General features: G+C 46.3%; 3 protein-coding genes across 3 annotated transcripts; all 3 read left to right on the top strand.

Moving 5' to 3' along the window:
• Nucleotides 1-101,410: 101,410 nt before the first annotated feature.
• LOC119449875 (Down syndrome cell adhesion molecule-like protein Dscam2) lies at nt 101,411-170,696 on the top strand. The gene is made up of 7 exons (XM_049666416.1): nt 101,411-101,510; nt 101,778-102,140; nt 131,420-131,593; nt 166,349-166,486; nt 168,118-168,235; nt 169,646-169,824; nt 170,683-170,696. The coding sequence occupies exons 1-7, from the start codon at nt 101,411-101,413 to the stop codon at nt 170,694-170,696; spliced, it is 1,086 nt and encodes a 361-aa protein (XP_049522373.1).
• A 6,824-nt stretch (nt 170,697-177,520) lies between these two features.
• LOC125944686 (Down syndrome cell adhesion molecule-like) lies at nt 177,521-178,694 on the top strand. Its single transcript, XM_049665495.1, has 2 exons — nt 177,521-177,783; nt 178,491-178,694. The coding sequence occupies exons 1-2, from the start codon at nt 177,711-177,713 to the stop codon at nt 178,682-178,684; spliced, it is 267 nt and encodes an 88-aa protein (XP_049521452.1). The 5' UTR covers nt 177,521-177,710; the 3' UTR covers nt 178,685-178,694.
• A 61-nt stretch (nt 178,695-178,755) lies between these two features.
• On the top strand, nt 178,756-213,604 carry LOC119448579 (Down syndrome cell adhesion molecule homolog). Its single transcript, XM_049666415.1, has 19 exons — nt 178,756-178,822; nt 179,269-179,430; nt 182,529-182,798; nt 189,772-189,945; nt 191,267-191,414; nt 193,352-193,500; nt 194,081-194,212; nt 194,437-194,589; nt 196,790-196,860; nt 200,185-200,437; nt 201,644-201,748; nt 202,700-202,891; nt 204,558-204,854; nt 206,669-206,848; nt 208,907-209,050; nt 210,891-210,939; nt 211,106-211,190; nt 211,262-211,343; nt 212,408-213,604. Exons 1-17 carry the CDS (start codon nt 178,756-178,758, stop codon nt 211,182-211,184), a joined length of 2,625 nt encoding a protein of 874 aa, XP_049522372.1. The 3' UTR covers nt 211,185-211,190; nt 211,262-211,343; nt 212,408-213,604.
• Nucleotides 213,605-282,127: the final 68,523 nt, after the last annotated feature.

The following is a 282,127-nucleotide window of genomic DNA, read 5'->3' as shown; positions in this document are numbered from 1 at the left end:
GTATGTATGTATGTATGTATGTATGTATGTATGTATGTATGTATGTATGTATGTATGTATGTATGTATGTATGTATGTATGTATGTATGTATGTATGTATGTATGTATGTATGTATGTATGTATGTATGTATGTATGTATGTATGTATGTATGTATGTATGTATGTATGTATGTATGTATGTATGTATGTATGTATGTATGTATGTATGTATGTATGTATGTATGTATGTATGTATGTATGTATGTATGTATGTATGTATGTATGTATGTATGTATGTATGTATGTATGTATGTATGTATGTATGTATGTATGTATGTATGTATGTATGTATGTATGTATGTATGTATGTATGTATGTATGTATGTATGTATGTATGTATGTATGTATGTATGTATGTATGTATATGTATGTATGAACTGGACTGACTGACTGACTGACTGACTGACTGACTGACTGACTGACTGACTGACTGACTGACTGACTGACTGACTGACTGACTGACTGACTGACTGACTGACTGACTGACTGACTGAGTCTGTCTTTCTGTCTGTCGGTCTTGTTGTTCTGTCTGTCTGTCTGTCTGTGTCTGTCTGTCTGTCTTGTCTGTCTGTCTTGTCTGTCTTGTCGGTCTTGTCTTGTCTGTCTGTCTTGTCTGTCTTGTCTGTCTTGTCTGTCTTCTCTGACTTGTCTGTCAACCAGTTACTTCCTCTACAGTGTCCCTCATGGCCAGGGGTTCTTTGGGCCTCAATCAATCAATCAATCAATCAATCAATCAATCAATCAATCTGCAATTTCCTGAATTTATGTGGTTTGAACAGAAGTTAAGGAATTACATTACCCTCCTTTAGCGTACTTGAGGCGTTCATTCGTGCTAAAGCTAATCAAGGGACAAAACCGAAATAAGAAAAGTGAGAAAATCTACGACATAACGGCAAGGAATTCGTGCGTTCATGTTGGGACACACTTTCGGAACTAGGATTTTCCTGTGAGAATGCTCCAGTGCACCATGAGGTTTAATAGAAGCTCCTAATGTACAGTTACCAAGCTGCAAAAAAAAAAAAAAAATAAAAGAAAGTAAGAAAAGGAAAAAACAATTGACACAAAAAGAGATAGATAGAGAGAGAGAGAAACTGCAACCAACAATGCAAGGAAACGTGAAGGGCAATGAGAGGCATATAGAAAGAGAGCAAACACGTTAAGAAATATTTGCATTTTCATGAGGGAAACTCACTTGGTTAAGTTATCTTCAAGGGGTGAATGCTGAGGTTGAAAATAAAGGCAAGGATTTTCAGTAATCCACGTGCGAAGGCGGGCGAACACCGTGTTTTAACAAGAACGCATTTGAGGTAAGTTGAAATATTCTCGAACCACACCACTATTAAAAAAAAAACATCGATGTAAGTGCCTTTAACTCTTCGAAGGATTATCTATAATTTGATCTCCAAGCTTTTTTGCTTTGTCTTGAACTGAAGTGCGATTACTACGGCTTGTGTATTATCTGACTCTTTTGATATGGGACGTTAGCGGGCAAACCATTCGTAGTCACACTTCTCTGGCCACTTGCATAACAGTGACTCGCGTGTAGTGGTCATGCAGTTTGTTGACCTGACCCACGCCACCTACTTCCTGGACAATATACAACTAGCGTGCGCAGTGCGATTGGTCATCTGCGGGTTCATCGCGTTTTCTCTTTCTTGTACCAATGAACATAACGTTCCGAGAAAAGAAAAATAACGGGAGAGAAACGCTTTCGATGTGGTCTTCAGCCTGCTTCATAATTAAGGCAAATTACGGCAGAGCAATTAAACACCCCGCTTCATTACCCAAAGACAGGGCAGGGCATTTAAGAAGAGAACCGTAAACGCACCTCATACGCGCTGAAAATATGTAAAAAAAAAAAAGAGACTCGGAAGCACAGCCTCGCCCAAATTGTTCCCCCCCACCGTCCCCTTCGCTGTTGAAACAAATCAAATAGAGGGCGTAGAGCACAGGTCCAACTACACAAGTTAAGTGCACGCTACCAAGAGCGAATGGCGATGGATTCTCCGCGGTGCCAGCGCCGCCGCCACGTCGCGAAAACGGCGGAGCTCACCGTGATGGTCGCACGGGGTTAATGAGGAAGCAGGCACAGGATGACAGCCTGATTACTTACGGCAGCTCGGACCCCAGGGCGAATGTTAATGCTGCCCCCCTCTGCCTATGGCAAACAACTGTCGTGGAGCGCAGTTGCTCGAGACGACGAAAGGCGCCGTGACGATGATTATGAGGACAATGACGATGAGACTGCGCGTTCCCTTCGCCCCCCATATCCGCCACGGCGAGGTGTAGTTTGGTGTGGCAAACAAAGACGAAGAAATGTGGGAACGAACAAGATTACGAAGTGGCGCTGCACTTTTCAGAAAATGGCAATGATACTGCGCGCCGTTTCCTTCACGAGTACGTCACTCCACCTAGATACGCAGTAGCATGGCGGAAAAAGAAAGGAGTCACAGAGAGAGAGAGAGAGAGAGAGAAAGACAGAGCGGGGGAAAAATGAGTGAGTTATACTTTTAAGAGTATACACGTAATTGCGAATCTTCCTTTCCACGCACTCCACGTTCGGGACACGAAAGTGAGAGAGTTGTTTCTGACGGAGGGAAAAACTGACAAGTGGGCCTCGATGAAAGGTCATGCCAGTTACGCGGCCTTTGGTGAAAAGGAAAAGGGAGTGAAAGGATCGAAGGAGTTGACAAAAGGGGATACAAAAATATGGCTTTAATATACAGCTGGGGATAATGTCAAATTCAGATGTTGATGGTCAGTGCGAAGGCGGAAATTTCACGCGGAAATTTCACGACAGCTTACAGAAGTGAGAGACCACGAAGGTAGAGTGTCTGGTCAAGGTGCCAACAGAGCTGTTCTGCACAAAGGTTCATTGTCGAAGCTCAGAACAGAAAAGAGAGCTGTGCTGTCGGTAGTGCAAATTATTCTGGCTTATTTCGTTTTTTTTTTTGCGTTTTCTTTCGAGTGTGAACATTTCACGCTGTCACAAACTAAATTAAAGTGGTGGCTAGAAATCAGGTGGCTTTCTAGAGGCGCGACAACAGGCTTTGAATAAGTTCTGAAAAAAAAAAAGAAAAAAAAAGAAGATATCAAAGGAATGGAGGCTATTAATACGACTTTCGGTCTATTCTCCATAGTTTTATATATGGGCTCTGTTCAGTTTTTTTATGGTTTTAGTCCCGAATTGGGGGCCAGTTCCCGGGTACATGCGTCGACAACGATGGAGTGTGCCTGTGTTGTTGCGACTAGTGCGTAATGATATTTTTTCTTAATTGCATTTTTTCCTTATTGTGTCAGTAGTGTTTAAGAATAAATGCAAATGCTCTGTAGCTGGACAGAACCAAGGTAATGTTGTTTGCCGTCGCTTGGAGATACTCAGACTATTTTTTTTGCCTTGCACCTAATTACATAAATGGTCGTAACTCTTTCAGTCCTGCATTTTTTTAACGTGCACATTTTTTTCATCGTTTTGTATTACTACCTAAGAACACAAAAACATTTATTATATTTGTAGTACCACATCAGTACAAGATATGGCGTCATGTCTTATATATAGGACACCGGATCTTGGTGGTTGTAGAGAGCAATACGACTTTGCTCCTTGGTACGACGGCCCCTTGTTGACGGCTGCTAATTACGAGGAAAATAAAGATGGACGGCGCATGCTCGATGCGTAAGCACGCCATGCGCTAGTTGATTCTAAAAGCCTGCTGCGCTGGTCCTCTTGTTCGGGCGCTCCGCTGCGACCCCTCGGTTCCGGACATCTGTATCCTGGTTTTCATTATCATCATCTTCTACCTCCAACACGCACACTTACTTCATCATTACACTTGAATGGCCTGCATCCACTTGATAGTCACTTTTACGGATGGTGTTTCGCCATAGAGGAGGAATTCTTCGTCTACTGTGCAGCAATCACTGCTCCCCTAGCCTGCAAAAGCAAACTGTATATGCTTCTTTTATCGTCATCGTCGTCTACATCCAACGCGCAGACTTCCTATAGTGCAGCAAACATATTTGCGTCCTTGGTACACATACTATTTGCTATAGGAATATAGTAAGTTACCACTGAATACAGCAGTTCAGGCTGACTTACCGCCTCTGCATTAATAACGCAAGAAATCAGAAGCTCTCACAAGCAATAGTGTCTTCACTCTACTTTCAACTCATGCAGGGCCCTTGACAACCACTGAGCCCTGGTGTCCTATATTTAGGACACGCAGATCATGGCGTGCGGTGGGCTATGCGCAAATAAGAGGCAAAACTTCCCGATATCAATACACCCCTAAGCATATCAGAAACAACACACAAAATTATGATTGCTACCGAGACAATAGGTATTGAGTAAAATATTATCAAAGGACGTGGATACTGCTGCAGTCATGTTTATTGCCTTCCGCCATTTTTATTTCACTTTTGGGGCTTTCTGAGGAAGACAAGGAGGAAGAAACTGTCGCCTATCCTGGCGGATGTGTATGAAGTGAAGCTGAAATTCACTTTTTGAGTTTTCTAACCATTTGCGTCACGATTTAGGACAATCTCCATACGTGTCCTTTTTATAGGACGCCATGCCGTAATCTCAAATATTATAATAATATATATCAGAAGTATAAATAACTTCTCAAATATTATAATCAGATGAAAAATGTCAATGAGAAAATTGTAGAGCAACATGAGAAACTGCTGATACGGCTTTCCGTTGTTCAATACGTGCTACATAAAAATATTTTTTCTAGCGTTAAAGATGCCCGCGAATACATGCAGAGTGCTTCAAGCGGCCAGTCACGTGGCAATTTTACGTGTATTCGTGGGCTTCTTTCACGCTCGGAAAAACACTTTTAGGTAGCACGTATTGAGCAACAGAAAGCTGTATCGGGAGTTTGTGATGTTGTTCTACAATTTTCTCATTGACACTTTTCATCTAATTATATTAACGGAGCAGTTGATTATTTAAGACTAATTATCTGATTAGGCTGAATGCAAAACATAATCTGAGTATCTCCAAGCGACGGCAAACATTACATTGGTTCTGTTCAGCTGCGTAGCATTTGCATATTTTTAGTTTGGCCTAAGTTAAATAAAACACCCTGTATATTCGCTTGTTACACTTTGTATGTTGTCATTGACGGCGTTGAGGAACACCTATTTGTCAATTGACTAATGTATAGCACGCAATGTAGCAAAGCAAACATGGGCTATGAGAAGCACTGTACAAAGGGATGGGCCAAGATTTAGTTATCAGCCCTTGAGGTTCTTTAACATGTCCCACATGTTCACGAGACGAGCATTGCTGCACTTTGGCCCTTTCTAAATGTTGCCGCCACGTCCAGCAATCCAAACCTCAATCTCTTGGTCAGCGGCAGCGCATGGCGGTCACTGAGAAAGTGTGGCGCGTAATATTCAGCAGTAAGAGGGATTTCGGCGAATTCACAAAGCTTTGCGCTCGTAAGTTTTTCTTGCCATTGGCCAACCGCCTTCGCTAATGGCATTTCAAGCATCAGGATTGGCTGAAACTTGTTCTTACGAACGATTCTGTAGCGTAAGAACTTTTTGTGAATACGGACCCTGCAATTGGGAAAAACGGAGAGCGTACTTCTACTCTCTCAAGGCAGAAAAACAACTTCTCTTTGGGGAATAGTCATCCAATACAAATAAGGTAAAAAAAAAAGAATCTCCTGAGGAGAAGGTTAACAGCGCACCAGTGAGCGAAATTGAATCCTCAATAATGAATAACAACACGTTTCTTTACGCGAATAATACATATGTACAATATTTTGGGCCTAGTATGAATATGCTGCGCTACTGGGTTGAAGCAAATAATAATCGGTCACGAATGTTTGCTTTCTCAGTCAGGTTGGCCTTTACTTCAATACTTTGGCCATACCAATTCATCAATGCTTACACGTGTTTGATTGGAATGGCTGATAGCGCCGAGTGTAATGCCTGCGGTGTCGATGAGACTATAGAACACCTACTATGCTACTGCCCATCATTTCAAAACGAAAGACATGACCTATGCAACGTTCTCATTAGGCTAGATAGAAGACCGTTCACCTTGAGCAAGGTCTTGGGACCATGGCCTCGAATATCACAGCTGCTAAAGTCCACAAAAGCGCTGCTGCGAATTTTGACAACTACAGGACTGAGTGACCGTCTATGATCCTGACTGATTGATCATCAGTGATAGAACAGAGATCTGTTGCAACGTCGGCGATATCAACAGCGGACTTTCTATTCTTCCTTTAATCTCTCTCTCCCCTTTTCCCTTCCCCCAGTGTAGGGTCGCCAACCGGGCTCAGTCCTGGTTAACCTCCCTGCCTTTCGTTAAATCATTTTCTCTCTCTCTCTCTTGGCCGTACTCACAAATTAAAAGCTGTTCGTACGAAAAAGCCTTTTCGTAATAACCGGCACCTACCATTCAAGAGAGATATATTGTTAGCCAAGGCACTCAGCCAATGGCAAGTAGTTCTTTAGAATGAAAACTGTTCTCTTTGGGCTCCGTATACTGCGTATTTCTTCAGCTCGCTATAATATTTGCCGGCCCCGTCATTTCCAACCTTGCGAATCTTCAGCAATGCTTATTTAAACAGCAGTTTCCCACATACAGGAGTAACTGCGTGGAAGCACACGAGCTTATATATGGCAACATTCCGGTGAAAAATAAAATGAGCTCTCGTCCAATGCTTCCATTCTTTTCGCGATGCCCTCACGTCTTCAGAATACTTGTTGTACATATTACAGCTATACAGGTATATGTTCACAGGTGACTGTCTGAATATTTTCCCGACAATATCAACGCAATTTTGGCCCCATAAACAAATTCATAAAAATAATGTGCAGCACTTCTCGCAAAAGTTACGGTACACCCTCCCCAGCACAGGCACATTTCTCCCATTTCGATCCAACTCAGACCGTTGCGTCCGAGATCGTTCACCTTAGAAACACGAAGGTAAGCATCTAAGAAGTCGGGAAGTTATTGACGTTCGTAACAGTCCATTGCTACTGGCGGGAGTGAATGTGGTGAGGGGGGCTGTTGGGCGGGTGTCGAACTCAGAAGGGCTGGGGGCACGGTAGCGGGCGAGGGGGTGAGGGAGGAGAGCGACTAGGCCACGACGCCCTGGCAACCTCTGGCGACAGGCGAAAAGGGGCCGTGGTGTTTCGCGGTGGTATAGCTCGGGGCATTTGTCATTATGAGGCCTGCTATAGTACGGCGCGACCACCCTGCTGGGGGAGGCCAGACGCCGACACGGCGCTGCTAATGGAAGATATGTGTACGCACCCGAGACAAAGACTGCGAGGGTGCGGTCGGAGACTTGGGGATACACCACAACGACGAAAACTCCGAGTCTCACCGCCTTACCCCCTTCCACTTACATCCCTTTCACTCCTCGGTCTCGGACGGGTCAAGTCAGAAGCAAAGAGCGTGTCAGACGTGGGGTATAGCAGCTATAGGGTATGGGAAGAAAAAAAAAAGGGGGGGGGGGGAGGAGACAGGCGGTGGCTGTCGATGGTGGCTGGTTGGCTGTGTACAGGGGACGGGAGCACAAGTTGAGAGGACTTGGTCGCTGTGATCGATGGCCCCGGATTGCGAGGACGTGGATGAACGGAGAGAGGACGGCGAGCTGGGAGAAGGGATGCACGCAGCTTCGACGCGGCCGCCAGCGTGAGGGCCACCAAGCTGTGTCACACTTCCGGATTTACGCGGATACGCTCCCGAGCGGCGCACGACGCTCGCTTGGCACGAAAGCGGCCCCGGAGACTCACGAGAACTCCGCTACGGCTCCGCTTTGAGGCGTGGTTTTACCCCGGAAGGAATCCGAGCGTCATTATTCCTTTATTTATCCCATGAATGAATTCATTATTCTCTTCTTGATTTGCTTTCTTCGTTAGTTTGCTTATTAGATATTTGAGTCCACTTATGGAAAGATTCTGAATAAAAATTTCGTATCTCTGGTGTAGGGGATTTAGGCAAAGTAGGCGGGATTAAGATTCGCGGAACGATCGTCAGTTGATTGAGAGAGTACCTGCTACGTGCTTCTTCGCCAGCGGCTCGGCGCTGGCTTGAAGAAGGGCGAGATCCTGAAGAATCTTTCTAGAGCCTATTTTAGGTTTATTGGATGTCGGTTTGTATTGTTAAGGAATTATCGCTGGCGAGTAGGGGACGTGAAGCTGTGTCTAGCAGATTCAGAGGATCTTTTTTTTTTTCCAGTAAGGGAAAAAGTTGACTATATTGAGCTTACACTAGAAACCACAAGTTGTAGGCACAGTGACTTGTATAATAAAGTATTGCCACTCTACATTCAATGTAGATATCCTTATAAAGAGATATTTAAGTTAAAGTGTCACTTGTGAGCAACGATATCGGTATTGGGACAACACTTATTTAACATTGATGGCAGAAGTAACTAGCAAAGAGGTAAAATTTGTGTGATAAAGAAAATACACTTAATGCTGTGGAAGGGTAAGCTAGACTTGTTCTTAATAGCTCGGCATATTGAAACTACAATGCGAACCGGAGGAGCATATAAAACTATAAAGAAACGAGTTCTGGTCGTCTATGGTCTATGCCTACCTTTTGTGCGTCGTTTGCTCATGCTGTCTCTTTAACTTGTTCAACAACAAAAAAAGAAAGTGCAAATGAGCACGTGCAGGGGTATTATCGTATATGCTAGCATGTAACTAAAGCTTCGAGGGGCAGTAAAGAAAACTGAGATGGATTGTCTCAAAGCGTATAAGGTGCTTTTTTTGGAAGCACTGTGACATTCGATGCCTTATGAGATTGCTTGTACTCCAGAGCTCTGGCGAGCAATATTCTGCAAGTAAGTTAGACAGTTTGGTTGGCAAACAGCTGTCTTGATGTTAAGGAGGGAGAACGCATGACAGAAAGACTGGTGTTTAATGTGCTTGATATACGGTTAAATCTCGATATAACGAAGTCAGTCCGACAAGAGATGGGAATAGAATTGGGACAAGAGCGAAGCTCGTTAGATCACACACACACAATACACTCATGGGAATAAAGTACTAATTTAGGAGCAAAAAAATGAAAAACGAATTTTTTGCTTGCGTATGTACTTATGGGCGGACAGCGAGCCCGCAGAGCGTGTCTTTGGTTCCTTTATAATAGTGTCAAACATTTTTAATAGGTCATTTACGTCCACAAGATGCACTAAAGTTTGACAGTGTCGACTGAAACATATTTACCCCGTATTCCCCTGCCGTCCTTCGCCAGAACTTCGTTACATCGGGTGACGCGCTGAGTTTACTTCGAGGTTTACAACGGATTAGACTACGCGAGAATGTGCCGGGGTGTCGAAAGCACTTCGGTAAATGAATGCAAAAAAAAAAAAGATGCACTAGCGAGGTTTAGTTAAATCGAGGTCTGACTGCATTTCTTTACCAGATTCACTTGCGTCCATAGGAGGCGTTTTCTCTGTGGAGAACCTAGTTACAAAACTTCCGTACCTTTAATTGCTGTCACAAGAAACCACACAAGCAGGTTAGACATTCTGGAAAAAAACTGCCTGCAGGATATTCAGGAGAGAGAGAGAGAGAGAAAGCTAAGTGGCCCGCATCAAAACATTTGCTTATCCCACAAAGCTTTCTGGCCTACTGCAAGACCTTTTACGTCGAGAAAGACCCGCGTTGTTTCTCTCGGAGGCAGCATGCGTTATCACGTTTCCTTCCACGCGGATCAGCTTACGAATAATCCAGCGTATTGTTCTCCGAGTCTCCCGGCTCCATCCCCAGTGCATACGAAACGCAGTTGCGTGCTCCCGCAGCCGTCTTGCGTCTTTACAAGTAAGCAACTTAACCCTTATATTCTAAACGCGGCAGTGATTGCTTGGCCGGAACACCATATTTTCTCTCTCTCTCTCTCATCGTTGCTTGGCCGCGGGACGAAGTGACAGTCAAAATCCGCAAGCAGTGGCGGCGGATGGCCCAAGTGTCAACAGCTCGCGGGCAGGGCTCTGTCGCGCTCCAGATATCTCGGCCAAAAACACCCAGCTCCCCCCACCAGTCTCTCTCAGAAAACAATCTGGGCCGCGCGAACTAATCTGTTCCACACACAGGGATGGGCTGCAGATTTTGGCGCGTACTCTAAGAAAGCATCGACCGAGATCGCGGGCTGGAAGCGGATACACGGACAGGGAGTATCCTTATTTCTGGTTCCCGTCATACATGTTCAGCATACGCGCGGGAGCATAGAGTTTCCTGCAATTACTAGAGGCTACTCTGGCGCTGTGATCGTCCAGCCACCATGGGAATGATGGGTAGTACACGGATTTGTCTGGTCTTCGTGCTTGTGGATTCATACATCCTCGTGGCTTCATTTGTTACGGTTTATCTGGGCCTAAATTGGCCCAAACTTCGTAGCCATTTATACTTCATTCAATGAAGAAGGTAATAACACTCTGAAAGCACGCATAATCTCAGCTAATTGCAATGGTTCCACTTGTACATACGTCCGTGGCGTAATGGTTTCAATATCATTTTTCTGAGCTAGTGGTCCTGTGTTTGAATCCTGCCGTCGGCCAATTTCATTAATGTTTATTTAAATATTCATAGCGCAGTAGTTTCTTAAAATGGTCACCATGCAAAATCACGAAGCCATTATGAGCCAGAAGGACGAAGTTTAGGCAAATACATGTGTACTAACCATCATTTCCATGCTGGCTGAATGACACTGCTTGCAGCTCCAGTAGACACTAGGTAACAGTTCCCTCTAGTAATTACTGTATGAAAATCTATATCCGGGAAGTGATTCTTTTACAGTTAACTACTTTTAAAATCAGCTGTGGCAGCTGTATTAAAGTAAAAAAAATAAAAACGTTCACCCTTAAGGGTGTTGGTTTGTCCCGTGCGCAACACTCTCACACTTAAAGGCTAAAATTGAATCACTTATCGGAGAGCAGAGAAATGAAGATTTCGTTTTTGACGACTCTTTGCGGCGAGTAAACATGATGATAGCTGTGACCATTCACGCTAAAATTGCGGTTAATGAAGACGAATTGCCATCGCTGGCAAACTCCTGTGTCTGATATTTTGACGCACACCGGGTGATGAGAATTATAAAAATTTTTTTTCAACTACGGCCTCTCTCATCGCCGCTGCAATTTGAGCTCGAAGTCATGTACCGTATAACAGCCTTAATTAAGACTGTTCGAAAATTTCACTGTGGCACTTCTACTCCTTGAGCTGAATTATTCGAAGAGGTGGACGTTATATGCACGATAAATAAAAAAAATGCGTAAGCTGAATAGATAATCAATTATCACTAATTGACTTCACAGCTAATTAATTTACGTCATAAGTTGCAATTTACGGATTGCAGCCGGTGATTTCGCCAGGGATACTTGGAACGAATTCTTAGAGAGAGTGAGAAACATTATTTCTTAAGGACTCGATCTTTAGTCCGTGTTGTCACTGTCGGAGTCCAGCTGAGTACCCGGTCTCGGTGGTGAATTCGGAGAATGAGAGCAGTTCCGAGATATGAATTCACAGTGTTTGCGATGAAATGCAACGGCGTTCCAGTGATTTCTGTCCTACAATGCACAAAAAGGCATTTTGTTAAAAAAAAAGTAAGTGGTACAATCGTGCATTTTACCACAAGCTTGAGGGAGCATATATCAAAACTGGTGTCATCCTCAGAATTCGTTCCAAGTGAATCTGCCTTGCGAACTCGCCGGCTACAATTCGCAAATTAATATGCGGGCCTTAATGTAATTCAGTTAAATAGATTATTAGTAAAGTTTTGGTAATGAGTCAGCAATGCATTTGTCTGTGTAAGTAATGTCCGCCTCTTCGAGAAATCTAGCTCCAGAATTGGAATTGTGCTATTTGCTACCGACGATTTTTTAAAATTCTGACAACTAAAAGAAAATACAAGGCATATTTTTTTCTCTACCGCATTATTCTGACAATTTGTTGCCTTGAATGTCATCACTCTCGTATCAAAATTTTAAAAAGGGATTATTAATTAAGCGGTGTACTGGTATCACTGTGTTCCGTCTGCCATTTCCGCAATTAGCTCGAGTCCATCGAACATTATTTTGTACTCTGCCACCAATTTGTGAAAATTGGTGCAGTTGTTTCGTTTCGCCACCTTGTCTTTTTTTTCGCTAAGTTTGCCGGTAATTATTTCCTTTGAGGAATTGGGCTTTAAGCGCCGAAACGTTTGTGTTGCAATTTATAGCTTCATCCATGGTACAAAATTACTACTATATTCAATTTTAGAACGTGGCCAGCTCTTGCTTTTTTTGGAACTCTCACTCCTCACTATTCTTTTACTATCTTCAGTTTCTCCTAATATCAGCTTTTTATAGTCTCACCGGCCAACTTTACGTACTCATACTCAGTCATTCGAAACTACTTTAATTTGATTTATGAAATATTTCCCACTTTAACAAAATTTTAAAACCACCTGCTTCGTTGTCCATCCCCTGTAGGCAGGTGCCATTGCTGTGGAGGAAAACAAGAACTTGCTTTCGTTCACCTCTAGTGGATATGTTGGGTCGGAAATAATACACAATTGCGAGACTGCCAAACTTTCGACACTGGCAGCAGCCTGGCGACGCCGTGGAGCATATGCATGCAGTAACGCTGCACGCATATGCTTCGGTGGTGTCCAAATCCACGCCCCAGCGATGACCCTATCTGGATAGCAGAAGCTAATCTCTGATCGCAAGTGCCGGACGCGATTGCGGAGCCGGAAACACGTCAGAGACGCCATGTTTTAGAGAAGACTTATCGGCCGCTTGTAGGACATTACTGTCCATGATACGGGTCCATGATTTGTAGTGAGTATTTTTCAATTTTTTTCAATTATTTTCGCTTTTCGTCATCGTTAGGACGCCATCGCTTACAGTTAATCCCCAAAAGAAAACCATGCGCGCGGACCGCGGTTGCCTTTGATATCCAGGAAACTGTAGCGCTGTCCCTGCTATTGCGGACGTCTGTGAAATGGGGAAGTATCGCCGTATCCGTAACTCCCTGATGTTAAGAGGCGGACTCACTGAGAGTGGTAATACGCTAGTGTTGAAATACGGAACCTCTTGATCGACTTACGTCACTGGGTGAGAGCTTCTGCGTCAAGCAATTCGATGAAGCCCGTTTAACAGATGGTGTGGCCGCCTGGTGTGACAAAATGAAGCAAAGAATGTATTTTGTGTCTTTCGTGACTCACAAAAGCGTGCAACGCTTACAGCATCTGCAAAACCTCTTTAAAATGTGACATAGAAACATACTCCGAGGCTTTAGGGTGCTTGCATGCTCGGCTTCTGAACAAGTGCCATTAATGTTATATCTAGCTGCATCCTCAACTGCACTCGCATCTATGCCTCGGCGTCTGTGGCATTCCACTGGCTACGAAGTGTGAACAACTTCCATGTACGTTTCAGTATGTGGAATCTTGATATTCAGCTGAATTATGTTGTACGAATGCATGAATCATCTTGTATAAATGAATGATGTTGTATGAAATGAACTAAGTTGTGTTTACATAATATTTTTTTTGTATTTATTCTATTAATTTGAAGCTGTGTTCTTTTCTATTTTGCATAATGCTTACGTTACCTTGTGAAATCGTTCTATGTAGATGCGTGTAAAAGCACTCGTTTGTATAATAAGTGCTTGTAAACTGCTACTGTTGTGTAAATGGGCCGCCACCCCATCAAGCTACTCATCTCAGTAGGTTTTTGTGGCTACTCCTTCCTTGTATATATTGTTCAAGGAGAATAAATTCAAATTCAAATACAAGTCCCATGCGCAGCCCATCCTGTGCAGTCGCCAACCGGGGGTTTCACTCAAATGGGCAGCCTTCCGCTCCCGCTCGGCCAGCCTTGTATACGCCCTCATCAACGTACGCTTCGCTAACCACGCGGAGTCCCCTCGCACTGTTGACATTGGACGGCCTGCTCGAGCCAGCTCCATCTCGGTCACGTGGACAAAATTGGACGCGGCAAAATGAAAGGAAAATGTTTTTGTTTCGGCTAAGCGGCCCAAAGGCACTCGACGCGAGACGCGTGCGGCCGAAGCAACAGTCGCCCCCCGCATCCTCAGCAGTGGCGCTCAATTTAACTACATCGGATAATCTCCGAGAAGACGATTTCGCACGAGAGGAGCAACGTGTAGAATATAGCGTTAATACAGCTCGCGAAAGAATGCGTTTTTCGCTGTTTAGAGACCGAGATGCGGTCTGACGATTGCGTGATTCGAGGTACGGAGATTGATACTGTTCAATCACGATAAGTCTAGGGTGCTGGAGAGGGTGATCACGCCACAGAAAACGAAAACAAACGAAAGAAAAAAATAAACACACCAAAAACAAGAAAAAACAAAAACAAGTATGCCTTGTACGCTTCGCCAAACGAATGTCGGCAACGGAGAAACTGATATTACAAAAAAAGAAGAAAAAAAAAAAACGGATTTTACGTGCCAGAACCACGATATGATTATGAGGCACGCCATAGGGGTGTCATGAGGCACGCCATAGGCACGCCATAATTTTGACCACCTGGAGTTCTTTAACATGCACCCAATATATGGTACACGAGCGTTTTTGCATTTCGCCCCGTTCAAAATGCGGGCTCCGCGGCCGGGATTTGATCCCGCGACCTCGTGCGTGGCACTGCAATGTCAAAATCACTAAGCAACCACGGCAGGTGAGGCTGAAGTTCAGTGAGGCAAACAATTTACAAATACAATTTACTTTTTTAATTTTTTATTTATTTTTTTTTGTTTTACCCTCAATGTATGTACATGTATGTCTTTTTTCTAAACACAGCCATCTACCCAGCTACATTGCCTTGACGACTGACCGCTCCCACTTTAGAAGTGCCATCGAAACGTACCTTTCTTCATGAAATGTTTGTACCGCCACATTATGATCATCCACTCCTCATGTAATGCCCCACCGCGGCCCTTGATGAATATTAAATAAATAAATAAATAAATAAATAAATAAATAAATAAATAAATAAATAAATAAATAAATAAATAAATAAATAAATAAATAAATAAATAAATAAATAAATAAATAAATAAATAAAGTTAGGGAGGGGAGAGGCCATTAGACAGTGTAAAATGACTAGCACAATACTCCGAAATATACAGCATGGCAAAATAAACTAAGTGGTAGGTATGCATATATATTGTTAAAAATGAAGCAGGTCACTGACCAAAGTCAATATGCACCTACGTTTCAAACTAGCCGGTATGTCTAAACAGCTCATCTCCAAAATCATTGCGGCTAAATCACCCTGTGAAATCGGCGCTCGGCCATCAAGTGATTTCGAGAGCAGAATGGCAGCTTCATCTAGCCCGCATAGAAGACTGCAGGCGTACCGTGAATAACCTCGAGACTCAGGTTTTCTTTGTTATACGGCAGTTGGAATTTATCATGCCGGAGGTCGTCCCTGAAATACACCTTGTTAAGAACCAGGAAACGCGACGAAGAATGAATAAGCAGAAGGCGTAACAAGAGAGGAAGCTGAACGCCTTGCTTGAAAAAGGCCTGAAACGCACGGCACCTAACTTCGAGGTCAGGAGCATGTATTCCTAGCAAGCTACCCACTGCGGAAAATAAAGTTCTTAGTCGAGATCTTAACTTCCCCCAGGGAAAGCACCGGGACACCCGGAAAGTCGTGTGTGCAGTCGAAGGCGCGATATGCCTGCTTGAAAAAAGATGTGCAAGACGAAGTCCGCACGAGAGCCATAGGAATACTCTCGAGGATTCGCAATTCTGTCTCTCAGCAAATTCTGTCGGAAGACGAGCGAAAAGTGGTCAAGTCCTCACACCAAAAGAAGTATATCGCCATTCTGCTTGCGAACAACGGTAACGTCACAGTAGTGCTCGACCTGTTTGGCATGCCAGTCGAAAACGGAGATGATACTTCGCAGACAGCACGACGTATGCCAAAACTGACAGGGATCCGACCATGAGAGTTTAAACAGGCTTGCAAAAGCTGCTATCTGATATTTTTCTAGGACTTCCTCCGTCAGGAATGAGGCAGTTCTACCAATTGCTCTGTGCCAATGGTTCTGCTCCAGCCATCTACGGCTTGCCAAATATCGACGCGTAGTCGATTTACCAAGGTTGCCCCTTTGCGCCGCTGAGCACGAGGTCGCGGGATCGAATCCCAGCCGCGGCGGCCGCATTTTGATGGAGGCGAAATGCTAAAACGCCCGTGTGCTTGCGTTGTAGTGCACGTTAAAGAACCCCAGGTGGTCATAAATTAATCCGGAGCCCTCCTCTACGGCGTGTCTCATAATCAGAACTGGTTTTAACACGTAAAACCCCAGAAAGAAGAAAGAAGAAGAAGGTCGCCCCTGTTTCGCCTCTCACGATAGCTTCATATAATCCTGGCTCTCGTCACAGTCAAGGCGGAAACTCACCTCCGGAACACAAGTGACTTCAATAACAAGGTGAAAGCCATCATTATGAATGAAGATGAAGTACTCGTGTGATTCGATGTATGCACCCTTTTCAAAAGCCTTCCGGTCGATCTTGCCATCGAAACATTTAGGCTATTGCTTCACAACGACCCGACATTGCAGGATTGCACCCCGTTGGACGTCGCTGAGCTATGCGCCTTATTACGGTTTCGCTGGTCGAACACGTACTTCTCGTGCAATGGCCCATTCTACAGGCACGTTTTCGGTACTGAAACGGGAACATCCATTTCAGTCACGACTGCAAAGCTGACAATGTAAGTACTCGAAACCAACGCCTTGTAGAGATTTCAGCCCAAACCCAAAGTCTTCTTGAGATGTGTTGACGATTGCTTCTGCGTCATAGACAAGAATAACTTTGCAACGTTTCTTAGAGTACCTAAATGGCGTCGAGCCTTCCATCCAGTTCACTGTGGAAGAAGAGAACGACGGTTGCCTTCCTTTCTTGGACGCCCTAGTAAGTATCCTTTGGGGCGACTTCATTGGGATACACCTACAGGGATGCTTTTCTTCCAGTTTACAATTTCATTAGAGATACAAAACGAGTACCTTGCTGAATGTCTAGAAATATGAATTTCTGTTATTATTTCACTTCTTTATGTCAAAATTATTTTATCTCAAAATTCTCAATAGTATTTTCTAATTGCTGCTATTCAAATTTATTTTTTGTTTATTCTAATAAACACAGTTGAAACCGCCTGCTTCTTGGCCAATCCGCCGTAGTGGGTATGAGCCAAAGTTTGGGAGACAAGAAAAGTATCAATCCATCCAACGTGGCCAATCCCCTTCGTGGGTACGAGCCATGTTTTGAGGCAACAACAACAAGTGCAATTTTCTTTTGTAATTTGTGTGGTAAAATAAAATCAACTTCAACAACAAGCGTGCTCCCACCGGCTTTGCCCTTCAGCGTGTACCGAAAACCAACCCACTCGGGTAGATCGGACCAACCTGGGCTTCGAGTAAGAAGTACACCCGACAGCCCACAAACGCTCAGTGGTTCGTTTGGTAGTTCAACGGGCCCTTGGAACCTGTTCCGATGCAAGCAGCCTGCAAGAGGAGCTTCATATCATTGAAGAGGACCTAACGAGGAATGGGTACCCCAAGCATTTTATTCGGACGACTACCAAGTTCCTGATGAATAATCAGCAGAGAGACAGGCCAGCCATGAATGCTCCAGCATCGAGACAGAAGCGCGCTGCTGTTCCGTATATTCGAGGTGCGAGCCAAGCCCTAGCTCGTGTTTTTAGGAAACGTGGCGTACAGATGGCATATGTGCCAGCAAGCAAGCTTAAAGGTGACTTGATGAATGCGAAGGATACTCTTTCTCGGGCAATTTTTGCTGGCGTGCTATACAAGATTCCGTGCGCCGTTTGCGAATCGGTATATATCGGTGAAAGCGGAAATTTCGGCAGCTGTCTCAAGCAGCACAAGAAGATGTCGCCAAAGGCCACACAGTGACAAATGCCCTCGCGGAGCATGCCGAGAAGATGGGCCACGAGATAAGCTGGGACAACAGGCGTATCGTGGCCACAGAGAAGAACTTGACAACGAGGCTCAATGTCGAATCAATAATAATTCAAACGACAAGTAACACAATCAATAGAACATCTGGCGCTTTAAACCACGTGTACTCACGAATTTTGAGTCATGCGCTCAACGCTACTTAGGAATCATCTGCTTATCCGACATCCCATTATGCACTGGGCATCTGTACGGAAGCAGAAACGTTATTTTATTTTAATGCGAAATTATTATCTGCACCATGAAGTGGAAAATCCGGCGAGCGTCCGGCGTTAGCACCCGATGGTACCGAAACCCATGTGACCAAGTGATGACGTCACGTTCCCAGCGCTGGATCTGCTGCGGCTCACGTTGCGAAATCACACGGTGAACATCCACACGCCGTGGCCCACACCCTAAACATTCACTTTGCCCAATTCGAAAATTGTGTTGAACCACGTTCAAAGCCGACCTGGCCCACCCCCAAAAATTTGGGTGGCCAACCCCCAAAATTGACGTTGCCCAATTCGAAAATTGATTTGTTCCCCGTTCAGAACCACCCTGGCCCACTCCCACAATTGACTTCGCCTACCCCCGAATTTCGGGGACCACCCTCAAAATTTACTGCCCAATTCGAGCACATGACCGAGTGATGACGTCATGTGACATAGTCAACCTTAAGTTGCAAGGCCCCATGACCATGTGATGACGTCATTTGAGAATGTCACACGACATGGGCGTCGAAGTAGCTGATTTGGCAGGTCACTCCAGCCGCATGCAATGGCTAGGTTCAGCTACCACCGGTGGAAAGTTGTCTTCGATTCCGCTTTAAACTTCATCTCTCCTCGTGAAGAACATGACGATAAACTTAGATTTAGGCTCTCCCTACAGTTATTGCACACTTTAATCAAAACAAAAACGATGTGACGTTCATTTCTTCTGCACTTTCATTCGCCTCAGTTTTTTTTTTTTTTTTTGCTTGGCTGCGCGGGCTTCAATGCGACCTGTACACATTTCATGTTTTCACGTATATTTTCCTAGAAACAGCTTATTCAATTTCCCCTACGGCCTGATGTCTTGAGAGAAGAAATACAAAATTCTATAATAAACGTGTTCTAGGAACAGTGAAAGCCGTGGACATTGCATTATGTCCGCAAGAATGAACACTGAGACCGTGTCAGCAAGGTCGCTAATTACAGGGGAAAAACACTCCAGAAATACGTAAATCTAGTAAATAAGTCACTTTTGTTGTATGAAATTGACCTTCATGGTTACTTTTACAATTTCACGTTAAAGTTAAATTCGGGGATTTTGTGTGCCATAACAACAATCTGATCATGAGCCCTGTCATCCGGAATAATTCTCATTACCTGGGGTTCTTTAACCTGCACGCAATCCACGATAAACAGGTGTTCTTGCATCTCTGGGCCCCCATCGGAATGCGGACGCCGCAGCCAGGATTTGATCACGCGATCACGTGCTTAGCAGCGCAACGCCAAAGCCACTAAACAACCACGGCGGGTCACCCTAAAGTTATGCCGCTGGCAACCGAAGCAAAAAAAAAAAAAAAAATCTAGGCGGTGAAATAGCCGTCTCCTAAAGACCACAGTAGCCATAATTATCTGCTTGCATTCACACGTCAGAAGCTCCGTATACATGCATGAGACATCAAAGCTACGGCGTTTTCCAGTACAACAGCTTTCACCCTAATAGAAGAATAGCGCTAGAAAAAGAAAACAAAAAGGAAGGAACTGTCATTGATTCTGTTTATTTCATGCCGCAAAAAGTAATACTTGAAGAGTGACGCGGATAAAATATTGAATATGAGCTGACGATTCCGGATCGCTCCTCGTTCGAGATTTGGCTGTCCCGATTCGCATTGCGCTGCAGCAAACCATCTCAACGACAACGCGGCGTTCTGTTTTTGTTTTTTTTTATTACCGTTGGGGAAAAATGAATAAGGGCTAGGAAACCACAGGGAACAATATTTCCATAGACGAAGCATCTCTGCTCTCCATGCATAAGGCTGCCGGCTTTTGGTTCGAGGCAGTATAGCTTATAGGGCGGCGGGGGCCAATTGAGTATACACAGCGTCGGCCCCGGATTCAACGTTTCCAACCGCACCAATCCGCGTGGGCTTATGCAACGGCGGGGAGGGCGAACAGAGAGAAATCCTCGGGAGAATCGAACGGCGCTTCCAGAGGATAACACGCGTGGGCACGGTTTGTTTCCCCGTCCGCCACCCCTGTGTGCATGCGGCTGCAAACCTCGCGAAAACCTCAAAGCCTCCCGCTGGCTTTTTTCCCCTCTTATCCACCCACGCCACTGCATACAAAAACACGGAAAGTGAATCGGTGCAACGCATTCGGTTGCCTAGCGACAGGAGTGAATCGTCGAGGTGTGCCGGGAAAGAAAAGGTCAAGAAAACGTAGACGAAAATCAAGAAGAAACTGCGCCCTCTCTCCTTCACGAGCACAGAGGGAGAGAAGGAAAGAAGCAAGTTGTACCGCGGGGAACGCGATCACGACGTGAGACATAAATCAGGACACCACGGAAGACGCGCGATGCGCGCGTCCACAAACAAGCGCGCTAATCTGCATAAAAGGGAAGGGCAGGGGAGCCGAGCGGCAAAGATCTCCGCGCCGCGCTTTCTCGCTTTTCGCGGCGGCGGGCCGCTGCCAGCGTTTCTCAAGAGACGAGAAGGCGGCCACAGAAGACAACAACAGCAGAAAGAAACCACCGTCGGGCGCTTGCGCATACAGCTTCGCGAAAACGAGAACGGGCACTGCAAAAGAAAAGGACAAGGACGCTGAAGGACAGAGGGGACGGCCACGGCGTCGGCGGCGTGGAGACTCGTTACAGCGGGAGCTCAGGGTGCCGTAGACAATCCTGCCGGACTCCCGGCGGGTCCGAGGCGAGACCTTTCTCCTCGGGGAGGCACGGAAGCACGGCTCCAGCCTTCGCCGGTTTATCTCGACGTCGGTCTCTCCTCTCCCGTATGGCTCGCTCGAGAAGACGCGAGCCCATTCTTCCGGCAAGCGTGCCATCCGAGACGCCACCGACTCCCGCTGTGTATAGTGCGCTTTGCTGAGCGCCGGTGCGAGCGCCGATCGGCGCTGGCCTTATACCACCGACGCCCGCTTGGTCTGACAGATCGTCCGAATCGAACTCTCCCAAAGGCGGCGCGACCAAGAAAGGAACATAAGTGACTCCCACAGGCTCGCTTTATGCGCTTATGCAGAGTCCCGAGTGGTCTACCAGTTTTTTTTTTTCTGCGTTCGAAGCACTGAATAATGCATTTCGGGGAGAGCGTGAAGCGAAGTCAGAAGCAGCAAACAATGAAACAGAAACAACGTACGCGACCACCCAATGTTTCCTATACTTCTATATAGAGAGTGCAACTGCACGTTGTACAAACGATATTCGTTATTCGCATCTCCTTTGCCCTTTCCACTTGTATAGTCGTCGTCGCAGTTGTTTTTGTTGGCTTTCCCTCGTGCGGGCCGGAGGCGATAGGCGGGCGGCACTGTCGTTGTTAATATCGTTTTGTTGTCTTAGGCGCGGGGACCCGGGCGCTGAATGTGCCTCGAGGCGGGAGGTTTTTTTTTCTTCTCTCGGCGAACTGTTGCGATGGGCTGCGTGTGCGTATATCAGCCCCAGAGTGCGCGCTTCAAGCATGAGACTTCCCTGGGGGGGAGGGGGCATCGAGAGTGAGCGAGTGAACGAGCGTAGGACCATATTGAACGGGCAGCTCTTTCTTAGCCCTCCGCCGCTCGTCCGCGGGTCTTTTGGCGCGAGACGCGGGTTGAAGTGCATGCCGGGGTCTTTTATTTCTCTTTTCACGCAAAAAAAAAAAAAAAAAATCATGAACGGAAAGGGGGCCCGCGAGGTAGAGAAGAGAGTGAGAAAGGAAGGAAGCGTGCACGGGCGAGAGTGTGTATGCTAAAGAAGAAGGAACCGTGAGACAAAGGAAAGTAGAAGCCTGCGTAAACACTCACCTGATGTATGGGGTTCCCAAGCCGCCGGTGTTTTTCGGCCACTCGCGCTGCCGCTTCACCGACGAGCTGTTCGAAAGCTTTTATCCCCTCAGTGTCAAGAGGGGAGAATCTCGCTGAAAACGTGTCCTTTCCGAACTGTCTTTGGCAGGAAAGCCGCTTCAGTCCTGCCACCCTCCTCTCCCGTTTTCTATATACTACTTTGAGTAAAAGGATTCGCCTTTCGCGGTAGGCGATGTGCCGCCTTCGTCGTGTGTCTCTCGAGATGCGGCAGTCGCCAGAAGGAAAGAGAAGACCCGGGGAGGATATCGCGTTGCTCGTTCTCTTTATACGCGTATACTATACGCGCTCGTGTGAACACGGGGAGGAACACTTTTCGTTGCTGTTTTGTGTCGAGAGCGCGGCTCCAGTCGAACAAATCAAGCCCTAAGTGAAGTGAACTGTTTCTCTCCGTGTCTGGCCCATCTCTTCGAATACACCGAACTCGCTCACCGGCGCGATTACGAATGCCTACGGGGAGAGAAAAAGACGGAGTAAGAAAACGCGTCTTCTGATTTGCATCCCCCTTTTACTTGGCGGAATCGAGTCGGATTTCGGTCGCCTGCGTTTTGCTTTACGGAGAATATTGTTTTGGAAAATAAGAGAGAAGGCAAGAATCTTAATATGAGTTGCCGTAATGCAACTGGGGTGGAGGTGCCTGCCTAGTATTGCGAGCCTTTATGCTAATCTGGTATCGTAAATGTTTTTTTTTTTGCCGCTAGCTACCTTTTCCTGCCGATACTAACCGGCAATACTAACTTGACTATACTAGTTTCGCAATTTGCCCTTACGGAACAGCGATAACGTCACTGTTATGTCACCTGTGGGGACTTGATAAGCAAGAATAATGTTCTTAAAAAAAAAAACAAAAAAACAAAAACAAAAAAAAAGACAGGTGGTGACGCCACCTTGAAATTTCGACACTAGCTGTCAGTGACATCACATGTTTAGGCCACGCTGGCTTCGTAATAATCAATATTTGTTATTTTTTTCGAGAAATCGAACAGAATAATTTGCATTCTAAGGGAACCAACTAAATTTAAGAGATTTCTGGGCACAGAACGGTCCAAATACTCATAAACATGCGTTATTCCATGACGTAACCCTAACGCATCCCCGTTCGAGTTCGCGGGCGAAGTTCAATAAGGAAACACAGCCCTTAATTTTATCTGGTATAATAATTTAACATTTTTTCAAGCAAGTAAATAAGAAAAAAGTCTCGAAAGAAAACTTTGCGATTCTAAACTGATTTAGTACTGCCCTTTAGTGTCCCTTTAAGGTAACGCTCTTTAGACTGATTAAACGTAACCGCAGCTTGCGTAGATTACATACTGCGGGAAAGCACACATTACTGAATCGCACATGCTGAGATTTGCCGCATGTAATAATTATGGTTGGATTAGACAGTAGAAATAAAGGCAGCTGCGGTTGCTTAGTGACTAAGAGGGAGATATACCTTATATTGTAACGTTGGAGACATAATGAAGGCATCTCGCGTAAAGGTGTGTCTAACAGTCATTCGCTAGCCAGACAATGGTACATGAAACGAGCAGGCTGCCGAAACCGATCCCAGCTCGACCGACAAAATTGTATTCTTTTGTTGAGAAAAAAAAAGTTGCAGTTTCGCCCGAAAGGCGAAGCATCAATTGCGATAGCAAATTAGTAGACAGCCACACGAAGTAAGAATAGTAGTTTTATCGGCCGCATAAATTTGTACACATTCACTTATTAACTAAATTAACAAGCGTGGTGTCAGCGCGCACAGGCAAACATGAACATGTCACACTCGATGATCGCGGACACTCGCTGTCAAAACGCTGGCGTGAAGAAGTGTGGCTTTAGCAGCGGGCGAAGTGACTTTCATGCTGTCTATCGCGTCAACGCAAACTGAGCGGCGAGAACACAGCCCACGCAAAGCTACGAGCCGTCGGCGCACTTAGACTGTGCCCCCAAAGCAGATCGCTTTCAAGATATAGCCCGCGCGACCGCGCGCGGCCGCACCATACGCTGTTGATGCCGAAGTTAAACGTCCCCCCTCCCTTCCCTCCCCCCGGTGCCATGCGCTCGACGAAAGAGGGCGCGCTGCCTCCCCGCTTTCCTCCCTAGCGCACACGAGATTAAGCCGCGATCGTCGGCTCACCCTCGCATGCTTTCACTCGCGCATACAGCATACGGCACACGGCGACGGTGTTCCTTCGACTTTATACGGAACATCACGGCGACGTCGACAGGGACGGCAAAAGTGCACCTGGAGTGTCCATATTGACACATGTATTTCTTTATTTTTCTCGGGTGATCGCTTTCCCCGTCTAAGTATAGTGTTATTGCTCAGCCCAAGGACGCGCCTGCATGTATCAGAATTTTCTCGAAAGTTATCGACGGTTCCGGTGTCTGTTGTCACCTAATCCTTGTGTAATCTGACTGCATATATGCGTGACGTTAATTAGGCAGTACTTTCTGAAAAACACGCCTGGCACCAGCATCTACTCTGGAACCTTGGATGACTCACGTATAAAAGCGGACGCGCTTGACCAGCTGATCAGATTTCAACGATCGCCCACTGTGTTCGCTGCTATCGTTGTCCTTTGAGTGTCACTTGTTCTTCTGGGCACAGGTTCAGCCAATAAACTGTTGGTTTCGTATTTCACCGTTTTGCTACTGTGCTCTTGACCATCACTATCTTGTGACAATATAGTTGCTATCTTAATAAAACTTGGTCTGTGGCACCACTCTTGGCTGCTCTGTAGCAATATAGAGAAGGAAAGGCAGGGAGGTTAATTAAAGTTGCGCCACGTTGGCTACGCCATACACGTGAGGAAGGGGGGGGGAGGGTAAGAAATGTAAGAAGGAGGAAGGGGAGTCAGTGACTTAGAGCACTGCACGGGCCGATTTTTGCGGCCCGGGCCCGGCCCGGGCCCGTTTTTTCATTGGCCGGCCCGCCCGAGCCCGATCAAAACTTTTATGGCGAGACCCGGGCCCGGCCCGGGCCCGGAAATAATCTACGTTACCCGCCCGGCCCGGCCCACCACCCCTTTACCTTAAGCCCGAGCCCGGCCCGAGCCCGACTCGAAACCGGCCCGAACCCGGCCCGAGACCGAAAAATACATGTTTTTCAGAGTTGAGAAGCCCGAGAATAACTCCAGAAAGCCCGAGCCCGGCCCGGGCCCGCGTCTAAAAACCCGAGCCCGGCCCGGGCCCGGGTCAAGAAGCACAGGCCGTGCCCGAGCCCGGCCCGAGCCCGTGAAAAAACTCCTCTACCCGGCCCGGCCCGGGCTTTCGGGTAAGCCCGAGCCCGTGCAGTGCTCTAGTCAGTGTGCGCACACCCGCAGAGGAATGTTTAATCCCGTATACGCTCTGCGTAATAGTCTCAGCGGCTTAGACGACTGAACATTCTCGGGACCAGTGATCTACACCTTGGCCGAAAAAAATCGATAGTATGCACAAGGCCCTCGAAGCGCTAATGCGTTTCTTGAAGGGTCCATGGGCTTGACGATCGCTTATGACAATACAGTGACTAAGATGCACTGCTGCTGCGCGCGCGAAGTCGCAAGTGCGAATCCTCGCCATGGCGGCCGCATGTTTTTGGAGAAGGAATGCGTAGATAAGTTAGTCACGCATTACAAAGAATTCCAGGTGGTTAAGTTTAATACGCAGCCCTCGGCTACGGCATATCCCTTATGCTTGGGGACGTAAAACTAGATCAGTTGTTATATTCTTAAAAGAAAAACAATGATGGGGTTGAGTCAATGGCATGGAAGGGAACTAAGCGTGAATGAGCTTCATGGGCTGGTAGTGCAGAAAGAAAGAAAAAAAAAATGCTTAACCTTGCACTCGGCCGCGCAACGCTCGAAACAGTGAATCTGGGCGATCGTAGCCCAACATTTTCCGGAAGTGCGCGCGAACTTTTCAACTTGTTACTCATTATGATGATTATCTCTTTTTGCACGTCTCGGAGTTACGGCCGTCACTGCGCGTTGCATAGCGCAGCTTGCAACACCGACACCGCGTTCCAATGCCGACATCGCGTTCCAGGAGACCCGCTCTATGAATACGTATGTCTCGATCTCATAGCGCGCAAAACCTCTTCACCTCGCAGAGCTCGAGCGTACGAACGCGCCAGCTGTGGAAGAAGAAGACGACGCTCGAACGAAATCGCATGGTTCGCATGAATGCATGCTCTGCGTAGTTTTCTTTTATTCATTACAGCGAGGAGACTCTTCAGCACCTTCTCTGTGACTGTCCTAGCTACAATTTGCAGAGACGATCGCTCGTACACGCGACATCGCGTTTTGACCAAAGACCTCTAACAGAGGAACTCATTTTAGAATGCCGACATCACAAGCCATCGCAGCGGAGGGCGACGAGGGCACTGCTGCAGTTTCTAAGGGCAACAGACAAGTGGCTGTAGCCCGGACAGATGCTCATAGTGCTGCAAGTGCTACTGTGCTGTGCCACCTGTGACCGATTGTGATTGTGTATCTGTGCTCCTTTCTTTCTCTATCTCTACTTTCCTGTCACTTTACCTCCCCTTCCCCTCTCTCCCCAGCGTAGGGTAGCAAACCGGATCTTCCCATCTGGTTAACCTCCCTGTCGTTCCCCTTTCTTCTGTCTCTCTCTCTCTCTCCTTTATTCATTTATTCCTTTTTTAACCTATTATTAATTAGTCTTTTTTCTTCTCTCACAAAATCTTCCTTTCTAAACTCCAGTATTCTATTCGTTAATTCTCTTGTATTTATGCACGGAATATAACCACCCGATTCATGGCCAATCCCCCACTGTGTGTATGCGCCACAACCACTCAGGTCAACAACAACAACAGCAACAACAACATGCTCTGCAAGCGTGGCTATATAGCCTAGTGGTTACGACGCTCGCTTTGGGACCGGGGGTACGCGGGTGCGGATCCCGCCTGGGCAAGAAAGTTTGTCTTATTTCTTGGTAGTTTCATGATACGCACCACGAACCACAATTTACGGCTGGCTTTTAACAGCTTCGCTGTGAATAGGAAGTGCATAATAAGATAGATGTAAGCTCAGCACATATAAATGTTTTATTTTTCAGTAGATTCCAGTCGCACCTCACATAATGTATTGAAGCATGGGGGCTACACTTAGAACCGCTCATATATTGCTACAAAAGAGAGCATTTAGGGTAAATGGTTTTGTGCAACCACACAGCCCTTCCAGACCTTTGTTGGAATTGAATTCTGGGGTCTTACGTGCCAAAGCCACGACGTGATTATGAGGTACGCCGTAGTGGGTGGCTCCGGAATAATTTTGACTACCAGGTAATCTTTAACGTGTCCCCAATGCACGGGGCACGGGCGTTTTTTTTTTTCATTTCGCCCCCATCGAAACGAGGCCGCCACGGCCGGGATTTGACTCCGCGACCTCGTGCTTAGCAGCGCAACACCACTGCCGCTACGTCATGCAACTCAAACTAGCAACGTCATGCCATTGCTTGCTTTACGTGATTGCCGTTTGGCGTTGGCAATGAAAACGAATTGTTCTAAACCAAAATGTGTTGTCCCGAATTACTGTTTTCTCATTTTATGGTGTACGCTGGATACATAACTAGCTGCTGGCTAGGAATTCTGTTTTTCTTTTGGATTTCAAACGTGTATACTCGAGCAGCATTAAAATCACATTCAAGCAAAAAAAAAAAAAGGGGGGGGGGGGTGAGTGTTGGAAGCAGACAAGAGCAAAAAAAAAAAAAAAAAAAAAAAAAAAAAAAAACAGACCTCAGCGATGCCTTCGGCTCTGCACTCATTTACAACGGAAGTAGCCTTCTACGACAACGAAGACCGCCATCATTTTTTTTTCTTTTTCTCTTGCTTTCTTCTTTCTCAAATGAGTGCATTCCATCGTTGGTTGGGGGGCTGGGGTGCATGCGGTCGAAGAATATTGTCCTAATTTCAAGTAAGAATTTGAAGAGAGCGACGTATTTGAACCAACGTTTCAATCATAACTAATACTTCAGTGATATTAAAGAAAGAACCTCCTTTCTAAGTGGTATAATAACGCATGTCGTAGAATTCGAAATACGTGCACCTACTTAAACAGTCTCAGACTCCCCATAAAAACAGGGGCGGGAGATTAAGTGATGAGCTGCAGACGGAATTTAAAAAAAAGGGGGGGGGGGGCGGAGGGAGGAACGCGAATGTAAAGAAAGAAAAATCAGTGGCGATATAGCGGTGAAGGCGAGAGAAATGCGTTCGCATTACGTCACACCTCTTTGAGGTCTCGGATCCACGATTAAAACCGCGTTCACCGCATTGCAAAGTGTTGTTCAGGAGCTCACTCGATATGCGTCCTGCCTCTTTGAGAAGCGAAGTGCAAGTGACGGTGGTCCGGCGCTGACTGCCGTCAGTAGTTGCACTATATATATATACCGGGTGTTTCAGGAAACACTTTCGAAAAATTTTAAAGGCTGCCTGTGGCAGATAGCACGATTCTAGTTCATGAGCTGGTCTACTCGAAGAGGCAGACATTACTTGCGCAAAAAATTGAAATGCATAGTCGACTAATTAACAAAAACTCACAAATTAAGTTTTTAACTAATTGCCTCATGAAGCCATATTGCAATTTACAAGTTTTAGCCGGGCGGTTCGCAAGGCGGATCCACTTGGAACAAATTCTCAGGATGACACCAGTTTCGAGATATTAATTCCCGAACTTTGCCGAGAAATGCATGGGAGTTCCAGTTCGTTTCGTGCTTCAATGCATATAACGATGTTTTGTTAAGAAAGTAACTGGGACGCCAATAACGACCATACCAAACCCCCTAATCGCTCGCGTAATGCGAAGGTTGTGGGTTCGGTCCCCACAGGCGACAAGTTATCTTTTCGTCCGCTTTCGTTTCTCTTCCTTATTTTCTACATTTCACTTTCAACTACACATAATTACCCCTGTGCTTTCCTTTGTTTTATTGCCTGTTGACTTTACATATATATATATATATATATATATATATATATATATATATATATATATATATATACCACCTGGCCTACCTCTACATCTTACCAGTTGACGGGCTCCCCACACTTCACACACATACACTTTATTCCACTTGGACACTTCTAATGCTAACGCATTAAGAAAGGAATACGAACCCACTGCAGTACAACACAGGAACGAGATGCGCATCTGCGTTACGCACAACAGTTGTGGCACTCAACAAGCACTCGCTAGACACACGCGCGGGCACTTATTTCGGGAACAGCACGGGTGGCTCGCAGAGTTCCAGTTCCGGCCGATAGATGACGCCACAGGCGGCCGCCGTCAGCGCCCGACGGGTCCGGACCCCGGGTTGAGGCACCGGGTCGAGACAGCACGCGCTTTTGGAGTCGATGTGCGCTCGCCGAGACAGGTGTGAAGCGGACGCTCCGAACACGCCGCATGCCATCGCGTGAGACGCCGTTCCGGTGACGCTATCTGCTCGGCGAAAAATGTGAGTAGCTGGCGTGTCATCGCTCTGCAGTCGGTCAACGTGTAGGCGCACTGACAGAGAACGAATCGCGCTGAACATACAGAGTTTCAAACCGAGAATAGCAGACGAAAACCTGGCGCTAGCGTTTGCATGCGTCACGAGGGTATGGCCGTTCACCGAACCCGGTAATGACAGACAGTGCATGTGTTAGCCTAAACTTTGCTCTTTTGGCTTCGAGCAACAGTGCGAATTCTTCTGTCGGCGTTCTTTTGGCTCATATTTGATCGCATCTTTTATTTCTTTATTTTTCTTGCGTGACAGCATCTATAGTCACATTCAGTCTTTAATTCCATCGAAGATACGCTTTTCTACGACGTTACCAATAATAATTAAAAAAAGATAAACATTGTGGGGTTTAACGTCATGGGGCTGCGCAGTGGGCTATAACTTATAAGATATGTCTTTGTTGTTCGGAGCACCGAAATAATTTTCACCACCCGGAGTTCCTTAACGTGCTTCAAGCACGGTACACGACTGTGTCTTTCTTTCTTTCTTTCTTTCTTTCTTTCTTTCTTTCTTTCTTTCTTTCTTTCCAGCCGAAATGAGCTGCCGCAGTCAGGATTCGAACGCGCAACCTCGTGCGTAGCAGCAGTACGCCGCAGCTACTGAGCTACCGCGGTGGGCGAGAATACTGAGAACAGTCAACGATGATTACGCACAGAGAGTGCCACTAGCCAAAGATAGTCTACAGTTTTAACAACACACATACTTGAAAGTGTCGTGATTTAATTATGCGCCTAAAACAAACTATTTGGGAACGTAAAGCAATTAGAGGCTCCAAGTGAACGCTGCGAGACTAGCACTCTACGCAGTAAAAACACACAAAAAACAATAAGACAGAGTGCGCTACGCTTTCTCAACAAATCTGTGCCATAATCACACAAAAAAAGAAACATGTATGTTCTCCCCACGATTATTTTGATGCTGAACGACTGCAAGTGCTGGATTTCTCCATCGTAAGCTTACTTTTAAACTCTATGATGTAGAAGACAACGCTATGGTATTTGGCCGTAACGCGCTCTACGGCAGCGCAAGTACAGCCAGAGTTCGCCCGGCATATCGTGATGTCAGCTGCGAGACAAACTTTGATCTAGAACGGCGTGATTGAAGGTGGTGCACTATATTGAGTAACGGCCGGAGCTTCTTGCGCTTGTAATAGAATCCCTAGGTTCGCGGGAAAGCACCGAAACGTTGAAGTGCAGTTGTTATTTATAACTAGATGGATTTACGCAGCCTCTGTTCCACGAGGATACTATCTCAGGTGCTGGTCGTTTTGGCGTGCTTATTATACGACAGCGAAAATACCGAACCAGTCAAAATGTAGCGCATACGTTAAAAAGGAAGCCAGCGTTGATAGAACTTTAGCGGAAGATTATGTGAACCCGCAAGACATTAAATCTTGTGAGTCCGTGGGCACAATTGAGGAAACTTTGAGTTAGCCAAGAGTGCAATTTGTTATAATTATAAAATGTTTAGCGTAATTAAAAGCAGCGGAACATGCAAAAACTGAATACCTCGGAGGCATACACCAGTTAAGCAATAAAAAGAAAAATGAGAGAGACATCAACAAAACAAAACTAGCATCTTTTAACGGTGAGTACTTGGCAGAATAGCGAAGTTCAGATTGTAAAATTAGAATTAAGATAATGCAAAAACCTTCTTAGGGTTGAAAGAACTATTTAGCTTACAGAAACACTACGCAGGTATGTTGGCAATATCGTTCTTGAACTAATGGCTATCGGTGGCTAAATATTTGGCACGTCTCGACAACCAACCGTTTGCTGAATGTTTTCCTTTGACACACATGGGCGAAATACACTGTGTGTCAGGCCACAAAGGTCATTGTATCTTTTTTTTAAAAGAAAAAGTCGACTGAATATGCGATTGTAATAAGAGTTTCCAGTTTTGTTTTATTCATGAGCATGTATACGTCTCTCTCATCATGACCTTCACGTTTTCCCTCTTCTTTATTTCCCTTTCCACCTATTGCAAGGCTAAGTAACAGTTGGAACGCATAAGTACAGTCCAGTCTCTCAGTTTTTCTTCTATAATAAATCTCTTTCTCTCTCTCAGCGAACATAGTTGCTCATCCCATTTCCAATTACACAGCTTTCTTTTCAACTCCACCTGCTGCGTTTGCTCTCCTTTGCAGCAAAGTTCACTGCCTTCTATTATAGAAGTCCATCTTCCACTGAACCTCGGTGTTGCGTTCTTAATGGGAGACTTTTGCCTACGGCACCCTAACGAATCCACGCAAAATCATAAAGCTATCCTGACAAAAGCTTTGCTATGCGATAAATCTTCTCAGTGTTACTATTATTATTAACTCTACTTAACGGATAGATTGGTGCCCTCAGGTGGTATCGGCTACACCCCGTCTCTGACGTTGTAAGTGCGCTCAAAACGAGGGTCATAACAGATGCAACGATTAGCAAAAAGAGCCTAGTGGCCTCATTCCCGAAGTTCATGTGCACAAGTGTAAATGTCCTTTTGCAGTTGCAAATTATGTACCCTTTGAGTGTCAAACTGTTTCAAGCACAACACTCTCGAACGTGTACACAAAAGCCACGTAAACAAAGATATCGGCGATGCTGAACGCTTACTTTAATTAAAAAAAAGTTTTTACGTGTTAACTGCCGCCATCCGATTACGAGGCACGCCGTAGTGGGGGACTCCGGATGAGTTTGAGAAAACACACAGATACAAAGAATTCCCAGCATCAAAGTTTTTGGACCATTACTGGGAACTTTTGGAACCATTATTTGGCCCGAGCGCCACGTTTCAGGAAATTTTGCCACTGTTGAGAAGCGCAGCATGAGACGGGTGAGCAAGACGGCAGCCTCGCTGTGCTGCCACATATATATGAGCTTAGCACTGTTCGGTCGAAAGAAACTTATTTTGTGTTACGGAAAGTGGTATAGTGAAGGGCAGTTGATTGATTGACGAGGTTGAATTCCCCGAGACAACTCTGGAGCTACGAGAGTTATTTAAAGAGGCACTAAAGAGAAGCCCTAAATCAGTTTAGACTGGAAAAGGTTTCTTTGAGAGTTTATTGACCCGAAGTTTTGCGGTAAGAACTTTGATTATTAGAAAAGACAATGAAGTTAAAAGTCCCGCTTATTGAACTTTTCGCCGAAAACATCAATGTTAGTACGGCAGTGGGACGTCACAGATTTCGCACCTATTTTGGCCGTCGTGGCTCACCAAACGTTCGTGAAACTTGCTAAGTTCAGCCTCTGGCTCTCTTACAATGTCAACATCCATGACGTTGCGGCAACTTGTGCAGGGGCTTCAACGGGGCCATCGCCACCTGTGTTTTGTTCTTGTCTCGGTTCTGCTTTGCCAAGCCTTTTCTGACGCCGAGCAGGTTTCTTTGATATTCGATATGAGGTTATTTTCTTGTATTTACTTATCTAAGGGTACCTCAAAGGCCTCAAAGCATTGAGTGAGGGGAGCATGTGTGACAGTTCGACGCTTGTGACAATAATTCCGGTACAAAACATCGGCAAGAAGAGAGACACATTCAGTCATTAACCCCTGCTACCAATGCGCCTCAACATTTTCCATCTCGTTGGTGTTCCTTTACCGTGCTCTGAAAGTATGCTACACGAGTATTTTGACATTCCGCCTTCATCGGAACGTGGCCGCTGGCGCCCGGGAATCGAACTCCTTACCTCGAGCTCTGCAGGAGAACGCCAAAACTACTTACATGTTGAGGCGGGTAAAGCGCACTCGTGATTAAAGGGACTGTGTTGTACAACAGCTGTAGCATACTATAAGATTTTTTTTGTCTAAAAATATCGCCAGAGCATTACCTTGTAGTGCGTTCGCACGCTTGTAATGGGCTTCTGCGTAACCATGTTGTGACTCCGCTGAGATCAGATCGCAGTCTAAACTGCGGCAAACACTTTATCACCAGCAGCCCATCGAGCCGAGAAGGTTAGTCCGGAAGCGCGCGAGCGAACTCGTTAAAAAAAAAAAAAAGTGGCAATGATTTACCGCCGTGCATATAATGACACCTCTTATGGCTCGCGCGCCCAATTAAGTGCTCTGACGCAAGGGAGAGTAACACAACCACGCCCTGGAATAGCGCGAAGACTCGTTAATCACAGCAGCTGGCTGTTTACGGTCGTTAAAAAGAAACAAATAAAACAGGTGCCCACAGACTCCTCTCGCGGACGGACCAGACACCTATGTATGGTGAAAAATGAGGAAAACAACACATCTTGCTGGCAACACGGAGAAATTGCAGCATTCTACGTTTGAAAGCAACAATCTGGCTTTTGAGAAATTCCATAGCGCGAAGCCTTTCTCATCGATCTTTTTTTTTTCTTTTTTTTACACTGGTGCGTTCTCTCGCGTGCCCCAAAATATCGGCACCCGGATCGGTATTAGCAATTTTCGTTCGCCTCGGTGTGACTCGCCCGGAAAGAAATTGAATCGGCGCTGTTGAAGCGCTGAAGTTTCGAAACGTCGTCGTCGTTGTTGTTGCTACCTCAAAATGGCACAAACACAAGAGTCCCGTGGTAGCGGGTTAAGGAAAAGATTATTACCGTAACGTTCTATAGCAACTAGGTCCTCTGTATAAGCCAGTGCTGACGCAGAGGCGCTACAGCAGTTTGACTGTGCAACCGAAATATGCTGACACCGTCCAGTAGGAAGGCCACAAAAATGTCACGAATTTTTGAGCGATAACAGTCGCCCGCCTGTATCAGCGTTTGCTGTAGCCTTTGCATACGTCGATGAGCCCAGCTAAGCTCTGACCGTGGCCAGGCTCGTTGTGAGGAATGCAGGCGCTCCTACGTTCTAGCATGCCGCTGGCCAGTCAGGTCAGTATAGCCGGAAACATGTGCTTCAAGATGGGCTGTGAAATTTCTGACGCGAAATCGAAGCATGTGCTATACGGGATAATCATTGTTAAGTTTTACGGAGTTTTAAAAAATAGCCTGTGGTGGATAGCATAATTCTTGTCCTTGAGCTGTATTATTCGAATAGGCGGACGTTACTAGCACGAAATACCCAATGACCATATTCGAATAATCAAAGAAAATTCTCTAAATAATGTAACAAGACAAGTGACCAGGCCATCGCTGTTTATTTCTGCTGCTAAAAGACCTCCCCCCCCCCCCCCCCCCCCCCTCTCCGCTTTCTTCGTCTTCAGGGGCACCTTCCTAGCTTCTTCTTTGGCTAGGTTACACTTCCCCCCTTTTCTGCGTCACCCCTCCTGCGGTGATAACGACGATTGTTGCTTACGGCCGCAAACTCTAACTGTCCATTATTCATGTACCCCACAGTCTTGTGTCCACCTTTTTCCACCGGTAACTTCTATACTTCAAAAGATCCTAGAATCGTTGCTTCACTGGCCGGTAGTCCTTTCCGAACGAGCACAAGGTCTTGTATAGTCCAACGCCTGCTATATGGCCTCGGCGCCGCTTGTCAAAGTGAAACTTCATGGCTTTTTTTATATCTGTACCGCTCCTCGAATCTTTTGCAACGCTTAGTCAACAGTAGCATATCTGCAAATCCAAGCTCTTTGTCTGCAGTTAGCTTTGCAATCTCACAATAGGAAACAAAATATGGACTGCACCCAAGGCTATATATGTATGAGTCCTCTCATGAGTCACGGCTGCTTCCAGGCAACATTTCCAACCGCCGTTAAAACTTGGACATATGTACATAAATTGTTTCAAATCGCGTATCACCATTTCCACCATTCCATTTGCCTGCGGGTGATAAGGCACACAACGCCGCAGTGTTACGCCACGGCTCCTGGCCCACTCTTGAATCTTTCTGCTAATGAATGCAGGCCCATTGTCCGATATTATCCTTATACCGATATTATCCTTCAAACCGGATAATATTCTTCTGCCAAGGAGAGCTATGACACTGTTTGCGTCTTCCTTGCCCGGCCGTGCCACCACCATTCTGGTACATGGATCTGTTGCGAACAGAAATGACGGAGTTATGCGTACGCCTGCACATTTCTTTTTCAGTTCGGCGAAGTCTAAATGTATGACTTCAAAAAGTTTGTGCCGAGTGTTCAGGCAACACAAGCTCGTCTGGTCGTGGCCGGTACTTGGCTTTATTTAACTGACGCAAGTGGCATGAACTTACACAGTTTTCAATGTCTCTTTTCATGTGTTTTCATCTAAACCTGTGAAAAATCTTGTCGTATGTGTGCCAGAAACAATCGTGGCCACCGGACTATGGATTGTCGTGGTACAGGTGAAGGATTTTTGAAACAAGGGTCTGGGTACCATGAACTTTCCGTTTTCAAAATATAGGTCGTCGCATCCGTCCCAAAGTTTGATCATGTTAATCATCTCATGTGGGATCTCAATTGCCAACCGAGACAATGCATCCGCCTCTGTCAGGTGGCATCCTGAACGATTGAAAATTTTGAAATCATATTGTTGTAGTTCATTTATCCAACCAGCAAGCTTTCCTCTTGGTTCCGACATGGTCAGGAGGTAAGTCAGGGCTTGATGATCTGTATATAATTCAAACTTTCTCCCATAGATGTATGACCGAAAATGGCGCATCACCATTAAAACAGCCAGGGCCTCTTTCTCTGTCGTAGTATAATTAATTTCTCAAAATATAATTAACAGGCTCAAAAGGCAGGCTGAAGTCGGATAACGTAAGCACTGCGTCGCACGATATCCGATGTGCGAGTTCCTCGTAGGCTGGCTCGTAGGGACACCATTTTTGGTCAAATCCGTCAAGCACTTTGCTATTTTAGCAAAAACATTATAAATGCTTGGAAGTGGCCAGCAAGTCGAAGAAAAACTCTGAGTGAGTGTAGATCATGTGACTTCGTAAGCTTCGATATTCGTAGCGCCGACTCTAGTTTGGTGCTCTTAGCGGCACATTCAAACCCCATTCCAAGAAAAACTACTTGAAGAATTCACCGTTCCTTTCGTCTGTCTTCAGATCTGCATCCCAAAGCATTTGCAGAACAGTGGCGAAGTGCTCAGAGTGCTCTTTTTCTGACATCGAGTAGGCTATAACACCATCAATGTAGACATTGCAAAAGAGTCCAGGATGTGGCTTCAAAACATTAATAATTCTTTTGAAGCCAAGCTGGCGAATTCTTCCAACCAACAGGCAGTCTATTACATTTCTAGATATCACCAGGTGTCACAAATGCTGAAAGCGTTTTGGTCTCCTCTTCTAAAGGCCCTTGCCAGAAAGAAGGTCTTGCAAAGGTCCAAGCAAGCGAAGACGCTGCAGCCACCAGTTTTGTTGGTAATTTCGTCGATGTGTGGCATCGGGAAAGTGAACAGGTCACTTTATTTGTTAATTTGCCTGTAATCGCTGCAAAGTTTATACGTTCCGTCTTCTTTCGGTGCTATAGTGATGCGCGATGTGAATGTAGACGTGGACGGTCGGGTAACACCAGCGTCGATCATCTTTTGCAGTTCTTCCTTGAGCAGTGCTTCTTACCCGGGGACATGTTGTAAGGCTTGCGTTTCACAACTGTTTATCTCACAGCTCGAACGCTACTTTAACTTGAGTGTAGCCTTAGGATAACCTCTTACGCAGAGGATCTCCGGGTGCATCCTGATGTCGTTATTCACTGTAGCGGGATTCCGAAGACTTTCACTAAGTAGGGAGAACGATGGTAATTAACGATCATCTTGAGGAGTAACTTGGCCATCCCAATAAAGATTTAGATGGAGCCCTTGCATTACTGGGCGTGACAAAAGCATTTCATATTTTACTCCATCGCGCACCAGCGAGCGCTCTTGTCGCGACACTCGTGCCCGGACACTTGACGATTAGCTCCGCCCACTCACTGTGCACTTGATTTTTGCCGTCATATTTCTACGCACTGACTGCAAAATCTTTTTCTGGGTTCAAGTCCGGAATACGTTTCTTGTTCACACTGCCAACGCGTTCCACTGCCAACCAACGCTCTGATCTCTTTTTCATTTACATGAACTAGAACATACACCAAGTTGGTACGCTCTACAAGAAATACTTTGTGTTGTGGTCGCGGTGAGTTGTAATCAGAGGTCTGTTTAGCTGCTTTTCCTGCTCACCTCCTGATATGCGACTTGTTTATTCGCATGATATAGCTCTTGGGGTTTCCCACTATGTAATTCTGCTCTTCCGTAGACCTTGCTGACACTATCGTAATGCTCACAGGTTGCGCAACATTCTGACACAACCCTTTCATGTTCTGCAATAACTCTTCTGCGTTGTTATATTTTCGAAGCTGAACAGGACATCAAATGTCTTCCGGAAGTCCCAGCATAATGACCGGAACCAGTAAAGCCTGGGATAGAGCAGAGTCAGCTAAATGTAGCAGTATTTATTTCTCAAAGAAATAGTCAAGAACGGGCCCGGAGTTTTACTTCTAAGATATAGCTTTATGCCAGCTTTGAAGCGTGTTCTCACCGAATTAAATTAAATAGCTCTGTTTCCACTCGCTCCATGGGCGTTCAGCTTTTTCAGAAGCTCGAAGCTTGTGCCGAAATTTTCCATTACCTCCCAAGTACAGCGGCACATTCATAACTTTGTCCTCCCGCCAGCAATTCCTGTCACAGGCGTACTCGTAAAAATCAAGCCATTCCACAAATTGCAAGGTGTCTTGCTCATTTGCCGAAAGTTTTCTTGCAGTAAAAAATGCAAGAGTAGCTGCGGCTGCTGGCTATTCGCTTCTTGCAACTTCAATATATCGTGCATTAACGCACTTGAACTGTGGTCCTCTAAATCATGGTTATGAGAGGTTACTTCCGTTTTCGTGAAGATGGGATGTGCTGCAGTGGAACTGCGAAACTTTCAACATCGCGCGACGTCTGCGTCATGCTGAGGATCACACATGGCAATATTGAAAGCTCTGGCCAGCGTTCGACTTCAGGGAGTCAAGCTTGCATAGGAGTTCAATATGAGGACAGCACGCTTCCTGCCCGCTTTCCTCCTTTGCGTGCGCAAGATTCAGCCGCTATTGTCGGCTCACCCTCACCCGCTTTCACCCACACATACAGCATACGGCGCGGCGATGATGTTACAGCCCTTGGGCTTTGTACGGAACATCACGGCGACGACGACGGCAGGAATGCGCCTGGAGTGTTCATATAAATGATATCGCACTAAAATTATCACCCCGTATATAGGGTGTCCCACGTAACTTGAGCCGAACTTTAAAAATATGCAAATGGCCACGTAGCAGGACCGAACCAAGGTAATGTTTGCCGTCGCTAGAGATACTAACTTTATTTTTGCATTCCACCTAATTACATAATTAGTCCTAATGAATTATTAAACTTCTCAAATATTAGTTAGTTAGATGAAAAGTGTCAATGAGAAAATTGCAGAGCAACATGAAAAACTCTCGACACATCTTTCTGTTGCTGAAAACGTGCTAGATAAAAGTGTTTTTCCAAGCATGAAAGAAGCGCGCGAGTACACGCAAGTTACCTCGAGCAGCCAGTCGAACGGCAATTTTATGATGGGCGCGGAATGCGAGAGCGTACGTCTTTGGGTGCATGTTCAATAAAACAAAAAAAAAAAGGTCAGGTGGTCAAAATTAATTCTAAGCCCTCCACTGTGGTGTTCACCCGCATTTCTAACTTATAACCATCCCTTTATCTCGTACACTGTCTCGATACGTTAAATCTCGCAAAAGAGTTCTTTTTCTCCTTTTTTATCGCCTGTTTCGACGTTTGTTACATAGCAGCAGTATGGAACGAGCACAAAAGCGTGCTCAGTAAGTCGGATAATTACACCTTAATGCTGAAATAAAAATCTACGTTCATCTTTATTCGCGAAATCAGTAGAAAGAGAAGTACCCAAAACGTGCTTGAATAATATGAATCAAGTGCACAAATCGGCGCGTGTAAGACCCAATGCAATCATAACGCAGTTTCATGGCCTTTGAACCTTCAGTTTTGTGCATATAGAATTGAACGACGCGAAGAGCGCTCTTATACCTCTGCTAGAAGCACCATGAAGCTCTAGCTTCTCCCGGTTTGATCGCCGAACCATGCTCTGTTTTCTGTATCTTACAAGCTTCCTCGTCTGCACAGAGTAAAGGGTGTACTGCAGAGAAAAAAAATCTGCATAGAAGACAATCATGATTATAACAAAGCGACAGTTCACAATAGCTGCCATGCTTCTAAGACAATGCTCACGCACAAGGGCAATCGCTTGGAACTGAAAGTACGAGGGACACGAGCACCTCAATTTTAACCAACGTGTTACGGTGTATATATACAGTATATGTCTCACTTTATATTCGCACCACAGCTTTCTGCTGCTGTGCTTTCCGCCACGGGGATTCAGGTCGTAGGTTCTATTCTCGACTATATGACTGAACCATTTTGGTGAGGGCATAAATGCGATAAAATGAGTGCGTACTCAGCTTCACGTGCGAATTAAAAAAATAACAAAGGTCGTCAATGCGAATCCGGATCCCTTCAATACGGCATATTTCCTCTCCAAACGCAGAATAGCATGTCAGAGGTCGTATGCATGCCGGCGAAAATTTCTGCCTGTCAATAAAGGGGTTCTCTCTCTCTCTCTCTCTCTCTATTTCTCTCTTGCTGAGCGGCGTTTCCAGCTGGGCTTCTTGATTTATCATCGTATACAGAGGAATAGCGCAAAAATCATACGAAGGCGAAGAGAGGCACAAGGAAGAAACACACAGTGCTCTACTGAACACCGCAACGAAACAAGAAAACAGTCACAGATGCTGCTTGTCATGTCACCTTCGCGCGTTGGCGGTACTCTCTAGAAATGTCAGCTCCTTTCCGTCCAAGGCTACAGCTGCACAGCTTACACAATTTATACCAGCACGTGCTATTTTTAGCATGCTCCATAGCTTCTCTGGTAAGCGCTGATTTGCTGCTCGAGATAATCTTACATTTACCGAAGGTGGATTGAGCCACGGTCATGGCAGAAGCACACCAAGATGGCCTTGAATGGCGTGGTTGATATCATAAAAGCAATAAAACTGCTTTCTGAGCCGATCGTGTATGCATCGGCCCCTTTAGCCGCTGTAAACTTTATAAGAGATAGGTATCTCATAGCCACATCACTGTGTAACAGCGCGATTACAGCGTTGTCTCTGCCCGCCTTGATTCTCTTTTCGTTTTCGACCGATTTTTGCGCTATCTATCGCTGTTTTTAGCCATGAATTTTCAATTTCGCCCGTGCCCTCATTAGGAATGTGAGCAGGCGAAAAAAATATAGCAGCTACCACACATATTTGGGAATCAGTTATAAGCGAAGATTTCTTTCACGTTTACTGAAATACCTCAACTTCTTCACTACTGTGTAACTCAACGCTCTTCTCTAAATGCGCGCTCCTGTCTAATTTTGTTGACTTCACTTCTTTCTCTACACTCAGCTGCTTTTGATGCCGGCTTCTGTAGCCGAGTTCTACAATTTTCGGTTGCCAGCTTCTTCACTTCTTGCCTCTTGTACCGCTTTTCTTCTACCTGCAGTGGCGCATAGCCATTCTGGGGGATTGACCAAGAATGCCCAAATACCCATTGGCACATGCTCAATGACCCTGGTTGTTGTATAATCGGCAAAACAAACAGCACCGTCAAAGTGTGGGAAAGAGGCACAGAAAGCGTCGCTTTAAAGAGAAAAGTTCACATACTGCATGCAACTAATCGTGTCAAAACCCAGCGGAAGCAGGTAGAGGCAGAAATGCGGCATCTGTCTAGCGGCGGAACAAGTTAGCAGAGCGTCACTGCAGTAGTGATTACGGCGCACCAAACGTAAAGGCATGACAGGCGGGACCTGAACCGAAAGATTAGTTGTTGCATTTCCGATGCGGATCGATATTTTCATTGCCAACAAAAGTAAATGCAATGGGTACTGGAGTAAAAAAAGATATGGAAATTGTATCTGCGTGTACCGGCAGCATGATCGTTAAACCAACATAGGAATGATGGGCCTGAATGTGGATTTGTTTATACTTTTTTCCGCATATGCTCCAACGATCTCTTGGCTGCATATATTACGCTTTCGGGAAAATTAACATTAGGGAATTACATTAGCTTCTTGTGTCAATAAACATTATTGCCCCTTAACCTATGCGTAAAAACACACTGCCCTTTCTTCTTTCTTTATCTCTACTTTGCTGTCACTTTACCTCCTTCTCCTCGCTCTCCTAAGCGTAGGGTAGCAAACCGGATCTTCCCATCTGGTTAACCTCCCTGCCTTTCCCCTTTTTACACTGCCCTTCAAACATTGCCTTGTTTTATAAACAAAACCCATAGCGCAACGGCTGATGACGGTTACGAAAATAACCGAATTAGTAAAGACATCCCTTATAGTTATCGCTGCAAGAAAGACCCACGAGAAGTTCAAAAACTGTCGCTGCCTGATCGCTCAGTCGATCTTTCCACTGCATGGGTCGCACACAGGTGCGGAGATGCGTTCATCGATTATTTGCTGCTTGCTTAGGCATCGAGTCAATTTAAGTTATCGCGCAAGTTTCTGGGAACTTCTCTGAGCAGGTTTACGCAGTCATGCATCCCAGCACGTCTCCTTCTCACACGCCGTTACGCCGTAAAAACTTTCTGCATGCGCGCATCACTGTCTTAGCGGTCTCTCGAACTGCTTGCCGATTCACCAGCTGCCACATCATCTATTATATTTGCGATGTTCATGATTCTGTCGACGTCTTGCCGCCAGATTTCAAAGTAAGCGGGAATTTATTTGGCAAACAACGCCTACGGTTTTCACCAACTCATGGTGCTTGACAGGAGGCCAGCGCATCAGTGAAGCGATATGCCAATACTCCATCAACCGCGGGATGGTTTTGCAAAGAACTCGATGCCATATCAGAAGATTCTGACCATCTGTTCTGCGTGTGAGGATACCACGCATAGCCCGCACACTGTGCATTCATAAGCTCTGCAGGTAAATGGCATAAAAACATCTACACTTGCCGCGAACTCCTTTTCTTCACCTGTATGTCAAACTTTTTGTTTCCTTTATGTACTATCTTCTGGTTGCTATGGCTGTTACTGATATAAGAGATCGATGCAGATCGTCATGCAACCGATAATATATAATATAATATAAGTAATATTAATCACCTTTAATTAGCAAGCCCACCCGACACCACCAACAAAACGCGCTAACACCATATTTTGGTCGCCCTCACCTGTTTAAGTTTTCTTACTTCACAAGGACCATTCATGAATGGAATTTCCATACGGAAGCAAGTAATCAGACTGCGAATTAACATTTTTGAGCCTGCATCGGTGTTCTTCTTTTGTGACTGTTTTTTTTTCTTCTTTCTTTACATTTGCATTGTCCATCCTGCTTGGATCTTGAGTCCTAATAGTATCTAATAAATAAAATTAAAAAAATAGGGGCCTCGGGAGGTTACCCTCTCGAGACCCATATTATATTTTATTATATCGCACATTGCTTTTAATCTTGCTCAAAGTTAACTAGAACGCGATTACGTAAAGTAGTTATCAAAGATATCAATTCGGTTGCTTGCGGAATTGCATGAAAATGGTTTAATCAGATTCTTGCCGTCAGGCTTCTTGAAGATCCACCCTAATTTGATGTGGGCCATTGTATTGCGACAGGTGTGCTTCAAATACCGCAGCATGGCACGGAAATACAGGATGCAGCATCAACGTGCCACAGAATTTGATATCTTCATCTCTGTGTTTGGGAAAATAAATACGGTTTTTACCTTAACGAACACGAGGAAACGGTTACTTTCTCCACGTGCATGGAGAAGGAGCATCTAACCATATTATTTGAACAAAAAGTGGCTTTTTCAGAATCGCAAGAAACCAGTCGGTCATAAGAACCCACTTAAATAACGATTACGTCATTGACCTGTCTTAGAGTCTCAGAAGGCTGAAGCAGTGGTGCTGGTTCTCACGCGGAAGTATCCACCATGCCTACGGAGGAGGTGGCATTTACGAAGGCAGTTTAAAAGAACATAAACTTTGTCCAGCCCTCCTTAGTTGCGCTAGTTCATGAAGCCTCTTTTGCGTCTTAAGTGACTCCTCGATGTGTAACCACGCGAAAGTTGACTTCCGCCATTTTTTATTTAGCATCTTGTGTGTCATACATCTATTCGCGCAAAATAAATTTAAAAGAAAGACTAAAAGGGTGGAAAACGCTGAAAATGTGAGCACCAAAATTTCAGTGCCAACAGTCATCAATCGCCCCGTGTTTGATAGGCGGCGACACAATACCGCACCACAGCAAATACAGAGGCTTCACCAAGACGCGTAGTATCTGCGCATTCATAGAGCAAGTTTGTCAAACGTGCACCTGAAGCAGCAGTTGATGAAGACGAGCACATGTCAGCGGTGCCGTCTGCAAGAGATAAGCGAACGCGCTGTCGCGAGTCCTTTGAGTTCGCAATTTTATGTGATGGGTAGCTAGTTTTTTTCTTCTTTGCATGTAGTTTCCTGGTCATAGATGCAGTAGGTAATTATTATGTTAAGCTCGCGGAGTTCGTTAGAACGCAAAAATAATTTGTGTCCTTCATGTTTTTAAAGAGACCCTGCATGATTTTGTTATTTAACCGCATTAATCGCCTAACCAGAACAGTCGCTCATATACCATCTTCTATATGCACAAGACGATTATCAACGGCAGCCTGTGTTTCGAAGTTTCTCTAGAATCTATATGCGCTAGAAATAGCCTAACTGATTCTTGCTTTCTCCGTACAGACATAGTAAGCATGCATATGCTGTTCCATCACCCTGCTCGTTGCTAAAGTTTTTTGTTCCCTGATTAGCACTTTGCTGCTTGTAGTTCTCGTACGCAGATTTATCAGTCATTACCAGATGCACTCGCATAGTTCCGAAAACCATTTCTACAAGGGAGGCACATCGATACAGCTGCAGCGTTTCTAATGATCGAACTAAGAACAAGAACAACATTAAAGCAGAAGTCATTTTCCTAATTGATATCAACCTTCGGCAACAAGCTCACGCTACAGAGAGCTATGAAGCAGTATACAACGAGAAAAAGGTAATAAATTAATAGAAAAGAAATCAACCTGATGTAACGCAAGCGCTGTCGTGAAAGGGAAAAATGCAATCAGTCTAAAGGTTAACCGCATGGGAGCTCACGTAGCATGACGGAGTAAGCGTTAACACTATCCGTAAGGAAGCTGTTGGTGGTACATAGCCTTTCGAGCTGGTCTTTTGAGATTAATGACTCAGCGTATGACGAGCGATCATGTAGTACACGTTCATAAATTAAGGTTATCACAGCACGTGGAGCAGGTTAGCTTGTACAGAAGTTAATATCACTTCAACATCTAAGAAAGCCCCATGGGAAGTGTTTTTCAACTGCCGTAATAGCCCTGCGTGGTTTTATCGCAGGTCCTGACGAGTCTAGTTTGGTAGTTTTTAATACATCTAAGTTTAAGAAGGCACACCTAACTCTGCTTCTAAACTATGCAGAAACAGAGTGGAAGATACGAGGCACGCTCGGGTGCTCTAGGCTCTGATAACGACCTCTAGTCGTGGCGAGACATGCACCGTGGAGACACGTGCATGATCGTAATGGCTTTCCTTATTGGTTCGCTTAAGCTGTGGAATTGCCTACATTGCCATTTCATTTTCAAACACCGTATATATATATATATATATATATATATATATATATATATATATATATACAGGGTGCCCCAGCCATCACGCAGCACGATTAAAAAAAAAGAGGGACGGCTTTACGCGAAGCAAACCTAGTGCTTATTATTTCCAGTACAGTGGAGTAGCCGCCCGTAATTTCTTGATTACCGAGATTTAATTAGGTAATTGTAATTAATTATCTAAGTCGAGAAGTACTGTCCTAATTATCAAAGTGTCAATGAGGAAATTGTAGAGCAACATGAAAAACTCCCGATATAGCTTTCTGTTGCTCAATACCTGCTACATAAATGGGTTTTTCCGAGCGTGAAAGAAGCCCGCGAATACACGGAGAATTGCCGCGTGACTGGCAATGCCTTGAGCATGGCTTTCACGCGGCAATTCTGCGTGTATTCGCGGGCTTCTTTCACGCTGTGAGTAACGAACACGTTAGCACCACCTAAAGGGCTCAATAGAGAGATAGCCGAAAAGCTTGTTTAGCAAAGCTTTTCTGGAGTGACTATGCTGACGATAATACTGGAAGCACGGACTCAGAATGCGAAAGAGCTATGTCGTAGCCTTTTCTGTGGAAAATGCCTCTGAAGCTTCAGTTTGCATCTTCAAAAAAATGTAAAGGGGCTCCCCTATTGCAAATTGAATACATTGCTTTCCCACTTGCTGGATCCCGTACTTTTCACTAGGAGCTTTCTTGTACTTCCATACGGGGATCACCACAGCATCACCATAGGATACCTATGCCGGGAGAGATATATCCAATCTAGTGTTATAGCCTCAGGGTACGTATTACTTTATCATAGCTACCGACAACGATTAAAGTTTACAGAATGTCGGCTCCACAAGCGAAAAATAAATAAAACAATACCAAGAAATATTCTTAGCTGCCAAGGTGTGTTTAAATTGTGAGAAAAAAAAAAAGAACCCTGTGTTCACAGGCATCGCGGATATTTTATTTAATTTCAACCGAATAATTTCGGAAAGCGATAGTACATGCATGAAGAATGAAGTGCTTCTGTATCCAAAATTCATTAAAGTTACTAATTAAATATTTAACGGACGAACTTATCAAGGAGCTATTTAATTACCTTGACATAAGAGCAGACATGTTTGCACTGTGAAAAAGTATATCGCCCCTTTATCTCCGTACTGCGCGACATTTAGGAACTTCCGTCAACCTTCCCCGAACTATTTAGCGTAACTATTTGGTTTGTTTTTCTTTTTGTTCGAATTTTCATTCTTCGACGCCTTTCGTGCATCTCCATTCTGTTGGGAATTCGACCTTCCGTCGTCGACGCCGTGCTCAGTTTTCAAACAAGGCCTGACTTGCGCGCGCGTTGTCGGTGTAAAAAAAAAAAAATGTAAACGCATGCGCAATTAGCTAAGTGTGACAGATAGAGAGAGGGAGAGAAAGGGAATGGGAAGAGGAGGCCTATACGTCGCCGAAGGGCGCGTTCATTAATCTGGCCGAGTGTGTGACCCCTGCCCCCCATTCCCTAGACTCGCGTCGTCCTCTGGCATGCAGTGTCGCCCCGCTGTCAGGCACGGGGCAGTGTGGAACGTGTGTGAACGCTGCAGAGGAAAGAGAGAGAGAGCGAAAGCCATTGAGACCCCCTCTCCACCCTCACCCTACACCACACACACACACACACACACTAACACACACACACACAGCGACCAAGCCTGTCTCTGGAAGCGGGAAGCGTGAAAGGAAGGTCATTTTTGAGGCCGCCGAAATTAATGAGCTCCTCCACCCCGGAGCCAGCGCACGGTCTTCTCGTCGCGCCCGGCGCTCTAAAGCCCTAAAAAAATGTGGGCGCGGTCGGAAAGGAAGCGTAGCCTTTCTTTGCGCGCCGGCTCTCGAGCGAGAGGCGGCCGCAGTGCTTTCGGGAAAGCCAGCACCCCCTGTTCACGCCCGAAGCCCCATTCAGCCGTGGTGCCAAGCGGGTATAGTAGGGACCCGGGCACGACCCTGTAGTCATCGCCGCGGTGGATCGGTGCCGAGGCTCTGCGTGGCCTGTGGGGTCCCTTTCCTGGGAAAATTCAAGAGTAGGCCGCCTTCGTATAGGGGTCCTTGTTTCCCTAAAGATGCCCTTGGTGAAGAGGCAATGACACGGCTTCTTGCGACACCTCGAGTGCACAGAAGGGCAGATAATGGTCATTAATCTACCCGCATTATGGAGTCTCAAACGCTACGCTAAGATCTTGCGGCCTGCAGGCCAGTCCACGTCTGATTTTCTTCTGTCACCAAGTGTCGGCTCCCATTACATACATAAAAAAAGATGAAAGACAGGCTCTTCTAATTTAGAATTGAATGGACGACCGCAGCTGAGGAATGTCCGGACGGAAAATAAAGTTTATTGAGGAACAAAAACGCATTTGAAGACAGCAGTCTTTTTCGTCTATTTCGCAGGCGTTGTAGCTCAAGCATAGGTTTCACGTCATTCCTAGTGCTCCTAGAATTAATTACGCTTTATATAAAAATGCTGCGTAATTAACTTCATTATTAACTAATAATGTAAGCCCGATGATCTACGAGGCGTGTGGAGGTTGTGGCTTGAGTTATTCCATGACCATCCAGTTATGGTATTAGGCAGCTACATCTGTTTTGATAAAGTGCAGGACAATCCAATAATTACACTCAATAAAGGTCAAATGTAATTAATTTTAGGAACACTGAAACGCTTGCGTGTAAGTTAATTTCATCCAAATGAATATAGCCTGAGATAAGGCATATGGCTTTCAGCGATAAAGCACGCTACGCCTGGTTATTTTACAGCAACAGCGCCTACAACTGTGTTATATGGTGTGACATAAAAGATCTGGCATGACTTTTCCATTAATGGCACACGTTGTTATCAAACGATGACACGCATCACCTAAAGGAAAATAAAGACTCCTAATAGATCTGACCGAGCCACACTAAACAGCGCACTGGAAAGCAAACAAGAATTGAACAACAACCTATTCGTATCAAAGCGCTTTTGAAACGATAGCCCCTTTCTGCCTTCTCGGTTATAGATGTCATTTCGTCCGCTGGGCTCGCCATTACGAAGTCAAATGATGCGTGTTACGAGGATGGGGAAAATGGCGCCGGGTTTCGTAACAATGTTGTCCTCTTCTTCTTGCGCAGAATGCCCATACGGGGAACCAGACAGACGTGAAAACATCGATAGCACCGACCAAAGCTGTGCTTTCAATAGCACGAGAAGTCAACCGTTTGAGCAGCAGCGAGAGCGGCTCTAAAAATAAACGACGTCCCGGTGAAAACCACCTCCCCAGTGGATGCAAGCCACATCCAACGAGACAGCGAGCAGCGTGGAAGTGATCGGCCGGCGTATGACATGGTCTCCTTACAGGGCCTATTTTCCATCGGCGGTGAGTCGCAGCGACGAACTTGTCTCTTCCACAACCTTTATTTTTCCCTCCCCAAAACCTTAACCTGTCAAAGCACTCAATTACCGAACTCCTCACTGAGGCTCACTCCCAAAAAAGTTGCTCGCTCGTTAGATCGCAGAGACCGATCGAGGTGCCTCGCGCTTCCCGACCCATGGCACTCTATATACCTCCCCAGCCTTCGGAATCACTGGCGCCTTCTTTGAAGTCTTCGCCTCACCAAACGTCTCGCTTCCCGAACCGTTCGACTCCTGTGATCTATCCCGATTCCCAACCTATTCGCCTCCCTCAAACTCCTCGACTTCCGAACTCCTCTGTTCCTCGCGCGCGCTCCGATCGCCCTCACGAACCTTCACTCTCACCCAATTTGCGAACTTTCTCGCCATTCCGCACTCTCCCCGGCTGCTTGCAGCGGGCGTCTCCTTCGCGCGAGCCGACCGGCTAGGGCCCCCCCAAGAGTTCGGGGGCTTCCGTGACGAATGTAGCGCGATCCATTCATCGATTTACCCACGCTCGTGTGCTAATGACGCGTCTACGCAGCGGTGAGGCATAATGAAGCGGTGTATACGGCAGACATATTTGCACCTTTTCTGCACAGCTCGCGAGGAAGCCTCGTCTCTTCTCCGGTGATTGGCTCCTAGATTAGGATGTTTTCGCTGTGTGTAGTCATGTTTGGCGATAATGCTGACCCACAGGGATGACACCGCGAGCAAAACAAGAAACGGCGTCCGCGTCCTTGTTTTCTCGTGTGCTGCCCCTTTTGCGTATTTGCTCCTTCTTCCTTATTTTGCCTTTCTTTGGGTTTCTCCCCAAAAAGGGACTTGGGCGCGGTGAAAACGGGGAAGAATGGGGGAGGCGCTCCTTTGTAGGGAAGTTGCGAAAGGAGCGAGGTGGTGGAGGTTTGTTTGGCGTATGGCGCCAGCAGAACACGTCTCCTGTCGTTGACGTTGATGCATGGCCGTTGAGATAGAGCGGGTCAGGCTCATCGGGAATTCGGCGAGCCTATTGATTGGCAAGTGGCGCAAACAGCCTTTCGAGCCTCCGACGCGACGCGGTGGCTGACGCACTGAGCTGTGTCTGGCGTGATGAAAGAGACGTGAGTTTTCTTGTTTCTTCTTTTTTTTTTACAGACCACCGTCGGGGACTTGAAAAACAATAAACTTGAACGTGTGCGTATACGGTTTCTCAAACGTTATGCTGTCGTGTGGAAACCACGTATTTATTCGTTCGCCGATTTGGAACTGTTGCTCGTGACATTGCCCGAAGGCGTCTGGCGTGGAAGCGTGAAATTGCATGAGTTTGGAAAACAAGGTATTTGGTCTCGTTTATTTTTGAACATTTCTTTTGAATGTACTCCATTGCACTATGATTACTTATTCACCGTCCGCGTCACGGAAGAAAACACGCTGTGTTTGGAATTCCGTTTGAAACACGAAGCATCAAATTATAGCACATGCCATTTCCACAGGCTGGTACCGCGTGTCTTTTCTTGGTTGTTTTATTAACGGCCAATGTAGATAGCATCCCCACGACCCTCCCGAAAGAAAAGAAAGACAAGCAAGCGAGAACGAAAGAAATAAAAATTAAGAAAGAAAGAAAGAAAGAAAGACAGAAAGAAAGAAAGAGAAAGAAAGAAAGGCGATGGATCACAGTATCCTTGAGGGAAAATCTCTTTGCAATTACTACAATTTTGGCAAACTACTTCCATCAAGTGTAATCGATTTCAGTTAACCACTTAACTACTAAAGAAGGCATTAACTACTAAAGAAAAAGTGAGCAAATGTTAACTTTGTACTATTCAGTGTTTTCGACATGTGAGGTCCTAGCGATCAGGCCAAATGCAGTGCAACTTTCCTCGCATCTTACACTCGTCAGGTTCTAGAAAAAAAAATCCAATGCGCTTACAGGCAATGTAAGTTGCATTCTTTTCCGTGCTTACCTAACGATATCCGACCGAAACATGGCACAAATCGACCTAATTCATGAACGGAATGCCGTAGGTTTCGTGAAGTGTAAACTTTGTCATGACAATCTTTTTCTTTTTCTTTTCGTGACTATTTCTCCACTGTGCGGATTTCCGCACAACTAACTTACCATATTCTCTGCGTCCCCGTGCTTCGAGTATAGTCGCTTGATTCGGTTTCGCTCGGTAAACAGCTAGCATCTTGCATGGTTAGCTCGGATGTTAGAGCGACCGCCCACCTCTGACAGGCGTTTGTTACAGTTTCGATCCCAGGAACAGAGCAAATTTTTCTTCTACTGCCAAGGTTTCTTTCTGAGTAATCCATTGTGTTTCTGTTGTATACCTTCGTGCTACTTTCGGGTGGATAATAAGTTTTTCCCTTCATTGCCAAAGCATATAGATTGATTTGCCGCAACAAGGTTCTAAGCGTGTCGTATTTGTAGACGTTTTCTTGCGAAGAAAGCATCCGTTCCTGCCTGTTCAGTATGTACATGAGGAAGAGGAAACCTGAAAACTCACAGACACACCGCTATAAAAGAGAACCGGGAAACTAACTCGCGTGACACGACACTTATTCATCGGAAACGAACCCCTTTCGTATTTGCGCACCTACGTAAACAACATTCACCGTGCTGCTTTAGCGACGGAACCGTGCCTTCAAAAGGAAGCCCACTGTGGGTAGCTGTTGCCAACTGTTCACTGTGTGGGCTTCCAAATGTGAAACAAAGGTGAAGGACTTTGAGGCTTCCTTTCGAACATGGTGTCACGTGTTGCTTTATCGTGGCTGCCTGCGACGCGAATAGGAAACGCGGTGTGGGCAGTAAAAGGCTGGGTCCCGTTTGGAAATCGAACACTCGTGATGAACACCCGAACGGCTTCCGCCAGCTCGTGTTTCTCGCGCGCCACCTCCCCCCCCCCCCCCCCCCCCCTGCCTCCCTAATCCCTCCCAGCTTCCACTCGAACATTCATTAAGTACCGCGGCGTCGTTGTCGACTCTGCAGGATTATTACCGTAAAATCCTGCGTATAACGCGAAGCCTTACTGGTATACTATAGAGGGGGCACCAAAACTTTGGGGTTGAGTGCCCTTTGTTCGATATGACTAAAACAACCAAACGCTTCTTTAGGCTTATTGTGGACGAACCAAATGTGTTGTTACATTTGTTATTTGCTTCTTTTCTCGCGTCTCAAGTTTGCTTTCCAGTATTATATTCGGCTTTTTAAGTATTGTATGACTTGGTTTTACGGTAGCTCCACTTATAAAGTGTTTCGCGCTTGTGTCTTTTTGGAAAGACGCCTGCGAAAAACTGCGGTAGCTCGTCGTAGATCTCAGGCTTACCCTTTTCGCGCTCTTTCGCGAAGAGGAATAATGGCTTGACACTTATTTCAGTCCTCGTCAGCTTTCTTTGCTGTCCAGAATATTCGTGCGTTCCGTAACGGGGTGCATTTTCAAGTGCGTAACATTCGCAATATATAGAATACCGGCTCATGAAAGCTACAATCATCTATACTTGCCGCAAAGTGGCGCTCTGTTAAATCATACCGACTAATATTTGCCATTTTTAGCAAGTTCTAGACATATACACGAATAACTTGCCGTGATCGCCGCACGTTGAAAGTGAAGTCCGCCCAGATATAAATTAACAGTTCGCCATGGTTACCGCACGCGTAAGAGTTGCTGGAACATAAGAGTGGTTTGTGCAGGTACAGGTATGTGTAAGTTTGTGCAGGAAGATTTTGATTAGTTGATAGCAAACTGTCCATATATATCTGCACGGACCTCACATATTGTCCCCGCGCGGTGCAGCCCCACGCCAAGGAACAATTACTCAATCTCAGAAACCAATATCTATAAACCTCAGTGAGAAACAGCAGTGTCGATGTAAACCTCCGGATGAAGCGGCACCCTCACCGTTATCTGCTTTCTTTCCTTTCATTTGTCCCAACCATTTCGCCCCGTGTAGGGTAGCAAACCGCACGCGCGTCTGGTCGACCTCCCTGCCTTCCCTTCTTTTCCCTCTTCGAACTTTTCCTTCAGGCATGCTGTTGGACAAATTAGGTATCTGACATGGCGCGCATAATTGTCTGCTTTTAGGATGCCATCCGCTTGTCTCCCCAATGGCACCGTCCCGCCCTCGTCAGCTCCTAGAATGCCGATAAAAATTTGAGCTAGAAATTGCTGCTGCTATAACGCCGCTGCCACGGTGGTCAAGCTGTGTAACGCTTGCACATGCGAAGCGAGCGCATAGCTGACAGAAACGTTGCCGGTTGATCTAATCAAAACATAAGGGACGGGATGAAAGACCATCTCTTCCTGAAGACGTCTCTTCGAAATCACAACGAAGAAGACGACGCAACAATAAAAGAACGCGAAGTGTGCCGAAAACAAGCACCACCCGGACTCCCCCGTCTGTCGCGAATCGGCACGTATTCTGCGGAGAAACACAAACAGCGCGCAGGTATAAATCACTTACCGCGAGGGATGTATGAAGACAACAGCGGGAGCCATAAACGTCGCCCAGACAAATGACTGCCGGGCCTCGCGGTGCCGGCGTTGGATGCCGGCCCGACATCAATCATGATTCTCCTCCGCTGGGACAGCGCTTCTGGCAAGGCCAGGGTTATACCGGTGTAGGCAGACAGACGCCTAGTAGTGGAGACGGCGGGGGGTGAGGGGGGGGGGGGAGGCGGTAGCTCGCTGTACGTTGGCAAGGCTCTGTCGGTACAGCACACTAAGCGAGGCACGCAAGCCGAGAAAGGACGGCGTAATACGAGCCTCGTTCGTAGCTTGCCGCGTGTTTTTCGAGCCGAGGTATGGAGACGCCGCATTAAAAGTTGTTTTACAAGAAACGAACTCGTCCACGTAAGTGAGTTGTGCTATTCAAACATTACAGTGCCTTGACTGGAAAAGTTGCTTTGACGCTACCATGCTTTAGTATGAAATAAAAACTGCGGACTATAGTAAGCAAATAACATAAAAGAGATACTTACGATATAAGAGCTTTGTTTATCAAGTTGCTTTTCACTGTTTAGACCGCGAGAAACGTATAAAGCAGCAAAAGAGTCGCACCTTTTAGTTTTTATATTATACAAATAAGGGAATATATATTTGTGACAGGCTCCTGTGTACTCAATAGGCAGTAAAGTGTAACTAGGTACACTGTTTTGATGACGTCTGCACGGCATCGCGCGTGAGGGAAAGCGAGACTGAAGTTTGTGCCACTTCAGTCCACGGCAGACAAAATGTACGAGGCTAACTTACGAACCTATTTGGCAAAATTTACAACATCCTTCGATACTAAACACGATTTCGAGTACATTCTGCGTATACGTCTGTTGACTTGATTATTGCTCCCAGGACACATTATAATAAGGCACATAGACGCTCGTCAACTAATAAGAAATAATCAAGCTCAGAACCGCGGTGAATAAATGAAAAGGACATAAATTAGGGCATACCTACAGTGTCCTTGCTGCGTCTCCGTGTCCCTCGTATCACCTCAGCAAGGAGCGGCATCGACGTCTCGGCGAAGGACAAACGTACCGAGTCGTTTAAAAATCCATATCTTCGGCCTTTGTTCGATCGGCCGGAACACCGGCTTTCCCGGCACAATACCCTGATCTTGCACAACAGCCGGTCGTATATTGGTTTCCCGCCAAACATTCCGCGGATCCCGTTCAGAGGCAGCAGCAGACAGAGATAGAGTTAGAGAGAAAGAGGAAACTCGAGGAAGAGTACCATTGGCCGCTCGCGCACGCTGTCAGTCTGCGAAGGGCAGTCTGAGGAAGTCCAGTTCCTATCAGGGTGATTGCAGCCGATGTCAGCAGCAGATTCTCGGCGTCCCGTCTTGCATGTCTTTCCCGTTCTGTCTTGCTTAGCCGGACAGCACTTCTATCCCCCCGAGGCGATGCCGTACCCCGCGCGCCGTGGGTTGTCGTCCGTGTCGCCGTCACCACCGATGTCTCCGGCAGCCTGCGCGGCTTGCAAATGTGTGTCTCAGCGGCACCAGAGGCAGATGAAGATGTTGACCGCTACGTGACCGCGAGATCGGCCCCTGCGGGACGCGCTCGGCCTGGCCGAATGACAGTCGATAGAAGTCTCGCTACGGCAGTATTTTGGTGTTTTTATGCACTTCTTCGGTTTCACCTTCGCAGCGAGGCCTTACTGATGGAGTTGCGGACGACGTTAGGGTGTGGAACTTATTTACTCGGTAGGCCATGTTCGAACCAGAACGTTGAACGCATTACGATAATTTATCACATCTGAGGGACGCTACATTCGGCCTGTCCGAGTGACAGTCGATACGAGTCTTGCGAAAGCCTTCCCTTAGGCTCTTACTCTTATTCAGGTTTATCTCTGCAGTAAGGTTTCATAAATAGAGTTCCCTGGAGCGAGTTTGCTTTGCTAGTAGCTAATGTTAGCCAGAACGGTCAATATATCTCCCCTTTGGGACACTGCCTTCGGCTTCAGCAGATGGTAGTCGATGAATGCCTTGCGAGAACATTTATCTGCTTCTTATCTAGGCCGAGTGCTACCTGCAGCTCGACGGTTAACTCTGCGGGTCGTCACGACATTCATTTGGTAAATAATATTCGGGTTTTGGTAGCTGATGTTGGAGGTAGAGTGTCTGCGCGGTACAAATCATCCATCTTAATGTCATACGATAAGTGAATGAGCCGGGCATACGACAATAACTGAGACTCAATTAAACGCGATCAATAAGCGTCCAATAAGTGAGAACATCAATGGTTCATTCTGGTAGAAAACACAGGTTCAGAGGGTAAGCTCGAAGCACTTTGAAGAAAACAGCGGTTCTTTGTACCCCATAGCTCTGGATAACCTCAGTACCCTCTTGCTTACAGCATGCAGATGAGCCGTCAACAAAGCTGGCAGTCCGGTGCTCTAAAAAGACTTTGCGTTGTGTGCACTTGTGGCTTCTACCGACGACATCAAACAGCTAGAACTGAAACCTGATAAAAAATGCCCGCGTTTCACAAGCCACAAGGTTTATCTTAGGCGACAACTTCTGAAAGCGAACCTCAAACAAATTTCTGCCCACAATACCACGACGTGATGTCCGTGCGAGAGACTGTCAGCTCAAGCAACACAGTGTTTTGTTTTTGTCTTGCCTATACAAGTACAAACGGATATTATAGAAAAAAAAAGAAAACAAAGAGAAAAACTGACGCTGGACTCGTGCCGGCATTTTTATTCTAAGAGAGGGGAAACACAAAACATTTTATTAGCACTGTAGTGCAAAGCCGGCCCAAACTATGAAAATGAAAAAAAAAATTACTCTCCATGCCAGCCCCGCGAAAGTGGATGTCCAGCAAAGCTGTTGAAAACCACCACTACACAACTGCTGAGGGGGGTACGCAATGTTTTATTGCTTTAAAGTAATGGTAGTGACAATCGCTTTGTGGTGACAATCGCCGTGGTACAACGTGATGGGTTCCACGCCCACTATCGCTATACATTCGTGGCCAAGACCGAATTCAAACGCGATCTGTACCGCGTGGTTGATTGATTGGGGTCGTTGTAGCATGCAAGTCCAAAGTTGTCCCTCGCAAACGAGAGGAACCAGTCCTTCTTGTACGGTTTCGCAATGCCAACATTACACTCGCATTAAAGTTGCCAACATTAAAGCCACTCGGGTCCAACAAGAACACTCGGGTCCTCCCTGGCTTGGCGCTTGCGCTGAGCCTCTTGGGAACGAAGTTAATCAATTTTGGCAGCACGCCGACGCTGGCTGTACTGCCGTTTCTTTTCCCTTTGCCTCTACTCGTTTTCACGCTGCCCCTCGGGAGTCCGCACTATGCGCCGCCTACCCATAGCGGTGCTGCAACAACAATGGAGTCATTTGCTAGCAGGGTTCTTTTATGTATGAAAGGCTAGTAATGCCACTCCCCACGTCGCACGCTGCCGTCGCCGCCGCAGCTTGCGCAACAGTAATCTTTACCAGGAAACGTATGCCGGGAGTGCTACGGGCTTCGCATTGTTAGCAGGAGCACCTTATCAATTATGTGGTTTGCATACTTCTTTTGCGCTTGTTCATTATTGAAACGAATGCTGTGCTGTATGTTGTATGCGCGATACTAAAGAATGTATGCAACTTTTCGTTTCAATCACGGAATGTTTTTTTTTTTTGTTTTGTTTTCCCGTGAGGACGACACCACGAAAAATCCCGATCAACTGGAGGCTAACAGCTTTGCTGTAAAATTAGCATTTTTTTCAATCACGCACGAATATTACCCGCCAACGTACCAGTGCCTGTGGAACTACGCAAGGAAAATTATAAGCGGGGTTATATGCGAATGAGGCATGAGCCGCTTATCCACTTATCATCCACTTACGTGGGGGCTGTTCACTGCCATAATATTAAAAAAGAATAAAAAATAGAAATAAACGATGAATGACACACACACACACACACACACACACACACACACACACACACACACACACACACACACACACACACACACACACACACACACACACACACACACACACACACACACACACACACACACACACACACACACACACACACACACACACACACACACACACACACACACGCACGCACGCACGCACGCACGCACGCACGCACGCACGCACGCACGCACGCACGCACGCACGCACGCACGCACGCACGCACGCACGCACGCACGCACGCACGCACCACCACACACACACACACACACACACACACACACACACACACACACACACACACACACACACACACACACACACACACACACACACACACACACACACACACACACACACACACACACACACACACACACACACACACACACACACACACACACACACACACACACACACACACACACACACACACACACACACACACACACACACACACACACACACACACACACACACACACACACACACACACACACACACACACACACACACACACACACACACACACACACACACACACACACACACACACACCACATGTGTACAGACGCAGAATCATAGACGAGAGCCCGGACGCGCCGACACAAACAAATGAACACGCACACTACGCTAATATTCGCGAGCGCACAAGTGTCACGCTAGATAACTGCGCCGTCTGTGACGCGACATCAGACGGGGCATCCATTAGAAGGATTAGGGAACATAAGCGTAAAAACTGAGCGGCTTAGTTTGAAACGCTCGCTTCAGAAATGCCCATTCTAAGAAACTAATCCTACCGACTTCGTCCGGAAAATAGCCGCGGTCGTCGGACTTACTCTCCGTCCAACGTATAGGACGGAGCCAAGTCCCTGTACGGACCGGGGGGCCCGCGATATTAACCTGGTTGTGCATCAGCTTCAACTAGCCGCTTAGAAATACGAAAGCTCACTTATGTACCTCTTCTCTTATCTGTAGGCAGCGTGAAAGAAACGACGTTTTAAAGATGGCCAGATATCGCACAAGTGCGCGTAAGGATTAATATATTATTGCGTGCAGTTTATTAAGTTTCACTTGAGAAGTTCGTGTTATTGAAACGATGAAGAGAGGCTTTCACCAAAGGAAAATTTACCAACCATCTTCTTCTAGCTGCACAATGACAAGTTCAGTACAGGTTTATATATATATATATATATATATATATATATATATATATATACAAAGCACACTTCTTTTTTGGCTGAAACTTGCTGTGGTAGCCCACTGGCATTGCACGGCTGAGCTCGAGGTAGCGGAATTGATCTCCCCCGCGGAGGCCGCATTTCGATGAGAGCGAAATGCATGAACTCCCGTGTACTTAGTTTTAGGAGCACGTTAAAGAACCTCAGGTGGTCAGAACTAATCTGGAGTCCTCTACTACGCATGCCTCATATTCAGATCATAGTTTCGGAACGTAAAGCCACAGATTTTTTTTCTTTCTTGTGACAATAAATCCGCCTGGTGCGGAAAGTGAACCCGTAACTATCAACACGCTGACGCAGCCGCTCCATCATTCGAACTCTCCAGGCGGCTGACCCATCGCACGGCGGAGGTAAATTATTCGACGACTTGGCATAGTTTTGCTCACAAAGTAGTTGATGTGAAAATGAGAGCTTGGGCGAGTAATAAATCGAGCGTTTCCCGGAAATCTCGCGCCAAGTGTTGAGCGTTTGGTGCCTAATCCTCCGCGTCCACCACATGGAGCTCTTACCGTGCACATAAATGTAAGTACATATATGTACTGTAAATGCACTGGTTGCTATCATGTTGAGAAACCGCAACATCCCTGACTAAGCGATCAAGGGGGAGATGGGCGAAAAAGTGGATTGTAATGGCGCTTGTGGATTGGTTTAGAGAAACAGATTATTTCTACATCCTCCATGCAAGTTGTGTCTGTAAATCACAGGAACACGGAAGATAAATAACCGACCAAGTCTAGGCAATGTTGATGACGTATTAACAGTAGCAAAGCAATTACGTACGTACACCCGTGAGCAAAGGTATACGGACCACAGGCTCGCCGAAAAAAACTGAATTTCCCCGTAATTAACAAGCATAAACTGGGATTGACGAGTACACTGAAAAGTTCGCCATGTCAAGTTTGGACTGCAGTCCTCAATTTCAAGTTGCGTTCAAAGGCAGAGAAAAAACAATCCGTTTTTTCGCCCAACCCCTGGTCCGTATACTTTTGCACACGGGTGTACATATTTGTGCGTTATCTTCAACAGCCAGGCGGCCGTCTTTAGACAGTTGCAGAGAGAGGGTGGGGAACTAACTAACTAACTAACTAACTAACTAACTAACTAACTAACTAACTAACTAACTAACTAACTAACTAACTAACTAACTAACTAACTAACTAACTAACTAACTAACTAACTAACTAACTAACTAACTAACTAACTAACTCACTCACTCACTCACTCACTCACTCACTCTCACTCACTCACTTTCCTCACTATTCTTTTTGGATATTCTTCAATCCTTGCTACACGTCACATAATGAACTCACCAACTTTCTGAACGTCAGCGGTTTTTGAAGTGTATCTATTTACTGGAAATATTAGTTCACAACTTCGTACAGGAACTGTTTAAATCACTATCCCCAGCGGTAACGAGCAATAACCTGCCTCATCGCCACCGCACCACTTTGGTCTGGAACCCAGTGTGAGCTTTTCATCTTCCAGAAAAACTGGGACTGCCTACGACAGCGATAAAATAACCCTTCTATGAACTCCCCCGAGCGCCCTAAGCGAGCTAAAATCCGATTTCTGGGACATATAATTTTCTTTCGGCGAAGTTATCCAGAAACCAACCCGTACAGGACTTAGCCCCTAAGTGCGTAGCAAAGGGGTCGCGGAGGAGCAGCCTCTGTCCAAAACGGTCGCGCATAAAAATCAAGCGCCGGAACCCACCCCCTTTCGAGTCTGCTCAACGGGGTTTCAAGCGTCTCGTTATACGCAGAATGGCACGACCTCACCGAGAAAAAATGGCGAGCGAGCCGTCGTGCAATCGCTCGGGCAGGATGTATGCATTGCTCTCTCTTTCTCTCTCTCTCCCTCTTTCGAGAGAGGCAGCAGCCAGTTTTGTGACTGCGGTGCGCGCGACCTAAATGGGCCTCTGTAATGAGCTCGGCATTATTCGGATCCCCACACTCGCGCCGTCCTCGTTCTCATCCCCTCTCTGTGCAAATCCAACGGTGCGGTTCGTCGACAGTGGTCGAGCGCGGCGCTATCGCTTAGACGGCCGCGTCGCGTGGTTCTCATCTGCATCTTTACAGGAGGGGGTACGAGCCGGCGTGGATGGAGGGGGAGGTGAGGAGAGTCGTCTCTATGGGGGAAAGAGGGGTGAGATGAGCGCGGTCGCGGAGCTTAAGCGCTGCGCCTATCCGCAGGGTTGGAAACCTGAAGTGGAGCGCCTGCGAGGCCGCGGAATGAACACAGTTTCTCGTTGTTGGCGGGAGCGTTGTAATTTACATCGTGTGGGCAGGAGATCGTGCATCACTTGCGGGCCGCCCGAAGGTTACATCCCCGGCTTCGAAATGGAGAGACTGTGTCAAGAACGTCCGATCGTGACTGATAAAGCGATAGTCAGTGAGATGTTAAGAAGACAAGAGAAGCTCATACGCCAAACTTGTGCTGCGCCTGGTGGCCGTCCTTCTAGGCACGTAGACGTGCGTGCCCACAGAAAAAAGAAGAAAGGAAAGAACAACAACAACAATGAACAAATAACTGTTCTACTGATAGCAAATAAACACGCCACAATGAAGCTCAACACAGATGAACAGCAAGCATTGGCATATATGGGAATGGAGAAAATAGCTCAAAGCAAAGAGCTCTAACAATGATCAGGACATTTTCAAAAGTTATTTAAAGAGGAACTGCCATGATTTCGATACAAAAAGAATCTAAAAATGAACGACCAAAATATATAAATATATTTATTTGTGCCATTGAAGTCCCCAGTTTCGTGCACATTTCCTGACCCCCCCCCCCCCCCCCTTTTTTTTTCTGCGCCGTTATCTTTTTCTTCTATTTGCTCTATTTGATATGCTTCTCAGTTTTGCCAGGCATAAGTATGCTAGACAACCGACACTAGGTCAAACTAAAAAAATCCATAAAGAAAAGTATTTACAAATATAAGTGCGCGATGCGCACGGGGAGTAAACGAAGTTGCTTTAGATGCGGTAAACAGCCTCTGTTTAACGCTCACTGGCCATTTTAATGATGAGCATTGTCATCATATCTTGAACACCTAAATTGGGAAAAAGCCAACTTGATAGCTATGAAAAAAGGGTGGGGTTTTCATTTCCGTCGGCAACCACACGAAACACATTCCTTGCCTGAATGGCAGATCGTTCAACAATGGGCAGGCTTAAATGAACGGACGCGTGACGTCACGCGATATATACGTGCAAAGGGCGTTCTCTGTTCTTCCATTTCTGGAGGCATCGGGCTGTTGACCTCAATAACGGTTTAGCCAGCTGCTTTGAACGCACATTTAATATTCGCTCGTCTCTCACCGGTATCCCGAAAAAGGGAGAAACAAAAATGGCAAAACTGTCACTTTGTCATCTGATGCCAGTTCTGCGCTGCTTAGGCAAGACTGGAAAACGGGTGCAATGCCTCGGCGGTGGACGTCGCCAGACCAAATAGTCTCGGCTTCGGGAAGAGTAACTCAGTTAAAACCGCTTTCAGCTCGCTCACAAAGGAATGCGGCTGCAGGCGGAAGAAATGAAGACGGCGTTATGAGAAGGAGAGCCAAAGAAGCAAGGGAGAAGAAAGAGGTTGGATGGCGTGTTCCGGAAATGATTAGAGGCCCAGCAGTTGACCACGACGGCAGGGGGATATAAGCGAGGCAACGCTGCCGGGGGCACGCGATAGGAGGTGGCCCCCGGAAGACGAATGGAGCTGTCCAGCGGAAGCTTTATAAACGCGGAGCGAGGTTTATCTAGTAATCTCTGGACGGCGTTTCTTTTTTCTTCTTTCTGCCTTCTTTTTCCTACCCTCCGCCGCTTCTTTTGAGCAAGCTATGCGACGTCTCGGCTTGGTTCCAATTTTCCACCGCTTCTTTTCTTCAATTACATCCCCCTTTCTCTGCTGTATCCTTGCGGATCTCGTTTCCGCCACCAGTCATTCGCATTTATGCGCTCCTTTGTATCTTTCTCAAGAGTAAAATAGAGGGGGGGAAAAAGCGATGAGAATGCAAGAAAGAAAGAGATGAGAGAGGTAATATCAAAAGGCGACAAGAATGCACGCTGACGCAGGGAGACGCGACGGCATAGAAACTTCCAAGATCCAATTCTGGCCCTTTCTTTCCTGCTAGTGGTTGCAGAACTGCCGCGTCCGCTGTGTACAGTTCTGTAACTATGCTGGCGACACTCTGGGAGCTCATTTTTGCGTAAAAGTTGTTGTTTACGTCGGGACGTGCTGAAGTAGCTCGTTTTTCTCTGCCTTGGCATGTCCCAGTCATTAACGAGGGGGTTTTGGTGTTTAGTACGCGCATTCGAAGAGAACGGAGAAGTAAACCTTGGCTAAATTATGCCGCTCCGAATTTCCGAATGCAATACTGCGCCACCACACAGTTTCATTTTTCTGTACCTCGCCTTCACTCACTTTGCATTCTTGCCAGTTTCGTTCTTTTTTTTTTTTTTTGGGGGGGGGGGGGTAGGGGGTCCGGCTTTTTGCCATCATGCTTCATCCTACCCGAGCCAGCGGAAACGACCCTCAAGCAAAAGAGAAAACAATGTTAGTTAAAAGGGAAAATGGAAAATGCTGACATGTTATATAGTTGCTGAGATCATTAATTTTGCGGCATTCGAGGTCACACGTGATACCTCTGTAACCCAACGAAATGTTATCCTTTGTGTAAGTACCTAGAAGCAGCTTTGGGGGCTTTTTCTAGTAGTACCGACGTCTACGTACTAGCGTATTATTTGCACTGCTAGAATAAAAAAAAAAAAACGGAATTTATGCACTGCGCTTGTGCGTTGTCTTGAATTAAAGTGTGTGGTTTATGTTTTGTCATGCGTCATTTCCACAAAACATGTCGGTGATCTGTGCTCATCGTGCAATCTCAATATCATGCAGTGTTTTTGCATATGTCGCGTCGGGTAAAACGTTGTACCATAGTTGGTAACGCTTGAGCCAGGGACGCACTAAGCCCACACAAAAATTTAGTCTATCGAAGGTCTATAGAAGTTTGCAGCTAAGTCTCCCGACTGCCCATATAGAGAACCTGTGGGCTTGAGACCTAACTCTTATAGTCAACTAATGTCTATGAACTAGCACTCGTACAACCTGTTCGGATGTCCGTGCACAATTGATTAACTGACTTGTTAACAATTTTACTCTGTAGGTCGTATATTGATTTCATAGCGGCAAATAAAGAAGCACATGATAGGTAACAACAGTTCACGAGAATTTTATTAACAGCCTCAAAATTGTCTAAATTATCTTTAATCAGAGAGAACCAGTCGGCCTAATAAATATAACTCAGCAGTGTGAACTGTGATTTGGCTGATTCCACTCGTGGACAGCTAATCGCGTGCTACAAACACCACTGCATTCCAGCACATAAAGGAGACCTTCTTTCTAAAGTGATTGTTATTTCATCCCTTTAAACCCCTTCCCCTGTGTAGGGTTGTAAACCGGACGACTGTCTGGTTGACCTCCCTGCCTTTCCTTTCTTCTTTTTTTCTCCTCCTCCTCATCCTCCTCCTACACTTCTGTCCAATGATTGTTTGATCCTAATGGTAACCTTTCAGCAAGAACCAAGTTTTACGTAGGAAGACTTGAGTTTCCATGGAGTACCTTCTGTGCTACTGCCCGTCCTTCTAAAATGGAAGGTTTGCTCTTCGCACCACTAGAAACCGGAGAGATTAGACACATTTCACGTTGAAAAAGATCTTCTGGACGTGGTCTCGAATGTATCATAGCTGCACGAGGCCTCAAAGTGCTGCTGCGATTGATGAAGACAACCGGACTGAGCATGGCTTCTGTGAGACAGCACATAAATTTTTCATTACGACGACTTCAGTACACACCAACAATACACTTTCTGCGCTTCTCTCAATCTCTCCCCTTTTACCCTGTCCCATGTGCCGGCTAGCAAACCCAACTTAGTCCTGGTTAACCTTCCGGCCTATCAGTTACCTTTTTCTTAATTCGTATTTCTCACTGGGAGCCAAGTAGGGCGCTGTTATGTTTCTTTTGAAATCAAGCAACCCTCTTTCAACGAAAGTGTTGGCCAACATCTAGCAGCACTAGAGTTATTCGTACTTGCCGCTACTTAGGGGCTCATTGCATTTTTTTATGAGAAACATAGTACGTAGTGTGCGAAGTGGGACAGTGGCGATGAAGTCAGAAATCACGAATCCTAGAAATAACGTATTCCACCGGTCTGCTGAAAAAAAAATTCGCCTATCCAATTCTTGGACAGGTACGATAAGGTAATGTTGAAGTAAGCCTGTTCGAGCCAGCAAAGCCACTTGGAATCCGTGAGGAGTGGTGGTTATTAAAGTTTCGCTTAAAAATATCAACTATACAATAGACAGGCACATATACACATTCATGCATGCGTCCAGAGAAGCATTAAATGAAAGCTGGCGTTAGTTTCCTGCGTTCTCATCATTCGGCGTATAATTGCAACATTTTACTGGCCCGAGAGGATGAAAGAGTAGAAGTGCAAAAAAAAAAAGACAAAAGAAGAAAGAAAATAAAATCGGTGCCGCCAACGAGACAGTCAGTAGACTGCGTACTTTTTCAGCACTGTGGGTAGTGTATAGGCGTGGCATTAAGGAGGGCTGGGTAGGTGATAACAAAGCGGCGCAAACCGCAAAAGGGGCCCAACTAATCGCCGCGGGCGTCGTATAAATGACCCTCGCCACCTGGCCCGTTACTATGGTGCGACCGTTTATATTGTCTCGCAAGCGTGAACACAAACGAGCTGGAAAAGACAAAAAAAAAAATACGAGAGATCTCGTGGGAAAAAGTAAACATGCTTATAGTTGGTAGCAGAACGAGAGAAAGCCGCTGGTGTCCCGGCCTCCTTAACGATCAAGGAACTGCACCCCTGCTTCCCTTCTTTCCCACCTCCAAGCACGAGCCACCTGTAGCGAAGCAGCTGGTTACGCGTGAACAGCTTCTCGTTCTCAGAAACGTGCTCGCCTCCAACAGTGAGAGATAAATATACGCTTGATTACGGGAGCGATGCTACTTCGCCCGCACCATCGGTGCTCTTATTGCTACGCGGCGTAGAAAAAAAAATCATAGTGCAAGCGGAATAAAGATGATCGTGGAAGTAAGGAGGCGCGTAAAACCCGTTTCCTTCACTCCACCGACTCGCTTTTACTTCTTGTTCTTGCTCCAGCGGCACCAAGTGCCGTCAAGTGGCCAACTAGATTCATTGTCTGCACTATCTTTATAAAGCCACGCAGCGATGAAGAAACACTACGAAAAGACAAGATCATGCGATCACCTTAGAAACAGAAAAAGAAAGTTCCTCTGCTCCAGCTGCTGCAACTGGCATTTCATTTTTTTTGAGATGCCGTATTTTCTTTTTTGTTTCTCCACTCATGGCACCCTTGAGAGCAGCGTAACCCTATAAGGAAGCGAATGAAACACGGTTAAGAATTTCTAAGCTGCATTAGTCCATGTTCGTTAAACTTGACGAACAGCGCGGATGTTCGCATATCTCTTGCCCCTTCGTGTGCGCAGTCCACCATTTTGAATGGTTAGAGAATAATACATGATGTTTAAAACATGGTATGCTGTCTATGACGTATTTCCGGCTCCGCAATCGCTTCCACCGCTTGCAGTTTGCAAAAGCACGATTTTCGAGATCAGCTTTTGTTATCCGCTTTTGTCATTGCTGGCGCGTGGATTTGGACACCACCTGTTTGCATGTTCCCGTGTTACATCGAATTCGCAGCTAGCGTACCTACAAAATTTGTTTTCGTGTCGAGTGTGCACAAGAAGAATGAGAACAAGTTAGCGTGCCATTACGCAAAATGACGCGAAACTCTGGTTTCACGCTAGTTTTCTTCTTTATTTTGTCATTTTGAACAAGGGTAATATGCGTCAGAATCAGAGATAGAGCGAAAGGACCCTTGTCTTGTGTGCATCACGTAACCACTCATTTAATGCTCGAGTCAACTCGTCACCGGCTATCACCGCTAAAGCAATAATTTTTATTACCGCTGGGGAAAAGAACGCGCAGTCGAGGTATGAAATTGCAAAATTAGTAAACAGATAAATATAACAAAAAAATCCCCGATGATTACGATACTCCCTAAAGCGAAATTCGAGCATGTTTTCATTTAGCGATATATTGGCTGGCAAGCACAATCTGTCTCACGTGGCTTGCTGCAAACGGAGGGAAGTGGGGCGCGACTGCCTCGCTGATCTGGAGATCGCGAGAGCCAGCGCGTGGGTGACGTGTGGGCGCGATTCACAGCAGCCGCTGCCGACAGTCCTACCGACGACGCGCGCTACTCTGGCGCCATCTCGTAGCAATCGTCGCCACACTACGCTTTTCTTCTCACTCTTTCGCCATACGCGCCCCCGCTTTCCGCCTCATGGTGCCACTGCACGCTCCTGTCCGCTTTCTTCCTCGCATCTTTCATCCCCCGTTGCACTCCGCGTTCGCTTTCATCTTTCACTATGCTCGTTCGCTCGGTTACGCCACTGCCGCCGCCACCGACGCCGCCGCCACCGCCGCTGGTCGCAGGAACGGGTGCCCGAGAACGGCGCTCTAAAACATGAATGACACTTATTAGCGTTCAAAGTATATACGACCCGTGTTTTTGACATTGGCGCTAAAGTAAGAAGTTCGAAGGCAGGTGAAGCAACTAAGGAGAGTTAGGTAAATGCACTAAAATGCTGTCAGCATATAAAAAGAGGATCCCTTGAGAGCACTTTTGAGTAATGCTAATAAGAAAAAAATGATGCTGGTCGTAAAAAAAAATTGCCTGCTTTTACGAGCGTTCTGAGGGAGCGAAAAATGCGAGCCCCTAAGACTGGGGGTCTGCAAATATATCTAAATGCACTGAGCGCGGGCGCTTTTGGAGAACGTTAGTGAACACGTGCCGCAGGTCTGGACACAATACATTGGCTACGTGGCTCGGATAAACCAGAGGTGAGCAATCAATTCCCGAACGACGATTCTACGTCTTCGTTTGGCTGCGGATTGGAAAAAAAATGGAGTTGAGAAAGCTAGTCAGCCTTCAGCGCACGCACAAAGAAAAAAAAAAGCCTAGAGCGCGCGGCAGTTCATCCACCGCTTCAGCCCAGTGATGACAAAAACGCAGCGCACTGATCAATCAATCACTAAACACTGGTTCCTTACATTCCGTTCGGAATCATTTTTGTTTTAAGAGCATTTATATGACTAGCGAAAGTGTACAACTTAGTAAATGCATAAGCTCAGACGAGAAAGCCCGAATGCCGCCAGTTCTCCGTGACTCTATCTCAAGAAACCCCAACACGAGATATACAGATGCGGTAAAATACCCAGGTAGAATAACTTACGCAATTACCGTGACCAACAACAAAGGGAATGAGCTAGTCGCTGCCACCATACCGGCCAGAAATCCAGAAACGGCGGAGGAAGTGGCCATCATCCTCGGCATCGCCACATGCAAGGACACAGCAATCATCTTGAGCGACTCGCAAACGGCATGTAGAAACCTACACAAAGGCCGAATCTTAGCCGCAGCAGTGAAAATTCTAAAAGAGCTGTCAAGACGCCAAGAACTACCCGAAACCTACGTCGTATGGACCCCAGGCCACGAACACCTGGCAGGAAACGAAGCAGCACATGCTGTCTCCCGAGAGCATACCAGGCGGGATTTCCTGCCACACGGGCTCTGGAAATCGACGAGGGTGGAGGACATTCCCATCAACTACGCCGTAATACTGCAACATTACCGACTCGAAAAAAGACAATATCCTTTACCACATCCAAAATTAAGCAAGGAAGAAACCACCGCCCTCCGCAGACTACAAACGAATACATATGTCCATGGAATTATAATGTACCGGATGCACCCCACTAAATTCTCATACCTATGCCGATGTTGTGATGTACCAGACACCCTCCAACACATGGTGTTGGTGTGCCTACACGTCAAGAAAAACAGTCAAGACGATGCCTCAGAACCGATACAAGCCATCGAAGAAACGTGGGAGGCAATGTTAACGGCACAGAGCCTGGAGGATCAGCGAAGTCTGGTGGACCGGGCCCGGGCTGCGGCATTCGCCAACGGCTTTCTGGACTGAGAGAGCCGCCCACCTAGGGCGAAGAAAGAACACTTTCTCGCTGTTTCTAGTAATAAACGTTCATTCCTCCTCCTCCTTATGAATAACCCTGTTCTCTTCCGCATTCACACCAGTTCAATCCAGTTAAATCCGTCACTTGAACGTCCTGTAAAGCGTGCTTCGCCACCTGCATTGTATGAATGAGACAAAGCCGCCTCATACAATCATCCTGCACCGGTTTGGAAAGTTTATTGGCGTCTTTATCTGTAAAGTTTGTAACTGTAGCCTGTGTCTTTCTGTGAATTAGTTGTGCTTTTAAAGAAATCATATAAAGCACTCAAGAAAAAAATATAAAAAAAACAGAAGGAATAAAAGTTGGAAAGGAAGTTTTACCTGGAATAAAGTAATAAAGTTAAATATCGTAATGGGCTTCTGGCCAGATACATTTGCGCGAATTCAATTGATTTTCAACTCATTCAAGATGAGTGACCTTTAATAAAGAAACATTATGTAAATATGGCAACGTGTAAGAAGTTCTGTACGATTTCTTTTCTTTTTTTTTTCTTCTCCCTTTTTTTTAGGCAACCACACAGCCATGTTAACAAAATGAATAATTACCGTTTTCAAACTCTGGGTTGTTATAAATTCTTGCCTTTTGAATGAAATAGTGCCTAATATTTGAAGTTTAAGAGATTAACTGACAAGCGCCAAAAGAATGCGCTTAAACTGGAGGTGTGCTTTTTGGCTTAAGTTTAAAGTATATTAATTATTTAGGCTCCGATCATATCATATGATGCTATCATATGATGCTGCTGTTACTGCTGATTGTGATGATAATGACGATAAATAAATCCCTTTCAAGAATGGAGGTATATGTATAAATATTTTTTTTTGCGATTAAAGTACTTGACTGAAGCTGGTCGCAAATATGCGAAATTAATCATACTAGGAGATAAGCGTGCGAATGACAGCGCACTTTTTCTCTCTGTCCTTACGCCGCAGTTCCGAACGGAAAGTAGGGAACCAGTGTTTAGCGATTGATTGATCAGTGCGTTGCGTTTTTGTCATCACTGGTTTGAAGCGGCGGATGAACTGCCGCGCGCTCTAGGCTTTTTTTTTTTTTTTTGTGCGTGCGCTGAAGGCTGACTAGCTTTCTCAACTCCATTTTTTTTCCAAGCCGCAGCCAAACGAAGACGTAGAATCGTCGTTCGGGGATTGATTGCTCTTTCTTCGTCGTTAACTCACGCTCTCTCCCTCCCATCCGTTCCCGCCCCTCCGAACTGTACGCGCCTGTCCCGGACAGCAGCGTCTCACGGGTTTGCGGTTTCTGACATCGGACGGCCATTTTTTAGGGGATCGAAAGGGGAGGCCCCCGGAAGAAGTCGTACGGACGTCCTGGTGCAGGGAATTCGGGTGGTGTTGGGAAAGGCGGGATGAGAGAGGGAGAAACGGTCGTCGAGGGGAAAAAAAGGGGGGGGGGGTTGGGCGCATGGCCGGGTGATGCGTGTGCCACCATATGTGCTGCTCCGAGCGATGCCGGCAGCATTGTGGTCCACGTCCGTCCCAGCATCGGTCAGGCTGGCCTCGATAAATGAACCTGCAATCTGGGCTGCTTCGCTCTCCGAACCCTTTTGTGCTGCGATAAAGGCTACCAGGTCCCAGCGTCCTTTCCCGTCTTCCTTTCTCTTCCCATTCAGAGCACCATTTCCCCCCTTTCTTCCAGTGCATCACTCCTTTGCTGCCTTAAGGCGAAACACAATAATCATTGTACGAAAGCGCCCAGTTCAAGGCAGTGTTGGTTGATTTTGAAACTTAACGGGGCGTGCTGCTCGGAAGTTGAAGCTGATGATTGCGGGTTTGGTCGCATGGCAGCGATGTCACTGCGGCACTTCCAAGACGTGGTTCGTAATGAAACAGGGCACAGGAGAAAGTAAGACGCGATGGCCCTAGAGGAGTGCTTGATAAATTTTAAACTGCCAGTTGCCGTTCTATGTAGAGTTGTTGGAAACGCGGCGTGGGTATTTCCTAAGCGTCCGTGAAATGTTCATGACATCTGGAAGCCTCATAATTGAACAAGGAGTGTTTGCGAATATCCTTTTTGAATATTGTTCTGCCTGTGCACGGGCTTTCTTTAGCCGCGTTTAGAAGAGACTATCATCGTTTATCGATCGCACACAGCGCTTACATTCACAGTGACGTGAATTTTGAGCGTGAACTGCAGTCGCTGTTAATAGAGCCTATTAGGTGATCCAAATTAATTCGGAGTCCCCCACTACAGCGTGCCTCATAATCAGATAGTGGTTTTGGCACGTAAAACCCCGTAACTTAACTTAGTGACGGTGATGAACCAGACAGTATCAAAACTGTTAGTCCCGACTCTAACTCTTTATTGGGTGATCATGCGTCCAGAAAACAAATAGCACTTGACGCGCAACGATAACGCTGAGCACAGTCGTCGGTCGTCGAAACCCGAACTACGGATCAAGTGCGCCGGCTCATATACATGACTCATCGTGCATTTCAGAGCAACAACCTGAGAAATTTCGGATACGAGTAGGAGCGTCTTGCGCCGAGCGATAACTTCGTAACAGTGGTTGGACGCGGGAAAACGGACACCAGGACGAGACAGAGAATGTAACTTGAGGGGGAAGATGACACGCATATTTGATGAGATGAAGGCTTGTCCTGAGCGCACGTCGCTTCAGGGATACATACGCACTTGAGTAACAAGGATTTAACTTTATACGCAGCGCACCGAGCAGTAGTTAAACTTGGACCCGCGAATACTGACAAGCGACAAACTGTTTCAAGATCACAGTGCCTTATTCAGCGACTAAACTGTTTCGAATTTCACCTGCTTCAAGAACTTGTTCGCATAAAGTTGATTGAAGCAAGTATCCCTCTTGCATGCTTATACTGTCAAAAGAATTGTAAAGGAACGGTATATGGAGAGCATTGTGGCGATCCATTTTCGCAAGGAGAATTATATTTTTCGTAAAACTCGACACAGCATTCGTAGGATGGTAAAACGAGCACTTATTCGTGAACTTTATGATAATTTTGGGAGAGTTGGCCGGTATGATTAAAAAAAAAATAGGCCACTGTGAGTCACAGCACATTAGCAGGATTGCCAGGCTGCTTCAGACGAGATTGTTTTTATCGCTGTAACACTAAACATGCGTCATTTAACCACAAACTGCACAAGCACAGGGTTGCGCGCAAAATCGTAGTTATTTAAGAGTCTAAAAAATTTAGCTCGTTTTATTTTAACTGAAAATGACTGTTGTTTTTCGTCAAGCTAATTACTCCACATTGAAGTGCGAAAGGAAATTGTAGTAGCCGCCTTTCAACTTTGTTTTACGGCGTCCTGCGTCTGGGGACTGCTGTCACATATGATCCTCACTAATACCCTATTTTAACGCGATAGTGTTGAGGTGCCCGTGTCGCAGGAAATCCGGCTTCGGTGTCGGTGTCGGCGTCGGCGTGGGCGCACCGGCGTCGTTGGTGAAAATTATCATCCCGAACCACCCCGACCGCACAGGCCCTCCTCGTGGCGCAAGGCGTTAGTAAAAAAAAATTAATTTTCTCCAAGTAAAATCCGTCAGAAAAAGCAAACCCGCATTTCCCCGAAGGGGAGTATGAGGAAGTGCGAAGCACGGGGTGATGCTATGAGGGGGCGCGCGCGACTAAACTGCAGAGCCGAGCGAAGGAGACGGCAGCGAGAGAGCACGACTGACGCGCCGGCGCCACACACAACACGTGACGGCGGAGCGAAACACGCCAGGCGGTTGGAGAGGGGGTGAGCGGTGGGGAGAGTACGCACACGAGGGGCTGTTACCGGGCGAGGAGGGAGCTGTCAGCGCGAGGGGAGAGGCGGCGGCCGAGGGTGAGTGCAAACCTAACGGGGGGAGAGGCACACCAGCTGCATGGCGCCGTGACGTCACGGCGCGGAGAGGGTGCGAGGAGCCGGCGCGGCGCGCGCAGCCACGGCGCGGAGGCGCCAGCTGCACAACGCGCCGTGACGTCACGGCGCGGAGAGCGGTGCGGAGCCGGCGCGGGGCGCGCGCAGCCACGGAGCGGAGGGCGGAGCGCGCGCAGTCACGTGGGGCGTGACGTCGCTGCGCCGTTGCTACAGACGCTCCTCTCCGCTCCTCGCGCCGTTGCTAGGGGAGAGGAGGAGGAGCGCGGATGCCGGACGGAGTTTTCGGGGTCGCTTAAGAAAGCGCATTCGCACTTAAAGTATAAACTACGACTTATCCACAGCCTATCAGACAATGCGTCGTATTGCAATTTTGAATATACGAGAAAACATAATTCTCTTACGCCGACACTCAAAAACAAATCGCTTTTCCAGCATTTCTACAATTCATACAGCGGCGAGGCGGCGTGGTTTCTTCCTCGCAAAAAAAAACCGCATTTCCCCGAAGGGGAGTATGAGGAAGTGCGAAGCACGGGGTGATGCTATGAGGGGGCGCGCGCGACTAAACTGCAGAGCCGAGCGAAGGAGACGGCAGCGAGAGAGCACGACTGACGCGCCGGCGCCACACACACAACACGTGACGGCGGAGCGAAACACGCCAGACGGTTGGAGAGGGGGTGAGCGGTGGGGAGAGTACGCACACGAGGGGCTGTTACCGGGCGAGGAGGAGCTGTCAGCGCGAGGGGAGAGGCGGCGGCCGAGGGTGAGTGCAAACCTAACGGGGGGAGAGGCACAGTGGGGCGTGACGTCGCTGCGCTGTTGCTACAGACCCTCCTCTCCGCTCCTCGCGCCGTTGCTAGGGGAGAGGAGGAGGAGCGCGGATGCCGACGGAGTTTTCGGGGTCGCTTAAGAAGATAGCGCCAACCTTTCCCTTTCCCTCAAGAACCACTTATCATCATCGCTTAAGAAGTGCATTCGCACTTAAAACACCATCCAGATGGTGGTCGCCTCCTCGGGCGCCACCCGTCTCCTCGGGCCCCACAAAGAACGGAGGCGTTTTTTTAAGTGCGAAAGCACTTCTTAAGCTACCCCGAAAACTCCGCCGGCATCCGCGCTCCTCCTCCTCTCCCCTAGCAACGGCGCGAGGAGCGGAGAGGAGCGTCTGTAGCAACGGCGCAGCGACGTCACGCCCCACGTGATTGCGCGCGCTCCGCCCTCCGCTCCGTGGCTGCGCGCGCCCCGCGCCGGCACCGCACCGCTCTCCGCGCCGTGACGTCACGGCGCGTTGTGCAGCTGGCGCCTCCGCGCCGTGGCTGCGCGCGCCGCGCCGGCTCCTCGCACCCTCTCCGCGCCGTGACGTCACGGCGCCATGCAGCTGGTGTGCCTCTCCCCCCGTTTGGTTTGCACTCACCCTCGGCCGCCGCCTCTCCCCTCGCGCTGACAGCTCCCTCCTCGCCCGGTAACAGCCCCTCGTGTGCGTACTCTCCCCACCGCTCACCCCCTCTCCAACCACCTGGCGTGTTTCGCTCCGCCGTCACGTGTTGTGTGTGTGGCGCCGGCGCGTCAGTCGTGCTCTCTCGCTGCCGTCTCCTTCGCTCGGCTCTGCAGTTTAGTCGCGCGCGCCCCCTCATAGCATCACCCCGTGCTTCGCACTTCCTCATACTCCCCTTCGGGGAAATGCGGTTTTTTGTCCAAATTCGTCTCCGCCCGCTCTCTCTCTTTTTGTCTAGCCCATTTGTCTTTTTTAGGCTTTAGTGGCTCTGAGTAAGCGACAAACCACGCACGCAGTATTATGGCGCTAGCAGTTAGCGACATTAGGTTCTGAAGGAGCACACCGGAAGTCGGCCTCAGGCAACCAGGAGTTGAGGTGTCTACGAAACCATGAGAATCATAAAAACCCATCTAATAGGAGGTAACGGTTCAACTTAAAAGCTATATACAATAAATATGGCACGGAATCATAAGTTTAGCTAAGAAAAGAGCCAATTAACCGTCAGGTCTTTGTCATCATTGTGATGATTAACTATCATCATCAGCAATGGCTCGAGCGTCGTCGTCTTCTTCCACAGCTGGCTGCGTTGTTGCTATACATTCCAGCGAATTCCAGAATTTCAGTTCTCTTCTGTCATTGTAATGGGGAGGCCATGTACGGGGGTATGAGCCATTCATTGTTCGTATCATAACGCACGCTCCGCCGGCGCGTTAGGACACGTCGTCAGTTGCTCCTCTGGGTGTGGTAGGAAAAGGACGTGCGTTAACCTAAGGTCTAAGGGCTAGCGCCGTTAAAAACACTGCAAGGGAACATTAAGGCAGCCTAAACTGTTTTTTTTTTGTTTACTGCATCTCTCGGTCTTGCTCTTCGTCTGTACCATGCAATCCGAGAACAGTGTGCATTGGAGCTCTTGAGCCGGTAAACTTTTGCGACCGCTTCACGAAAACTAAGTTGTCGTTCCAGGAAGTCGCGGGCTCCTCTTTTCTTATTGCCACTGTAGCTGTTCCAAAAAATAGAACGAAACGGTTATCGATGGAACTAGAAACCTGAGCACACCTGCTCTCTGCGTTGCACCTTTGCACTGACCACGGCCCACTGACCTGCACCACGGCAGCAGAAGTAATACCAAGACCATGCGCACATTTCTTTCAGATTGAACGACCCATTTTTCGAGAGTAATTCGCGATAGCAAACAGTCACCCGTCACGAAAAAAACTTCAATCTCCAGAACGTTGTTTGGTAGATTGAATCTAGAGATCTACAAAGCCCCTTTTATTTCTCTCGATAAACAATAATTGGACAGAAAAAAAAAAGAAAACGCTGTACAATATCGAGCTAAGCCCGCGAAATGCTACTACGTGTGCAGGTGTACACCTTAGCGCTGCGCAGGAAAAGCCGGACTGGCCAATAAAACTTTCGGCTGCGGATTTCGTTCAAGCTGCGCGGGGAGAAGAAAGAAAGAATGGTGTAAAAGGCCTCCGCGCGTCCCTGCAAAAGCCTGCGCGCCGATCCAATAGCGTCGGCAAATGTTTTATGGCGCATCGTTTCCACCAACCAGGAAGCGGTGTTTGAATTGCGGTGGTCTGCTCAACAACAAAGAGGATCCGCCGTGTTGGTCCGAATCAAAGATTTGCGCACGCCTTTTTCGGGTGTTTCTGCCTGCGTGTTATTGCGTGGGCGCTAGCTCGCGCGTGTGTTTATTTATGTGTGCGAGCATGCGGATGGGGTTCCCGCTTAGGTTTGTCTCAGCGGATGTCGGTACCATGCGATTTCCGTGTTTGCCGCTGAACGGATAAAACCACGAGCTGAAACGGTATGGCTGTTTTTCACGCTCTAGAATGTCGATTTTATCGTTCGCAGCTCTTTCGTGCACTGTCTTTTAACGTTTCTCAAGGTATTCCAAGTAATCTCTCAATCCATGGTCGAACAAAACACGAGATAAAAGTACTCTACGCGCTGTTTAGAGGCTACACCTAGCGCTTTCAAAGAATGATGTCAGGATGGGAGCGAGTCCTTTTAAGTATTAACCACGTGGGCGAAAAAGTACAGCGGAAGGTAGGATCTTGGGGCAGCCGACTCGAGACGAAGGCTGTGAATTTCTAGTGCTTCGGGTGGTTTTAAGAAGCCACTTGAGTTCGCCTAAAAAATGCAGGCCTTTCTGAGAGTCAGCTTATGCGTAATGCTTAAAGTGTTTAGACACTGGAAGTTCTGGTGGCAAAATAAAACATGACTGCGTGGAGGGCGATGTCGAAAAAGGACTTCAAACAAACGCACGGTAACGGGGTGCAGAAAGGTTCAGCAGACATTCGGTGTATCTTTAAATGCGCATGTTTCAAGGATTACTAGAAACTGTGTCCCAAATTTCTATTTTCAGTACTCTCAGCCCGCAGCCTCCTTTTGTCTAGAAAAGTACAACTTGTTTTCGTAACTTGCATTCAAGAATTTGCTGAGCGCTGTTTTTACACATTTCATTTCATACACATTAAGATATTTTAAATTCATAAATTCCTTTTTTGTTTGCACGCGCTAAAGACGTGTCAGGAGGACTTCATGAAAGCGTGCGCTTCCAAGCCGTCAGTGAAAGTTGGAGAACTCAAACAAACTTCTGGCAAAATTGTTTCAGAATAAGTGCAGCATGTTTTCTGTAAAATGTCCTCGCCCGGCGACGATAACAGCAGTCAGGAGCTGAAGAGCGACGATGAATAGCGAACGCGGCTGCATCGGTTCGAACAGATTTTCCTCGAGACTTCCTTCGCTGTGCCAAAGCAAACAAGAACTGCGTGCCGCATTAAGTTTTCGAAGCTGCATATATTTGCCGTATCTTCAAAGCTTTTATTTGTTGACTGTCTCCCCCTTTCCTTTAATTTTTCCGTCCATATTTCCCTGGCACCTTCCTTCGGATTCTGTTCGTTTTTGTTGCTAGACACGTTCTTATTATCTTTTTATCCATCTACGGCCGACAGCCTTACTCCGACCTAATCTTATTATATTACCTTATACTTTAATCTATGCGTGCTTCTACGTTTGTTTCTTTTTTTCCTTTTTTTGCTTTCTTTCTTTTTTTCTTTCAGGAAGCCGTTCCGCATGAAACATGCTATGAAAACGATACAGTTCTTTCAGCGAGGAGAAAAGTGCGGTTCAAACAGCGAGCTGCGAGGCATTTAACCTTTAAGCTCTCGTACGCTCCGGGAGGGGGGCTTTCGCACATGACTGCGCATGCGTACGGGAGCGCGAAACAAGGGCCATTTTTATCGGCTGCTAAGACGACGGCGAGGATCGGAAAGCAGAAATAGTATAGAACATAGGAAGTATTAATAAAAAAATTAGAACGCGAAGTGCCGGAGAGGAACTCGGAAATGCTATCGAGGCACGTATGCAGAAGGGGCGCAGGAAATAAGTGAGAGCATCTCGAGGACGGAATGGTTCGCGACAAATACTGACAAGGTAATAACGGCTGGCTGCTGGACGAGCCTCGCTGAGCATGCGTGCCCGAATTTGCCGAATTTTTGGGCGATTATTTGCTTCTCCGACGAAAGAACGGAACCGTAAGCGCCGTCGGCGAGAATGCGCCATGGCGAGTGCGCAGAAGCGTGAAGTGCGGAGTTTCCGACTATGGGACACTCTCTCGCGTAATAATTTCGATTATATAACAGAACTAATTAGGAATTAGGTTTTCCGATTCAACGAGCGCATTTAGGATGCGCATCCCTCGGCCTTTCTTTAATGACATTCGAAAAACATCTTATGCGATACACGTAGACTAATACTAGCTAGGGTTCGCGACTACATGCCTTGGAAGAGCTCTATCTGCGCAAGATGTTCTGAGAGACATGTCTTAGCGATGAGAAAAGACTCAGTAGGCTTTAGCGACCCATCGGGTTTTGAACTCAACTGTCCTAGGGTCTCACAGTGGACAGGACGCCATCGTTTTCTCGAGAACAACTACATCCTTGCGATACGCACAATGTCGTCTTTGTGCGCTACTGTATTGCCTGCTTTGGCCTCCGAAATCTATGCCGAGACGCCACAGTTCTAAGAAAGCTTTGCACCCTTTCTTGCTTATCGTCTCCCCAAACGATAATCGTCATCTATTTTGTGCGCCTTTCCTGCATTTAACGCTGCGCGCCCGGTACTTCCAAGTCACGAACGGCATGCACGTTATCAGCCTGATGTAACATTCTCGCTAGGACAGTAACGATAGGCAGAGTTCTCAAGAAATTAAACGCAAGCAAGGCAGATGAAGAGCATTGTTTGCGGACAAGATAGGCCTCACTGGGTGTTCCACTTTTTTTTTTTTTTGAGCGCACTGCTATCAGAGTAGGCCGCCGGTGGCGTGGAAAATCCTGTATAAATTGCCACGCGTGAATGCGGTTCGATAGCGCACTGGTTAGTGGCGGCTCCCATTTACATATTGTGCCGCCGGGGCATGAGTTCGGGTCCTCAGTTACAGAGGTAGGAACCAAAGTTTTATTTGTCTTCGCCATAAATGTAGTGAGGGCGAAGCTGAAAATGAGGAGTTAGCTAGACGTCAAGGATCACTGTAACAAGGGCGTAATGAATTAGGAGTGGGGCTGACAATGCAAACCGAGTTTTGAAGGCATGACTGCTGTCGCAGTGAAAGCTATGCGGTAGCTGATTTTGGGTGCACCGGTGAGGAGAAGGAGGAGGAGCGCGAGAAAGGAAACGTAGGGAGGTCGAAGAGACGGTGCGTCCGGTTTGAAAAAAAAAAAAAAAAGCAGAAGGAAGGAAGCACAATCGCAGTGCTGGACACGAAGTGCTCAACCCGCCTACAGTCGGTCACTGAGGCCAGCCGATTTTATAAACTGTATACCAATGCCCGCGTTGCATCGTGAGCCTGCGACGCATGGGGCCATGGTCAAAGAATATTTGTCTCGGAAAATGGTCGGTGATCTATCCGGTTTAATCCAGTTCGAAGAACGTCGTGCTCGGCATCAAAAGGACTACAAATACACATGGACTGCACGAGTTATACATGGGTGCGTCTGCTATTTCAATAAGGAATGAGTATAGGCTTTCGTAAAAGGCGACAAAATGAGAGAAAGAGAGGGAGAAACAGAAGAGAGGAAAGGCAGGGTGACTAACCAGGCGCACGTCCGGTTTGCTACATTGAACTGGGGAAAGGGTATATAGGGACGAAAAGAGAGAGAGAGGAGAGAGACCCTATTGCTAGGTGCTCACTTGAAGGTGCGCACCAAGCCTATATAAACGATCGCAGAAACCTGTCGACTTCAGGTACAGTTGTAACGCTTGCGTTGCTTTCGGCACCAGCGGCACGCATGGCCATTATCAAAGGATCTTTGTTTCCGAAAATAGTCCCGCGTACAGCCGTGAGTGTCATAGTTCTAGCCACTAAATGAAAGTTTTCTTGTCGCGTCGGGTCTGGATAGGAAGATCGGAACTGTTCGGGCTCCTTCATTGTGTGGACTCGGAAAGCCTCGTGAACGAGGTTATTACCAGCAATGCTGGTGTCTCTAGCCTGGTACTGAAATAAATATCCGACAAACTTTCTGACAAAGCATAGATTCTGCAAGCGATGAGCGTAACTCGGGGCGTGAATAATAAATGGAATTACTTAAGCTTTATCCATTTCTGCGCGTTTCATTGCCCCTGAATATTCAGCAGTATGGATCACTGCTTACATTAACGATTTGGTTCAAGCTAACCGCGAACTTCTTTTTATTCTGCATCCATACGAAATACTTGTGCTTTCTTTTCGTGCTGAGCGTCGTGAAGTAGCGCACCAGTCAAATGTGCCTGTGTGCGAGGGATTGTTAGCCTCTCCTCTCTATGTTGCTGCGTTGCTATGCTTTGTGGAGTGATCCCCAATTCTGGACTTTGAGCAGGACATGTTCAGCAAGCAATTTTCTCAGAAGAAGACAACTGGTGAAAGAGAGAGAGAGAGAGACAGAAGAAAGGGGAAAGGCAGGGAGGTTAACCAGATGGGAAGAACCGGTTTGCTACCCTACTCTGGGGAGAGAGGGGAGTGGGAGCTAAAGTGACAGGAAAGTAGAGATAAAGAATGGAGCACAGATGCAAAATCACAATTGGTCACAGGTGGCACAGCACAGTAGCACTTGCAACACTATAAACATCTGTCCGGGCTACAGCCGCTTGTCCAAGCCTGTTGCCCTTAAAAACTGCAACAGTGCCCTCGTCGCCTTCCGCTGCGATGGCTTGTGATGTCGACATTCTAAAATGAGTTCCTCTGTTAGAGCTCTTTGGTCAAAACGCACTAATGCGTGTACGAACGATCGTCTCTGTAAATTATAGCGAGGACAGCCACAGAGAAGGTGCTGAGGAGTCTCCTCGCTACCACAGTCAACACACAAGGCGTCGTCGACCCATCCGATTCAGAATGCAAAAGAATTAGTTAAGGCCACTCCTAGCCATATTCAAAAAAGTAGGGTAGCTTTTCGACGGCAGAGTCCAGCTGGGATGCAGAGGCGTAGATGGATGGATGGATGGTAATAACTTTATTGAATTGTCCTGCAGTTTTGACGACCCGGGCTCAGGTCTCCCACGACGGGACGTCGAGATCTTGTCTCAGCGCCGCTTCGCGGGCCTGCTGGACAGCCCAGAGTTGGTCGCCGAGGTCGGAGCTGCGCAGAGCGGCGGCCCACCTCAGCGATAGGGTCTCGGAGTTTAATTCGTTTTTGTGTTGGGCGTTACATTCCCATAGCATGTGTTTGAGTGTAGCTGTTTCCTGTTTGCATATCTTGCATGTGTCTTCTTTGTGTACTTCGGGGAATATCCGTTTGAGGTGAAACGGGTTCGGGAAGGTTTTTGTTTGCAGTTGACGTAGGGCCACTGCTTGTGCTCTGTTTAGGTCTTTGTGTGGTGGTTTGAATACTCTTCTGGCTTGTTGGTACATCTTTGTAATGGCGTTGTATGTGGTCAGTCTGTATCGTTCGTTTCGGGGGTCTTCCCGAGAGGCCGGCCGGGCGCGGTCCGTCAGCTCTCGCGCTCTGCGGTGGGCTACCTCGTTGAGGTTCGGGGGTGCCTGGTCACCCGTGTTGACGTGGGCGGGGAACCATACGATACGACTCGGGTGGTCCTTGGGGGTGCGTATTCTCTTAAGAATGTTGATGGCTTTAGGAGAAATGCGTCCTTTGGCAAAGTTTCTCACCGCCGCCTGGGAGTCGCTCAGGACGGTATTGCAATCCGGATTCGACAGGGCCAGGGCAATGGCTACCTCTTCGGCTTCCTCTGCATGTTGGGTTTCGACGCTACACGCGCTGGCAGTTTTGGAGTTGGTGTCTATTACTGCTACAGTGAAGCGTCTGCCATCGGGGTGTTCCGCGGCGTCAACGAAGCGCGCGTCGGTTTCCCTTCCGTACGATCGGAGGAGGGTTTGGCTCTTGCTAGTATGCGACCTTTGTTGAAGTCAGGGTGGACCTTCCGAGGGATGGCTGCAACGTGTATGGTTTCTCGGATTTCCTAGGCGTAGAGAGAAAATTAATTTGTACAGCCGGTTGCTTTGAAATCTTCCTGCGTTCCGCAGGGAGAACGTGATATCACGGGTGAGCATTCAAAGTTTTCGGGCGCCATCTGTCCTTGATAACGGTATTGGTTCCTCTTCGTCGCCTTGAAGAGCCGACCGAGCAGCGTTATTGGCGTATTCGTTTCCTATGACGCCGCAGTGACTTGGAAGCCACTGAAATGTCACGTAACTGCAGGGTGAAGAACAACAGGAACAATATACAGAGAACAGTGAAGACTGCACCAAGGCCTAATCAAGCAGCCGTACCAGTTCATTCTCGAAACCAGCCATTTACAAATGATTTGTTCAAATACGCACTGAACGTACTTTTCTTTCACAGCTGTGGGAGGTTGTGTTACGCCAGCTTAGGGGCTGTTGCAGGTGTGTGTATTGGTGGAATAACCAGTGAAACGCAAGAAAAAAGCATTAGAGGTAAAAAGAATAAAAAAAGCTTTCAATCTTTTTCTCACAATCGATGACTTACATTTTGGAGCCACATTATGTTCCACTAGTTCCTCCCGCTTGCAAAGTGTGGTGTCTGTGTTTCAAGCTCCCACAACGGAAGGGGGTGTGGCACTGCTGCCGCCTACTTTATTTCCGGGAGACAGTGAATAAACGAAGCCGTCAGGGGGGCAAGCAAAATAAGTTTAAAATAAGAAGAGAAGGCTAAAAAACAGCCGAGAATATCCCACGAAGAGGCAACGCGGAGGCGATGCGCGCGAAGCCGTCTTTGGCGAGTCGAGTTTTCGGAGGCAAGCGAGCTGGCGAGGTGAAAGCGGAAAACGATGGCAGCGAGAAGCGCAGTTACCAATCGATTTCGGCGGCGCTGTATAATGGGGCAGGTCGATTAGCCAATCGATTTAGGAAGAAGGTGCGCTGGCATGATAAAAGGTGGCGGAAGAAGAGGGAGGGAGGGGGGGGGGGAGCTACCGGCGCAGCTCTCACGGTCTCTCGGCAGAAGGCTGCGAATGTTATACGAGGGAAGGCGCGAGTGAACGGTGCGACAGGTTTCCGTTCCTTGCGGCGCTCTGTTCCTCAGGCACGCACTTGCACCCAAAGACGAGATGTACTGTATGTTACTTCTTGCAGTCGCTGTGTAGCTCATTAGGGTTGGCTGCCGGGTGAGTTATTGCTATCAGTGCCGTCTAAAATGAAAGTAATTTATACTAACTGTACAACATAGACTCTTTCAACATTTGCTCCTCTAATTCGTGCAGTTTAATTTGTTGTCATCGTTTGTCTTTCCTCTCGAGTTGGTTTCCTCTCCGAAATACGTTTGACCATTTCTCCCACGTTCAAGTTCTAAAGCTGCCGCAGTGGCTAATGTGAGAGCTTAGACTTTAGTAAAAAAAGTCGTGATCGGAGATGTGCATAGAGGATTCAAGACGCCCCCTTCAATATACCTGGATCTTGGAGAGCAGAGATCCCCGAATTAGGAACTTGCTCCTTTTCACCAGACAGAAAGTGCAAGTTGTTTGCGGGAGATGTTGCTCCCGGTCCCAGCGACACCGCCAGGATTGCGCGCGTACGCTCTTCTAGGCTGCCTATTAAGGTTATCGAACGGAATAACAGACGTGGCCGAGAAACTGAGAAGGCGAGAAGTACTTGCAGTAATCGTCAAGTGGCCGGAATAACGGCCCGCTATAAGCACCACGCATCAATGGGCGGCCGCTCACCGAAGGAGAAGCTGACAACCACCATAACGTAGAAAGGTGGATGCAGTAGGCAGGGAAAAGAAGTGAGGGGGGAGGGATAATTGCGGTACCGCAGCAGTTTGCAGCCGCGGTATCGCGCTAACACCGAGCCAGTGCAGCCCTTCGGCCATGCACTCACGGGTCGACCGAGCCCAGAATCTGACGAGCAATGAAGCGGGCGTTGAAGAGGCTATTTCACCGTAATCCGTGAACCCAAGGCGCTTGGGAAAAAGATTCAGGGTGGCTGAACCCGTGCAAGACGGGCAGAGAGAGGGAGAGAAAGCAAGGAAACGATCGGGCTTCGCTGCCCTGGCTCGGCGAGTACATGTAAGACCTTCGCTTAGCCGAGTACACGCTGTGCCATGAACGTGGCCAGCAAGAGTGCTGCTCTTTTTTCCGAGGGCTTGCATCCGCCTTCACCCCCTCCCATTCCTCCAGCGCCCCGCTTGTAGTGATGTTGGCTGGAATTCTTCCTTGGCATTTATGCGGGTGTGCGGTTGACTCGTGCCTTGATGACTATAGCAATTGCTTACTGCTTCCGCGATGTAAGCTGTGGCAGGGATAGCACCGCATTCGGTCTAAACCACGGACTCATTCACTCTGCGCACTGTTTTGCGCTCAGCCCTATCGGTGCCGAAGGTTAGAAATACTGCTTTCTGTGCTTACACATGCGCACTCATCAATGTTTTGGATTTCAGAGGCAGAAAACAGAATAGCTGGTGCATTTTCAATCCAATCGAGGCGTTTCATTTATAATCGACTTCTGTATAATGGGATAGTCGCGGCAACGACACTGTTTTATTTTATACGGCTACCTGACGTGGCCGGTGACTGTGTGGTGCTTCTTGTCTGCGGTTTCAAATGAATATATTCTGCACGTTCTATGCAAATGCATGTAGGGTGTTTCCTCCCGCATATTACGCCGTGCACGGCTTAGATAGTACGAGTTCTTGCCAGTGAAATGTATCTCGCGCAAGATCATCGTACACTGTGCTCAATAGTAGACTAGTGGTTGTCACACGCGTTCCACGGCAACAATCAAGCTCAGCTTCAACATTTCGGCGATGGTCCAGTGTCCAGTGTCAATAGGTGTTTAAGTTGGTGGCGAGGTTTACGGCTCGAATCCCTCTGGGGGACAAACATTGTTACGCTCCATAGCGGCGTCGTAGGGCGAGAAGATTGAAAACGATAGCTGCGCGATGAGCCAAATAAATGCTATCTCTCATAATTTGTAATGCGCTGAGTGCGACTCAAAATTATGAAAGGATACACCAAACAAGGACCACGTAGTCCTTGTCTCGTGTGTCCTTTCGTGGTTGTCAGTTGTACTCAGCTCATTACGAGATGAAATAACACCAAATAATCTAATTTCTATCTTTACTCAAAATTCTATCAGTATAAAGAAAAGTTAAGTAGGGGAGCAACGTCCTTATTGCGGTTGTCTGTAGCAGCTACTCGGTTGAGGAAGGTTAAATTCTGCTAGATGGACAGCTGGCCACAACTTGTGCCTTTTGCTCAGCAGTGATTGACATGCTTCCCCATTACCAACAATGTTAAGCAAGTTTCAGCACTCGCGAAGTGGCAAAGCAAGGGAGCGCCTCATCAACACTCGTGGTGGGCTTCCGACAAAGACAGACGTGTTCGACGACAACCCAAAAATGCCTTTAAGGACCGCCTCTTCCACGGGCGGTCGGCGGTAGCAGTGCATTCGCTCTAGCCAGCAACGTCCGATCGGTGAGGCCAAACGCCCCATACGAATAGCACCACTCCCGTGTTGTATACGAATGTACCGGATCAAGGATGTACACTTATTGCTCGTGACCCCTTATTAAGGCAATCAACAGATGCAGCGGCGTTTCTCTCAGCACGAGGATGTCGTACAGGTATAATTGCTTTGCACGTTCTGTAATAATATATTGCAGTTGTTAGATGACTTGTGTTTCATTTATTGCGATTGCGATAAGCTCGGCACACTTTGGCCGACGGCATGTGTTCTAAGTTCCAACCGTTGTTATGGATGAAAAGAAATGTGCATAGCCTACTTCTCAGCGCTTACATGCTCACCAAGCACGACGTTGTTTTACGTATCAGTCTCCTATATGTGTTGATAGGGCAGTGCCCGGAGAACACAGATCATGTAAATGTTCTTTCTTTTAGCGGCACGCTATATGCGAGAACAGATTGCCTGCCCTTTAACTTCCACAAAAGCGTACCAGGATGGAGTTCAAGAACCACGAAGGGAAAAGGCAGTATTAGTTGCGAAGCAGTAACTTGTACATTCACTGAAGACTGCCGGTGCCATCGTATCTCGTACGTGTAAGCGACGTTCCGCTTGTTGTACAAGTGCAGGGATGCCTGCTCGCTTAGTGTGCTATACATCCATCTGCACGTTTTCCTTCTGTCGTTCATGCCAGAGACACTTTAACAACAACAGCTCGTGCGTGGTCTTGATTCGCTTTATTTGCTTGTTGTCAGACGCTCAATACATAAGACAGACTAGGGTGACCAAGTATTGGGGGACGCAAACCGCGTTTCTAGGCATTACTTCTAGTTATGTCCACAATTAACCAGATGTAAGTGTCCGAATTACGTTTCAATTGAACGGTTGCACCACCTCTCGCGGCTACAGTGAAAATTCACTGCCGACGGAGATCTACTCAGAGTGCACAGCGGTGCACGAACTAAATGACCACACCTGGCCGAAAATCCAACTAAAAGTTGGTCTGAAACAGGGGTGACCGCTCTCACTAACCTTGTTTAACTTGTACATGCACAACCTTTTTAAAGCTTTGGACGATGAGGGATCTGGCGTACGAATAAGAACAGTCACTCCAGAACGCCAAGAATGCACCAAAATTTCTTGTCTGGCACTCGCAGATGAGATTGTTCTCCTCGCCGAATCAGCCCCAGACCTCTAACACCTCCTTGACATTTACTCAAGAGTGGCAAAGGAGGATCAATCCATATTCAACTCCGACAAATCGCAATGGATGGCCATAAATGTCTACAAAAGAGATCAAAACGTGACACTACTACTGCAAGAGAAGAACATAAAAAAAACCGAGGAAACCTAAGCACTTCTGATGAGTTGTTAATGCGAAACCAATACTGTCCAATTAAACGCCACTGAGCGGTCCTTCGAGTTATAAACCCCTCGCGGGCAAGCGAGCGCGTTGAGACTAGGGAGCCTACATGCAAAAGCTTGCACGTCGGCTCCCTATAGTTGAGACCCTTGGCCAACGCCTCCTATGCTCTGTCTCAGTAGTTCCTTGCAGCACTGTAGAAGCTACCCGAATCCTTAACCAATAGGACGGCCGAATGCCCCTCGAGATGTGCTCATCCGCGCCGCGTCGTCTGCTCATCGTCTGCTTGCCATCATGTCGATACATGTTCCGTGGTTGGTGGATTGACGCAAAGAATGTTTTGACGCCATAACCGCAAGCTTCGTTTAGATGAATTGCGACAGCGGGGCTTCGCATCACCTGTACGCTTTCGCTGCAGTTACCTTGCAGTCTCCTTAGCAAGTATATAGTAAGGGCGAACGCCCTCATAAATGTTCACCTGCGGCAGAGTCCGCTAGGCGTCTACCCGGCGTTTTCTCGCTACCGTCATCACGTACGATGATAGAGCATGGTAGTAGATTAACGATGCAGTGAACAATTACGCCTGTATACCGTTCCGCATCGTCGACGCATATCACCAGTGCCAATGGTGTGGCGCCATCTGCTAACTAGAAATCTAACCAGCTTTACGGCTTGGCGCCGCGTCAGTAGTCCTAGCAGCGTGGAAACAAGCAGCCGCTGTCAATAATTACGACAAAACATACTTAATACTTTGACCTGAGCTTGAGATTAGACTTATCGATGACGGATTTTGCCACTTGTTTATTGCTGACAGGGCGGAGAGCCAGTAACAAGCGCGAATTCGGGTTGAAATGGGTGGTCGGTGCTGTATGCGCGCTGCCATGTTGCTATAGACCCTTTCACTGTTTACAAACATAGGCCCTGCACGGCTTCCGGTTTTGCCCTCTGACGTAGCTGCGAAGTGTAACTGGCAAAGAAGCAACCATGCGTTAAAACATAGAAGACTGATAAGGCACGTGACCGGAAGTTTCTTGGGGGCGGCGCGCTCGCTGCTGTAATCGCGAGCATGAAACCGTCTATAGGGGATCACGGATAGGGTGGCTGTTATGGTTACCGGCGGCAACTGCCACAGTAATTCTCGGTGTACAATTAACGTGCATGCGCAAAGGTCATAACATGTCACGCATCGCTGTACCGTATCCATGTAGCGAGCAAACAAAAAACTCTCTATATAGTGCAGCCAATAATCAGATAGTTACGTCCCGAACTATATACTGCTGCGCAAGGATATTACCTGTGTACGCCTCGTATCTTGCGCAGTGCTGCAAAGTACTTGTGGGATGGAGTATAGATAGCACAAGGCCGGTGCACTTCAACCATGCTACGTAAGCCGACTGCAATAGAATTTAATGGGGACACTCCTGAGTAAGCCGCAGTTATTTTGACGTCACCGCTTTCGTCACGCTGGGTTTCGCAGTGAAAATTACTATGCTTGATGGCTTAAAGCAGAGTGCACAGGCCTGCTATCTAAGAGACGCTGGATTATCCTGGTGGGTAAGACACTCAGCTTCTGAGCGTAGGGTTGTAGGTTCGGAACTCACCACCGCCCCCTTTTTCCTTTCGAAAATTTTCAGTTTTTTCTTCATGGGGCGCGTCGTGTTACGCGTTACGGACGGACAGACAGACCAATGGACAGATTTCCTGGGTGAGTCGCTAAGAATTCTTACGCATTAAAAAGATTATACTCCCTATCAGAAGTGCTTTTCATTGCTCCTAGGAAGCGTGCTTGGAACTTCGCAGTGTGCAAGCGAGACAAAGTGCTTTTGGTCGCTAGGAAATATTATCAGAACAAATTGCTGCTATAGGCTTGGCCAACTCAATATACTTGCCGTATATAAAATCTCTCAGATAATGCACGCTTCAACAAGACCGCAGGCAGTGTTCTAAAATAAAAGTTGATGAAACAAACAATCAAACAAAAGCCTGCCAAGAGACTAAATTTGTAAGATAATTTCAATAGACGTTTTAACAACTAAGTAACTAGATAAATAAATAAATATATAAATGAATAAATGAATGAATGCCCCATCAAGGAGAGTTACGAGAAAAATTGGGACCGTCTATGCGTTCTTCGCTGAAAATTACGTCTAAGTGGGCAAATGTGAGGGTGCTACATCAGTGTACATGCATGCACGGCGATGGACCTCAGTGGTGACCTCACCACAGGGCCATTACCATAGGAGTGCAGTTCTTGTTCTGTTCCGCAGATTGGCACATTATCATCAACACCAGACCTGAGTGCACGTTCGTGAACGCCATGAGTGGAATTTGAAAGCAAAGATAAACTTATTGCATGTTTTTTGAAACATACATTCTGTAAATTTGCACACTTTCATTCCCAATTCACCTCGTGTCGAGACACAACATATTGTGTCTGCGCATGTGTCGAACGTGCAGCTTCTCCGGCGTTTCCTAATGTGCGTGTTTTTTTTTTCTGTTTTTCTTTCTTTTTTTTCTGAAGGAGCCTTAGACCCTCTCACTTTCACCGTCTTCGGCAGTTTCCTCAAATGCTTCCTTCAGCTCTCGAATATCTGTTTTCTTTTTCTTCCTTTTTTCTTTCTGTTGGCCATATTTCCTGACGTGAGAAGCTTACTTCTGCGGTTTGACGCTGATAGTCACATCGAATTTTGAGACCTTGACTTAGGTGCGCAGGCCATTCTTAACTCATGCACACAGTGTTGGCTGACACTTGACAAAAAGACGTGTTGTGTTGCACAAGAGAATTAGATGGACTCATGACAGCCCCAATATCGTGAGTCAGGTGGTAGTAGCCACTAAATTGTAGTTAATGTTTAGACAGCTAGCTGTTGCCAAAATCAGCTAGAAAGTTCTTCGAAACAACACAAACCGATCTGTTCTGGCATTTGTGATAGCGATCTCCTCAAATTTGCGCTTTTTCGTAAAGCACAGTTCGCTTGTTAGTTGCCACCGGACCAGCGAGCATGTGCCATCAGACAAGTGAGAACTATAGATATCCTTGGTGCATGCCGCTTCGACACTCTGAAGCCCTCGGAAGAAAATCAGGGGCGTGTAACACACCACGCTGCAACCACCACGATTAATGATAGCGGACATAAAGTATTCACGATACAGAGTCAGCCGTTCGGGCTGATAGCTCGCATACTTGGTGGGCGCTCATTATTAAACAGAACAGAAGCAATAAAGCTTCAAGATGTAAGACGGGTCAGATGAACGCGGCGCTGACTGTCGAATCTGGGGCAGGATCCATAAAAAGTTTTGTTAATAAGTGCTATTCGCCATTAGTCGGCTACCTTCGCGTCACGATTGGCTGGAATTTGATCTTACGAGCAATTCTAGCGTAATATATTTTTGTGTATATGGGCCCTGCAGATGTTCGTAAGTGCTGTTTGCCATTAGCCAGCCACCTTCGCTAATATTACGGTCAGCATAAGGACTTGCAGAATTTTTTCCTATGAACAATTCGAGCGTAAGAGGTATTTGCAAATACGGGACCTGAGCTGTCTTCGTAACGTGTCTCTTGTGCACCTCCATTCTTTCTTAACTGCTAATCATTACCGTGCAAAATCCAATAGTTCTTTAATCGTTCAGGCTTTGCCATAGTTCGAGCCTGTCGTATGGAAAAGAACGGGCTAAATGCAGCAAGTTAAATGCCATCATGCATCCTGGAGTGATATGTTATCTGTGCTTTGTATCTATACTTTTTTGCCAATCTGACACATGACCTTGCTCCAAGAGAATTTTCATCACAGGTACCCAATGATGAGTAACACAAGAGCGCAACCAGACGCCGCCGAGGCGACGAATGTATTGAACTAAAACGTTATTACATTAACGTTAAAACACAACAATATTTCTATCAGTAGCCAGTTGGCTGCTTCTAAAGTTTTTCAGTAGGCATTCTTGGTGCGGAGTTCATCAAAAAAAAAAAAAACTTATACTAGCCACGAAAAAACAAATTAACGAGGGTAGTGTAGCGGCATGCAGAGAAAATTCTTGAAAACTGCAAAAAAAAAAAGAAAGGCCTTCATTGTTTGCTGCAAAATGTTGGTCCTGCCATCGCCACGTCTCTTTCATTTACTTGAGTTTACATCGAGCGTGGACATGCAGAGAACGCTCATAAAAATTATAAAATAAAAAATAAGCAGAAAATATCCACTATAGAGTTTTAACACGAATTTATGAACCTAAATGAAGCACTTGCGCAACAACGTGCGCAACTATCATACCCCAGGATATCACAACAATATCCATAGAAGAACGGATATTTTTCATCTTGTAAGTCACTTATTGTGCGCTCTGGGACAAAGGTAGTCTTATAAGAACATACAAAAGAAAACCAGACGGAAGTGACAAGATGAAAAGATAAGAATTAAAGACCGGTAAGACAAAAGTATTATCGCTTTCAGAAAGAGCAACACTCGAAAGGGCGTGGTCCACGCAGTCTCAGCTGTAGGCAAAAAAGAAACAGCCCGTGACATGCCTCAGGAGGTGCATCATAGAACAATGTAGCACAATGAAGCAAAGCAAGCAAATTGCGTATTAAAAAATACACACACACAGACAAGGTGACATAGGTGACCGAGAGAACGGAGACGCGGAAAAAGGCGCTGTCGCCGATGAAAAGAAGTAAATAAAACAATCGCGGAGAAACGCAACAAGCCAAGCCAGGAAAGAGCCAGAAGAGTGGAAACATGCTTTCGCGGATGACATGAGGGGCCTTGAAAGAGCGCGAGCGAGTGGCTGGAGACACGGCTTAGAACAGAGGAAGAGCGTTGGCAAAAAAGAGGCCCGAATTATAAGGTATACGGCCCACACGAGCAAAAGAACGCGAAGAGGACGACAAAGGCGCGCGTTTCTTTTGTGCACAAGTATGGAATCAACGGTGCTGGAAGTGGCGAAGGTGTACTGCGTTCTGAGGCGATGACAAGCAAGCGGCAAAAGCCATACGCGCAGGAACGCGGCGGGCCAACAAACGACCTGCGTGCTCTGCGGACAGACCGAGAATAGCCTTCATTCGACCTTGTTCCCTCTCCGACTCCACTCCTTGTTGCGCTAGGCTGAAAAGAAAAGAGAGAGGGAGAAAAAAAGATAATAGAATAGAGAAAAGCACCGTGTTATTGCTTTTCCGCTGAGCATCTATTGAAGAGTAAGGTAGCCACAAACAAAAGGCGGTCCTCTGTCGGAGGGGAGAATTAGACAAGGGGGTTGAAAAGGCCACACGCCTTTACGACATCAGAAGCAGGCTTCGACGGATGAAAAGTAAGAAAGCTGAAAGGATAGGAAAAAAAAAAGGACACCCAGAGGGCGGTGAAGCAAAATGCTGAGAGAGGGATCGAAAGAGAGGGAGAGACCCAGAGGGGAGGAAAAGAAAGCAGGGAAAATAAATGGCAGAAATGAAATATCGCCTAGAGCGCCTCGGGCCTCGAGGCGCCGAAGGAACGGAATCCCTCCGTGTAGACTTCGGAAAAGAGAACAAATTCCAAGCACGGCCGCACCAACGGGGACGGACGAACGCACGTAGAGACGCCGGCGAGGCAACAGTCAGGCGAGGAGTAGAGGGAGCCACGTCGCAGCTCGGAGGGTCCCAGTAGCGTGCCACCGGTGGTGCGCCGGCGGCACAAACCCGCGAGCCCAGTAACCAACGGGAAAGGAAAGAAACACGGCGGATGAGAGATGTTGAACACATTTGCGAAGGCCGCGCTCTGCTGTGCCGCCGGGACCCGCTCCCATTTGTCTTCCGCTGAAGGAACGAACAGACGTGCAGTACCTTCGCGTGCGAGGCTTCTCAGGGGCAAGCCATCAGTATACTGACCCACCACCACCACAAACAGCAGCAACAGCAACCTTCTCTGCACTTCGGTCGAAGAACACCCGATTTCGGGCAGTTTTCTCACTGGTACTGCGCTGTCCACACATTCGCCCCTCTGCGTGTCGGTGTCATGAGGAACTCCTTCTCTGTTCCGAAGCTTCTTTTCTTCAGCTTCACTTCTCCACCTTAGCTTGGTATGCGGGGTTCTTCTTGCTGTCCTTCTCCAGCAAAACTTTAGGTCGGGATTCTCCCCAGTACAGAGAGCTGCGCGTTCCTGCGGGTTAGAGCACCGGTGCGCACAGTCACGTTCAGCTGTTTATAATCCACGGTGGAAAGGCCACTTGAAGTGGTGGCCGCACGTACGCGTTTCCTTGTCTCGGCAGTCACAAGTCGTACGTTGGACTAAATGCATTTGTTCGTCTTTTTTTTTTCGATATTACAAGCCTGTTGAAAGGAGTGTTGCTTATTGTCTTCACTCCTAGCTGTTATTACTGTCCTAAGTGGAAACCCAAGCGCGCTACGTTTACTCTGTGATTGGCGAATCGTCATGCGCTGTTTTACAAACCCTAGTCATTAATTTTATATGCCCTGCTATAAGGCACCGTGTGCGCCTTGCTAACCGAAATGTCGTAAACGTCATTGCCATCATTAGCATTCCTGATGTTTAAGTCATTGCATGGTATCATATCTTAATGTATTCCTATTATACGTATAGTAAACATATATTATATCTTACAAATAAAGTATTGTGAGGCATGTAGTTTTATTAGAGTCTTCTTGATTCGTTTTAAATTTGACCATTCTTTCAATGCTGCTCTTCTGGGCTTTGCTTTACACACCAAAAGTAAATGGCCAACATTTACAATTTGTAAGAGAAGAGAGAGTGAGAAAATAAATACAAGAAAAGGCAGGGAGAGTAACATGACGGATGTCCGGTTAGCTACCCCATGCGGGAAAATGGGATTGACAGAAGGAAGATGGCTATAGGAGAGAAATTTCCCGTGGACAGTATAGTAGACTCGTGGTGTCTATGAACACCTTCTCAGGTACGTTCATTCAATAAAAATATTAGAGCCTGCGTACCTGTCTGGGTTGATGTTGGATGAGACCAAGCACTCAGGATCTTTGCCTTTGTAAAGGATTGGCCGTCCAGTTGGCTGAACGGGCTCCGAAGAGGCTGAAGTTAGACGTCGAAGTGGGTTGAGTAGCAGAGGGTGCGCTCGTTGATCTCCTTACAGTTGGAGTGTTCGCAAATGAGAGAGACAGCCATTCCAGTGAAGAAGCAGTATGAAGTTTTTAACGCTACACCTAGTCATTGGCGGCAAAGCAGTGAAGTGTCACACCGGGAGAGGGCTGATGGTAATTCCAACTACATTGAGGAAACGAGAGACGGTTGAATACTCCGGAGTCTTCGAAAAAGCCAGCGTGATGTCGCGAGCAGTTTTGCGAAGTTCCTTAGCTGTGTGCTTTCCTAATAGTGGTAGAAGTGTATAGATAGAGATACAAGCTCTAATATGCGGGAGATGCTTGAGATGTTATGATTATGATATATTTGGTGATAAGTGCACACACACACACACACACACACACACACACACACACACACACACACACACACACACACACACACACACACACACACACACACGCACACGCACACGCACACGCGCACGCGCACACGCATACACGCACGCGCGCGCACGCACGCACGCACGCACGCACGCGCGCGCACACACACACACACACACACACACACACACACACACACACACACACACACACACACACACACACACACACACACACACACACACACACACACACACACACACACACACACACACACACACACACACACACACACACACACACACACACACACACACACACGCACACACGCACACACACACACACACACACACACACACACACACACACACACACACACACACACACACACACACACACACACACACACACACACACACACACACACACACACACACACACACACACACACACACACACACACACACACACACACACACACACACACACAACTCCGATGCCGCCTATTCAAATACATGTAAAACGCAGAAATGCTTTTCTGAGATAACTCCTGCGCTGATTTTCATGAAATTTGTTGCATTTTAACGAGAAAGTGAAATTTTAGTGACTGTTGAAGCGAAATTTTCATTTAATGCCTGATTTTTTTCGCAGCGATTTAAAAAATGGTAGCCCGAAGTTTACAAATTTGTCTCTCTGCCTCAAAAACAGGTATCGAAGTTTTGTTAACTGTAGCCGTTAAAACATCCAAATCGCACAAATTTTATATCTTAATTTATAATGTTATCTTAATTTGTATGTTTTTGCAGAAGTCTTACTCACATATTAGTTGTGTACATAAGAGCCATATATAATATACCTATTTTGTCCGCTTCACAATTTACACAATTGTGATGTAATTTTTGCTTGCTTAGAGTGGCAAGGATGGTAACACTCCCAGACAGAATTCACGCACCAATAGCAGATGATATACGCGTAGCGGAGCCATCAGTGTAAGTATGACTGTGAGCCCTGTAGCTGGCGTTAATATGTTCTAAAGCAAAATATGTCAGCGCTGGACCGGAAGCATTTCTCTTGCTCTTGAACCCAGACACGAAAGTGACAATTGACCACGAAAGAAATTTACATGGTGCCTCCGTCGGCATAGCTAGAAGGGCTTTGATAATTCGCCGAGTGGGAAGCTCCGCCTCACAGGACCACCGTCTGAGGCAAGCGGATGACCCGAGACCGTGGCAGCATAGCGCACATGGTCTCGTAGAAACTCCTGCTGCAGAGGCACTGGAACCGATAGGAACCGATAGGCGTCTGCTTTCTGCAAGGGTTCCTACACTTGATGTGTTTTCGGTAGGCCGAGGTGCACCCTCAAGGCCTTTGTTTGCGTACGAGCTAGTGCTTTTATGTTGGTTTGCGAAAAGCCCTGTAGCATAGGATGGCTACATCGCAGGAGACCTTCCCAGAAAGCCGTATACATGGGTAGCAGAACATTCGCGGAGCAGTCCCCAGTGTTGCTTGATAGCATACGGAAGATGCAGGAGTGTAGACTGCGCCTTATTAAGGGCGAATCGGGCAGCATAATCAGCAAGTTTGTTGCCGAAAATGCCGCAATGACCGGGAAGCCACTGGAAAATAGCACGTCATTTACCGATAGTGCGAAGCCTAGATGTCAGTGACGGTTCTAAAGCAGCTCAATTTATCGCTTCAGACGAAGTGCACGCGGGCAGCGTTCACTATTACACAGATGGTTTGGCCACTTCTAGAAATTCCACTGCCGCTGTCATCGTTTCGGCCCGGTTGGCCACAGCCAAGTTCCGAACATCGCATATGACCACGTCCACAGGTTCAGAACATGCTGTACTTCGTGTCGCGGTGGAGTAGGCTGACCATGAATCCCTATACAAATGGATAGCATTCTGAGATTTGTGAAGTCCTTGTTAAACGGGTAGTTCTTGATGCTAAAGGAGAGTGGCAATCATATTGGCAATGAGACAATGGTTTCTCTCGCGAATTGCTAGTTAACATTCCGCGTCGTACGTGCACGGTGATGTCTTTGCACAGAGCTTCAGTTGCAGCCGCGCTCTGCGTACAGCATAGTTTTGTGGCGTTACAGGCCGTTTGGTACGTGAACCGATCCATTTGCGAAAACACTTCTGGAGCTTGTTGATTATAACTGAACCAGGTTCCCAGTGAAGGCTACAGCTACAGTCGTTACCGCATGATCTTTCTTTAGCGAGGAAACGTAATTTCACTTCTACGGCGCATTTACGTGCTTGGCCTCCATTTAATATGCACCATATTCGATAGAAGAAAAAAAAACGGCAATTAAGACTTGAAAACTAACCAAACACTTTGCGTTAAATCAGCGAGTAAATTGAAAATGCTTGCTTTCGTTTATACAGCTAGCAACAAACCAGACGCGATATTAGACCTCCCGCTTGTCTTGCAGATTAACTCAACCTTATCACCCAAGCTACCGGCTGACGAGAGAAGATGGCAGATAGGTTAAAAAAATAGAGACAATGCCAAAGAATGGAAAAATCAAACATTTAAGAACTAAGGCCTTGAAAACCCTAAGTTTAAAACTGCAACAAGCAAAATACCCAACGTGGGAAAAACTTACTAGTCACAGATGGGCTGAGGGAATTGGTTAGAGTAGCGAGCCTCTTAACTTTCCGTGTCGCTTAGCAGTGTATATCGATTTTCTTTTATTTTTATGTACATAAACCACTTCCACGTGAGTGCATCGTTTTCTTACTTCATTCCTTCTGATTCAATTAGGCTGCGCTAACCCACACTCTTAGCACGTATTTTCTTTTTTTCAATCTTTACCGAAAAAGGAACGTTTTCTATTAAAATCGCGTTTCACTCGATCGAAATGGGCACTCTGTGCTTCCGGTCGCATTTAATCAGCAGGGTGCAATTAGTGACAACGAGGTTATTAGTTATGTCAGCACTTGGTACCTTTGATGATATAAATATATGAGCCATTCGGCACTGCTACAAAACTCCTTCTTGAAAATGAAGTTTTCTTCACTGAATGCCTCCTCTTTTTATTGCGATAGCAATTATATGGACACTCAAAAGCAGATTTCTGCCGTCGGCGTCGCCGTCGCCGTCGCCGTCGCCGTGAGGTTCCGTATGACGTCATTTGGAGAAGAAATCGTCGCCGCGCGCCGAACGCTGTATGTGCGAGTGAAAGGGCGCGAGGGACGCGCTCTTTCACGGGGAGTGAACGCACGGCGGAGAACAAACGCGCGTTCCGCGCCGTGCTTGCTTAAGGGCTGCAGAAGTAGGCGTCTCTTTCCTCCTTTACAATCACCATATATGTGGAGCAAACGCGCCTTCTTCCGATGCGCGAGAGGCCTTGGGGGAGGGAAGGAAGGGGGAGGGAAGGGAGGCGACGTTTAGCTGCGGCACCAAGTGCCTATTTATATCAGAGGCTCCGGCAACAGTCACCAACGCCGCACGCATTTTGAGCGAACGCGGGCAAAACGCCGACGGCGTCGACAACAGTTCTGCGCGTTGCCGGTGCTGCTGCATGTCCAAGTTTATACAGCTGATAAAGCTAATATCATTACTCCGTATAGCTCTCTACAAATTTGCTATCGCAATTGATGCTTCACCTTTCAGGTGAAACTGCGACAACTTTTTTTAAACTCTTTAAGCAGAAGTCGTCGGCACTAGAAAAGGTTAAGTGCCTATCTCTAGTGGCAGGACAGAAAACTTTTCGCATTGGAATAGCCGACAAAGCTATGTGTGAGAATTCTGGTCACGCGGAGACCCTTTAACACGTCCTGTGAGGCTATTGTCGTTATACTGTACAGACACGATCCAAAGTCACTGCGCTAGCTTGCTTTAATCGTAGACCATTATTTTGGAATGCGGACCTCATAAGCTATTGTAGCGGATGGCGACGAAGACACTGGTGAAGTTTTTAGGCAAACAGACCTGCACAAGCCACATTCGCCTGAATTGATATCCATAATGAGGCTCATAATCCTGTGCTGTGATGGTGTGTGGTCCGTTCGGCGGCGCGCGGCGACGATTTCATCTCCATTGACGTCATACGGAACCTCACGGCGACGGCGACGCCGACGGCAGAAATCTGCTTTTGAGTGTCCATATAATTGCTATCGCAATAAAATGAAATAAAATAGGTTACGCGTTATTGGGCGCGAACGCTGACACGAAGTTGCTAGCACTAAGAAGAGTTCTGAACGATTTAGTAAAAAGGGGGAAAATAAGAATAAGCGACAGTCCCGCTACTTATACATTTCATACTACTTCGAACTTATGTTCGCACCAAATGCGAAGTGTTTCACGGCAGTGTTCTTATTTCAGGCCTACAACTTATCATGGTTCAAGTATGCTCTCGAGCGTTAATGGATCATTGCGAACTCCCCCAGTTGCCATATATATATATAGTGTAGAGAGAGAGAGAGAGAGAAAGAGAAGTTGTGAGAGAAAGTCAGGGAGATTAACGAGAGTGAACCCAGTTGGCTACCCTGCATTTGTGAAGGGGGAAATGGGAATGAGAGAAGATAAGAAATGAATAAGTTGACACTTTGCATGGGGACACACATAATGAAGCGTTAATCCTTCAGTTGTAATCAAACGGTAATACTAGCTGGTGCATCTCAATCACTGTAGCAGCGGCTTTGTGGCTTTGCGCATCGCAGGCGCGTGAGGCCATGGTTCCAAGATCTTCTCTTCCGAAAAATACCTGTCATCTAAGTACTTTAAAACTGTCAGATTAGCAATCCTCTCATTTTCATACTTGCCGCATTTGCTTGTGGTAGCTCGGTACAGGAAAATTCAGGGGTGGAATACGTAGTCAGAGAGAAGGGTCCAGGCGATGCAGAGGAGTGTGCCGGAAACCCGGTGCCTTCCACAAGCTCCGTGTGTGGTTTGTTGCTGCCGCTGCTCTTCACAACAAGATGGGTTTCGGCACGTCCATCATTCTGAGCACACCTAGACGCTTCATCGGCATCTTCGTTGCCCGTTATTACACAGTGGCGTGTAAGCAATTAAAAAAGTGACGTCGTGTCCTTTTTTAGGCTAGTTGATAATAAAGCTGTCTGATTTCAAGCATTACTTGGCCGCTTGCTCCCCGTTGTAAAGCGCATAGAAATGATTAAAAATTAAATTATGGGATTGTAGTGCTGTTTGCTCTCTGCTGGTTTTAAAGAGAAATGTTCAGTAATAACACATGAGCTGCTAGCTTACTGATAGCTCATTCTAAATGTGTCATTTGAAGACCGAGATTGAGGTCCACATAAGGAAATAATTAAAATTGAAGCTTGTGTACAAGCAGTATCGTACAAATAATTATATCCTCCTGGGACTCGACAGCAGTTCAGTGCATGATCGCTCTTCAATTCAGTACTCATTACCGACTGGTACATTACGAACAGGAAAACCCTATCGGTTAAATACCTCGGAGAGAAGCTGAAGCGAGCATCACCATGCATGGGGACAAAGCCGCAGCCTCCCCATGTTGCTTATCATAAAACTCACTTTTCTTGGCGCAAAGTCAAGTGGTGGTGTAACAGGCTGGCATGTTTATGCTGTATACCAAGTTTTCATGTCCCGCCTTGGTATTCAAAAGACACTTCGTGGGTGCTTTTCGTTGTTTATGACTACGGAACGGTATACTACATTCTAGCGAGCGTGTCTGTCTCCTACAGTTCCGGGCCTACGTAACATATCCCGCTAAATAGAACACGCTACAACCAATAAGCATCAATTCTCTCGGTAGCTGACGGCAACAATGGGACTAAACCATTTCCATTCAGTTCGGCCATCAGTCTGACGTTATATTCCGGATATATCCCGGAATATCTTTCGTGACAACTAACGAGTTAAATTTCAAAAAAGGATTGAAATTAATGCGCATTATACGCAATCAGTTTTATGAGGATCTAACCAACCTCCAAGATATAAAAATATAAAGAAATATACATTTGGACTATATACACAGCTACCGGTAAGCCATCAGCCCCGTGTGCACGAAGACTGTGCAGCTGATTGGTTGTCGTCGGGGCCGGAAGGAAGTGATAGGCTGCTCCATTAAAGCAGGTCACTCTGCGAAGCTATCGACGAAAAAAGATTTCCCCAATGCCTGAGTAGCTGAGTCGCCGGAAGGCGATCGAGACGCGCGCATTCGTGTAGAGCATCGATTTCCGCTCCTTTTCCGTCAGCGCCATCTCCAACCATGAGACCCACTCGGGACCCGGATTCGGAACTCGGGACCCGGAAAGAAAATGCTCATGTTGCTGCTCAAAGGAAGATGAAAACGGCGAGCGATGAATATGGATCATGTCCTGCGACAGTCTAGTCAGGTGCCATTATTCAAAGCAGTCGGGATATTACATTTCTGAAGCCAATGATTGATCACTGCTATTTTGATTGCCACAATATTGTAGGCAATGCCATTTCACTTGACGTCTTTTCATAAGTAACCTGCGAATTTCCCATCATATCTCTAAAAGCTATAGTATGACTGCGCAGGTTCTTAAATTACGTTGACCTTTGTGAAATGCGCATTGCGAATATTTTTGCGAGACGGATATTTGAAGCTCTGAGGTGAAAACTGAAGCTTGCCTCGTTACAGGCCTCACTTACTACTCCCGATGAAGCAATGCCCTATTTAATTAAACGTTAATGCAGCTGGTACACACATAAAGAGCACAGAAAGATAAACAGAGACAGCGCTGACACCAAAATAAGTTTCTTTCGAAAACAGGAAGAAGAAAAAGAACAGCATATAGACTCACAAATAGTTGTGTACATGTGCATAAATAGACAAGTTCAAGATCTATAAAAAATTATCAAACGCAAAGAAAAAAATGAGAAAAGAAAGAACAAGAGAAGTAAACGAGAATTGTAGCATAGACGCTATCGTCAAGCCATTATCAACCGAGCGAGTCTAGCGCCGGTATAAGGTAGCGATTTCTTTCACTTGGTTCTGCTCCTTTCTTATTATCCACCACTGACAGCCAGCCAATTCCAGTGATTGGCACGGTACTGATTCGTAGACAGCGTTCGGGCCCCTGATGAAACGCGAGAAGCTAAATAATTTGAACAGAATCGGTACATTATCCCGGCATAGCTGTTATATGCTTGGATGATGTCAGTAGAGAGAGAGAGTAAGATAGCGATAGCGGAGTAAGATAGATAGCGATAGATAGCGATAGCGGAGTAAGATAGCGAGAAATGAGATGCGAAAGGCGGGGAGGTAAACCGGAAGACAGACGTCCAAACTTTCCGATACAGCGCTACACACCTCTTGCGCAGCTCTCCCTTGGTCGGTGGCTTCTCCTGGTAAACAGTGCTACTGCTGTGAAGCAATATTTTTACCAGATGCAAGAAAATTATCGGTAAGAGAAAAAATAAAATTAAAAAGCCTATATTGGCCTTTTCTTTTGTCGAAATGTTGGCTAGCTAATAGAGTTACTGTTCTTTCTCGTTTCAGAAGTGAAAATCACCCCCCCCCCCCCCCTTCACTTACGCGCGACAAGGCGGTGTCGGGGAGGCTTTTAAAGATGCACACATTTGCACATCCCACGCTCTATATAGCCCACACAATATCCACACAGTTGCCCCGACTGCAACGCACCGGCCACGCTTTCTCACGCCACGTGGCGATGCCAGCTAATAAATTTGATACCGTGCCAACCACACCCGAACGCACAACATTGGGAAGTTTTTCTGTCCAGCGTCGACGCCCGGGACCAGCTCGATCTGGCCAATAGAGCGCGCCGGGTGGCTGTAGCTCATGGGGTCCTGGACTGAGGGCTCCACCCACGAAGGAGGCCTTCCGGCGGGGAGGGTCCCGGTGTGTTTTATGTACCAATAAAGTTGCCCTCTCCACCTCTCTGTCTTATTCTCGTTTCTACTTTGTTGCTGTATTTGTCAAAAAGTCAAATGTATAAGCGTTCCAAGCACTTTTGTTTTGACCAGCAGCGTCAAGCTGTGATAAATACGTGAATGAGGACATATTGTCCCGTTGTGGTGACGGTGCAGAACAAGACAGTGCGAAACAATGTGCGCGTGTGAGTGATTGAGTGAGTGAAAGAACTTTATTTCGGTTCAGAGATGATGCAGGGAAGACCCCGCGCCACCTGGCTAGTCCCCCGTAGGGACCGCCAAGCCGAGCTTGACGGCTCGATCGCGGTCACTCTGGACGGACAGGCGTGTCAGTTATTCTTAAAAAAGAACTCGCAGTCTATTGTGTATCAACAGAAGCAGTCACAGGGATCGCTGCGGCGTCCGCTCGACACATCAATCAACATCACAACATCAATCAACCAACAGGAATAATCAAACAACACATCAATCATTATAAATCAATCAATCAATCAGTAAAGGAGTCGACATGCATACGGAAAACTGCCAAACTGCGTGTGTATATATTTTTCCTTTTCTCGGCTGAGCATGTCTCTCTCTTCCTCTCTTTTCGCAGCTGTCGCGTGCCTCTTGGTGAACCATCCGGTCATCGTAGAAGGATCCTCCGGGCCTCGCTGGTTGAGCGGGCCTCCTACGCGGCTCCTGTTCTCAAACTGGACGGGTGCAACGGTGCGCTGCTCGGCCGACGGGGACCCGCGCCCTCACGTGTGGTGGGTGAGCGCCGCGGACGGACTGAATGCCAGCGCCCTACCGGCCGCCACTTCGCGACCGCAGCTGCTCACGGTCCACGAGGGCACGCTCACTTTCCTGCCCTTCCGCGAGCACCAATTCCGCGCGGAGGTGCACCGCGGATCCTTTCGCTGCCGGGCGCGCAATGCCAGAGGCACCGTGCTCAGCACCGCCGTGCACGTCAACGCCGGTGAGCACAAACTCCCCGCTCCCATTGTCGTTCAGGAGTCGAAAACGTACTGACGGCAGGAACAAACGTGCCAAAGAGCCAAATATATGAGCGAACATTGCTACTGCTTAGCTTAGCACAGCTGCTTGTCACACGGCCTAATATGACAGACTATAGTTAGTACAGCGTTACCGATACTGCCCTTACCGTTACTGGTACTGTCTGCCACCTTGCAGGCAGGCGCGGGGTCTACCATGCATGCGCAGCCAGCTGCAGGCGGCATTCACATAGTGGTAATGGTAGAACGTTAACGCTATGCTAAATCACTCTAATGATAAAATAAAACATAACATGCCTGGAAGGAACGAAGGCGGACGAAAACTTAACTCAAGTTTGAATCTGTCTTTCTTGAGTTGGTGCTCCTTGGTGGTGAAAATATAATGATAGAGTCTGCGTCTTCTCGAAATGAGGCGCGTCTAGCACCAGCAGCAGAATGTTGTCGATGCGAGTGGGCCGGCTCAATCCAACAAACGGAGGGAGGGACGAGGAGGCGCGTGATTATACGTGCTCATATAATAATAGCCCAGGGACAATTAGAATACGTGTGGCCACCTAATCTGTGCTCATAGAGTGGGGGGATGGTGTCGTTAAGAAGCGGGAGTGTTTGAGGTTGTAGATGTGAATTAAGCAGCTTCTTGTATATGAGCGAACGTGCATATTGATCAGGCTGATCAGCCTGAAATTTCTAGTTAGGCGTGTCATAGTTTCAGAGAAGAATGCGCAACCGCCACCCAGCATTCGTTAGCAGATTTCGCTTTGGTCCCACGGGCCAGTACAAAGTGTGCGTGAGGTCACATCTGCACTACGCACACCGTGGGTCGTGACAACTCAAGAGCGCGCTATAAATTGGTTTCACATTTTCGCGATTCAGTTTCTGATGATAACGTTCGAATGTTGCTGGTCGTAAGCAATAAAATTTCTTGTGCACTCTTAGTCAGAAGGTCGGAAAAAACTCTATCTATGACAAGATCTATCTCAGGGCGGTCTTGCAAAAATTATTGTTGACGCCTGGCGCTAGTAGCCTCAGACAACGAGGACAACTGCCTCTCATAATATGTTGGGGTTTGGAAGAAGTTAAGTAGGGACCACCTCACACAGGTCGAAATACACCCGCAGCTGCTTCTGAACTTATGACAAACGCTGCGTTTCCCCGCAGTAAAAGATGTGCGCAACGCGATATATTGAAATATGCTTCTTTGTGTTCGCTTTTTTTATTGCCTCGAGTACAATGCAGCACTTGAAGACGCCGAGCTCTAACGAACTAGATACAGACAGCCTCGCTCGCAATGTAACGAGAAAAGTAAGCGCCAGCTATCTTCCTGAGACAGTGTCGCCAGCACTTTTCTACGAGTACGGCTAACGATGATTCAAGTTTAATGGTTTTTGCAGCACTGAAGCGAAATTTCAAGGCTTTAAGAAGCGTGTCGCACGCGTTCGCGCTTTTTTTTTTTTTGGCGTCCAATACCTCTAGACAAGGTTCGCTTATTTATTTTCTGAGAATTTTATGTCACATTGGGCGAATTTTTTTAAGCATTCAGCGCAAAAAAAAAAAAGTGCTTGAACCTTGACGACGGCTTTACCACGAGACCGCCCTCTGTCTGAATTCTCATATGATATGAATGTCGACTGAGGAAATATCACGCGGCTTTTTCTGCGGACCTCTCTTCGCGTCATCCGTGGTAACGCTAGAGAATGTCGGATCGGAATTCATAGTCGCCGTTCTTAAAAAAAAAATGTACAATTCCGGCAATGGCCAGCTTGCCGACTAGTTTTGGTTTCTGTCAGAAAAAGTTTGAAAGAAAACCGTTACTCCTCATGCAATTCATGTTTCCTCCTTTAAAGTTTTCGCTCGATCAGGCGCTCCGATTGTGACCTTCGTTGCTCGCCCCACGTAGGTAGTGATTTGTAACATATATCCCCCACATTCTTCTATATCAAAAGCGTTTTCGACTTCATACATGTTTTAATCTCTCCCGTTTTACTGCCACAACTTGGTTTTGTCAGTTGTTGCTGACCTTTTCAGATAGAAATTGTCATACGCCAAGAATCGATGGCACGAGTGAACAGAACCTGACCAAATCTATCTGCAAATCGGAAAAACAGGAAATGTTGGTTGGCGTTTCCAGGGAAACTATGGTGGGAAGGAATGGGGGGGGAGCGACAGCATCGCATAACATTAGCCAGCCCTGAATCCTGTCCTCAGATTGCATCAGTATACATTTATCACCAAAAGAAGTTCGATAATAAAAAAAAGAATGAGAACTAACAAACTCGTGCGCGTAATTTAGCGCCTTAGTACATGTAACGTACGTAGAGGGAGGCATGTTGTTTTTATAATAGAACGTCCTACTGGTTATACCGAAAGAACAAACAAAACATAAAACTTACCAGTAGGCAGGTTGGCGAGCCCAGTTCATTTTTTAAGTGACAGGTCACAAAAGTCATAAAGTACAGTGGCAGTGTTGTACTGTTTCCTACGCCACAAAGACATCATTGGAAGTTGCATAGGGATACTGCAGTTTCGATTTTCAAGCATTTGTGTCAGTGTGCCTTAAAGAAAAAGTATCGTAGCATGGAGAAAAACTAGGCTGTTTGCTGCTGCTGTTTGCACACAAAACAAAGAAATGTTTTTCGTTTATTGTACATCCGATGCGAAGTGAATGTATAATGACTGTTGTCGAAGACAAAATGAGTCTTCTAACGTTGACAGCCTTCTTTTTTGTGCTTCTAGTCTTCCAGTGAGAAAAAAATTAACATTAAATATTGCTACACACTGAAAGGCGTCATGCCAATGAGCGCTGGAAATTGAATGTAATTTCGAAGAGGCTGGGCACGATAAATATAAAAGTTGGTGCCATAAAAAAAGTTGTCGCAGTTTAACCTGAAAGGCGAAGCATCAATTGCGATAGCAAATTTGTAGAGAGCTATACGGAGTGATGATAGTAGCTTTATCAGGTGTAAACCCTTGGACATGCAGCAGCACCGGCAACACGCAGAACTGTTGTCGACGCCGTCGGCGTTTTGCCCGCGTTCGCACAAAATGCGTACGGCGTTGGTGACTGTTGCCGGAGCCTCTGATATAAATAGGCACTTGATGCCGCAGCTAAACGTCGCCTCCCTTCCCTCCCCCCCCCTCCCCACCACGACCTTTCTCGCGTCGGAAGAAGGCGCGTTTGTTCTACATATATGGTGATTGTAAAGGAGGAAAGAGACTTCTGCAGCCCTTAAGGGAACACGGCGCAGAACGCGCGTTTTTTCTTCGCCGTGCGTTCACTCCCCGTGAAAGGGAGCGTCCCTCGCGCCCTTTCACTCGCACATACAGCGTTCGGCGCGCGGCGACGATTTCATCTCCAATGACGTCATACGGAACCTCACGGCAACGGCGACGACGACGGCGACGCCGACGGCAGAAATCTGCTTTGGAGTGTCCATATAATTGCTATCGCAATAAAACATAATGAAACATTTTTGATTGAAGTCAGTGCCTCCGTGCCTCGATTCCAGTAGTACATGCCTGTTCATATTGGTGTAACTCTATGAGTAGCCGGAAATTCTCTGCGGTGTGGCCTGTCGGAGTGGTTGACAATAACAATGGAATAGAACAGACGGAATTGTTTTTTATCCTATACCAGCAAAAGAAAAAAAATGACAAAGCACTGTGTAGGCAACATCATTTAAAAAAATGAAACAATCGAAAGAAAAACCAACCCCCTACCCTATTCAATGCCAACTAAAACGAAAAAAAAATTATATCGGAAAGGGGAAATACTAGTTACCTAACTAGTTGGTGAATCTTCGCAAATGACGCCTCTAGCGTAAAGCTCGGCGGTATAAACTGGAAGCCAAGCGTTGCTGCTGGATCTTTAGAAACGCTGAGACATGGCGAGCACACGGAGGGGAAAGCAGTGAGGCGTACTTCCCAGACAGAGAAATAACTACATGCGGATCAGTAGTCGCAACATGTTGACTAACGGAGTCACAACCCCGAAAGACAAACTCCAACAGATAAACTCCGCCGGTCGCACCGTGGGCTCTGAATAGTAATGCATCTGTACTGCGCAGAGAGTAAGTACAGCTGCAGAATGCCAGAAAAGCAGAATAGATTGAAACATATGGGAGAACTAAGATGAGAACTAACGCACACCACTATGCCTTCTTTTTTTGTTATTTTTAGGGATACGCGACAGCTGCTCCTTAATAAGCAGCGTGGATGCTTAAAAAGAAATAGCGAGACTGAAGCTGCGTATTTGAAAATAGTGAACCTAAAACTGGAGCGCTGAAAAAAAAAAAAAGACGACGACGAGCATGACAGAGAAAAAAAAATAAACAACTGGTGAAGCAGAAGGAAGAGCGAATGATATATGGCGGTCTTCTCTCCAAAAGGCAGTTACCTCAGACTAAATGATCTTGGTGGTTTGTTGTGTCTGGGCTAGACAAGCGAAGAGAAGATAATCAAAGATAGTCTAGTGTAGGCAACAGGCCTCTAACACTAAAAATTCGGGCTGCTTTACATTGTCGCCTTGTAAGGAGCCCGCCGCGTCTTCGGCACTTTTTGTAAGGTCGTTCTTCGCACAGGGAGGTCGTCGGGCGCGCAAATAAAACGAATTCAACCTAAGGCACCTTATTCATTCGCTCTTTCTAGCTGGATTTACAATAGTGCATGCTTCATTGGAAGTGTACACGCCATGGATTTGCAAAGCCAAGCAATAAATTCACGAAGAGCTTCAAAAAGTAAGGCGACAAAGAAAGAGAGAGAGAGAGAAAGAAAGAAAAGTAAACACGTTGGGGTATGGATTCATTTCACCCCGCGCACGTCTCGTGTTCCGGCATAGCGTTCCAAAGGAATCCATATTTCGTCCGTCGGTGAAGGCAAGCGCACACAGAGAGACGCCCTCCTGATTTGGCATTCGAGCCACGCCTACGGATATACACACACAGCTCTCATAATCTAACCAAGCACTGTTTGCCTCCCCCCCCCCCCCCCCCCCCTCGCACATGACAGTGTGGGGCCGCGTAGTGGCAATGTCACGTGGCTCGGCAATAAAGCGACGGGGACGTGATTTCATTTGCAGTCTATCTTCGAAGCTTCCTTACATTTTATTTGGGCTGCGAGGTGATAAAAGGGAAAAATAAATTCGCACTTTCACTTCAAGTTAGAAACCGTGACAGCGGTAGGTTGCGCTACTCGGGAGATCTGCCTGCTTCTTGTCCTCTTCCTTTTGATTGGGTTGAGGTTGCGCATCGAATCTAACGCGTGACCTTACTCGTAATATCTAGATCCAGTTAATGGATAAGTCGACATCAGTGTGGTGCCAATTAGCGAAGCAGCAGCCGAAAAAAAGAAACAAAGAAAAAAGAAAGATTTTAGCCTACGATCTTCCGGATCTACCCAGCGGGACTACTTGTGGGAGTACATTCGTGCAAACAAATCGAATCAAACTGATAATTGCCGCACGCGAGGCTTCTACAGTTACCGAAGTTTAGTAGCTAATTTGCGCAAGCAGCGCAAGCGTTATTGGTCGAAAAATAGGACATGCGGTGTCCGCAACCCTTTACCATACGAACTAGTGAGTCTGCAGCGAATAATTGTTATAGACGGGTATGGCTTACGTAAAAGAAGAAGATAGAAGCAGAGGAAAGGTAAGAAGGCAAACCAGAAAAACACTCAGGTTTGCTACCCTGCACCAGAGAAACGGAAAAGAGATTTAAAGAAATAGGAAGGAAGCAAGATGAGTAGCAAAACTGAAATAGGGCGCACAAAATTTTCAGATGGCACACCTCACTTACATGCGCACAGCGTATATCAGAGGCCCATAGGGCGCAGAAGGCCAACTAGAGTTTGGGGTACATTTAGAGCATAGATGCGTTATGATCGCTATCCTGGTAGCTTCAGTTCTGACAGTGGCTGGATGTACAGTGCCGCTAACGCGGTTCACAGCGTCTGCCTCTCCGTACTATAACGTGGGTTAGATGCACAGAATGCGTTTGATTTTTCATCATAGTCACAAGTATCAAAGTAGAGCTGTCGGCCAATCCAATAAGACAGGAGTACAACTTTGTAAACACCGCACCAAGTGACAGTCGGCGCAACCTAGTGTCTTCAGACCTTGGTAGCCCACTCGGTAGACAGATCTTGAAATCTGAAGCCAGTGACTGTTCTCGAATCTCGTTGAGTTCTAAAAAAATTATGAGGTTTTCCGCGTCGAAACCACCATCTGATAATGAGACACGGCGTAGTGGAGGAGTCCGGATTAATTTGGACCACCTGGGGTTCTTTAACGTGCACCTAAATCTAAGTACACGGGTCTTTTTTTTTTTTTTGCATTTCGCCCCCATCGAAATACGGCCGCTGTAGCCGACATTTGATGCTGGGACCGCGTGTTTAGCAGCCCAACACCCGTCGTTGAGTTCCTCAAGGCTTACGTAAGAGGTGCGCGACATACAAGCAGTGGTAATTTTCCAGTGGCAGCTTGTATAAGCCAAGACGTTTGACGGCGCGAACTTGGACAAAGGACGATGAAAGAGGTGACGGACGAAGACCAGCGCTTGTCTTTCTCGATCTGTCGCCTATTTCGCCGCCTTTGTCCAATTTCGCGCTGTCAAACTTCATGGATCAACATGAACTAGCTCGGTCGCATACCTTATTGTATATGTCGATGGGAACTATACGTATTGATGAAAATTCTACAGATGCTGTCAACGACAATTATGATTCTGAACAAACCACATGCAAGTCGAAATACTATAACAGCTGCCACCAAGAATTTGCGCGTCTTGCATGACTAACGTGCTGTCGACCGCACATGTGCCCAAGGAAGACGTGACCAATTTTGTAGTTCACTCTGGACTTGAAGTACGCATGAGACGTAAATATGAGGGCAACGTGTGCGAAACGATTAAGGTGAAGCTATCGCGTTCATAGGGATTAGCCGTCATTAACAACAAAACGCGACGAAACGAAGCAATTCTTTTTTCTTGATTTAATATTCTTGCCACCCGATTTAGACCTATGCCCATGGTGTGTTTCTCCTATTTTTCACAGAGGTTACAATAAAGAGAAACGTGGTTAAAGTTCATCAAAATGGTTCATCTATCACGTGTTTCTTTATTTCTTCTTTTTTTGGGTCTAAACACATTTACTTTATCTCATTGAGCGGATGACACAATTCGACAAGTTCAAGTGGATTACTGAAGAAGTGGGCGTTACTTGCGGGACAAATCAAAACCGTTAAGTGCGTAATTAAAAATATATTTGTAATTGACATTTTAAGTATTGACTTCAGGGAATGTGTTTCAATTGCGAAAGTGAAGCCGAGCATTAGTAAAGGCACCTATTTTTAGCAGAAATTCCCAAAACAGCGCGGATTTCGAGATCACCGCTTTCATATTCTGATAAAATATGTTTTAGCGTAACAATGAATATTATCCCTAACTGCGTGATGCATGCTTTTTGTTAGGTGAAATGTTAATGTATGTTGTAGCAAACCTTAAAGCTCCGTGATTGGTCTACTCTTATCATCCCGTAATTGGTGCTACTCTTATGACTTCTGATAATAAACATGACTTCACTGCTGAGCGACTTCAATTTCACAATCAATCCTAGCATGTTCCCTGAAGTGAGTAACTGAAAATGTATTTAGTTAACTTTTTTAATTATCGACCTGGGTTTTCTGAATATTCATGTAGGTAATTTCCGCTTATTCTGCAAATTCATTTGAAAAGGCGGAAGAGCGCTATCTGTCGCAGGAAATAAAGAAAATCTGTTCGAAATGAAAAAGAATAAAAAACGAAAAGCAGGTGCTATAGTAAGTGGGTGTACTTCCAAAACAAAAACAAAAAAAAAGAACAAAAAAATTGCGACCAAACCCGTCTCCCGATTACTGTCTATGGTATTGCGTTAGCATTAAACCAATATAGCGGCACAACGTATTGTCACCGTCAAAACTAGTCATGTATGAGGCCTGTCTTGCCGCGGGACTCCTCTTTCGCGCTTGCCTAAAAACACTCGGCGCCATTTAGCGTGGCCTCCGAAACCAATGGCGCGCCGGTGCGTACGAGTGCTTGGCAACGCGTGTTGCGGCAACCGGACTCCTCTCTCGCGTTTCTTTTTTGGACGCGCTGCGTCATCTAGTGGCACCGCCGAGAAATACGCGCGTGGCCTCCGAGACGAGAAGCGCGGCGCGCCGGTGCCTGCGAACGCTGAGAATGATTCCCTCGCTTGCCGAACGCTCAGTGAAGCACAATCAGTGACCCATGCTGGCGAGAGGTTCCTTAAAAAACGGCGCATACCCAGTGCATTCATGGCGGCGCTCGCTAACGCGTAGGCGTGAAAGCGTTCGTTGGAAAGCGGCACATACCCAGCGTATTTGTGGCGCAGCCTGCTAATGTGTCGAGTTGCTGTCCTTGAGGAACCCTGTAGACGAGGGTTAGATTCCGCTCGACATGGGAGAATTTCAAGGAATGTTTTTTTTCTTTGTCACTGTAGAGCGGCACGTTGCCACATACTCAGTGGCCCAAGTTGATGCGATAGTTTGTTTCGAATCCTGTTACCTCAGCACAGCTGCCCGATGTGCTGTCCATTCCACCACTGACTACCCAATCACCCAGGTAGGGGGTAAATGGGGAGATACAAACTCACAAACATATGTAGATTCGCGTACGCACACACACACACGCACACACACACACACACACACACACACACACACACACACACACACACACACACACACACACACACACACACGCACACACACACACACACACACACACATATATATATATATATATATATATATATATATATATATATATATATATATACCGTAAAAACCGGAATATAGGTCGAACTTTTGTTCACAAAACCATTGCGAAAAGTCGACCCTCGTCTAAATACTGTCACCATTGTGCAACCGGCTGAGTCGCATTTGTTGAAAGGTAAGGGTGTCTTTCGGTACTTTTGCAGATGCAGAAGATTTTTTTTTCATTTTTAGAATTAGTTAGTTGGGGGTCGACCTATAGTCCGGTTTTTACAGTATATATATATATATATATATATATATATATATATATATATATATATATATATATATATATATATATATATATATATATATATATATATATAGCCGACGGACAGTGCAGGAAGTACCCAAGGAATGCTAACGCATTACAAAAACGCTGTTAAAATTAGCACAAGAAAACTGGGATTAGCAAATAGCGTTATCACGTGGATCGGTCTCGCGCAAAAGAAAATTATAATAACGCCCCGACAATTACGACAGTGACGCATCAAGAAAGGAGGAGGCTGTTTCATCAAGGACAAAGCGCTTGGCTGCGCAGTATTCAGTCAACGTGACTTCTCCGTCCATGCATGTGTTTCTTCATAGTGACAGGTTAACCAGGAAGCTTAACGAAAACACAACTCCCATCACTGAGAAACAGGTACGTTCCAGTGACTGTGGTGGTGTAGGAAACAACTACGCTAGTATGCGTTACCCACCAGGTGCCCCATAGAGGCGATGTTATTCACATACGCGCTGTAGTCGCCGTTAAATGTTTTCTCGTAGTGTCACTACATTACTTCTCCCATTTTATTGTGTGCCTCGAACGGGTTTCAATCGGGTTAAAAGCCACGTGTCTATTTTGGGAGATCACGCGCGGGCAAGCTTGACGCGTGATTGATTAGATCTCCCATCCTAATCCCACCGCCAAACTTTCCAGTGCAGTTATCCATCATATGGGAAAGATGAAGTTCGTACTTTCAAAAGGCTTCTCCGTTTCGCAGCACACCTTTATCATCACTGTTTTTTTCCTGATTGATGAGAGCAAGCGCCAATCACCGGGAAGCGACACTTTGTCTTTCTTGATTGCGCTGAGCTCTCGATTCGCTGTAACCTGAGCTCTTAGGTTATTAAATATGTGCGCGGCGGATTGAGTTCAAGTCCTTTAAACCGCAAATGGCGCAGTTGCCGTTGAGCGGATGTTGTTACCTTTCGAAAGGTCGGAGTAACTGGGTTATTACAACTGGGTTGTTTATGTTGTGGATTGGTCAGTGCGGCTCTGTTCTAAATCTACGCCAATCTCTTCTTTTTCACAAGCATCTTTTTTTTCTTCTTTACAATGAGCTTTAGCGTTCATCTCACATCAGGCTCCCTTCAAGCATCACAAGCGTCAGCTAATTAGCTTCTCCACTCGACGGTCATATCTCAAGCTTCGCTTTCTCCGCTGGCATATCGGAACCCCAGATTGATGTTCCATTCAATTTTGCTGCCCCCATTACATTCCACTAGATACATTTGTTCAATATGTATGTTAACGCCACCACAAAGAATATGTAATTGGGTCTTGATGGTTATAAAGTGAAATTAAGAGAACAGACCAGGTAATTACTAGGGTAAATAACTTGACCAGAACACGCAATGGAGTCATGCTTCGAGTATAACAAATAAACACGCAGAAACAGAAAGAAACTCGAGCCATCTCTGCGAACGTCTTATACTATAAACGCACATACACAACGCGGTATCAGCCACAGACACACAAACACCAACGCACGCTGACACCTCACACATACAAACACGCAGAAACGTACGCACGCACATGCCCTTGCGTGCGCACACGAAAGGCAGGCTACAATAAAGTATGGGGAACCGTGGAGAGTTCAGTTCCCAACTTTGAGAAGCCGGGCTCCCAAGTGCGAACGAGAAAGTTTGAGGAAAGACGACAGCTTCGCGAGACCAGCAAGAAAAGGCAGGAAAGCAGCGAAGCTTTGCCAACTTTCGCCGGCCAGCCGGAGAGCAACGGCCTCCGGCGATTGGTCGCTGATCTTGTTTCTCGGACCAACATTTTCTTGCCGATCTCCCCTCAGGCAGAGATTAGGGAGTGTTCGCTGCCGCAGCAACGTAGCTTTGCGAGAGTCTACTCGAAGCTGGAAAAGAAAAAAAAAATAGGCATGCGGAAGTAGTTTGTTTTACTACTTTTAGGGCTGGCTTTCTCTTATTCATGGTCGAAACGTTGACCTTTTCTTGAACACAACAGTGGGTCATCCAGCGCTCCCGGCAAAAAGTTAGGTTCTCATCATGACTTGTTAGCCGAGTTCAAGTCACCTGCTGCCGGATGAAGGCGAAATAGCCTCCTTGAAGCAGGCTGGTCACGTAGCAATTTTTGTTTTGCCGTCTTCAACGAGGAAAGAAGAAAGCCTTGGATGGGGCCTGTCTCTTTCCGAACACCCTCTGTGATCTCCACAACGCAAGCACTGGGGCATTTGGGGGCCGCGAATCAAGGTGCATTTGGAGAATGCGTATCGACCGACTTTGGGAGCTCTTCGATGATCCGTCTGGCCAGCTTCGTGCAGTGCAGCCAATGCTACGGGCAGTGTCAGCCAATAAAGAACGCCAACGGGCGCGTTCCTCGGAGTAATAGTTATCAAACATTCATCTCTCACGGAACATTTGACCACAGTGCAGATCATTCAGCAATCTCCTCGAGTGCGCTTCCTTTAACAAATAAAAAGAGATATCACATCAACATTGACATTAATAACCATGTCAGCATATACATAAACACCACAAGAAAAAAGAAAAGCGGGCTAGCAATTGTCTCTAAAGGGGACATCTTAGTTTGAAGTAGCTACGATTATGGGGTGTAACCTACGTTAACTATCGTGGTGAAAGTCGATGTATGCCAAACGATGCTGCTGACGTTAGACTCACTTTAGGTCGCCCGAGCTCGCAAGTCGATTTCAATTTGAAACATGTTTTTGTTCTACGATTTCATGTGAATAAATCTTGCGAACGCAGCTTCGTGTAGGTAGGTGGTCACAATTGCTTTGCCGCAGTTTCAAATGTGCCTTAAAATAGACAATGCTCTTATGCGGTATGTGTCTGAAACTTCCCCGGTGGACTTCCTTGAATTCTTTCGAGAGTTACTGGGTAATAGTGCAACACGGCTTCAGAAATGATATGGAGTCTTAGGATATGGAGAAATGAATCTCTTGTTCCCTGCTGCTAACGCTGGCATGATCCTTTCACTCAGGCCGCGACGCCCATCGGAATATTAGCGATTGATATTGGGGGAGCTTTTCTGGTTCTCACTCCTAACAGACACAACAGGTAGCCTTCACAACAGTGCGGGGTGTTGTTGAAACAGCGAGTAGGCCCAGTAGACGCAATTTCTTCGACAAAGCTGAAGTTGAGAGCGTCGTATAGGTAGTGATGTCTACTATATTTAGGCAGTATCGAGAGAACAGAAATAACTGGTTCAGTCTCATTGGTTCTAGCTGCATGAGTGGCCAAATTCAAAAGAAAGAAATTGTTGATTGATTTAAAAAATGAAAAACACCCCTTCATGTTTAGGATCTGTGACTACTTCAATTTATGATTATATTTCCTGTATGATTAATATTCTCAGGTGTCTCAAACTGTGTACTTGGAAAAAATGAGTCCAGAAGGCACCTGTGTCTGCATTCCCTCGGTGCACATCTTTTCGGCTGACATTACCTAAACCCTATTTTTTGTTTGTTTCTAGCTGCTAGCGGGCGCTAACATCGTAATTAACTCCCTTCTAGAACGAAAGAAGAGTTTGTTTTATATTTCGAACGTTCTCATAATATTAAAGCCGTCACGTATTCGTGAACTAAAATTTGGGACCAGTGGAAAGAGATTACCTGCCCCCTCACATTTTTTTGGCCCACTTATTAGACAGACCAGCCAATAACCTGAAACGGTTTTTCTTGTGCCATCAGCTCCCATGTACATCTGCGTGCAGTGTTCCATGCACAGGCACAGCTAAACTGTGCTCTTCTGTATTAAGACCTAGTCGTCTTTAGCTGGTGAGGCTTAACCTCAACGTCAATAACAAATTATCAGGTAGTGTCCTTTCTCACGAAAAAAGAAGTAAATGCAGAGAGAAACACCAACCTCAGGGAATCCAATTTATGAATGAGCAATTTTATTGTGATGAAGTCACTATGGCTTTATGATGACTCCAGAGGACCTGCAATACCTGAGCATGTTGTCGTTGCGAATATTGGTAATAACTTACTTTGTGAGAGATAGAGAAAAAGCAGAGAGGTCGATCTGGGACAAACGTCCTCTAGATTGCTATTCTAAACTGTAAATTGATTTGCAAGCTACATGTTAAATATGTGGTTGATCCGAATGTGTTTAGTATTGCGTGCACAAAAGTGAAATTAACTGCGGAGCACTTTCAACTGCGTACTTTTAACCAAGGTTACCTTATATAGATACTAAGAACAAATGAAGCGCTGAAAACTCCTTTTGTGGAGGTATTTTTGCGGAGTGGATTTAAACGTACTGAAACAAATTTTTAAAAAGGTTTTGTGCAACCCGATAGAGTGCGTTCACTCTCGTTGTGTCCAGAAGAGTGAAAGCTCTCCCTCGAAGAATACACGGCAACACCCGATACTAGAGTTCAGTGTGGGAGAAGCGGTTACCACCGTACACAGGAGTTGTCAGCGCTGCATTTGTTCTTATTGCACCGAAAAGACGTCTCTGTAGGACCTAGTCGTCGTAACCAAGCGCGTTCGTTGGTGACAGATTGAAATTAAAGATTTCCCACGTCTGAGCAGCACAAAAGGGCAAGACAACCAAGACCACGAACAATAAACCGCTGACTTTAAACTAACGTTTATTGCATGCTGCACATGTAATATAAATACAGACAAGGAGAAGACAATTACGATGTCATCGCAAGGGAATTAATATTGATTGCCACCGCCACGTGGACAACAATCTAAAGTCTCTACCTCAATCTTTATCAGACAGATTAATTGATAGTGTGCTTACACACGCTTCGCCTTTCTTCGCTACCCTGTATGCTTTATAGATTTCACGCGTTCACTGGTTTGATACTTTGTTATAATGGCTGTATCGCTCCGCTCTGGAGAGCATCTGCATTCTTCGCAGTGCATAGCGATAGGTTGCCGCCTGTGTCAGATTTTTTTAGAATTTGCGTGTTCCCGCAGCCGCTCGTGAATGCAGGGTCCATCTGTCGAATGTAGGACCGGCCGCGAGACAAAAGATGTCGTACATGACCTCAGTGGAGCAGGCGGCGTACTTTGTGCGATGATTCTTGATTCACGGCTATGCTGTTGACTCTTCTGAGTTTACAAGTGTGCCCATTTTGCTCAAATTGTTGGGTGCGTAGAAAAACACGCACATACCCATCCTTCGCGCTGTTTAGGCTTCGATATGTATACTAGGGACGTATTCTGAAACGTTCCACTTGGGCGATATTTCTCTTTTCGCTTTCAGGCGCGCGCTGATTGGCTGTTTTAGCAAGACTGTATGAGCTGATCGGCTGGTTGAGCCCGACGTCATTCAATTTTGCTCAACCTGCCAATCAGCGCGCGCCTGAAAGCAAAAAACGAAATATCGCCGAAGTGGAATGTTTCAGAATACGGCCCCTAGCTAGTCCACGTCAACGCTCCATGGTTAGTATTGACCTTTAGGATTCGTGGCTGCTAACAAGACGACAGGCATGGCCAGGTTGATGCCACCCTTACCGGTGAACCTCTGACAGGACTCATCCTAGAGAGCGCCTGTCTCTGCCTCTCTAATGCATCGAACCGGGGGCACCCTACTAAGCCTTATAATTCCCCAAACTCGCCCAAAACCGCCACCGTTGGAGGCGAGGTTTTAGCGCCGGCTCTCCGCGGCAGCAGCACTCGCCTGTAAAGCGAGCTTTTCCTCCGGAATCCTGATTATACGTACTAAGCCTCTAAGCGCCGCCGCTCTCTACGCAGCGCACGCGAGTGCTGTGGCGGAGCGCGCTTTCACAGAACGGAAGACTCGTCCATTTCAAACAAAAGCGGCGGCGTGCCGCAGAAGCAAAGGCACGCTGCTTTCCGCCAACACTGATGGGCAGCGGCTCCCAAACGCATGCCGCGCCGAGCCGACGCACAGCGGCGCTGGCTCTATACGGGGCTGCGCCAGCAGCAATTTCCTATTAATTATCTGAGCTGCGAAAATTTAGCCGCGGTGGCGGCGGCCTTTTAAGCGCCTCCCCCTTCTCCCTCCTCGCATTTCCTGGCGGCCATCTCTGCAGTGCTCGAGCGTCTTCCTCTCCGCCTGCTCGACAAAACCTGAACATTTTCTTCTTTTTGACTCGCTCGGAAGAAATTTCGCACGCTATGTTCCCGCTGCCGCATCTTGTTTGCACAAATCTTTCGCCCGAGCTGGCTACAGTCTATATAGGCTGCCCGAGAATAAATGTTGTTACCAGTCTGGGGCGCTTCGCGCCTTTTTGTTCTCCCTCTTGTCTCATCGTCTTTCTTTCTGCGGAAGAATCCCGCATAGGGCACAGAGATTGTCTCGCAGTCGGCGCGGCCTTCTCTGCGATCCATTTTGTCGGTGACGCTTCAGTTTTCGTACCTAGCTGCACGCCTCTGCAACGCGCACGAGCTGCCGTGAGAACGCGGTGGGCGCCGTAGTTGTTGTGCCAGACAGGGCGTCGGTTTTTTTTTTTTTGTTTTTTCGTTCCATGCACTACACCACACAGCGGGCGAGCAAAGAAGCGGCGGCTTAAAGGGACGTTCGCGGCGCGATAAGGTAAGTGGGTCGACGATGTAGGTGCGGGCCTGCCACTCGTCCGCTCGGGGGAAATTAAATTGAAGGCGCGCCCACTGGGGTGGGGGATGGGGCGGAAGAAAGGGCTTTGTCTTTTGTCAGTTGTGTAGCCTTTGTTCTTGTGTTACTTTGCCTATACGTCCACGATACGCAACAGGGAGCCCGTTGGTGCAGGCGCGTAGTTGCTGCAAACGGAATGGGAGATGTTGCACAGCACACGCTCCACGCGCCGCCTGGCTGTCGTAATCGGTAACGGAAGTCTCGTATGTGAATCGAAACGGATGTGCCTTCGTACATTTTTGCGTTGCCGTCTGCTGCACCCGGTCTGGCCAAGAATCTTTGCATATATATATATATATATTGGCGAGAGAAGGGGTGGGGGAGGGGGGAAACAAATTTCTGTAGCCTATGCTAGAACAAATGAGGAAAATCCCCCGTGTACGAGATGGGCTCATTTCTCGACATACACAGTGTTTATAAAGCGAAAGGACGCGGGTTAATGCTATCGGTATATAACCTATACTAGCAGCCCTTATTTCGAGATGCTAGGTTAACTGCGGTGCATTAACTCAGGTTAGCTTACCGACGTCGGCGAAGTGAGCGTAGTGGTTTCAACAATGCTATTACTAAGAAGAGAAACCTCGAAAAGAAGTAGCTGGACCGTGATAGTTACTGGCGTGTACTTATTTCGCAATTGGATACGCTCTAGAAGAATGGTCGCACGTTCAGCCAATACAGGAAACAGCACGAGAAGCGGCAACGTCGATCGGAAAGCACAGGGCTATCACATAAGCGCTGCACACAGCGCTTATAGTGCGTCGCGCAGGAAGAACGCGGTGTTTTTTTTTTTTTCTGATGTTTGTCTTTCCATCGTGTTACTCTGCTCCAAGAGTATGTAATGTAGTGTAATGTAGCAAGTATTTGGGAAGACACAGAAGATATTGTGTTAAAGGATGGAAAGTTCGAGGTACCAGAATCAGATCGATAGAACATTTTGAAGCTTTATCCCGACCGTCCCGACTCGGGAGGGCACGACGGCTTTTGGAGGACATACATGAAGGTGCAGCAACGTTTCACGTGGAAAAAAATATGAAAAATGACGTACATGAATATGTAAAGACTTGCCATGATTGCCATGTGCGAAAAGCAAAATATAGGCCTAAAGGAAAAGAAATGACCATACCTGTGTACTCCAATGTGCCATTTGAAGTGGTGCACCTCGACTTTGCCGAGCTTAAAAAGAAAGGGGAAGGAGTGCGTAAGACGCAAGCTTCTCTGGTTGCTATTGACCAATGTACACGGATGGCAGCCGCGAAACCAGGGAACGAAGTCTCCAACGCTGTCATTTCCCTTATGCAACGGGAAGTGTTTAAGAATACTAAAGTCATTGTCAGCGACAACGGTCCAGCATTCAGAAGCCAAAGGCTAAGAGCTTGGGCAGAGGAAAGGGGGATCACCCTGCGGTTCACTACGCCATACCATCCTGAGGATAACGCTCTGGCTGAGCGATTAATTCGTGATTTGAAGACATACATTACCCTTTATCCAAATTTTACTGGCGGCAGGAAATGCGCTCTGGAAACTGCTGTCCGGCATCACAACCACTCCTATACGGCTGGCCTTTGTTGCACACCTTATTTTGCTGCCTGTGGAATCAGCCCATGGCTACCCGAGGATCATCGTCTGGGAATAGCAGGCAAGATATTTCTACAAGAACGTGCCAAGACAAAAGACCAACAGCAGCAGTACAAGTCCTTGTACGCAAAGGACTGGACGGCTCGAAGTCGTCATTCATCGGCCTCTACCAACAAGGCGTTCTGAAGGCCATTTATTACGAAGCACCAGGGCAGAAGATTGAATCCAGCGCCATCGGCAACGTGATTCCGTATTAGAAAATCAAAGCCGCGGAGGGTGTGAAGAGACTGAAGTGGAACCTCCCTGAAGATAAGGAAGAAGACGACCGAGACTGGGGCTGGGGGCACAGAGGAAGAAGAAGTTCATTAAAATGGCGGACTAAACAGACCGTCTCATTATTATTTGCTTACATGTAAGTACGTATGTAATTGGTTGTTCACTAAAAGTAACCAAAGGAAATTTCTATTTCCCTCTTTCACTCTTTCTAAGAAGTGTAGGTTCTCGGGAAAGTACACTGGCCGGAAGATTTTCATCAGGGTTCCTTCTAGCAGGAATTATTGCCATTCGCGTTGAGAATATACACGCGCTTTTGCTAGTTGAGTAAACCGTAAGAAACGGCAGCACTTCCTTGTACGCTTGCAGCTTGACAACAACCTTATTCCGGGTTCAGTATATGAAAGTAATAGTATTGGACTAGCGTACGTCCCACCAATCAAGCTTCCTGACACTTGCCCAACCACAAAGCGCCGAAAAACTTAGGAGTGCACCATCCCGCTCAAGCCAACAGTGCTATGGGCGGTAACGGACACGCTTAACCTCGCCCTCCTAATGGCATTGCTGGGCAAAAAATGTTTCTCCTGGCTAGGTCGCGAGCCATGTGGACGGCAGTTGAATAACATAATAAATGTCATTCAACTTCAACTTAAATGTCATTCATTCAACGCCTTGAAAAAGACAAGTCCACCTGTCGAAACGTTAGCTCCTGCTCTCACATTGTTCTCGTGTTGCTCATTATTATACATTAGATTATTCAAGAGCATATATTGGGCCAAGAAGGTGGCTAGAATGAAGGTATGATTTCAACTTGGTATTTGCTTGAACCTCCTGCAAGTATTTTTCTTGTTTTCTTTTTTTTTAACTGTTCTGAATTCTCGTTCATAGAGGATACGTAGGTCTTAGCTATAGATTCAATTCGTTTGCCTTCATGAAGTGCGGTCGCAACATTCTTTTTAACAGCGGAGCTGTTAAAGCCGACCGTCAGTCCGTGGAGCGTGTACAAAGAACCTCGCCGAACGATGACGTCACCGCGCGTTGCCTAGAAACCACCTCGCGGAGCGGCGTGTGCTTCGCATCCTCTGCGAGCCGTGCACATGTTGCCTTGACATGGGACGTTAAGGAGAGGGAAGGAGAGCATGCGCGCCGTGCGCACAATGCTCGGGAAAGAGAAAATGAGAGCGAGAGAGAGAGAGAGAAAGAAATTGTAGCAGCACCAACGAGGCAACGCGCAGATCTCCCGCCAACGCCGTTCGCGTTTCGCCGTTTCCCCGCGTTCGCGCCGAACGCGCGCGTTGTCCGTTAATGCAGCAGGCGCCTCTGGTGGCGCCTGGGCAGGTTTCGACCAGCCTTGCCCCGGCAAGTGTGGAGGCGCAGCTTGGCCGTGACGTCACCGGGGAGATAAAGTTTGAAGCCGCAGCGACGGCGGCAGAACTCTCGTTGACTCTGTGGCGAGTACATGTAGCTTTGACATGGGACGACCAAAGAAGATCCGGACACCCGAAGAAGAAGCCGCTCATCTCGAAGGGCGTTGCACGGCCAAGCGAGAATCTGCGCGTCGGCGGCGATCCTATTCGGAATACCGTGCCTAGCAGCATTTAGCATTCCCTACCAAAACTTAGCCAAGCCTTAGTAAAACCTGGAAGAAGCTAGGTCGATCACCAGCTCCGCTGTTTACTCCAGCCTTGCACCACTAGTGCAAGCTGTCTACGTTTTTTCTTGCTTGTTTAACCTTGCGATTATTTACAGAGAGGTTAGAAAGTTTATGTGCATTGCCTTGCTCGCCGCCACGCCGGGATGTTCTTGCAGTTTTGTAATATTTTCGTTGGAAAGGATGCATTTCGTCCAGTTAACGTGAATTCCCCCGGATCATAAAAGTCACACAGCGTCGCGTAAAACGCGATACAGTTATTTATATTGCTCGTATTTAAGATGGATTTTCACCGTGGTTTCTGAGCAGTTTATCCGTGTAACAAACGAAGAAACAACGTGCACTATACGCTCACCACACTACGCCGGACAACCTTTCGAATGCTGCAACAGCATAACTTTATTTTTTACAATGTAAATTACCATTTTTGTTATGACGTAGCGAATTTATGTTATGTCCACGCCATCATTCCATCCCTCTGTAGCACTTCCGTAGTGAATGAGATTAGATGGTTATCTGAAAACTGCATGAATACGCATCGGTTTTAGCAATCGCAGACCCACGTTTTGACATAAAGTGTGATTGATCTATTTAATATTTAAGCTGTCGGAACAATATGATAAGATCCGAGGTTAGCCCGAAAGCTTCACTGGTTGTCGGACGTATTTTCACCCCAGACACGTTATCCTCGCTTCGTCGCCGAAAACTGCGGTCCTTTGTGGAGCCAAGTCGAGAAAGTAAAACACAAGACGACAGTTACCATCTCGCTTTCCTACATTGCCACCGAACGGGTTTTCGGATATCGAATGCCGAGCTCCCTGGAGACAGGAAAGCCGTTTGGCATTTGAGGCACCACGTACGAGTCTAGTTTATAAAGGGCGGGGGATCACTGCTCGTTCCCTATGGGACCTTCGGGGTTCGTGCCTCTATTGACAAGGGGTTCTCCAGCATACTGATAAAAGCAGGGAAAGAAGAACCAACAACGGGAACTGCAGCTGGAGAGGAAGGCTAAGAGGATCAGCCACTCGCCGGAGTTGTGGGCCAACTCGTTATCTGAGAAAAAGGGCCACCTCTATCTCTGGCGCCGTACTCACGAGTACGCCGTTGGTGAAGCAACCTATGCCAGTACTTCCAATACGCTGGGTTAGCCGATCTCGCTTTTGAAGGAGCAGTTCCTATAGTGTTTGCGTGGGCGCATCGCAGCGGGTTCGAGATGTGCGTCAACAGAAAACCCGATATACGACTGTCCGCAGCACCCCAGTAAGGTTGGTCTTGAGAAGGCCCTCCTGTATTTTTCTTGTTCTTGGGGCAAGCTTCAACGAACGACGTTCGCACGCGCGAACGCTTCGCTAAAGGTGCTATGTTTATGTCAGAGCCGATATGCAATCTCACTTGGTATCGTCTGTTTGGTATTTGCCTCCGACGAAATCGAAGTTTCCTCGATGTGTAATCACTCTACGCGTGGAAAATTGAATATTTCAACGGTGACGAAAGGTGGCGACTTCTTTTTGCTTTGCGAGAATAAAAGCAAACTTGGAAAGAAGGCTCACTATTCGGGGAGGTGAATTCAATCGAGACGTGTGAGGATGAATACGCAGACTCTCTTTCTGTACTTTTGTAGAGGAGGGGGGGTGGGGGGATTCAACAATTCTAGGGCCAACGCGGCACTACTTCTTCCCAGCATTTTTATCTCCCAAAGCTGTGGCTCACACTTGCATGCAATGCAATGCGCAGGTAAGTGAGCATTGCATTCCAAGTGCACAATTGTTGGAGGCTTTTAATATTAAGAAAAAAAAAGCACGAACTGCATTAGTGATACATCTGTTTATCTCTTTGGAAACGATTTCCAATTGTTTGACACAATGCTGTGACTTTTTAACGAGACTGCTGCACGCATGCATAGGTGTTCTACTCTTGTGACTTAGCTCTACGAATAAACAGCTCAAGTTAAGCACTTGCTCAGTTCTTTCCTACTATTTGTTTCCACGTCACACTAATATGTACCCACAAGAAATAAGCCCTATCGTTTCATGAGATTCAGTACGGGTATTTCTTTCTCACACCTGCTTGCTACAAATTTTACTGCTTTAGCCTTCTTAGGGTATTTCACGCACTTTCTGTGGGGTATCTATGTATGTATGTATGTTTCTGTCTATATATCTAGCTGTGTATGTTTGTGTCTAACCGTTTTCTAGCCTACCTGGGTGACTGGGTAGTCAGTGGTGGAACGGGTAGCACATCGGGCAGCTTGGCTGAGGTAACGGGATTTGAAACAAACTATCGCATCAACTTGAGCCACTGGGTATCTGGCAATGTGTACATACGGGCCGCTCTTCAACGAGCCTCCTTAACGCAGTCATGGGCCAGTGTAGATGAGGGACTGGGTAGGCACCGCTGTTTGAGGAAACTCTTGAGGCCGGCTTGGAACTCTGCGTATGTGCCACTCGGTCTGCGCTGGTCTTCAATGAACCCCTTTGATGTCAACTTGGGTCACTGGGTCACTCGGCCAGTAGGTGTGTGCTCCTCTTCCATGAACGTCTTTGACGCCAACTTGGGTAACTAGGTATTTGCAACTGGGAATGTGCCGCTCTACAATGACAAAAAAACATCCTTTAAATTTCTCCGATGTTAAGGGGCCTCGTCTAAAAGGTTCCTCAAGGACAGCAAGCCGATGCTTTAGCAGGCGGCTCCACAAGTGCACTGGGCCCCCATGGTCCGCTTTAAAAAAAAATTTAAACCCGTCCCCTGCCGGGAACAGTGGTGCACGCGAAGCTTGTCCTACCCTTGGGGAGGCGTTGGTTAGTTTTTTGAGCTTTTAAGACACTCACGGGCCCGCTGCCGCTGCCGTTCCTTCAACGCAGCCTGCTCTTCGGCAGAACGAACCAAACGAGTCCTCCCCGTCTGACTGCCGGGTCTCAACTGGCGGGAAACAGCGGGCACGAGGCTAGCAAACGCGCGATCACTCCCTTTCTCTCCCCCCGGAGGGATGGGACGCCTGTACAATTGGCTGGGGGTATGGCGTGATCGCACGCTCCAGCTGCGGGCGCCACGTTTGCTTCTTCATGAATATAAAACGCCGCTTGAAAGGGCGCGTACGAAGAACCGACAGTGGCTGAATGGGTTAGCGTGGTGGTCTCGCAACCCGGAGGTCGGTGGTTTGGTTCCGCAGCCCGACGAGCAATTTTTATTTTCGCGCGACTTGTGTTTTTTTGTACGCCAACACCAACGCCGACACCGACACTATAGTGAGTCAATGCAAACTTCGCTTGAATAAACTCCTTTCACGCCAACGCTTAAGCGAGCTGGGCCACGAATGCAAAAGGTACGTGTCGTTCTTCAAAGAACCTCTCGCTGACTTGGGTTACTGCTGAGTGTCCGATAGTGAGCGGCAAGCGAGGGAACAGTTCTCAACGATCGCAGGCACGGGCGCGCCACACCTCTCGTCTCGGAGTCCACACGCGCACTTCTAGGCAGTGCCAATAGATGGCACACCGTGTCGAGAAAGAAGCGCGAAAGGAGGAGCTTTGTGTTCTTAAACACCAAGAAAGAGGAGCCTGGTTCTTTACCGTGCTTTGTGTGCACGGTAAAGAACCATAGGAGGTCAAAATTATTCTGAAGTTCCCCACAATAAGCATGCTTTGTAACCCACTGTGCAGTTGTTACCTGTGCAGCCTAGTAATTTAATTTTTTAAGTTGTGTCAACGAAATACAACAAAACAAAACAAGCAAACGTATAAAAAGTATTTATCGCGATCACTATCGAGTTTTATGTACGACTAGATGCTGTAAATGATATATTGGTCGTCGAGCCGAAAGACGTGGTCTACAACTGGTGCCCATTGGGAAGTCATTGCGCGCTTTCGCTAAGCTACGCTAATCGCAACAATTTCAGAATGTACCGCTTGTATCTCGTACATCCAATTACGACGGCCCCGTCTCTATGAAAACTTCATTGCTGGTGCCATATATAGCAGCAGTCTGATGTTGCGGCAGCGTCATGAAGCGAAAAACGAGATCATGATCAAAGTGATAACGCGCCAAAAGCAAAAAACCAGAGCAAAAACGGAAGGTACAACAAACGATGTAATACACGCGTGGCAATATCCTACAGAAGTAGCGGGTCGTTCTTCAGAGGAGTGAAAGAACAGAAAACAAGATTAGAATTTTGTTCAAAGCTCACATACTTCACTTCCTTTGTTCAGGACAAAATTCTCGAGTACGTTTCTGTCGCTTTACTTTGTTGGTTCTAATTACACCTGGAACCGGCCTTATCTAACAAATAGAAGCCGGTGTCCTCTTCAAAGATCTTCATCCGTGCGGATGTTTTCCTCTTGACTGGAGAGACTTGCTTTATAGGAAAGTACTCGGATCAGTTGAAAAGGGGATCTTCTTTCCCCTTTGATTCCCGAAGGAGGACGTCAGGCATCGTCGGTCTCTCTTTGTGACTCCGAGTTCGTCTTGTCCGTACCCTTGTTCGACAAGATGAGGCCGTAACGTTGTGTGCGTGGAGCACCAATCAGGCAACGAAACACCGCACGTGATCTCTAGTATCAATTTTTGTTTCATTTTTTCTTTTGCTGACATACTTGGGTTACATTGGTTGAACGGGTTTTCCATTGTTCGAAAAAGACAAGGCGCTTTGAAATAGAAAATAAAATAAAAAAAGGAAACCGAGCTTCTGCAAATTTAGCGACGACTGGAAAGAAAACGAGGCTCGAGATTATAAATTTGCAGTCGAAGTGTGGGTTCTCCTGACGCAGGAAAAAGTTGCCCTATCCAGCACAATTATTTTTTCCCACTATTCTATTTCTAAAACAGGAATTCAACGTTGCGTTCAAACTTTCTGAGATACACGTTGCCCACAATTCCTCTATTCGTTTCCCAGAGCCACCGCAGGATTCTGGTGGCTCAGGGAATGTATGCCGCTCTGCGGCTAAGCACAAGTTCGCATGTTCCAGTTCCTGTCGCGATGGCATCATTCTGATGCAAGAACGCTACTCAAGTTATAACGGAGTTAAATTATTAAACACTGCAATGTTGAAATTATTGAGCACACGTGGTATGTGTCCCACCTAACTTGTGTGTTGCTTTCGGACGTAAATTCTTATTATTTGATAAAAGTTGATTCCGCAGATATGTATATTTTTTTTTACACTCGCTAGGATGACTAGTTACGCTATTACACATCCCTCTGTCTCACTTTTGGTTTATCTGTTTGTATTTTCATTTGTCGCTCTTGTTTATCTTCAACGACCTGATTTTTGGCCTAGCTGCTGCAGTGGGTCTGTGTCAGTTTTAGGACGACAACGTCGTCATCATCATCGTCATACTCTTTAGAAAGCAACATGTACCAGGCGTACCTCACTGTGCTCCTTTTTTATTCTTCTTCAGCAATACTGTGAAGCAGAAATCGACAAAGTGACATGAACACGGTTGTAGCAAGGTTCCAAGAGTCTGTCTGTTCCCTTATAGAATCTCGATGCAAGTTTTGGAGTCTCATTGATCTCACCGACATGGCTGATTGCACCGGTCTCGCAAAATGCACCTGCCATGTAGCAGTGAGTACTTCTTCGAGGGAAACGGGGGATTTGGCAGGTCATGCAATGTGTAAATTGAATACCACGTGTTGTTGCGTCCTGTTAGTGCGTTTACTTCGGTCGCTCGACGCCTACGCAGCCTGGTTGTGAGGAAAATGTGGCCATTCAATCTATACCTTAGCGTAGTATTCTTTTTTTACCTTTATCACATCTTTTATTTGTATGTATTACGAGAAATAAACTCAATATTGCACTCGGGGCAACAATGCTCACTTCTCTGATAACATTATGAAAGCGTAGGGGGTGTTCGAAAGACCGTTTGCAGAGGCAAAGACCCTTAGAGCATGTCCATGTGTGTCGCTGGCACAAAAGTAAAGAAAGCGTTGCTATAGTTCCTCCACCCGAGAGGTCTAGCACTGTTTATGTGCTCCATGTGTATATCCATGTGTGCACGCAACTAGTGTGCTTCGTATCCCATATTTCTCTTTTCAGCTATTCATCCCCTTCTACCAGCACAGGGTAGCAAATCGACTATGGGTCACGGCTAACCTTCCTGTCCTTGCTTTTCTGTTATATTCTATTGTCTCCTCAAGTTCTCTCAGCCAAACATCTCGTTTGAACCACACAACATGGCGGGCGTCGGAATATAGAAGTGAAAATAAAAGGTTAGCGCACGAACTGGTGTCCCCCCACCTGCCACATGTATGGCCCCATTCACTCCTCCATATCGCCGTTCGCACGCAACGCTCAGCGTCAACAGTGCATTTGAGCTTGAGTTAAATCATTTTGTTTTTGCGTGAATTCAGTGCGACAGGAAGCAGGATTAGTGACTATCGTCTATCCATCGCGACAGTCGCGATAATCGGAAAAGCGGCCTTGTTGCGAACGAAGAGATTTCACTTCTTTTAGCAATGACAAGGAACAGGGATGAAAGGAGATGAGAAAAATGTACAGACGCTAGTTGAGCGGCCATCAAAATCGTTATTTCTTAGATACGCAACCGCTGCTACGTTGTTTCGAGCCTGAAGCACGCAAGGGTCTAACAAAGAAGCAAAACTTAACTAAGTGCCCCAGATTCTCGGCGCGGCCGCGCGCGTGCGTTGAAAGGCTTTCTGTTCTACCCGACTTCAGCCTTTATGCTGTGGCTCTATTTCGGGGCGGTGCCACGCAATGGCTCTGCGAAGAAAATGTTTTGACACACGCGCATGAACACAGAATGGGTGCACGCCCATGGCGCTCTCTGGAAACCTGTAATTATCCAATCGACCGCACTGACAGCGCACGCGACACGCTGCGCAGGTGATTCGGTTTTTCGATGATGACCATTATTGAGTTCGCGGCGGCGTGTCGTGCTCACATTGCTCATCGCGATTGCGGTACGCCATCGGGCACGCCGAGAGTCCAGGACACGCCCCTCAATGCGCAGGACGTTGTGAATCTCCGCCAATGGGGTCGTAATATGGCTCAGCACGATTGTCCATTAGGCCTAGATGTAATACGAAGTGGAGCCCAAGGGGACGAACTTTGATTCTCAGAGAATTAGGTCGCGAAATAAAGGCGGGTATTTTTAGAAATACTAAGCAGAGTGTTTGGGAAGAACATAGCGCTTTAAGATCGTTGTCGTGGGCAGGCAGTGTCTGTGTCAGACGAAAAGCCTTCTGATTGGTTAATGTCGAAGGAGTACGACTGCCCGTCAGCTAGCACGCGCAACGTGGAAAGACGAAAATAATTTGCTGTTGTGGGAATTTGATCGCAGAAAGCAAGCAGTCTCTGACATGCACTAATAACTGTTTCAGCATTTGCGCTTCATTTCGTGTATACTCGTAGTACAGAGCAAAGACAGTTTCATAACTATGCGGTGACAATCTGACTGGTACGCTTGGCGATGCTATCTCGCTCTACGAGGCCAGCATAAGTTCTGAAGTGCTCTTTCCATGCAATCATTTGCTAGCGAGCAAAGCGAAAAGGTAAACAGGAAAGCGGACTTTAATGGCCTTTCTGCTCTGCTCAAAACAAATCGCACAGGCTGAAGTATCTTGGTTGATCTCGGTAGTTTGAGAAACACATGTGTACGGCTAAGTTCGTTTATCGGTGAGAATAGCCTGTTTGATGCCAGTTACGCCGTAATAAACTTCCTTTGAGAGTTTTGAAGATGCCTCTGATTCATATCTTCTCCCTCTTGCTGTCTCCAGTGTCTACGTCCTTCGGTCTGTGTCTCTGTTATCGCGACATCAAAGGTCTGATAACAGCGGCCATCTGTTGGGTCTCCCTTGTTGAGCCTCGTAGGGCGCACAACGCGTAGAACGTGTGCAACACACAGACACACACACACACACACACACACACACACACACACACACACACACACACACACACACACACACACACACACACACACACACACACACACACACACACACACACACACACACACACACACACACACACACACACACACACACACGCACACACACACGCACACGCACACACACACACAAATAAAAAAAAAAAAAACGTGCAATATGTAGAGCCATGGACTTACCCCTCATGTAATGTCCCTAACGGGACCCTTGAGGTATAATAAAATAAATAAGTAAATAAATAAATAAATAAACGCAGATTGCAAATATCTTAAGAGTGAGTTAAGCAGATCGAGAGAATTGCACTTCAGCATAACCAGTTTCGCCTTCCCAGCGGTTTTGGCGATTTCGCTGACAATGGTGGTTGCAAAAGATGGCTTTCTTCAGCGAGGGTGCTGCATCCTCAACCATATCTGTCGAATGAATAGCGCAATCTTTCATTTGAGGAACTGTAGTACGTTTTTAATTATCACGCATTAATAACACGTTTACATCAATCCTCATGTGAATTATGAACTCATCAGGAACTTTCACTAAATTAAGGCGCATTCTATTTAGTTGATTCCTGATTTTTTTTAAAAATGTTTTCTTTGCTGGGGACGGGTTTGCTTGGGAACGGAACGAAGAATAACTAAGCGGCAAGCGAGCGTTACTGCTGTACAAGGCGAACTTCCGCGTGTCATCCCGATGGCGTTCATTTCGCTGATGCTGAACTTTCATCCCAAGGGAAATAGCAGTGTTTTCGGGATTTGAGTAATCCCTTTGGTTGCCGTCAAACTCCGCCGCACACTGTCTCTGCTTTCCAATCACTGGGAATGCATAATCACCTCGGCAACCGACGCCAATGTTCTCGAAAGCTGGTCCTATTTCTATTACTTTCCGGAACTCTATCCCGCCACGTCTTGAGGGACACTTGCATTGCTCATTGACGCTTTTTTCATTAATCATCTTTGACGCTTCCGCATTCAGTTGGGTGTTGCTTATTTGTGAAATGGAACGTTCATTGCTCTCCCTTCCGCAAGGGCACGTTTTCCCTGGCTCATCATCTCGTTTTTTTTTTTTTTTTTTCTACGCCAGCAATTAGTGACCCGGTATTGCTTCTCAAGCGGCGCGTTATTTGCGCCTAACTCTGGGTGCTTTTCATTGCTGCAACTGAGTTTTAATTAATGGTGCTCCACTGCCATGAACGATGATGCGAGTTTGATCTCCGTTTACGATGGCTGCGTCCCGGGGAACATGTAATGCAGGAATGGGAAAAGTTTGTTTATAATAATTAAAATTTGCATTAAAGCATGACAGGCAGCCGAAATCTCCGCACCTGTATGAAGTTTATCTCTCTCTGTCTGTCTTTTTCCCTTCTTAATAACCACTTCTTTCTGTCTGATTGATTGATTGATTGATTGATTGATCGACTGTCCCAAAGCAACACTAGTACTGTGGCAGACGCTGTAATGTAAAGCTCCGGTTTCATTCTGACTAGCTCTTTCCTTTTTAACGTGCCTCTATATTTGAGCACGAGAACGTTTTTGCATTCCGGCCTCGTCGGAATGCCGCCACCGCGGTCGGGAATCAAACTTGTGACCTCGTTCTCAGCAGCCAAACGCCACAGCCACTTAGACGCCGCAGCCGGTACCTTTCTATCCGAGGAAACAATACTGTGTTTCATCTGTAGCTTTGTGTTGATATACGGTGCATACCAAATTTTCTTTTCATTCTGTGGCATTATCAAAATGAGGTGCTCGAACTTGGCACTCCGCTCCTGGCTATCCTCGTAAATGTGCCGAAGCGTCGTTCACATTTGTCGCACAAGCCTAACAGGCATGGTGGACAAGGCGGGTTTTGAGAAATCAAATGCAAAATCCTGACAAGGCGCAAGACCCGAAGCCCCTGCAAGCACCATCAATCACGGCAACAGACGGCAGGCACAGTTGTGACCGAAATGTACCGGGTGTTGCATTGATCTATGCATCTCTAATCTATGCATTAATCTATGCATCTATAATGTCGTCCAACGATAAGATTTTTTGAACTTTAAGTACTTTACAAGCAGCGGCAGCGATGCGACTTTGTCCCGGCCTTTCGCAACCGTTTCCTCAACGCCGCGGCGTTGCTAGTCAGCACAGATGTACGGGAAACAAATTCAGTTCATACACTCTGTAACTTTCGCGCCTGTCCTGTTGTTTTCCTTGTGCAGTGATAGCCCAAGACTGGGAGCTGCGAATGTGGTCCGCTCCGGGCTCGGTGCCACGGGGAAGTGCCCTGCTGGTGCGTTGTCCCGTGCCCAGTCACGTGAGCCACCACGTGATTGTCACCGCCTGGGAGGAGGAGCACCACAGCCCCGTACTCATCACACCGCGGTCGTCAACGGGTGAGTGGCTTGTCATGCACGCAGCTCACTTGCGAGACAGAAAGATGACTGAGTAAATGAAAAAAAAAAGCCTGTAAATCCTACCGTAACGGTCAAGCGTGGGGTCGCAACGTTAAAATCGGCCAGCAGTGGTGGGAAGGCAGGAAAACGGGAGAAGTGAGCAATGAAACATTGAGGTTACGAGCTATGTCTTTAAACAGCCAGAGCGGGTTGACTCGTTCTTACGTTCAATTTGCTGAAAGCCAAGGACACGGAGTGTATTGAGGGCTGAGCAAATAAAACTAATAACATGATCGAGCACGGATTCGTCGAAGTAAGACTCTTTGGGCACTATCTCAGTCGAAGGAAATAAAAAAAAAAACAAGGGATTTACGTCCACAATTCAGTGGATACCTTGACACGTTAATCTTCCTGGAAACAAAAAATGCTTATTTCGTCGCACGAGCAGCGCTATCAAGCCCCCCCCCCCCCCCCCCCCTCCCACAAGTGAAAGTGCGAAAAATATTTCCAACTCACAAAAATACCTGCCAACTCTCCTGATTTTTCCAAGCGACTCTCGGATTCTGACAAATCCTACCAATTGTACGAACATGACCATAAATCTCCCGAAAAACTTCCCCAGTCTCACAACCTGCAGCCGCATTGTAATTGCCATTAAGAGCTAGGTAGCTAGCCGAAGTCCAATTTAGATCCAAGCCATTTGTGTGTAGGCAATATAGGCCTAACTCAGTTCGCTTCAGATCGACAGATGTTTTGAGGAGTGCGCGTGAGGCAATGGTCTAATAAGCGATGCATAGTGGCTGGTTTCCTGAAGCCAGCTTAGCCACTAGACATACGTGTTATGCACCAAAGCATATTAGGGGAAGAAGGGGCCACTGTACAGGGACATAGCAAGTGTTCTTTAATTTTGCACGCACGCAACCGCCGTCTCCGGTAACAGTACGAGCACCGAGACGCCTGATAACTGTACTGGCAGTTATTAGAGCTGTTTCTGACGCTGGTGTTACTTAGGGAAAAATAGAGCAAAATATTTTTTGCTTTTATCGTCCACGATGTGCAGATACAATGCCAATAGCACTGCGACTTGGGCGAGCTGGTAGCTTATATTTTAAATAATGCAGCGCACATCAAAATCAGGAAATATAGATCGAATGAAACACCAGCGCTGACTTGAAATTGAAGGGTTTGTTGATGCATCCACACATATACAGTCGGCGTCACCCTTGTGTGGAGCGTGGGAAGAGGGCTTCCGAGGCGCTCCTGAGACACCCAGCGACGTCTAACGCTAGCTGCTGTGTCCGATGTCTAACGGTAGTTGCTTGGCACGTTTGGGCCCAGCAACTACCGTTACACGTCCCTGGCTGGCTCCGGAGCGCCCCGGCAACCGCCGTGTCCGCGCTCTACACAAGGGTGACGCCGACTGTACGTTTGGGGTGTCCCAACAAACGTTACCCAATCTGTTATAAGAAAAAAAAAAGAAAGAAAAAAAAAACACAATGCAAGATATGGTTATTGTATCTACGAACGAATACCGTTGGTTTTATAATTATATATTGAACCGTGTTCTTTAATGCGTAGCATACTATGGCGACTACCCTAGCAATATTTTGGTAGGAAAATCGGGTCTGTAATGCGAAAAGCGTGATACCCTTCCCATAGGAATACATAGGGTTCAATAGAAATACATGGGGTTGGAGTAAAGTCCAGGTTCTTCTTGTATCACTCTTCCACTTGGGCGTCCGAGACGCACCGCCAGAGACGGTCTGCGCAAGTGAGTAGTACTGCCGCTAAGGATATATCGGCGACGGGTTCGCTGGAGGTTTCCAATAGAATTGAAGCAGACGCAGATGACGCTTGAAAAGACTTTCTATTTACAACGTTTTACAAGATATATACATAGAAATGCACGTTGGAACTGGCACACTTAGGGCCACTCTATATCGGCAGAGCCGATGGTGCATAGCCCCGCAAATTGTGTCCGGAACATTTTTTGGGACAACGGGACCACATTTTCTACCGTTCGGTGCCCCGGCCCAAGCATTTACAGCCCCATCGTCACCGAGTGGCTGTGCGGGTGATACGCCAGCACACCAACCAGTCATCCTGTACTAGGATTGTCGTGTGAGTGGTCCGCCGGCTATTCAAGCTTCTCACTTCGTCCACGCACCCTTTCCTTTACCGCATATTACAGTGTTTTCACCTGTGCCTAAAAACAACATACAAAAATTGGCCGCATATCTGCTTGCTTCGCTGAAAATGACGACGAAAGACGATAGTCTTCTGCCGCCCCTGATACGTAACACCCTCTCTTCTCCCCCCCCCCCCCCCCACCTTCACGCTCTTCCCCTCCTTATCACTTCCCCCATGACGGATGCAATGGAGGTGTTCCTGAATTCAATTCAAATTTCCCGCATTCGCCCTGCTATCGCGCCATCTCTTGGGACCTTTTATTACAGTTTGCTTAAAACCAGCTACAGAGCCGCGGCTTCAGTCTCTTCGACACCATTTCTAACGTGTTGATGTTTCAGTTACTAACGTAAAAACGAGTCCAATGTGTACTCTTAAATAAATGAACGCTGCGGATCACGGTTAAGTACATATATTTTGCCTCAAATAGGCCTGAGGTTTCCTTTGCGCTGTATAATGTTGACGTGTATGACCCCGTGCTACCAGCGCTAGTAGCTTGGTCGGCCTTGGCCGGGTGGTTGAATCGGTTTTGCCCGTGTGGTTGAATCAAGTGACAGACAGACAGACAAAGTTTTTCGCGTTTAGGTAGCCCAAGAAAGAGTATCGTCTTTAAAAAAAAAAAAAAAAGCAGGCAGATCCCACGCCCTGTGGGAATCGATGTTATGCGAAGCAGTGTGCGGGCATCCTACCAATGAAAGACCATGGGAATATATATATGGGTGGGATACGGAAAGCTGGTCAAGAGAGAAAGTTGGTCAAAAAAGATGGGACAACAGAGATACCTGCACAGGTATCGGGAGCACCATCCTATCTTGTTTTCGTGTTCGGTTTCTAGTTATATGATCATGGAACAACTAGGCCAGCACTCCGTTTTACTAAAAATGGCGCGATGTTTACCGAGTTCTGCTCACTGTCCGCAATCTGTACTTATCTGTTTTTATACAGCGAAGCTCTTAGCGCGACCAAAGAAGCACTCGGAAACGTTATATGCGTGTATTCGTGGCGTCCTGGAATAACTACGTCATTCACCAAGTTTATATTCTGAGGAAATAGGGGGAGGGACACGTTAGGGGCTAAATAAATATTGAAAAATCATTGTTTTCTATACCGGCTTAGGTGTGTTATACGAAACGCTTTCTAAGATTCCCCACTGAGCTTGGAGAACCAAAAATGGCAGCAATTGTATATTCAGAGGAAATAGGAGCCATGTTATCCGTTATCATTGCAGAAAGTTTGTACTGTGCAAGTTATTTAGCCTTTGCAGTAAATTACTTATACAAGCGAGTCAGATCTTTACAAGCGAGTTTTATGAACCGCGTCGGAAGTTTGCCCGATGTCATGAAAGAGCTCGACGTGCCACGAAGTTACTATTTCAAGAGAATAGGGGGCATCCAGTTAGGGATGGTTAATTACGGCCTTTGCAGTGCGTTGTATATAGAAGCGCTCCGGAGAATAATGGGTGTGTTTTACGAACGGCGAAGAATTTAGCTTACTTTCCCGTAAAAACTATAACAGCGACTGAGATCAAATCTTGTAAACATGTGGGGAAAATTATGATCTATGGGTATACGAAGTTAAGTGTGTGTGGCTAAATTAAAGTTCTCGTAAAAAAAAAGAAAGACAAAATTACGGCTGAACTCAACTCACGATGACTGTCGACGGTAATGCGTATAGCAATCGAACAATGCAGCGACAGACCACATTCCTGAAGTCACGTTTTTTTAGTGTTTTTAATCTTTTTTTTTCACTGAGTCATTGTCATTTTTGCGGAGTCCGGCTTATGACTAAGACTTCTACCACCATCCTTTGGTGTTTCCTTCCCTCAGTACGCACGTCGGAACCCATTTCAGTGGCATTTGAGTGTTAATCTTTTTTTCGCTGAGTCATTGACGTTTTTGCTGAGTCACGCTCATGACTATGACTTCTACCATCATCCTTTAGTGTTTCCTTCACCTAGTACCCAACTCAGAACCCATTCCAGTGATTTTTGAGCTTTAATCAATTTTCGCTGAGTCATTGTCATGACCTATCATTTATGTTCGTCATATACTCGTGTCATACGATGTCAATTTTGGTACCTACCAAGTTAACGAAATGACCATGAGATACCAAGACGCTGTTTCATGACCTACATGACACGCATGTCATGACCTATCATTTATGTTCGTCGTACATCTATGTTAACGACCTTGTTCTTGTGGATAGTGAACAAAAATATATAATCTACTGTGCTTTTTTCGTCGAACAATATTGCAAGCTTAATTTCAACTGCAAATTGTGTCCTTGCTAAAATACATAGATGGTCACAGGATAATGGCTTAAAAATTAACACTGACAAAACCAAAGCTATTTTATTTCAAGCCAAGAATAAATGCGTGAACTTAGAGACCAACATTTTGATAGGCTCTTCAAGAATTGAGCTTGTCCGGTCTGCGAAAACGCTAGGTGTGTTTTTTGATAGCCATATGTCATGGAATCATCACATAGACTTCCTTGCAGGTAAACATGCTCAAGTAGCTGGAATACAGTTTAAAACCGCTGCCACGCAAAGTAAAACTTCTCTTATATAACGTCCTTTTCCTGAGTCACATACACTACTGCTGTCTGGTGTGGAGTACGACGGCTGCTACCAACATAAGCCGATTGTTCCTGCTTCAAAAAAAGTAATTCGTACTATTTTTAATGCTCCAGCAGATGCTCATATTGCACCCCTCTTCAAACAACTGAAATTAGTCACGCTGCACTCTCTGTTAGACTTTAGACTGTCGTTAGCCTATCGTAAAGAAGGGAAACAAAACCAGTCATTCATTACGTCCTTAAAGCAGTTAATTAGAAATAGAACAGAATACAGCACACGGTCACTTGAACACTGGCATGTGCCGCGTCCTCACACTAACTATGCTTTTCAAATGTTACATCATCGCTTACCACGCTTGTTAAGCGCAGTCATGCGCAATAACATCGATGCCACTTGTCCTGTTTCAGCGTTTGTATAAGTTTTTCAGTGATATTTGAACATGCCCGATTTTTTTTTCTTTCATCGCTTTTGTTTGCTCACGTGTATAAAACTCCTATTTGCTTTTTCGGTTTGTAGTGCTTTTCTTATATTGAATTTTTTGGGGGGGCATAAGTTTAAGCCAAAAAAAAATTAAATTATAGGGTTTTACGTGCCAAAACCAGTTCTGATTATGAGGCACGCCGTAGTGGGGGACTCCGGCAATTTGGACCACCTGGGGTTCTTTAACGTGCACCTAAATCTAAGTACACGGGTGTTTTCGCATTTCGCCCCCATCGAAATGCGGCCGCCGTGGCCGGGATAGGTTTAAGACAACATTGTATTGTATTGAAATGTACTTGTTTGTGTTGTCGGTCCTAAATTAGCACCTGTGCCTGCTGCTGCTGCAGGCTGGGTTTTAAGGCCCGTCAAATTTCTGTGTGCAACCTTGTCCTTAAATCCCCCATAAATTGTGTGTTTATGGTAATAAAGGCAAATTAAAATTCAAATACACTCTTATCATACTATGACAAAACGACCCTGAGAGCACAAAGACGTAGGTGGCTAGATAGATAGATAGATAGATAGATAGATAGATAGATAGATAGATAGGTAAATAGATAGATAGATAGATAGATAGATAGATAGATAGATAGATAGATAGATAGATAGATAGATAGATAGATAGATAGATACTGTCAAAATGGCAAATTTTCGCCAAGAAATGCTTCGCACTTAATAACTCTCGTTTTTCTGCAGCAAGCTTACAGTGGGGATGGGCCAACTTGAGTGTGGGAGGGGGTCAACTTAAATTTGGGGGTATTATGGGGGTGGGCTAACCTGAATGGGGGAAGGTGACATAAGGCTGGGCCAACTTGAAATTTCAGGTTGGGCTAACTTGAATTTGGGAGTGGGTCCACCTAAATTTCGCAGCACTATGGTGGTGGGTCATTCTAAATTTTGAGGTGGCATGGGGATGTGCCAACCTGAATTTTGGGGTGATATGAGGGTGGGCCAACCGGCATTTTGGGGTGAGATGGGGTCTGCCAACTGAAATTTGGAGATGAGATGGGGTGGGCCAACTTGAATTTATGGTGAGCCAACACAAATATGGGGTTGGGGCAACTTGAATTTGGAAGTGGGTCAGCCTAAATTTGGGGGTAATATGGTGGGGAGCCATCCTAAATTTGGAGGTGATATGTGGTGGGCCAACCTAAATTTGGGGGCAATATGGGGGTGGACCAACCTGAATTTGGTTTGATATTGAGGTAGGCCAACGCAAATTTGTAGGTGATATGTGGGTGGGCCAACTTGAATGGGGGGGTATGTGTGGGCCAACTTGAAATTTGTACTTTGGTAAAACTAAATTTGGTGGTGGGACAACTTGCAATCTGGGGTCATCATCATCATCATCAGCCTATATTTATGTCCACTGCAGGACAAATGCCTCTCCCTGCAACCTCCAATTACCCCTGTCTTGCACTAGCTGATTCCAACTTGTGCCTGCAAATTTCCTAACTTCATCACCCCACCTAGTTTTCTACCGTCATCAACTGCGCTTCCATTCTCTTGGTATCCATTGTGTAACTCTAATGGTCCACCGGATATCCTTCCTACGCATTACATGGCCTGCCCAGCTCCAGTTTTTCCTCTTAATGTCAATTAGAATATCGGCTATCTCCATTTGCTCTCTGATCCACACCGCTCTCTTCCTGTCTCTTAATGTTAGGCCTAACATTTTTCGTTCGTTCGCTCTTTGTGCGTTCCTTAACTTGTTATCGAGCTTCTTTGTTAACCTCCTCGTTTCTGTCCCCTATGTTAGCACCGGTAGAATGCAATGATTGTAAACTTTTCTTTTCAGCGACAGTGGTAATCTCCCAGTCATGATTTGGTAATGCCTGCCGTATGCACCCCAACCCAATTTTATTCTTCTGTAAATTTCCTTCTCATGATCAGGGTCCCCTGAGAGTAATTGCCCGAGATAAACGCACTCCTTTACAGACTCTAGCAGCTGACTGGCGATCCTGAAGTCTTGTTCCCTTGCCAGGCTATTGCACATTATATTTGCCTTCTGCATAAAGAAATCTTCAACCCCACTCTTACATTTTCTCCGTTAAGGTCCTCAATAATTTGTTGTAATTCGCCCCCATTGTTGCTGAATAGGACAATAATCTGCAAACCGAAGATTGCTGATATATTCGCCGTTGATCCTCACTTCTAAGCCTTTCCAGTATAAGAGCCTGAAAACTTATTTTAAGCATGCAGTGAATAGCATTGAAGAGATTGTGTCTCCTTGCCTGGCAATTTGGGGTGAACTAGGTTAAACACAGGGAATGAAAAGTACGAGCCAAGCCAAGGAGAGCTACGCATTAGGAGACAATTGTCCTTGTTCCTGTAGTTTTTACAGCGAAGCTGTTAAGGGCCGGCTCACTCTTCGATGGTCGCGTCCGGCAATAGAAAAAAAAATGTGGTTGATCCCTCTTATATAGGAATCGGTATAGAACACGAAAGTGAAACGTATTTTTCGAAGAAACACCCCGTATAGTGTAGCGTTATAATAGACAGTTTTAGTATTGCGGAAATGGCACCACGCTAAACGCAATAAAATAGCGGGGTCAGACTGCGCATGCTCAGAACGCTATTTCAGTTTTGCGGATAGCGTGCGTCCGCTATTTCTGAAATATAGCGGAGACGCTAAACGCTCGCTAAGTTTTTAGCGTTGCAAACATGGTGGCACCCTCGGCTCGAACGCTTGACATGCAGGCTCGTTTCAAGGCTTGGCGTGGATCAACACGGCTAGTTTGGTTGTCGAGCTGCTCAGTTTGCTGCTTTGACTACTCGCAGCTAGATGGTTTTGCGCTTAGCGGCGCATCGTTGTCTTACGCTATACTAAAACTCTATCGAACAGCGTTCCGCAAAGATTTAGCGTGCGTAACACGCTAACGCTAACGCAAGCATTTTCCGCAATACTAAAAGTCTCTAATGATAACTGTGCATACGATCGTTTGTAAGTGCAACGAAATCATATTCTTTCGATTACGCTTTGCACCTCAACCAACGCTCCGCAGAACGAAACGGGCTGGGACAGCCCATTGGCGTCTGTCGCACACGCGCGCGTTGGCTAGAGACGCCGCTCGGCATAGCACGGTCCGTACGGCTATCGCCGTCTGGTGGCCGCCGGCGGAAGGCATCATTCTCCGTGCCACCGGAAAGCCCGCGGTCGGCACACTAGTAAGTATATTCTAGGCACTATAGTCGTAGTGCTGAGACCACCGAAGCGTTCACTGTCGGTGCGCGTTAGTGTCATAATGCAGTACTTCTCTTTTCTGCTCGTAGGCGGCGGCACCGCCCCGAGCAAGAGCGCGGGTACACGGAGGAGTGTTAGATATATAAGGCGCGTCTGTGTAGCTCTCTGCAAATGCGTTTGTGGCGCAATGGGTTAAACGCTCGGCGATCTATCGTCGCGGACCGAGAGGTCGTGGGTTCGATTTCCAAATTTTGCATGTTTGTGGAACTTTTTCTTCTGGCTTCTTTCTTTGTATTATGTTCTATGACGTATTTCCGTGACGGAAATACGTCAGTGAAGTCTTGGTGGACCCCGGCATAAAACACTTTCGTGTTAAAAAAAAAAAACTCTCATTGGCCGTATGCTGTATGTGCGAGTGAAAGCTTGCGAGGGCGAAGGACGCGCGCTTTCACGGGGAGCGAACGCACGGCGGAGAGCAAACGCGACTTCCCAGAGGAACGGGAGTGGTGGGCGAGGAGGGCATCGAGGCACCCTAGACTACACTGTACCCTGATCCTAGACTGTGCATGTGCGTGCCCGCTCTCCCACTGCGGCGCATGCGCGCAGCCCTGCCGGCCTCCGCAGTCTGTGCCGCTGACTCTCTCTGTGCTCTCGCCCGCCTCTCCGCTAACAGTGTCGACAACGGCGTTTAGCCGGTCCGCCACGTAGCCTGCGTTTTAAAAGCGGTCGTGTGCGGTCACACAAACAACGAGCACAACTGTTGTCGACGGCGGCGGCGTTTTGCCCGCGTTAGCACGGAACGCATGCGGCGTTGATGACGTGCTTATGAAGAACGTGCCAACCTTTGCCGTACACCCTATGGCGGTGCACCGTAGCGACCATAAGGCCATGGTCCTTATAATATAATAACTAAATAAATGAAAACCACCGGATCATATATATTTCTCATTGTTCAAATAACCAATCGCACCATCACATCTTAATAGTCATAATTGGAAATACATAATTCCCACCATATAGTACAGCTCGCTGGTCTTCCATTTCCACCCCAGTGGAAGGGCTGACAGTTTTTTTGTTCATTTTTTTATTTTAGCAGCTTGGCTAACGTTAGCTGGGACACACGGTATAAACAAGCACAAATATACGCGTGATAGAAGTTGCCGCAGCCGTCTGATACAGTTAAAGTTAAAAGGAAAACTATGTCAGCCGAACTTCAATTGGTTTGCATGACAAAGAGAGCGTGCTTCTGCAGAAGACAAATTCTCAACTTTAGCCGAATCAGAGGGCTGTGGCAACTCATGTCATGTGTATCTTGTGCTTGTTTTTATAGGTGCCAATGCATGAATATATAAACCCTTAATTAGCAAGTCAGCGCTGGTAGTGTGTGTCATTGTAACTATCCGTCCTGGTTTTTATGTCCATTGTTTTGTGTAATAATGCTGACACAACGCAATCATGCATGACCGGGCAGATATGCGCGCATCCATGCTAGAAGTGTGCGTTTTGTTAACCATGTAAGTAATTGAAAACCTTGCCTGTATACTGCTGTATAGAATTCTAAGCAGACTGCTAGTACATCAATTATTGTCAGTGTAGATACAAAAGATGCTCCAAATAAGTATCAGTCTGTCACACATTACTCACGATATTTCGTTTCTGCGTCACGCAATGCAACAGATGAAAAGAATGGCTTTGAAACTCGTGATTATCCGAGGTCTTGGCCGGCTCAAAAGAATGTTTGCATGTGCTTAATCTCCATACACGTATACAAGTAGAGGATATGTCTCTTATGTTAAACTGGATTTACGACAACCACGTATTCCACATTATAAAAAAGCTCTGTCTTTTTCTTTTTTCTTTCTTTTTTTGGCTATTGTTTGCAGCAATCCCGACTTTGTGTAAACAACGCCGTGCCAATAAGGCACACGGTCGCTGCGGTTCAGAAACCAAGGCTCGCCTGACCCCTTCGTTGAAGGGATCTTCAAGAAATCGAATTTATTCAATGTCACTACTCCCTGAAGTGCTAACTTCTAAGTCTACTTCACTGAGCAGAGCGAAGATCCTTTGTAACGAATCATTGCAGTTCTTCTGAGTTCGGAAGCTCCTACGGCGGCGGAATCCCTGAAACTAACTGCACCACCGCGGGCTATGCGGAAATGATTGTAGCAATCATGAAGCATGTTCAAGAAACAGGTAATGGCAAACCGTACACAGTAGCTCATTTCTGTTTTATGAAGGCTCTACACGTGTTGAACAAGCAGGTTCTGACAGCAACAGGCTTGGTGAAAAAAAAAATGTTAAACGCGAAAGACATAAGAATGAGCCGAGTCCATTCAGCCGACAGCGCTGAGATTAACCGACCCATGACAGGCTTCGAAAATAAAGATAGGTATGCCGAAAGCAACCTTTTCTCATCAACCAATGGGCTTCGCAATCTTACGAGGAAACAAAGAAATATTTCTTTACGAAGGCGAAGGCACTTTTACATTTATAAATGGCGAAGAAGTGCCCGCGAACAGCGTATACAGTGAAAAAGGAGAAGTAGAACAAGAAATGACCGCAGAATGTCCACTTCACAGAGCCTTTTCTTCTAACCACCCGACCTTTTTATATGTCTTTGTGTTCGCCTCTTTCGCTGCGCCGCCAGGCTTGTCACTTCACCGAGTGTGCATTTTTTATCGGCAAAACTCGTTATGTGGAGGGACCACTCCCGTTCGCTCCCATGAATGTCACATCGACCTTAACTGAATTGTCCCTTGTATTCGTCAGCACTTCCCTTTTCTTTTCTTTTGCTCGTTGACGGCCTCATTCAGCGGCCACAAAAAAAAAAAAAAAAAAGATTGTGTAGAGATTTCTTTGTTTGTTCCTCAGTTTATAAAGGTTCAATTTTTCCGGCAAGGCCAATTTGTCTGGTTGTGTCGCTTGCCTATAGACTGAGTTTTCTAAAGCGTATACGTGAAGGGAGAACAGGAAAGTGATTGCCAAGGATAATTAATCCAGCTGGACGTCGCACGATTTTCTTTTGTGAAAGAGGCAACGTTCAGAGAAAGCCTCTCGTTTCATGCAAAGCAGCCACGCTAGTAGAATTGCACTTTTGCCTCCGCAATGTGTTAAAGAAGAAAGAACACCGAGCCATGTTCAGACAGTGTCCGCACGTAATAAATGCCTAAGAAGTATTAGATAGCTTTCAAAAACCCGCTTCTGTATTTTTTAACACAGGATGAAACGTTAACATTCTGTGCCCCAGTGCTAACTGAAGCGTTATGCCTTGAAAGCTTACTAAGGCGCAGCTGCTAATAGAGCTAGGAAGCAAATGAAGCCTGCCAATCAGCATATCGAACCGTAACAGAACCGAAAAAGAAGCACACGTTACTTTTCGGTCAGTCCGAACTGAACCGGAACGTTAGCGTATTTTAAAGTGATGCTGGATTTCGCGCTTCCCCGGGGTCTGGCATTCGTCAGTGTTTCCCCGCCGGACATATTCGTGGGTATCTATGCACAACTTGGGTCACAGGGTATGCGCTGGCTGCTATCTGGTCGATTAGACAACTTTAGCCACTGGGTGGCAAAACTTGGGGTGGCCAAAGTCTACGCAGATTTAGTGCTTCAGGGTGTAGTGACATTGAGCGAACTTGCTGCTAAGACGAGTTTTGAACACCTGAAGTGAAAAACAAAGGGCTAAGGACTTGCTGCTGGCTACTGTCTGACCTGGTAGAAAACCTAGGTTACTGGACGCATGCCCCTGTGCCCGGGTATGTTGTCGAACAGACAACTTCGGCTCTGGGTATGTGTCCATTCTTGGCCATTCCCCTATAATGAATGTGTCATTGTTATACAACGGGTACGCAGCCTTAAATGTGGTTAGATATGTTGTGTCGTGCGTACTTCTCTGTGGCCGTACACCTCTCAAAAGTCTTACTTCGACAGTTATCATACGTCGCCTTCGTCCTCACAACGCACACAGGTAACTACAGATGAGGAGGGTACGCTCGTGTCACCCGCTTGCACAGCTGCCTCTCTAACTCAATCCAGCTTCGCGTCATTTAGATGTCAACATTGCGTTGTATCTGCATCTCTTTCTTTCCCATTCTGGGGTGGAGGGAGAGGGGAGAGGAAAGTGAGAAAAAAAATCTGTTCAGATCCCACGCACTGTGGAAATAGATGTAAGCTAAGTTTTGAATAGCTCGCAAAACAAACTGGTGCATCAGGATAAGAACCGCGCAGCGGATTTCGGTGACGAACCCGTTGTGTAAGCTGCCCGTAACGGTCATCAGTCACCTTGAAGATAAAAGGTCACCTTAGAGATCAAAGTTTTATTCAGGGGTGATACTCTTGAGCGATCATTTTCTGTGATGTTGCAGCTGGAACAGCACTGACGCGATTTCTCACGCGATCAGACGCGCCGGCGTCGTTTTAGCGGCCGCGCATGCAAAAATCGTGTTGCCGCCGGTTTCTGTCGGGGCAGGAAAGAACACATCGCGTGACGTCGTGACGCCGTGTGTTGCCAATGACAATAGAGAGCTCAGTCACTTGACGTGAAGCTCGGTTCCATGAAACGCTATCAGATGCTGCAGATTATAAGACCTACGGTTTTCCGCTGTCATACCTCTGACGACCGAACATCGCAGGTCTTACAATTGCATCTTATATAATGTTGTTTAATATTTTTTCGTTCAACAGCTTGGCTAACATTATCTGGGACACCCTATGTAAACGATGAACGGAAGTAGCGCGTCCCATATTTCAGTGGTTGATTAGGATTACACTGGTATCTGCAAACAGAAGTAGGTGCGATACGAATTCCGTATTGCTTTAAGGCGAGCTTCCACAATGGTATTTCTTCTTTAATTAGTTGCGATCTGAAGAACAACAGGCTTACCTTTTTTTGGTGTTTTAGCGCAACTCAGAAACACCATCAAGTTTTCCTGTTCAAAATATTGTTACCAAGCAATGCTCGAGACAAAGCTGAGGACAATACAGAACATGACGACGCGCTCTCTAATGTCGCGCGGACTAGTGTTGCAGGCCTTGTATGCCAGTGGGCGCTTTGTAAATATTCTGTAAATATAATTTAAACCTCTCTTTCCCCGTAACATTTTGGTGGAAGGTGCGGGGTATCCCAGACGCACAACGGATTTACGCAGCGAACACTGCTTGGCTGCATCGGCCATGCCAGCTCAAGACGAGAATGCTTCGGGCTCATCGCCACCCGCGCCCACCGTCATCCTGGCACAAACGCGCGACCCTGGCACCTTTTCCGGAACGGATAACACCGACGTCGAAGATCGGCTTCAGCTCTACGAACGGGTGAGCGCTAGCAATCACTGGGACCAGACCGTCGTGCTCGCTAACCTGCTCCTTTACCTCGCGGGAACGGCACGCGTCTGGTTTGAGACCCACGAAGAGGAGCTCACCAGCTGGGACTTATGCAAACAAAAGCTCACTGATTTGTTTGGCAAGCCTGTTGGCCACCGGCGTACAGCGCAGAAAGACCTTGCTTGCCGAGTTCAGGCTTCCACTGAGTCCTATGTGACTTATATTCAGGACGTGCTTGCGCTTTGTCACAAGGCTGACGAGAAGATGCTGGACGCGGTAAAGGTCGGACACATCCTCAAAAGCATCCCGGACGACGCGTTTAGTCTCCTCGTTTTCAAGAATTCTTCGACAGTGCAGGACATCGATTGCTGAATGCCGCCGCTTCGAAGAAGCCAAAAGCCGTCGTATTGCTCACAACTTTTCTCGACTGTCTAATACGGCTGCAACATCACGAAGGACCTCCATCTCCCCCCCCCCCCCCCCGCCCCCCTCCCATGCCGGCTGCAACCGACAGTATAGTGCGCATCGTCCGCTGGGAGATTGAAGCTGCATCTCCAGTTCCTTTCCAGATTCGCGCCTCAGACGATTCACACGCTGCCATTTTACACACTGCGTTCCGCCGTTCTTGAGTCGTCGTCAAAATACGCCCGTGACGCGATCTTCTGAGCTGTCGAGGCCCGCCAGACTGCACGCCTGCGCCTTACCGCTTCGCAGGAAAAGCAACGACGCTTCTATGATGCCCACTTCAACCCTGGTGATATGGTCCTTCATTGGACACCATCACGGCGAGTTGGCCTTTGCGAAAAATTGATTTCGCCTTACTCTGGCCCGTACTGGGTCTTGCGCCAAGTGACCGACGTCACATATGGAATCACGCCCCTCGATTCCACCTTGTCTCGACCTTCCACCGATGTCGACCACGTCAGACGCCTTAAGCGATACCACTCGGACGATCTAGCAAGCAACGGGAGGGCGCCTTCGTCGCCGGGGGTCATGTTACCAAGCAATGCTCGAGACAACGCTGAGGACAATACAGAAGACGATGACGCTCTCTGATTTTGCGCGGACTGGTTTTGCATGCCTTGTATGCCAGTGGGTGCTTTGTAAATATTCTGTAAATATAATTTAAACCTCTCTTTATCCGTAACAATATGTTTATCCTAGTTACGGAGCAATCGTTACATAATTTTATCACCTAGGGCTTATCTCAAGCGCCCAAGAGTTCAGTGCACGACAATTTGTGCCTTCCATCCACCCGCGACCTCGCTTCACCAAGAATTCGCCGTTTTTCCCGCGCTGTGCATTCCAATCACGAGTGAATGGCCAAACCACCTTTTTTTGTAATTTTTCTTTCGAGCATCCTCAGGCACAGTAAGCACGCTTTGCCACGGGTACGCAAAGTCAGGACAGGGTCGCAACTAAAATGTGTATTGCTTTGGTACAAAGCCCAATGACACAAAGCTTAATGCCGTTTGCTCTCGCCGACACCGCAAAACTTTATTAGCAGACAAAATTTAGCGCGAACTGTGTTGTTAATGGCTCTGCTTAGCAGCCGCGGTAGCGTCGCAGACAGCAAGATCATGAAGCTAGATGTTCGATGTCGTTGCAGTATACGCCATACTGTGTATGGTAAAGCTTTCCCGCGCTTAAACTGCTTATCGTTCGCTAAGTTTAGAGTACCCTATTCTAAGTTCCCCGTTTTGGGGCGCGTCGTTGCATCTCGGCGATAATGCAGCCTTCTTGTAATCTCCTTTAACCGACGCTCCAAGGGGAATTCAGGCTGCTAGCGCTACAGCGTTGTCGCCAATTCAGCGCGGATCCCTTTTCAGTGACGAAGATAATTAATTCGAGGAGCACACGTATGCAAGGCAACGGAGCTCTAATGGAGGAGAGTGCGCGAGTGCTAATTGTCATGCAAATGAAACGCCTCCTGTACACTACTCATGCGCTCCGAGATTATATATCGAGCATAATGCAGGTATTTCTAGGACACGTTGGCTAAAAAAAAGGTCGAAATTTATGCAAATCCCAGGGGAACGCTGAGGCAATGTAAGTGCTCGTAGCAAGGAAGACGTGCGGAGTGCAAGGGGGGCAAGCGAAAGCATTTAGACTACTTTGTAATCAGCGCTATGGTCATTATAATCGTCCTTAATTGTCATTATTATTGACATTTTATTCCACAACAGCTTACTACTACTTCGTAGTAGTAAGCTTCGTAGTAGTAGTATTAGTAGTACACTAACAACAATCAATCAATCAGTCAATCAATCATTTATTAACCCTGCCGAGGAACAACCATGAGGTCTAAGTGCTGGCGCACGCATACATAAAAAAAAACGGCAGGGGAGTATCAGTAAACTAAAAAAAAAAAAAACGATGAATAAAAATAAGAATCATCCAAAGAACAGCTGTACCTACAACAAGGCGCACGATGAATACAAAAGAAAAAGAGAGGGAAGGGCAGTTGAACAATATGTGAAACTATGACAGAACAACGCAAAGCTCGGAAAAGAACAATAACAGCGAGTTATGAAAAATATAAACTTCATAAAAGCAAGCTTTATGAAGTGTCTGTATTCGCCGGACGGTTGAGTGTTCGTGATGACAGACAGGAACATGGAAAGCTTTATGTTCTCTGGTGATCTTGCGCGGAATACAAAACATGATACAACTGAGGAGTTCGGGGCAGGTGAGGATATAGTGAAGGAGTTTGAAAAGAAAGAGAAGATCAGCGCGATTACATCGGCAGTGAAGTAAGAGCAATGGCAATAATCAAACAGTGCTATAGAACAAGGTCCAGTGTCCGTGTTAGCAAAGCGGTGATGAGATATGCTTAGAAATGTTTTCTGGACCCGATCTATATTGTCACGGTTGGATCTAGAAATGCCACCCCAGACGACCGACGCGTATTCAAGTTGAGGAAGACAGGTTGTTGTGTACAACTGGCGCAAAGGGTGTAGGAGAATTGAATTATCTCGATAGTCTGCAAACTGAGCCAAGAGAGCGCATACCCTGCATTGCAACACGTTTAGTGTGAGCAGGATAGTGTAAGGCTGCATCACAAAGTACACCGAGATCATTGACCTCGCAGACCTTACACAACGGTAGAGTATATACAGAATAAGAAAGAGAAATGCTTGCTGTTTTGCGTGCGAAATAATAATAATAATAATAATAATAATAATAATAATAATAATAATAATAATAATAATAATAATAATAATAATAATAATAATAATAATAATAATAATAATAATAATAATAATAATAATAATAATAATAATAATAATAATGAGCAGAAGCATGATTCACTCTGTTGCGCGCTAAAGGGTTGTTCTCTGATTTCTTAAGTCGCCTGGTTCTCCGTAATAAGAACCCACATTGCATGCGCAATTTTTCTACACTTGTAGGTCCGTTTAATTCGCTGTCGCTTTCGCTTACGGCTGACTTCCATCGACAGCCACTCTGTTGCACTGCTCGGTCACAGGTTATGTTTTCTTGACATCACGTAACTTGGCCATCTACTTTTCGCGATTTTCAAGTGGGATACGCCCTACGCACTTTTTATTTCGTGCTGCTTTCTTTCTTTCTTTCTCTTGACGCCATATCTATAATTCTACCTTTTATCGCTTGCTGCGCGGTGCTTATGTTTATCTGAAGTTTCTCAGCTTACCTCGTAATTCCCCCTAATTCAGGGCATTCATTGTCCATCCTATATGTCGTTGATGTGAACACTATAGATCTACTCGTCTCTTTCACATTCAGTCATCGCAGTCAAGCAGCAAGTTACAGCTGTTATCCGTAGCGTCACCCATCAAGTTGATGGTTAAAAATAAACACGATATCATTTTGTTGTCATTTGATACAAGCACACGAGAAAAAGAAAACGCACCGTTTTTTTTTTTTTTTTTTGCAATTGTCAGGGTCAATTTCCTCCGCGTGAATCCAGCGCCGTGACTGAAAAGAAAAATGAGGGATGGCTAAAAACTTCCACGTGTAGCACAGAAACAAAATCAAAAGTAACTGCATGAAGTAAATGAAATAAAGCATAAACTAGGCGTTGGGAGAACGCATGCTCTGGGTACATTTACTACGTTCCCAGTTCTCGTCCACCCCGTCGGGGCGAGTGGAACGAATGCGACAGGCGTATCTAGGAGACTTGTAAGCCTAACACCGAAAAAAAAAAAAAGACGCAGTAGGTTAACAAAGCAAGAAGCGACAGCAAGAAAGAAAAAAAAGAAGAAAAAAAAAGAGAAAAAGAAATTTGCAATCGCTCGAGACCCCGTTCAGGAGAAGCGAAGGAAGACGCTTGGAGTATAAAAGAGATGGTGGTAACGTAATTCGAGCATTTGTGAAGAACACGAGAGACATCAGCGTTGTTTATATGCTAGAAGTTGGTGTCTCCGACACTGATAAAGAAAGCGAAAGCGGCGAAAGACGAATAAAATAAGGAAACTAGACGCCGAGGTGTCGTTTGAATAACACGCGAGGGAGGTAACGCGAGCTATTTCCGGAAAGGACCGGATCTTCTACTCGCAACTCCTTATACACTTGAAAGCCGACCGACGCACAACAGCGGCAAACCGCGTTTTCCTGGAACCCAAAGAAGATGGAAGCGATACTACGCGAGCCAGCGAAAAACACGCATGGATGCTTCTTTACCGAGGGCTGCACACTCTTCCACGATGCAAGACTGGGCACGCTCTCAGCTTCCACGGTGTAGGGCAGTAACTCTTCCCCACTCCATACATTCGGTCCTTATTCTTCCAAGAAATGTATTTACTGCAACACTTTCAAGGTAAAAAGGAATAAACAAGTGAGAAGACTAGGAAAAAGCAACAATGTTCTGCGGGAGCAGCGACCGAGGTGATGCTGCCGGTGGAGAGGGAGAACTAAAACCCAAACATTGCAATCGTATGAGAGATATACCGCGAACAGAGGATGCAAACGGGTGGGCGTGGAGGAACACGAGTTCCTGCATCCACCATTGAGGAGAATGAATTGTAGGCGAGAATGAGAGAGATATGATGTCGGTTGCACCAGGAGATATGACTCCCACTGCATTTCTAAGCAGTCACCGATGAGAGATCAGTATAGGCTTCGCCTGCCGTACTTCTAGCCCCCAGGCCTATACATCGGTGACTTCGGGCTGAAATCTTACAGTTTTTATCTTTAAAAGAATTACGTCACCTAGCACCACACGTTACTACTACTTCAGACGTCACTGGGAGCTGATGCACGCAGTGTGAATACCCGTCTTCTTTCGGTTTTTCGCAATTTTCTTTTACAACAATAATATTAACTCGACAATAGCCATATTTTACTTCCAGGAACTGTACTTTTTTTGCAGTTTTAATCTATTATTTCTTTCTCTTCGTGTGAAAGTGGCACTAAACGTGAACACAATAAAGGGCTGATAGCTGTCGGTCTGTGTCCATCTCTGAGGCTGCTTTTGCATCAGGCACCTCAAAGCAAGCAACGTTTCCCAAATTCTACCAGTTATAAGCAATTGGTGTTCCAGACCAACATTACCAGTCATGCAAGGATTATCCCAGACAGAGGAATGTAAGCTAAACAATGTGATAGCCCGCAGTCTCAATACTTGCCTTGGTTTACCCCGTTCAACCCTCGGTAGCCTTGTGATCGTAGACGAAAAATAACATCCTCTAGCACCCTCTTCCGACGTATTAAGGAGACTTGCATAATTAGCCCGCATAAGAGGAAGAAAAAAAATTAAGATTCGTGGTTGGTGGCGTGCGCACAAGTACCACGCGGCTGGCAGATAGATTTCCGAGTTAGACGTCTTGTCCTGGTGCGCCGTTCCTGCAAGTGGTTACATTCAAGTTCTTCGCATCCAAGAAGTCTACCATCGTGGTAACTCGAGCAGACGACGCCAGATGGCGCGGCGAGCGGCGCTGCCAGCTGCGGCGGTTGCTAGGCAACGGCCCAGCTCGCGGTGCGGCCACCGGCTACAGCGAAACGGCGAGAATGCGGTGTAGCTCTCGCTACAAAATGTGCCCTGCACGTTCTACACGCTCCTCTATTGTCTACGTTTAGACATATTCTGCACGACCAACTTTTAGTGCCGCGTTGGCTCCAGTACTAGAGACACAGCTGCTGTTTCTGTGACAACCCTGACGGCGAGCATATTATCATAGTGACCCTGAGTGCGACCATCAACGCATAAAATACACGACAGACGTCCTCGCACATTGAGCAAAGTTCTGTGGCCGTGGTCATGCCCTGATAAGAAAATGCCTGCAGTGAACGTCCTTCGCGATTTTATAGTAGACACGAATCTGCTGGACTGAGTGAATAATACCCCCTGATTTAACTTATCTGCCATGGCTGCTTGAACAAAACACAAAAGGTGCGGCCTCTTGCGTCTCGACGGCACACACGGGCGAGATCGGGAGCGTTGTTTTATAAATATCCGCCCGCGATGGCTCTAGTAGTCTAGACAGGGCTACGAAACACCGCACGCCCTCCCTGTAGAAAAAACATGCGCTGAAGCGTGCGCGAGTTTTTAAATACGAGAACATTTTTTTTTGCCTACCCGTATCAACTTTGGCCTGGCAATATGTCTTGCCTCGATAGGATGACTTGTTAGCCATTGTCAAAAAATAAAGCGAATTCAGAAGGAAAGCGTTCAGTCCCCCACGAGGAATCGAACTCGGGCCCACAGCGTGATGAGCGAGTATCTTTCCTTGGCACAACGCCAACTTTTTTTTTTTAATTTATTGAAATTGGGCACAACGCCGACAGTTGGGGAAGGGGCGCGTATGACGTGCTGCGACTAAGGAACCCTAAGAGTTCCTCATTAGGAAGGAAAGGAAAACGAAGTATGAGAGGAGCGAACGCTGGTAGCGGACGAGTAACTGACTTCTTCAAATAGGATTGCCTTGGCCTTTTACAGCAACAAATAAAACGAGACACCACGCAGCAGTTAGAATGGGTCCTAGGAAGAGACTTCCGTCAGCAGAAGAGGTTGAAGATAGGAAGCGACGGCATGCTGAAGTAGAACGTCTTCGCTATGTTGTCAAACCTGGGGTAGCTAGGAAACGTCGGCTCCAACAACAACGAGCAGCATAATGACAATGACTCGCACCATAAACACCCCAAGAACATGAGTGCAGGTTATACAGCACATGCCACAAGCAAATTGCTAACGAGCCACACGGCAAACAGCTACAGAACGTGACTACAGGCTACATCAGAAACGAGAAACAGAACGCCAATGAGTCGCTGCCCAATATCAAGTTCATCAGACGACTGCTGGCAAACAAATGGTTTCCATAATTCTTGAAGGAGGCACTGGAGTTAGAACTCTCCGTCACAAACTTCATACCTACAGCAAGGACAGTAGGTGTTACAGACCTTGTTCTTGCTAGACATAGAACATTTGAAAGCATTGAAATATGTATCATACTTTAGCATTCACCGTTCCCTGATTGCCGCCATGGGCACGACAAACGATGGAATGGAAGTTGGATAAACGTGTGTGTGTGTGTGTGTGTGTGTGTGCGTGTGCGTGTGCGTGTGCGTGCGTGTGCGTGTGCGTGTGCGTGTGCGGGTGCGTGCGTGCGTGCGTGCGTGCGTGCGCGTGTGTGTGTGTGTGTGTGTGTGTGTGTGTGTGTGTGTGTGTGTGCGTGCGTGCGTGCGTGTGTGTGTGTGTGTGTGTGTGCGTGTGTGTGTGTGTGTGTGTGTGTGCGTGTGCGTGTGCGTGTCTGTGTGTGTGTGTGTGTGTGTGTGCGTGTGCGTGTGCGTGTGCGTGTGTGTGTGTGTGTGTGTGTGTGTGCGTGTGTGTGTGTGTGTGTGTGTGTGTGTGTGTGTGTGTGTGTGTGTGTGTGTGTGTGTGTGTGTGTGTGTGTGTGTGTGTGTGTGTGTGTGTGAATTCTCTCGCGTTAACTTAGACAATCACCGTGAGATGGGTTCTGCCGTAATTGTTTTAGAAACGTGGCATTCATGCTGAATCCTTCACCTTCTGCCATATGTGAGTATGAGAATAATCTGCTGCATGCCGTTGTGTCCGCCAATTCCAAGAAACAGTCTCGACTTGGGCTAGGACGAATTTCCGTCCGTCGTTGAGCACCGTCAAGCGTGGCTGATTAACAGGGATCTTGTGTGCAAGAAAACCAAATGGTTACCCCCTGGTTTCCCTCTGTTGCGCCTTTGAGGCCCAGGGCACTGCCGACATTTTGATGTAGCGGTCGTGCCACGAAGATAGCCTCAAGTCTGTGGATTTCTGTTTGTTACACTTTGCACCATAAGTAAACTTACCAATCTGATGAAGAACGCAAAGCCTTTACAGGAACGGGGTTTTGCATAATAAATCGTACCGTTCATCAAGCAACACCAAGCATTCTCTTCATCGCAGTAAGATATGCAGCACGGGCGCTGTGTTGACAATATGCGAAGAATAATTATTAACAATACTTGACTTTTTCATTTATGCTTTTCCTTGATTAAATTTTCAGCTATAGGCGATGCGGCCTTTTTTTTTCTCGTATGTTTGTATAGAGGTCGATTGGCACGCTCTCTTCAGCGAAGCATTCTAACTAGCCCAGTTGCGAAGCATGCCTTGAAGGAAATGCATAAGAAAAACATTCATGCAAACTTGGCGATCCCTAATATATATAGGAATGTATTGAAATTAAATACTAGTACGCTTCTTCCGTCCCGTAACAATATAAATCACTTTCATGCGAGTGCACGATACCGTTACGTCGAGGCCACCAAATTTGAAGGCGAGGGCGATAAAAAAGTATACTCATAAATTGTGGAATGCCTTTGAAGGATTCTGCCAGAGGACTTCGAAGCTATTATAAAAGAAATATTAGGCTCATGTGCAATAAGCCCAGAGACAAGGCGAGGTCCTATTATTAATTATTTTATACAGAAGCATGCGAGCTGTCGGTTACAAGTAATATGTGTCCGCGGCTGCTAAATAAAAATTTGAGTATAGAAAAACGGCTGTGATCAGACAGTACCCGTCCAGTTCTAGCATATATCTGCACGTACTGCGAGCTTGGCGAAGTCGGTTTATCTGCTCTACGCACGTTGTAGACTGGCAAACAGCCCAGGTTTGCACGACGGCTTCGTTGCCGCTCTGCCGCTTCCTGTTCCGACGAGTAACACCACGGTAGCGGTGAGCTGAACTAAGCGCCTCCAGCCACGGCCGGGCTCCTTCCATGGCCTCTCACATCGCGTGCGCACGCAGGTTTTGTAAATCCTGCACGCGAGAAAACTCGGAAGCCGTGCTCACGCCGATTCCGGTGTACGCAACAGGCCGCACGTTGTGCGTTTTGATCGAGCGACCGGGGCTCTGCGTTCTGCTTTTGTTTTTAAGCATGGAATACTTTTAGCTCCCATTGTCGGCGACCTTCAAGGAACCTTGAGCCAAAAGCCAGAGCCGTTATCCGGGCATTCAAACAAAAACATGCCGACATCGTAGCGAGGACAAAACGAGATCTTCCAGGCAACCAGTCAAAAGTTAAGACAATGCTATCTCTGGCCCCCAACCCTTTGTACAGGACCGCATTACATAGGCTAGTTACTGCTCCAAACAAGTTAAAAAAGAATATTGCTTTCGAGTTGTTTTCTAATGTTTGTTGACAATATGACTCAACCTGTAGCTTCTAGTACGCTGAACATTCACTTGTCATTTCCAATAGCGACGCTCAAAGGGCAGAGACAGGGCACCATACACTTGATTTCCATCTTTTGGCGCTGAGACAGGGTTGCCTGTGCTCTTTTCAACGCCAGTGATCAGCGAGTTCCGCGGCGCGGATTTTTCGCCGGCTCCTTCGAGGGATGACGCCGGGCTGCGTGACCAGGCCGACAGCGTCCGGCACACCGCGGATGGTTGTGTGGTGTATGTTGTGTGCTAGCAGCATTTGTTATTGGCGTAAACTAGGCAACTCTGCTGACGCAGATAAAATAATTTGCGCGTGAGGAGGTCGCGTGACAGCTCTCCATTTTACCGACCACGGAGAAGCCTTCCCACTATTTGGTTTCAGCGATCCGACAGATGATCCAATAGGAAGTCGCCGAGGCTCTACCATCTCCGTTGCAGCCGGCTCCCGTGGCCACACCTCTGACGTACAGCTGAAGCCGCTTTACGGGCGCCTCGTCTGCCGGTGTTCTCTCCTCCGCATTTGCCTCGACAGCCAGCGGCTCCCTTTTTTCGGTGCATAGCAGCAGGGTCCAATACGGTCAACCACCGCCCAATATGCTATGGCTGCGGCACCACGGGACATATAGCACGCTTTTGCCGCCGGCACTTCCTGGCCTTCACGGGCACCGCGCGAGCCCCTATATAGCTGCGGCTTCCGACCATTTCCTATGCCACAACAGCCGCCACCGGAAGTCTGCGCTACTGATGACCAACCAGCTCCGGATTCGCAACCCTTTGATACTCGTTGCTTGCCTCCACTCGTCGCAGCTCTCTCTCACCCATGCGTCGTCGGCCCAATGCCAGTACTACTTAGGCGGAAAACTGATTTCCGCAGTTCCTGAGGCATTAGCTGCGTCGTCGTCGGAACATCAAAGTCCTCGCTTTTCCACCGTTAACGTTATTGAAGTGTTGGTTGGTGCTAATAAATTTTTCGCTCCAGGTGACGTCGAGTTTACTCGCGTCTATTGTGGACCCAATAAAGTCACTCACTCCTCACTCACTCACTCACTACTCACTCTCTCACTCCCTCACTCACTCAATCACTCCCATTTAATACAGGTGCTGGTGTATTCGCGATTAATGAAAAGCTTTGTCGCTGATTACGTAAAATGGTTATGACACCTTTGGTATTACCGCTTCGAACTGCAAGTGCACAACGGATTCAGCCAGTCCCTATGTGCACTGCGAGGCCCCAGCTCTCGTGTTGTGGATGCCAAGAGCTACGGCTGTTCCTACAGAGCCTCTTTCAATCCGTTGGACGAGTTTTAATGAATTCCCCTTTCAATATATACCGGGTGTTCAAAATTAAGCTTTACGGTATCTTTAAAAATCGCCTGTGGCAGGTAGCATAATTCTTATCGTTGAGCTGGGTTATTCGAAGAGGCGGACATTAGTCGCACGACAAATTGAAAAAAAAAAACATATTAAACTAATTACCAAAAACTGACTAATGAACTTCTTAGTTAATTACTTTACTACATATGTTGCAATTTACGTATTGTAGCAGGTGAGTTTGCAAGACGCATTCACTTGAAATGAATTTCCAGGGGGGCATCAGTTTCGAGATATTATTTCCCAAAGTGTGGGACGAAATGCATGGGCGTTCCAGTTACTTTTCTGCTTGAATGTATAAAACAGCATTTTGGTAAAAAAGTAAGTGGAACAACAATGCATCTTTCGGACGAGTTTGATGGCGCATATCTCCAAACTGCTCTTATTCTGAAAATTCATTACAAGTGGAAACGCCTGACAAACTCACCGACTTGAATTCGTAAATTGCAATATGTGTCGTAAAGTAATTAACTAGGAAGTAAATTAGCAAATTTTTGGTAATTATTTGAATATGTTTTTCGATTTCTAGTTCTACTAACGTCCACCTCATCGAATAACCAAGCTTAATAATAAGATTTATGCTACTTGCCACAGGCGATTTCTAAAAATTCCGTAAAACTTAAAAATGAACACCCTGTATGCATTGCGTATATACACACGCGTGAGCGCTCTTCTAGTATTGCGAAGACATTGTACAGCTAGCTCGTAAAGACGAAGCTGTAAACAGTACTGCAAAAGAAAGTGTAAGAACGCACAGTACAATGCAGAAATAACAAAAGAAAATGCGAGGATACACAGTACAATACAACTTCCTCACGAACCAAGGCACCATAGTCACGCGTGTACTAACAGGCACAAAAGAAAACGCATTTCCGGTAAATGTAATCACATAAACATGGAGATATTCTAGAAGTAGAATAACATAATCGAGGGCGTAGATATTTTCAATACAGTTGATTCATTCCTCTGTCAGAGGAATTAGTCGAAAATGAAACGTTGATTCTAAGAAGTTGTGGTAGCCTTGCTGCACATTTGCAGGTACAAGTCCGTAAGTGTGCAGAGCTTTTTCATTAATTACAGCTTCACACTAAGGGTAAAGAAATGACAGCCACATCAAGCACGCGAGGTCAGTGCTGCTGCGCAGCGTAAGGAGCCCCGCGGAGGCGAGCAGGCGTCATATATGTATGCCTGACCGGACGGTGAGTGCGTATGTGGCGAAACTGAGTCATTACAGCTACAGTGGCATTGCGCGCATGCACCCATAAATGTGCAAAACGGCCCGAGTCACCACAGCGGCACTCAGCTGTGACGGTTGTCGGGGGTCAACGTTGAAAAAAGCGCCAAGAATGCGCCAGGAACAGCGTCGCCCGTTGACGCCGATTGAGTAAGGCGCAAGACACTTCCAAGCAGTACCCTCTTTGCTACCTTGATATGTGTCCGAGGCTGCCGGCTTTTGTTTTCTACAGAATAGTCCAGTGATCAAATAATTATACCTAAATATCCTCATTGCAACAAATACGCGTCGTCAAGAGCACAATTCCTTTAATAAAGCAAATCTTTCTAACCTTTCTATGCGTACATTCCTAACCATTAGGTTGGCTCAAAGCGGCAAAGTGTCACCATCTCGCGGATTTGTGTGATGATGATTGCGCAACACACATACATGGGACAAATGTTTGCTGGAGCCCGGCAGAGAACACTTTCGTGTTAAAGTGCGCTGTTCCAACGCTGTTCCAATGTCATAATCTCTTATGAATTATCAAAATAACGGCAACAAAACATTGCTCCTACAGTGCGCTGCTATAGTTACAGGAAAGCAATTGCAAGCCGTCCTCATGATCGTCCGGCCGCTGCTGAAGACACATAGGAAATGCCGAACATGTGATAGACACAAGAAGTAATTGTAAATTCACGAGAGTATAGCGACTGCTAAGAGACACGGAAAGGACCACATAGGAAATGCCCACGTAGGAGACAACCAGGAAGTGATTATAAACTCACGAGAGTACACATTTGACAATTACTTCCTGTGTGTATCCTGCGTGCATTTTCTATGTGTCAGTTAGCAGTCACCTGACGATGGTGACAACGAAGGAGCGAAACAGTGGAGCTCACGGTTGGTAACCACGACTATATATATATATATATATATATATATATATATATATATATATATAAAGCAAACAGGCATGAAGCCAAAGAGAATGTCCACACACACACATGTGTGTCTATGGACATTCAGTAAGGCTTCATTGGCTGTTTGTTATTTATTCAAATATTGTCATATATATATATATATATATATATATATATATATATATATGATCATAATTGTGTCGCTATTGAAATATAGTGCCGCCCGCCGTGGTTGCTTAGTGACTATGTCGTTGGGCTGCTAAGCCCGAGGTCGCGGGATCGAATCCCGGCCACGGCGGCCGCATTTCGATGGGGGGCGAAATGCGAAAACATCCATGTACTTAGATTTAGGTGCACGCTAAAGAACCCCAGGTGGTCCAAATTTCTGGAGTCCCCCACTACGGCGTGCCTCATAATCAGATCGTGGTTTTGACACGTAAAACCCCATAAAAACAAGAAATATATAGTGCCACTACATGAAATAAGAAATTCACACTAGTTCTGTGCGTGGGGCTTTTGTTTATGTGTGAGTTAGGCTTGAGATTTTTTATTGAATTTTTTCCTTGGCAATTCTTGCCTGATATGTGTATTCGGGATGCATGCCTTCCCATTATTGTACGCTTAACTTAAAAAAAAAACGTGCAAAAGGCAGAAGGGTACATTTAACTCGTCGTTCCATCGCAATTCTCTCTTATATTTTCACAATAAACAATGCTTACTTCCGAGAACAAGGTCTCCCGTCCAGCTTTGGTTCTATTGTGCGAGTTGCGTCCTGCGCTTTTCTTTTAATTTTATTAAATAAAGGAATGCTTTTATGTTGTTGAACATATGCTTCAATGATTCAAAGAAGACTTCCGGAACACAGCATATCTTTCAAAGAACTCCGCGCCAGTCTTGCTTATGAGGAACATTAGCATTATTGCGATTTTAATTTTCAGGCGAAGAGCCTGCATTGTTAATGGCGACTCTAGCGATGCATTCTCCCCGTTTCGGTTACTGAGCCGCTGTACCTATAGAAGGCGACATGCGAGTTGCATTGGCTCGAAAATGCTATGCTTGGGATCAATTACTTCCTAGATGCAGGTGCCTCTGTAGTGTCCCAATTTTCCTGATAGGAAAGGGTAAATATATGTCATGACAGCCCTACGCTTCTTTGAAAGTTAAAAGACCCTTGGAATATTTAATCCGTGGACAGCGCTCTATAACGACGATGACGTGTAGAATAGTGACGAAATAACGACGTGTTCAGGCAGGGCTATGACAGAACGCAGCGAAATTCTGCGACTATCATTGGGGTTGCTTGCTCGCCTGCGTTCTGGGAATATGCATGCGTATAATTGTAGTCGTAGTGCGATTGCAGTTCTAGAGCGATTCAAAGTAGTTTGAAGTAAAAAATTGTCGCACTGAATTCTGGTGTATGAATTCTGGGACAAATTCTGGTTCATCAACAATTTCATCGACAAATTCTGGTTCATCAATTCTGGTTCATCAACAACAACATCACCATCATCATAATTATCATCATCATCAACAACGTCAACAACGACGGCGATGACGATTTGGACGACGAAGATGACGACGGAATGGTTCCAGGAAAAAAAGAAAAGAAAGAATGGTAGCAATAATAATATTATTACTGTCCTTTTCTTGCCGATCCCTCGATTGGGTTGCGCCATTTCACAAAGGAACAACAACAACAACAAGATCGTGAGGCGTGAATTAGACGCCCCAATCCTGCTCATGAAATACGCCAGGAATAAGTTCCGTGTGATTACCGCTTAAAACCGCTCTAGAATTGCCGCCTTTCGGCTCTTGATCGTTCCAATGCCTGAGCTAAAAGGAACTTCTTCTACAAGGAGCAAGTTTCCTTGTGGTTTGCGCATAAGTAAGTTTTTGCGGATTCTCCAACTTCATAATCTTAAAGCGTAACAGATGTTCGAGAGTGTTAGTGGAAGGAACCAATCAGTTACGCAGTGCAAACAGAAATTTAATCAAATGCGGTAAGCACTTGCCAGCGCTATAAGAAACAGGCATTAAGAAAAGAAGAAGGAAATAAGGTGCTGTTTCTTCAAGAACGCGTAATAACGAGGATGTGCACGATATATTCATTTCCGCTATCACGAAAAGTTAAAGAACTTACTTTAATGCTTTGAAATTTAATCTGTTTTATAGCAGTGTAGGGGGCACATGTCACTCCAATGGCAACTCGAAGACGAAAACCGCCGGAAATTGTGTTTGCAAAGCGCGAATGAATAGCGTCGCTGAGCCATAGCTGATTAGGTTTTTCGTATCTCTTTTATTTAAATAAGGCTTTTGTTTTCGCGAGTTCGTAATTCGGGAAAACGTTACCGGTCTGGCGTAGGACAATGAAGCAAAGCTCACGCGATCTTTGGGTTCACACCAGCGCCTCTGGGAAGGTCCTGTAGCACAGACACTGAGACAAGTATAAGCATAGAAGGTCGCATTATTCCATATTCAAATCAATATAGATCTTCTCTTTGAAGCCCACCCAACTAGTAAACCTGCTATGATCTAGTGTGCTCGCTCAACTCCTTCGTCGTCTCCTAGTTTCCTTCTACGTTTAAAATGAGCCATGCAAAACAAAACAGCTAAAGTAAACCGGGCGAACCCTTGATCAAGACTCTCTTTGTTATTCTAAGCACCATATTTTTTCGGAAGAAAACTTCTCCGAAACTTTATTTACTGAGATCTAATATAATAGGCATGTGTTCTGGTGGTTCCTTTTGTTTCGGCGTTACTCATGCCTCACCGAAACACATGACAGTATAAGCGAACCATACACAGTGTGAGAATGTGAAAACAAATTCGGTATCATGCAATGAGCTCCGCGCTATCCCCGTAACAAAAGTCTTGCGTTCTGTAGAACACGCACCAAAGCACCCACGCAAGTAGCTCCGTTAAAATGAGTAATATAACCAGTTATACACATCATGGCTCGCGGGCGCACGCGTGCTAACATGCCGAGAATGAGATCTAGATACACCATACACCAGAAGCCCGGAACAATAGGCGACTGTGGTTCTCCTTCGTCTACAAACGAAAGCGGTTCGCTGTGTCTTTGGAATAGCGTCCTTGTCACCAGGGGCTGTAGTCACAAAAATGTTCTAACGCTAGAAATGCTCTTATGGGAACCTAATAGCCAATCGGGATGTAGGACATTATATTAGCGAAGTTGGCCAACCGATTAGCAAAAAAAAAAAAAAAAAAAAAAAACACTACCGAACGAAAATATTTGTGAATTCGGCCCCAGATTACTGCAAGCATGGAACGCAAGGAAGCAGATAGCTGCGCTGCTGTTCGCACGCTGAACCATTGGTTCGCCGTTGGAGACGATTCTTCGCAGCATAAGTTCAGCCTTTTTTTGGAGGTGTAGCACACGACGGAGATCACTGTGGAGAACGAGTGAATCAGAACTCTTCACGTGGTAGTGAAATCAATTTTATGACCACGTGCACGTTTTTTTATAACGTCTAGAGCACCGCCTCTCATGAAGGATGAGCATCCTGACAGTGCAGTTGGAGCGATGCGACTTGAAAATAACGCAGCAGTAAGATGGACCTTTGCTCACGTCAGATACACTTTCCCTTGCTAAGCCAGTCAGGTTGCACTGACACACATAAAGCATTCAATCAGTCCAGGAAGCGGCTCCTGATCAGTGCGGTGCCGTGGAGTCGCAGCTCCACTTGGCTACTTGCTTCGATAATTGGCGCTGCCACAGCAGCCGTGATAGCCTAACGACGCTGCACTTTGAGCGTGAAGCGTCACATACCGGATCAAAGGTGCCGACGCCTCGGGGATTCATCAACTACCGGCTACCGCGTGTCTGGATCACGACCTACTCTACTACTGACCTACCAGCGAGCAGAACGCTAGCGCGCCTGTTCTAGGTCATATTTCTGCCACTACGAGCCTTGTGGCGCTACTATAGTTACTCCATCTGCGCCGCACTTTTGATATCGTCTGCTCGCACGAAGCCGCGATGTTTGCTTGGGTATGCACTTTGTACGACTAAGAAAATGAGCAAAAGTACGTTGATTGAGTAAAATCAACAATAATGCCGCACTGCTACGTGACTTTGTGTAAATCACGGCAAGGTAATACGCCTGGCATTCGCCTTACATAGAGTTCCCGCTTTACGCAGCTGGGTGAAAAAAATGGATCAAGGCATATTGTTTCTAGAAAAGGTGAGGCTGTCCTAGTGTTATTTGGCGGCGTGCCGAAAATGCAGCTACATGCCTTAAATTGTTATGCGTAGGAGTTCTATGATTTAAGAGATGTGCCCGTACATTTATTGTCACTTAGTGGCATTTCCCGAATACCTTTGCCACCGGTATCAAATTTGCATTGCGAGCGTGCGAGGCAAGGGTTGTACGGAATATTTACTGTACTGAATATTACTGTACTTATTTATTGTACGGAAGTTGTGCCGCAGAAAAAAAAACTATTGCCGTTGGTGGCTTATCGCGTACGTTTTCACTATTTATTCGCCTCTTTAACGGCCTGACATCCCCACAATCAAGTTCAGATTGGAAGCATCACTTTACTTCACTTGAGATGGTTTTAGGCGACAATATGACAGAAAGGCTGAAGGCAAGATGCACTGCTTTCAATAATTTTATCCATTGTGCCCCAGGTGCACATGCGGTGCCTGCCTTACGAAAAGCGAGCCGCATGTAATCAGCAAAAATGAAGTGGTTATACAGTCGAATTTTATACAGTAAATGAACCGTACTCGGTCGTATACATTACGCGCGTCGCAAATCATCACTAATCACCATTGATTACTGCACCGCTAGTCTTCAATGAGAGTTTGAAGATTGCGAAGTTGCCGGTGCCCAGACTTGCACACTGGGCCTTGGAATTTTATTGCAGATTGTAGACTTTCTTGAACAGTACAATGCACCAATCAGACACTCTCCGGGACCCAAAATATTTGTTAAAGGGTCCCGAACAAATCTAGCAACATGAAAACATTCAGCGCCAGCTTTCTAGTAAGAGTCACAGAAGATAAAGCGAAATTTCATGCTCTAGATATCATGCTCTACCATCTTAGCTGCGACTGCGGGGATATTTATGAAACGAAAAGGTGGGCTGCTGTACCCGAGACAGGAGTTCTCTTCTGTATACGTGCATGAGGTAGATGCTAAAGCTTATGCGCTATTGCCGGATTAAGAAAAAAAAAAAAAAACATTGTAACTGCCCTCAAGCGACCGCTGGAAATAGTATTTACACAGGAGAGCTCTACGGAAGAGCGCATAATAAGGTTCTATAGGCTCGTGTACTACAAATAAGCTCATTTCTCACTTGTACGACAAAAAAAAAAAAAAAAAAAAAAAAAAACGTGCGCAACATCAGTTGATTATTTGCGGAAAAACCAAATAGTGCACCAGTTTTGGTGCAGTTGCTTTTTTTGTAAATAAACGCTTTGAAATGTTGGCTGAAGTGTACATAAACATTCTCACTATCACAAACGTTACAATGAATCAAAATATGCTTAAGTTTGAGCACGTTGCGTGCATGCAGCACTTGTACAACGCGCCCGCGTGTGCTGTAACCATTGCACGTCGATGCTCAGATGATGATGATTGATGATGATTTATTGGCATCCCCTTTGAAACGGGGCGGCGACAAATAGTCACCTAGCCTGCTTGATTTAATCAGGTATATTTTACATGTTCTTTATCCATCATTTTTGTATACCTCTCATTATTTTTATTTTTCAAAAATTTACCTTGTACCACTGCCTATGATTTTAAGAGATCAGGTCGTATCCATCTTTTCCCTGCTTTTTTTCCACCAGTACTCTAATCGTCTCTTGCGGATCTCTACGGCTGATCTGTTTATGTTTCCTTCCACTTTAAACCCAAGCGCTTCTGGGAGTTGCACGTTACCTACGGTTCTCGCTGGGTGGATCCCGTCGCATTCCATTAGGATGTGCTGAGTGGTCTCTGGATCTTTACTGCAGCATACACATGTCTCATCTAGTTCCGAATATTTGTTCCGATATGTTTTCATCCTTAGGCAACCGGCTCGAGCCTCAAATAGCAAGGCACTGCCCTTTGTGTTATCGTAGAAATTTTCCCTTATAATTTCTTTCTTCTCATTCTTGTAAATCTCCATTGTCCTTTTTGTTTCCACTCTTTGCATCCAATTCACGGTCTCTATTTCTCTCACTTTCTTTCTGATGACCCCTGGTTGTCTATTTACAGTTTCGATTATCCTGTACTTGGTTGCCAACTTCCTTGACCTCTTCCTCCATTCTGTGTCCACGCTTTTCATGTAGAGATACTTGTGCACTTTAGCCGCCCATTTATTTTCATCCATGTTCCTGAGCCTTTCTTCAAAACTAATTTTGCTCTGTGCTTCTCTGGAGGGGTAACTCGAGCGCCCCTTAGCGGCGAAGTCTGGAACGAGAACCGGCGCAGGTGGCTCCATAGAGAGCCACCAGCTGACCAGGTGAGCATTTGAGAAGGTCGTGGTCTGGATACAGGTAGAGGTCTCACTTCTGTCAAAACTATCGCAACGCAAGACGCAAAGGTGATTTGTTGTCGCGCACACAGCCGCCACCCAAACACGAGGGCCCATTCTGCGCACACCAAAACCTGCATGCCTTCTCTTACCTGGGTCTATTCGGTATCTGCTTTCTTGTCTCCGGATTTCGTGCCTTTAACTCGTTTCTTTGGTGCACCTTACGGACTACTCTATGTCATATTGCGTTCGTTTCACGTTGTTCTCCTGATCTCAATGGAATATGCGTTCGACGACAACAGAATGCCTCAGAAGTTCTCAAATAATGAAAAATCTTGTCATGTTTCTCGAAAATGAATGACTCGCAGCTATGACGAGATAATTGTCTGTACTTTCTTGCTGTTTGTGGACAGCAGGTAAAATAGCCTTACATTTGAGCAGCTAATTTCATGAACTATTCTCGTGAATGTTTCAATAACAGACAATTGTTGAAACTACATCTTTTAATAACGAGGATACAATGACTACCACCAGAAATGCTGGACACATTTTCGGCTCTTTCGAAACTGAGTGAAGCTTAAAAACCAGGGATGGTAGCACATGCACGGATATCCCTCTTCTCTTTCCTAACACGCTTAATTCCATAAATAAGTCAGCGCTGTCGCTATCCTTATATTGTTATTCACCACCTCGCAGTGGGAAAGAGTTGCCTGCCGTGAGATGGTGGACGGCCGTAACAAAGTTACTTCTAAAAAAATCTAAATGCGGAAAAAAAAACCCGGAAGAACGGTAAATTGGCTTGTTCATGTGTCGTCTGGAAGAGTTGTCACGGGAATCTGAAGCTGCAAGAAACATTAACATGTGAAATGACACGTGAAAAACGTTAAAGCATGACCATGACGTTGAACTGCTGATGTTATATTGTGCGACCTCTCCTAAATATGATCGCTGTTTCTCTCTTAAGCTGGATCCAAATGTTGTTGTTTTTTTCGTCTTTCGCCATTTTCTGAAGAACTGCGGCTCCTCTATTGCTACTATCGGTCGCTACGCTTGGCGAATGTGAGGAATGAATGACCTGAATCATTTGAAGCGAATTCCTTCATTACATGAGCCTCATACTGATTTCATTTGGGTGTCAAAACTGGCCTTCAAAGTTTTAACCTAACTTCCCGCCGCCATCACGCAAACAAGTACGAGTATGTTTGACCAACCTTTGACGACAACAATCAATCGATCAGTCAATCTTAATTAATAAAGAAATAAGATTGGAAATGTTCTAGAAACGTGAGAAGCGCGCAGACAACAAAATGTTGTGCGTCCATTCGCTCAGCACTGACCTTTCGTGTGTGCGACTCTTTTGTTTTCGCGCTCTCGCAGACCGGTACGTGATGACGTCATCGGGTGACCTGTACGTGCGCAGCTTGACTCAGGCTGCACGCTTCCGCTGCCACACAGAGGACGTGCTTACTCGTCGCAACAGGACGAGCACGAACTACGCGCACTACCACGCCACGGGTGAGCAGCTTTCGACGCTTTAGACACTGTACGCTGCAGTACTGGGCAGCGTTGCGTGCATGTGCAGACTGTTCCCAGCTTCTGTCATTCTTTCGTTTTAACATGGGCAGCTAGCTGCACAGTCGGTGCTAAGGTTTTGCGAACTGCTGGATCAGTCGAAAGAATTGTGATTGTGTAGCCAGTAACACCGTACAACGACGCTATATTGTTCACCTGTACTAGTACAAAGTGGAAAACCGAATACCAAAGTGATTGTCCAGGGATGTGAAAATATTTATCTGTGTCCCAGATCACGCAGTCTACAAACTTTTAACACCGGCTGTGCATCTTTGATCCCACAGGTAACTCAACAGTTCTACCGCGCTTTATGCCTTCATGCTTGTTTTAGTCGACTTTTCCCGTATTATCTTATTCTGTGCACCTATATTATCTTAGACTACATCGGGGCCTTATGCATTATTTTGTAGAATTCTTTGACCTTGCTTTAAGTGTGCTGTGTTTCTTTCTTTATCATAGCGTTATTTTTATTTCTCACGCATACTTGACAAAAGAGTAGTGTTGATGACATTAAGGTGAACACATTTTTCTTCATTTTCATTTCCACGCAGGTAGTTTGTACGAAAGAAACGGGCGGACTAATGTACCAGCAGAAGGCAAATTAGTTCTTTCTATTATGCTGAATTGGCAGGAGATGGGACCGTTAGCTTGTTATTAAGATGAGGGACAGAGAATCAGAGCTAAAAGGTGATAACGAAGCGGATGCAAGCATCGTAAATTTGGCAGTTGGCGTGATGGATCACGCACTACAGTAATCAACGCTTCTTTGGAGCGTGACTTCTCCTCAGCAATAAACCAGGTCATGACGCCCTGCCTGTAATTTCGAACAATACTTCGCGTTGATTTAGCGGATTTATATAGAACCCATTCTTCAAACTTGTAGCAACTAATTTAGCAAGCCCAACTTTCTTATTGTTTACATACTTACTATACAATTGATATGCTTCTCTCAGCCAATGCAACCTTATAGTGCTCACAGTTTGAGATGAAAAAATAACGATGTGTTCGTTTTTTGTAGCGTTTGTGTCAAATTACATGTTGCTGTCATCATAACATTCCAGTGAATAGCAGAACTCTTTATTTCTGTTTAAAAATTAATTATGGGGTTTTACGTGGCAAAACCACGATCTGATTATGAGGCAGGCCGTCGTGGGAGACTCCGGGATATTTTGGACCACCTGGGGTTCTTTAACGTGCACCTAAATCTAAGTACACGAGCATTTTCGCATTTCGCCCCCATCGAAATGCGGCCACCGTGGCCGGGATTCGATCCCGCGACCTCGTGCCCAACACCATAGCCACTAAGGAACCACGGCAAGTTCTTTCTTTCGGTCATTGCACTTTGTCCATAAAGACACTTCGCGATTGCCTTTGTCACCAACTGCCTTAGGAGGGGTAAGTAATTTTGAATATCAAATATTTATCAACGGAAAGAAACATTATAATAACTAACCTTCTTTGAACATTTGTCATAGCGTTTATTCTGAATTCGACTGTTGTCTAGAAGGTGCTCCGTTCGACTAAAGGAGCATAAATGGCAATGCCCTTTTTCTACTCTCATTCCATATATGCAGAACCAACGGGAAGTCAGATACCATCTATCACATTCCACTCTGGTCACGTGACTGTTGAGCAAGGACGTCCCACAGACCTGGTCTGCCTGGCCCAAGGCTGGCCGCCACCCAAGTACAAGTGAGCCTCGTAAAATATTCATGACTTCTCATGTTTGTTCATCGACCTAAACTATCTGACACATACAGGCACTCGAGTGCTAATGTTGAGCACTCAGGGATGTGAGTAAAAAATGTTTATTAAAGTTTCTTTTACAGATAATGATATTACACCGATATTTATTCGGTTGAATAACACTGTACTAGTACTTATTCACTTTCTCAGTACCCCCCAATGCTGCTTGTGTTTCGAGGTTCTTGGATGATATAAACGCTGATATAAAAGCCTACACCAAAATGTTGTATTGGGTTCGCACAACTGTGGCATATAGGTATTGACGACTGTTTATACAGCGACTTTGCCTTCCAAGTTGTTCCGCAGCTCAAGTCATTATCCTGCTTACAATCTCACAATAAACTTCAGGAAAAAAAGCGTTTTCGGAATATTTTTGTTTCTGCGCGAAGCTGAACGACCAAAAGAAATCTGACAAGCGCAGAGAAGTCTAAGAATCACGGTTTATTGATTTCAAATTTCAATGCCGATACCGGTGTCGCTCTTGCTGTTACAGAGAGCTAATATTTTTTTCTCACACCGGAGAGCAGTTGTTTTTCAAATACCAAACGGGTCTAACCATCCACAACTGCACTAGATTCCACATACTTGCAGACAACTAAAGAAAAGGTTGACTACACGCCATCTGGCTCACGACTAAATAAAAGGCGACGCAGCACAAGGCAAAAGAAACAGATGAATCATTAGAATCTAGGTAATACTACCGTGATGCAGCGCAGATGGGACTAGTATGAAACTGGACGTAAGGTTCGCACTCAACACCTTCTATAGCTCACGCTTAAACGCCACATTCTAGAAACTACGTCGTGGTAGATTATTAAGTAGGACGGCTATTCAGCAAGATGAGTGTGTGTGTCTGCGGGTACATCTGTAAATGAGATGAGATTCTAACTTTCACTTGTGCAAATATTGCCGCGTGAAAACTGACCATGTGCCCCCTTTCAGCTATGGACATGTCCCGGCCCATACACACTGCGAAAAATCGGTCTTGGTGGACTACAGAGCTCAGTCGTTACATTAAATGGCTGGACCCTTCCAAGAGTGACTGCTAGCTACAGGAAACCCATATACGACAATTTGCTGCTATATTTCCTGAGGAACGAAACAGTCAGCATAATATAGGCATCTCACCGGCAGCACCACAAGGGCCACCTTTTTTTTTTTGAACCACCCCTGATACTTAATTCTTCTTCCTTTGGGTGTGTTTTTCTGCCCAACGTTATCTAATATAATCATTAGTCGTAGAAAATACGTTACTTACAGAGCTGTCAGTCGAGCGGTAGGCAGCCTAGCTGCAGGAGCCGCGAATTTGAAGACAATCTCTAGGGTGACATCCCGTTTACGCACTTGTGGTTACAGGTGGTACCGGAAGCAGGGGCAGAGGCTGGTGCCGTTGCCACCCTCGACCACACCCACTGCACTGGATGGTGTCCTGCACTGGAGCGGAGGCGCACAGCCCGAGCATGAAGGGCAGTATGTGTGCGTGGCGACAAACACCATGGGAGATGCCAAGGCCACGCTCCAGCTTTCAGTGATTGGTCAGTGCGGGCTTGCTTTGTTTCATGGATCGCCAATATCTTGGTCCCAACGCGTGTTGGAGCGAACGTACTCACTAGTCTTTCTTCAGGGCGTTTACTTGAGCTCAATCTCGCGTCCTTCCGGTCGGTGACTGACGCAGTATTGTGCTAAGAAAAACCCAGTAATTACCCAATTGAGGAAGTCGTTTATTAGTATTCGCTGGGGACAACAGCGGTAGTTTCTTCTGGCCGCTCTCATTACTAAATATCCATACCCAGGAAACGTAAAAGAAAATTTGGGGTGGGCCAACCAAAATTTTGGAGTGGGCCAACTTGAAATTTGGGGTGGGCCAACCTAAATTTGGGTGTGGGCTAACTTCAATGTGAAAGTGGGTAAATCGGAATTTGGGAGTGGGTCAACCTGAATTTGAGGATGATATGGGGGTGGGCCCACCTGAATTTAGGGGTGGGCCAACTTGAAATTTAGGGTGGCTAGACCTAAATGTGGGGGTAACTAACTTACAATTTGGGGTGAAATAAGCTAAACATAGGGAAAGAAAAGCACGAGCCGAGCCAAAAAATGCCACGCATTAGTAAATTCTCTGCATTTCAGTAGTTTGTTTTTTAGTTTTTTCCTTATAGCAGCTTGGTTAACTTTAGCTGGGACACAGAGTAATAACACGCACACATATACAAGTGATAGCAGTTGCCGCAGCCGTCTGATACAGTTAAAGTTAATAGGAAAGCAATGTCAACCGAACTTCAATTGGTTTGCTTGACAAAGTAAGGATGTTTCTGCAGAAGATATTTTCTCAACTTTAACTGAATCAGACGGCTGCGGCAACTCATTTCATGTGCATGTTGTGCTTGTTTATATAGGTGTGAATGCATGAATATATAAACCCTTAATTTGCACGCCAGCGCTGATAGTGTGTGCGGTTCTAACTTCCATCCTAGTTTTATGTCCATTGTTTTTTGTCATACTGCAGATACAACGCAATCATGCATGACAGCTTGCAATTTAGGGTGAACATGGCTAAACACGGGGAAAGAAAAGTACGAGCCGAGCCAAAGAATGCTTCCCATTAGGAGACAATTCTCTGAATTTAAGTAGCTTTATCTTCTCGCAGAGAGCCCTGATTTTTCTCCAGCTTTCTAATCAATAAGGCATTACGAATAATAAACGACGGGCGTAGCGACTTAGTTGCACTATTTCGTTTGGGGCAAATTTCCTATTACGTTTCCTGGGTATTAATATTTAGTAACGAGAGCGGCCAGAAGAAACTCCCGCTGTTGTCCCCGACTGGTATATCGGTTGAATAATCGACCGATGTAACAGTCGGCCGCAATGGGGTTGGGGGAGCCTCGGTTCTGGTTGGGGAAGCGTCGTGTCGGTGAAAGTTCTTGGTCAGATATTAAGACATGCGATTTGGTCGGTATCTTGACCTCCGGCGGCAGCGCATTTATGAGAGGGTCGTGATACTGAAGCTATGCGACTCAAGTCGCTGTGTTTCACTCACTCGTTCAGATCCTCATCGCTCATCGATGCAGATAGAGAGAGAGAAAGCAGAGCCATGAAAGATGCTACTGAAGGATCAAAACTAACTGAGTTCATAAATTAGCTTGATTCTTTAAAAAAGATTAGTAGACCCTCCCTTCTCGAGGAGATGGGGGTAAGCGAAGCTTGTCGTGTGTTTCTTCGGTGTTCCTCCGAACGGATTGCACTGACGAGTACCACGTTGTGCTCGAACCACAACCGGTCACACGCACTGCAGCTGGCTCCGAAGTTCCAGTTGAGAAACTCGCGTTGAAACCTGGCCGTCGCGCCGGGGAAGTAGGCGCTAGCGTTGCCGAGGCGTGCACCACCGTTGTCGAGTTCTTGGAGGGCTAGACGACGCTGACGTTTGGCCTCAACATCGCACTCCCTCAACTTGGGGTCGCGTCTCTTTGCTGACGTTTCAAATTAAAGCCCCTTCCAGGGGCAGTGAAACTTTGAGCGTGAGGCGAAAACTTCGAAACTAAAGCCCAGGCGAAACTAAAGCTTCTTCCAGGGGCTTTAGTTTCACCTGGACTTCGGAAGTCCTCACGTTAGAATCGGCACGTAGACGACGAGCCCTTTTCCGAGCGCGTTCATTCTGAATGGATTTCCATGAAATTTCTTCAAAATTAAATCTGTCTGTTACGTAAGACAATGAGTGGCTCATACCCCATAAAGAAATGGCTCATACCCTGTAAACGCGCCCTCCCCATTACGACGCCAGAAGAGAAGTGAAATTCTACGCTGGAATGATTAGCGGCAACGCAGCCAGCTGGGAAAGCAGACGACGACGACGAACGTGGGAGCAGTGGCACGAGCCACCTGTGCAGCTCTGAGAGCAGCTCGCATTTTAGCTTTACATCGTCGGCGCAGGCTAGTATACCGGGCTCCTCTCTCGCGCTCCCGTTTACTTTATTTCCTACGGATACGCTAATGGCCTAACGTGGACACGCGGTTAATGAAGAACTAGACCAATGCAACACAGTTACAACCGGTGCATAATTATATGAAAGTGGTGGTTGTTACCGTTGTCTTTGTCCATGAAAGCGTAATCATGCATATGGACTCTGGGGTTAATGAACCCGATGGTACCAGCTCCTGTCTGCACCTGATTCTGTTTTATTATATCGTTTATTTATTGTGCTGCGTGCCGGAACGCGTGATGACGATATATTAACTTTTGCGCCGCTTTATCAGATTCAATAACAAAAGGTGGTGACGCTCCGTCACATGAAGAGATGACAGCTCAGTCGGCAGCAACGCAATAAAGTGCGATTTTGATGGTCGGAGAAAACCCCGATGGGCGCAAGAGGTACTACAAAGACAAGAGCGAAAGAAATATGTCATTGTGTGTCTTTTTTTCTAATCGTTATTTCTATAATTATCATCATGTTGAGGGGAATTATCATGTCAGAAAATAGGAGTAGCCGGCGACACAGACGGGCAGCAAGAACTCCTTAAATGTAGCAAATAATAAAAAGGACCAAAGTTAAACACAGTCACCGAATACTTAAATATGGCATAGCTGTTGGAAGAGGAGAAAGGTTCACTAAAATCAGTCGGCTGCATTTCGGGTGTCTGAAATTCAGTTGTCACATTGAATGGAAATAAATCACCGCATGAAAGCGACAGGGAGCGTCATCATTCACCTGCATGCAATGAAGTCAGAGAGAGAGATGGAGCCAGACTGCTTTGCAAGAACGGCGCGTATCGAAACAGCTATATTGTGAAAAGTATGCGCAGGACTCGCAAACGAAACGCACTGATATAGTACCTCGTGATCGCCAAGGACGTGAAAACAGATAAAAATGCAAAGTGGCACAAGAAAGGCTACGAAATACCGATTTTTAGTCCTGCGTTACCTTCACGAAAGTCGGGAGGGAATCGACTGACGAATGCGATACGCGAAAGACATTCGTTCTAGCGTGCGCCACCACAAACACGTTGCGATAGGAGTAGTTGCTGCGCAACATTTCTCATCTACAGAGAGCTGTATGCGTGAGTCCCACAGGCAGCCATTTCTTGCATTAATAGAAGAAAGCCATCGATACTGCCAAACACTTTGAAACGTTGGAGTACTTAGTTAGGTTATCTGCCTGTACAAACGATGTGGAACTGCAGTGCGCGGCGTCTGAACAGGCGAAAGTTATTCGTACCGTGAGATGCTTTTGAAACACTGGATTAGTTACGGGAGATATCTCCCTGGACAAACCATGAGAAAATGCAACGTGCATTAACACAGAAGCATTGATATGTCTAATATGCGTAGAGAACCTTGTAGCATTTACCGTAGTAATGTTTTGCCGGCATCTGGCAGGCCGCAAAACGGACCAGAGTTTTCGACGCAGCGTTGCGCAGACGCGTGCGAAGCAACCCTGGCTTAACTACCTGCACTCGTACCGTTCGGGTAAATCGGTCAGCTCAGGCAACGAATGGCGTGACTATCGACCGCCCCCAAGGAAATCAGGCGGCGCACAAATCTTTCGCGGCCTCGCTTTGATGTCCTTTTTCTTTGTTATTTTGGGCACGATGTACGTAGAGCATTGCCTTTGTCCATTCCCTGCTGCTGGCACGGTGCCGTTGACGAGGAAGACGAGGCATAGAGGGGACGGCAGTGCGCGCATTGTCTGTTCTTCGTGTCTGCTAGGACTAAACTACTAGCTAACCAGACAGAGCGAGGTGATACGGCGATAACTGGGGAATAGGTCATTATGCCTTGCTTACTTCTTAAGCTCTTCGGTTATAGATGTTTTCTCTCCTCGATCACGTCTGCATGTCTGGTGTGTTCACTGATACCGCTTGTGAATGTTTGAAGAGCAAGCGTCGATATTCGTTGGAAAGACAGACAGTTCATTCCGGAAAGGTAACTTTCGTTACTCTTTGCGACCAGCGCACGGATATCCCGTGTTTTAAGGCTTATTAGAGGTGTCGTTCACAGGAACGCTATACCAATGCGGTGGTGTATAGGTGAACACACTGGCCATTGTTCTCATTCTATGAGCCTGTAATGTGGCCCTCGCTAACGTAATGCTACTGCGTTGTGACTTCGTGGCTTATGTGCATTCAATTCTCGCCCTCATCATCCCATTTATTTTCTCCTATTACTCCCAGTTATCTTCCCAATGCTGAGCCACTTTTACGATTCAAGCCTACCTCTCAGATGTGAAGCTCTCCCTCCCTCTCTCTCTGGTAAAGCCTGTGACAACTTGACATCAGTCCGTCACATATTCCAATCACGGCACCGAGGCAATTTGCATCTCTTCCAGACGCTTTTCGTTTGCTTAAACGAAACGAACACGCGAAAAAAAAGGTTATACTGTAGTCCCCGCGTTGAGCCATCTTTATTAATATATGCGACACATTAAGCGCCAGTGACCTGTAGCTGTCCTTTCAGCTAGCACGCGCAAATATTCTTATTTGCGCGCGCTAGATGAAAGAGCCTTGCCTTACCTCCCATTGGTTGTCATAGAAGAGCACCAAATTCCCCCCTCCCATAACCACATTATAATAAACCATGATTCTCATGTTGAACTTCAGCTCTGCCTTCATTTCCTCCATCGGCTAAAAAAATAAATAAACAAGCTGGAATAAATAAATAAATGAATAAGTAAAGAAAGGAAGAAAAAAAAAAGAAAGAAGACATGCGACCAAGGTGTGGGGCTCTTTGTATGACAGCGCCATTGTGCTGGGAACAATATCCGAATCCGCCTGGCTCTCCTGCAAATTCGCGCCTCCGAAGAACCATTCGCTAAGGCCACGGCATATTCTGTAATTTTTTGTTTGATGCTGGATTAAGTTAACAAAACTCTTTTATTTGGTTTCCCCATACAGCAGAACGGATCGGTGGACTACTTTTGGCAGGGCAAACAAAACAAAGCCTGGAATGCGATGGCTCGGGCTCACAACGAACGAACAGACACGAGTGAGAGCCACCTGTGGCAGTATTGAATAGCGCATGTTGGCCCAGTGCTGATTAAACATTCTCTTCTCTCTTCCGAGCACTACGAGTTCGATGCTGCCCAACCATGAACTGTGCTTGGCGGAGGACGCCATCTACGCCCTCGGATTTGCGCGAGAAAGCCAAGGGAGAATAGTTAAGTAGAAGCGAAACGAAAATGTCTGTTTGGCCCGACGGCGAATCGTTGAAAACGATAGCAAGGTTTAGCGTTGCGCTGAAGCCGTCTTCGAACACTGGCTGGATGAGCAGCGCTACCAGTGGCGTTGCAGGCCTTGTGATGCACGAGACCAAAGGAAACAAATCATGCAGATCACCTGCACTGTGGGCATCGGTGTTATTCGAGGCGAATTGCAGGCAGCTGGTTATCCAGCATAGTTTGGGGTTCTGCGAAGCGTTGTCGCTAGGTGGACTGACGTGTTTGTACAAGTCGAACACCTGCGTGTGGGACGCAAGCTTGTGTGTAACGACAGCAGCGATAAAGATGACGATGGTGTCAACTGTCGTATGAGGATGAAGCTATGATTTCTACTCCAACCGTTCGACGCCAGTTTACGACATGCCTATTGTTGGTTTCTCTCTTTCTGTTCCCTCTTTCTCGTTCCCCATAGTACAGGGTAGCCGACCAGGCACATTTCTGGTTAACATCCCTGCCCTCTCTCTCTCTCTTTCCTCGTCCTCCTACTTAGATACTAGACGTAAGAAAGCGAGAGAAACATTAATTGAAATGTCATCTGCGACTAAGGGTGATACGTGCAGTACTGCGTATGTATGTGTCATGCGGTTTATCTTAAAACGATGACGACGTTTGTACTTCGGCGAAGAAACACCAAAATGTCTTCTACTTGGGCTGATAATGAAGGCGGTACGATGTCGCACAGATTCTACATAGGGTTAGTTGCTGCAGAATGTGGGCCGATCCCGAAGCCGGTACGGTCTATCACAGCGTCTCAGAGTGCTAACTGCCACGAGGGAAGAATGCTAGAAACTGGCACGTGACCCACGCGCCGAACGTCGCAAGGAGTTTGCCGGCTTTGGCACGAGCGAAGTGTGTGCCTGTTGAAGCCCTATGAAGGCAATGAAGCCCAGAAAGAGGAAATTAAGTACGTTTGTTTGAGAGAGAGAGCGGTCATAAGGGAAAGGCAGGGAGGTTAACAGACGCTACTCAGAAAAAGAAGAAAGAAAATGCAGAACGCGAGAAACTCTGCTGCGAGCTAGTGGTAAAAGTGATGTAAGGGTACATGGTGCACTAGAAGGGTGCGTTTACATTTCATGTAGTAATGAAGAAAAAAGTTGGCAGTCACTTTCGCATACGCTAAAGAGGATGAAGGCGATGGCCTGCGCGCTCACGAGACATTAATTAAATTACTTGACATTCTTATTCGTATGCGTTGTTATTTCCTATTACTTGTTTTCTCCCAGAAAACGTCGTGGATTCGAGTGCCTTAATTAACTCTACCGTAATTACCCGTATCTTAATTAACCTCACCCTAAATAACACCAAAGGTCGTGGATTCGAGTGTCTTAATGAACTGTATCTTAATTAACTATGCCTTAATTTACTTAATTCGCCTTAATCAACACCAAGGTCGTGGGTTCGGGTGCTTTAATTAACTATAGCTTAATTAACTTCGCCTTAACAGCAATGATCGTGGTTTCGACTCCCGCCAATGGTCATATGGGTTCGACCATCCATGGTGGCACCATAAATTTTGGTGCCATTGAATTTTGGTACCATAACGCCGGACAGTCAATTTTTCGACCCATGAGCCATCTAAGGCTTTCCCTGTACATAATAACATTTATTAGTTCTTTAGGAACTACGGTCCCAGTCTAGGCCCTTTTGTAGGCTCATGGCTCCTAGATCTGAATGTTTTTGATGTGCTGTGCCAAAGTCCGTATTCACAAAAAGCCTTAAGACTGAATTGTTCGCTAAAGCAACTTCCAGCCAATTGTGATGCGGGACTTATTATTACCGAAGGCAGCCAGGCGAATGGCAAAGAACACTTCAGAAGGAAAAGCTTTGTGAATACGACCCCAAAAGTAGCGGCCTTAATTTTGAACGTTTAGCATACAAGATATCGGAACACTCGCGTGTGTACGCGAAGTTTGGGACGTGGTGAATTCCACAAAGGCACACTTGCACAAAATCTTGTCTCGTCTGGTCGTAGCTATGTCAAGTTGCGTTTGTGCGTTATTGTTCGGCACATGTGTCCGCAGGCGAGCTGACCCTCAGCATCCGTCCACGACTGGTTCGTGCCGAGGCCGGTGACTCGGTGTCATTCCAGTGCAACGCGAGCAGCGCCGAAGAGTCGCTCGAGTGGCGCCTGAACGGGTCGCCGCTTCCACTGGGATTCCAAGCGGCTCGAGCGTGGTTTCGTGCGCGTCGCAGCAGTGGCGCGGCACCAGGGCGGCATGCTGCAGTGCTTCGCGGCTTCCAGAGATGGACGCAGGGCGGCGCAGGCCACGGCGGAGATCGTAGTAGGGGGTGAGCATTTGAATAGATTGGTCGATGGTTCGATGCCCGGTGTCCACTCCTGCTCCTTACCCCTGCTCGAAAGCATCGCTTTGCTCGTTCCTTTAACCGTAGGCGGGCTGACCTTGGCAATTAGGTACGGAACTCTGCGAGACATTCACTAAATATAATGTTTGATGGCGCCTGTAAAAGTGACATGCTTAGTACACATTCAGTGAACATAACTGAGAAAACGTTAGCCCGAGTGCTGAGTGTTGTATAGCTTCGCGTTGTGTGATGCATACCCATTTTGACCTTGCGTTTACCCAACATGCAACAGACCTGTTCGCTGGCAATGATCAACGTCAGACCATTCTGGGATGACTTTATTTTGGGTTGGTGGCCCCAAACGAGATGTTCTAAGCAAGCAGTGAGAACCATGGTACAACTTCCGCGCAACACGCGACTAGATTCAAGATTTTAAGTATCTGCTGCGTTAACAACCATGAATTCATCGTACCATTCTTATCATCATCACCATCCATTCCCTTTTCTATTTCCCCAGCACAGAGGTGACAGGTTAGAGCGCACAAGCTCACTCCGACCTCTCTTCGTTTCTCTATCTTCCCGTAACACATTGGTGCAACGAGTCAAGTCATGCAGTTGCATGCTCTCTGTCATAATTACGGCCCTACGGCGTGTTCTCGAATTATGCCTTCTAGAAAATGCGCCTTTTTCAGAGCGGGCTCCACGAATGGAGCGAACGTACAGCACCTCAACTAGCCTGAGCCCCAAGTCTCCCGCGAGCATAGGGTGCCGGGCGTCGGGTGACCCGGCGCCCTCGATCACTTGGACGCTGGACGGTGCGTGGCCCGTGTCTGGAGGTGGGCCGCGGATTGCGTCTCTGGTCGACCGGCGACTCGGCCACCGGTGACGCGGTTAGCTTCCTCAACTGGACGTCGGTGGAGACTTCCGACTCGGGACACTACCAGTGCGTGGCGAGCAATGTCGCGGGCCGAGCATCGCACTTCTTTCGGCTGGACGTGCGGGGCCCGCTGTTCACGCGACCCACGTACAACGCCACGGCGCTCGAAGGACACTCGCTGGCGCTGCAGTGCCCTTTCGGGGGATATCCGTACGACAAGATCAGCTGGTTCAAAGGTAGGCATTCCCATGCTTAAAGAAGAACGAAAACAAATTGCAAACACATTTGAAGCGCCTATATACGGCGGCGCGACGGAAGCGGACAGAGGACGTACGCGCCGCTCCCCTTCGTTGTTGCAGACACTTGGCCAGCGGCAGACCAGTGAACCGGAAGAGCATTTTGATTTCTCATTCCTGCACGCAATGTCCGCCTTTTCGAGTAGATTGTGCTATCTGATACAGGCAAATATTAAAAGTTATGCTACTACGATCGAGAGAGGTCGACCTAAACACTTGAAATGCATGAGCACGGACGGATTCTGGTGTGTCACCGCATAAAACTCTCATTGGCTGAATTCCCGATTCACTTTGCAGACGGAAGTGAACTGCCCGTAAACCAGAGGCAAACTGTATTTCCCAACGGCACATTGCTGCTGGAGACCCTCACGAAGGCCAAGGAACAAGGGGAGTACACCTGTGTCGTGGAAAGCCTGGATGGGACATCTGTTCAGCAACTCGTTCGGGTCATTGTCAGAAGTAAGATATGACCACCGCTTTCAGATTACTCTTACAGCTGACTAACTGCAGTGTCATCCTATTCAGTTGCTTTTCACGCTAGCCCGCAAAACGTGTAGTATGGACTAGAGCACTGCACGGGCTCGGGCTTACCCGAAAGCCCGAGCCCGGGCCGGCCCGCGGGCCGGGCCGGGCCGGGTAGGGCAGTTTTTTCCACGGGCTCGGGCCGGGCTCGAGCATGGCATGTGCTTTTTGACCCGGACCCAGGCCGGGCTCGGGTATTTTGACGCCGGCCTGGGCCGGGCTCGGGCTTTCTGTCGGTGTGCATGTAACCGGCAGCGAGTTATCCTCGCGCGCCTCGACTCTGAAAAACCTGTTGCCCCGGCGCAGCTAGAAGCTAGCAGTGCTACTCTTGTGTACTTCTCCTTTCTTCTTCCGTCGTATTTTGCTCTGTTTCAAGAGAATGTAAAAGTCCAGAAAGACCGAAGTCGCCTCAAATCAAAGGATGTCATTGTATTCCTTACCTAAATCAATGTAATTAATGTTTTCAGCGCGGTGTCAGCGCGTTCGCCACTTGCTGATTCTTCAAAGGCGATTTGGTAAAACGATGACTGGTAAGATAATTCATCACGCGGCTGAAATATGGCACTGCGTCCATCCATGATTGCACGCATGTTCTCAACCGGCCGCCTAGCAGCAGCGCATTAAGCTGCACCATGGAGGAACGAGAAGCTTTCTTTCTCCATTTACTCCATCCATGCACTGCGCTCACGACTGGTCGTGGCTGCGCTTCAGCTAGAGTGTACTAGAATACGGTTAAGTGGGACGAGTGGTTGGGGGCGGCGCATGATTTGCAGTGGGGCGCCCGACGTGCAAAAATACTGTGGCGGCGCTGCGATAGAAGTGGATTGGACCGCATCAAGGTCGCGCCGTTGGAAACTGCTGGCGCTACTGCTTGGCAGGGTCATTCGTACTACTTCGCGCGCTGGTATTTGCGTTCAGACCGCTCAAATGGTGTTCATGATTGCATATGACATGTATTTATGCCTTAAGTATATATTACTTTCATTCTCTTCTTTATTATTATTTTTTAATGCCACTCGGTGACCTTTTTCGGTCTCGGGCCGGGCTCGGGCCTAAGGTAAAGGGGTGGCGGGCCGGGCCGGGCGGGTAACGTAGATTATTTCCGGGCCCGGGCCGGGCCCGGGTCTTGCCATAAAACTTTCGGTCGGGCTCGGGCAGGTAGCCCAACGTAAAAACGGGCCCGGTCCGGGCCCGGGCTGAAAAAATCGGCCCGTGCAGTGCTCTAGTCTGGACTCGTGAAATGGCATCTGTGTTCGCACACGCGAGCTTCAACACTCGGACGTCAAGTCGCACGTGACCTGTGTTTTTTCTCTGTCACATGGTGGCAGTGACGTCAAAGTTTGCCTGGCTAGAGGGGCAGTTTGCTTTATTTTTTTTAGTGATACATGGACTTGCTCTGTTAGTGCTTCGTCGTTTCGTTATATATTTTGACAGTGCTTCATATTTTCATAATAATTTTCTCGTATATTCTTTTCTTACCCAAAATATTGGGCTATCTGGCCCTATCTATGCACACTACCCACTGTCTTAGGCAAATCTAAAAAAAAATGTCACAGTTTCGTCCCTAAGGGTGAAACAATGAATGCGATAGCAACACAGCAATGTCATACGAAGTAAGGTGAGCGGCTTTGGTAGCAATATGAATTGTAGTAAACATGAGCTGATTAAGTAAGCAGGTGTGCTGCGGCGTAAGTAGACCGACATGAAGAGAGACTCGATGGCCACGAGAAGGCGCGTGTGAAACGGTGGTGTTGATGAGAAGCGCTTCCCGTGGGCAGCGCGTGCGAAGGGACACACCTGTAGCGCTGCATTGCCGACCCGGGCAGCATTGCATGTGTAGCGTGCGTTGGAAAATGTGGCCCGACTATTACTAACTGATTGAACAAGCGTGGTGTGAGCGCGCACAAACAAACATGAATAGATCACACTGAATGACTGCAGACAACGACTGTCAAAACGCTGGCAGCAAGCGCATACGCCGCCGCAGCGGGCGAAGGTACGTGCGGTCTATCGCTTCAACGGAAACTGAGCGGCGAATGCACGGCGCATAAAGGTCAGAGCCGTGTGGAGATAAGCGACGGGCGCTGGCTTCCCGATTCCTTGCTTGCGCGTGGGAGATTGAGTGCGTTCGCTCTCCGTGATAGCGCGCGTCCCCGCACGCTTCCGCTCGGGCATACGGCGCGCGGCGAAGATTTTATCTATAGGGAACCTCACGGCGACGGCGACGACGACGGCGACGACGGCGACGCCAACGGCAGAAATCCGGTTGAAGTGTCCATATAATTGCTATCGCAATAAAAGTACACGGCTCGAACTACACGGCTCTAGAAGCAGTCTATATCCAGAAGAATTCAGCTATTTGTATAAGCGAAGCGTCAATTCTTTTGCAAAGTGCCGAACTGAACTATTTGAACTCTGTTGTCTGAGGCAGATAGTTGTGTTGTTAACTTTTTTAGATTTGATTTTATCACCTAGCATGGGAAAGGGGGCGTGACACTGGTGCATGTGGTTCATCTTAGAAATCGGAGGGTTTGTCGAATGTATAAACTGTTGGGGGATATAGTAGCGCTCGTCCGCATCCGTGTGTTAGTGTGTCCGTGTTCGTGTCTGTGTGTCTGTGCGTGCGTGTGTGTGTCTGTAGGTGCGTGCGTGCGTGCGTGCGTGTGCGTGTGTGTGTGTGTGTGTGTGTTTGTGCGTGTGCGTGTGCGTGCGCGTGCGTGTGTGTATGTGTGTATGTGTGGTGCAGATCCGAGTGCATGCAGTTGTATTTGCATGTTAATCGTCAAGGTTACAGACCACCGGAATGGTTTAGTCAGGCCTTTGTAAGCCTGTCGTGTACTGAGTCGAAGGGCAGCTTTTTGCATATCATAGCATATACTTCCACCATTTGTTGTAGGGTAGCACAGCGGTTTTTCCGTTATGGTTGACCTTCTTCTTGCCTTTCTCCTTTCTTTCGCCTCTCAACCCAAACTGTGTTTAAGTTACAAATTCAAATGAAAGCTTCCTCTTTCTCCCCTCTCGACGTCTGGTTGCAGCCGGACCGCAGATCACGCCGTTCCGGTGGCTGGACGAGCTGCAGGAGGGAATGCGCGCGGGTCTGAGCTGCTTCGTGCACGCCGGCGAGCAGCCCATCGTCATCGAGTGGCTTAAAGACGGCGCGCCACTGACGCGACCCGTTCGCCAGGACGGGTTTGTGTCCACGCTTTCGCTGGAATCCTTGTCGTCGCAGGACAACGGCAACTACACCTGTCGCGTCTCCAATGCCTGGGCGACGGCCACCTACAGCGCCGTGCTCAGGGTCAAAGGTCGGCACTCGTATTCTGCGCTTCTTGAAACAATCGATAAATCGAATCGCGTTCTTGAAGCCAGTACGATAAATGAGATGCGAGTTCATCGGCACCGGTGCATATTATCAATATCAGTTTGTGCGCGCTAGAAGCCCTAATTTTTCGTATGAACTTTGGTTAAACTTGTGAAAACCCCCTTGATTGATTAACAGTGTCATTGGTCATACAATGCTCAATACGCCGGTTCTCGGCCGACAGTGTCATACTATGAATTTTATGTGTGAGGAACCGGCAATGATTGTACTGCCACTGCAGCTGCATTTAAGGTCTCATGGACAGTTTTTGACAACGGGATGCTAATCGGAAGGCCTAAAGTTCCATAACTTTTCTAATTCTCAGATATTGCAGTATACCCAGGCATGCGTTGTCACTTGATTATACATGAGCACGGTCACCTAAGGGATGTACACAAACGTTAGAAAAATATCAAAACTTCTTCATTGTATACCTCTAAGTTATTGTTTAGCTGGAATTCTGGCGCCTATATAGGTGATGCGACGCTCAATGTTAGCAATCTGTTGACATGTCTATCGCAAACCCAAATTTCTGTGAGATAGGATACTTACTGTTCAGCGAGGTGGAGTTGTTTTAGAGCAGTTTCCGGATTTGCGACGTTTTGATTTTTTTATATGCGCCTGATGACATAATTTATTGTTGCGGACAATAATATAATTCATTAAACAATCTACCAAACCTGGGGAGGACACCACTGCAATGAAAATAAGCCGGCAATATCAAAGTTTATATTATTGAGTTAGAATGACTCGTGTCTCGTTTATATTTGATTGTTTTCTATTGCAATATTGTCCTTCGCGAAACGACAATGTGCTTAATATCACGTCGTGGCAGTAAATACGGTCTAGATATTGTTGTTGCGCAGCTTTCATTTTTTTTTTTTGGCCGGTGCAAACTCCGAGCCGCGATATCTTAGCCTGAATAGCGCAACACCTTGGCTATGTAATTGAGCTTGAAAATATATGCCGTATACAGTTTCCAACTCGCAAAGTAGTCTATTCTTCGGAATCACATGTTGAACAACATTCATTTTGAAAAATTTTGTGATAATGGATAGTATAATGATTTTTAAAAGCAATAGCCTAAACGGCTTCCTTTTTCTGGAGGTTATTTTTTCTGAGTTTTTGATTTTCGCGGCTCCGTAATTGTCTCATTTTACGACTCTACCAGATTAACGCTGCTGGCGACCAGATTAAGGCTACCAGTATAAGTTACTGGCGCATCCTGGCATCTCGCAACGCTTTATTGGCTCTTCTCTCAAGTCAAACTGCATATTTCAAGCAGCCGGAAGGAGGGGAACACCTTCACTTATTACAGACAGTGGTAAAAAAACATTTGCTGTCGAATACGAAGACTGATACGTCAATCATAAACTGACTTCAAGGTTACCACATTCAAATTATAATGGCACTAACACCGAGGATGTCCTAACATGCTGCCCGCCATGGTGGCGCAGTGACTATGGCATTCTGCTGCCAACCACGAGGTCGCGGGTACGATTCGTGACTGCAGCGGCCACGCTTCGATGGAGCCTAAAAAAAATTAAAAAAAGGACGCGCTCGTGCATGTGGCTCTGGGGTGCAAGTTAAAGCACCCCAAGTGGTCAAAATTATTCCATCGTCCTCCACAGTGGCGTATCTGACAGCCATAGTGTTGCTTCGGAACCTCAAAGACCAGGAATCAATCAACAAATAATGATTACAAACATTCTAGTGTTTTACGGGCCAAAAACACGACATGGGTATGGAGCATGCCGTAGTGGGGGACTCCGAATAAATCTTGCCCACCTGGGGTTCTTTAACGTGCACTTAAATCTAAGCACAGTAGGATTTTTACATTTCGCGCCCGTAAAAATGCTCCTGCGACGGCTGGTATCGAACTGGCGACCTTGAGCTCAGCAGCGCAACGCCATAGTCGCTAAGCTAACGCGGAAGGTTCAATCGATCGATCGATCGATCGATCAATCAATCAAATAATTAAATAATTATTCATAGCATGCATGACGCTGTCGCACGCAACAACGACGATACGGTCTCGCAGTGGCTCCGAGCTGGCGGTCCGAGCCGAGGGATGTAGTAGCGGTCACTGGTCACTCGGTGGTCGTCGACTGTCAGGCTGACGGGGAACCCCAACCACACATACGGTGGAAGACGGCATCGGGTAGGTGGATACAAGATTTTGGCACGTTTGAATGGTTGCTTCTGTATGCATAAATTTAGACAGGTCGTAGATTCTATCTAGACTTGTTATTATTATATATATTTGTACTTTTGGCTGTATAAATGCTTTATATATACTGTAGACGAAGCTCGTTAACAAGTATATTTTCTTTGGTTCATTGGAGGTCTTTGATATTCGATCGCTTTGTTTGAAGGAAGCCTACAGAAGTTAGTCGGTCTAAACGCGTAACGGCTTAACTGTGCAGGTTGTATGTAGACAATCTCAAGACTTCCTAGAAAATTGTCTGCTGGCTTCCCAAAGACTAAATAAATTAATTTTCGTGACGGTAGCCAGAGTAGTCATCTGAGCCCGCATTAAAAAATAATACGGCTCTTAAAAATAATAAAAAAGCTCTTACGTCAGAATTTTTCGTAAGGGAAAATTTAAATCAATCCTCATGCTGCACATTCTGTCATTAATGAAGGAGGTCGCCTAATGACAATGACACTTCGTGAAAGCTTTGTGGATTCGGCCCCCTGTTTAATAAAGTAGAAGCTTTGCAGCAATGAACACACCTAAGAGATAGATGGAAAGCTGGGAGCCAAAATGAAAAAAAAAAAAAAACTAAGGGAGGTCAATCAGACGAGTGTCCGGTTTGTTATTGCACATAACGTCAGTGATTAAGACAGCACCTCGATTTCGGCAGTCGAGAGCGACGAGGCGAGGTACCTTGAGTATCTAGCGAAAACTTGACAGAAAAATTAATTTGGAAGTTAAGAACACATCTTTCAAGTGTTTGCTTGCATGTGCAACTAATTGCACTCTTGTAGACCTCATAACTTCTGATGACCATCTTGAGGAAATATACCTACTATGGCTGAGAGAGCTCTCTCAAACGCGACCACTCTCGCTTGAATCGACAAACGTTACTACCGAGCTGTGCCTCTCTCAATGCCGAGCGAGACACCAAATTTAGCTTCCATTCTGTCATGCGTGGCACATGACTAAGCCATCTGTGCACGTTACACGTGCATGATCGAGTAGGAGCTTTTTTTTTCAACTCAATAATGAAAAAGTAAGACACATGGGTAGTACGGTTGCAACGATCTAAGCGATAATAGCATAACATGTTTTCGTTACATGCGGTCTTCGCAAGCGACCGTACTATACTGACCGAACTGATAGACGTTCCATGCGAAAAAAAAGAAAGAAAGAAAGCAAAAAGTCTATGCGATGAGCAACCTTGATTGCAAGCTGAAAGGAACTTTTCGGGAAAGAGAACCATTTCTATCATTTGCAATGAATTTAATGAAATTCTGTTTCTGTTTTTGCATGAGTGTTCAGAAGTTTTCTCCTTGAGGTTTCACTCTTACCGCAAATGCATTCAACTGGCAAATGAATGGCAATACGCTTCGCAAGAAAACTTGAAAGGAAGCTAGAACAGACGACGAAAAAAAAAAAGAACTGAGAAAAAAAGAAACTTAACGAAAGAAGGCGGTAAAGTTGCTTTCTTTTCCGTTTTGACAGCCGATGAGCACGACATAAGCAACAAAACGACTCCACTAAACGTACCCTCCAATCATGGGCGTAGTCAAGCATGGCGTGTACTATCCGATTCTACTTCTCCTTGCTCTTCTAAAAAGAAAATAAATGTAAGAACGAAATGACGAAACTACCGCATTGCACGGAAGCCGTTCAACGCCAGTGAGCCACCTGCGTCTCATACGAAGCCACATTCTCCGGGAATCCACCGCGGCCATCAAAACACGTGGGCCACCTGCTCGCGGGGTGCTTATTATTCAAACTGCGCGTGCAAGAACAGGAAAGGCCGTCGTTTCGCGAAATGCCATGTCTTTCCGTTTTCTAGCTTTTCTACTCCTCTGGAACGTTCTTCGCAAATGGACGTCGTTCCACTTTCGTGTCGCGAACTTGTGGATTTGGATTTCTCAGTTTTCATTTGCGCGTTTTTTTTCTTCTCCCCATCGTGTCACGCTCCGTGAACGACATAGGCTACAGCACTGTCACCCGTTCGCGCAGAAAAGCGCGATGGGGTGCCCGACTAGTACTATGCAATTTGTGTGACGTCTCCGACACGACAGCGCGAACTTGTATGCGGGGGCCTCCGTTGACAAAACGACAACTTCCGTGAGCCTGATCTGACAGTGTTAGGCGGGAAACAAAGAGTACAGGAGCCTGCTTTAAAAAAAGGAAGAAAGAAGGACAGGGGCATACGTGATTTGCGAGTATCATACGAGAGAGAGAGAGAAAAAAAAGGATGGAGAAATGTGCGTAATCGGCAAATCTGGGAGAAGTCAGGCGTGACGACGTGACTACTAAAACCGGGAAAGTCAGGGCCATTACGAGAATCGGAAGCCCGGAATCCAGGGACAGCTAGCAAGGTAAGCAAGTGCAATGAGAAAAGTAAACAAATAAATAAACAAAGAGAAAGTACAGGTCCCGGAGGACGGCAGTGGAATTTCAACGCCCGGTAAACACAGAAACTTACGGGGCACAGCCGAGAGGGAGAAATATAAATAATATTACGGATGAAAGCAAGCAGGCGAAGAAGCGGCAGACGAAAAAAAAAAAAGAAGGCATGGCCATGACGGTGCCGGAATAAAACGTGGGAGGAATAACGGGCTGGCCGCTCCGGAGGCGCAGCTGTTACACTCCGGCGCATCGATTTGCTCTTAAGGACATATGCCGACATAAATTTTGCATCTCCTACGCTGCGCACGGACTCGGAATTTGATTTGGGGAAGACGACGCGAAGGCTGAGAAAATTGAAGAAATGAATAACGGAAGGTGAAGGATGAAGAATAGGCGTACGTTTCACGGATGTATAAAGCGGAAGAGAAGGCGGCACACAGGGGAGCTTTGCGGAAGCCTGTTTACAGAGACGGAGCGGAAAGTGTTTGCTTGCGTCTCCCGGGACCTCGGCAACGTTTGTGCTGCCTCGTGAGAAAAAAAAATAAAAGGAAAAAATTAAAGAAAACACTTGCCTTCTGCGACGAATACCGGGCGACGTTGTCGAGAGCCTTAATAAGAATCGTTACATGTTACCTGACGCACGGAGGCTAACACTAAACAACAGGCTTTGCTGAAGAAGGAAACAATCTAAAAGCAACCGACGATGTGCCATTAGCTGCAGCAAACAAGCGCTTTTGTGTTTCTCTTTCGCTTGCTAGCTGTTTTTGCAATCTTGTACTCTTACCTGGTCGCACGATGTGTTAGGTTCACGAATGTTTCACGCAGCATGTCTGCGTTCGACATGCAACCTACCTGCCGAATAATAAGGACGCACGCGGCTGTTGCTGGTATATCTAGGTTTAGATTAGCTATTCTTCTTCCGAGCGTGGTGCATTTTAATGGCCTCCAGGGGACCTGCTATAAGCCATCGTTCGCAGCTGCACGCCACCCCTGTTGAGACTTAGCAAGACGGATGGCTGTAATTTGAAAATAACAGCACATTTAACCTTAATCTACTTTCTCTTTTTATTTGAAAGTTATGGTTATTTTCGTATTCTGGCGAGGGATACATCATGCTTGTATCCGCTGCTATGCACGCTAGAGCAGCGTTAGCTTTCGTGGCATAACAAGGAGCAATCAAGCAAGATAACGGAGTACCTATCAAAACTTGGAAATCCAAACAAACGCTTTTTTTAAATTATTTTTTTAGGCTGTCACTATAAAGATTACACACGCCTTCTTTTGAAGTGTATATGCTTTTTTTTCTTGCTTTTCTGACTATTTGTGATTTTAAAGTTGAATGTGTTTTACTATCTGTTGAAGCCTACTGATCACTGAAAAACTAAAAGAAATAGACTTGTTAGCGGGAACTGTCGCTAAGCACTATATGGGTAAGCACTCTATAAAGCTACCTTTTTGCACTATGGTATGTTCATTACGCAGCCTAAAGGCCAAATGCATAAGAACGCAAGGACCTATGTTAGATGTCTATATAGCGAGTCTGTAAGCTATATGTGTATTGAGTTTTAATTGAATCTGCCTAAACGTGACACGAAACAGCCATACTTCTTCCCAGAATGATAATGATGCAGTCTATATTATGCAGGAAATTTCGCACGGAGCCTATAGTTCCGCGACACAATACACGTTTTGTTATCATAATACAGGATTGCAGCAAACAACGTTCCCTTCACGCATATCTTATATTGAACGAGGGCTATGTTCATGGTAAGGATATCACCCATGAATTTTGCATAAACATGTACGCGTCAAAAAAAGAAGGAAAGCACGTAAAGAAACAGTCGACTAACTGTCTCTTCGCATGTCCCAGAAATTTCGTGCCTGTCCTTATTTCCTATGTAAGATTTGGCCGCAAATATTCTAGAAATAAATTGCATCCGGTTATAGTTACGGTCGATTAATTCGGCTGCGTGCGGTCGATTACTTGCCGGTCGAAAACTTGCCGGCTGCGTGCGGTCGAAAACGGTCGATTAGTTGGGCTGCGTGCAGCATCAAGGCTATGTGGACGTGTGACTCACAAATAAAGGAAACTGTAATGTGTGGCTCTAACATTGCTGGTGCTTTAGCTGCAAGTTCTGGTTGAAGAAATGCCAGCCCGCTGGATAGGTGTGTAGATATGTGCCGGCTCTACCAACCACAACTAACCTGCTGCCATTCGCCGTGATTGTACGCTTGCCAGAGGGGAATAATTCGCGCGTGCCTAGACTTACAAGTACTTGCTTTAGCACTGGACAGCGCTGAACGTCGGTGCCATCTGCGATCGCAGGCAGGGATAGCGGCCCGTACCGCGCCCTGGTGAGCACCTCCCGGGTGCACGTGCTCGTCAACGGCTCTCTGAGCGTGCGCAGTCTGGAGACGGGCGACGCGGGCCTCTACCTGTGCGAGGCCTCCAACGGCGTCGGTGCCGAGCTCTCCAAGGTGGTGCGTCTCACCGTGCGGAGTGAGTTGGAGAAAGGACATAGTTTGCTCCTCTTTCTTGCGCCATCTGGGTCCGCATTAACAAAAAATTTCATATGCTAGTAATATTCGTAACAACAACAACAACAACAACAACAACAACAACAACAACAACAACAACAACAACAACAACAACAACAACAACAACAACAACAACAACAACAACAACAACAACAACAACAACAACAACAACAACAACAACAACAACAACAACAACAACAACAACAACAACAACAACAACAACAACAACAACAAAAGAACATCCAGTAATGTTGTGACAGCGAACATATTAACGAAGGCCGCCGAGCAATCGCAAACAGTTCTCACGAACGGAAACCTTAAGTTTTATGGATTCGACCGTTGAGGCGGAATTCACGAAGTTTTTTGTACGTAAGGGCTGTTTGTAATCGACCGCCTTCACTGACAATATGTTCACTTTCCTGATTGGCCGTTGTTTCTTCTTAGGAACAGCTTTATCCTGCATAAACTCTTTCGTCAGTGCATGATGTAGTTGTGTTACTCAAGCCTCTTCTGTTTATTGTAATTTGACATGAGGACGTCGGGAAAGAAAAATCTACGTAAATCAGGCTTGTCAGAAAGATCTACGTAAATCAGGCCCATATTTATTTGTCAGTAAATTGGAGTGTGCTAGTTGTAATGCCCTTTCAGATGGATCTGCGCAATTAAAGGACTAGCCCATAAACGGAGACGAACACGAGCGATTTGGACTTCTATTGCACGGACTGGAGCAACTATGGACTGGCACTTATAATACTTAGAAAAGCAAATGGCTGCGTTTCTTCTCGACATTGGAGCTCGTACGTGTCTCTGGAAGTTCCTGCTCTAACCCATTCTTCGATCGCTAAAATATCTTTAACGGGATAAATGAATACCGATAGATAGAGCTAGTCTAATTGAAGTGCTATGGGTGTGCGAAAAGAACTACGAGCGTTCACGGCTGTAGATGCCACTGGCATAAACAGCATAGCTTTGATTATGTACCCCAAGATGTGATCTCATTTGGTAATCACGTTAACTAATTCACAGCCCTTTCACAACTCACCACCCTGAGCCGCTCATGTATACCTATGCCTAGAGCTATTGCTGCAGTAACTCCGGATTAAATTCAAACGGCAGAGCCATGGTAAGCCTCTCCGAACGACGTGGTTTCAGAGTTTCACCACGGTCCGAGTGCAGGATGAGGATTCAGAATTAGTTCTTTTTTTCCGACACAACTTTAAAATGAAGCCAGATCCCCTGCGTGATAGCGGTATTCTGTGTCTTTCGCCTCTGTTGCAATGCAGGCAGCCCGCGGCTCTCGCCCAAGGAGTCCACAACATCGGCGAAGCGGGGAAGCACGGTGCACCTCCAGTGCGAACCACATGGGGACATGCCCATGCGCTTCTGGTGGCTGAAAGACGGCGTGCCCATCGCGGCAATCAGTGACCACAGGTATTAGGAGGAGGAGGATGATGCTAGCTACAGGTGGATCTCGCCTGGCAAAGGCACGCCGGGCAATTGTTCCGCCCGAGTGTCTCACTTTAAATTGTGTTGGGTAAATATGCCTCAGAGTTACGTGTGACGTAAGCGTGTCACTTATCACTAACACTGTTAAGAGTCTCTGAACAGCAAGTTGGCATGCTCTGCGCATGTTGCGGTGTTACCTGTTCGCAGGCGGAAGAATACGGGTGCAGGAACTGAAGAGAATTTACTGCTTCTTCTTGACCTAAAGAAAGCAAAGATTTATGTGCTGTTTGAAGGCATTTGTATTGTTGAGAATCGATGGTGGCTATCTTGGCCTGCTGACTCAAACTAGTGTTGTTTCTGCGAGCTGTAATACTGGTTTAATTCAGGACCTTCTTTGCAAAATCAGAGGACTTCAAACAAATATTCTGAAAGGAAACATTAGACTTGGTACCCCATTATGAATGCGGCGTCATCAACGTGGTCTTTTTGGCACAAAAGTTTGGTTTATGTCTCCGCTTGTGTGCCGAAGCCATGTAGAAATTATGCGACTGTTTCATGAGAGGTTAGAAAACACTTTTTTTTCTTTTTTATTTGCACATAAATGTTAGAAACCACGGTGCTCTGCTAAAAAAGACAAGCAAAAAAGCCAGAAAATCTTTTTAACAAGCTTTTACAAAAGTAGGTGAAGGGAGAAAGATCGATGTTATGTGAAGCTTTAGGATAAGCTTTTGATAATATAGTAGGTATAACCACACAAAATCTATTCGTTTAAAGCAGTGTGAACCACGCTGTAAGCTTTCCTACGCGGGTTTCCCGATCTTGGTGACCACACCTTTGCGGATTTGCCGCCGAACTCTCATTTCGAATTGGCACGAATACGTCGCTTCCTCAAGTACACTTAGAGCACTGCACGGGCCGATTGTTCCAGCCCGGGCCCGGCCCGGGCCCGTTTTTACGTTGGGCTGCCCGCCCGAGCCCGATCAAAACTTTTATGGCGAGACCCGGGCCCGGCCAGGGTCCGAAAATAATCTACGTTACCCGCCCGGCCCGGCCCGCCACCCCTTTACCTTAGGCCCGAGCCCGGCCCGAGCCCGGCTCGAAACCGGCCCGAACCCGGCCCGAGACCGAAAAATACATGTTTTTCAGAGTTGAGACACCCGAGAATAACTCGACGTGGGCCCGAGCCCGGCCCGGGCCCGCGTCAAAAATCCGAGCCCGGCCCGGGCCCGGGTCAAAAAGCACACGCCGTGCCCGAGCCTGGCCCGAGCCCGTGAAAAAACTGCTCTACGCGGCCCGGCCCGGCCCACGGGCCTGGCCGGGTCCGGGCTTTCGGGTAAGCCCGAGCCCGTGCAGTGCTCTAAGTACACTAACAGGGAGAGACTCAAACATCTCACTCTTTCTCACATGTTTAAGGACCTCGCCCTCAACCGATCCCAGGAAATATTCATAAATAAAGTACTTGCCAACAGAGCCACTACCCCTGACATAATTCACAAATTCACACATAAGTCACACGTAATTCACAAATACCTGACGTTGGCTGACCGAAAGAATGACATTGATGCCTCTGCCCCCCCCCCCCCCCCCTATATGCACCTTTTGCCACTCCGTATGCGAAGTCAACTTGCAGTATCTCATTGTACACTGTCCCATATTCAATATTTAGTGAGACAACAGCAATATTTTTATACATTGCCACAGTGAAGCTTTACAGAACGACATTCTCGAAAACCCCGATCATCTAGTAAAGTTAGCCCACTTCGGCGTTGCTAGCGGCCTAGGTTGCGCGATTTAGTGGGTGTTACCTCTCCTCGTATGTCCCTCCCCCCCCCCTCACCCCCCCTCGCGACCTTCGGTGCTTCTCTTTCTTAATAAAAGAATTCATTCATCCTTGAGCGCCAAGCATATTATTTCATTTACAGATATTCCCAAGTCGAGCATGCTGACGCCAACAAGGCGAGATCCACGCTGACCATCACGGACACCCAAAATTCGGACAATGCCCTCTTTACCTGTCACGCATCCAACGACTTCGGAGAAGACACCACCAACATAAACCTCATCGTTCAAGGTAAGCTGTCTCGCAAAAGAATTAGCCAGTGGTTTCGCATTATGGCAGGGAGCGGGTAAGGTCGATGCAAGTCCGACCATTAAAAAGCTTATTCCCTCACTAACACTAAAATTGAATAAACTTTGAGATAAAACTTAAGAGTAAATTTTACCATTACCAGGGCTTCTACCATATTACGAAACGTCCTTTTCGTAAGAGCGTTTCCTCAAAAGCTAGCGCTCGTGCGTCCGCCATTAATGGGAGCGAGCGGAGTGATAACAAGACGATCACCACGGCAGATGCCAATCCTAGACAACTTTTACGTGAAAAAAGTTTTTAGAATACGGGTACTGAATCTCGGGATTCCTAATATTGGCATTTGTAGACGTTCTTTCACAGAAGCAACGTCCGCGGTTGCCCATCACCGAAGCAATAGCTGTTCATTACGGCTGTCGCTATCATTAGTGGCAGGCACCCGAGCATGGACTAGTGAAGGAATGCCATTAAGTGAGAATAGTTTTGTGAATGCGGGCCCAGAACAAATTGTGGCATCCGCGCTGCTCAGCAGTGCTATTGGTCAGTAGTATTTCATCTTTGACAGATGTTCCTGGAATACCTGACAGCCTGCAAGTAAGCGAGGCATCCAGCAGATTCGTGCGGCTCACCTGGACAGAGCCTTTCAGCGGAAACATGCCTATAACGCAGTACCTTCTGCGATGGACAAACAAGGAAGGTCCGTCTTCACCTATATCCTCAACATAGCTTGTATCTTGAAATGAACTGTCCACTTCGTCTTGATCAATGTGTGATGCTTCGCGAAGACGCTAGTAGCTATGACATGCCACTTAACAAACGACGCACGTAACAGCTTAGCAATCAATGTGGCCTATTTCCACAAACTTACTGAAGGAAAGGAGTGCCCTCTGCTGAGCGGAGGCACGTTTTTGTGGTCCGCAGGCACTTGGGAGGACAGCGTGTCGGTGTCCGGCACCGAGACCAAGGTGACCGTACGGGGATTAGAGCCCTCAGCCTCGTACCTGTTCACCGTGAGAGCGGAGAATGCCTTAGGCCCCGGTGCTTACACTTCGCCGTTGGAGGTGCACTACCGATGACGAACGTAAGTGGTCCAGCGAGTTGCATAACTCAATCTCTCACTCAAGATTTCACACCTCAATCAAAGATAAAAGCAGATAGCACCGGCGTATAGGTTTGTGGAACAGAGCCCGCATACAGAGGCGGTTTCTGGTAAGCAATAGCTATTTTAAAGTGGAGAAGCAGCTTGGTGAAGGGGAAGCCGTTGAAAAGTATAGGTTATGTATGCTTATGGTATCACGCCCGTGTGTTTCTTGTTTATTTACCTTTAGATGCATTATCACGTGTATTCGAAAATTGCTTACACGTAACATTTGTATGCTCTCTAGATATAGAAGTGTGTGTATGTGTGCGCTGCGGCGTGCGTGCGTGCGTGGCGTGCGTGGGTGTGTGTGTGTGTGTGTGTGTGTGTGTGTGTGTGTGTGGTGTGTGTGTGTGTGTGTGGTGTGTGTGTGTGGTGTGTGTGTGTGTGTGTGTGTGGTGTGTGTGTGTGTGTGTGTGTGTGTGTGTGTGTGTGTGTGTGTGTGTGTGTGTGTGTGTGTGTGTGTGTGTGTGTGTGTGTGTGTGTGTTGTGTGTGTGCGTGCGTGCGTGTGCGTGTGCGTGTGCGTGTGCGTGCGCGAGAGCATGCGTGCGTGTGCGTGCGCGAGAGCATGCGTGCGTGTGCGTGCGTGTGTGTGCGTGCGTGTGTGATTCCGTGTGTTTGTGTGTGCATACGTACATACGTACGTTTTTCTCGGCAACAAGTTATTAGCGGTAACAGATGCCATGAAGTTTGCCTCATTCCCGCCCCATTCCGCGGTAAAAAAAATATTTAGGGCGATCTCTGTCTAACATAATATGACTGATACGCGAAGACAAAGAAGCATTTTTGCCTGCTTGTCGCTACTGATCTATATTCAAACACTTCAACTCTTGTTCTCATGAGCATCTGATGGGCAACCGCCCTGTTATCTACACGCATATTTACCCTATATATTGGTGTTTCTACTTGGTATTCGTGATCATTCGCGCTGCAACTTTCGTGGGCCGTTTCATCGGCAGCATCTCTAAGCCTTATTGCTGCATGTTATTTCGTTAACACCTTGGTGACTAACTTAGCCAAAGTGAATGGCAACCACCGAACAACCGGCGAGCGTTACGCTTAAATACCTTCCGCCACCAGACACCTATTACGCAGCTATGTCATCGCGTTTGAGGTTGATCCAGCAGCAAGTGCAAGACTACGTGTTGGCGCAGTTGCGACACGCGAACGCGGACATGTCATTCCGGGTTATTCGGCAAAGACACCTATTAGCCGCAATAGCGTTTCCGTTAGTGCACGCGCCGTAGTGGTGGAATTGAATCCAGCAGCCGGCGCCCTAAAGTATTGGTATAATAAATGTTCCGCTTCGTAAACTTGTATTTTACGTGTCATATTTCCCAGGAACTTGCTTGATAGAATTATGGAGAATACTACGCGGAAAGCCAGCAATCTATGTCGGCTACGTATTCTGAGGGACGAAGATCGCAGAACTGATAATAGAATCAGTGTTCTTAACTTTTGCTTGTTTACTAGAAGAGAAACTTGGGCGAGTTGGTGGGAATTCATGTGTAGGAAAATAACAGCGCAAGATAGACAAGGACACAGGCAAAGAAGAACACCACACTGGCGCTTTGCTTCTTTTTGTTTCCTTTTGAGATTCATTAGCCGCTGGAGTTTATTATTGATCATAGGTATAGCCGCCTCTTCGGAGGGCAAGCTGTCATTCCTCACGCTGTCATTCCTCTCCTCAAGCTGTCATTATTCAGTAAATTCAACAAGTATTCTTGCTAAATATTACCTCTGTAGGACTGAGTCTGATTACACACATTAGAGATATACATCAAAGGTGTAAAGGCCCAATTGGCCAATTTCGGCGAATTAAGAAGATTAATTGCTATGGATTATAGCAGTATTTCAGGCACCTCATGTCCCCGTGTTGCTTTGCCGAAAGAACCTCCTATCTGATCTTTTCTTTTGATTTAGTTCAACTCTTTCCTGAAGTCCACTTTGGATAAAATAGTGAGTCTTATTTTATAGGCGGCTTTACTTATGTCTCTTAGCAAGAGATATAACTGCCATTTACAACCTTGCTCAACTAAATATTAAAAATAGCGGAGGTATGCCTTTTTTCTTGTCAATAAAAATGCTACTCTATAACCTTTGACTTGTCTTCTTATTCTGTGCGGTCATTGCAGCCCCTCGAAATGCGCCGAGTAACATTCATCTCGCACCTATCGACTCCAGAAGCATAGCAGTAAAATTTGAGGTGAGTACATGCCATCTTTCTACTAAACATGCTAGCTCAGTGACCACGTTATAGCGAACAAGGATACGGTGCTTCACTAGAGCGGATGATCAAGAGAATCATCAATATTTGCGCATCATGATCAAGAATATGAGCATCGACAATTATAAGCATAAGGCATCTAGTGTCAATTATTAAGCACTGCGCATATAGTTTCTTATATTGTAAAAAAAAAAAAAAAACTTGTTTCGTAAAAAGCTTTTGTTTCGTGCCAGTGAATCCAGCTCACTTATATATAAGTAGTAAGTGAAATGTCTAAACACCCGTCCTCTCTGTCTTTTTTTTAACAGCACTCATTTCCACTTTGCATACTTACAACGCTCAGCCTCACAAATGCAATTTGTAATAAGTGGCCTTTAAAAAACAGAAAAAAAAATAATGGATATCTGTGCAATGTCTCTTTGCTATACCTTTTATTTTGTTTATACTACCTTCATTTCTTTTTCTTTAAAACTGTCTAGTGTGTAACCCAAACGGAGAATGCCTAGTGAATTTTCGTTTATTGTGCACTTCTGAAGTCGTATTTTTACAAGTGGCTCCTTGTATCTGCTGACGCACAGCTTTTTCCGCCATGCGTCAATAGTTGTATCATACATACAAGGGTTGCGCATACATTTTATGAAGTTTGCCGACATCTGTCTGTGCTATTTATAAACCAGAAACTTCCTCGCTCAGCCAATCACCCGATGTTTTAGTAGACGTAACGTACATCAGCAACAGTGCAATGACCAACGAACTGCGTAACACATCATGTTACCAAGATAATACAAAGCGTTCTCACACAGAGATGATCAGAAACGGTTAGGAGTGCAGACAGTTAGCAATACAACAATTAAGGTGAACTATAACCATGAGTATCATAACAACTTTCGAAAAAGAACAAACAGGTACGCATGAATGACATGTAGAAACGGGAAAAAAGGCAGGGAAAGCGGCAAGAACAAAAGTAGGGAGGTTAACCAAGGTCGCGTCCGGTTGGCTACCCTACACTTGGGTAAAAGGAAAACGGGAAGAAGATGAGAATTGAGATATCCACAAACAAAATTTGCCCCGAAATATATTACGCGACATATATGCTACTCGTGATTTCTTTTGTCCTCTTGTGTTCTTGACGTACTGTAGAAAAAATATTAAGCAGAAGGCTAATATATCATTGGATAACTTATCAGCAAAGCTGTCACCGACTTATGTTAGCGTCGGCTCAATGCTCTCGCCAAGCTGATCATGGAGACAATGCAATCAAAAGAATGGCTGAAATGACCCTGATGCCACGACCCGACGGTTGAAAATGGTTGCAATTTGACAGACACACCGAGAATTACCAAATAAGTGGGGTGTTTGCATATGATCACGCGCTTTGAGTGTGGAGCTGCTGTTGTTGAACTGTTTTGTTACTAGTGGATTATTGACATTGGCACGTAATACCTACTTTGGTAGAAGCGTATTTCAATGATGTTTCTTAAGTAGAACAAGTCAGTATATCATAAAGTCATAATAGTTCACGGATGATCACTACAGTAAGTTAATGTGATGTGGATTGACAATCCTCTATGATAGGACGCCATAATGCTATCATATATGAGTTGTTCAGGTGTAGCAAAACGACTTGTGAAGTTTTTCCATCGTCAGAAGTGAATGTTCGACTGAAGTTAGTCTGGTCCAGGAATACTTGAAATTACACAAATTAAACAATAAACAGCCCAGAAGGTTTAGTAGAAAGTAACTCAACATTTCGGAGTCATTCCGACTCCTTCTGCAGGGGTAGCTTTGGGAAGCTGCAGCAGCTCTTGATATATTCGATTTGAGGCTCTAGCGGTTGTTTCCGTGGAAGGTGACCGTGCATGCATGTAGGTTGTGCACATGGTTAACGCTCTTAAGGCGGTGGTCCCTCTCCGGCGGCACGAGCCCCCCGTTTTCAGTACTTTTGGAGTAACTGTGGCGGCTCTTTTACTTAGGATATAAAGTTGTGGTATATACCATAAAAAGCTTAATTCTTGTAGATTCCATCTATATATATTATAAAAAAATTGATTAATGTGATTTAGAAATAAATGTTCAAGAACAAGCATGAGACACATGGTTTTTGCGAACTGTGTCTCAGTTGTGACCATATTTAGAAGAAACTGCCGCACTTAAAGCATTGCGGCTTGCTCTGTAGCTTTAGGACATATTTATCTTAGACGTAGCAAAATATTTTTGAATTTTTACTTTTTGGATAACTTGCTTTTGAAAATTGCCAAATATCGCAATATTCTGTTGTAAACAGCCCGGCAACTACATGCTCAAGGAATCTAAATTTTGGATGAATAGAGTTCAAGAAATTTACATTTAGGACACAAAATTTCATTCATATAACTTTATTAGTTTTAAAGCGCAGCTTCGTAGCTTTATTACCTTCCCGCAAAAATGGGCAAAAATAAAACCAGAATTCTAAATATTGCTTATTTTCGGCCGCATTATTAGGAAAACTAATAACGTTACATGAATGAAATTTTGCGTCCTAAATGTAGATTCTTTGAACTCTATTTTATCCAAAGTGTAGCTTCCTTGAGCATGTAGTTGCCGGGCTGTTTACAACAGAAGATTCCAATATTTGGCAATTTTCAAAAGCAAATTATTCAAAAAGTAAAAACTCAAAATTAATTTGCTACGTCTAGGAACTATATAAATATGTCCTAAAGCTACAGAGCAAGCCGCAATGCAGTAAGTGCGGTAGTTTCTTCTAAATATGGTCACAACTGAGACACAGTTCGCAAAAACCATGTATCTCATGCTTGTTCTTGAACACTTATTTCTAAATCACACCAATCAATTTCTTTATATTATATATAGTTGGAATCTACAAGAATTAAGATTTTTATGGTTTATACGACAACTTCATATCTTAAGTAGAAGAGCCGCCACGGTTGCTCCAAAAGTACTCAAAACGGGGGGCTCGTGCCGCCGGAGTGGGACCGCCACCTTAACGAGCGATTCTTTGCCCCGGTAGGGGCTTGAATGTGCCACGACTCAAGGTATACAGAGCCGCTTCCGTACGCTTCTCTCAATCCCAAGAGCGAAGGCGCTAACAATATCAATTCTGTGGTTGAATGTCTCACACTGTTCGGCGACGACAATGTGCTAGCTGTCCAACTGATGGTTTGTCTTGGATTTGCTCTGTGTTTGCAACACGGAATAATCTTTTTTTAATGCGAAAGGTCCTCTTGAATTACGTTTTTTTTCGCGAAAAGCTGCACGTGGAGTCGAACGAGTGTGTATCTCTCCCTCCCCGTTCCACCCAACCAGCACCCGTCCTCTCCCAGCCCACCGGGTAGCAGCAGAAGCGGTGGTGGCGGCGGTGGACGAGTGGATGGCTACTACATTGCCTACCGTCGACAGGGTTCACCAGAGCCCCTCCGCTATCACACGCTGCACGAGCGAGAAGGCGTCCTCTCCGGTTTGGACAAGGACACCCGCTACGAGGTGCTCGTGCAGGCCTACAACGCCAAGGGACCGGGACCCCCTTCTGGGACGCATGTCGTACGCACCCTGGCGGCAGGTGGGGACAGAAAAAGTGTGCGTCCGTGGGCATGTGTTCATGGTGCGCCATTAAGCTAGCCTTTAAGAGTACAAATTCTTTCAGGGTAATGTGCCGCGTGTATTGCTACGTAAAGGGGCAGGAAAGGTGAATCACGGAGAGGAGGTTTTGGTCCAAGTAAAAGCGGGCAGCTCATAGTTAGTAAAGCCTTTAGAAACAGACTATTCTTCAATTTTATAGACATAATAAATGTGCAAACAGGGCCGGTATAACGTAGGCATACATATTGCTCGGCTCTATTCGTTTCCTGTCGTCCACCGTAAACGACCGGCCGGCCACAGTGGATGGATGAATGGATGGTTGCTATGTATATTATCGTGCCTTTTGAAATGGGGCGGTGGGCTGTGCCACGAAGCTTGTGTTCTTATAGTGCCTAATGTACTACCTATCTTTAAAACACACACACAAAGAATTCCCAGAAACAAAGTGTCTGAACCACAATTCGGAACCTTGTTTTTGTACGCCTCCGTTGTTTGTGGTTTACCTATTTTTCGGCCACCAAACCTCCAATCGCTTTTACAGTGATAACGTACTGCAGCGCTACTTGGGCCTCTGACGAGGAGCGGCTGATATTTGCAATCTGTCACAACGTTCTCGGGATATTGATTTACAAAAAAAAAAAAAAAAAAAAAAAAAACTTGTTTCGGTGTTGTAGCAGACGCGTGGCTAATGAGGACTGCCTATAGCAGGGAAAATATTATCTCTGTTTAGTTATTCCAAGGAAGTAGATACGTAATCACGGCAGAACACTATACTGCTTAGAGCAGGAGGTTACGATTAAGTGCGTCAAATTCAAATTAATAACACAGCAATGCAATAGAACGGTAACAACACAATGGTATCGCTATAGACGGTTTCATGCTCGCGATAACAGCAGCGAGCGTGCCGCCCCCAAGAAACTTCCGGTCACGTGCCTTATCAGGCTGCTATGTTTTAACGCATGGTTGGTTCATTGCCAGTTGCATTTAGCAGCTACGTCAGTGGGCAAAACAGGAAGCCGTGCAGGGCCTATGTTTGTAATCAGTGAAAAGGGTATACATTATGCACGCTTTGTTGCTTTGTTCAATGCATACAAGAGCAATGTTTTCCCACTGAATTAGGTAACCTCGGTACCTTCATTGACCACCGCGGTGAGCCATAGCGGATTGCGCATCTTTGATGTTGCAGATCCTCCGCCGCCGCCAACGTACCGTGTGGTGGGCACCTCGGCTCGGACCATCTCGCTGGCTTGGGAGAGGCCGGTCATCCCTTTCGACGATCCTCCTATCAGGAGTAAGCCCATACGCTGCATTATTGATAACGTGGGTTGCTCCGCCGCCAGTGATGACGTGGTCCGTTGCGAAGGCAAACGAGACCCGCTTTCCTCGCTGATTTGGAAAGAAATAACGCAACGACGGAATAGCCTTATGACTTCAGCTAGAATTGAAATGGATGAGCTGTAATTGCGAGTTGACTTATAAATTAATTTAGAATATGCTTTAGAACGCTTCTATATGTGCCTCGAATGGCGTGATGACAAGATTTGGCACCCCCAGTAGCTGATATCTGTAAGCGCAGGTGTGGTTCACCCGGAGTTATTCAGGTGCGCTCTTCAAGGAGAATACTTCACTAAGCGCTTTCAGCATACGAGGGCTGAATAATTATGCTGCACGAGTTGAAGTGGTCCGTATAGATGTCTTCTGTGTGTTTTATTTGTTTCTTAGTTAGGAAGAAATGGGCGTGAGCAATCTGTGGGTAATATACGAGTAGCTTCGACGGCAGTTGTCCAAATATTTAAGAACACTGCACTTCATACATAGTGTCTCTAAGCATACTGAACAGAAGAAAGAAAATATGAAACGGTGTACATTAACTCTCACTTATTTCAGTGCCGTGAACAATATGCTGGTGCCTGTAGAATTTGTTCTTGGTTGCTGAGCTTGGCCTTTAGAATGTGGCCCCATAAAAACATATCATATCGTTTTACGCGTTGTAGGCTACAAAAGTAGCATTCTGTCAAGCTTCTTCGCAAGTAGAAAGCTGTAGAAATTGTAAAGAAACAATTACCCACATCACTGCGCTATGAATACTCCTCCGCTCTTCTTTAACTTTGCCTCTCTCTTCTTTACTTCCCTTAAATTTTTTCGCGTCTACTGTCTTCGTGCCAGTGTAGCGTACCAAACCGGATTTCTAGTTCTCATTGATCTCCTAATCTCCTTGTTCTTTTCTCTGTCTATTTCGCAGGCTACTACGTGTCATGGCGACTGGAGGGCGACGAGCACCCTTGGCGGGAGCAGTCGGTGGGTGGGGACAGGACCAGCTTTGCGCTGTCCGGTCTCGCGTGCGGCACGAGACACCAACTGCGCATGCGCTCAGCCAGCGACGTAGGACGAGGACCCGAAGGAAACGTGGTCACCGCCTCCACTGAAGGGAACCGTAAGTTTTACTTCTCAGTAGCAGGGGACTGCCAGCTTAAGGTGCGTATAGGACAAATTCAAAGGAACCATGAGCGATTTACGCATGACTCATAACACAAGGGCCACCATCCATTGAAGTAACTTCATAACTCATAAAACATAAGAAACAGACTAAACCTTTATCGTTGAGCCATGGCTTAACTCTTTGAAGCCCGGTGTATTTGATAAGCAGTATTTTTCATACGCTTTTCTTTTTGTCCCGTGGAACTTTTTCTTCCGTGCCGTCAGCCTGTACTATTTCTATAACTTAGAGATCACGATTCCACGCAGCAATAGTTCGGTGACAGTGTCCTTATATCATTGGAAAGAAGACCTTTACGAGCTCGGGAACAGTAATGAAGCCTCTCGTGCACCTGTCAAGGCGGTGTGGAACAGGCTGAAAAAAAAAAGAAAGAAAGATTCGTAATGAAAAGGCACAAGAGCATGCGGAGGACACAGCACCATTCTCTGTTTGAGGAAACGCATGCTTTCACCGAGCGAGCGGTTGAGGGTCACTTGTGTTTTATACCTGAAATCTTTATTTCTCGTTATTTTTATTCACTGGTGCTTTCTTCTCCCATACCAGACTTTAAGTTAACATTCTGATTTCTTCTATAGTAACAAACTTGCGTGCACGATATAGTTAAGTATCGGTTAAACGTTGGTCCAGCGTTTTCACTATTTCCCATCACAAAACTGTAAACTGTGTCAGAATTTACACAGTCGATGACTTCGGTGTCCGCAGGATAACTGGGCGTAGGTTCCTGAACGATTGTAGTAGACATGGTTGCTGTGATAGTACTCTACATAATGCGGGAATTTCACAGCACAGGATACATAGTTTTGTCAGCAGAAACTTTAGGCGCAAGTACGTAAGGGCGCTGTAGTGCGCTGTTAAAGAAAACAAATAACTGGCGCCTACGTAGTATGTTTCTTCGTTAACTGAAATTTATTGTTTCTGGGCAGCGCTGCTACGCATCTCTGCTATTTATCACATCTCTTGTAAGAGATCGGGCATGCGATGCTTCGCTATACTAAACATCTGTGAATGGGCAAAAAGAAGATGTGGTCGTAACGTGAGTGACGTGGATACGGCCCTGGTTACGACCCAGGCTGCACAAATTAGCGGCCTTGAGCAGTGTACTCTTCAAGGCCGATACAGCGTGATTAGCAACTGCAGCAACGTTTCTAATTCTCCCTGTGACTTTACACCGTGCGCATCTTTACGTGACCAGGATGAAAGTGTCATGCCAACTTTCTTCCTGTACATCATGCCAATAGCGTTTTCCTGTTGACACAGAATTTACAGGACGGGCCCGAAAGTGACGACGTCGCGTTATCTTGCGGTGTTTGCACCCCATGTGTATACCACCTCTCCCGAAATCATCCCGAACGTATAACAATGCTGCTTTTAGGAGTTGAGAAATAGCCAAGCCATTTGCGGTCTCCTTATATAAGTTGTGTTTTACTAATAGTACTCTCACACACGCCAAGTATTAATAACGTCTTATATAACGTTTCACGACGCAGAAGATCGAGAAAAATAAGATGCAAACTTGACAAGATGCTAGCCCTAATTGACGCATAGATAACCAGAAAGTTTTATACAAGTCGCGTTTATCACAGTGAACTGTCGCTTTCTGCAGGTCCCGTGCTCCAGCAGCCGGACCGTCTGGTGGCGAGCAACTCCAGCGCCGCCTGGCTGCACCCCGAGGCGTGGTGGCACGGCGGCTGCCCCATCAGCCACTTCACCGTCCACTACCGGCGCAGCGCCGAGACGGACTGGACGCTGGTGTCCAGCCACCTGCCCTACAGGCGCGACGAACCGTTGGTCCTCTCGGACCTGGAGTCGGGATCCTGGTATGTGCTGCTCATGGTGGCGCACAACGACGCCGGCAGCACCACGGCGCAGGTCAACTTCGCCACACTCACGCCTGATGGAGGTTCGTTGCGCTCCGCTCTTTGTCAATTGAAACGCCTCTGAAAGTTTTCTGTTTATTATTTTCAGAACATTGCACGAAAGATTACAAACAATTTAGATATAGTGTAGGAGGTCTTGTGGTTCAAGAACCGTAGGCGGGACCTCCCGTCATAGTAAAAAAGGAAGATAAAAACAGAGTTCTTTAGCGATAAAAGGTTTGCGAATGCTTTAATACAAATGAGAATAGCATGGATATTAGCAAGAAATAACCACGCGATCACAGAGAGGTCAAGAAACAGAAAAACTAGACATAGAATAACAACGACTTCCATTTAATCTTAAACATTTTGATAAATGTACCATCTTTAACACCAGCGTCTCAGAGAGAGAGAGAGATAGGTATATAAGGAAGGCAGGAGATGTTAACCCAGTCAAGAGTCCGGTTGGCTACGCTATACGTTGCGGGAAGGGAGAAGGGGAAGAGAAAGAAGAGAGAGAGACAGGGTTGGGGGGGGGGGGGTATGGAGACGTGTACGGACCGTACTACAGGGTCTCAGGAATACTAATTAGATGTGGAAGAAAAAAAGTACACTTTGTTTACCATAGTTAGCATTTACATACGACAAAAGAAGATCGTGCCTCGTGGAAAACCTAGTTCTGATAGGATTACGAAGTAAGTCATCTGTAACGATGTCTCAAGTAAGTAGACGGCGGTAAAGGCTACAAAATAATACACCAACGCTGTACCGATATAACTTGGGAAACGGCAAATCTTTCAGTTGACAATCCCTTGGGAAAGGCGGTGATAAACCTGGACTGGAAAGTGAGGATTCGAACTGCTTGTTATTGTAACTTGTATAAAAGCCAGGTGTGAATTTCGTACAGGCAGCTTATCTATGGTACATTCAACACGTGCTAAACTTCCCGCGCGTCTTAGAAAGTTTCAGCTCCAAGTTTCCATGCGTCTTAAGTTTTCTAGTTGAAGACGGGGAATGTTTTCCGCTGAGTAAAGTTCCTCATATCGCGCGAGCCCATTGGTTAGCTGCAAACACCACTGAGGGTGACACGACGGAACCAAAAGAACAGGCCACAAAGAGGAGTCCCTGCAGAGACGAACTTCCTAAAATCTGAATTCACTCCGCCTGCTAATTTGCGGCGTGTCAATGGATTGCGCATCACGTCGCAATCTGTTGGCAGCAAAACGGTGAATCATGTTAGTCAAGTGCGTCCACGCATCCGTGCATGCATACCTATTTAGTAACCACAGAAAAAAAAAGACGCAACAGTATGGAAAGAAGCCAGAATTATTGCCTCAGAGTAACGGAACGTGAGAAATGTATGCATGAACAAGTGGAGGGAACGTAGGTCACTAGAACTTTTTTTTCCCCCGGTGAATGAAGATACAGCTGCGTTTTCTTACTGAGATTACATGCTGGGATGGGTCATGGAGAAATGCTTGTGGGCTTGCTTTTTGGTATCTGCTTTGAGAAACCGCTTTGCTGGTCGTCTTGTGCAGCTAAGCGAGTTTTTTTTTTTTTAGTTATAACATTACTGTACTTCAAAAAAAAAAAAAAAACATTAAAAGCGCGAACTCATGCGACGCCGGTATGTGAATGTTGATTGAATGGTGTGTCCATTATTTCTGCCCTTGGCATGCCTGGTAGGACCTTGCCATGTTTATTTAAGAGCGCGCATCTGAAGTATACATGTCCTTGCTTTAAGCCATGGCACAGATTTCAGAAGGTGTGGAGTTGTCTTAAGGGGGTCTTCGCTATGACAACTATTGAACGCGGCTATTTCAATCAGTCGTACTAAAATCATTTGCTGGTGTTTCAGACGTGCCTTCACACAAGCCGCACCTACTTGATGCCAAGATGGCGTCCTTCTACCGGCACCTCACTGTGACGCTACCCATCGGCAGCTCGGTGCTCGTGCTCGTCGTGGTGCTTGCGGTGCTCTGGTGCGTGATGCGCCGCCACGCGGACGACACTACTGCTGCGCAAAGCACACCTCAGGGTGAGTGAGGGTTGTCACGGATAGTAGTCACGAATAGATGCCTCAGAAAAGGCCTCTTTATATATCTGCATAGAAAGCGGAGGCCAGCGTAAGCTATTTGATTGTTCCTCTGCATCCAGGTACTGAAGTGAACAACGTAAGGAATATTCATGAGAAAATGCTGAAATGCTGCTACTGTTTTCGTTTTGATGTGTTTTGCCGCGATGAAGTGTCGTAAATTCTGAATATATAACACACTTTCTATAGCCATGCTTTGCACAATGTATAAAAAATAAATATTGGGGCCTGCTTACGATCTCATTATGAGGCACGCTGTAGTGAGGAACTCCAAATTAACTTTGACCACGCGTGGTTCTTTAAGTTGCACCTAGTCTCAGTACACGAACATTCTTGCACTTTGGCTCCATCTAAATGCAGCCGCCGAGTCCAGATCGGACCCGCGATCTCGAGCTCAGCAGTGCACCAACAGAGCCACTAAGCTACCGCGATGGGTGACACACTGTATCATTCCTATTGACAATGTTCACCCTGATTTGTTCCGTTCGAATTGAGCCGTCTGCTTAAACTTTCCAAGTAGAATAACATTTGAGCGCTAGCAGACAAAGACAAAAGGGAGATGTACAGACACCAAGATCAGCTACGACTCCCTTCTGTGCTTGTCTGTTGGCGCTAAAACGTCATCCAAGTTCGTGTATCAACACGCTCAGCACACTGCAGTGATAAAGTACATTTACAACTAGGTTATGAAAGGAGAACGCCTTCACCGTAGGGTAAAATTTGTGTAGCGTTTCACGCAGTTTCATAGTAGCGTGGACACAAGTTAGGTATTGACTGAAATCGGCGTCGCGGCTGCCGTATCTTTTTCTTTAGTTTGTCATTAAATATTGCTTCTTTGCTTTAGCGCACATAGAAATGAAGCAGTTGAGATAGAAATGAAGCAGTTTCACTGAAGACACCTCGGTTTCCTCAGCGGAACGAATTTATACTAGAACAGAGCAGTTCACCTGAAACTGGTTGAATGTACACGCGAAAGTTTATTTTTCCTTGAGAGGAAAAGTTATCATCTAACCGAAGGTTACACGAAGTTACAAAAAAAAAAAAGAAACAGACGGCTCTCACTGAAAGAATGCCTCGCAGTTGAGGAAAGATTCATCCTGGTCCGGGGTTCGAGCCCAGGAGCAACGCGCCTTTCTAGGGGTGGTCGCTCTACTATCTGAGCTAAACAGGAGGCTAGCAGATCGCAGCGAGACCTAGAAGATACCTGTGCTTCGAGCAATCGAATAATTGGTCTTCGAGTTGTCGATTAATTCCGTACCCTAGCGGTATTCCGCCGCACTGATTTGTCATATTTATTTTTCTACAGGAACAGTCGCGGTTTACAGGAACACACACGCGCCGACGGTGACTACAGCAATGATGTTTATGTTTCTGTACCAGAGCACTGTACGCAACCTGCACTGTTTACAGCCTAGACGACAGCGTATCCGACAGTCTACGAATATTGCGCAGTGGCGTAGCTGCGTCAGTAAACTTCCTATTGGCGACAACCAATTCTCAAGACGGCAGTACAAGAGTGAGAGAGATACCGCAAGGAGAGAAACGGCAGAGAATTCAACGAGACCAGCATCTTTCCATTACACACCGTGTAATGGAAATATGTGAAAGAGAGAGGAAAGTGAAAACTGCGTGCACGCGGGAGGATCCACAGGAGGACTTAAATGGTCACTCAGGCCGGTACACTTGAAGAGCTCCACTATGGTGTGCAAATAGCTTCTTGTGCCAGTTACGGATGTGGCCACGTTCTGACTATCTTTGGTTCAGAAAATGGTCTCGAGTCTAGTCGGTTAGAAGTTGTCCTGAGAGAGAGGGGTGTTGAGCATCGTAGCAGGGTCAGATAAACAACAGCTGCTCACTGGTTTCCTCGCACCTACAGGAGTAGTAGCACGTCGGGCTATCGGCCATTCCAATACGGCAGGAGTAAGCGTTCGTGTACAGTGCGAGAAACAGACGACGAGCACTGATTCTGTCATAATCTGCGTGCCTTGTTCTTCCTCGCAGGTAGCGTGTGCGGCGAGCGTTACAAGAGCGAGGTGTTGAGCTCTGTGGAGCCCACGTACTGCGGCGGCGGCTCCTCGCGAGGATCTTCAGCCTACGCGGTGCCACACAGAGTCTACGATGTGCCTTACGCCCAGAAAAGACCAGGTATTCAGACGAGAGGCGACAATTGTTTCCTTATTGGTGACCCGTTTTTTGATAGGCTATGCTCATTCTAATCATTTTGATTCCAATGAAAATTCTTTTTTTGATTCCCGAATTAGCGTTAATAACTCAATATGCATGATACACTTAACTATGGCGCATGCACGTTCGTCGGCGATTTTATTTTTCTTGGAGTGAGGCCTACAGGAGGTGCCCTCTTACATCAGTTACACACTCGTGCAGACATCAATCATTGTGGTAACAACGCCTATTAGACGTTATCAAGTGCAGGCGGGGTTGTGGGCCTCTTAGTGCGGTGCAATGGTGGGTCAAGTTGATGAGGCACAAGGAGTTCAGAACAAGAAACCTAGCAAGCAAAAAAAAAAAAAAGGAAACCCCTAAGAAACAAAGGAAAGTTCAACCAAGAAAATGTTCCACTTGTTGCTATGTACAACCGTGAGCAAAAGTATACGGGCCAAAGCGATAAATCCGATCTTTTCCTCTGCCTGTGAAATTGACTGACCTGAAACTGACTTGAAATTGAGGACTGCAGTCAAAACTTGGCATTGCGTACTTTTCAGTGTACTCGTCAATCCCAATTTGTGCTTGTTAATTACGAAGAAATTCGTTTTTTATCGTTGACCCTGTGGTCCATATAATTTTGCTCACGAGTGTACAATCAATAGTGAATACGTCAACAGTGCTGTCAGCAAAGCAACAAGGATCTGAATATGAGTGAAGTAATTAAGCATGGTGTTCCAAGTCCGTACAACTGCCGACGTTTTAAAGCCTCGTCCCTATAAATCCCGCAGAGATGATGCCCTGAAAGCGATTACATCAGTGAGATTAGCATTTAGGTCAACGTGATAATGTCGCGGTCTGGAGGGTTTTTCGCAGAAAGCGTACAGTACAGTCCATGCACCCGTGCGATGGCCGTCATGAGGACGACATAAACAAGATGCTTTACCCATATTCACAAAACGTCTACTACATATAAGCGTCTTCTCATTCGCCCAAAGTTCAGGTGCCCGTCACCCGTGACAGATATCAGTGGGATAATGAGACAATCACCGAGGCAACAGCAATACTTATACTTCGCTTACATATGAGTATTGGGATTACGAGCCGTTGCCTTTAGAGCGACGAGATAAAACATTATTTCACACTTACGCCCGATCTAAGCTATGGGACAAGCCTGTGAACTTCTGCTGTCGGTTATCGAAGCTTATTTTGGAGGCCATGCAAAAACAGACATTTAGCCCCAGTGCTCCAGCAGCCATTCTATATTTGGGCATGGTTCCTTCCACACCCAGTTCAGAACCACCTGAAAGCTCGCTTGCGAATTGCGTTCGGAAGCAACCACATAGAAAATAAGATTTTGAAAGCTAGTGGAATTAGAGGGAGACCCGACATACGCAATTTCTGTTAAATGAAAGCGTGAGTAGGTTTCATTCATTGCACATTGCCACTTTGTGGATTGGCCTGTAATCGAGTGGTGACGTGATTTTCAAGCGGGAAGGGCTTCCATGGGCAAATCATGGCAGATTGGCTAAAGGACAATTTAGTGTTATGGGTACTTTGTAGGAGCTAGAACACCTATATTGACACGAGGAGCGCCAGCCGTGTGCACTCACAGCATCTCAGGCCACCTCGCGCTTTTTTTTACGTGTGTGGTCAATATAGTTTGTTATCGAGAGCGTCCAGGAGCGTTGTGACCCAAAGTAATAATTTGCAATCTTCTTCTCGTCACGGACAAACAAATTCACATGCCGTAGATGGCGATGATAATGAATTAATTATTAGTGCCATTTACCTTTTCACGCTTTCCTTTGCTTTCTTTCAGTGGAACAGATAGCCATTCAATCTAGGAAGTCACAGGGTGCGACGGGTCTGTAAGTTTTCTCTTACATTTTGCCATCACAACCTTTGGAATAGAATGAGGTAGAAATTCGATCGCGTACGACGAAAATAATTCTCCAACTTTATTTACAAAAAAAAAAAAAGCCTGCAAAGGCACTCATTTCGGTTGAATTGTGTTTTATTTCACCTATGTTGCAGAAGCCGTGATGGGTCTCAACTCTTCTACGTGTCAAGCAAATCTAAAGTATTCGACGAGGACGAAATGCATAGGTTATGACGCGTGGTAAGTTCGAAGGAGATGCACTGCGCTTTAGTGCTCAACCTTAACCTGAATATGTACGGTGAATCGTACAGGCTGCCGTCGTACCATTGTATTGGAGGACGTAATGCGAGCAGTGTTGCCGCAGGATGATCACCGCTCCTCTGCCCAATATCAGTGAGTAGTGCTATCATTTCCTAATGTGCGTTAGCTTTCTCTGTATTATTGTCAGGTGTTGCTAAGGTATATAGCTGCTTCGTTATCGATAAGCTTCATTCGTACTACGGAGCCACTATTTGTTGCCTGTGTGTTCCCACCGAAGATTTGTCAATCGTTCACTTTTGATTTCACAGTTTACCAATAATCACTTTGTCTATCACATTACCAACCTTGACTTCTCTTTTGTCTGTCTCGTCTGAGGACATCTTGCGCAAGCATTAAAGTAAAGGGTGCTGTTACATAGAACCATAGCGAAACTAACGACAATACGTCCATATAAAAATTTGGTGTGATCGCAGTGCTACTCAAGAAGGCCTATAGAAATTAGCTTTTGGATTCTAGCCTTTCGTGAAAACAAGACAAATGCAGCAACGAGGACGAAAGAGCTAGTCACTTATGAAGAAATTTGTCAGGTACTATAGTGTTTAACTGCAAATCAATTCCAAGTCAAAAGTCCTTAATAGCGTTCAATTGTCTGAACTTGGCTAGTTTGCTTATGTCAGCCGACTTCGCTAATGTAACCCATCAGGGACATTAGAATTTAGAGTACAAGCACCACTGACGAAGACTACGTTTATTGAAGAACTGAAGGAAACTCGCGAAATAACTGTATAGCATAGAAGTAGCAAGTAAACATGCTATAACTTACTCCATTATTTAATAAACTGCTGGTGAACGGTGTTTGATTTCCCTCCTCGGTCGTTATGAGCCGCGAGTAATGGTTTTTGTTGAATGTTTCGAACACACTTCAGCGTGTGACAAGATGTGTCTTAAACTATATGGCATAGTCCCCGCAAAACGCCTGGCACAACGAGGCATAACGGAGTCAGAAGCACTATACCTCTCAGTTTAGCCATATTTGGAGCAACACATTGCGACACAACAAAGTGGGCTACCCAACATGCGGTCATGTTCCGCACCCGTTGGATTCGAAACCACTGACGAATACCGCCGCTTTTTATGCTGCTTCAGTGTTCAAAGATGGCTTTACTGTTTTTTTTGTTCTCGTGGCTTTTTTCTAGATCGATACATTCGGAACCAAGTGTACACTGCGACCACACCTCAGCGCATCATCATCCCGACCCTCAACGGTTCGCAATTGAACATGGCAGCTCAGACGATCGGATTTTCGATCTCACTGCCAGAAAGGAGTCGCTTAGGCCGAGCGCCTCGATACCATACTTGCTGTTGATTGTTCTTATTTTGGTGGAAACTGCAATACAAAGCAAAACTATTGGGACCTTAGACCATAACCGATTCTCTAACCACGTAATAGGACCTATGGTTGATGCGGGTGGGGCAGGGGGATGGTGTGGTTAGGCCTTAGTCAATTCACAATAAAAAGGTTTAGCCTGTCCGTGTTAAGGTGAAAAGGGATGGGACGGGGGGGGGGGGGGGTGTATTGTGGTTTACGGAATCGACTTGAACACCAGATGCGTGGATGGCAGCCACAGTAGTGACATCTTGGGGCGTTTTGTTCACCCAAAAAAGTGCTGAGACACACTTTGGTGGTTCTTTCTGTTCTCGTCGAAGGAAAAGAAAAAGAGCCAGTATATGCATTCAGTTTAAGTTGTTGATGATGCAGCGAGGTATCATTTAGACCAGTATTGAAATGATAGTGTTATGTGCTGTGGTCAAACTCAACGTCACTAGGTGGCGCCACCAGCGTTGCTGTTCATTTTTACGTCTTTATTAATACGGCATTGCCCTTTAAGACGACATGCCATGAAAGACAATTGACCTTATTGACCAGCTACGGGAGGGCAAGAGCTCACCGACAATAGCAGGTAGCCACGGAGGAACAATTTGGTGTTACCGGAACATATTATGGTTTTACGTAAGATGTGCTATCTTCAAACATCCGCACTTAAGAGTGTTGGTGTACTGTGATATTTGCTTACAAACATTGTTTCCTTACACAAAAGGACTGCGATAGGACATTCCCCCCAAAAAAGCGACGACCGAAGGTTGCGAACCAAAAAATCTAATTGCGGTTGTACTTATTATAACTGAAGAAAAGTGACTTGCGTACTCACTGCCGCGTGCACAATGTTCAGGCGTTCTAATATGGCACACCGTTTCTGTGCTGCGACGTTATGACACTGCGTATGAGTAATTGCCACGAAAGGGTGTGCACCTTATGTAGAAGGCTTGTTAATGTGCGTGATGACGCCGGCTGTTTTCGTGACTTTGTAAATTTGTACATACGCGAAAATAAAATTTAATAAAATATTTTACAAGGTGTCTTGTGGCTGTGTCGTTCTTTGGAAAATGAAACACATGGAGATCTTGGAACGACAGCAAGTTGAGCTAGTTGGTTCGGATTCATGTTAGGAGAAAGTTATGCACGCAGACACGTACACAAAAGAGGGAAACGTACAACGTCGACTATGAACTGAAGGGTAGCATAGTGGCGGAGAAGAAGGTAGACATTATAAATTGCGATACCATTTCCTGGGCATGCGCAGATAAGTTTTGTGTCTAACTTCTCTTTTCCGCCACTGTTCGACCATTCAGTTGATAGTTGGCGTCTGTGTTATACGTTTCATACGTTTCCCTCTTGTTGTCTCCGTGTCTGTACGCCCAAGCTCCTCGCCCACCGAGCGGCGGGCGAGGAGGACATCGAGGCACCCTACACTAAGCTGCGCCGTTCGTACGCAATTCTTAGCCAGAAAGTTCTTACGCTAAGAAAAGAGTGCAACCGAAGTGGCAGCGCATTTACCTACGACTTCGTATGAGAGCGAGGCGGAAGCAAAGCTCGGAATAAAAGACAAGGAATGAAAACAAGCGCGGTCAACTGATAGCATGCTCGCACATCATAGGTCTCTAGCTGAGGCTATATATTATCACGGCAAATTCCTGCACACCCCTTTTCGACAGATTCATTTTCCGGGTTTCTGCTGCGGCGCCGTGAAGCGCAACGCCGCTCGCCCGTTCACCACACTGCCGTCAGAAGAATGGCAGTGGAAGCGGTTCAAGTGTCACGCATTCTTCTAACATTTCTGCAAGAGACAGGACTGGTGGATACATGCTGACATATTTGGCGTAAAAAGAGACGCGCAGGAATAGAAGTTGCTGGCCAGGACTGCCAGGTTAACCCCGCCTGTGAGCAGCACCAACACCAACACCATTTTACAAATCAACTAAATGTATTTATTTCGATAGTAATTGCGGAAAGAACGAAAAAGGAAGCTGCAATATAAATAGTTTATATAGCCTGAAAGCAAGGCGACCAGCTATCGCACGTCCATTGGGATGGTACGTGATCGTTCTGCACATGTCTGGAGGTGCGGTTCTATATGCAGCGCATAGGCTCATTATTAGCTGCCTCGGAAGCCGGTAGTGTCTAATATGCTGGTCGACGACGTCGTCGAGCGCCAACCGACGATGAAACACCCGTCCTTTCGCATGGGATCACTTTTGAGGGCACGGAGCCCTATCAAAGCAGTGCTCGAAGACAAATGCAGAAAGAAGCCGTGGCTACCGACACTCCCGAAATTATGACACAAACCTTCGCTACGTAACATCCGCACGTGGAAGTTTCGGTGCCTATCACACATTGACGTCGTATCAGCGTTCATCGCTTCTTGGCTTCTCCTCAGCTGATAAAACACGATGATGCCTCGCACCATGCCAGGAATTCGTTTTGCATGTTCGGGGCGCCCGCATTCCGACAGAGGCGAAGTGCACAAAGGCGCGTACACTTCAAGTTTGGAGCCCGGTATTAAATCATAGGTTGGTGATGTCAAGGCCTAGAGCCCCTATTTGCAGTGGCTGTCATAGCTCAAGTGGCAGCCCATAGAAGTCAAGCCTAATCAGTCAACATCACTACAATGATTAGAGCAGGGTAGCCAACCAGAAGCATTTCTGATTAACATCCCTGCCTTCTCCCTTTCTTTGCTCATTCTCCTCCTCCTAACGCCTGAAGTTTGACAGCAATTATTTTTCGAAACTTAAATTCAGATATCGGCTCGTCTAAATAGCATATGGATGAAGAAATATATTGTTGGCGTTGTGTGGACTCGAACCTGTATTGCGGTCAACATTTAAGATAAGGTTCAGCAAACCTTAGTGAGATATAGTAGCATTGTAAATTTGGCAGAACGTGTTAGTTTCCGAAGAGCAAGGATGCATTTTGCCATTGCCTTGCCTAAATGCTGACTGAAAATAGTCGTTTAATGCTTTAGCAATAATGCCATGTTCGCTTGCTGCGATTCATTTAAAATAAATATGTTCCTGCTATATTAGGTAGGCGAAGTCAAGCTCCAAAAGTTTTTGCGGGTAATTTTGAAAGAGATTCGGGTAGAGCAATACGGAAATAGAAATTTTCCCCTGCGTCTATTTTTTGACGAAGTTCCTCTTTAATAGAGTGAAACTGAGCGCTTCGTTTTGCGTTACCATAACGGCATTTGTGGCGTACTCTAGCAACACGACCCTTAAAATGCAGTATTTCCCTTGTCATCCAGGAAAGCTCCAGGTTTTCTTTTTTTTTTTTTTATTGGAACAAAGTGCTCATTACAAGTTTGAACGATGTTTTCAAAGTAGGAAATTGTCACTCATGTCACCAGAAATGCATATCTCTGATAACCAGTCAAATGAATTGTTTAAAGTATCAGGCATAGACGCACCATTAACATGAATATAATCGCAAAAACTTGTGTATTCATACGGGTGCCTTGAAACTGAAAAATGAACAGAAGTTAACCCGGCTTTGTGGTTTGAAGTGCCGCGGTAACCTCACACTAGAAGGCATTTGTGAAAAGTGGTACACTTGAAAAAAACAAAGACAAACAAAAAAAAAACAAAAAAAAGACAAGTCTAGTATAGCGGATTCCCTAGTAAAGTTATATACAATTTGATTCAGCCCAAGGGAGAGTGAAAAACTCAGGCAACTCTATGCAAAGCGAGACGTCATATACAGTTACTGGTAATAAAAACCACGAAATACCAGGTACATTGAAGTCACTCATACAAATTAAATTTGTAGAGCAAATACCGCGGTCTTGTAAAACGTATTAAGTATCGTTAATTCATCTGAGGTAGATCTGGGGGGTCGATAAAACACGACAATAGTTAAATAATTTTACGCAAAGCCCACCTTGCACCACACCGTCTCTATTTTGGGTGGAGCGCGTAGTACAAGATACTGTCAGTGAGATCGCAAAAACAGAGCCGCGCCTCCACCTCTGCCTTCTCTCCTGTCTGCTCTCACAACGTTAAATCCTTGGAAGGGGGGTCGGAATGGGGGCGAGGGGGGTTCGTTGTCATAGATATGACTACGCAACCAGGTCTCAGTGACGCTAATTATATATGCGGGGGAATATGAAGCAATCAAAGAAAGAAACCTCGAATATTTCTCAGTGAGGTTTCTTGAATTAAAATTAAATATGCCACGTTTATCGTGCATGCCATGGTTAGGTCAAGGACTATTGCTTAGAGAGTGCGGTAAATGCTCATCAGTGAATTCGTACGTGTTTTAGCAAGTGAGTTCGAGACAACGTCCCAATTGTAAAGTTGGTTATCAACAAACGCGTGATCACTCTTGAATTTAACCACTGGGCCATTGTTACGAAACGGTGCTATAGCGTCCGACAATTTCTTGCCGATAAAGCGTGCGTTCACGGAGAAATCCTTAGATATGCGCCACTGCGACCCTTTTAGCTTGTAGCCATTCTCCAAAGCTTTAATTTTTCATGAAACTCTAGGCATATCAAAAAATTCGTCGGCCCTTCCATTTCATGAGGATTGATGATAAGCGAAGCTTGACCATTTGTATACCTAACCGTCCCCTTTACCATCAACTTTATGTTTACTGGAATGTGCCCTTGTTCTTCATCCTGCCTTAGCATATCTTCATTATTCATACTTCTGTCGCCGTTCGTCGGAGCGGATCACACTGATGAGGGACAAGTTGTTGAACCACAAACGCTTGCGTTGGATGTCTGGAGTTTGCTCGGCGGCGTCGTTAGCAGCATCCGCCCGCCATTGCCGCTTGCAATTCTTCAAAAGTAAATTGCTTCAAAACATAAATCTTTCCGTTACGTAGGACAATGAAGGGCTCATACCCCCTTAAGTAATGGCTTATACCTCCGTAAACGCGGCCTCCCCATTACGACTACAGAAGAGAAGTAAAATTCTACGCTGGAATGATGAGCGGCAACGCAGCCAGCTGTGAAAGAAGACGATGACGACGAACGCGGGACCAGTGGCACGAGCGCGTTCCGAGCACGAGCGCAAACCGAGGGGCGCGAACGAGTCAGCTGTGGAAGAAGACGACGACGATCGAGCCAATGCTGATGATGATAGTTTTTTGCGTACACGAACGCCACCGAAATCTTTGCCTTATAACAATGTTCGCTTGAAAATTTCCGGGTGAGGTCTGCCACCACTATGTCTGCCAAGCCCATGTAGTCGCTCAATCTGGGGACAATCAATTTTGAGTGTATCAGCATTAAAAGTTGTTACTTGTGATTGCAACGATTCGCTGGTATCCTGCTCAGATTATGTGGGACTATACAGAACGATGATGTTCCTGTGCGAGCGAATTTCTACACCGTCATTTTGAGAAGAAAGTGGCAGACATTTCCTGAATCTGGCTCTGCATGGTATTCTAATGGGATGTGTTAGATGTAGGTGCCAGCTGTTGAAGAGCAGTTAGGCGCTTCTTGAAGGATTTAAAACGAAAGCCGACAGACATAAGCAGGTCGGCAATACCGATCGCTACCGCAGAAACTCGATCACTATGGCAAAAAATCAATTCTGATTTGATAAATGACATGCTTCTGCGAACATTACGTCTGTATATCTGCAATAAAAAAATACATGACTCCTTATCGGTCTTCTGGAACAAAGGGCCATTACAACGGCCTATAAATAGAATATTGGTATATAATAAACGAAGGCATCGAAAAGGTTGGACGTAGGAACAACAGTATTGAGAGTAGGAAAGAGAGAAATAAAATTTGATGAACTCGAAATACCTCTGAAGAAAATCGCACGTGGCTTTGTGGCTGAGCATTCGCTTCTGTAAGGAGTTAAATTAGGTACCAAAATAAATGTGGCTGTTGCGGCAAAACCAATCTATTTATCTAAAACGTAAAATTGTTTTCTGCACGCACGTTTTGCAAACGCATGCAAACGTATGTGTGTTATGATCAACGACCGTGACAGAGGTGATGCCAAGAATTTGCGCGCCGGTAAAGATAGGTAAAAGAGCACCCCTGGCCACGTGCTCGGTCAATACAGTACCTTGACCTTTGATGAGCGAGGGATATTCCCATAAATGAAGGTGTCTCCACATTTCATATGCGTAGGGAAGACATATGAGGAATATTGGTGCAATTAGGCCCAAGCTCGCTTTGTTTAGGTTTCTTCGTACCCAAGGTATTTCTACAAGATTTTACATGCCACGGGCTTCATTATCAGGCTGCGAATGCACGACCGGGGGAAGCCTGGACCTCCTTTTAGCAGCGAGTTATTGGTGGTCGCGGGTTTCCAACACGTGACTTCTCGCACACGAGGTGAACGCTCAACCATGAGCCCACGGCTGCACTAAAAGCTGACGCGCAGTATCTCTCTCTCTCACGGCCCTCTTCTTTCATTGATGCACCCACGCTGCGAACGGAGAATAAAGTGGCCTACAGGGACACTAGCTTCTTGCTTCATCTGCATTAACCTGTTTGCTCGTTCATCGAATGGCCTTCGTACAACGCCGTTATTAATGAGACATCAAAGTTACGATCACGGTAGCCGAAAGCGACATCCCATCGAGGAGAAAAGGAGGCAGACTGCTACACGTCGCTTTTTCTACTTGGCGTCTGCATGTAGCTTCCTTCCCTCCGACATGGGCAGAAGAAGACTCTCTGGCTACAGAGTTGGGAAGAGACAATACGAAACGATCAATTTGCAAGAAAGTTACGAAAGAAACGAGGCTCAGACATTTGTAGTTAGCTCACGCGGCGAGCAGATGTCGCCATTCACTGACATTGATGCATGGGCGCCAAGATAGAGCGGGTCAGCTTCATCAGCGATTCGGCGCGCCTATTGATTGGCAAGTGGCGTAAGCATTCTGTGGATCGCGGGACGAGCCGATGGCTTTACTGCGTTGAACTTTATATAGCCCCAGAAGTGGGACGAACAGAACTTGGCATGTTGCTAACGACAAAGACAAAAGAAGAACGAAAGAAACGAAGAAAAAAAAATCACACAGAAATTCCTCTGGCAGTTGTCTAAGTACTCGTAAGCAATGTGCCATGCAAGCATTGTGCTCATCTTCATGCAGCCCGGTGTCATTATCAATGTTATGAAACTTGGTCCAACCAGTATAAACGACGGCGTTGCGGCGACGCAAACTGCTGCAGACGGCGGCGCAAGGCGAATTGATGACGCCGCAAGCAAACTACTGCAGGTGGCGGCGCCTGGTGCACTGATGACGTTCCGATTATTATAAGCCATTATCGCACTTTAGCGTTTCATCCATCCGCGGTCGACCATTATGAACCGCGATCAACCGTACTCCGGCGGCGGCTACGTATGGCGCGGCCGCGGGGGCCCTATTTTGAAATCGATCTGCGATGGGGGCAGAGTGCGCCGAGTGCTGATAAGCTCGTGTGCGCTGTGTTCTCGCCGCTTAGTTCACGTTGAAGCGAGAGGCAGCACGAAGGTCAATTCGCTCACTGCTGCGGGCCCTATCTCGAGAGTGATCGTTTTACGTGACAGACGAACGGACGGACGGACGGACGGGTTTCCTCGTTGGGTAGGCATAGAAATGCTTGCGCATTTAAAACAAGAACTTCGTAGCCAGTGCGGTCTTTCGAGACGAGCTGTTGCCCTGTCGAAGCGACGTTTCCGTTGCGCAAATATGTGGAGGCATCTTATGGCCATGCCTAGAGGTTGCCATCTTACAATCAGTTGCCGTATAGGGAGAAAGTTATTGTTCGTCTGTTGAGGCATCTGGCGCTCACCTTCCACGTGAACGCCATTCTATTCTCCAATGTGCAATTTTAAGGTTGCCTAAAGCTCACCAAAAACCACTAGGTTGTGTTGTCAATAAGGCGACTGTTTGGGCATGTTGGTAAGACATGAAAGGACTATAAGCTCACGAGACGAGGACAAAGAAGAGGCTAAGACACATCTGCGCTCGTGTGTCTGATCCCCTCCTCGGTCCTCGGTCGTCTTGTGCGCATAAAGATCTTTCATGTGTGGTCAAGACACCCAGATAGTTGCAGGGAATGTTTGCCATAGAAATGGGCTTGAAAAGAAAACGTCTATTATAATATAACTATCGATGAATTATTGCTTCAAGCGTCGCGTCTGTTTCCATTACATCCGTTTTATAGCACATGTATTGCGGATGACTTGGAGTTGCGCAAGGTCACTAAACGCACGAAATGAACTTTTATTTCTATAGCACTGCTCCTACAGTTGCGAAAACAGAGATAGCGGAAACATGGCCCAATGCAAAGCTCAAACCTCTTGTTACCCGCCGCGGTAGCTGAGTGGCTATGGCGTGGAGCTGCTGAGCTCGAGGACACGGATTCGATGCCGTCAGTGGCGGCCGCATTTTGATGGGGGTGAAATGCAAAAATGCTCGTATAGTTTGATTTGGCGTACGAATCTCAGATGGTCAAAAATATTCCTGTATGCCTCCTAATGAGATCGTGGACATTGGACGCACAATCCCTGACCTAAAAAAAAAGAAAAAAAAAAACTTCCATGTTCTACCAAGTGGGCCCACTATCACCGCTAAAAACTTTCAAACACCTTCCACTGCAGATTCGAAATCACTGAGCCCTACATGTGCTAGGTCTTGAGAATGACTACGGCTCAGTATTAAACACTCGTTTTTTTGTTTTTGTTTTTTTTTTTCTCGGTGGTGGATGGGATAACACGTACGAACGTGTGTAGCTTTGTGTTTTACAGGCCTTACTTAGATCACTATACTGTTTCCTGAGCAACAAAAACGTTTCACAAACACTAGGAGGCACATGTGTGTGTTTGTGTGACCCATTACGTGTTACTGGGGACGTGGAACGAAACACGTACGCCGCCGATTTTCAGACAAAGAAGCCTTTCGCGTTTGCGCCTACCTACCGTTATGGGGATTGACAAACAATTTTGACCTTCTCCGGCAACCCGTGGCCGAAACAAACACGGCTCAAACACGTGTATTCCAAAGGCGGGGCAGTTTTGCGCTGTAAATATATCGTGTTCCAGCCGTTGCCCGAGAAGGATGCCGGAAGCCGCGCGCGCCGAGCGCACGCAGGCACACATAAATCGGCTGAGCGAAGAAGGGAAGAAAGGCCTGTCGTGCACCCCAATATTGCTCGTCGCAAACAAATCTCTGTAGTATATATTTGCGCGCCAGAGTAAACGGATGACGACGTGCGCGCTCTCGCTATACGGTTGGACGTTTGGCGAAGGGGCAGAGCGTGGGGAGCACATGTTGCGCTGCGGGGCGGAAAAGCAAACAGAGACAGAGATAAAGAGAACTAAAGCATTTCCTGGTTGGCTCCGCTTAGACCGTGTGGCACGTCCGTTTCGCGAGACTCTTCGCCCTGCAAACGCGTGCATTCGCGGACTTTGAGAGAGAAGCAGAAGGGTGGGGTTAGCGGGGGGGGGGGGGGGGATATTGCGTATAAGGGTGCCAGCCAGGTTCGGAAATCTCACACCCGGTGATTCCCACGAACAGGTGCATGGCTTCAACGCAGGGTTCACGCGTGGCGCGATTCCCCGTTATCCCCACTTTTCTCCCGAGCGCACCGCAATCACCACGTCTGCGCTCTCGGATACGTACGCATCCGCTGTTCCTACTTGAGGCTCTACCTAGGCCACAAATCTCTGTTGCCATGACGACGTCACCGCTGAGATGCGTTATTCTAGCTGCGGTGGGCCATCGCACTTTCCCCCAAGGTGTTATGAGCCGCGAGCTGCGTGGCTCATAACACATTGCTTCTCTTGCTGCAGTGCTTTGAAGCCCTCAGGAAAGCTTAACGAGGAGGACTTGACCCGTGCAACGTGTCAGCGTTGCCTGATGACGACTTACGCGAAGAATAAAAAAGAAAGAAAAAAGAAAAAAAAGAAGCCCGTTTGGATTTGAAAAGTTGTTTGTGCTGGTGCGCGGGTAAGTTGGTGACACGAGCAACGAAATATACTTGCCCGCTCTCATTCTGTATTCCCTCGTCCTTCTCTAATTCTAACTGTCGTGCGTTTTTTTTTTTTTTTGGTGATGCGTATTTTTAACATCCTAGCTGTAAGCTATTTGCTCGCTTGGATGGCCGTACGTTAACCTTTATTCCTTGCTTTTCTAGTTGCAATGAGTTGCAAAACGAGAAGTTTGTGGTTCGCTCATATAGCTGAGACGAATGTTAACTGTTACGGAAAGAACACAAAAATTTCTTTTCACAGCCGCGTTCATTAAAGGAAGCGGCTAGGTTCTATTATATTGCACACGAGAACCAATGCTACTCTAAACAGGATACCTTTATTTATTTTTATTTATTCCACATACCCACAAAGGCCACCATTGGGAGGGTATTATATGGCGCAGGGGGCACAGGAGAAAAGTCATTGGTCACAGATTATACGTCTTACTAAGAAACAAAACAAAAGAAAGCACAAAATAATATCTAGTGAGAACATTGGTAATGTACAACCCAGGAGGTTTAATTAAACCTCCTTGTGTACGACATGAGCCACATAGTTTGCATAGCACATATTAGTACGTATTTAAACGTCGTAAATTGGCACACGTTCTCTGAAAGGAAAGGAAACGTGCAGGTATAAATCACTCACGCGGAAGGAATGTGGACATACGTAGAAAAAGCCGGTATAGCAGCGGCCATAAACACCACGCAGACAAATGACGGCGGGTCATCTATGTGCTGGCACCGTATGGATGCCCGGCATCAATCATGATTTTCCTCTGCGACAGCGGTTCCGGTTGCGCCAGTGTGCAGCGACGTGGGAAGCTGAGAGGTAGGAGAAGGGGTGACAGTGCTTCACTCGCACCGGCGAGGCTGTTGTTGTCTTCGCGTATAGCCGTTCTGCATTGTAAAATAATTTACACCCTTAAGAGTAAATGAGGGTGTAAATATGTCTATAACACATCCTTATACCCTTTGTGGCCTAAAGGTGTGAGTGAAAAACCGATTTACGCCATTATTCACTTTTAATGGCGTAGTTTATTTTACAGCGTGAGAATACAGATGGTAGTCCGGAAACGAGGTATTAATATGAGTGTCCATGTGCGGCTCAAAACCTCTCAAGGAGGCCACTAAAACGAGTATAAAGTTCACCTACATTGGTGCAACTGCACTTTCAGAATGCCGAAATTGTCGTTCTTATCATCAATGGTTGCTTGGTAAGTTATAAAAGGCGCGACAGCGAAAGACCAGTGGTGGCGTCATCTTAAAACTCCTTCACGCGCTCGAAAGGGGGCCCTATAGACATTTCTATAGGCGTGACCAGTGGGCGCCCCTTGTCCAACTACAGACGGCCTTGTTGCGGAGCATCTGCCGCGGCTGTGGGAAGCAGGCTAGAACTACCGCCGAGTACCGACCGGTCAAATAAGTGCATGGGGGCTTCCGGCCAGGTGCTGGACCATTATGGTACCTCGATGGTTGGAATGGGGTGTTTATTCCCAACCCTAGAGTGACCCGCTCCAATAGGAGCATAGCGGAGCGCTGGACCGAGGGCTCCCTAAACTAGTGACTCCTCTTATTAACAATAAAATTTTAATTATTAATTAATTAATTAATTAATTAATTATTCAAACGTTCATTCATTCATAGGGGCATTGGGACATCACATGGGAAATCGCTGCTATGGGAATGGCTCAGACCGCCTTCCTCCGGCTTTTGTTGTGGCCACAGGGTGCGACAGTGGTTTGCATGGCGCGGGCTCCTTTCACAGGACCATAGACCCCTAAAGAAAACTGAGGGTCGGGCCGGGGAACACCTAGCTGTGCCGTTTGGATAACCAGTGGGCCTCTTCGATTATCCGTCTCTGACAGTCCCGGACTGTCCGAAAAACTGCATACGCAACGCTCATTGGCTGAAAGCACTGTCTCGGGCAGTCCGGGACTGTCAGGAACGGATAATCGAAGAGGCCCAGTGCGTGACCGGCGGCAACGTGGTTTGGAACTCGCGACCCCCCGCAGTAGCCGCAGTCGCTGCCTTGCTGAATAGCTCCAGACGCAGAAAACAAAAGAACCAGCTGCCTGATGGCGGCATAGGGACTCGATATCCTAGTGAAGGAGCTCGATGCTCCAACCAAGTGGACACAATATTATTACGATATCATCGAAAGATGTTCAAGAGACGAGCCGCCGCGAGAAAGACGATGAGGTGTGTCTGTGCTCTTGGTGCGAGCGAGTGTGGGCCTGGCTGTCTGGCTCCAGTGTAAATAGCCTGTAAATAGCCTCTTTCGTCTGTGTCCTTCCACACGCAACATTCTGGTGGAGGTTAGCGATCCCCGTCCTCGCCACGGAACTCCGAAGTGGTGGGTACATCGAGCTTGTCACCATGCCCCCCGGTGACGAGACCACCTCTGCAGCGAAGTACTGCAGATTGGGCAAGTTGGTGCATCGTAAAAAAGCCTCTGCAACTGCTTTTTTTTTCTTTATTGCCTGTTAACAGCGGCATGCAATGACTTTTAAAAGGTCAAACAAAATCTTAATTAACAAAAATAACGGAAGAACCCATCTCACGACGGCTGTCGATGGTAATTTTGCTATTTGCTTCTGTGACTGCAAAACAGCTGAACCCCTAAGAACACTCGGCGCCATCTAGCACCGTCGCCGCGAAGCCTGCGCGTGACCTCCGGAATGCATGGCACGCTGTTGCTTGCGAACGCTGCATGCAGCCACCGTGCTCCTCTCTCGTGCTTCTCCCTGGACACGCCGCGCCAGCCAGTGGCACGACCGAGAAGTCCGCACGTGGCCTCCGACGCCAGAAGTGTAGTACGCCGGTGCCTGCGAACGCCGAGCATTGTTTGTCGACATGTCCCACGCTCAGTGGCCCGTACTCAGTTACCCAAGTTGGCGAGAGGTTCATTGAAGAGCGGCAAATACCCTGTGCATTCGTGACGCCGCTCCCTGAAGCGTTGGCGTGAAAGGCGTTCATTGAAAGCGGCACATACTCGGTGCACTTGCGGGGCAGCCTGCTAAAGCGTCGGGTCGCTGTCCTACGGGAACCGCCGTGACGCGTATTCGATTCAGCTCAACATCAGATAAATTTAAGGGATCTGTTTTTATTGTCATTGTAGAGAGGCCCATTCCCAGTGGCGCAAACCTAGTGGCGCAAGTTGGCGTCACAGACGTTCGCTGAGGAGCGGCACACACTTATTGGCACATACCCAGTGACCCAAGTTGCACGTAAGTACACATTGGCACATACTCAGTGGCACACGTTGGTGCGATGGTTGGTGTCGAACACAGTTACCTCAGCACAGCAGCCCGAAGCACTAACCATTGCACCACGGACTACGCAGTGACCGGGGTAGGCGGGAATACGGTTAGAAAGAAAGAAAGAAAGAAAGAGAAAAAGAAAGAAAGAAAGAAAGAAAGAAAGAGAAAAAGAAATAAATAAAGAAAGAAAGAAAGAGAAAAAGAAATAAATAAAGATAGATAGATAGATAGATAGATAGATAGATAGATAGATAGATAGATAGATAGATAGATATTGTAGTATGTATTTCTGTGTCTCTTTCTCTGGTAAACGTTTATTTAGATGCTATCTGTGAAGTACCCTAGTGCTGGGCGTACGTGAATGTCCGCTTTTCTAATAGTCACCTTGAATTTCGATAAGCTGTGTGTAGCTACATTAAGATAAAAAGAGACACCCTCATCACACTGAACACTGCAAAAGCCGATTCGCTGAGGAAGAAATGGGATTTATTGGTTTTAATCGTACGCTGAAGCACATCCAAAAGCAAAACAACATACCTGCATTGAAGGAACATTTAGTATATCGTCTCATTTTTCTTGCATATTAAACAATGCACCACCACATGGAAGGAAACAAAAATCCAGGAAGGGCGTTCAAATTATAGGCGTTCACACAACACAGTGCGTCAGAAGCAGCGGATTTCGAACATAACATGAGATTACACGATGAATAGGATGACTGTAAAGACGCGTTGCACTTGGATTTATAGTTTTCAATTACCCGCTTCACGAAAGCTTCGCTTCACATGGATTTCAATAGGTGCGTTAAGTGAGAGTCATCAAACGCAGAGAAAAATTGTTACGTGCGATCAAAGCGCTGACAGTGAACATGCTTTTGAACTTAATTACTATGTCTTACTTGCATTTCTTCAATCTCACGCTTGAGCACAACATTTGGCACCCCGCTGTTTGTTCATTTTCACCTTTACCAGTTATACAGTACGTTTATTTTGTTTTGTTTCAGATAATTTCTGTCACTCACAGCACTTAGCACAAATATAAGTGAAACGTAGCACCAGGAAACAAATGCTTCCAAATTCTCCACCTGAACCCTCAGCTAAACTTATCTTCCTACTAACTCTGGCTAAAACACAAAACCGCAGTACGAATGATTGCGGCCGTAGCCGTGCGTATACATGCCGCCCACATATTAGAAAATGAACGTCGTCAATGGGGCCACGTAGGTGGCTAAATGAGCAGCTTGAAAATCCATATTGCAGTCTCGCTTCGATCCACGGGCAAAAGCCCGAAGGAAATGGCACGATGATTTATCTGCACGCAACTGCATGTCCTGTATTCCCAGCCTGCTAAGCACATAGCGATTGTTAAAAGCAGGAAGCGCGAGGTATGGCGGAGTGGAGGATAAAGATGGCGGGGGGAAGGTGGGGGGAGTAAAGAAGACTGCGCTAGCATGTGGCCTGTCTCTGAATGGCAGCGCAGCTCGCGTCAGAATAATTGCAGCCCATGTCAACAGCACTGCCCGTGGGGCTACTGTCTGTCCATCCCATTACGTATCGTTCAGCCGGACGCCATTTCTATTTGTCGGGTTATAACCGTTTCTTTTGAGTGCCGGACAATGCTTATGTCCGGAGCATATATGGAATGCATATATTATGTATGCATTCCTCTATGGAGTGCTTTATACCTGTCTGTTCATTCTTTCTTTATTAGAAAATATCTCAACCGAACTATTTCGATCTTTCAAACACACGTCAACAGATATAGCAGCTGCGAAGCTGTTACACGTCAGTAACAGCCACTTTTTCTACTTATATACCTTTGTTATACGCGCTGAACACTGTCGTTGGCTGTAACCAATGCTTATTAATCGATAAGAGGTCATGGGCACAGAGGAGAACATTCAATAATTTCCCAACACAAGGGGTCCTCGAAATATGTTAGCGTATTTATAAGAGTGACTACACAATGTGCGGAGTGAAGTCTTCATTGAAACATTTCAAACAATACCGCAGTGATCACAAGGTTAGTCGCAAAGTCACTGACGTCGGCCGACAGCCGATGAGCCTTTCGCAACGCGCTACGCAGTGCTATACACTTACGACCTCTACTTGGAGCGCGGCTCAGGACAAAATCTGATTGCTTAAATCTAAAGTTCTCTCGACGCGAGCCGTTCAAAAAACCACGTCCTCAGAAACTTAGCCCTTAAATGCATGCATTAAACGATCCAGGGGGTCCCTTTCTAAGAGCTCTGGTATAAAAATCAAAGTGCCGGGCGACTCCTTCGAGCGAGCCAGAAGCGCTTAAAGCGCCTCGTTATAGGGAGCGCACGACCTCACCGCCAAGACGGGCTTTCGTGCGCTATCACTCGGGCAGAGTTGATGCGTCCCCTTTCCCCTAGCTCCTTCTCTCGCCTCTGCCGCTACCGAGAAGAGTAGTTTTGTGACTGTGGTGGCGTGGCCTAAATGGGTGTCTGTAATGAGTTCGGCATTATTCGAATCCCCGCACACGCCGATCTCGCTCGTCCGTTCCCTTGGCAAATCCAGCGGGGCGGTTTCTCGACACTGGCAGGATGGCGTGGCTGACTATCGCCCGGATGTACGTAGGCGACGCGTATGGTGCTCATCTGCATTGTTAAAGCGTGGAGGCTAGAGCTGTGTTGTATAGGCACGAGCGCCGATGCTTGGGCGCGGAGCGACATGTCTTTAACCGGAATAGGGAAGGCCCCGAGCGGGGAATTCTCAGGCAGCCCGAACAAGATTAATAAGCGGCATCTCAACGTTACTGTAAACATGCTCAAGTATTTTTTTATTTGTTTGTTCAGTGATGGTTCACGGTATATCGCAAACCAAGGTAGACCAGTTGAAATGTGTGTTAAACACCTGACTAAACCTGCCAATACTGGCGGCACTCTCATGTGGCAGTATACTGAATGCTACGTTGTTGATGTTGAATCTTTGCAAACGTGACATGTTGCTGTTGTTATCACCTTGGTCATATGGCACGTAATCACAAGGGGGGATCAGCACGTTAAGAAGCAGCAACTAAAAATTGTCATTATCATCGTCAGAAAGAAAATAACTAACCACATGGTGCTGTAAATAACTCAATCCATGTATCGCACTAGAACCGCTGTTAAAAGTTTCAAAGTTCCTTTGTCGGTCAGTTCTTTCAGGTCACGTGGTTGTAGGTATTGCCAGGCCACCTCCTCAACCTCATGTTCATCTTACGACAAAGAAGAAAGAAAGACTACGATCACCACCGCTGCGAATCGAATGCATGGCCCTGCGATAATGTGCAATTGGGAGATGCATGCGCTAACCACTGCGCTATCGTATATCTTCGACGCTCGGTAATTTGTGTGGAATGTTGTGGCGTGATACACAGACTCGGAGAGTAGAGGCGTCTGTGTATGTATTTCGGAGGCCAAAGGGGGCACTGGTGTGTAGCAGACGAGGACCACGACGAGGACGTTGTGTGCACCGCAAGGAACTTGCATGTATTTCAGGAGGTGGTGGTGTTCGCTGGGTGAGCCTCACGCTGTAGCAATAAATGAGCTCTGAGCTGGAGGAATTGCTAAAGTAAGTTGAATTTTTGTTATTTTGATTGTTTTTTGTACACAATTCATCCTATAATTGTTATTATATTCTTCGCCTGCGATACTTGAATGCGGTTGGCCCGCGCAGCTTTTGATAATTATTAGACCTAATTTTGGCAACAGTCATCCCATCGAAATCCGCACACCCACGAAACTGACAAAAAAGGCATAAACTTTTTCCAAATCTTTCGTACGCGTCCACCTGGTTTACCTTATATGCTAACTATGACCTGCGCTAATGACTACGCTGATTATGACTATGCTAAATATGACCAACAAAATATGCTGCATTTTGTAGGCCATATTTTCTAGTTTCTATGTACTTCAACGATACAGGTGCACTAGAAAAGCTGCAGTGGTTTTCTTGAAACCTAGACAGAATAAATTGTCTATCCCCGCACCATAAGATTAACTGAGTCAAAAGCTTTAAAAAACCTGTTCGGTCACAAAGCAGTACGGGTGGAGGAGGCAGTACCAGACGCTACGAAAAAAAAAAAAAAGAGTGGGGGGGAGGGGGGGGGGGTAGAATCACGTGTCTTAGAGGTGATTAGAGGCGCCGTAGTTGACCGCCACAGGAGAATAAAGCCACAGCTTCGCCAAGGAACGCGATAAAAGGCGTACCGGAAGACGAATTAGGCTGTCCGCCGGAAGCTATATAAATGCACGTTGTGGTCTATCTTGTAATCTCGAAAATGGCTTGCTTTTTTCTTTTATCATGGCACTGCTCTTGCGCAAGCAAATTCCCCTGCGGGACTCTGATTTTTCTTCACGCGATTCTCTCAGACAACAGCCATGCCAATCCCGGTTCGGTTGGTTCCCGTTTCCAATGTAGTCATTTACCTCCATACTTGCATGTTTATACTTCTCCAGAGGGACATTATGAAGCAGAGGAAGAAGAAGCAGTGAGAAAGGAAATATGAGCGATAACTATCGCAAAGGAAAAGAAAATAATAAAGAAATAAGACAACAGCAATATCGCTGAAAGCTAAAAAGAAATTCTGCTCTCCTGGACTGCTACTGTTATCAGTGGTTACCTCTAAAGTCCGCATAGTGCGTGAATAATTGAATTATGCCAACCGCGCTCTAGAAACGCGTAGTGAGCTTGGTGTAAGCATTTTGAAAGTAAAAGTTCCTTTTATTAAGCAAGCGCAAAGGCTGCAAATCACACATCACAAAACCAGAAACTGCTTTCTTTCCTTTCACATTTGCTCATTATTATTATTTGATTTAAAAGCATATGGTACAATTGACAGGAAAGGGCAAGCGAAGAGCAGGCTGGCAACTGCCACCGAAGGGGCACGACGCCTGCCTACTCTTCATAAAGGAGGAGACAGAAACATAGAAATGGAAGATTTGCTCAAGGAAATTTTAAATCGGCTGTTACAAAACTCAGTTACCATTCAAACCGCGGAACACCTTGTTGTAATAACATGTAGGTTACACACATTTTGTCCTGGAAATATTTATGGTTTTAAAATTGATGAATCTATCTTTCGAAAGCAACCATAGGCCACTATGGTTACACGGAACGACCTTACACAGTTTCATGAGAGCATTCTGTGCCTAGTTTCACACCTCGGAAAGACAACATGTGATCACGAGGTTCTCTGTCCACCCGGGAGATTGCAACCAAGCACGAGATAATGACAAAAAAGAAAGCAGCTGCGGTCGCTAAGATGGTCGATGTGTAGAGGCAACAACAACACAGAATACGCAATTGTGTAAAAGTAAATACGTTGGCGAAGGTGTATACCAGCGAACCTCTGAGAGCAGCGGGCCATGGTCGATGACAAAGAGACGCAAGCCGCAAAGTACTCGGCTAATCGACTCCGGGTTCGTATAAACGCTCGCACCATGTGGCGCACTCTCTTGGTGGGTCCGTTTATATTCTCTCTCGAGGCTAAACACAACGAACCTGAAGCAGAAAAATAAAAATAAACGATGGCAATAACGGTATAGAAACGTCGTGGTAGCAACAGAAGGAGCGTCAGCAGAATGAGGAAAAGCCGGTGAGTCCTCTTAACGACCGAGGAACTGCGTTCTCGCTCGCCGGATTTACGAAGCCTGGAGCAGCTGGTTGCGCGTGAACAGATTCTCGGTCTCAGAAACGTGCTGGTCGGCGCTAAGGGTGCCAGATAAATATACGCTTGATTACTAGAGCGACGATACGTCCTACGCACCATCAGCGTACTTATTACTCCACCTCACTGCAGAAGCGCCGAACAAAAAATTCAAAGCACAAACTAGCCGCCCTGACACCGGCGGCTTCTTTCTACTGCTGGCAATGTGAAGGCGTCGGGAACCGGCAAGCGGATAACTTGATTCATTGGGCTCCCTAACCCATGCACTGCAGAAATGAACGTCTTGAGATAAACACAGACAAGGAAGTGGCAAATGAAAGAAAAAATACTTTGCCGCCAGCTGCTGCAAGTGTATTTATTGCATCAGTTTTGAAGCGTGTATTTTCATCATTCCTCAGTTTATCGCGCCTTCAAGAGCGGTGTAATACGACGAAAAAGCGACGGAGACACGGTTCGTTAACGCGTGTGCAATCCAAGTACTATAGATACACGAAAGGAATTTCCAACCGTTCGTGCGGGATATATGAACGAGTGAATATAGCAAGAGGTGCTCTTTGAGCAGAAAAAAAAAAACGGAAATATGCTTTTAATGCAAGAGATAAATTCTGGCATGAATTCTGGCATTATTTCTGGCAGGAGCGAACAAATAAGCATTACGCTAAGTGCAACGCTAAAGTACTTTTGAAATGAAACTCACGTTTTATTAACCAAACATACAGCACAGGATCGGTACTTATTACGCATTCTTCAGCTTCGAACTACATTTACCAGCATTTGCTATACATAAATATATTGTTTATGATTATCCTGCTCCTATCGTTGTAGCCGATTACCTGACATGAAATATGATTCCAGTTAATTCTGTCTTTTAATTTATTTGTGCGGGCATTCCACTAGGCCGTCAAAACGATCTCATATGTATCTGCCACAGGCCGCGTAATGCGGCATCTGATTTTTGTGAACACGATGTGTAAAGCGATGTGTGAACACGATGTGTAAAATTCATTCGTTTCAAAATTTGCACTTTCTGTTTTGTTCCTCTTACGAGATTTGAATGTTCCTAAAATTGATTGGTTTGGTAGTTGTCCCATAATTACTGAAATGTAGGTCGATAACATGTCCTTTGTGAATTTATTCTTAGATTTTAACCTCTCTCAACTGGTCACGCAGCGAACACGGATTGGCCCTAGGTTAGCTAACGTTCTGTATTCAATTATCACTACAATGCCTAACTTATTGCATTCATTGACATGTTTTCCAGGTGTTAGCGAGAATTGCTGCATTTACTTTGCTTTAACCAGTGACGTTTCCCTACGGATTGCTGTCACTAAGACAATAAGGAACTGCAAGAAAGCAGGCTATGCAGCAATAAAGGTCTTGAACTGTTACTTCGTAGTTATACGCCTAGATTTCTCGACCGGGCAATTGACCAGAATTGGCGCATGTTTAGGAAAACGTTGCTTCGTTGATGGACAAGTACGTACCAGTACAAATAATTTCACATAAGCGGTGAGTACCATGATTTACAACAAGCCTCAAAAAATGTCTTAACATTAAAAAAAGCACCTGCTCAGTCTCGTGAAATTCGGCAACAAGCGAGAAAGAGAGAGAGTGAAAAAAGGGGGAAAAGAAGAAAAAGGTAACACAATAGGCGTTTCGATCACAGACGTTCACACAGGCTGGTAGATTTCAAGAACGTTTGCACGGCCTTTCGCTTTACACTGATGGCTCGACAACTCTTGACGGATCTACAGGGGCTGTGATATTACCCGAAAACGCCGTGAACATTCAGTTTCAAACTTCTCACCGGACAATATCGACTGCTGCGAAGCTTGCTGCACTTCGCAGCGCACTTCACATGATTCTCGAAGACTTACCATGAAGATGGCGCATATTTACAGATTCGAAGGCAGCCCTACATTGTCTGCTATCCGCTCTACGTCGTGGACCAGAAGACCAACTTGTGCTGGAAATAAGGCACCTTTATCACCAACTAGCAGAAAAAGGACATGTCATCACTTTTCAGTGGCTCCCAGGCCACTGCGGTATCATGGGCAGCGAACAGGCCGATGAAGCTGCGAGGAGGGCTCACGAAAATGCTGTGAAGGAACCCATCTCGTTATCAAGAGCCGATACAGCAATAAAGCTTCGCATATTCGCGCGTGATGCCACACGATCCATCGGGAACACACCAGGTTTCCGACATACTCGACTGAACCGCCTGGACCCATCCCTCCGACTACGCATTCCATCTCGACTTCCTGAAATCGAGACAACTTCTCTCTGCCGACTGTGGCTTGGAGTATCTTTAACGAATGCTTTTGCTTGCCACATCGGAATGGCTGACAGTGCTGCCTGTGATAGTTGCGGCAGCGAGGAAACAATCCAACATATCCTGTGTCCCCGCTACAGCTCCCAGAGACAGTTGCTCGTGACGGAGTTGGCACGCCTCGACCACCGGCTGCTTTCTGAGCAGACGATCTTAGAATGCCGGCTGATACGGTCTTCACACCAGAAGGCGACGAGGGCGCTACTGAAGTTCCTCCGGTCAAGTGACCTGTTTAAACGACTGTGATGCTCCTGCGTTCCTTTGTGTGTGTATGTGTATGTGTGTGTGTTTTAATCTCGCTCTTTTTGTATGTGTGTGCATTTTTCTGTATCTTTCTGTCTCCCCTTACCCCTTCTCCAGTGCAGGGTAGCAAACTGGATATCTACTTTCCGGTTAATCTCCCTGTCTTTCGCATCTCATTTATCTCCCTCTCTCTTTTTCTTTCTGATGCGATGTTAAGTCACGTCGATGTTGCAGAATTCTTTCTTCTGATAGAGGCTGGTCATCCAACAGGTTCAGCACGACGGAACTCGTTCCGCATTCCGCATACGGATGGCCGACAGCGCAGCGTGTTGGCGATTGTGGGGACGCGGAAGCGATTTGACATGTTCTTTGTCAGTGCCCACAATATAGTGTGCAAAGACAATCGTTTTCCGGTGACCAACAGTCTCCCTTTAACTATACTGATCAATCTCGCTAACGAGTATCCCCTGCAAAATGCTTGAACATCAATAAAACTGTGACTTAGGCGAGTTGGTAATGCTTCATCATGAAATAAACAGCTCTGTTTTATTTCAAGATGCTTGAACATGTAATACATAGGGTGTCACAGCTAACGTTAGTCAAGCTGTCCAAAGAAAAAAGGATATTTAAAGAACACTGTGCCCTGTACGATTTCAAGACTTACGGTGTTCGGTTGTCAGACTTCTGACGACCAAACACCGTATGCCTTATAATTGTATCTTGCACCATGTTTATGAAACTTTTGTTTGAAGAGTTTGGCTAATGTTAACTGCGACACACGGTATAATAATCACATGACGTTTCTGAAGTCTAATTCGTTATTTAGCATGGTTAACATAGTTTTCATAAGCAGTATTCTTGCGAAACTCAGCATCTATCACTTACCTATAATTTTATTTTAGCTTTGGATAATGGAATGCCAGTTCATTGTAAATTCTTGGACTTTGCGAAAGCCATTGACAAGGTGTCCCACCAACTGCTGCCTTCTAAACTTAGTACGTTAAAACATCGGCCCGCACATCATGAAGTGAATGAAATTGTTCCTTGCTAACCGCATTCGGTATGTAATAGCTAATAATTGCAGCCCTGTGCAGATAAATTTGGCGTTTTAGGGCATTTGTGAAGCAAATATTTACAATGCCCTATTTAACCAGCTTGGAATGGGCCGACAGATAAGACAAAGGTGGCTTGTTCCCTCGGGGCTCATAGATCCAGCACAGGTGATGTCTCGAGCCATACTAAGTCGCAAATCTAAACACCTTAACGAGTTCTCTACCGGTAGTTCATGCGTCGGGACAAGTGGTGACTGTGCTCTTCGTCTAAAAGTGTGTTCTTTCTTCTGTCTCCGTCTTTTGCGCTGTGCAGGCATGTAGATATTGAATCACCAACTCGCCCAAGCTTTCACTTTATCATGTCAAAGATGGCTGCGAATACATGGTTATTCAAGAAAGCCGGTTCCTTTACAGATAGTGATAGCGAAGCACAGCTCTTCCATTCGTGGGCTAAATTTTGAATATTTGCTGCTACAATTAACTCATGCGTTAACTGCTTTCTGGCTCTTCCCACAATGATGAACTGATGAAACGCAGGCATGCACCCTAACTTGTTGCAATAGATAGCAAGGGGAGCGTAGTGGCCAGAGGCAGCGATGAGCTAAAGCGTGTGTTAAGTGAAGCAGCAAATATTCAAAATTTGGCCGTCACATGTGACAGCAGTGCTTCCCAATCACTATCTGTAAAGAAACCTATTTTATTGATTACTCATGTCTCGGTTGCTACGCGCATTGAGGTACGTATAAAAATGTGTGCGTCTTTGTTTTTATTCACAATACTGTAAGCCCTTGCGGGCTTACAGTATTATTACAGCACGTCTCTAAAAATAAATGGCTTAAATCGAGAGGTATCGAACTGAAGCAGCAGACTCGTGATTAGACCCAGTGTAGATACTGAGACTATTGTCCTTCACTAAGGGTCTGGTAAAATTCAAGCAATTGTTCCTTTTCAACCAACGTTAAACGAAAGTTTGGTGGAAAAAGAATAATTAGTTTAATTTCACCCCCTCAACCAAAGTTCCCATCAACATTGGTTGAAGGGGTGGCTGCACGACGGTTAGCAGAGAGCTTTGTCAAATCTTCTAACAGTGCTCGTGTAAACCTCTGCAGACTTGAGTGATCTCTGCAAAGAGCCCAGCCACAGGTATATATATATATATATATATATATATATATATATATATATATATATATATATATATATATATTGGGGGATTCTTGTCGATTGCCAGAGATATTTCCTCAGCTAACGCTGCTTTTGTTCATTAAAATATACGTGAACCTGCTATTACGATTATTAGTTTTCTTTTTTTTTTCTTAAGAGTCAAATCCTAACCTAACCTCGGTATAGTCTCTCTTTCTCGTCGCTTGTACGTGTGTTACGTCAGGAGTCCCACCAAGCTGGCCGTTTCCTTTACCACGTAATCTGAGAAAACCTGCGTAAACAATTTATTCTCTGCGTTCAACAGTGATTTTCCTGCTCCGTTCCTTTAAGTGCCCTAAGGGATGAGCAAATAACAGAAAGCACCCGGGACTCGTTGCAAGCTGGATGAAAAAAAAAAAAAAGAACTCTTCTTCTTACGTGATTGGCAAAAACGTTGTGATTGAGATCAAGTTTTGACTTCGAAAATGTTTCATGCCCTCTTTTCCTGGAGCAAGAATGAGAGCACAATACATATACCGGCATGGCATGCAGAGCTGTTCATAAACCCTAGCCCACGTACATGTACGCTACCGCGTTCATCTCTGCTTGCCGGCGGACGCCTGCAGGCCCAGCGGAATAAAAGTAGTGCTGATCAATAAATATTTCACGGCACAATTTTTCCGTTCACAGTGTAGGAAAGAGAAAGGAATGGCCCGTTTCAAGCCAGTCAGCAAAAACTCTGCACATATCCTTAGCCATCGGCGAATACTTTATCGCCCGCCGAAAACGGAAGCTGCGGTTGAACGTTGCGGCGCGCATGCTCGGCAACAAAGCGACCCGGCTCAGGCCTAAATAAAGTTTAGGGTTTCGAAGCAACCATGCTTCTCCGTGTGTTGTTTTCATTCTGTGTCTATGCAGCCGTTCACGACGAGATATACAACACAACTGATGCTTGTTTTCTTTTTTGGGGGGAGGGGGGAGGGGAGGGGGGGTGGAGGCAAAGATGAATTGCTCGCATAAGCACACAAGAAATACGGTTGTTTCAGTCTCTACGACGGGGTTTTTATGCTTGTTTCTTGCATTTATTACAACGTCCATTGTGAGATTTCACTTCTTCAGATGCTTAAAACTTGACGCGAAGCACCATATTTTTCGAATGTATGCTCGACGCTGCCGTAACCAGTAACCAGTTGGGCTTGTTGGTTGAACATCGTAGAAGGCTACAGCGCGGAACCGACGAAGACGAAGTGGCAGCGCTGTGTCGTTTTTGCCTCCACACAAAGTACGAGCAATGTTTTAAAGCAACAACAACAACAACAACAACATGGCTGTGTCTTTGTTCTTTGTGTGCCTCTCCTGTCTTCGTCTTCGTCGGTTCCGCGCTGTAGCCTTCTACGCGGCCGTAAAGTACGATCAAATTGAAATGGTTTTTGGAAACGCTATCCAATTATCAAATAAAAAAATTGAACCAAACATTGTACTCTGCCCTTTGTTTTCAGTTTGCATGACCTAAGGTTTGCAAACAAAGTTGCACATTTGTCAAGCTGTCGTAAAAATAAATTATGGGGTTTTGTGTGCCAAAACCAAGACCTGATTATGAGGCACGCCGTGATGGGGGTCTCCAGGGTAACTTTAATCACCTGGAGCCCTTTAAAGTGCCTGTAAATCTAAGTTATTGAGCGTTTTTCGATTTCACCCCATCGCAATAAGGTCGCTGTGGTCGGGATTGAATTCGCAACGTCTAGCTCATCACCGCAACGCCATAGACGCTAAGCCTTTCGAAGACACTAAACACAACCACAACGTGTGCTAGAATACACATCTTTCTGTCAATATAGTTTACGCCCAATAATGAAAGTGACTGCATGCTAAGACACTTACTGCAGTGCTGTTTCTCACTTTATTATAATTCGAGAACATTTTTGAGAAATTGCTAGCGATGGTAACGTAACTCCACGGCTTCTTCGATGGAATTTCTCGATGACGCAGACAAAACTTCCATGACAAATCTCAATCACAAATGAGCTAAGAAAGAACGATTTCTCGTATTTATTAGAATTTATGGCACGCGTTTCAAACGCACAATCAAAGCACGCCAGCTCTCAGTCAATGCTTTGAAGGGCTATTTCGTTGTCACCATTTTGTCGCGGTGCTTGTCCTCTTCCGCCCTCAAAAGGTGGCACGAAATGCATCGGCGTTCTGCGCAGGCTTACTCTTCAGTGCATAAGTAAGGTCTTATGGGAAATCACCGCGTGGAACGTCGATGTATATGAAATGCAATTTGAAAAAGTATGTCCTGAAAGTGTCGTCGGTTTCTGGGCATTTAGAAAGAACGACCTTCTTCGAGCACTGACTATCTTCAGTCTGAGATTGCAACATGTTCCCTAAACAGATAATTAAAAGCGAATCACTAGCATTTGAAAGTAAAAGAGCGCAGAATTTCCACCGAAAAAAAAAACACAGACGAAAAGAACACAAATACAAACACGAAACACGCTCGCTTGCAACTGATTTAATTGAAGCTTGAAAGATCCACAACCTTCTACTGCGCATGCACATGGACGACTAGGTGGGTTCTGACCAAAACGTGCAAAACATAATAAAGAAAGGGGGTAGACAATAAGAAATATAATATTCCAACGTGTAGACATAAAATAATGTCTTATCCAGACACCTGCAGGCGCCTTATTTAAAACATAAGTATTTGAACCTAGTTTAAATCATGGCACTAGCATTTCATTTATTGGATATATGCCGAACTGTGTACATCTTCTGAAGCCATCAAAGTGATGGTATTGATTCACGTCGTAAGCTGCCGCACTCCGATTCTGAGAATTTTGTTGAAATAAACAGAACTGTTGAATTATCAATGCATTTCATAAAATAAGACGATATTTTCTCGAGAATTGGCAATTTAATACGATCCTCACCGACACGCTCGTCTATACACTGAACGAGACTGAGTTGCACAGATTTGAACAACTCGCTTTTCCTAACTTTCCTCGGAGTTTTCCTTCACCGTTGGCTTGTATTATTTCGTAAATCACGTTGATTTGCAAGTCACATTTTTCATTAGATCTTTTTAAACGAGTAACCGAATAACGTTTCCGATACGCACGCCTTTCAGCGCTCTCCGCGAATTTCCAAATTAAAACAAATCAATGCACCGTCGTCGAAACAAGAGAAAAAAAGTAACACAACCACGAAGGGAGCATGAAATTATTGGGAGGAAGAGCAAAAAAAAGAAAAGAAAACTCGCTGCAATCCATTCGGACAGGTTTTCCTGCCCGACCTCCTTCGTCGCGCAGAGCAAATTCTAGTGCGTAGTATTGAATTTCCCGGGAGAGAGCATTCTTTTTCTACCTTAATTCCGCGTTTCTTTTAGTTCGATTTTGTATTTTCTCTTCACGCACCCTACCGCTATTTCTTACCGTCTTCTCGCTAAGCACGTTCTCTTCGTGTTTGCTTCTTATATTGCTGTTTACGAGAGTCTGTTGTAAAGCAGCCCAATGTTGTCACGATGTGCTTACTTTTGAGTTTCAATCGAGATGCGTTAGTTTTTCCCGCGAATCCGATTCACTTTCTTTTTTGAATGAAAGTCCTTTGCTTTGAAACATGCTACGTAAACGATACGGTTCTTCCTATGGCTAGAAATGCGGGGCACATAAAGAGCAAGCCGTGAGGTGTTAAACGTCCAAGCGCTCACAGCTCCGGTGAAAGCTTTCGCGCATGGCGGCGCATGCGTACGGGCGCAAAGTGAGGGCCCCATTTTATCGGCTTTCATGCGAAGTAAGGCGATGGAGACGCGGAGAAGATGACAGTAAGCGAAAGAAAACGTTTTTATTTTATTTTTTACCTCTGTAAACGCTAAAGAAGGACTATAGGAAATGCCATCAAGACTATCGAAGCTGGCAAATACGTGGCACCGGAAGGGGATAATGTAGTGTGCAGAAATAAACGGCACGTGACAAATACCGACTAGGTATAATATTGCTCGGCGCAGAGTACCTATACCAGATGGCAAGGGGGGTCCACGTGTGCCCTTCGTGTGATTTTTCAGCCGGCCTTTCTTTTTCGACTTCTTTCTCTTTCTCCTTGCTCGTAGCTCTTAAGAAGGTGGTTGCGAAAACACACGCAGAAAGGAGTCTCTGTAGTAGTGGCACACATGTAGTCCATTGTCTTAGCGATCGTCTTTAGTCCGTAGTCCATGGCCATTAATGGTTGTCCGTGGTTGATTGCCCATCGTCATTAGAAAACATTAAAGATCTCTCTCACGCTTGCTCAGTAAATGATTCAATATGGAGGGATCCAAAAACTCTGCTCGACGGCACGTGACCGGTAAGTACATACAAAAAACGCCTATATATAGCGAGCGTTGAGTGACTGATAAACGCGCACACAACTTAAGGCTATTTGCAGTGTTTCTATTCAGAAGTATGTGTCCGTGATGCGTCACAATGATGAAAATTCAGAAGTTTCGAGCGCTGTTTCCACTCTCCTCACTGTGACAAAGGATTCTTCTGTTGGCTGCCACTTGCTTGTGTAATTCCGTTCGAATTACATGGCCTAAAGACGATGACGATGAAAACAAGAATACTAGTGGTGTTCGAAGAACGCTTTTTTTTTTCAAATCGAATCATCATCATCAGCAGCAGCCTATATTTATGTCCACTGCAGGGCGAATATACGGAATACGGATATTTGAGAAAAGGCAACCTTCGAATATCCAATTGAATATTAAATATTTCCACAATTCCGAACAAAGTAATATACGAGGTATTCTTGCGTTATCTGTAGAGTACAAAAGGAGGCTTAATTACAACGTTTGATAGACCCAAGTGATGTCGTTCGCAGCTGGACGTCCAGTCAACTGAGGAGCATGTGTATGAGAAAACCCTGCTTCCACTCATCTAGGGCATCGTGACAGGTGACAGCAATAAAATCGGGGAACAGTATATCGCGAGAAGCACGGTGTGGAGTGGCGTTTGTTGAAAGACAAGAGCGTGATACTAGAGCACCAGGTTTTTTTTTTTTTTAAGGGGATGCAAACGTGCTGGTACTGCCTAAATAATAAATTGCTTTGCCTATTTTGAGACATGACTGCCTAAATGCGAGACATTCTTATTGAATGACTGGAACTTGTGAAGCTCAAGTATGCTGCCTTACGCCTTCGCTCAGGAACCGGCGCCTCTCCCAACAACCACGGGTTTCCTCAACTGCAAACACATTTTAACTTCACAACTTCAATGAGTGTTGCACTTCATTATAGTTCGAACAGAAAATAATATTCGACGATTTCCAAAACTAAATTGTTCGAATCGAATGCTAATTGAATAGTTATTCGAATCGAACTTAAGATTTAAGATAATCGCACACCTCCAAACAATTTTAAAGCAAGAAGCAACAAAGTAGTTAATTAAATATTGACAAAAGGTAGCGAGAAAAGAACGCACTTATGTGATCGTGTGGTTAGCAAGGCCCGAGCAGTTTTCGAAAAAGTTGAGATGTAAAAGCGAAAAACTATGGCCGGAAGCATCGTTTCCGATCGATTGCGTCGCGCTGTATAATAAGGGGTCAATTAGCCAATCCTTTATAAAACGTAGACGTCCTCGTAAGATAAACGACCTCTGTGGCCCTCTCAGAAGCTTGATTGCAGACTGCAAATATCACGTTGAATAGGGAAGTACATGCCTACTTGGCGGAACCAGCTTTACGTCGCTTCCGACGTATGGGGGTCCTCGTTACGGTCGCCGGTTAATTAAATTGTTGTGTCCGAACTGAGGACAAAGCGCGATTGCGCGAAGCAGTAAAAAAACTGCATTGCGAGAGTACAGTATACACTAAGCTGTGCGAACAACAAGCGCGATTCCCATTGAGAACAAGAACATAGCGCTCATCTAAGCCCTACCAACTAATAATATACTGATGTCACATTGAGACATTTTTACTGAAGTAATAAGAGGTAAAGTGTTTACACGCTTGTTTCAGTTCATTAGTGTTTCGTTGCGGCCGAGCAATGAAAGGATGCATGTGTGTGTGAGAGAGAAATAAATTTTATTAGTCCCATAGAAAATAAGGCTCCAGTCTGGGCCAGCTTGGCTTTGGAAGCGAGTGATGGCGCTCGTGCACGGTCTGTATTCTCAAATAACAAGTGTAGTGTTGCCGTGCCCGTTGCAGTGTTTGCATATAGGTAAGGGGTCCGTTAGCAATCCCCATATTATATGGCTCTTGACCGGATTGTACATTCGTTAAGTTTGGCTGTAGTGTCTTGCCGTATGGTTAGTTCCATGGCGGTTAATGGGAACAGTCTTTTGTTGTCCACGTGAGATCTAAGAGCTCGTTAAAGATCGCTGAAGGGCAAAATTCTGACATGTAAAATGCTATTGGAATAAAGCACTTATCTATGACACGCATCATGCATTTGTATCAGTATCTGACGGCCCACAATTTTTACACTGCCCTCGGGTGTCAGACCACATCGCAAAACTGGGTACAACAGCGATGCCGTTCATCTTGTTAAATAAGGAAAGCTACAATTCGCTATCGCATGGGAGTTCCAATGCGCAGGATTCCAATGTCAGAGAATCTCTGAACCATCGTTAAGAGGTCACTATAAGGGGAAATGGATCGATAACGGCAAGAGGTGTGTCCGTTTGCTGCCGTGGTTGGCCGAGGCCGCGACCGCCCATCCATGCACACAACGGCCGACCGGGCAGAGAACTTCGCGCATTGGAGCACACGTCGACGAGCCTATTTGCCCTTAATCCGCGAACCGAAGCCGTTTGGGAAAAGGTCTGGGTGAAGTGGATCCCGTGAAGTACAGATAAGGAGAAAGATGGTCGTGCTTTTCTGCATGGCTGGGCTTGATCACGGAAGCCCTAGCAGAAGGGAGTCCGCTTGGTGTGAATTCGGCAGGCACGTGACTTGCTTCCGTTTTTATGGGTACCTCTTTATGCAACGCTCTGTCGGACCGCTTGCCTTCTTCGCGCTATAAGTGTACAGGCCAACAGTTTCATTCGTTGTCGGGTCAAGAGCCAGCCTGCGTTCTCTACTACTTCAGCTATCCACGTGATCACTGCCCTAATCGTAGTCACGGGAGCTACGTGCAGATGCGCGACTTGCGCACTATGCTGCTTTTACAGCGAACGACTACCTTTGCCCAGCGGCAATTAAAATTCTGTGACGAAATTCCGTAAAATTGAAAGGTGTCGCGGATAAGCGCACGCTGATTGGTTTCCGTCCCCTGCCTCTCAGAGCACTGATTATAAGATGTTGGAAGTTTACGTCACTACGAGAGGCGATATTCGCGATAAACGCGTATTATGTACCGATGTCGACGCTGGCTGCGCAATAATTCTCGCCCGATGTGCTATACCAAGAAATCTCTGCCGAGTGGTCGGCACCCCGTCTGCTATTGTCGTTGCATAAATGGTGATAGCCATCTTAGATAACCATCACAGTTGGATGTTTAGGTTTGTTATCAGTTACAGGGGGAAAATGTTCTAGAAAATTATCGTTATCCTCGGCGGGGGAACAAACAAATCAACTGTCACGAGCCAGGGCCCAAATTTTCTAACGATCTATTTATTTTGGCATTCTCCTTATCTTGCCATGCATGCCATCCGGGTACTCCTTTTATCACTGCCTTAGGATGCACTTATACTTAAAAAAATGCAATTCAGGCAATGTTAAGACAGTAAGGAGCATCCTGTACATGGAGCTAGGTGTTTGACAAAGCTGACAGAGAGGAATCCACCAGATCTCGCGAAATTTTCAAAGTACTCCAACGTTTTGAACTTTTGGAGCTGACACGTACATGCAACATTGGAAAGAGTGCTTACGTGTATTGGCCTATTCGATAAAGTTTAAATAAGATATATAATAAAAATAGTAGAGGAGGCTTATGCCGGGCCACTTCGTTGTGATTCTGTCAACGGCGTATACATTTTCACACAGCATATTTACTCAAAACGCTTAAGAATTGGGTATCGGGCGCGTATTGTGAGCTGAGTGAAAAGCTTGCTGGCAGCGTTCCTGAAAATCTAATCAGAGTTTTCACAAGCGCACAGTAGTGAAAATAAATGCATACGACGCTTAACAGCACAGGAAAAGAAAATGAACAGTCCGTGCTCCATTACAAGGCAACATACATCGCCTTTCTCCAAGCTGTAACCCTCCCTTATTCATTTAGTATACTGACATGCATTATTATGTCCGGCAGCTGCTTGCAAAAATCCAGCACATATGTTTTCAAGATAAACAGAATCGGCGAAGAAGAAAACAGCCTACTTTATATAAAAAGGACATTCACCTAAAACTATATATCTCTCGTTTTTTTTTAGACATACCGTACAGGTTGAAGTATGAATGAAATTCTCATCAAACCCACAGTTTTGTTTTCAAAAGAAAATCATTCTAGCGTTCTTTCCGCACACCTTGCGCCCAGAAAAACTCGACACCATTGCTTAAAACAGCTTCCTTCATGTGATTACTGCTCAGTGTAAAGACGCAAACATGTGAATTACCTTTCCAACGTCTCTAAAAAAACTCCCTCGCTGTGGATACCTCGTCAAAAATGGCGTTCAAAAGTACAAAGAGTACCAGCAAAATCGCTGAGTGGCTTGCTCTATATGCTCCAGAAATAAATACGGCTGTAGCTCCCTTACGGGGAATTAGTGCAGTGCGAAGCATTATTAGTGACTCCTTATTTGCGCGTTTGCCAGCTAGACGCTCTTGCTTCTCTTATTCCGTTATATTAGGGTAGCACTGCCTATCCATGGCTGTTCTGGCACCTGACGTAGACGCAACGCTCACTTTCTTTGGTCTGCAGTCCAAGAGCAGAAGCGGCTGTGGAGAGTAGCGAACGGCGCCAAATTATTGCACCCATGAGCGTACCTCGACGTCAGGTGCGCGCCATGTGTGTGGTAGCATGCACCTACGTTAACTTATACCTTCACCCCCCCCCCCCCCCCAAAAAAAAATTGAATTGTATTTCGAACGTTAATTATTAACTACTGCATATATCCTGGTGATCTTTGGATACATTAAATATTAGTAGGTATAGTTTCAGATTGAAGCATTATTTCGACGGCGTTGTAAGAAGAAAAGTGATTGTTTAAGGTGAACTGAAAAACTGAAAATGACCTTGGCGTGACCATGCTGAGCGCTTCGCATTAAAATAGTGCCACTTTCAGTTGGCGTCTGCAAGCATGATCGTTCCCTTGCAGCTCACGCCAAGGCGGTAACCTCGTCCCTTTCCGTTCACATCAAATTGCACATTTCCGCTCATCTACATAATGAAAGAAAAGCTTTCCTTTCACTCAGTCGCCCGCAAGGCTTAATCGAAGCAACCGACAATCCTTCGGCCAAAAATAATTAAGGCGGACTGCGCATAAGGAGTCAGGTGGTCGCAGTGTAGGGCAACAAAAACGCGATTCTGAGGGTTGAGAGTGCCGCCGGGTTCATGTAGGTGAAATATCGACAATGAGCGGCTTGCTACAACCTGCAGAATATGATTTATCGTGGACGATGCATTCTTTATAAGGGTGCATGACCACGCAGCGCGAATTAGGCGGTGGCGTGTTTGCGCTGACCGCAAGAGGAAAAGAAATTGGCAGCTTGACAGCAAACACCGGTGAGTTGCAGGAAACGTGCCATGCAGCAGGGAAGGCAACGTTCGGTTGTTGTGCTTGTCCAAGGATAAAGGGGTTGTGAGGAAAAATTGCTGCGAGCAGCCCCAATTTTCGCTTGCCGTGAGCGCCTATTCGTCGCAGTTGACGTTAGCCTGTCGCATGCGCTTTTTATTCTCGAACTCTAACGTTGTACACGCACTGGACGGTAATGCCTAACAGTGCACGCTTCTGGTCTAGTCGGTTCGCCTTTAGAAACTGATTAGAGAGCTTTAGCGTGCCCGGTATTTGAGTAAACGCAAGCGGATTCGGCGTTTTACCAGATGAGCGCAGGCGTAAACGTGAACGGCCTGCAGGGTGCAGCCACCTGGTGTAGCTCAACCAGACAACCAGAGAGCTAATATTGCAGTTACCAAGTGTTTTAACGGATGAGCTGTTTAAGCTCTTCGTTAGTCCGCGTGGTGCGAACAAAAATTGTGGGCCAATCTTGGAGGTAGTGCAGGAAGGGTAGAAACGCAATTAGCGAACCTGTTTAAGCTCGAGAATGGCCCGTCGAGTGCACGTCACAACACCTCCGCCTGGCAATGACGTCACCATGCGTCGCCTAGCGACGCTTCGCCCCCGCTGTGACGATCGCGCCAAGCCTCGCCACAGCGGCGTGAGCCGTGGCGGCATCGCGCGCGCCGCATCGCTTCGTTTGCCGAGCTATGACGTCACCGCGCCGTGCGGATTGGTTTCCGCGTCTGCACAAACACGGAGCTAAGCCGTGACGTCACTGCGCCAACCCACGGGTTATATAGCTCCTCGTCGCCGCCGTAGCGACACCAAAGCCCCGCCGTCTCCACGCCGAGCACATCACCGCGAAGATCACGAAGAACAGATCACCGCGAAGTGGCCCGGCCGAAGAAGCGCGTCACTCCCGAAAAAGAGAAAACGCGGTGCGACAGCCGCCGCGCCGCTACTCGAGAGTGCATGAGATGACTTCGGTCCGATCCCGAGTATCGCGCCGCCGAAGCGGCGGCGAAACGTCGGTGATTCGCAGACGATTTGGAGTTACGAGCCCGCGAAACCGAGCAAAAGCGTTTAGGGTGCAGAAGCGTCCAGATACTTTAATGACCGAGTGTTCGTTGCTACTTGGGCTGTCGATGATTCCGGGCAAAACGGGGTCGAGTCTCGAAGCATAACCTCTCAAAAACTTGGCCGAACCGAGAGAAAGCTAGGTGGGCCGGTCGCCAGCTTCGCTGTTTGTCCAGTCTTCGCACCACTAGTGTGAAGCTGCCTCTAATTTTTTTTAATTCGCTTGGTGTAAATCTTCGACAGCAACACGACTACGCCGTTGCCAAAAATTCACACCAGCAGCGACGTAGATTATACTTGGTTACTGAAATATTAGTTCTGTGCGTTTGTCTGGTTGAGCTCTGCGCCACCAGGTAGTTGCACCATGCAGGCCGTTGACGGAATACTGGAATACCGGACACGCTAAAACTCTATTAGAAAGTTTTGGGTTTTAGCTATTTTTAAACATTTTCTGAAAAATAATGGAAACTGGTAAACTAAAAAACATCAAATATCAAGTTTATAACGCTATAACTGAGGAATGGAAGAAGACATCCCAATTCTGTAAAAGGCACTTAATATACCATCTGAAGTGGACAAAAATGATTATAGTACAACGCTCTAATTTAAACCACCAATTTGAGAGTAGAAATTTGGCGAAAACCTAGTAAACGTTGTAACACCATCACGTATGCTGTAAATTGATATGTCACATTTGTCCATTTTATATGCTCTAACGGATGCAGTTGACATGACTGCGATATCTGTCTTTTGCGCAGAGTTGCGGATTTACAAACTTCGTGCTACAAGTTTTTTAGGCATACCAATTTTAGGGAACTTTCGCCAACGGCTTCAGACCTTAAATAAAATATCTACTTCCTACATTCGCCAGAATTTAACTTTCTGTCTCAAATGCCACGAATTTCAGTCTTGTTGGTCTAACGGTTGTCGCATAAATGCATTTTGTGCGTTTCACCTGCATTTGAAAAGGAAAATTGGTGTCGGCCCCGAGCTTAAATTTCCTCTTAACAACGAGCATGAAGCACACAATGACAACAAGGAAAGCATAACGGTAATTACCTGTTTGCTTTTAATTGAAATGTACAAATTTTAAATAAAGGGATATGATAGGGGCCAGTTTTTTGTCATCCACTTTCATTTCCCTCAATTTATACTTTCTACATTTGAATTAAATATAAACAAGTAATTATCCCTATGCTTTCATTGTCGTCATGTGTGTGCGCTTGTGATTATCGAAAACCAGGCCTCTTGGTTCCCCTTCTTCCCTCTCTTAACAACGATTGGTCATACAGGTGAAGCGGAATGATGTCGTACACGTTTGATGCGTCGCTCGGAAGTGAAGACGTCGGTATACTTCGACATGCCTGCTGCATGTCTATTTCGCACAGTCAGGTATATAGTGAACTGGGTTGCGGTGGCATTGGACGAAATTCTGGCCGATCTGATATTGCGAGCATTTAAAAAGTGCAACAACTCGATAATGTTGCATGTTCTCCTTTCACAGCTGAATGCTTTTTTTTTTCGTTTGGGTTACATCCAAGGAAATATTTTTTTTAATGCGAAAGCATATGCCCCATGAAGCGGAAAAAGCGGCGAGCGTCTGGCGTTAACATCCAATGGTACCAAATCCACGTGACCAAGTGATGACGTCCCGTTCCCAGCGCTCGACCTGCTACGGCTCGCACTGCGAAATCCCACGGTGAACAGCCACGCCGTCGGACGGACGCCGTGGCCCACACCCCAAAACAAAATGAATTTGCCCAATTCAAATATTGAGTTGACCCACGTTTAAAACAGACCTGATCCACTCCCAAGATTGACTTGGCCCACCCCCAAAATTAAAAAAAAATTGACTTCGCCCAGTTCGAAAATTCAGTTAGCCCACGTTCAAAACCAACCTGGTTCACTGCCAAAATTGACGTGGCCTATCCCAAAAGTTTGGGTGGCGCACCCGCAAAATTGACTTTGCCCAATTCGGAAATTGAGTTGACCTACGTTCAAAACCGACCTGGCCCACTCCCAAAATTGATTTGGCCAGCCCCCAAAATTGACTTTGCCTAATTCGAGCACATTACCAAGTGGTCACGTCATGTGACATAGCCACGTGACCAAGAAAGAAACTTAAGTTGCAAGTTACATGACCAAGTGATGACGTCATGTGACAAAGTCACGTGATATGGACGTCGAAATAGTTTTGACATCCATATAGTCGACACGCCCAGAATACTTTCGCATTCAATGCACGTAAGGAGACTTCAGTGTCTGTGTAACTACTAACTGACGTGTCGCATTTCCCTGATTGACCTAGACCCGTAGCCAACCTAGATAAGAATAAGCACGGTATTTGTTTTATTTAACGTTAAATAGTTTCGAATAACGCGCCGCAGACGAGCGCCTGCAAGCAATCCTATTTTCATGCACTCCATCTAAAGATATTGTAAATAGGTTGTATCAGACAAGCTTAAAAGCTTCACTAGAAAGCCATGATATCATTCATGCTGAATAGGCAATTTGCATGACAACATGTACGGATGTAAATCAATTGGAGGTAGATATTTCCTTAGTTAGGCTGCATTACGTTTGTCGTAACATCTTCTGCACAATGCGCTCATTTTTCGCCACTAATAACAACGCATCGGTTGTTAGTTGCCTTCTTTTCACTATTTGAGCCTGCGGAAGATCAATACCATTCACTGGGCGCCGAGCCAATGGTGTAGAAACTGCATGTGCGATATAAATTAGCGCCGTTTAAACTGATATACACTGTTAAAAAATCACAGAGCGGCAAACACGCATCAGGTACTTGTAAACAGCCAGCTTTATCGCTGTTGCTTGTGCAAAACGAAAAAAAGAAATAATAATCTACTTCTTAAGTTTTACGTGCAAAACCACGATCTGATCATGAAGTGCGCCGTAAGGGGGGGGATTACGGATAATTTTTTTCCAGCTCGGTTTCTTTAACAAACACCTAAATCTAAGTACACGAGCGATTCTGTATTTGGCCCCCTTCCAAACGCGGTCGCCTTGACGGGACGGGAATTGAGCCCGCGACCTCGAGTTCACAAGCGCAACGCCCTAGCCCCTAAGCTACCGAGAGGGTAGGCTATATAAATGCCAGAACAGGTATAGTGATATCACCAATGACAAAGATCTTTATCTAGAAACGAAAAATCATAAAACAGGCCTATACTGCCTCAGCTACCACCGACAAAGAATGAACAAGGTTGGAACTTTGTCTTACTTGCGAGGTTATCGTTTTCTATAAAATTGCCTCGGGAGTTCGTGTCCTACTCCTTGTTCCTCTCGAGTTCGTGTATTCTATGCCTGCTTTTCCAGACCAACAATGAATCGTCGCCAACTCCGTCAGCTTTCCACCATTCTAAAACGCCAACAGTGTTCAGATCAAGTTATACAGGTTAGGCTATAGTAGAATAAAAACTGAAGTGGAGACAGAAAGATACAAACGCATGAAGCGAAATAAGGAAGAGGCAAGAATCGCGGTTAACTTCGATAATGAAGGCCATGAAAAAATAAATAAACGGAGATAAGAATCTCCGGCACAACACGAGCAAAAGCGTGATTAATGGTGAAAAAAAAAAGAATAGACGCCCAACACGACAACAAGCAAGCTGAGAAAGTTATGGTCAACAAATCGACCTGCAACCGCTAGTGGTCCATGTATTTAAAAAATTATAAAAATAATGCCCCGATTCCCCCTTGTTCGCCCGAAACGCGTTCATTGCTGGCAGGGCCAGAATGGTCGTGTTATTGTTTTCCCGCTGGGTAAAAAGAAACAGAGACCGGAAAGAAGTAGGAGAGTGCTAAGCAGCGGCAAAAATGAAATATCGCCAGGACCGCGGCGTGCCTCGGGGCTATAAGCAAGGGAATCCACCCCGTTGGCTGCGGAGGAAAGAAGAAATTCGAGGCACGATCGGACGCACGAACAGACAGACAGACTTTGGCGAGGTAACAACAAGGGGCCAAGCACGGTATAAAGACGCTCACGTACGAGGAGAGCTACCGGCTGTGCGCCGGCATTCGGTGCGCACGCTCCTGACCCATGGGGACGAAGCACGGCGGATGAGGGATGTTGAACACATTGGGAGGCTGTGCCGTCGGGACCCGCTTCATTTGTCATCCGGAGCTGGAACGCACAGACGCGCACCTTCGCGTTTACTCAAGGCGAGTGGCTGTATACGAGTATAGGGCGAGCTCTGTTGCTCCGCAACAAGATACTTCGCCCGAAAAAGTACTCATTTTGTGCTTACTTGTCGCATTATATCTGAGCTGTGCCTCTGCGCTTTTTGTCCAATCGTGATGAATTCTGGCTCTTTCTGTCCGAATTTCCCTGCGGCAGAAGTTAAGAGCTTGAAACTGGACTTGGTATGAATGCCTGTACTTTCCGTCACGCCACCTGTCGTCGTGCAAATTGTGTCATCGCCACCGTCAACCAACCCCCTCGCACCGAACTTCACCCTTGCAGTAGGGCGAAGAAAATCACAACATTGCCGGCTACCACGTGCAGTTACTGAAATTCCGACTCAGGCGGCCTCAGTTGCAGCGTGCAGTTGGAGCAGGACGCGCTAATCACTCAAGCCGTGGCGGAACATTTACTCATGACAGATTTTGCATTTATCTTGTGCGTCGCGCATGCGCTAAGAATGGTGGAATCTGTGCATGTTTTCGGAGGCTACAGCAGGCAATATTGGGTGAAGGTGACGTTAAGCTGACGCTGAACCGACGTTGGCCCAACATTGGCCCTGCTTGCAGTGTTACTTGGGGTTCTTTGGACTTTATTCATTGCGTTGCTAACGCTTCCACCGTTCAATCTGCTCATTGCAGCAACGATACGTTGGCGCGCTTGGTTCATTCGCGGACAACCATTCTAAATGTTGGCCGCACGAAGATGACTGCCGGACCCATCGCAGTCGCACGTGGCGATCCTGCCCTATCCATTCTTCTGCAGTCTTGGTCGTGCAACTTCATGTCTTTTACACCACTGTCATTCGATGGCAGTTTATTTTTCACATTTATTCAAGAGCAGTATAAAAAATTCAGAGCCCTTCTATTACTGCGAAGATGGAAGTCAGCGAAGCTGGGACTATGGTGGGTCTGCTGTAGTGAATATTGGTATAGTTTGCGCAAGTCCGCCCGACCTTCTGCCGAGGCGTTGGCGCGACGCCGACGAGATCTTTCCCGCTCCCCCGAAGTCTCTCCGCAGCAATTTTAGGGCCAATAAATAAGTTTTCACCGCCACCACCTCCCGCTCCTGCTCTCGGCGGCTCATGCCTACATATCCAAAGCGGGTATGAGCCACACGTGATTTCTTTCTTACCTTCCTTCTTCCTTTCTTTCTCTCTTTCTTTATTTCTTCCTTACCTTCCTTCGTTCGTTCCTTCCTTCCTTTCTACTTTCTTTTGTTCTTTCTTGTCCCTGGCTCACACTCGCATATCCAATGTGGGTATGCGCCCCACGTGATTTTATTATCGTTAATCGTGACCTAACTGAACAGCATGTGATGTTATTGATGTAAGGAAATATCAGTCATGTTAGTCATACATTCGTACCCTATGCCAATTTTAGTATATACCAAGTGAACGAGACGCCACAACATTGTTGCCTACTTCCGGTGTACGCGGACGCAATCTCCTGGAACCTAGCCCTTAACCGCTTCGCTGCAAAACTGAAATGTTGACTCCACGAATTAGGATGGTTCGTCGCGCTTTTCTTACGGTCTAAGCCGGAAGGCAAAATAGGCGAGTGATAGTGCAATCAAGTACTACGTTGCAAGTATCGCTGTTTGCATCCTAATATTTGGGATATTACATATCACGAGTGTGAACGTTTATTGCTTCGTTGAGCGCTAGACCTCGGTTTGAAGCATGGTTTCGTAACTGCACAGGGTTAATTGCTATTGTGGAGGCGTATCGAGGAGCAGCCGCCGTAGCCGTGGTTTGTTGAGACCAGCCATGGGAGGTCCTGTTCCAGATGCCGATGATAGTGGTTCCAGATACAGCTGGTTGAAGGCCAGCTGGTTGAAGGCTCAGGCCTGAAGATCTACGTGATTTCATCACGAGCTGTACTTATGCATGTGGCAATCCATCAAGGCCATATTATTCATCCACGGTGGTGCTCCCGACTGTCCACCTGCCACACTACAAGTTTTATACGTAGAATTTCTTGTGGATGACTTTCTGTAAAAACGGCTGCTTTTCATTAAAGAACTTGTTTTGTTTGAGCGCATGGAATACGTCTGTGTCAGCTATGCGCACGGTTTCAGGAGGCAACTCCACAATCCCGCGAAACACATTGTGAATCTGATCAGAACCCAAAAAAAAAAAGTCCGTAGCATTAAAAAAAAGTCACCGGGCGTAAACTACTTTAAATGTACAGAGAGAAATTATGTTTTTTAGGCGATACAAAACTAACACCATAAAAAGTAGCTCTAAATCTTCGTCTTAACCACGATTTCTTTAATCTTCAAAGCAGACGAAACCCTGCAACTGCAGTTCACTTGTATACGTCAAGTGCACATGAAGTGGGCACAACAGATTGTTTGGTAACGGAAGCTGGGAAAACACGTGTAAAGGCAGCTACATAAAACAGGTCGTTGTGTCAGGCTTTCTCTTTGGAGACATCTACATAAACTTTCCCTAACAAGTGTCCATATATGTAGAGCAAGGACGAACGGGTTGGTGGACCCCACCCCACGTATTGCACTGTACCAACTTGCATTGAGCAGTAATTTTGTGTTCAAAACTCTTCACCCTTTCGCCCGCGCTTTTCTTCCAGAAGCAAGCGCACGTGCATTTTGTTTTGGTGTTACTGCAACCCTGAAAAGTATATCAGTGTTCTGTTTTTCTTTCCTGTTCCTTTTTTCCTTCGGCAAATAGAGTCATGTCACATTTTTATCTTGTCGTAAGCTTACTCCCTCTATAGCCACTCCTATTCTGATCGAAGCCGCAGATGGCAGCATTGGTAAAAAACTAAACTGAAAAAAAAAGAAAATAGAAAATACCTGTGAGGGTAAATCTACTCTAATTTCTTGCATCGACTATTTTCAAGGGGCAGCATTTTTTTTTTGTATTACGACATATTAAGCCCGCCGAAAGCGGAAAGGTAACGAAAGAGAGGAGTTATAAGGAAAAAGCAGGAAGGTTAACGAGGTTGAGCTCGGTTGGCTACCCTGCACTGGGGTTAGGGGAAAAGGAAGTGATAGATGAGAAGGAGAAAAGAAAGGCTCGAATAAAGCATGGCTTTACCATGCATTCACTCTTTCCAGCAACGTCCATACTGCATTCATGCTCTCAAGGAGGGGCAGGGAATCGTCCCCAAAAAACAAATATTTAAAAGAATCACAGAAAGATGCCGTAAGGAGACGCAGGTGCAGATTCATTTCACGCTGCCCACGTGCCGTGTTATGTGCGCTGCACTGGAAATGAAGAATCCATATTTTCTGTGTAGCGGAGAACTTAGCGAACAGGAAAAACGAGTACATTGGCGCTTGAGCATTCGAGCCGTGCCAGCGGAACACCCTGCAATGTCCTAATGCAAACCAGTGCATGCTTTTGCGTGCTGTCGCCACGGTCGCTGCACCCGCCGGCAGCAGTGTCACGTAGCTCGGAGATATAGCGATGTTGACGTGTTTGCATGCAGCCTTTGGTTTCGTTCACGTATTCTGTCATTTTTGTTCTGATATATATATATATAGGATACCCCCCAGCCACTCCTCTCTCAAATAAAGCACGTGGTTGTTTTACTGTTTTGACTTCTTCAGAGCACTGTGAGACCAAGCTCTTTCGCTATGGCTAGGGATGTGCTTTTCTGTTGGAAAAGTCATAGGCCTATGTGTTTCTTATTTGCTATTCTGCTTCAGATACTGGCATTTACCCGGCGGATCACCCGTCTCGCTGCTGGCGTTTGGACATCGCATTTCTGGCATGGAAAATTATCGCACTTCGGAATAAATAAACAAGATTGAAATTTAAGGCAGGGATAATTGCACTAAATGCTGTTGTTGAAGGCTTTCAATGGCGGCGCATCATTGTAGTGGCAGACACACGCTGTACGTTCAAAACAGGATATTGACAAATATCTAACAACACACGCCTCAAGGCTCAGTCATATCACCATTACTCTTTAATTTAGTTCTACTAGGGCTACCCGAGAAATTAACAGAAATAGAAGGAATATATAACAGTCTCTACGCGGATGACATCACCCTCTGGGTTCCCGGGGGAGGTTGTGACGGTCACGTCGAGCGAACGCTACAGGCGGGAGTAGATGCAGTACAGGAGTACTTGCAAGGAACGGGACTCGAGTGCTCGGCGACCAAGTCCGAACTGTTACTCTACAAACCCACGAGCAGAGCTCGCAAAACCCTGCGTGAAGAGGCAACGGGAATACTAAAAAAACTCCTTATCTCGGAAGACGGTACTCCCATATCGCACGTAGACAAAATTACCATCCTGGGACTACACCTGCAGGCAAACGGATATAACGGAGAGACGGTGCGCAGACTCCGTCGTTCGGTAGACGACACGATCCGACTCTTGCATCGCATCACTAATAGACGCAACGGTATGCGCGAACACTGCGCGATCCGTCTCGTGCAGGCGTACGCGATAAGTCGCATAACGTACACCGCCCCCTACCTCAAGTGGATAGGATCGTAAACAAAGAAAATCGATTGCATGATACGAAAGGCTTTCAAAAGGCGGTAGGCGTTCTATTCAACGCGAGCACCGACAAGTTTCTAGAGCTCGGACTTCACAACTCACTCGACGAATTAATCGAGGCGCATGACGTTGCGCAATACGAACGATTATCCAAGTCAACGACGGGTCGATGCATCCTCGAATCGCTCGGCATCACGTACCACACTCAGCATGGAGAAAAAACGGTGGTTCCAGCCTCGGTTCCGCGACCGCCTGATCGTCCCGCCGCTTTCCAAGAACATGCATCCGACGCATCACGTCGGGCGACGCAACAAACGAGCTAGCGACCTTCAAAAGAAATTTGGTAAGAGTAACGAGGCGGTGTACGTAGACGCCGCGCGATATGGCGAAGGAAGAAGAGCACACGTGATCGCGGTTGTAGACAGCACGGGCGAATGCCTCGCGAGTGCCACAGTGACCTCGGGACACACGGAGGCGGCAGAATCAGCCGCGATAGCCTTAGCCCTCGCCACGGTGCCGAACGCTGCGATCGTGATCAGCGACTCGCAGGCGGCAGTCCGAAGCTTGGCGCGCGGCCGCGTCTCGCGGGAAGCGGCCCGCATACTCCAAATCTGTGAAGACGGGGACTCGACGTCACAAATTTCTACGGTCTTCCTCCTCTGGACCCCGGCACACACCGACGTCCCGCTTGCGGGAAACGAGGCGGCCCACGCCGCGGCTCGAGGTCTCACTCGCCGAGCCGTGGCAGACTACGTGGCAGCCGCCTCCGCCCCCGAGTGCGGGGCGTCGTATCAGCCGGATCGAGACACTACGACAGACACGCTGCAACAACAACAATCACAATGGCTGTGGGGGCGATCGCCTGACCACGTTCAGAGACCTCACACAACACTACAGACTCGAAAAACGCAAATTCCCGCCACCGTACTTTAAATTAAACAGGACAGAGACCGTAAACTTACGCTTACTACAAACACACAGTTACCCAAGTCCGGCAGTCTTACGCCACTGTTACCCTAGCTTATATCCGACTGATGCGTGTAAAGCGTGCGGACTCAGAGCAACGCTACGACACATGCTCTGGGAATGTGCCGCCAACAACGGTACTGAAACCGCCGCCGTTCGCGACGCGCCCATAACGGCAGGCATTACTGGATTAAAGGAAGCCTCGAGCTCGCTCATTCCCGCCGTTGCCCCGGCTGCTGGGACCGTCGGGGACCTTCTCTGTCGGCGTCGCCGCCGCTGAGAGGCGGCCCTGAAAGGTTCGGAGCTGGAAGACCAACTCTGGACCGTCCGGCAAGCCGAAGATGCCGCCCGAGTCCAAGGACTTCGAGCCGACACCTGAGGCCACTAAAAGCAAAGCCGGCACTTTAAATAAATCTTATTTCTTCTTCTAACAACACAGAATTACTGACTACTTGTATTAAGTGCGGAGTACAGGTGCCGTCGCGAGACAAAGAATTCCGAACACGAGCCAGCAGGGAAAAAAGAAATGTAATTTTCATCTGACCTATAAATGAGAGAGGCATTTGCATCAGATAAACAGGAACATGCGCATTGGCCTATCGCTTCTCGACTACATGCCCAGGCTGCGCAATTATAATAATCGCAAGAATAAAGCAGAAGCTTATTCGAGGCCCCCGTACTCGTGGAACTTTTTTATTTGGTTGTACCAAATAAAAATTTCATGCAGAACTCATCTCACGGTGAATGTCGAGGTTAATGCGATTAGGGTTGTACCAAATAAAAATTTCATGCAGAACTCATCTCACGGTGAATGTCGAGGTTAATGCGATTAGCATTCAAACAATTAATGTAGCCGCACACCGTATTGCCACACCGAAACGCGTCATCTACTTCAGCCGGGCTCCGTTCTCGCGATAGCCTTTGTACACGCAGTGCCATCTATCGCGAAAGCCCCTATTTTATGCGTGGCCTCCAAGGTAGCAGCGGTGGCGCGTCGGTGTGCTTCAATGGCAATGCACAGCGTTTTGTATGAGCGCAGTGCCTTGCTCAGTCGCGAAGCGGCGCTGTGCTCCACTCGGTGGAGTCAAGGCTTTTCTGAGAATAGGGAGATACAGGTGGTCCAAGGAAAAGGACGACGCGGAAGTAGTTTATATCAGCATTGCCCAACGCCTTGTTTTATTCAAAGCGAAACGCGTTGAACTCATGTTTACCGCAGCCGCGTCGGGCATCCGGAGCTCCGGGAAAATGTTCCGTTTTTGGCAATGCTTTTTTACCACAGGTCAAAGCACCTGCAGCGTGATGAAGCAAGGAAACCTGCTTGAAAGAAGTGGGTCAAGCAGCAGCTTCATCTCTACCGTATTGAAGTGAAAGAGAAGGTGATTCAAAATTGATGCTGTCTGTATTTGGCTTTCGAAGTGCACGCCAGCGGCGCCTTGAAGTGGCGGATCAAGCAGCATTAGGTGGATGCGTATCGATCGGAAGTATTCCCGACTTAGTGAAAGCGTTCCCCGAAATAAGATACGCTTTTGAGCGTCGCGAAGAATGCAAACCGCGCCTTGCTCCCCAGTTCTGCTATTCCGACTGGAATTGAAGAAGCGTTTCAGAAGGAGGTGGATCATTTTCTTGATCAAGGTCGCCATTTCTTGGTTCCTCTTGCTTATATTTGAAACACGCTTTTGATATTTATTGGTAAAACTTTCAACAATACCTCTTACACCCAGCCCACATATATAAAGCCTTCTAATAAAGCGTAAGCTTCGTGCACACACTGTAGTCGCAGTGCACTTGGACTACTGTGTGACAACATATTAGCTAAAAAAAATGAACGCGTAATCGTGCGAACAATTGGTCGTTGCTTAGGAAACCTCAGCTATATAGCCAAACGTTAGAGCTTTGCGATTTGTGAGGGTTGTTCTCTGATAGCAGGCTTAGAGAGCGGTGACGTGACGTGGAAAGGCAGGGTGACCTCCCTGCCTTTCTCTCTCTCTCTCTCTCTCTTGCTGAGTCACTCAAAGCGGTAGTGGTGAACACTTTCTCAGAGATTCAGCGCATAGCTCACGTTGGAGTAAGCATGGTTATCCCGAATCCGCATTGCAGTCTCAAGCGGCACCGCGATTTGCACAGCGCAGAGCGAAGGTCGTGTCTTTTCTTTTTTTAGTAGTTCAGTATAGACACGTGCGCTCGACGTTTTACAACAAAAGCGGCACCAACACTGAAGCACTTGGGATGCATTGATGTCTTTCAGGCATACACACTGCTCTGGCGTGGCGTCCAGGTTTCTGCCGGCGAGCAATTAGCCATTAGTTATTCACACTCGGAAATTTTAGCTGCAGCGCTTTTAAGCACTTTGCCTTTGTACTATGGCTATCTTTGATGCGATTGCACTGCGTTCCCGCATAGCATCGGTATAGCTTTCATTTTCGCTCACAAAGCGGCCTGCATGCAGGGTATATATTCTTCCTAGCTACTATAGTCAGTATAGTTTACTATACCGGCAGCGCACACGTGCAAAGTGGGAATCAATGTTTGCACCGCGGCTTCACTCACTGCTTATTTCACGTTATCTGGTCTCCTTTATGAGAGCAGCCAGACGGGCCACAGTTAGTGTCCCGGAACCATAGATATCCCGCAGTTCGTGCACGAAAGCATCACCATCATCATCATCAGTCTATTTGATGATAATGATGATGATGATGATGCTTTATCTGTAAAACACCAGTGCATTTCCGCTTTGTGAGGGAAATTCTTGCTTGGGGGCCAAGACACATCTTTGTTCTTGAAATACCGGTATTGTACGATTGTTGGTGCGAAAAAACTTTCGCGGTAGGATGAGGTAACTGTGTCACGCATTTTAAAGGTGCGTGCCCCTGGGTGATATATACCCCATAAATTAAAGTTTGCGGACACGTCACAAAGAAGGGAGGCACTTCACTTTTGCAGCCTTTTCAGCTATACCGAGCGCCAAATAAGAGCCCATAATCTGAGAATGAAGATTAGACGCGTAACTCGACAAGGCAGGAAGGGTGTTGCGAAGCATCGCTTGGCTTGCTGCACGGTTGTCGCGGTCGGGAAAGCAACGCTTGTGCGGAGAATAGTGCATTACTGAGGAATTTGGTAGATGTTCATTGTGAAGCAACGTCACGAACAAACTTCTTCGAAAAGAAAGGACGGGCAAGCCGTCGGTGTGTATAAACCTGCCTACAGGTGTTTTGTACCTTTGTTGGCTGTACAATGAAATCGATAAATGGACGACGTCTCGTCTAGTTGGGAAGTAAACTCATATTATAAACAGACAGAAAAAAAAAACGAAATGCCGACTAAAGTTGGATACTCTGCGTTGACCGGGATTACGTATGCATAGGTGAAAGCGGAGCTTTCGAGAGGCGTCTAAAGGAGAACATGAACGATGTCAAGAGCCAGAATGTCGCTTTCAATGCCCTCGCTGAATACGCAGATGCCACGCGGCATGATATCAACTGGAATAAGGCTTCAGGTATTGCCAGGGAAAAGAACTGGATGCAGCGCAAATGTCGGGAGTCCATGAGCATTCAAACAAAACTACAAGCTTGATTGGAACGACCGGAATCTTTGTCCTGCCTACGGAAGATGTCTGAACAGATTACCGAACCGAACCTAAGCGCAACTGTTATCAGCATTTTAGCATAGCGAAAAGGGCTTCCGTGCGGAAGATGAACCGTCCACCCCTTTGACAACCCCACTTTGGTTGGCAGGCCCGTTTTCTTCTTCTTTTTTTCTCATATTTCTAATACAGACAAGAATGTTCTCTTAAAAAAAAACCGTTTGGCCTTCTAGGTACTGTCTCAGTGATATGGCCTTTCTGTGGCATCAAGTTTTCTGCCAGTGCGAGTGAAGGGGAGGGAAACGTCGATTTAGCGCTATTGAAATAAAGGTCATAAAATTTAATCATCGTGCTCTTAGAGGACATTTTCATTGAGCATGAGGTAGATAGAAAGGTGATCGAAATTGAATAGCTCGTGCACCTACAAGAAATATGATAACACAGTGGTATTTTTACAGAGGCCGAAATCAAAATTAGAGGTCATGAAACCTGCAATGAAGCTTTTCAGTGTTCGTTTCACTTCCTGCTGCTGTGCGCTTAGCACACGCTAAAGGGCTAGCCAGAATGACAAAGCTGTTGTCAGGGCAATCAGTATAAGAAAAACTGTCTCTCTATTTTTTTCTCCATTTAACAGCTTAGACGCGCTTCTGGTTGACTTCCGCTGCTCTTCCTTCTTTTCTTTCTTTCTTTCTTTCTTTCTTTCTTTCTTTCTTTCTTTCTTTCTTTCTTTCTTTCTTTCTTTCTTTCTCATACTCCTTCTCCTCCTTCCGTAGGTGGTAACGCCACCATATGCTTACTACGCTGCAAACCAACGTCAGATTAGCACTCTATTGGTGAAGAGGTTAAATGTACTTAAAAGTGTGGTAAAAGCGGCTCAAAAGAAAGCGTGTTGCACGGCACCTTTTCTTCGACGATTTTATTGTCATTACATTTCCTGTAGTTATTGCTCTCAACAAATTAATAAGAAAAATGACTTGCTCTCACTGACTCTCGCTAGAACTCCAGCCCTGTATTTCTCGTCTCTCGCCACCCAACATGCTTTTGGCGGTCGAGCACGAAGCAAACAAAACATGGCACTTGAAAAAAGACTCCCAAGTTAGGTGGGGAAGCATTTCGTTCTTGCTTGGGGACATTCACGTTACGCGCTTTTATTGATAAGTCCTGCTTATATTACCTTTAGAAGCGGTTTTACGCCACCAACAACACTGTCTTGCTAGAGATGAAACCTTGATGAGCAACAGGTCGCTGGTTCAATCTGGGGCAGCTGTGGACGGATTTGGAATTGTTAAAAGTGATGAAAAGCGCTCACGCACGAATATACCATGGTGCCCATTGAAAAAGTCGAGGTGCTCGAAATTCCTCGGCTCTATTTCCAGCATCGTCCTCTCATACGTGTCAATATAAGCTGGAACCCTTCACAGGCAACGCTGCAGTCAGATGAAAAAAAAAAAAAAACGTATTTTGATTCGTTTGCCGCTGGAACATAGTTAATATTTACTTTCTTGCGACCCCGAAATCTGAAGTACAATTGAATCGTTGTACCTGGCTAGGACTGTGATTTCGCCAGCGACCAGCCTCCGGCTAATAATTAGGAGCACCTTATCCCTCCTGAGACCTCTCGGCTTCCGTTGTTTTCCCCTTCGCTAGAGAAGCTTCCCTTAAAGGGAAAAAAAATCAATAAAAAGAAAACTGGTGCGTCGAAAGGTCATTTTATTTTTCTGCTTTGAACTCCTCAACACGGTCATAGCAGTTCGGATTCTCTTTTTGTTCTTTTTATTTTCTGTAGTTTTATTTTTGCGCTAAACTTAAAAAATAAACATGACATTCCGTGGCTAGAGTCCCAATCACGACGAGTGGGGTATCGATTTAATTCTCGTTCCAGCGACGCTCTTTAGACCGATAGTGAAACAAGTTTCTTTAATGAATGACAAAAGGAAACACACTGAAACAGTGTTGCGAAAAGCGGGAGGATAGAAAATATGCGCTCACAAAAAAAAAGGAGGAACAGTCGTATTGCTTTCGTTCTTTCTTTTTTTTTCACCAGAGGAGCAATATTATTTTTTTGGGCAATATCACCATTCTTTAAAGAAGGTAAATCTGAGACGACATGATTCGTTTTGCTTTGCGAAGGCCCCCAGTTCTTCTATTAAAATTAACGTTGCAGTTACAAGCTCTATTATTGCAACGTTTATTCGGCCAAAGGGGTCACAACAATAGAACCGTCAAGGTAAAAGGGGATCAACATGGCTGAGCAGCCAGAAACATGTTTCAGCATTTCCAAAGGCGGAAATAGTACAATGGCAAACAGAGAGACGACGATAATGCCGTTGCCTTGTTACCATATTCGTAAAGAACAATAAAAACAATGTAAGTTAGAGGTTCAGGCTGTATCGACATGTTTGATCAGAACAAAAGTGCAAGAGAGATTTTTTATTATTACTATTATCCAGAGGCATGCATGGCGACAGGAGTACGAAAACGTGGAAACAAGTGAACCCCAGTGTTGCTTGAGCTATGGGTAAAAACAAGGCTTTGAGAACGTAAAGGGGACAAAGGTGCACTGTTTTACTTGTTGGCTATATATATATATATATATATATATATATATATATATATATATATATATATCTGAGAGCTTCTATGAGGAGAGGTATATTGCTCTAGGTTGCGGGATGGAGTGTTTGAGCGTCTTACTCTGCTTTTGTAGATTACGGAGAAAGCAGTTAAGAAGGTCTCTAGGTATCGCGCGCTCAGAGGCAGGGACCCATGAAGACACAAAACGACCCTTGTCCCTGCAAAGGTGTCCCTGCTCCTGCATATACACCTGCGCTTTAGACCATTATGAACTACCAACAAGGCCATCTTGCCACCGTGGCTGAGCATTTAAGAGCTCGAAAAGGGGTATGCTGGGCGTGTTTGCCTGTTATGACGTCGCCGTCACGGTGTCCTTGTCGTTACGGGACCTCATTACCAGCATCACCCTCACCATATGTCGAAGGAAAGAAAAAAAATGTCGCAGTTTCACCCGAAAGGCGAATCATCAATTGCGATAACAAATTAGTAGAGAGCTATACGGAGTAAGGATAATAGTTTTATCAGCTGTATAAACTTGGACATGCAACAGCACCAGCAACTGCACAGAACTGTTGTGGACGCCGTCGGCATTTTGCCCGAGGTTGCACCAAACGCGCGCGGCATTGGTGACTGTTGCCGGTGCCTCTGGGGGTGGCTCGGTTTTCGACAAAATCAGAACGGTACACTCGTCGAGCAGCGTCGGAAGTCTTTACCGCCTTCTCGCCTCGCAACGTTTTATTGCGATAGCAATTATATGGACACTCCAAAGCAGATTTCTGCCGTCGGCGTCGCCGTCGCCGTCGCCGTGAGGTTCCGTATGACGTCAATGGAGATGAAATCGTCGCCGCCCGCCGCCGAACGATGTATGTGCGAGTGAAAGGGTGCGAGGGACGCGCGCTTTCACGGGGAGTGAACGCACGGCGAAGGAAATAAAAAAGTTGTCGCAGTTTCACCTGAAAGGCGAAGCATAAATTGCGTTCTGCGCCGTGCTCCCTTAAAGGCTGCAGAAGTAGGCGTCTCTTTCCTCCTTTACAATCACCATATATGTAGAGCAAACGCGCCTTCTTCCGACGCGCGAAAGACCTTGGGGGGGGGGGGGGAGGGGGAGGGACAGGAGGCGACGTTTAGCTGCGGCACCAAGTGCCTATTTGTATCAGAGGCTCCGGCAACAGTCACCAACGCCGCACGCATTTTGTGCGAACGCGGGCAAAACGCCGACGGCGTCGACAACAGTTGTGCGTGTTGCCGGTGCTGCTGCATGTCCAAGTTTATACAGCTGATAAAGCTACTATCATTACTCCATATAGCTCTCTAAAAATTTGCTATCGCAATTCATGCTTCGCCGTTCAGGTGAAACTGCGACTTTTTTATAGAAATACGCATTTGGTGCCACAGCTAAACGTCGCCTCCCCTCCCTCCCATTTCACTAGCACATAGAGCATACGGCACGCAGCGATGATTTTATCGCCGTTGGGCTTTATACGGAACCTCACGGCGACGGCAGAAATCCGCTTGGAGCGTCCACATAATTGCTATTGCAATAAATAGAAACGAGTCAGGTGCCACACTTGTTCTTCCTCGTCCTGCGTTCCTGCTGTAAACCAACAAATGACGCCTGCTGCCTGACATTCGGTGTTCTCTGAAGACATTTACCCAGAAAATCTGTACTATATACCGAAACTCAGCAATAAAAAAATTCTCTGTAAGTTCCCTGCAGTCAACTTTCGTCAATGCAGGGTTAAGTACACTTTCACGGGATGCCCTCCATCTAAGTAGATGGAGGGCATCCCCTGCAGACGCAGGAGTGGAGCACTTCGGACCATAGATATTGTCTTCGTATGGTTGACCCCAGGTACAAGTGACGGCAGGTGTATGCGCCGCCCCAGCCCGAAGTACCCGGAGTGGGGAGTTGGACGCGCTGACCAGCTATGGCGCATCTCTTTTACACTCGAGAGTTTATTTGCGACTTGAACGGAACACAGACTCCGGAAGTGGTGGCAAATGCGCATCTATTTAGGAGGCCGCAGCAAAGTAACACTGTGGCCGACAAAGACGAAGCTGTTATCGAGAAGTTTGTAGTGTCCCCTCATAGGTAGTGTCCCTTTCTGTTGTCGCAGTAGATGAGTTCAGAACCGTACAAACCGTTTAAGTCCGTACACACTTTTTAATATCATTAATTCTTTGTACCGGTTTTATGACGGAACCTAGCGACGTAACGACACCGCGGAGAAAGTGTTTTGGCACGCTAACCCATGAACATCAATTAAGGGCACGCCCATGGCATTGTGTGCGAGCCGGCAATTATAGAAACGTTTGTACTCGGAGTCGGAGTGTATGTGACGCGTTAACGGTGAGTATGGTTTTAGATGGTGGCCAATAATGTGTTCGGGGCAGCACGTAGACGTCGCGATGCTCATCGTGGATTCTGTTGGCGATCAGGCACGACTATTCGTCGTGAGCCACCCCTCATTATACAGGCATTTCAGACCTCCGCCCACTGGAGTCATGATATACCCACACAATTATCAGTTTTGATTGCGTATCTAACTGTTTATTAAACGGTACAAGAACAAGTATTTTGAATGTTGCTAAAAGAATTATCCATGTGAGCTCAAGCGATTGGGGTGAAGGCCATGGCATGCGGGTGAACGCGGCATGGTATGTTTGCAGAAACCTTCTGATTGGTTAGCTTTCGACAAGAGGATTGCAGCTTTGCGATCACACAGCTGTTCGCGCCATATTTGCAGTGCACCATGATTATTGGTTTATTGGTTTGCTGCAACATTTTAATAGTACGCTCTAGGTTTAATGGATGCTACATTAGTTGGAATGTTTTAAAAGTTATTTCGACTATCTTCGATTCCTTAATAACATGCTCCGAATTCGTGTTACCCATTGTTATGACATTAGAATGCACGTGTACGTCATAAAACGCACGACGTCGTGCAAAGGAGCAGAATGCCATAGCACAGGAGCCATCGTAGGAGCTATGTTAACAGGTGCTGTGAAACGGTATCCTTTAGGAGATGAAATAAAAGAAAGCCTGCATTTTCCGAATCAGACAAACAACTATTGGAGTAACTATACGTCTGCTCTCGATCCCGATAACGGCACGCAACCATTTCCGATGCCCTAGGGGGTATAATTTATAATTTTGATGCGGAGAACTGTAAAGCACTTTTGCCGGAGCGAATCAGAAGCGTTCATGGCTTCTTAAGCCCATGAACGCATAGATACAAATATGTCGATTTTTAAATATCAGTTGCTGGAAATTATAATAAAGCGTAAAATAAATGGGATTTCGCTTGTGAGTACCCTGATATATGAAAGACATTAGGTCGGTGTTTGTTCCCGCCGTATTCTTGTAAAACGCCGAAGGACCAGTCATCGTGCCTGTGTTTTTCAATGAGGAAATCGAAGCGCACTTGACTTCCTCGATGGTGCAATAATTAGGGTCGATTCTGACGTTTGTTTTTCTTCTTAATTGATGTGGTGACCATATTATCCTGAGTTTTGAAGAGGTACACACTCGGTTCAAAATGTTCGTTTTTATTGCGTCATCTAAAGTTTTGCAATTCAGGCAATTTGTAATTCTCTTCCAGGCGCCCAGAGACACGAAAGATGCCCACGACGACAGCGAAACATCTCGCAGCTTCATAGCATGCTGTCTTTGATAAAGGTACGAAGCCGAACTTCCAGTGCATATATTCGAGAACATAGGCCTTGTCCTACACCGGTTTCATTTTAATGTTAGTTTGAGAGATTGTTGCCGATGTTTGTACGGTTGTTCATTGTTTACTGCGTCTCTTCCAGTTGGCCGGATGGTACAGGACGCTGATAAGGACTCAGTACATTTTAGCGATGTCCAGCGTTTGCTTGACCGCGCTTCGGGTATGTCGCGTGACAGTCTGTGGTATTGAAATACCATGTATACAGCAGCTATGACCAAGAGCAGTAGCGATTACACCTGCTCCGCATTTCGATTACGGTGGAAGCTTCCTCTTTGACAGCGTTATCAGATAGCAATAGTGTTTTGTGGCATGACAAGTCCGTTGCAGGCAAATCGACATTTTTAGAGTCCTGTCATCGTAGGCGACAAACACTTGCCATTGCCACTTGCCATTGCTTCAGGCAGTGCATGTCAGCATATATTCTTCCCGTGCTGGTGGGTCAAAGCTCTTACGCGTCAGCTTGCTTACATATATATTTTAATTTATAAATATATAATCCTCCATCAAGACAAATGGCTCCATCAACAACAAAGAGTTCATCTCAACGGAGGGCTCTAGGTTACATTGCCAGAGAAAGCGTATGACTGGCGGTGCTGTAGAACTTTCCAAACGATCAAACATCGCTGGAACTGCGCTAGTGGCTCAAACTATGCAGATAGGCGACGACGCGTTAATACACAATTTAATGCCACAGACTTGTGAACCTATTTGTGAGTGCTTTCAATGTACCTCTAACCGTCAGCGGCCGCAGCTTCCGTGGTAACCTACATAGTTTCAGAAATAAAATAGTCCTGAATAGTTTTTTTTATGAACGGCGGGAACTCGCCACACTTAACGCGATAGTGTTAAAGGCCCCGAGTCGCAGAAAATCTGGCGTTGGCGTCGATGTCGACGTAAGCATCGGTGGTGGTGGAAAACTTTTATTCGGTCGTCTGGCGGAAATAATCATGCCGAACCACATCATCCTGAACCATCCCGACCAGTCGGGCCCTTCGCGTGGCGCAAAGCGTTAGTGAACAAAATTTTAATTTCTCAAAGTAAAATCCGTCCAAAAAATTGTAAAGTACGACTTAACCACAACCTACAGACGTGACAGCGTCGGATTTGAATTTGAATGTACGATAAAAAAAGCCTGATAAGCAGGCAGGGATCTTTGAATGCTATCGCGTTCCACTCCTAAAGGCGAAGCTTAAGCGTCCTCCGATTCTGATGGTGTTGCGCTTTGTTTTGGTTCTAGGCAACATTGAGGGGAATCTTGAAAACCGAGCGTTTCTAAATTTTGATCGGGCCCCATGTCGCAGAAGATACGGCTTCGGTGTCGGCGTCAACGGTGTCCAATAACACTATCGCGTTCCACTATTAAAGGCGAAGCTTAAGCGTACTCGAAGTTTTTGCGTTCCGTACGCTGTGTAATTTTTTTTCTTTTTCATTTGCATGGACGTTCACCAGAGGCAAACTGAGACACGTGGGGGGAATGATTGTCATAAGTATCTTTATGTGCATGTTTGACAAGATATTGCGTGTTGTGGAAACAAAGCGAGATAACAAGCTTTAAAACGGCGAATGCTGCTGTAGCAACCCCCCCCCCCCCCCCCCCCCCCCACAACACACACACACCCAAGAGCTTGCCTCAGGAAATAATCCTCCGAAGCCGGCATTTCGCTGACGCCGAATATGGCATTTCCAGAGAAACTGCTGTGTCCTACGGATGTATGTAATCCCTCGAAATGCTGTCAAACTCCTCCTCTGCTACCTTCTCTATCGTGTGCCTCTTAGAAGATTATCGCCCAGGGAACGCATGCAAAACTGCTGACAAACTGCAATTCGACTGCGTGTCCCTGTCTCATTTTTTGTTTCTTTTTATTCGATTTCACTAGGCGCTGTCTGACTGCTCGAATAGTTCTGCCATATGCTACATGACATTTGGGCTACGTTTAGCTGTTTTCACGATGATGATGTTGTTTGCGGCACCTTAGATGGTTCGCCGTTATGCTTGCCGGTCATAACATAAAAGTTTACCTTTGCCAAAACTGGCAAATTACGACGTGTTTATAACACGTCACGCTCTGGTGGCATATAATTAACGACGCATTACCACTCCTCCGTCATGTTTCATGATAAGCCATTTTTGCATGCGTTGTTGTCTAAGAGTAGGCCTTGGCCAATAGATTTGCGCTTTGTTTGGCCAAAGTGTACACTTTAACTGCGGCAAGCTGTGATTAGGTCCTTCCGAAAAAACCAGCTACAGTGTCCTATTCTGGAATGAATATGCGGCACAATGCTAACAGAGCGCGGGAAACGTGTGTCTCCATGTTTTGTTCAGATGCTCCGAAGTTCTCAAATAGTGCTTGAGCAAGAATGTATTCGTTCTGCAGTGCTCTTCAGCACTGTCGAACGAACTTAGTTATTTCAACCGCAAAAGTTCCTGGCACTAGAAGAAAGGCTATTTCTTCAGCCCCAATACAACCACTTTCAAATCAAAAGGTGCCGTGGATACTTCCCTGGACAATTACCACATCACTCAGCTGAACTTTCTCCGGCTGTGTGGGGAAGTCACTAGGCTGGGCGAATATTCAAAGTTTCGAATACAAATCGCATAATACACACTAACCAATCACATTCGTATACGAAAATGAACAATTCCTTATTTTTGAATACTTAAATCTAGCCGAATATTTCGCAACAACAGACTGTTAAATTCTTGTTACTGTTCTGAATCTATTGCTACACAAAGTATATCACAAATTGTCAGAAGTGAAACGACAAAGTTTTCCAAGCAATGCAGAAACAAAATGGGTGATCCAAGCTTTGTTTTCGATTTCGCTGCAGAAGGCTACGGGATCAGCCGTGATTGTCTGGTTTTCATCGGTCCTTTAATCGTTTTTTTTTTGGTAGTCTAGTTATGTAGCATGTTTGCAAGCAGCGAGTTTTATTTATTTATTTGTTTTTATATTTTTTGGGAACGGGCTCACTATATCTGTTTAGGGCACACAAAGTATTTCAGCAGCATTTTCTTTTCTTTTTCAGAACTTCTGATTATTTTTCGGTAACCATTATTTAGCGCAATTTAGCAGCCATTTATCCATAAAAGCTTGTTTGAAACCATGCTCTAAAGATACTGAGAGCCTATTCATGCAGTTCTTTTTTTAAAATAAAAATTGGTGATCGCGCGTTTTAGACTGAACCTAGTTTTGCCTGACAGTTAGCTGTCCTTTATTTTCTTGCACTAGTCAGTACAAGCGTGGGGCCTAATTATACCGAAGAAAGTATTTCAGCTGTAAATATAAGCGTGGGCGTTTGACTTTTCGATTTGATTCGGTATTAGATACTTACTGTTCATATTCGATTTCTATTCGAATACTTGATATTGCCCATCTCTATTTAGGGTATAATAAAAACGAGTACAATGAATGTGCAATAGCGCTTCGTGGTGGTTTTGAGTAAGCCTTAAAAACGTTCTTGGGGTGCGCTCATTTTGATTGTTTCGTAAGGTGATAAATATTTGAAGACCGCATCCTCTTTTACAGAAACCCAGTTCTCGGCGACCGTTTATGGACTAGCTGCGTATCACCAAACGGGCCCGCAGATACTGTTCTTCGTTGCATTTGCCTTCACTAATGAGCTACTGTTCTCTTTATGTTCTTCTTCTCTCTCCTTCTTTCTCTCTATCCCCCAGTGCAGGGTAACAAACTATCCTTTCATCTGGTTAACCTGTCTGTTTTTCTGCTCTTTTCTATTTGTCTTTCTATGGGTTTGTATGAGCGTGAAAAAATTTGCAATATAGTCTAAGAAAGAGAGACCTCGAAAGAATAAAGTTGAAAACGCCGGCATGAAACACATGCCTCTGACCCAACTATTCTTGCTCAAGGAAAAAGACAGGGAAAACGACAGAGGGAGAATAGATGACGATAATGGTATGGAGATACTGTATGAAACAAGCTAATTATTTAGTATCCAGCATTACGCACGCACACATGCTTCAATCGATACGTTGTGCCCGCGCGACTTCATGCTGGTGGCGAGTAGCCAGCATTGTGTCTAAATCATGCATATTTTAATTGCTGTTATCGCCTTTGACTTGATCATACCAAGAAGTAACTGCGGCGAGACACTACGGATTCGGTTCAAAAGCCGGATTTTGGCCACGTTTACGTCTTTAAGAACAACTAAGCGGCCAAAACTGGTAACCAAATATGAATAACTTCACTTATGCCTCGCGCACGAACAGCAGCCCTGTAACTCTTGGACGTTTGAACGTCAAAAAAAAAAAGTCACAGTTAGGCCCGAAAGGCGAAGCATCGATTGCGATAGCAAATCAGTAGATAGCTATACGAAGTTCGGATAGTAGCTTCATCGGCCGTATAAACTTGCAAACACTCTCTTATTAACTAAATTAACGCGCATGGTGACTCGCGCGCACAAGCAAACATGAACACACCTTACTCGAATGACCACGTTGACTCACTGTCAAAACCCTGGAGTGAGAACGCGTGGCAGCAGCAGCTCGCGAATCGACCTTCGTGCTGCCTCTCGCTGCAAGGCGAACTCACAGCGCACACGAAGCAATCAGCACTCGGCGCACTCTGTCCCTATCGCAGATCGATTTCAAGATAGGGCCATGCGCGGCAGCGCCATCCGCAGCAGCAGTATAACGCCCCCTCTCCCCCCCCCCCCCCCCCGGTGCCTAGCACACGATGGAAGATGGTGCACTTCGTCCCCGCTTTCCTCCCTTGCGCGCGCGCGAGATTGAGCCACCATTGTTGGCTCACTCTCGCACGCTTTCACTCGCACATACAGCATACGGCGCGCGGCGACGATGTTAGCGCCCTTGGACTTTATGCGGAACATCACAGCGACGCTGACGGCGAAAATGTGCCTGGGGTGTCTACATAATTGCTATCGCAATAAATACATCCCTTCAGTGCAATCCGCACAAGATTCACAACGTAAGCGTGAACCCTAAGGTTCGAAAGCTTTTCCTATTGCTTTGACTTAATCTCGCTTTCGTCATCTGTCTTTATCACTGTCTTCACTGGATGCTTAGCCGGCAGAAAGGATGATGGTGTTGCTCTGTGTGTATGTGTGTGTGCGCGCGCGCGCGTGTGTGTGTGTGTGTGTGTGTGTGTGTGTGTGTGTGTGTGGTGTGGTGTGTTGTGTGGCGTGTGTGCGTGCGTGTGCGTGTGCGTGTGCGTGTGTGTGTGTGTGTGTGTGTGTGTGTGTGTGTGCGTGTGTGTGTGTGCGTGTGTTTGTGTGTTTGTGTGTGCGTGTGTTTGTGTGTGCGTGTGTGCGTGCGTGCGTGTGTGTGTGTGTGTGTGTGTGTGTGTGTGTGTGTCGCACTCCCTAACGTGTTCGTTGGCCAGACAACGAGCGCACGACTCCTTCACGAGCTAAAACGTAGGCTAGCTCCGTGCGCTATACGGTGAAGGAGTTCTCGCGGGGACACAGGGCCTTTAAGAGAAAGGTGTTGCGCCTCCTCCTCAAGTTTCTTAAGTACACCCATCTATGCACCGATTGGTGACGCTTAATAACTAAACCTCGTCAATCACTTGATGTACTCGGCATGTTGGAAGGGCTGTGGAGAGAGTTTGGTGGAACCGTAGCATTCTGCCCCTGCTCCGTATAACCGCCTTGATATGCCTTGTAGCGCAACACTTGGTCGCGCTGCGTTTAACTCTGTACCATGTTTATAACAGCACTTTTGAAGGAGATGCTCGGACGAAGGAATTGCCGGCATGCCTTAGCAAAGCTACATCCACCCGTAGCAAAGACCATCCACGTCCTCAACCTTTCTGATACTTCTGCTAGTACTACTACTACTAATAACAATAATAGCAATACCACCACCACCACCACCACCAACGCGAACTCAAACATAAAGAAACATAGTTGGGACACCCTGTATATAGCAGACAGACTTTACAGGCAAGTGCCGACTCGACAGCCAACGACGGTTCTCGCGACTGTCACTGTGATTTCCAGATTTAGGGGCGAAGCACCTTAGTGTCGAGGCTTGTCCGTCCGTCCACGTTGTCCGTGCTCACGGCCAACGTTGGCCGCGCCGTAGCCATAGCAACCAGGAGGGCGGAGGAGGGCGGCGCCGCGCATGCGCACGCGGTCGGCTCCTCGCCAGCTCCTAGCTCACTTCCCGACCCCCGCTTCTCTTCTCTCCGCAGCGCGCTCCCTCAATGCCCACGCAAAAGACGTCGAACGAGATCCCATACTAACGAAAGCAGACGTCCTTTGCATTACCGAAACGTGGAACGCGAGACCGCACATCAATGGATTCTTCCCCGTCGTCTGCACAGAAGCAGAGCGTTCGGCGGGTAGTGTTGGGATGTACGTGAAATTGCCAGAGACCGCGGTGGATCTCGACCTACCAATAACGAGCCAATCTCACAACGGCGAACACGCTGCAATAAAACTATCCGACGGAACCGTTGTCATGACAGTGTACTTTGCTCCGAATCTCTCCCGAGGCAACGTAGAAAAGTACATCGATCTAGCCATGCGCGAATACGAAACAAAGTACAAGAACAACCCCTTCGTACTTGTCTGAGACTTCAACGTAGACATCACGGACAGCGACTGGCTTGTGCAGTATATGACGTCTCGATACGCTCTACGATGCATTTCGTATGACTGGAAACAACCAACAACCACCAGGGAAACGTGCATAGACCTTGCCTTTGCCAACTTCAGGCTAGATCTGATCGAAGAACCATTGGATCTACATTTCACGGACCACAAAGCAGCGATAATGAAGGGAAAACGGAATCCAGAACTCAACACGAAATACGAGTTATGACAAATAAAACAATGTATATACTGTACACACGCGTTGTCACTCATTTACATGCGCGAGTGGGCAATGTCACAGGTGATTTACGGTAAGAACGATCCCAAGTGCTTCGCCCACTCGTCATGATTCACTTCGTGGAGATGCGTGGATTTTTCTTTCTTTTTCTGGGTACATCTTGGTTATATTCGTTATATTCTTAAAGCGTTATATTCTTAACTCGAAGTATTTGCAGTGTCTGATATACTTCACCGCGACTACAACGTTAACAATACGACTTTCTGCGGAAGGAGGCCCCATGATAGAGATATTGAAGTAAAGGAAAGAGCGGGAGGTTAACCAAAGAATATATCTGGTTGGTTAGCCTGTATTGACCAACAGAAAAGGCGGAAATAAAGATGACAGAAAAAAAAGGTGATGAATGAACAATATAAGACTATCTGTGTAGGTGCGATCACATACACGTACCTCCATCAGGAGGACCTCCTGTGTGATAAATACACAGAAAACAAACAACAGAGGCTCTACATTACAAAAAATTCCTCCTTTCCAGTTTTCACGGGCTGTATTATTTTGTCATTCTTGTTTATTTTTTTCGACGATCGTACGTGCTGGGAGAACTGTGCTGCAGCCCTGCTGCCTGTTTGCACAGCGCGTGCTAACAGTGTACACAGAATTACAATTCCCGGAGAGCCTTCGCGTCTGAGCGCAAATACGTATACGTGGCGTATTTGTCGCGCACTCTGACGTATACTGTCACGAAATGCAAAATATGGAAAGGGTAGTAGGAAAGTGAGGGGTTGGAGATGAAATGGAGGGTGGGGGAGGGGGGTTCGGGGTCATGTTTGAGGAGAATTTTAAACGTGGATACGGCGACGTGCGAAAGCAGAGCAAACACCAACGATATCTGAGCACAGAGCGAGAAACTAAGGAAATGTGTCGTCGAGGAAAAGAATGGTCCGCGTTACGTGAAGGGGTCTTACGAAACACGGCGTTCTAGTGGCTTGAGATCGATTGTTAAACGATGTAATGCTGAAAACGCATCACGTGTCGCATGACGGGAGTGGAATTTCAACGTTTTTTAAAAGTAAATGTGATGTATGGCTGCGAAAGGGAGGGAAGGGGGGGGGGAGGGGAGGAAGCAAAATAAATAAATAAAAATTAAGAAATACAAGCGAAATGCGTTACGGCGATGGCTCGAATGCGAAGAAAAAAATGCGTAGAATCCATTGCAGGGTTACGTATCGGAACATGACTTCTTTCTAAAGAGCTCAGGCGTGCTAGATACGTAGCACTAAACTCTAGAGATCAGGAAGACAAAAAGTGTTTTTTTTTTTGTGTAGCAGTCGTCACACATGCTAATAAGACAGTGCGGTTCTTACTTCTTAGTTCACTGCATTACAAAGACGTGTCATTTCTCAGCTCATGCTTTCACACAGATTTTACGCTTATTATCCTGAGCTCTAAAATATATCTCATTTTATCGGTAGTTGCATGAATTCTCGAGCACGATAGTCTCCACGTAACCGGCGCAACACAGCAATAAAAAATTTAAATAAGAGAATTAAGCAAAGCCCCGTTTTTATCAGGCCATGGACACTGCGAGCTACAAAAATAACGCATCTTTTCGATTTTAATCAGTTTTACAAACTATTTGGTTTCCCCAACTTCCTCTTTAATGAAGGGAGGAGGTTAAAAAAATTGTACATCAATGTTGGTATACACTACTATTTTTAATCAGACTACGTGGGGCTGATGATGTTGTGGTTATATTATTAAAAAAAAACGTTATGCAGATACAACAGCACATGTTGGAATGTACGTGAAGCGAAGCTCTGGTCAGGCGGCGTGTATTAAATCTGACAGAACTAACGGTGATGTATGGAAATGAGTTACCTTTCATCCTATGAAGCGTGGTTGTAACCTCAGGGAATGGTTATGCTTTTCCACCACAAACCACGTGTAGTGATCGCTGGCAGCTTCACGCCGTGCGCGATGCGTGGGTCAGGGTGCTGTTTTAGATGTGACGTCCGTTAATGAAGTGAGATGCACGTCTCACTAATCACACGAGAACGTCGGCGGGTGGCAGTTGGTGGGCGCTTGCCACAAACTCGTGTTCACGCTCGTCGCCGGTCACCCCTCAGTGGCTTGGGACCCACTGTGTAATCAGACTCTGACATTCCTCTGAGCAAGTGTGGCGAGTTTGCAGCGTATCACGCGCACTATAAAGGGGCTCCGCGCGGCCCTTCACCTAGTTGCGGCTGAGCATTACGCGCGCGAGTGGCACAGGATCAAGCATCCTCTGGGTGGCGCTGGCATCACCTCCAGGAGAAGTCAGAGTCCCACACTCAGGCCCCAAAGCTCCGCTGTGGGGGCGTCACTCGTACGTAGAGCTGGAGGCTGTAATTATCGGTTGTCTTCCAGCACCAAGCCGTTGGTGCACGTTTGCAGGTGGTCGCCAAGTGCTTCGTACACGACGGCTCGTGTGAGCTGCTCCAGTGCGCATAGTGGCGTTCTTCGTTTGTCGGCAATGCAACAGCTCGCGCGCGAGACCGTCTCCGGAAATGCGCCACTCATCAAAAACGCTAGAGAGAGGAAAAATTAAACCAGTTCCAGGCTTGTGCAATCTGATGAAACAGCAGAGCTCTGCAAGCGTGGGTGTATAGCGTAGTGGGTATGACGCTCGCCTTCGGACCGTGAGTATCCCCGCGTTCAAATCCCGCCTCTCTCTCTTTCTTTCTCTCTTTATGTCTCTCGCTCTCTCTCGCTCTTATTAGATGCGATGCATCTTATGCTCGGGGCTATGTCACTCCCTCCCTCCGCCGTGCGGCGTCCACTTCCGGTTCCACTTCCGCTTCCGGAAGCCAGCTTCCGGCTTCCGGAGAATGCTTCCGGCGTTTTGCCCGAATGATCCCCCGGTGCTTCGCCCACTCATCATCATTCACTTCGTCCTCTCATTCTCCTCCCGCAACGCCGCGATGAGTGCCACGGACAGCGCCAGCGTCAATGCTAGTGTCAGCGCCGTGGACTGCGCCGCGGAGAAGAGGGCTCGAGCCGCTGCCACGAAACGGCAGCGGCGACAGGCCGATCTGAAAACTAATGGGAACTTGAGTCGACCCCATGGATGCTTCGCATACTACTCAGGGTTCCACTACGGGAAGATGGTGTAATTTTTTTTCGCTTTCTCTCGCCCATAGCAAGTTGAGTTACAATCGTCGGTACAACGCAATCACATGGCAATCTCTCCCATAAATGCATGTTCTGGCCTTCGGACCGTGGGTGAAATCCCGCCTCGCCAAGAAATTTTATTTTTATTGCGATAGCAATTATATGGACACTCCAAAGCAGATTTCTGCCGTCGGCATCGCCGTCATCGTCGCCGTGAGGTTCCGTATGACGTCAACGGCGATGAAATCATCGCCGCGCTCCGGACGCTGTATGTGCGAGTGAAAGGGCGCTAGGGACGCGCACTTTCACGGGGAGCGAACGCACGTCGAGAGCAAACGCGCGTTCTGCGCCGTGATCCCTGAAGGGCTGCAGAATTAAGCGTCTCTTTCCTCCTTTCCATATATAGAGAGCAAACGCAACTTTTTCCGTCGCGCGAAAGGCTGTGGGAGGACGGGAGGGAGAGAGAGGAGGCGACGTTTAGGTGCGGCACCAAACACGTATTTATATAAAAACGCCGCGCGCGTTCGGTGCGAACGCGGGTAAAACGCCGACGGCATCGACAACAGTTCTGCGCGTTGCTGGTGCTGCTGCATGTCCAAGTTTATGCAGCTGATGAAACTACTATCCTTACTCCGTATAGCTCTCTACTAATTTGCTATCGCAATTGGTGCTTCGCCTTTCGGGTGAAACTGCGACAAATTTTTTATTTCTTGATTTCTCTCGCTCTCTGTCTGTCTCTCTTTCTCTCTCTGCACCTCCTCTCCTCATTTCACACTCTCTCCACTTCACTCGAAACTGCGAACACCATTGCTCCGTAGGGATCAACCTCGACCTTAAACAGCTCCGCTGTTAGAAAAAAAAAAGAATTCGCCGACGATTACGATGCTCCCTATTGCGAAATTTGTGCGCAGCTGTTTAGGTGTTTGGAATTCGCGATATATACATGCAAATAATTTGAATCTGAACGACAGGGTCCTCACGGTGGCGGCGCTCTGCTCGGGCAGCTCGTTTAGCAGCAGCGACAGACGAAGCACTTCCACCGGTCGACCCGCCGTGGTGGCTTAGTGGCTATGATGTTTCGCTACTAAGCACGAGGTCGCAGGATCAAATCCCGGCCGCGGCGGCCACATATCAATGGGGGCTAAATGCAAAAACGCCTGTGCCCTTGTGTATTGGGGCACATTAAAGATGCCCTGATGGCCAAAATGAATCCGCAGTCCGCCACTACAGCGTGTCTCATAATCAAGTCGAGGCATTCAATTCACCATCACCGGTTGCATCGCTAATTGTTCAGCAAGAAAGCGTGAACACGGGAACGCCTGGCTCGCGCGGAGCGCATTCTCTAGCGGCGGCGGCGCAGGCCAAGTAGCGCATGCACAGTAGGTCCTAATTCTAGTACACTGTAGTCCTAAGCCTACGCGACCACTTTGTTTTCATATGTGGTATGGGTGGACGTGCTTGCCGCATGCCTTAGTAAGGACGTCATTAGCGACCGCGTGACGGCACACACTACTATGGTGGTGGTGGAGTACGTCTTGTGCGGCACTGCCCTTTCCTCTTCACCCTTTCGCCATACTCTCCTCCGCCGCTTTCTTCCTCATGCTTCCGCTTTACCCTCCTCCTCCGCTTTGCCCCTGCGCTCTCTTCGCTATCGCTGTCTTTCACCCTCCGCTGCCCTCTGCGTTCGCTCTTTTTCATCGTTTGGTGGGCTCGTTCGTTCTGCCGGTTACGCCAACTCCGACGCTCAACGCAGGGACGAGCCCAAGAACTGCGCTCTAAAGCGAAGATGGGGCCCGTGACATCACGCGGCCCTCCGGCTCCAGTGTGGTAGAATGAAGGGAAGGAAATTCGCTTGCGGAGGCTAGACGGCGCAAGTGGAGAGAGTGTCTGTGTTGGCGGTGACGCTCGCCTCCTGAAATCATGGGTTCGCGGCCCGTGAAATATTTGTATCCTGTTATTATTGAACTCATTCGAAAAATTCTTGCTGTCGAACGCTCCTTAGAGGAACGTAACAGCTTCCAGCGTGTAACCAAAATTTTCTATGTGGGCTGGTGAGGGGCCCTTTATAAGGGGGCGGGAGGCGGGAGGTCCCTGTCTCACTTTGCGATGATTGACATTTGAATTGGCGTATAGCCGCCTTTCCTGGCATATCGGTGCATTCCAATTTAATCTTGAATGCTACTTCTGTACTCACCGGGCCATCATCTCTTTGGCCAACACACTTCTTACCATAGCTCATATTCTCCCTGCGTTTGGGTTCCTCCGTGGAACCTTCTTCCTCCTTCGCACTACGATTTCTTTCTTTTTGATCTGCACTATCGCACATCGAGAATTTCTTTTTCGAACGTTTTAAACAGCGCGCCCAGCTATGCAACATGAGCGTGTTGACTGCTGTTGTCCAGAAATAAAAGCACGGACGCCACAAGTCACCGAGTCTGCATCACGAATCCAACTAGCATCCACCGAAGTTGCGCCTTGGCTAGAGCTGCCATTGATGTGTGTTCACATGCCAAAAAATTGTTTTCCAACCAGAAATTGTTATTTACAGAGACCTTTTCAGTCTTGTAAAGAAAAGCTTTACTTTACTATATTTGATACCAAGATGCTTCTGCGAAGGCGTGATAGGAGAGCATTGATGATTCCTTGATTGAATGTTGGGACGCAGCATATTTTTTCTTTTCTTTAAAAGGAAGGTGGAAAGAAGGATATTTTGAAGCGTAGTTTGAAAAACGACCTAAACGTTGGCTCAGTCAATTTCATTTTCTTTTATGTAACAAGAGACAGCGATACATCTCGTGCACATTTCGTGCATATCTCGTAAACAGGATATATTAAATAAACGTTTAGAAATAAAGGTTATAAAACCACAGTGTCTCACTAACAGCTTCCAAAAAGAGGGTTCTACGTTTTCTTGCTATCCTGACAGGTTCTATTGTTGCGCCGACTTCATAAATTATAGTACGTCGAATACGCGAATTTTACAATCAGGGTGTCCGCGTTTGGCACGCAAATTGCCAGTAGATAATTTACTTTCATTGTGTTGCGTATCTGCCACCACCTTTCTCATTTTAAACAGGGGTTTCTTTTTTCTAATTTCCTCTCTTTTTTAGGCTGCTCTATGGATCCAATAGAATGTCATCATTCGCAGCTGCATGCAGTTCCCGTGCCTAATATGACCGATGTGTGCAATTTCAGGAAAACGATGGCTTTTATTTCGCGCTTCAGCGCAACAGTTGTTCATAAAAGTTCATTCATTCATTCATTCATTCATTCATTCATTCTTCCTTCATGTTGCGCCATACGGTAAATATCAGCGGTGTTCCTGCAAACTGACGCCAGCGTGACGCTGCCATATTGCGTCACGAGTTGGAAACACACATAAAAAATTAATTGTCTCCGTAGTGCAGCCATACATCTTGAGAACGTAATTGTTTCGACCGACACGTAGCGTTCCTCAAGAGGCAATCAATCTCTAGTTTTTTTTTTCTTAAATATCTCCCAGAGAACGTATAGCGAAGCAATTTACTGCTCTTGGTTAATAGTTGTAAGATGGCGCAACTAGCGAAGACCACGTTTGCGACTTACCGATTGAAAATCTTGTTTCTTTGACAATGTATTTTTTTTTCGCTGCCGATCTTCTATGTAGGTTTTACCTGCTTTAAGTAAACTTCAACAAAGCTTTTTCTTAGCATCTGTTTAATTTATGTAAGATTTGTAGCACCGAAGCCTTTCTTCTGTAGAACCAGAAACTTACGTACGTACTAGACTGTACGTGAGTTGGTCTACTGCTTCTTGGAAGGCAATGTTCGCTCACTGATTTCAACCGATACTTCATCTTTCTGCGGGTAGCCCCGCAGAAAGATGAAGTATCGGGGAATGTGGCAAAAAATCAATGAACCCAACAAGGAAAACGGCATAATTTGTCGGTGCAACACTTTTTTTATCCACAGCAGGTTGATTAAATGGAGCCAGAAGCTGCGCTGGAGAAGCGTGCGCCAGTTCTGAAGCCGCACACCCACTTCCATAAATAATAACGGCACGCCACCTGGCTCTCGTAATGCGTTGTTCGCGTTTCCTTTCTATTCTCGTTTTCTCCGCAATAATTGCACACCGAAGCTTCCGAAGGGCCGTACCAATTCCTCGTTAAACCCGCATCAGAAATCGTTTTATTTTTTTTTTCAATTTTTTTCCCATGACGATTTCATTGCCGTTTATTATTTTTTTTTATTCTGTTCAGGCACCGCCCGTGTTGTGAGATCGTGCATCCCCGGAGATGGAATGTTGAGAGAGCTCGGACCAGTACGCTGCAATCAAAGGCGTGCCGGGATGAATTTGGCTGCAGCCATATAGCCATTATGGCAAGTCAGTTCTGGGGATATCTTCCAAGTTCGAGCAAGACTAATCGATAGAGACGGATTCCCGCACAGCTGGTTTACAACATTCCACGTCCCTGTGCGTTTAGTTGTCCATTAATTTGGCCTCGATCTGGCGGTCTTCTAGCCTCCTGTTTAGTTGAGGTGGTAGAGAGACAGCCCCGGAAAAGCGTTAACACTCGATCCCCCGCACGAGGTTGAATGTTTCTTCGACCGCGAGGCTTTTTCTCAGGGAAACAGGTACGAGTTTCCTTTGTAGCTTCGTAGCTACACATGAAAGCGGCTACATGCGGTGGCTGAGAGGATATGTGGTGGTAGGCGGCTGAGTACGAGGTAACGCGTTCGAGTGTTGGCCGCAGCGATGCCGCATTGCAGTGGGGGCAGAATGAAAAAAAAAAAGCCCGTGTAGCGTGCATTGGGTGCATGTTAAAGCACCCCAGGCGGTACTTTTTAGTTGTGACTGACCACGGCGTCAGTCACAACACGCTACGCCCGCCTTTAGGTCGGTACAACCCCTCAATTAAGTACTCTGGGGTGGATGACAATTTTCCTTTTCATGAACCATGGTGAGTATATATTAGCGAGTCTGGTAATTGAACGTTTACTATTGGTAAGGCTTAACGGCATGTATAAGGAAGATTAGCACAGGTGGTGAACTTTCCGCGTGACTATTCTGAATGATTTGTTGACAAAGCTGCTCGATGGTTGTAGGGCGTTTCAACATCTTAATCCATCTCTCGGTTAACGGAGAGTCCACTCCGTCACTCGAGTGTCTCTACATATGCATAAGCCGAGTTAACGCAAGACTGACAAGCAAGCTTACCTGCCTTGGGACATCATTGATATGCTTGAGTAAGCTCTGATTCCACGAGGTATTTTGAATGTCTATATTTTACGTACAGCGCATAACTTTCTTTTAATTACACTCGGCCTCATACATAGCAAGCAATGCTACAATGGGTAGAGATACTTCCATCACGGTTCGCATTCACGGCCAAAAAAGTAGTGCGTCAAATATCACAAGAACGATATAGGATGCGTGTCATGTAATTCGATGTGACATTATATTTCTCACATTTATGTCTCAAAATATGGCGTAGTTATTACTCGGAGAACTCGCAGATCTGAACCTATTTACCACCGAATGATCGGAGAGGGACGTTCCTGCGACCAACGGCTAGACACACCGCGCGTGCTCGCAACCAAAATATAGTACGTCGCATGCTGGAATGGTAACAGCGCACAAATACGTGATTTGAAGTTTTGTTTTTTGTATGTGAAGTAGGAATGACGTACAAACCGTCTAAGATCAACTACAAC

This window comes from Dermacentor silvarum, chromosome 4 (genome assembly GCF_013339745.2).
Source record: "Dermacentor silvarum isolate Dsil-2018 chromosome 4, BIME_Dsil_1.4, whole genome shotgun sequence".
In the NCBI taxonomy this organism is placed as follows: domain Eukaryota; kingdom Metazoa; phylum Arthropoda; class Arachnida; order Ixodida; family Ixodidae; genus Dermacentor; species Dermacentor silvarum.
This window is presented reverse-complemented; position numbering and strand designations above follow the sequence as displayed.

What these genes read in the sequence shown, in the direction of transcription:
- LOC119449875 (XM_049666416.1), top strand. Translation starts at nt 101,411, where the DNA reads ATGATGCAGGGAAGACCCCGCGCCACCTGGCTAGTCCCCCGTAGGGAC. An exon ending in CGCCGTGCACGTCAACGCCG is followed by an intron (nt 102,141 to 131,419) that starts GTGAGCACAAAC and finishes TTCCTTGTGCAG; the next exon opens with TGATAGCCCAAGACTGGGAG. An exon ending in TGGCCGCCACCCAAGTACAA is followed by an intron (nt 168,236 to 169,645) that starts GTGAGCCTCGTA and finishes TTGTGGTTACAG; the next exon opens with GTGGTACCGGAAGCAGGGGC.
- LOC125944686 (XM_049665495.1), top strand. Translation starts at nt 177,711, where the DNA reads ATGCTGCAGTGCTTCGCGGCTTCCAGAGATGGACGCAGGGCGGCGCAG. An exon ending in GGCGGAGATCGTAGTAGGGG is followed by an intron (nt 177,784 to 178,490) that starts GTGAGCATTTGA and finishes CGCCTTTTTCAG; the next exon opens with AGCGGGCTCCACGAATGGAG.
- LOC119448579 (XM_049666415.1), top strand. Translation starts at nt 178,756, where the DNA reads ATGTCGCGGGCCGAGCATCGCACTTCTTTCGGCTGGACGTGCGGGGCC. An exon ending in GCGATGGACAAACAAGGAAG is followed by an intron (nt 194,213 to 194,436) that starts GTCCGTCTTCAC and finishes TGTGGTCCGCAG; the next exon opens with GCACTTGGGAGGACAGCGTG. An exon ending in GTTGGAGGTGCACTACCGAT is followed by an intron (nt 194,590 to 196,789) that starts GACGAACGTAAG and finishes CGGTCATTGCAG; the next exon opens with CCCCTCGAAATGCGCCGAGT.